The sequence below is a fragment of the Pseudophryne corroboree genome, chromosome 10, assembly GCF_028390025.1.
Source record: "Pseudophryne corroboree isolate aPseCor3 chromosome 10, aPseCor3.hap2, whole genome shotgun sequence".
Taxonomy (NCBI): Eukaryota; Metazoa; Chordata; class Amphibia; order Anura; family Myobatrachidae; genus Pseudophryne; species Pseudophryne corroboree.
This window is the reverse complement of record NC_086453.1, coordinates 204265626-204553983: the sequence shown is the minus strand read 5'-3', so window position 1 is coordinate 204553983 and position 288358 is coordinate 204265626. Positions and strand designations below refer to the sequence as shown.

Here is a 288358-nt window from a genome sequence, read left to right as displayed (position 1 = left end):
TGGAAGGAGCACCCGCAGTCCAGTTCCTGATAGTCAGATTGAAGATGTCAGTGTTGAAGTACACCAGGATGAGGAGGATATGGGTGTTGCTGGCGCTGGGGAGGAAATTGACCAGGAGGATTCTGATGGTGAGGTGGTTTGTTTAAGTCAGGCACCCGGGGAGACACCTGTTGTCCGTGGGAGGAATATGGCCGTTGACATGCCAGGTGAAAATACCAAAAAAATCAGCTCTTCGGTGTGGAGGTATTTCACCAGAAATGCGGACAACAGGTGTCAAGCCGTGTGTTCCCTTTGTCAAGCTGTAATAAGTAGGGGTAAGGACGTTAACCACCTCGGAACATCCTCCCTTATACGTCACCTGCAGCGCATTCATAATAAGTCAGTGACAAGTTCAAAAACTTTGGGTGACAGCGGAAGCAGTCCACTGACCAGTAAATCCCTTCCTCTTGTAACCAAGCTCACGCAAACCACCCCACCAACTCCCTCAGTGTCAATTTCCTCCTTCCCCAGGAATGCCAATAGTCCTGCAGGCCATGTCACTGGCAATTCTGACGAGTCCTCTCCTGCCTGGGATTCCTCCGATGCATCCTTGCGTGTAACGCCTACTGCTGCTGGCGCTGCTGTTGTTGCCGCTGGGAGTCGATGGTCATCCCAGAGGGGAAGTCGTAAGCCCACTTGTACTACTTCCAGTAAGCAATTGACTGTTCAACAGTCCTTTGCGAGGAAGATGAAATATCACAGCAGTCATCCTACTGCAAAGCGGATAACTGAGGCCTTGGCATCCTGGGTGGTGAGAAACGTGGTTCCGGTATCCATCATTACTGCAGAGCCAACTAGAGACTTGTTGGAGGTACTGTGTCCCCGGTACCAAATACCATCTAGGTTCCATTTCTCTAGGCAGGCGATACCGAAAATGTACACAGACCTCAGAAAAAGAGTCACCAGTGTCCTAAAAAATGCAGCTGTACCCAATGTCCACTTAACCACGGACATGTGGACAAGTGGAGCAGGGCAGGGTCAGGACTATATGACTGTGACAGCCCACTGGGTAGATGTATGGACTCCCGCCGCAAGAACAGCAGCGGCGGCACCAGTAGCAGCATCTCGCAAACGCCAACTCTTTCCTAGGCAGGCTACGCTTTGTATCACCGGTTTCCAGAATACGCACACAGCTGAAAACCTCTTACGGCAACTGAGGAAGATCATCGCGGAATGGCTTACCCCAATTGGACTCTCCTGTGGATTTGTGGCATCGGACAACGCCAGCAATATTGTGTGTGCATTAAATATGGGCAAATTCCAGCACGTCCCATGTTTTGCACATACCTTGAATTTGGTGGTGCAGAATTTTTTAAAAAACGACAGGGGCGTGCAAGAGATGCTGTCGGTGGCCAGAAAAATTGCGGGACACTTTCGGCGTACAGGCACCACGTACAGAAGACTGGAGCACCACCAAAAACGCCTGAACCTGCCCTGCCATCATCTGAAGCAAGAAGTGGTAACGAGGTGGAATTCAACCCTCTATATGCTTCAGAGGTTGGAGGAGCAGCAAAAGGCCATTCAAGCCTATACAATTGAGCACGATATAGGAGGTGGAATGCACCTGTCTCAAGTGCAGTGGAGAATGATTTCAACGTTGTGCAAGGTTCTGATGCCCTTTGAACTTGCCACACGTGAAGTCAGTTCAGACACTGCCAGCCTGAGTCAGGTCATTCCCCTCATCAGGCTTTTGCAGAAGAAGCTGGAGGCATTGAAGAAGGAGCTAAAAGGGAGCGATTCCGCTAGGCATGTCGGACTTGTGGATGCAGCCCTTAATTCGCTTAACAAGGATTCACGGGTGGTCAATCTGTTGAAATCATAGCACTACATTTTGTCCACCGTGCTCGATCCTAGATTTAAAGCCTACCTTGGATCTCTCTTTCCGGCAGACACAAGTCTGCTGGGGTTGAAAGACCTGCTGGTGACAAAATTGTCAAGTCAAGCGGAACGCGACCTGTCAACATCTCCTCCTTCACATTCTCCCGCAACTGGGGGTGCGAGGAAAAGGCTCAGAATTCCGAGCCCACCCGCTGGCGGTGATGCAGGGCAGTCTGGAGCGACTGCTGATGCTGACATCTGGTCCGGACTGAAGGACCTGACAACGATTACGGACATGTCGTCTACTGTCACTGCATATGATTCTCTCAACATTGATAGAATGGTGGAGGATTATATGAGTGACCGCATCCAAGTAGGCACGTCACACAGTCCGTACTTATACTGGCAGGAAAAAGAGGCAATTTGGAGGCCCTTGCACAAACTGGCTTTATTCTACCTAAGTTGCCCTCCCACAAGTGTGTACTCCGAAAGAGTGTTTAGTGCCGCCGCTCACCTTGTCAGCAATCGGCGTACGAGGTTACATCCAGAAAATGTGGAGAAGATGATGTTCATTAAAATGAATTATAATCAATTCCTCCGCGGAGACATTGACCAGCAGCAATTGCCTCCACAAAGTACACAGGGAGCTGAGATGGTGGATTCCAGTGGGGACGAATTGATAATCTGTGAGGAGGGGGATGTACACGGTGATATATCGGAGGGTGAAGATGAGGTGGACATCTTGCCTCTGTAGAGCCAGTTTGTGCAAGGAGAGATTAATTGCTTCTTTTTTGGGGGGGGGTCCAAACCAACCCGTCATATCAGTCACAGTCGTGTGGCAGACCCTGTCACTGAAATGATGGGTTGGTTAAAGTGTGCATGTCCTGTTTTGTTTATACAACATAAGGGTGGGTGGGAGGGCCCAAGGACAATTCCATCTTGCACCTCTTTTTTCTTTTCTTTTTCTTTGCATCATGTGCTGATTGGGGAGGGTTTTTTGGAAGGGACATCCTGCGTGACACTGCAGTGCCACTCCTAGATGGGCCCGGTGTTTGTGTCGGCCACTAGGGTCGCTAATCTTACTCACACAGTCAGCTACCTCATTGCGCCTCTTTTTTTCTTTGCGTCATGTGCTGTTTGGGGAGGGTTTTTTGGAAGGGACATCCTGCGTGACACTGCAGTGCCACTCCTAGATGGGCCCGGTGTTTGTGTCGGCCACTAGGGTCGCTAATCTTACTCACACAGCTACCTCATTGCGCCTCTTTTTTTCTTTGCGTCATGTGCTGTTTGGGGAGGGTTTTTTGGAAGGGACATCCTGCGTGACACTGCAGTGCCACTCCTAGATGGGCCCGGTGTTTGTGTCGGCCACTAGGGTCGCTTATCTTACTCACACAGCGACCTCGGTGCAAATTTTAGGACTAAAAATAATATTGTGAGGTGTGAGGTATTCAGAATAGACTGAAAATGAGTGTAAATTATGGTTTTTGAGGTTAATAATACTCTGGGATCAAAATGACCCCCAAATTCTATGATTTAAGCTGTTTTTTAGTGTTTTTTGAAAAAAACACCCGAATCCAAAACACACCCGAATCCGACAAAAAAAATTCGGTGAGGTTTTGCCAAAACGCGTTCGAACCCAAAACACGGCCGCGGAACCGAACCCAAAACCAAAACACAAAACCCGAAAAATTTCAGGCGCTCATCTCTACATTATAGTACACCTACAGTGCTCCCTCACCCGCCAGCAGGTCTCGATGGAGATGCTTTGGCGCAACGGTGTGCCGATATAATTAGTGTTCACTCTAGGATTTTTTTAGGGCAGGGTGCTGATCACGGGGAGGGCACATTTTTCCACTCGGGAGGGCACATTTTTAAGTTAGATGGGCAAACTTAGGTACATACTATAATGCTTGGTGCTCCCATTCCCACAGGCTAAAACATGGACAGTGCGCGCCTTCGGCGCGCAGCAAAAATGTAGGGGGTTGTTTTGTGGGGAAAGGGCGTGGCCACATAATAGTGGCAATTCACATTACACCACACAGTAGTGCACCTAATACACATTGCACCAGGTAGAACCTCCGATACACACTGCGACAGGTAGAGCACGTTATACATATTGCGCCAGATAGAGCACGTTATACACATTGCACCAGGCAGAGCACTGAGACACACTGCACCAGGTAGAGAGTACTGAGGCACACTGCACCAGGTAGAGAGCACTGAGGCACACTGCACCAGGTAGAGAGCACTGAGACACACTGCACCAGGTAGAGAGCACTGAGACACACTGCACCAGGTAGAGAGCACTGAGGCACACTGCACCAGGTAGAGAGCACTGAGGCACACTGCACCAGGTAGAGATCACTGAGGCACACTGCACCAGGTAGAGAGCACTGAGGCCCACTGCACCAGGTAGAGAGCACTGAGGCACACTGCACCAGGTAGAGAGCACTGAGACACATTGCACCAGGTAGAGAGCACTGAGGCACACTGCACCAGGTAGAGAGCACTGAGACACACTGCACCAGATAGAGAGCACTGAGGCACACTGCACCAGGTAGAGAGCACTGAGGCACATTGCACCAGGTAGAGAGCACTAAGATTGAAGTTTACAGCTGCAAAATACTTACAAGGTTAAGTTAGCCCAGGGGGACTCTGATGTGCTTACCGGGTCCGGCGGCGCACGGCTGGGTTCAGCGGCGTGGCGGGGTCCGGCAGGCAGCAAACGGCGGGGCGGCAGGGCGCACAAAAACGGGCAGGGCGGGATTCAGCTGTCAAAAAAAGGGGCAGGGCGCAGCGCCCTGTGAAAGACACCTGGCATGAACACTAGATATATATTAAAAAAACACACAAATGCCTCATTCACTTAAACACACACACACACACACACACACACACACACACACACACACACATGTCTCTTTCACTTAAACACACACACCACTTTCACACACACACACACACACACACACACACACATATGCCTTCTTCACTTAAAAACACACACGCTGCTTTCACACACACACACATGCCTCCTTCACTTAAAAACACACACACGCCGCTTTCACACACATACACATGCCTCCACTTAAAAACACACATACACGCAGCTTTCACTTAAACACCTACACATGCCTTTCACTTACACACACACATGCCTTTCACTTACACACACATGCCTTTCACTTACACACACACACACACACACACACACACACACATGCCTCTCACTCACACACACACACACACACACACACATTCAGAACGGACACCCCTCCATATATTTATAAGGTAGCGTGTACCCAGACCAGGTGTGTGCTCTGCACATAGTCCTGTAGAAATGCTCAAATGCCTCCTTTAATCCTTTCCTCTCACACACATACCTCTCACTTACACACAAACACACCTCTCACACACATACCTCTCACTTACACACAAACACACCTCTCACACACATGCATTTCACTTACACACACACACATGCCTCTCACTTACACACACACATGCCTCTCACACACATGCCTCTCTCTTACACACACACATGCCTCTCACTTACATACACATGCCTCTCACACACACATACATGCCTCTCACTTACACACACACACACATGCCTCTCACACACATGCCACTCACTTACACACACACACACACACACACACACACACACATGCCTCTCACACACATGCCTCTTTTACTTGAATGCACAACTTTCCTTAAAAACACACACACACACACCTCACTTAAAAACAAGCACACCTATCCCCCACCCCCCACACAGTGCCTACCTTTGGCTATCATCAGGCTGACGGAGGAGCAGAGAGCTTCGGCTGGCTTGCTTAACTAGAAGGGCCCAGGAGGAGCTGCGCTCTGGAGCTCCCCCTAGCTGCAGCCAGTGCCAGCTCTCTGTAAATAAAGGAGGCAGCTTCCGTGTCACTGACACAGCTCCTCCGTCTGCAATAGCAGCGAGCGGTCCTTAGGCAGCGGGAGACAGTGGAGAGAAGTGCCCTCTTGTGGTCAGGAGCCCGGCGGCAGCCGACTCCACTACCTCCCACAGTTCCGCCACTGGGTGGAGAGAGAGAGAGAGAGAGAGAGAGTGTGTGTGTGTGTGTGTGTGTGTGTGTGTGTGTGTGTGTGTGTGTGTGTGTGTGTGTGTGTGTGTGTGTGTGTGTGTGTCTGTGTGTAGTTAATGCCACTGTGGGGAAGTTGATTGGGGGATAGTGGTTATACTATTTTTACTTCTAAGATAAACAATTATTAAGATTTCCGCACTCATCTGTAATGTAAATAAACGGATTATAATGCAGTGGGTTTGTTTAGGTAAGATGGGTGATGAAGTGCTAGGTACAGTATGGAGCCACATGCACAGGTTATTTGGTGGGTTCATAGGTTGTCAGAAGTATGGTTTGTGTGGAACGTATAACGGTAACTGTTTTATGGCCTGAGTTATGGACACGTGCATCTGTGTTGTAACTGATCTCTGTAGTGTAGAGGCCATATAAAGCCTGTCAGGATGCAGAGAGCGGGACTCCTTCGTCACGTGCCGTCTGCCTACCAGCTTTGCCATATGCTTATCTCCCAGTCTTTGTCAGTAAAGTCTCTAAAGGAGATTGTGTATGTATATTTTTTTATGATAAGTTTTCTTATGATTTACACATACATGTGCGGTCTGCTGCTGCCAGTTTGAAATTAAAGTTGTCAATCTCTTCCTCTTGATTAGTATTACTGTTAAGGTAGATACGCATTTGAAAGATGAGAACTTTTTTTTCCTTGATGGCTGAAATGAGGCAGAGTACAACCAATTTCCTGCAGGTGATCCCGGGCGGCAGCGGTGACACAGGACCGGACTGAGGGGAGGAGAGGCGCGCGCGCTGCACTCTTCTCCCCGGCACTCAGATGAAGCAGCAGAGCCCGGGCGGTGGCGGTGACTGTGAGAGGCCTCAGACACAGGAGCGGCGGTGGTAAGCAGCACTGTTGGGGACATTTTCTGTGTATCTGGCACTGGGGGCATCCGTGTATCTGTCACTGCTGGGGGCATCCATGTATCTGTCACTGCTGGGGGTATCCGTGTATCTGGCACTGCTGCAGGCATCCGTGTATCTGGCACTGCTGGGGGCATCCGTGTATCTGGCACTGCTGGGGGCATCCGTGTATCTGGCACTGCTAGGGGCATCCGTGTATTTGGCACTTCTGGGGGCATCCGTTTATCTGGCACTGCTGGGGGCAACCGTGTATCTGGCACTGCTGGGGGCATCCGTGTATCTGGCACTCTACTGGGGTCATTATTTGTATCTACTGTTCTCTCCCGGTGTAACCCAGGCACATATACTACTGTTCTCTCCCAGTGTAACCCAGGCGTGTATACTACTGCTCTCTGCCAGGGTAACCCAGGCTTGTATACTACTGCTCTCTCCCGGTGTAAACCAGGCACGTATACTACTGTTCTCTCTAGTGATGTGCACTGTACATTTTTCGGGTTTTGTGTTTTGGTTTTGGATTCGGTTCCGCGGCCGTGTTTTGGATTCGGACGCGTTTTGGCAAAACCTCCCTGAAAAATTTTTGTCGGATTCGGGTGTGTTTTGGATTCGGGTGTTTTTTTACAAAAAACCCTAAAAAACAGCTTAAATCATAGAATTTGGGGGTAATTTTGATCCCATAGTATTATTAACCTCAATAACCATAATTTACACTCATTTTCAGTCTATTCTGACCACCTCACACCTCACAATATTATTTTTAGTCCTAAAATTTGCACCGAGGTCGCTGGATGGCTAAGCTAAGCGACCCAAGTGGCCGACACAAACACCTGGCCCATCTAGGAGTGGCACTGCAGTGTCAGACAGGATGGCACTTCAAAAAAATAGTCCCCAAACAGCACATGATGCAAAGAAAAAAAGAGGCGCACCAAGGTCGCTGTGTGACTAAGCTAAGCGACACAAGTGGCCAACACAAACACCTGGCCCATCTAGGAGTGGCACTGCAGTGTCAGGCAGGATGGCACTTCAAAAAAATTGTCCCCAAACAGCACATGATGCAAAGAAAAAAAAGAGGCGCACCAAGGTCGCTGTGTGACTAAGCTAAGCGACACAAGTGGCCGACACAAACACCTGGCCCATCTAGGAGTGGCACTGCAGTGTCAGGCAGGATGGCACTTCAAAAAAATTGTCCCCAAACAGCCAGGGCCGTTTCTTGGGGCAGGCGAGCAGTGCAACCGCACTGGGCGCCCGCCGCAGCACTAACTGTGGCTCCCTGCTTCCCCCTCCTATTTCTCCCCGAGTAACCCGCTCGGGGGGCAGAGTTTCACGGAATGACGCGGTTGCATCGTTACGTCACGACGCAACCCCTTCACTCCGCGAACCCCCCACCCCCCGAGCGGAGTACAGAGGGGGATCCAGGTTAGGAAGAGGGAAAGGCCGGCGCGAAGAGCGACTGGTGAGGCGGGCCGAAAAGCGGTAATCGCCTCTGTAAGTATTTTCTCTCTCTCTCTCAATGTGTAAAATGGGGACACCTGCCGTAATGTGTGAAATGGGGACTCTTGCCTGCCGTAGTGTGGGGATTTAATGTATCAAGGGCATTTGCGGTGTGTGGCATAATATGGTGCAGGGGGCATTACTGTGTGGGGTTTAATATGTAGAATAACAAGTAGAATTTTTTTTTCCTGTGGTGGTCGTGATCTGTTGGAGCAGGGTCAAAAACTGGATTGTGAGGTAGTCTTTTCAGATGAGGCCATGCCCATTTAAATGAGGCCACACCCATTTAGATGAGGCCATGCCCCCTTGCCGGGTGCGCACAAGTTTTTTTTTTTTATCTAGGTGTGGGGGGGGGGGGGGGGCACATTTTTTTATGTCATGGGGGGGCGCATTTTTAAATCTCGCACTGGGAGCCAAATTGGCTAGAAACAGCTCTACAAACAGCACATGATGCAAAGAAAAAAAGAGGCGCACCAAGGTCGCTGTGTGACTAAGCTAAGCGACACAAGTGGCTGACACAAACACCTGGCCCATCTAGGAGTGGCACTGCAGTGTCAGGCAGGATGGCACTTCAAAAAACTTGTCCCCAAACAGCACATGATGCAAAGAAAAAAAGAGGTGCACCAAGGTCGCTGTGTGACTAAGCTAAGCGACACAAGTGGCCGACACAAACACCTGGTCCATCTAGGAGTGGCACTGCAGTGTCAGGCAGGATGGCACTTCAAAAAAATTGTCCCCAAACAGCACATGATGCAAAGAAAAAAAGAGGCGCACCAAGGTCGCTGTGTGACTAAGCTAAGCGACACAAGTGGCCGACACAAACACCTGGCCCATCTAGGAGTGGCACTGCAGTGTCAGGCAGGATGGCACTTCAAAAAATTGTCCCCAAACAGCACATGATGCAAAGAAAAAAAGAGGCGCACCAAGGTCGCTGTGTGACTACGCTAAGCGACACAAGTGGCCGACACAAACACCTGGCCCATCTAGGAGTGGCACTGCAGTGTCAGGCAGGATGGCACTTCAAAAAACTTGTCCCCAAACAGCACATGATGCAAAGAAAAAAAGAGGCGCACCAAGGTCGCTGTGTGACTAAGCTAAGCGACACAAGTGGCCGACACAAACACCTGGCCCATCTAGGAGTGGTACTGCAGTGTCAGGCAGGATGGCACTTCAAAAAAATTGTCCCCAAACAGCACATGATGCAAAGAAAAAAAGAGGCGCACCAAGGTCGCTGTGTGACTAAACTAAGCGACACAAGTGGCCGACACAAACACCTGGCCCATCTAGGAGTGGCACTGCAATGTCAGGCAGGATGGCACTTCAAAAAAATTGTCCCCAAACAGCACATGATGCAAAGAAAAAAAGAGGCGCACCAAGGTCGCTGTGTGACTAAGCTAAGCGACACAAGTGGCCGACACAAACACCTGGCCCATCTAGGAGTGGCACTGCAGTGTCAGGCAGGATGGCACTTCAAGAAAATTGTCCCCAAACAGCACATGATGCAAAGAAAAATGAAAGAAAAAAGAGGTGCAAGATGGAATTGTCCTTGGGCCCTCCCACCCACCCTTATGTTGTATAAACAGGACATGCACACTTTAACGAACCCATCATTTCAGCGACAGGGTCTGCCACACGACTGTGACTGAAATGACTGGTTGGTTTGGGCCTCCACCAAAAAAGAAGCAATCAATCTCTCCTTGCACAAACTGGCTCTACAGGGGCAAGATGTCCACCTCATCATCATCCTCCGATTCCTCACCCCTTTCACTGTGTACATCCCCCTCCTCACAGATTATTAATTCGTCCCCACTGGAATTCACCATCTCAGGTCCCTGTGTACTTTCTGGAGGCAATTGCTGCTGGTGAATGTCTCCACGGAGGAATTGATTATAATTAATTTTGATGAACATCATCTTCTCCACATTTTCTGGAAGTAACCTCGTACGCCGATTGCTGACAAGGTGAGCGGCTGCACTAAACACTCTTTCGGAGTACACACTGGAGGGAGGGCAACTTAGGTAGAATAAAGCCAGTTTGTGCAAGGGCCTCCAAATTGCCTCTTTTTCCTGCCAGTATACGTACGGACTGTCTGACGTGCCTACTTGGATGCGGTCACTCATATAATCCTCCACCATTCTTTCAATGGTGAGAGAATCATATGCAGTGACAGTAGACGACATGTCAGTAATCGTTGGCAGGTCCTTCAGTCCGGACCAGATGTCAGCACTCGCTCCAGACTGCCCTGCATCACCGCCAGCGGGTGGGCTCAGAATTCTTAGCCTTTTCCTCGCACCCCCAGTTGCGGGAGAATGTGAAGGAAGAGATGTTGACGGGTCACGTTCCGCTTGACTTGATACATTTTCTCACCAGCAGGTCTTTGAACCTCTGCAGACTTGTGTCTGCCGGAAAGAGAGATACAACGTAGGTTTTAAATCTAGGATCGAGCACGGTGGCCAAAATGTAGTGCTCTGATTTCAACAGATTGACCACCCGTGAATCCTGGTTAAGCGAATTAAGGGCTCCTTCCACAAGTCCCACATGCCTAGCGGAATCGCTCTGTTTTAGCTCCTCCTTCAATGTCTCCAGCTTCTTCTGCAAAAGCCTGATGAGGGGAATGACCTGACTCAGGCTGCCAGTGTCTGAACTGACTTCACGTGTGGCAAGTTCAAAGGGTTGCAGAACCTTACACAACGTTGAAATCATTCTCCACTGCGCTTGAGTCAGGTGCATTCCCCCTCCTTTGCCTATATCGTGGGCAGATGTATAGGCTTGAATGGCCTTTTGTTGCTACTCCATCCTCTGAAGCATATAGAGGGTTGAATTCCACCTCGTTACCACCTCTTGCTTCAGATGATGGCAGGGCAGGTTCAGGAATATTTGGTGGTGCTCCAGTCTTCGGCACGCGGTGGCTGAATGCCGAAAGTGGCCCGCAATTCTTCGGGCCACCGACAGCATCTCTTGCACGCCCCTGTCGTTTTAGAAATAATTCTGCACCACCAAATTCAATGTATGTGCAAAACATGGGACGTGCTGGAATTTGCCCAGATGTAATGCACGCACAATATTGGTGGCATTGTCCGATGTCACAAATCCCCAGGAGAGTCCAATTGGGGTAAGCCATTCTGCGATGATGTTTCTCAGTTTCCGTAAGAGGTTGTCAGCTGTGTGCCTCTTATGGAAAGCGGTGATACAAAGCGTAGCCTGCCTAGGAACGAATTGGCATTTGCGAGATGCTGCTACTGGTGCCGCCTCTGCTGTTCTTGCTGCGGGAGGCAATACATCTACCCAGTGGGCTGTCACAGTCATATAGTCCTGAGTCTGCCCTGCTCCACTTGTCCACATGTCCGTGGTTAAGTGGACATTGGGTATAACTGCATTTTTTAGGACACTGGTGAGTCTTTTTCTGAGGTCTGTGTACATTTTCGGTATCGCCTGCCTAGAGAAATGGAACCTAGATGGTATTTGGTACCGGGGACACAGTACCTCAATCAAGTCTCTAGTTGCCACTGAATTAACGGTGGATACCGGAACCACGTTTCTCACCGCCCAGGCTGCTAAGGCCTGAGTTATCCGCTTTGCAGCAGGATGACTGCTGTGATATTTCATCTTCCTTGCAAAGGACTGTTGGACAGTCAATTGCTTACTGGAAGTAGTACAAGTGGTCTTCCGACTTCCCCTCTGGGATGACGATCGACTCCCAGCAGCAACAACAGCAGCGCCAGCAGCAGTAGGCGTTACACTTAAGGATGCATCGGAGGAATCCCAGGCAGGAGAGGACTCGTCAGACTTGCCAGTGACATGGCCTGCAGTACTATTGGCTTTCCTGTGTAAGGTGGAAATTGACACTGAGGGAGTTGGTGGTGTGGTTTGCAGGAGCTTGGTTACAACAAGAGGAAGGGATTTAGTGGTCAGTGGACTGCTTCCGCTGTCATCCAAAGTTTTTGAACTTGTCACTTACTTATGAAGAATGCGCTGCAGGTGACGTATAAGGGAGGATGTTCCGAGGTGGTTAACGTCCTTACCCCTACTTATTACAGCTTGACAAAGGCAACACACGGCTTGACACCTGTTGTCCGCATTTGTGTTGAAATAATTCCACACCGAAGAGCTGATTTTTTTTGTATTTTGACCAGGCATGTCAATGGCCATATTCGTCTCACGGACAACAGGTGTCTCCCCGGGTGCCTGACTTAAACAAACCACCTCACCATCAGAATCCTCCTTGTCAATTTCCTCCCCAGCGCCAGCAACATCCATATCCTCATCCTGGTGTACTTCAACAGTGACATCTTCAATTTGACTATCAGGAACTGGACTGCGGGTGCTCCTTCCAGCACTTGCAGGGGGCGTGCAAATGGTGGAAGGCGCAAGCTCTTCCCGTCCAGTGTTGGGAAGGTCAGGCATCGCAACCGACACAATTGGACTCTCCTTGGGTATTTGTGATTTAGAAGAACGCACAGTTCTTTGCTGTGCTTTTGCCAGCTTAAGTCTTTTCATTTTTCTAGCGAGAGGATGAGTACTTCCATCCTCATGTGAATCTGAACCACTAGCCATGAACATAGGCCAGGGCCTCAGCCGTTCCTTGCCACTCCGTGTCGTAAATGGCATATTGGCAAGTTTACGCTTCTCATCAGACGCTTTCAATTTTGATTTTTGGGTCATTTTACTGAACTTTTGTTTTTTGGATTTTACATGCTCTCTATTATGACATTGGGCATCGGCCTTGGCAGACGACGTTGATGGCATTTCATCGTCTCGGCCATGACTAGTGGCAGCAGCTTCAGCACAAGGTGGAAGTGGATCTTGATCTTTCCCTATTTTAACCTCCACATTTTTGTTCTCCATTTTTTAATGTGTGGAATTATATGCCAGTATCAATAGCAATGGCCTACTACTATATATACTGCGCACAACTGAAATGCACCACAGGTATGGATGGATAGTATACTTGACGACACAGAGGTAGGTACAGCAGTAGCCTACTGTACCGTACTGCTATATATTATATACTGGTGGTCAGCAAACTGTGCAAAACTGAAATGCACCACAGGTATGGATGGATAGTATACTTGACGACACAGAGGTAGGTACAGCAGTGGCCTACTGTACCGTAATGCTATATATTATATACTGGTGGTCAGCAAACTGTGCAAAACTGAAATGCACCACAGGTATGGATGGATAGTATACTTGACGACACAGAGGTAGGTACAGCAGTGGCCTACTGTACCGTAATGCTATATATTATATACTGGTGGTCAGCAAACTGTGCAAAACTTAAATGCACCACAGGTATGGATGGATAGTATACTTGACGACACAGAGGTAGGTACAGCAGTGGCCTACTGTACCGTAATGCTATATATTATATACTGGTGGTCAGCAAACTGTGCAAAACTGAAATGCACCACAGGTATGGATGGATAGTATACTTGACGACACAGAGGTAGGTACAGCAGTGGCCTACTGTACCGTAATGCTATATATTATATACTGGTGGTCAGCAAACTGTGCAAAACTGAAATGCACCACAGGTATGGATGGATAGTATACTTGACGACACAGAGGTAGGTACAGCAGTGGCCTACTGTACCGTAATGCTATATATTATATACTGGTGGTCAGCAAACTGTGCAAAACTGAAATGCACCACAGGTATGGATGGATAGTATACTTGACGACACAGAGGTAGGTACAGCAGTGGCCTTCTATACCGTACTCCTATATATTATACACTGGTGGTCAGCAAAATTATACTACTATAATTATACTACTATAATTATACTACTATATACTACAATGCAGCACAGATATGGAGTGTTTTTCAGGCAGACAACGTATACTGGTGGTCACTGGTCAGCAAAACTCTGCACTGTACTCCTCCTATATAATACTGCTGGTCCCCAGTCCCCACAATAAAGCAGTGTGAGCACAGATATATGCAGCACACTGAGCACAGATATGGAGTGTTTTTCAGGCAGACAACGTATACTGGTGGTCACTGTCAGCAAAACTCTGCACTGTACTCCTCCTATATAATATACTGGTGGTCCCCAGTCCCCACAATAAAGCAGTGTGAGCAGAGATATATGCAGCACACTGAGCACAGATATGGAGTGTTTTTCAGGCAGACAACGTATACAGGTGGTCACTGTCAGCAAAACTCTGCACTGTACTCCTCCTATATAATACAGCTGCTCCCCAGTCCCCACAATTAAGCAGTGTGAGCACAGATATATGCAGCACACTGAGCACAGATAAGGAGCGTTTTTTTCAGGCAGAGAACGGATAAAACTGGTGGTCACTGATCAGCAAAACTCTGCACTGTACTCCTCTTATATTAATAATACAGCTGCTCCCCAGTCCCCACAATTAAGATATAAGCAAGCACAAATATTTGCATCAACAATGAATAAACAGAGAGGACGCCAGCCACGTCCTCTCCCTAACATTTCCAATGCACAAGTTAAAATGGCGGCGACGCGCGGCTGCTTATATAGAATCCGAATCTCGCGAGAATCCGACAGCGGGATGATGACGTTCGGGCGCGCTCGGGTTAACCGAGCCATACGGGAGAATCCGAGTATGCCTCGGACCCGTGTAAAATGGGTGAAGTTCGGGGGGGTTCGGTTCCGAGGAACCGAACCCGCTCATCACTAGTTCTCTCCCAGTGTAACCCAGGCGTGTATACTACTGTTCTCTTCAGGTGTAACCCAGGCGCGTATACTACTATTCTCTCCCAGTGTAACCCAGGCACATATACTACTGTTCTCTCAAGGTATAACCCAGGCGCATATACTACTGTTCTCTCCCGGTATAACCCAGGCATGTATACTACTGTTCTCTATCGGTATAACATAGGCGCGTATACTACTGTTCTCTCCCAGTGTAACCCAGGCATGTATACTACTGTTCTCTATCGGTATAACATAGGCGCGTATACTACTGTTCTCTCCCAGTGTAACCCAGGCATGTATACTACTGTTCTCTTCAGGTGTAACCCAGGCGCATATACTACTGTTCTCTCCCAGTGTAACCCAGGCACATATACTACTGCTCTCTCCCGGTGTAACCCAGGCACATATACTACTGTTCTCTCCCAGTGTAACCCAGGCACATATACTACTGTTCTCTCCCGGTATAACCCAGGCGCGTATACTACTGTTCTCTCCCGGTATAACCCAGGCGTGTATACTACTGTTCTCTCCCAGTTTAACACAGGCATGTATACTACTGTTCTCTTCAGGTGTAACCCAGGTGCATATACTACTGTTCTCTCCTGGTTGATTATTTTATTAAAAAACTTGCAACATACAATAAATAAATAAAGCATAAAACCAAGCCAAAACACAATTATGGCTGAAAGTAACATATCATAAATATAAATAAACAGAATCTTACATATATAATTTCCATGGCTTAACAATTTGTTAAGCCTAACAGCCTATACTAGACAATACACAACTATACACAACATACAAATGTAACCACAGCACTACAAACCACTTACATTAAATTCAAGTAGAGAGAAAGTAAAGGACTTTTAGCTGCATGTAAACCATTTTAAACAAAAAAACCAAGTCCAAAATCTACAGGGAGTGAGAAAAATAGATAGCCAAAAGATGGAGGAGAAGATGTCTGCCACCCACTCAAGGAGGCTTCAGGTGGCGCCAAAGCCTGGACCACCCAACAGCATCCATCCTCTCCTTATCGATATCCATCAACCTCTTCACCTCGTGTAGAATGCTTTCCACCACCACTTTGCAGGGTAGAACTTTCTGTCTAAGGGACACCTGACACCATGCTCTCCACGTGTGATGTCTAACAGCTAAGCTAACTATAAAAATAGTGGTCAAATCAAATCTCCTATACCCTTTAAATGCCCCATAAGCCCACTCAGGGTAACTAAGCCCCGAGAGGCACGGGATGCGTAAGGCTCTTGAAACTCCCTTGTATACTTTTACATTGAAAGGACACTCAAGAAAAAAATGGTCTAACGTCTCCTCCTCCCCTAGACATTCCTCACGCGGGCAGCCACGATCACCGGCACTTTTTAACTTGAGATTACCCTTCACGTAAAGCTTCCCATGAAAGGAGAGCCAAGCAATGTCCCTGAACTTCAGTGGGATCCTCTGAGAATTGATCAGAGATAACCCATCTGAGCAAACATTACCCGGGCAGTCCCTTAGCGACAGCGGAACAAAGAAGTGAGTTTGCAAAATTCTTCTCTCCAACTCCCTTCTGGAGAAGTTTTTAACTTCACCCTCTTCCAGCCCCCAACGCCTTGTCATCTTCAAGCACAAGATGACGTAGATCGGGAGGTAGCCATGCCGGACCCGAAAATTTTTCACTTGACCACCATCAAACCAGAGCTCAAGGAAGGGAAACACCCAGGCCCAAAAGCTCTCTACCCATCGAGGGGGGGAATCTAAAAATAAACTCCCAAGGTTATGTTTTATAAAGGTAGAAGCAAAAAACACCACAGGGTTGACCATACTTAGGCCACCCTGTTCCCTCGACATGTAAGTAATCCTCCTCTTGACTGGATTCATTCTATTCCCCCATAATAATAGGAAGAATAAAGAATTCATCCTGGTCCACAAGGACTCTGGCAAAAAGCACATGTAGCTGACACAGAGAAACAAAGGGATCAAGTAAGTTTTGCACAAGTCAATCCTCTGCCTGTAAGAAAGCTGCCACTTTCTCCAAGACTGTATCTTCTTGGTAGCATCTTCAAGCCTTTTCTCCCAATTTTGAGTGGCATAATCACCGCGGCCAAATCGTATACCTAAAATTTTGATCTCTGGGCTGGCCCGGGGGAGGCTGTCCGGAAGGGCAAACTCATCACCTTCCTCTCCCATCAAGAAAGCTTCACACTTGTCCTGGTTGACTCTGGAACACGAAGCTTCACGAGTACTCACAGATAAGATGTTCCACGTCACGTGCCTCTGCCACAGATGACAGGACAAGAGTGACATCATCTGCATAGGCCACCACCCTCAATGGAGACTCAGGGCCCAGCTGCACCCCCTCTACAGTGCCACTCTCAATCCTCCTCACAAAAGGATCAATTGCAAACATATATAAAAGGGGGCTCAGAGGACATCCCTGACGGACACCCGAATCAACAGTGAAAGCAGGGCCTACCCAGCCATTAACCAGTGAGAAGCTCTCGGCCTGATTATAAATAACACGCAGCCAATCTACCACCCGCACAGGAAGACAATACCTTTCCAATACAGTCCACAAATACTGATGATTCACACAGTCAAAAGCTTTGGACTGATCCAATGCCAGCAAATACTTCCCCCACTTTTCAGCACGACATCATTCCACGGCCTCCCGGACGCCAAGGACAGCACTAAAGGTGCTACGGCCCTTCACGGTGCAATGCTGAGATGGGGAAAGCAACAGTCCGGAAACTTCCATCAACCGATTGAAGAGTACCTTTGCCAGAATCTTTCTGTCCGTATTGAGAAGAGCGACGGGGCGCCAATTTTCAATACGGGCTGGGTCCTTACCTTTGGACAACAATATAAGAGCAGAAGATCTCATAGAGGGAGGGAGCAACCCCTCACCCAGGCTTTCATTAAATACCTCTACAAGATGAGGAGCCAAGATGACAGAAAACACTTTATAAAATTCAGATGGTAATCCATCTGGGCCTGGAGACTTCTTCATAGACAGACTGTCTATGACATTCTTGACTTCCTCCACTATTACATCACTACCCAAAGAGTCAAAAGAGGGATCAAGCCCTTCAAGCCCAGGTGTTTCCCTTAGAAAATGCTCCATCCTTTCTCTGATAAGTGGCAGCTCAGATAAGAGGTTGGAGTAGTAGGACCTAATGACTCCCAAGATACCTTCCTTATCCTCACGAAGAGTACCCTGTTCATCATACAGGCCCTGGACCTCCCTCAGATCGACTGATCTTCTGCAACTCTGGTAGGGATCCGGTGAGTGGTATTTACCGTAATCCCTCTCCAGAATCAATGAAGACAGACGATTGTACTGGTATTCCTTCATCTGAGCCTTCACTCGAGAGATTTCACCACTATCTCCACGCTCAGAAATCAAGAGATCAAGTTTCCTTCTCAAGCTCTGGTAGATGCACCTTTTTGACAAGCTTTTCCTGGCTACCAGCCTTTGGAAAAATTTCCGGGTCCTCTTTTTACACTCCTCCCACCACTCAGACCTACTCCAGCCAGCCTCCAGAAGTGTCTCTTGTAATTGAAGAAAGTCTCTAAAGGACTGACTGACCCTCTCCTCCTTTAGGAGCTCGGAGTTCAAACGCCAAAGGCCCCGCCTTTTCTGAGGGGTTTCTGAGGCATTTAAAGTAACACTCAGAAAAACGTGATCGGAGAACTCTACTGGCTTTGTCTCTGGAGGCAAAGTTTTCGAGGACTCCTTAACAAAAATCCTGTCTATCCTAGATCTACGACTACCACTATGAAAGGTATAACCTGTGAGGTCTGGGAAATGGCGAACATGCACATCCACCAGACCTGCCTCTCTAATCATACTAACTAAAAAGTTGGAATCATAGCCCAGGGTTGCTCTGGTGTCTCCTCTGTCTTTAGGCCTAATGATGGTGTTAAAATCACCTCCAAAAACAATCTGCTGGGCTGTAAAAAGAAACGGCTTTATCTCCCTGAAAAGACATTTCCTGTCCCACTTTGACTGGGGCCCATAGATATTAATCAGCCTCAGGTCATGTCCTCTCAAGTTGACATCCAGAACCATGCACCTACCTACCTGCAACTCTATAATCCTGTGCACCGTTACCATACCAGTAAAAAGAACTGCCAACCCACCATACAGCTCAGCCGCAAGAGACCAGAAAGAAGGCCCCCTCCTCCACTGAGATTTGGCCCGATGGAGTGTGGCCAAATCGCCCACCCTGGTCTCTTGCAAAAATAAAAAATCGACATCAACCGCATCGAAAAAATCAAAGGCCATAAATCGAGCTTGTTCGGAAAGCACGGAAGCCACATTAATGGTGGCACATCGTATAGGTTGGGGATCCATGGTTCTTGGATTATAGAAGTAGGACCCATTTACTTTCTCTTTACGTCTTTCTCACAGTCCTCATCGGAGGACCCTACCCTCTTACAAGACAAACCAAAGGGAATTACATCATCATCCTCCACAACAACCTCTTCCCCAGCACTTTCTTCTACCCCACACCCACCACCAGAATCAGAAGCCACAACCCCATCATGTGGGCTCTTAGGTCCCACTGTTCCAGGAACCTCCCTGGTATCAGTTTCAACCCCACACCCAACCTTTTCTGGGGGAGGATCCGGATCAGGAGGCTTTGGGACTACACCTGGGTCACCCCCACCATCAATCCCCTTAAGGGGGTCCAGTGAAGAAAATCCCTGGCATCCAAGTTCTTGACTAGGAGTTTCCTCCACCACCATCTGGCTCTCGTTCCCTTCTTCACCCTGTCTACCTTTAACCTGCTCAACCAACAAGGATTCCAATGCCTGGCTAAGCTCCGTCCCAGCTGGATCCCACTCTAGATCATTTTGAGTGGACTCTCGCTTAGCCTTCTTAGTATTTCTACCATTCCTCCCTCTCTTATCCTTAGACTCCACCCGCACAGCCACATCACTCACTAGTAAGCTGGAGCTCTTCTTCACATTTTTATGTCTGGGTTTACTGGGGACAAAGATAAGCTCCTTGCCACCTACCATCACAATCTCACCTTCACCTACCCCCTCATCCTCAGAAGAAGCCAAGACATTGAATTTATTTGCACAAATAACATCTATGTTCTTTGTCTTTGCCTTCTTCTTTCCTCCATTCTTCACAGTCTGAAAGGGCACTTCACTAGACTCTGGCTGCATCTAGCTTCCACCTCCCACCTGTTTCTGTGACTTACTAGCCCTCTCCTCCAATTGCTGTAACATTTCCTGGTGCAAAATTGCCTCCAACATGCTATTATCACCAATATCATTTACAGTCTTATCTACCGTCACATTAACATTGTGTGATGCATTTGGACATCTGCTGTAGGGGTGCCCTTCAGTGCCACAAAGGTTGCACTTGACCTTTACACATTCCTTTGAAACATGGCCTGTCTGATTGCATAAAGCACACTTAACAACTGTGCATTCTCCACTAAGATGCCTAAAGTCCCCGCACTTGTGGCAGGTCCTCGGCTGCCCCGGGTAGAAACATTGAAGCCTGTCTCTACCGATATAGGCAGCCGAGGGCAAATGCTGGGTCTCCGAACCACTAGAATGAAGACAAATAAATGTAGAGTAGGCACCCCCCCAAACACCCTTGGTATGGTCAAACTTGATCAGTGGAGACAGCACAGAACAATATCTAGACAGCCAGAAGACAATATCAGCAGTAGGTAATGATTCATTCCTCACTAATATGGTGATTTTAACCGTATCCGGCCTAGTGACTGTGTTTGTTTTGAAAAATATGAAAGGTTCTTCCAGTCTGTTCTGCTCCTATTTTGTACAGAAAGCTTGGAGACCATTTAATGACACAAAACTTAAGTCATATTCCGGGGACTTCACCGGGTGTATGCAGGCATAAAGATCAGCTGCTTCAAACCCTAAAGAAAAAATTAAGTCCAGAAAATCAGATTTAGAAGGGGGAACCCCATCACCAACCCATCTAAACTGTATTACATTCCTCCTTTTAATTGACTGACCCCCACTTGCTCTCACCTGAGGCGCAACACCTATAGCCTCAGACACCGCTCGAGCATAAGACACGGGGTTGGGTTTTACTGGACCAGAAGAAAATTGAGGAAGGGATAAAGAAGTCTGTACATTCACCACCTCCCTTTCTTTATTTACTGCACTAGCAGTGGCTTCTGATAACCTAGCCTGATTGGCACAGATAAGGTTGACAGCTGCCATTACCCTGGCTGGGGCAATCATATCACCATAAATAGTCTCTGTTACAGCAGACTTCTCAGGGGTTAATACACGTTTGTCCAGTGCAGGCAGTCCTTGTGCCTTAGCTTCCATACACCCCGGCTGCTTAACAGTCTCTCTGCTACCCAATGACATCACCACTTGTGCGTCTTTGGCCACGCCCCTTACCGCCTCAGCAATGACCAAGCCGGAGGTGGCCGCTACAGGCATATGGAGGAGACCAGTTTCAGCACTGCCTACCTTTCCAGGCAGACTACCAGCCCGCGCTGGACCCTCACTCGCAGCCTTCGGGTTAGGCACCGGCAGAGACAGACCCTGGGAAGCTGCTACAACTGAAATGGATCTGGTGCTAGCCATTACCATATCAATTGCTGCGCCCCCCACCCCGCTACCGCCCGGCACTGCCCCCAGGAGAGATGCCTCCCCTCCACCGTGGAACGCACCGCAAACCGCATCTGCCGCCATTTTGGGTTCCTCAGCATTCCGGTTTTCACTGCTTTTTGCTGCCTCTTCCAGGTTGCCTGTCTCCATTGGTATACTGACTTCCATCATTGGCTCCCCAGGAACATGGTCACTGTCCTGCACAGGCAATTCAGCTTTCCTCAGTTCTTTCTGTTTCTGCAGAAATGCTTCTGCTTGCAGAGTAGTTCACCTGCTTTTAGTTTGAAACAACATTTCATTTAACTGCTCCAGCTCCTCTCTCAAAATGGGCCGCTCCCAGGTGCGGCAGGAGTTCCTTTTTCTCCTTTTAGTACTGATTTTAGTTTGTATTTTCCTTATTTCTTTCTTTAGCTCATCCAAATTTAAATGAGAAAACATTTCTTCAGAGGGCTCAGATTCATCTGGGCTGCTACAAACATCCTGCAGATTTTCAACACAATTCCCCGCTTCACTACAGGCAAATGTAGATGTCATTTCTCTTACCTGAGTTACTTCACTCAGAGAGTCAGCAACCTGCAGTTTGGGGGGATCCAATTGAGGATCCTGTTCCTTCACAGGACCCGAAGTCATCAGACCACCTTGCACAGATGCACTGTCCCCATCAACATCAGACTGGGCTGTTGCCATCACAGCCTTTGTCAGGCCCAGATCACTAGGGCCTCCACCAGACCCTGAAGCCAGGGGATCGCCTTCATCATCCTCCCCAGGGGGATCCATCCTCCCCTGGGAGGCCTTCCAGGAAACACTGAAGGCTCCAAAAACTTCCAGAGGCCTAGGAGCTCAGTAGCACAGGTCTGCCCCTGGTGGAACCCAGGCGCATATACTACTGCTCTCTCCTGGTGTAACCCAGGCACATATACTACTGCTCTCTCCTGGTGTAACCCAGGCACATATACTACTGTTCTCTACCGGTGTAACCCAGGCACATATACTATGCTCTCTCCCGGTGTAACCCAGGCACATACACAACAGCTTGAAGTGGGCAGCGAGGTAGAGCTCTTTTTCTTTATATACTATGCTAGGTGGCACCTATAACGGCTGGCCAATCCTCTCTGGTCATGTGGCCACACCCCTTCCAGCATATGGCAACGCCCCTTAGTGGGCCCCTTTGATTGCATTTCCCTGGTGGGCCCTTCATGCCCCAGTCCGACACTGGATTCGGTACAGTACTAAGCAGGACTGTGCAGTGATTTTTTTGTTATTCAGCACCTGCCCCAGTGGAGTTTACCACTTTACAGTCCAAACTCATTTCATATTACAAGTAGAACTGTGGGAGGAAGCAATGCTAACCTCTGTGCCAACAGCATGACTCAGCCTGGCAAACCAGACATCTTACTGGCTGTAAGCCACAATGAGACTCCATACTGGGCCCTTATTCAGTAACTGTGCCTCACAGAAGCTCCTGGCTCATCTAGTGCTGCAGTGCAATGGAAAGCTGATGTAATGCAAGACCACTGAAACTCTGTTCTTCTAACACCGCAAGGTCTTGAGGTTCTCCTACGCAGCCCTTACATTGTACAATTATTAATGAGAAAACATTTACAAAATAAAGGAAAAGAACCCTGTACAACAAATGTGCATCTTGTAAATAATACCAAAATGTGGAACGTTAATAATAAATCAATTTAAGCTTGACTAGTTGGTGCCATTCATTTGAGTCAATAACATGAAATAATTGAGAAGAAACTTTCTCTAATGCTGGGTACACTCTGCACATTAGAAGATATATCTACTAGAGATGAGCAGGATCAGACAGGGCACCCCTGGATTTAGATTGCAGACATATAGATATAGGTGTGTTTGGAAAATCTAGTTTTCTCGGGCAGTTGCCAGAGAAAATGAAGTAGGAGATGTTGCCATGTCACATTCCACTGGATTATGATTCTGTCTCTTCTGAGTTTGACTGACTTTAGCCACAAATGTGGTCTCTCCCCACTTTATTAAAAAACACTTCGTCAAAATTTCCATTTCCATTTCCACCTTTGCAGCTATATGTTTTCATAAATCTGGTTGTGATGTTGAAGCTTGTTTCATATTCTGCTCTAGGATTTAATTTAAACCTAGGATCAAGTACAGGAGCACCCCTGGAATTATACAGCAGCACCTCTGGACTTATACAGCAGATAGGCAGCAGCTCTGGACTTATACAGCAGATAGGCAACACCCCTGGACTTATACAGCATAGGCAGCACCTCTGGAGAATTACACAGCACAGCAGACAAGCAACAGCACCCCTGTACTTAAACGGCAGCGGGGCAGCACCCCTGGACTGCTAGGGCAGAGGAGCAGCACCCCTGAAATGATATGGCAGACAAAGAAAAGACATGCAAGATGGAATTGTCCTTGGGCCCTCCCACCCACCCTTATGTTGTATAAATAGGACGTACACACTTTAACAAACCAATCATTTCAGCGACAGGGTCTTCCATGCAATTGTGACTGAAATGATTGCTTTGTTTTCACCCCCACCAAAAAGAAGCAATTAATCTCTCCTTGCACAAACTGGCTCTACAGAGGCAAGATTTTGTCCTCATCCTCTGATTCCTCACCCCTTCAGTGTTTACATCCTCATCCTCACAGAGAAATAATTCCACACCGATCAGGTGGATTGTTTTGGTATTTTGTACAGGCATGACAATGGGCTTTTTCATCCCATGGCCAACAACTGTCTCAACTGGTGCCTTATTCAAAAAATCCACATCAGCATCCTCATCGTCAACTTCCTCCTCAGCACCAGCTACACCAATATCCTCCTCATCCTGGTGTACTTCTACAGTGACATCCTCAATCTTAATATTAGCAACTGGACTGGCGGTGCTCCTCCCAGCACTTGCTGAGGGCGTGCAAATGGTGGCAGGAGCCTCCTCTTCCCATATAGTCTTGGGAAGGTCAGAGAAAAAAATTGGCTGCGCTTATAATGTAGTTAAAAGTAACCTTATTAATGGAGAGCTGACAAACCGATGATGATGAATAAAAATATTTATTTAAAATGTTAGTATACCAATGTAACTGTAAGTACAATATTTTAAAAGATTAAATGTATGAATGTACTCTGAGCTGACCCTAAGTATTAGACAGCAGGTAATACTTAGGGTCAGCTCAGAGTACATTCATACATTAATCTTTTAAAATATTGTACTTACAGTTACATTGGTATACTAACATTTTAAATAAATATTTTTATTCATCATCATCGGTTTGTCAGCTCTCCATTAATAAGGTTACTTTTAACTACATTATAAGCGCAGCCAATTTTTTTCTCTTTGCATTTGGTAATTGTCAAAGCATATACACAGTGCTTTTTTGGCAGCGCTCATGATGTCGTTTTAAAATATAAAACTATCTGATTAGGCGCTTATAGCAGATCCTGTGTAGCTTTGGGAAGGTCAGGCCTAGAAACCGCAACCACGGACACACTTGGACTCCCCTTGGGGATTTGTGATATCTCTGAACGCACAGTTGTTTTTTCCTGTGCCTTAACAAGCTTAATTTTTTTTCATTTTTTGAGAGGGAGGAGGGCCTCCATCTTCATGAGAAGCTGAACCACCAGTCATGAACATAGGCCAAAGCCAAGGCCTTTCCTTGCCACTTCGAGTCGTGAATGGCATATTGCCAATTTTACGTTTCTTATCAGATAATTTATTTTTTTGGTTATTAATTTTTGCTTCTTGGATTTTACATGCCCTCTATGACATTGGGCATCGGCCTTAGCAGACGACATTGATGGAATTGCATCATCAATGTCATGACCAGTGGCAGCAGCAGCTTCAGCACTATTACTAGGAACTGGAAGTGGTTCCTGATCTTTTCCTCCAAATTTTTACAGTATACAGGACAGGGCCGGTGTACATTTATTTTTACAGTACCCCTGTATTTTTACAGCATACAAGACAGGGCCAGTGTACATTTATTTTCACAGCACCCCTGTATTTTTACAGCATACAAGACAGGGCCAGTGTACCTTTAGAACACCCCTGTATTATTTACAGCATACAGGACAGAACCAGCACCCCTGTATTTTTACAGGCACATTAAACAAACAAGTGAAAGGTAAATGTCCCAGCCAAGGCCGGTTCTGGCGCTCTGTGCGCCCCGGGTGGCAATAGGGGGCGTGGCTTCGTACAGGGGGCGTGGTCATTTACGCCCCCTGTACAGACTGAAATGATGTGCGGTGCGTGATGACGTCATCGCGCACCGCACAGTAAAGGACCTCTCCACGAAGGGAAACTAGACGCGTATGCGTCTAGTTTCCCTTCACAGCGGCAGCGGCCAGCGGCAGCAGGGTGGCAGCGGGGGGCACACAGCAGCAGCGGATCTTGCCCTGGTGCTGCACCCTCCGGATGGCGCCCTGCGCCCTCCGGAAGGCGGCGCCCCGGGCAAAAGTCCTGCTTGCCCGTGGCAAGATCCGCTACTGGTCCCAGCACTGAAGTGCTTAGTGATCAGTCTGCTGCAATGACCAGCAGCCACACTCTGCTATGCTCCTCTGGCACAGCCAATATCATCATTCCCTGGCACTATGGAGACACCGGCCAACTAACTGGCTGCTGTTCAGCATCAACGCACAGAACACTGGCTGTATGAGAGTTTTAAACCTTCCTGTCTCTCAGTGATGAATTCCTGCTGGATCTGTGCAGCTTGGAAAACCCAGAATTCCAAATCTCCACTACTAGTGCATACTGTACAGCTTTTACCTTAGCCTCCCTTCAAGGGAGCTGACCCACAGGAATGTGGATAATTCAGGTGAGATACAACCCCTCTTACCAATATATATATATATATATATATATATATATATATATAAACAATTAGCACTATGATTGTGTATACAATGAAAATAATGAAATAGAAATGAAGCAAAGTCAATAAATCATATATAAATGTGCATAGGAAAATCCACGTAGAGGACAGCCAAGCTCCTTGTCCGTATCCACACCAACTCCTCCAATCTGAAATATAATAAAAGACAAGGACGCCTCCTAGTGTAATAATAACAATAATAATATACCATATTGTTCACATAATGTCACAAAGTCTCAGGGTGTTGAATCCTCGTTATCACAACCTCTACCCATGGAGCCATATAAGATGATATACACCCTAATGGGAAGTCCGGGTGACACCACAGTGGGGTTAAGGGAAATGGGTATGTTTGAAGAACAGTCCGTGAACATGTAACATCTCAAACTGGGACTGGTCGCAGTTGCGGGGGATGCCATGGAAGGAAACTCACTGAGGGTATACCTACAAGGTCAGATTGCAATGTCACCCATTTCTTGCATCACTATACTGTATGCTAAGAGGATATATGGCTTAACTGCGTAGCAAAGAAATATCTATCAAAGCTAGGTAGCCCTAGACTATCATTGATTGCTGATTTAGATAAGCAGGCCCTCCGATGTCTAGGTTTTTTGTTGGACCAAACAAATGCCCCGCAAAGTGACTGAACTTCATCAAGCAATGAGTGTGGGACCCTGATGGGAACTGTTTGAAATAGGTACAATAATCTTAATAAAACATTCATCTTGATCAAATTAATACGGTCGATCCAAGATATATGTATAGATGGACCCACCGTTGCAAATCTTTCTTTGTTTAAACATTTTTTATTGACACACCATGAACACAAATCATACAGTGTGTTGTCAATATAATTCCATAGTACATAGCAGCGAATCTATCCAATTACAATGTTAGTAATTACTCACAATATTGCTGTGCCAAACAAACAATCAGCATAGTTTGTAAAATAATTTTGTAGTTGGAATATAAAACTCCGGTTGTAATACATAAGGTAGAAATGAAATAAATTACTCTCTGTGATGTGCCCTTACATTTGACCCTTCTGCAAAAATAACCAACGGAAGTCATCAATATCCTAGTAGAGAGATAAGTAGGAGCGAAGCAAGGTCGCTGGACCAAGAGGGGAGGAAAATAAAAAAGGAAAGAGTGATCCTCTTAAGAATCTAACCGAATCGGGGATCTTCCGAAATCGTCCAAAGACAATACCATTGGTTAGACTTTAGGGACTCGTGAATTCTTTTTTTTTTTTAACTCTTTATTTGTACCAGGAGAGACAAAAAGGTATACAAAACAGATTTAATTGTACAATAAAAGGTGAAAACCAGTCTCCGTGGAGTTTTTCAAGAAATGTTTTCAGTTAACAAACAAACAAAGAAGCCCCGCAAGAGGGGACCCAATGCGAAGGAGAAAGAAACAAAGAGGGGCAGAGGTAAAGGAAAAGGGGGGGAGCGGGGAGAAAGTAGAAATGGACAGGTACAAAAGAAAAGAACAGGGCCGATCTAGGTGAAAGGTGAAAACCAGTCTCCGTGGAGTTTTTCAAGAAATGTTTTCAGTTAACAAACAAACAAAGAAGCCCCGCAAGAGGGGACCCAATGCGAAGGAGAAAGAAACAAAGAGGGGCAGAGGTAAAGGAAAAGGGGGGGAGCGGGGAGAAAGTAGAAATGGACAGGTACAAAAGAAAAGAACAGCGCCGATCTAGGCCATGAGGCGGAAAGTACACCAAATGTAACAATATATAATGCATGAACATAACAATATAGATATAGGCAGACGGGTCAGTCATTGGTCAATGACAAGAGAAGACTAAAAAGGGCAGGGCGGCGTCCGGAGGGAGGGTCCAGGTACAGCATGGCTAGGAATGCAGAAGACATGAACAAAGGAATATGTAGAACATCAATGTGGGGGAGAAATCATAAGCAACCAGGGGCCCCAGACGAGTTCAAATTTGTGGGGACAGTCATATAGATAATAAGTGATCTTCTCCATATTAGCCACGAACCAAATATAATTATTCAGGGCAGGGATAGTAGAAGAAGCGGAGGCCTTCCAATTTTTAGCTATTAAAGATTTAGCAGCCACAAATATATGGGAAAACAATTTATTCAAAAGAGGGTCAAGATCTGGAAATGGTCGAGCCAATAAAAATACCCACGGGTCCAGTACAAGCACTAAACCAGATTGGGATTTCAGTATATCGAGTACCCTATTCCAGAAACGGACTATATGTGGACAGGTCCACCAAATATGGGAAAGAGTTCCCCACTGACCGCATCCTCGCCAACAAACAGGGGTAGCAGAAGGAAACATCCTAGACAATTTGTCCGGGTGTAATACCACTGATAATTAGTAGTGATGAGCGGGTTCGGATCCTCGGGATCCGACCCGCCCGAACTTCACCTTTTTTTTACACGGGTCCGAGCGACTCGGATCCTCCCGCCTTGCTCGGTTAACCCGAGCGCGCCCGAACGTCATCATCCCGCTGTCGGATTCTCGCGAGACTCGGATTCTATATAAGGAGCCGCGCGTCGCCGCCATTTTCACACGTGCATTGAGATTGATAGGGAAAGGACGTGGCTGGCGTCCTCTCCGTTATAGTAGAACACAGAGTGACTTAGTTAGTTATAATTGTGGGGAGGATTGGGGACGGGGAGCAGCTGTTAGGGAGTACAGTGCAGGGTTTTGATTATACCACACCAGTGAGTTTAATCCTTTGTTTCTCTGCCTGAAAAAAATGCTCCACCATATCTGTGCTCACTCAGTGTGCTGCACTGCTGCATGATATATCTGTGCTGAGTGCACTGCTCTGCTCACACTGCCTAATTGTGGGGACTGGGGAGCAGTTATAGCAGGAGTACAGTGCACAGTTTTGCTGACAGTGACCACCAGTCCAGTATACATTTGTCTGCCTGAAAAACACTCCTGCGTTGTTTTTTTTTCCTTCATACTAGTTTAGCAGTCTGCTGACAGTGTCCACCAGGTCCGTTATACAGTATATTATATATATAAGCAGCAGTACGGTAGGCCACGGCTGTACCTACCTCTGTGTCGTCAGTGCACTCGTCGTCCATAAGTAATATAATACTATACTATCCATCCATCTACATTGTATACCTGTGGTGTTTTTTTTTTTTTCTTCATACTAGTTTAGCAGTCTGCTGACAGTGTCCACCAGGTCCGTTATACAGTATATTATATATATAAGCAGCAGTACGGTAGGCCACGGCTGTACCTACCTCTGTGTCGTCAGTGCACTCGTCGTCCATAAGTAATATAATACTATACTATCCATCCATCTACATTGTATACCTGTGGTGTTTTTTTTTTCTTCATACTAGTTTAGCAGTCTGCTGACAGTGTCCACCAGGTCCGTTATACAGTATATTATATATATATATAAGCAGTACGGTAGGCCACGGCTGTACCTACCTCTGTGTCGTCACTCGTCGTCCATAAGTATAAGTAATAATAGTATACTATCCACCCATCTACATTGTTTACCTGTGGTGGCTTTTAGTTGTGCGCAAAATATGGAGAACAAAAATGTGGAGGTTAAAAAAATAGGGAAAGATCAAGATCCACTTCCACCTCGTGCTGAAGCTGCTGCCACTAGTCATGGCCGAGATGATGAAATGCCATCAACGTCGTCTGCCAAGGCCGATGCCCAATGTCATAGTACAGAGCATGTAAAATCCAAAACACAAAAGATCAGTAAAAAAATGACCCAAAAATCAAAATTAAAAGCGTCTGAGGAGAAGCGTAAACTTGCCAATATGCCATTTACGACACGGAGTGGCAAGGAACGGCTGAGGCCCTGGCCTATGTTCATGGCTAGTGGTTCAGCTTCACATGAGGATGGAAGCACTCATCCTCTCGCTAGAAAAAAGAAAAGACTTGCGGCAAAATCACAGCAAAGAACTGTGCGTTCTTCGAAATCCCAAAGGAGAGTCCAATTGTGTCGGTTGCGATGCCTGACCTTCCCAACCCTGGACGGGAAGAGCTTGCGCCTTCCACCATTTGCACGCCCCCTGCAAGTGTTGAAAGGAGCACCCGCAGTCCAGTTCCTGATAGTGAAATGGAAGATGTCAGTGTTGAAGTACACCAGGATGAGGATATGGGTGTTGCTGGCGCTGGGGAGGAAATTGACAAGGAGGATTCTGATGGTGAGGTGGTTTGTTTAAGTCAGGCACCCGGGGAGACACCTGTTGTCCGTGGGAGGAATATGGCCATTGACATGCCTGGTCAAAATACAAAAAAAATCAGCTCTTCAGTGTGGAATTATTTCAACAGAAATGCGGACAACTGGTGTCAAGCCATGTGTTGCCTTTGTCAAGCTGTAATAAGTAGGGGTAAGGACGTTAACCACCTCGGAACATCCTCCCTTATACGTCACCTGCAGCGCATTCATAATAAGTCAGTGACAAGTTCAAAAACTTTGGGCGACAGCGGAAGCAGTCCACTGACCAGTAAATCCCTTCCTCTTGTAACCAAGCTCGCGCAAACCACACCACCAACTCCCTCAATGTCAATTTCCTCCTTACCCAGGAAAGCCAATAGTCCTGCAGGCCATGTCACTGGCAAGTCTGACGAGTCCTCTCCTGCCTGGGATTCCTCCGATGCATCCTTGAGTGTAACGCCTACTGCTGCTGGCGCTGCTGTTGTTGCTGCTGGGAGTCGATCGTCATCCCAGAGGGGAAGTCGGAAGACCACTTGTACTACTTCCAGTAAGCAATTGACTGTCCAACAGTCCTTTGCGAGGAAGATGAAATATCACAGCAGTCATCCTGTTGCAAAGCGGATAACTGAGGCCTTGTCAACTATGTTGGTGTTAGACGTGCGTCCAGTATCCGCCGTTAGTTCACGGGGAACTAGACAATTGCTTGAGGTAGTGTGCCCCCGTTACCAAATACCATCTAGGTTCCACTTCTCTAGGCAGGCGATACCGAGAATGTACACGGACGTCAGAAAAAGACTCACCAGTGTCCTAAAAAATGCAGTTGTACCCAATGTCCACTTAACCACGGACATGTGGACAAGTGGAGCAGGGCAGACTCAGGACTACATGACTGTGACAGCCCACTGGGTAGATGTATTGCCTCCCACTGCAAGAACAGCAGCGGCGGCACCAGTAGCAGCATCTCGCAAACGCCAACTCGTTCCTAGGCAGGCTACGCTTTGTATCACCGCTTTCCAGAATACGCACACAGCTGAAAACCTCTTACGGCAACTGAGGAAGATCATCGCAGAATGGCTTACCCCAATTGGACTCTCCTGGGGATTTGTGGCATCGGACAACGCCAGCAATATTGTGCGTGCATTACATCTGGGCAAATTCCAGCACGTCCCATGTTTTGCACATACCTTGAATTTGGTGGTGCAGAATTATTTAAAAAACGACAGGGGCGTGCAAGAGATGCTGTCGGTGGCCAGAAGAATTGCGGGCCAGTTTCGGCGTACAGGCACCGCGTACAGAAGACTGGAGCACCACCAAAAACATCTGAACCTGCCCTGCCATCATCTGAAGCAAGAGGTGGTAACGAGGTGGAATTCAACCCTCTATATGCTTCAGAGGATGGAGGAGCAGCAAAAGGCCATTCAATCCTATACATCTGGCCACGATATAGGCAAAGGAGGTGGAATGCACCTGTCTCAAGCGCAGTGGAGAATGATTTCAACGTTGTGCAAGGTTCTGCAACCTTTTGAACTTGCCACACGTGAAGTCAGTTCAGACACTGCCAGCCTGAGTCAGGTCATTCCCCTCATCAGGCTTTTGCAGAAGAAGCTGAAGGCATTGAAGGAGGAGCTAAAACAGAGCGATTCCGCTAGGCATGTGGGACTTGTGGATGGAGCCCTTCATTCGCTTAACCAGGATTCACGGGTGGTCAATCTGTTGAAATTAGAGCACTACATTTTGGCCACCGTGCTCGATCCTAGATTTAAAACCTACGTTGGATCTCTCTTTCCGGCAGACACAAGTCTGCAGAGGTTGAAAGAACTGCTGGTGAGAAAATTGTCAAGTCAAGCGGAACGCGACCCGTCAACATCTCCTCCTTCACATTCTCCCGCAACTGGGGGTGTGAGGAAAAGGCTACGAATTCCGAGCCCATCCGCTGGCGGTGATGCAGGGCAGTCTGGAGCGACTGCTGATGCTGACATCTGGTCCGGACTGAAGGACCTGCCAACGATTACTGACATGTCGTCTACTGTCACTGCATATGATTCTCTCACCATTGAAAGAATGGTGGAGGATTATATGAGTGACCGCATCCAAGTAGGCACGTCAGACAGTCCGTACGTATACTGGCAGGAAAAAGAGGCAATTTGGAGGCCCTTGCACAAACTGGCTTTATTCTACCTAAGTTGCCCTCCCTCCAGTGTGTACTCCGAAAGAGTGTTTAGTGCCGCCGCTCACCTTGTCAGCAATCGGCGTACGAGGTTACTTCCAGAAAATGTGGAGAAGATGATGTTCATTAAAATGAATTATAATCAATTCCTCCATGGAGACATTCACCAGCAGCAATTGCCTCCAGAAAGTACACGGGGACCTGAGATGGTGGATTCCAGTGGGGACGAATTAATAATCTGTGAGGAGGGGGATGTACACAGTGAAAGGGGTGATGAATCGGACGATGATGATGAGGTGGACATCTTGCCTCTGTAGAGCCAGTTTGTGCAAGGAGAGATTGAATTGCTTCTTTTTTTGGTGGGGGCCCAAACCAACCAGTAATTTCAGTCACAGTCATGTGGCAGACCCTGTCGCTGAAATGATGGGTTCGTTAAAGTGTGCATGTCCTGTTTTTACAACATAAGGGTGGGTGGGAGGTCCCAAGGACAATTCCATCTTGCACCTCTTTTTTCTTTCATTTTTCTTTGCGTCATGTGCTGTTTGGGGAGTATTTTTTGGAAGGGCCATCCTGCGTGACACTGCAGTGCCACTCCTAGATGGGCCAGGTGTTTGTGTCGGCCACTAGGGTCGCTTAGCTTAGTCATCACACAGCTACCTCATTGCGCCTCTTTTTTTCTTTGCGTCATGTGCTGTTTGGGGAGTATTTTTTGGAAGGGCCATCCTGCGTTACACTGCAGTGCCACTCCTAGATGGGCCAGGTGTTTTTGTAGGCCACTAGGGTCGCTTAGCTTAGTCGTCACACAGCTACCTCATTGCGCCTCTTTTTTTCTTTGCGTCATGTGCTGTTTGGGGAGTATTTTTTGGAAGGGCCATCCTGCGTGACACTGCAGTGACACTCCTAGATGGGCCAGGTGTTTGTGTCGGCCACTTGGGTCGCTTAGCTTAGTCACACAACGACTTTGGTGCAGCTCTTTTTTTCTTTGCATCATGTGCTGTTTGGGGACTATTTTTTTAAGTGCCATCCTGTCTGACACTGCAGTGCCACTCCTAGATGGGCCAGGTGTTTGTGTCGGCCACTAGGGTCGCTTAGCTTAGTCGTCACACAGCTACCTCATTGCGCCTCTTTTTTTCTTTGCGTCATGTGCTGTTTGGGGAGTATTTTTTGGAAGGGCCATCCTGCCTGACACTGCAGTGCCACTCCTAGATGGGCCAGGTGTTTGTGTCGGCCACTAGGGTCGCTTAGCTTAGTCGTCACACAGCTACCTCATTGCGCCTCTTTTTTTCTTTGCGTCATGTGCTGTTTGGGGAGTATTTTTTGGAAGGGCCATCCTGCCTGACACTGCAGTGCCACTCCTAGATGGGCCAGGTGTTTGTGTCGGCCACTAGGGTCGCTTAGCTTAGTCGTCACACAGCTACCTCATTGCGCCTCTTTTTTTCTTTGCGTCATGTGCTGTTTGGGGAGTATTTTTTGGAAGGGCCATCCTGCGTGACACTGCAGTGCCACTCCTAGATGGGCCAGGTGTTTGTGTCGGCCACTTGGGTCGCTTAGCTTAGTCACACAACGACTTTGGTGCAGCTCTTTTTTTCTTTGCATCATGTGCTGTTTGGGGACTATTTTTTTAAGTGCCATCCTGTCTGACACTGCAGTGCCACTCCTAGATGGGCCAGGTGTTTGTGTCGGCCACTAGGGTCGCTTAGCTTAGTCGTCAAACAGCTACCTCATTGCGCCTCTTTTTTTCTTTGCGTCATGTGCTGTTTGGGGAGTATTTTTTGGAAGGGCCATCCTGCCTGACACTGCAGTGCCACTCCTAGATGGGCCAGGTGTTTGTGTCGGCCACTAGGGTCGCTTAGCTTAGTCGTCACACAGCTACCTCATTGCGCCTCTTTTTTTCTTTGCGTCATGTGCTGTTTGGGGAGTATTTTTTGGAAGGGCCATCCTGCCTGACACTGCAGTGCCACTCCTAGATGGGCCAGGTGTTTGTGTCGGCCACTAGGGTCGCTTAGCTTAGTCGTCACACAGCTACCTCATTGCGCCTCTTTTTTTCTTTGCGTCATGTGCTGTTTGGGGAGTATTTTTTGGAAGGGCCATCCTGCGTGACACTGCAGTGCCACTCCTAGATGGGCCAGGTGTTTGTGTCGGCCACTTGGGTCGCTTAGCTTAGTCACACAACGACTTTGGTGCAGCTCTTTTTTTCTTTGCATCATGTGCTGTTTGGGGACTATTTTTTTGAAGTGCCATCCTGCCTGACACTGCAGTGCCACTCCTAGATGGGCCAGGTGTTTGTGTCGGCCACTTGTGTCGCTTAGCTTAGCCATCCAGCGACCTCGGTGCAAATTTTAGGACTAAAAATAATATTGTGAGGTGTGAGGTGTTCAGAATAGACTGAAAATGAGTGGAAATTATGGTTATTGAGGTTAATAATACTATGGGATCAAAATGACCCCCAAATTCTATGATTTAAGATGTTTTTTAGGGTTTTTTGTAAAAAAACACCCGAATCCAAAACACACCCAAATCCGACAGGATTAGTGATGTGCACCAGAAATTTTTCGGGTTTTGTGTTTTGGTTTCGGTTCCGCGGCCCTGTTTTGGATTCGGACGCGTTTTGGCAAAACCTCCCTGAAATTTTTTTGTCGGATTCAGGTGTGTTTTGGATTCGGGTGGTTTTTTTTACAAAAAACCCTCAAAAAACGCTTAAATCATAGAATTTGGGGGTCATTTTAATCCCATAATATTATTAACCTCAATAACCATAATTTCCACTCATTTCCAGTCTATTCTGAACACCTCACACCTCACAATATTATTTTTAGTCCTAAAATTTGCACAGAGGTCGCTGGATGACTAAGCTGTGACCCAAGTGGCTGGCACAAACACCTGGCCCATCTAGGAGTGGCACTGCAGTGTCAGACAGGATGGCACTTAAAAAAATTAGCCCCAAACATCACAGGATGCAGAGATAAATAAAAAAAGAGGTGCAAGATGGAATTGTCCTTGGGCCCTCCCACCCACCCTTATGTTGTATAAACAGGACATGAACACTTTAACAAACCCATCATTTCAGCGACAGGGTTTTCCACACGACTGTGACTGAAATGACTGATTGGCTTGGGCCCCCACCAAAAAAGAAGCAATCAATCTCTCCTTGCACAAACTGGCTCTACAGAGGCAAGATGTCCACCTCCTCCTCATCGTCCGATTGCTCACCCCTTTCACTGTGTACATCCCCCTCCTCACAGATTATTAATTCGTCCCCACTGGAATCCACCGTCTCAGGTCCCTGTGTATTTTCTGGAGGCAATTGCTGGTGAATGTCTCCACGGAGGAATTGATTATAATTCATTTTGATGAACATCATCTTCTCCACATTTTCTGGAAGTAACCTCGTACGCCGATTGCTGTCAAGGTGAGCGGCTGCACTAAACACTCTTTCGGAGTACACACTGGAGGGGGGGCAACTTAGGTAAAATAAAGCCAGTTTGTGCAAGGGCCTCCAAATTGCCTCTTTTTCCTGCCAGTATACGTACGGACTGTCTGACGTGCCTACTTGGATGCGGTCACTCATATAATCCTCCACCATTCTTTCAATGGTGACAGAATCATATGCAGTGACAGTAGACGACATGTCAGTAATCGTTGGCAGGTCCTTCAGTCCGGACCAGATGTCAGCACTCGCTCCAGACTGCCTTGCATCACCGCCAGCGGGTGGGCTCGGAATTCTTAGCCTTTTCCTCGAAGCCCCAGTTGCGGGAGAATGTGAAGGAGGAGATGTTGACGGGTCACATTCCGCTTGACTTGACAAGTGTCTCACCAGCAGGTCTCTGCACCTCTGCACACTTGTGTCTGCCGCAAAGAGAGATACAATGTAGGCTTTAAACCTAGGATCGAGCACGGTGGCCAAAATGTAGTGCTCTGATTTCAACAGATTGACCACTCGTGAATCCTGGTTAAGCGAATGAAGGGCTCCATCCACAAGTCCCACATGCCTAGCGGAATCGCTCCATTTTAGCTCCTCCTTCAATCTCTCCAGCTTCTTCTGCAAAAGCCTGATGAGGGGAATGACCTGACTCAGGCTGGCAGTGTCTGAACTGACTTCACGTGTGGCAAGTTCAAAGGGTTGCAGAACCTTGCACAACGTTGAAATCATTCTCCACTGCGCTTGAGTCAGGTGCATTCCCCCTCCTTTGCCTATATCGTAGGCAGATGTATAGGCTTGAATGGCCTTTTGCTGCTCCTCCATTCTCTGAAGCATATAGAGGGTTGAATTCCACCTCGTTACCACCTCTTGCTTCTGATGATTGCGGGGCAGGTTCAGGAGTGTTTGCTGGTGCTCCAGTCATCGGCACGCGGTGGCTGAATGCCGAAAGTGGCCCGCAATTCTTCGGTCCACGAACAGCATCTCTTGCATGCCAATGTAGTTTTTTTAAAAATTCTGCACCACCAAATTCAATGTATGTGCAAAACATGGGACGTGCTGGAATTTGCCCAGATGTAATGCACGCACAATATTGGTGGCATTGTCCGATGTCACAAATCCCCAGGAGAGTCCAATTGGGGTAAGCCATTCTGCGATGATGTTCCTCAGTTTCCGTAAGAGGTTGTCAGCTGTGTGCCTCTTATGGAATGCGGTGATGCAAAGCGTAGCCTGCCTAGGAACGAGTTGGCATTTGCGAGATGCTGCTACTGGTGCCGCCGCTGCTGTTCTTGCTGCGGGAGGCAATATACCTACCCAGTGGGCTGTCACAGTCATATAGTCCTGAGTCTGCCCTGCTCCACTTGTCCACATGTCCGTGGTTAAGTGGACATTGGGTACAACTGCATTTTTTAGGACACTGGTGACTCTTTTTCTGACGTCTGTGTACATTCTCGGTATTGCCTGCCTAGAGAAGTGGAACCTAGATGGTATTTGGTACCGAGGACACACTACCTCAATCAATTGTCTAATTCCCTGTGAATTAATGGTGGATACCGGACACACGTTTAACACCACCACAGCTGCCAAGGCCTGAGTTATCTGCTTTGCAGCAGGATGACTGCGGTCATATGTCATCTTCCTCGCGAAGGACTGTTGGACAGTCAATTGCTTACTGGAAGTAGTACAAGTGGTCTTCCGACTTCCCCTCTGGGATGACGATCGACTCCCAGCTGCAACAACAGCAGCGCCAGCAGCAGTAGGCGTTACACTCAAGGATGCATCGGAGGAATCTCAGGCAGTAGAGGACTCGTCAGACTTGCCAGTGACATGGCCTGCAGGACTATTGGCTTTCCTGTCTAAGGAGGAAATTGACATTGAGGGAGTTGGTGGAGTGGTTTGCAGGAGCTTGGTTACAAGAGGAAGGGATTTAGTTGTCAGTGGACTGCTTCCGCTGTCACCCAAAGTTTTTGAAGTTGTCAATGACTTCTGATGAATGCGCTCCAGGTGACGTATAAGGGAGGATGTTCCTAGGTGGTTAACGTCCTTACCCTGTTATTATTACAGCTTGACAAAGGCAATACATGGCTTGACACCTGTTGTCCGCATTTCTGTTAAAATAATTCCACACCGAAGAGGTGATTTTTTTTGTAATTTGACCAGGCATGTCAATGGCCATATTCGTCCCACGGACAACAGGTGTCTCCCCGGGTGCCTGACTTAAACAAACCACCTCACCATCAGAATCCTCCTTGTCAATTTCCTCTTCAGCGCCAGCAACACCCATATCCTCATCCTGGTGTACTTCAACAGTGACATCCTCAATTTGACTATCAGGAACTGGACTGCGGGTGCTCCTTCCAGCACTTGCAGAGGGCGTGCAAATGGTGGAAGGCGCCACCTCTTCCCGTCCAGTGTTGGGAAGGTCAGGCATCGCAACCGACACAATTGGACTCTCCTTGGGGATTTGTGATTTAGAAGAACGTACAGTTCTTTGCTGTGCTTTTGCCAGCTTAAGTCTTTTCATTTTTCTAGCGGGAGGATGAGTGCTTCCATCCTCATGTGAAGCTGAACCACTAGCCATGAACTCCGTGTCATAAATGGCATATTGGCAAGTTTAAGCTTCTCATCAGACGCTTTTAATTTTGATTTGTGGGTCATTTTACTGAACTTTTGTTTTTTGGATTTTAAATGCTCTCTACTATGACATTGGGCATCGGCCTTGGCAGACGACGTTGATGGCATTTCATCGTCTCGGCCATGACTAGTGGCAGCAGCTTCAGCACGAGGTGGAAGTGGATCTTGATCTTTCCCTATTTTACCCTCCACATTTTTGTTCTCCATTTTTTAATGTGTGGAATTATATGCCAGTAATATATCAATAGCAATGGCCTACTGTACCGTACTGCTATATATATATACTGGTGGTCAGCAAAATTCTGCACTGTCCTCCTACTATATACTGCGCACAACTACAATGCAGCACAGATATGGATGGATAGTATACTTGACGACACAGAGGTAGAGCAATGGACTACTGTACCGTACTGCTATATATATACTGGTGGTCAGCAAAATTCTGCACTGTCCTCCTACTATATACTGCGCACAACTACAATGCAGCAAAGATATGGATGGATAGTATACTTGACGACACAGGGGTAGAGCAATGGACTACTGTACCGTACTGCTATATATATACTGGTGGTCAGCAAAATTCTGCACTGTCCTCCTACTATATACTGCGCACAACTACAATGCAGCACAGATATGGATGGATAGTATACTTGACGACACAGAGGTAGAGCAATGGACTACTGTACCGTACTGCTATATATATACTGGTGGTCAGCAAAATTCTGCACTGTCCTCCTACTATATACTGCGCACAACTACAATGCAGCAAAGATATGGATGGATAGTATACTTGACGACACAGGGGTAGAGCAATGGACTACTGTACCGTACTGCTATATATATACTGGTGGTCAGCAAAATTCTGCACTGTCCTCCTACTATATACTGCGCACAACTACAATGCAGCACAGATATGGATGGATAGTATACTTGATGACACAGAGGTAGAGCAATGGACTACTGTACCGTACTGCTATATATATACTGGTGGTCAGCAAAATTCTGCACTGTCCTCCTACTATGCAGCACAGATATGGAGCGTTTTCAGGCAGAGAACGTAGATATTTGCAGCACACTGAGCACAGATATTTGCAGCATGCTGAGCACAGATATTTGCAGCACACTGAACACAGAAACTGAGAGAACGCAGCCACGTCCTCTCGCTATCATCTCCAATGCACGAGTGAAAATGGTGGCGACGCGCGGCTCTTTATATGCAATACGAATTTCGCGAGAATACGACAGCGGGATAATGATGTTCGGGTGCACTCGGGTTAACCGAGCAAGGCGGGAAGATCCGAGGCTGCCTCGGAACCGTGTAAAATAGGTAAAGTTCGGGGGGGTTCGGATCTCGAGGAACCGAACCCGCTCATCTCTACCGATAATATAATTTATAGGATGTCTCCTTGAGTCGGGTAGAGATAGAGCTTTTAGCAATGCCCTCCCGTACCTCCTCCCAACAGGAATCATCTGGTGGGGGGCCCAGGTCCCTCTCCCACTCCCGCTCATGGCGAGTCTGCGATCCCGAGGAAACTCCAACCAACATAGAATAGATCAGCAAGATTAGCCCTCTGCCTATGGGTTTTTTAGTACATAGGGATTCAAAAGAGGTAAGTTTCCGCAGTACGTCAGCTTGAGGCAGGGAGAGAAGGAAGTGGCGGATCTGAAAGTATTCAAAGAAGGGAGGGGATAGAGAGCAAAACTTACATTTAATATCGTCAATCGACATCCAGTGGTCTTGGAGTGAAAGATCATGTACCACGTGAACCCCAGCGCTAAGCCAGGATGTGAATCGATAAGGTGAAACCCCATCGGGAAAGGCAGGGTTGTCCCAGAGTGGGGTGAGGGGGGAGTAGGAGCAAGACAGATTATATTTCATGAGAGATTTATGTCAGATAGAAAGATGGAATTTTAGAGAAGGAGAAGAGTTCGTTAGAGTGAGCTGATATGGTTTGCCCAGACCCCACAGCGAAGCCGATGAATGAAGCCCTAGTGAAAGGGCTGCTAGATCTACCCAGGCAACAGAGCCTCGCGGCACAAAGGAAGCCACCATTTGACTCAGATGGCTAGCCAGGTAATAAAGTTTAACATCGGGGAATCCCCGACCCCCCTCAGAACGAGGGAGCCGAAGCACAGTAAAAGCTATCCGTGGGGGTTTATCGTTCCAAACAAACTTCACAAATGAGGTCTGGGCATCCCTAAGAACCCTCTCTGGAACCCTCACAGGTAAAGATTGAAAGAGGTGGGACTCGTGAATTCTATGCCTCTGATCTAAAGTTAAGGTCTCAATATACAGTAGCTCTCCCAAGTTTAAAAACATTTGGAAACATGTTTTTCCTTCTCCAATATAGTTTTGATACTAAAAACATGGAAGAGCTTTTCTTTAAAAAGTTGCAATGTCGGGGGCATAACATCGATCCATGTCTGAAGTATAGCTTTGTGGGCCACCGCGCTAATAATTAGTAGAAGTCTTCTGCAACCCATTTGACACCCACTGCCCCTCCGGAAGTAAAACAAATAATGCCCAAATCAGTAAATGGTATGTAGTTGAACAAATTTTCAAGGCTGAATTTCCGCACTTGCAACCAAAAGACTCTCAAGAAAGGACAATTCCAGAAATAATAGTGTAAATCGGCACAGGGAAATGACAGCGAGGGCAAGAAGCCAAAGAAGACAAGCCCGTCAGAAACTGACGATGTGGGGAAAAGTATGAGTGTGGAAACTTTTCAAGAACATTTCTTGATATTGATTAGCAGGGAGTAAATTACGTTATACATGAAGAGTTTTAACTAGAATACTCACATGAGAGAGAAGTGATTACCTGCACCCACGTACTCATCTCAGTTCGCACCCCCTCATGTTGTATCAGTCGTCGTAAAAAGGAATAGTGGATTGATACCGCCTTTCTCGAATCTGGCTCCAAAAGAAGTATGACATTTAGTGTATTGTCCCAATCTAAATCTGAGAACCACTTAGTGACAGAAGATTTGCTTGCATGAACGCAAAAGGATGTGTGCGAAATCAGGGGAAAACGCAGGATTTTACAGGGAGTTTCCAAAAAAACTAAAACATATATATATATATATATATATATATGGTATGCGTTCCACAATTAGGAGATGGAACGCATACAGTAAGCAGGGTTAGTCACACCTGCTGGCTGTATAGTAAGGTATTTAAGACTATTCCTCTGCTCAGTAAAAGCAATCTTGGATAGAACTTTTTATTTATATAATTAATCCACTATTCTACCCTCTGATAGTTAATATGGGCTATTGTTTAAAGGGTTTTGGTGGGGAAATGCTCTGAATAGGATCCCTAATTACAGAAAGTGAAGTCACTACTAGGGTGGATAAATATCAGCCTCATGTCCCAGATCAGTTATTCTAGATCTGGTTGCTGTTTGTGTTCATTACTGATAGCTGCAGTAAGTACATATGTTTTTGCTTTGGATGCATGACCTAGGACCATATATATTTTGAATGGATGACACTTTGTATAGGTTATAATGAATTGTTTTGTATATTATACTGAGTATATACTTTCTAAATGTTTAGACATTATTTTTTAGATGTTTAAATGCTATATGGCTCTTTGTTCAATAGATTGTACACTAAAAAATTACTTGTTTTTACTTATTGTAAAACACTGTATAGTATTATGTATCACTATGTCTATGAATCATTATCCTTGAAAACTTATAAATATTTAGCCATATTTATGGCATTTTTAATTAATGAATTAATGTAAATAGATGTATAAAATAGATATTTCACTTTAAACTATAATGCACAGTTATGTATGTATATGTATAAAAGGTCTAGCTATCCTATAATATATGAATGATGTTAACAGTATTATGTATGTATATTTAATAGCTGATACACAATAAGTGGCAATATTGTTGGACATTTTTAGGGCTCAGTATAAAGAACCTGGCCGGAGAAAATATCTGTGATCAAACAGATCTCAATCAGGCTCATTGTAGAGAGTTGAACATTTATAGAGAAAATTCCTCTAATACATTCTTTATTTGGTATGTATAAACTACTTAAGGGGAACCGTATCTGATAGCTCCCAATAGGAATATACCCAATTATGAATTCTAAAATTTCTATAGGTCTGCTCAGTGTCAGACTGGGTCATGAAGAGCCCACCGGGAGAATGCAGTGATAGGGGCCCATACTTAGGGGATTGGCCAGTCTACAAAGGGGGCGTGGCCAGCCTCCACAGAGGCTTCATATACACAATAGTTTAGTGCAGTGTAATATCTGCCATGTAAAATACAAGTGCACAGTCTGGAACCTGATTCCTAGAGGAAGGAGTGGGCACTCAGGCAGTGGGGCCTACCGGTGGTTTCCCTAGTACCCCTGTGGGCCAGTCCGACCCTGGGTCCGCCATCTGACAGTAATTATGATTGGACCTATGTGATTCGATTCCCAAAAAAATGGAAACATTCTATGTATAGTTATGTACTTTTTTGAAAGATTTCCCATTTTTTGGTATGTATTTTCCATCTTTTATCCTCTTATATGAATACTCCCTCAGACTATGGAGTCTAAAAATCTATATTTAATTACCCGTTATATTTTATAGTGATACCATTTATTAACCCCTGAGGAAGTCACCTTGACGAAACGCGTTGGGTATATCAGCTACGGTCTCTTGTCCAAGTTCAATATCACACCCTGTTGAGCTCACACCTGTCAAGGTGAGGGTGTACTGACTTTTCCAACTGGTGAAATCGACAAAACTCCAAGGCTGTATTTTATTATGTTCATGGAAACGTGTAAAGTTTTATTATGCGATTTTAATAAAAATGTTTGGTATCAAGTCTAATTAGGCCTTTTGGCCATTTATTGGGGTGTATTTGGTGTGAGGGTATTGTTACAGGTAACACTGTATGTGAAACCCCACACTTTGGAGAATCGCTTATCTGAACACACATGAAAATCAGAAAGATCTGAAGTATAATATAAGGCGATACACTGAGTGCTTTTGGTGATTTGTCTGTATAAATTGTTTTTTGGAGTCCCACTAACAGGGGCTCTCTCCAAACTGCTACTGGTGGTCTGTGCGCAAGTTTAAGACATTTTTTCTATCTATCTATCTATCTATCTATCTATCTATCTATCTATCTATGTACTGTATGTGTGTGTGGAGTGTGTACTCTGAAGAAGGGTAATAGACGTTGGATATGGTGGACTTCTTAATTGATTTTTACACGATTCCCACACCAAGTAGTGCAAACATTGCTATATATATATATACAAAACACACACACACAGCTATATAGATATAGTACACATGTATGTCTAACACACACTCATACAGATGTATATTTATCAAACATGTATGTTACACACACACACACACACACACACACACACACACACACACACACACACACACACATGCGCACAGCAATATATGGCACACATGTATGTCATAAACACACACACAGTTACAGTACTATATACAGTATACAGCACACGTTAATATGCACACAGTTACAGTATATAGCACACATGTATAACACACACACACACACACACACACACACACACACACACAGTATAGCAGCACACATGTATGTCTCACACACACACAGTTACAGTATATAGCACACTTACACTGTTACACACGCCTTTTTCACAATAAAATAAAACAGCCATGTAAAGCAAGAAAATAGTAAATAAGCCACCATCATTTATGAAAGCACCCCCCCTCCCCCATATACCCAGGCATGCAAGTCAGATACACTCCTGCAGGTGGAATTACTGAGTAGTGACCCAGCCAACATCAAAGACACCCACCCATCACTCTCCCAGCCTGGCTCCCCCGACACGATAGACACGCACCTTTCGGCTGCTGCAGAGTCCATGAAGCCTAACCAGTTCTCTCCAAGTAAACTTCCTGAGAGGAGCTCCCTCTACTGTTCATTCAGGCAGCCTCCAGCTCTCAGAAAATATGTGGAGACAGCTGCCGGCGCGTTATACACACACCCTGCGAAGCTACTACATCTCAATAAAAAAAAACAGATGTATCGGTCAGTTGTGCGATGGATCGGTGGGCAGGGGGGGTTTCCAGGTACTCGGAACCCCCCCCCCCCCCCCCCCCCCTGCGTGCGCGTATGTGCGAAATGAAGGGAACTTCTCCACAGCCTCGGTGTATGTAAGAGAGCGTTTTGATGAGTAATTGAAAAATGCACCAATATTAGTCAAGCCATCCTTATGAAGCTTGGTAAAGGAGAATGAAGAGCTAACTCCTTGAAACTCTGGGTTTCCTATGAAAGGCAGAAAAACAGATTTATAGGAGTTTAAATTGTATTGGAGTCGAAGTATGCCTTCTATACCTTCTGCGTAGACCATAATAGTGGGTTTGTGCGTATGTGTTCCGGAATCTCTTCATCAAGCATATGTAAAAACCCCACTAGATTACAGTCTTCTAAAAATTGTCCCTCGACAGACGAGTTAGCATTAAGGTCCTGGTCATGAAGCCAATCCCGGAGAAACCTTATTATGGCCACATGGTTAAAATTCAAGACATGGGGAAAGTTAATGCCTCCGTTCACCTTGGTCTGCTGCAGTTTAATCAGCCTGATACGCTGACGTTTAGTTCCCCATATACATTTCTGGAAAGATCATTTATCAGAAGAAGATCCCTCTGAGTTAGGAGAAGAGGAAGAGCCTGAAACAAATATAACAACTGCAGGAAGGTGATCATTCTAATGAGATTAGCCGGTCCCATACAAGATAAGCAGAGATGCTGCCAAACCTCCAGTTCCCTAGTAATATTGGTGATTGCCATTGAAAAATTAAGCTTATATAATTCAGACGGGTTTTTGGGAAGTTGAATTCCCAAATAGTCAATACTATGTTTAGCCCATTGTACAAGCAGGTGGTGACCCCAACGAGGGACATGTACACTGGGATGTAAGTATAGCCCCACTGACTTAGATAAGTTCACCACATATCCTAAAATCCTCCCAAACTCAGCAAGCTTGGACATCATTTTCCTCTACGATAACTCTGGATTATCAATATAAAGTAGTAAATCGTACGCCAAAGCAGATAGTTTCATTTCTTTCGCTCCCACCTTAATTCCTTGGAAATCTGACCAAAACTGGAGAAAACGGAACATGGATCATACACAAATTAAATAACAATGGGGAGAGGTGGCACCACCGACGAGTTCATCTATGCATTAATATCGAATCCCCTCTTACCACATTGACTAAGAGGGTTGTGGTGGCAGAAGAATAAAACATTCGTACCAATCTAATGAATAGAGGATCAAAATCCCTTCTTTCCAGAAAAGCAAGGCCAAACCACTGAATCAAAAGCTTTATGTGTGTCAAGGTTAAGTAGCATGCCACTTGGACCATTTGACAGGTACCTGCCAGAACTTCTGCTATTGCCAACCGAATTGCTCTAAATGAATGCGTGCCTCGGACGAATCCTGTTTGGTGTGGGGTCAACAAGTCTGGCAAAATTGACTGCAGTCTGTTCGCCATTATCTTGGCAAGTAACTTAAAAGTGAACAAATCTTTTTTAAGTGTTTGGAACAGGGTGGCATAATTAGCCTGGTATTACTGATCATATGATTTTGTGATGTGTATACCTAAATATTGAAAGGATTTGGGATGCCAAATAAAGTAAAAGTTATGTTCTAAAAGCTTCTTTGTACTAGGGAGGAGATGGAATGTCATAGCTTCAGATTTTGTATCACTTAAGGGCCCTACACATTGAGCGATCCGCCGCCGAGCTGCCCGACGGAGGATACGGCCGATGAGCGATCCGGCGGCGGGGGTGCAGTGACAGGGGAGTGTAGTTTTTTCACTCCCCACGCTATCCGGCTCCATAGAAGTGCAGGCAAATATGGACGAGATCGTTCATATTGGCCTGCATGCCCACCGACGGGGCACCAGCGATGAACGAGCGCGGGGCCGAGCATTGTTCATCGCTGGTGCCTCCACACTCAAAGATATGAACGGTATCTCGTTCATTAATGAACAAGATCGTTCATATCTTTGAGTATTATCGCCCAGTGTGTAGGGCCTATTACTCTATACCCCAAGCAATCACCATAATTGTGGAGTTCAGCCATTAAATTAGGAATAAAAGTCAAAGGTGAAGTTAAGGTTAAGAGTACATCGTCCGCAGTGACAGCTTATATTGTGAACCTGGAACAGAGAAAGCCTTAATATTAGTGTTGTCTCTAATTTTAGCTGCTAAGGGTTCAATGCTCAGGGAATGGAGCCTGTATTCTTAATATACATATAATGGAAAAATTACATATACATGCAAATTTTTACTGAGGGGAAAATTGCCATATTGTAAATTACTCAATCAAATATAGCAAACCATTGATCCTAAGCATGTCAATGGGGACCCATGGTCCATACATAAAATCATATATATTAGCAAAGTGCAGGCAACTTGTAAAAACAAAAACAGCTAGCCTACGCCATTAAGAATATAAATATCCAAAACGTGCAAGAGGATATAAGCAAATATACCTATACAGATTGAGTATCCCTTATCCAAAATGCTTGGGACCAGAGGAATTTTGGATATCGGATTTTTCCGTATTTTGGAATAATTGCATACCATAGTGAGATATAATGGTGATGGGACCTAAATATAAGCACAGAAAGCATTTATGTTTAATATACACCTTATACACACAGCCTGAAGGTCATTTTAGCCAATATTTTTTATAACTTTGTGCATTAAACAAAGTGTGTCTACATTCACACAATTCATTTATGTTTCATATACACCTTATACACACAGCCTAAAGGTCATGTAATACAATATTTTTAATAACTTTGTGTATTAAACAAAGTTTGTGTACATTGAGCCATCAAAAAACAAAGGTTTCACTATCTCACTCTCACTCAAAAAAGTCCGTATTTCGGAATATTCCGTATTTCGGAATATTTGGATATGGGATACTCAACCTGTATACACAAGGTTACAGGAACACTTTACCATGTAGATTACTGAACTTGTTTTGCAATTAATGTAACTACATATGGGGAAATTTTCAGTTCCATTTTTATTGGAAAATTAATGTATTTACATATTTTACATTTGCCACACTGATAGCATACTTTAGATTAAAACGGCTGGTTTGTGAGAGGTGCTGAATGTGTGGTTTGAAGGAGAGGGAATAGTCAAGTATTACTCCAAGATAGCGCACGTGGGGTCTAGAGGAGAAAGTAGTGCAATCAAAAGATAATGAAATTGTGGGAGGTGAGGTTGTGCAGGAGGGTGGGAAGATGATCAGCTCAGTCTTAGACATGTTAAGTTTAAGTAAAGGCTGAGACATCCAAGAAGAGATAGCAGAGAGACAGTAGGAGCTACAAGTGAGGAGAGTATCATCAGCACAGAGATGATGTGTAAGTCAAAAGAGCTCACCTAAAGAACAGAACCTTGGGGGGACACCTACTGTTAGTGAAAGTGTGTGTGTGTGTGTGTGGGGGGGGGGAGGTAGGGTGGAATCATGAAATGAGACAGAGAAGGAAAGGTCAGAGAGGTAAGAGGACAGCCAGGAGAGGGCAGTATCACTCAGACCAAGGGAGTGGAGGATCTGAAAAGGAAAAGGGTGGTCCATAGTGTCAAAAGCAGCAGGTCAAAGAGAATAAGTAGAAAGTAGTGGCCCTTGGATTTAGCAGTTATGAGATCATTGCAGACTTTCGTGAGGGCAGTTTTAGTGGAGTGGAGAGGATGGAAGCCAGACTGGAATGGGTCTAGCAGTGAGTGTGAAGAAAGAAAGGCAATAAGGTGGTTGTAGACTTCATGCTCAAGGAGTTTGGAGGCAAAAGGGAGATGTAAGATAGGTCGGTAGTTGGAAAGGGTGTTTGGTTCAAAGGTAGGTTTTTGAAGAATAGGGGAGACGAGTGCATGTTTGAAGGCAGAGGGGACAGTGCCTGATAAGAGGGAGAGATTGAGGAGGCGGGTGAGATGGGAAGATGTTTTAAGAATAAAGAGCAGCACTCACATAGACTTGTTTATATAATATTTTATTAAATAATTTATTAAACGTTATATTTTAAGAAATACATAAATACATTTATTACAAAGCATGCCCCCAAAGAAGAGTCTAACTCTTTTTGTTTGTTTGTAATATCATTTATCTAACCCTTGGTCCCTGCTGCTTATTTGAGTGCTATGACCATTGATGCAGCTATGTTTATAAACCATATTCTTGTCCTGTAATATAAGTCACTATTTTTGTGTGTGCTCATTTGTTTATGTACTTTGAGGGTAATTCAGAGTTGATCGCAGCAGAAAATTTGTTAGCAGTTGGGCAAAACCATGTGCACTGCCGGTGGGGCAGATATAACATGTGCAGGAAGAGTTAGATTTGGGTGGGTTATTTTGTTTCTGTGCAGGGTAAATACTGGCTGATTTATTTTTACACTGCAATTTAGATTTCAGTTTGAACACACCCCACCCAAATCTAACTCTCTCTGCACATGTTATATCTAATAATATGGGTAGGTTCAATTAAGTGTGAGGTTTTGTACAGTTGCGTATATCCTGCATGCAGTTTTTTTTATGGGTAGAAAATCTTGTTTGTTTTTTGCTCGCATCTCTATGGGACAGTAGCAAGGAAGGTTCTTCTGCCCAGATAACCCACACAGCTACTTAAATCGGCCCCACAGTCTGCACTGAAGGTATTGCTACCAGATTATCTGGCGCTCTAGCAGGTGATGCAATGAGCTGCACTTACCTGTATTTTGGCACAGAAATTCTGGCAACCATCCAGAGGCTAAAATTCCCCTGCACGTATAAAGTAACAATAACGAAATACTGGAAAGCCTAAACTACAGTCTGAATAATAATAATAAAAAAAGATCACGTTGATTTATAACTCACTACTCCCAATGTCAAACATATTTGGAAAGCTTTTCAAGCTGAAATAAAATGAAACACCAAACTACTTTAGTCTGTCAAAGTCTTTCACTGAAGTACCTTCAAAACTTCTGTAATACTGTGTATACTGTAAACTCTAGAAACCATTTAAATACTATTGGCTGCTTATCCTTAGAGGTTGAATTAGTATATTGCTAGCAACTACTGACATCAATAATGTATCAAACCTCATTGATGTAAATAGTTCCCAGAGAATTCATAGACTGAATATTGGGTCCAGTTCATGTTTAAGCAGGCAGAGATCCGCATAGGCTCAAAGCCACATAAGCACCTGGAATTTTTATGACATTTGGCTAAGGTAGGCAGGGCTAGCCTTAGTGATAGACAGTTGGGGTCAGGTGATGCAGGGTACCTATCAGGTGTAGGTAGGAGGAGTATATACAGGGGTATATAGGTCTGGGTGTAGGCAGCCATCTTCCTCTCAGCAGTTTCTTCGGATGCAGTAAGGAGTGTCATTTACATTACAGTGATTTCTTTGTATTCCCTGTCACGTTCTCTTTCACTTTCACCTGCGTTATTTTGTGCTGTTGCCCTCACTGTTTTCCCCCATTTGCACAATCCCCGTCCGTGAAATTCAGTGCCCCCTCCCCGGCGCCTTGCTGGGGCTGCCCGCTCGCTCACGGCGGCAGGTTACCGCCAGCCGTGGGTGGTCCCCCCCCCCCCCGCTGTTCCGCCCGCAGGAGAGCTGTTGCTGCTCTCCTCGGGCGGCGGTGTCTCCCCGGCAGCGGCTGCGGTCGGAGCTCGGCGCGGAGGTAGTGCCGCGCGTGACGGGTCTCCGGCCTCCCTGGCTTTCCGTCCTCCCTCCTCGCGGCTGCATTGAGTGGGTCACGTGACCCGCTGAATGGGTCGCGGTAGTGCGGGGCTCCCCCCAGGCAGTTCCCCTACGGGTGCCTGGCGGGTGGAGGGGTCAGTTTCCCGGGCAGCGATTTCGGGCGCAGCTCGGGGGGCGGGGACCGATTTTGGCAACGCATCTGGGGGTGGGGTCGGTACCTCTTTTTCCCCCGCCGTTCCCCTGGTCCCCGCTCCTGTGGTGAACGCGGGGGCGGCGGCATCGGGGATGGACGGGAGGTAGCTGGGATCCATCTGGGTGCGCTCCCGGTGTCCAGATCCTGCTGCCATCGGGCGGTGGCCTGTGGCCCGGCGATGTGACGCCATCTGCTGGCCAGCTAATGGTACAGCAGATGGGGTCAGTCCACAATACCAAGGCCGCTTCGTTACCGGCAACGGGCGGTGGGTCTCAGGTTCCGCCACGGGTTTCCTGCCGGCTGCGCCGGTGCCGGCGGCCGGGCCGGGTGCACTACAATCCCCGGTCATGACCTCCCTGAATGCAGGGGGGCGCCCCCCCTTTTTTTCTGTCCCTTATTTGCCGCCGGCGTTTGCGCATTCGCAGGGCTCAGTACCCTCTTGGCCCGTCCCGATGGGTCCGGGGTTGGCCCCTTTTCAGAGGTCTTACGCAGACGCATTATTGGTCGAGGATGTTTCCGCGGGCTCCGTTCGCTTGTCACCCAGGTTTTGCCGCCCCGGCCATCGGGCCTCCCTCCTTTGGTGCGGCCGTGGGCCCGGGGCGCGCGGAATCGTTGGCCGCGCCTGCCCCCCCTTTTTCCCAGCCCCCCCCATCTTCCTGTTTCCCCCCCTCCATTGCCTCCTGGTCCCCCTCCGGCGGCTGCCGCTTTTGTACCTCCCCTCCCCCCCCCCACCCCTGTTGTCTCCCCGTCAGGTGTCGATGTGTTAAGGGGGGTCTCTCCCCCGGGAAGATCGTCTGGAGCCAGGGTGATAGCAGCGTCCAGTGCAACACAGATGGGTTTGGCAGCACAGAGCGAGCAGGTGCGAACAGGCAAAGCTTGGGGGATATCGGGTCCCTGAAGACGTGCTGCCCGGCCCCGCCGCCACGTCCGAAGAGGTGGGAGGTCCTGCTGGAACTGGTGAGATATTTAATCCTTCTTCTTCTTCTGATAGCTCTTCTTCCAGCTCTTCTTTTGATGATGTTGTCCGGGTCCCCTAGGCGCCCGCGTAAATTAGACAGGCTCATTGCGCATCGCATACTCACGAAAGATAGGAAGGGGAATGGCAAGGGTTCGGCGGTCGCGTCGGACCCTCCGCGTTTTTTACGGAAAGGGTGCACTGCGCAAACACTGCGGTCACCAGGGGTTTGCGTAAGCGGATGAGGGAGAAAATTAGGTAGGGTAAATATGTAGACATGTTCACCCTTACGGATGACATGCGGAGGGCTTTCGATAAGGCTAGGAAAGCCAGGGGCATTGGTGAAAATGCATTTCGCAATTTTCATCATTGGCTCCGAGGGTTTTTAGTATTTACGGCGTGCTACGCCGAGACGAGGCGGAGTATCATAATACGGTCAAATATTTATCCCTGGTACACGAGACGTGCTTGACCTCCAGGGGCTGCGCGGGGCGGGATGGCGACGGGAAATTCCCTCGCAACCAGGAAGGTAACCCTGCGCTACCCTGGGGTTTCGGGGACGTTGAAGTGTGGCTGGTGGGCACGCAACATAATAGGCCCCTCCCAGAGTCCCAAGGCGGTAAATCGGAATTGGGTGTTTGGCCGAGCCCGACTCTGGGGAACAAAAGGAAATGCTTCGCTTTCAATGTTGGCAAGTGTTCCCGGGTTTTCGAACTGCCGTTTTCGCCACTCCTGCAAGTTGGGCAGCGGGGGACACACGGCCAAGGATTGCAATTCCACTCCCAGGTCCCGGCCCTCGGAGGCTGCCGGGTTGCTTGGAAGTGGAAGGTAAGGCGTTTTTCCCCATTAACATCCCGGAATGGACCAAATGGCTGGGTGCTTACCCCGACCTCACTTCCGGGCTGTTTTTTTGTTAGACGGTTTCCGTCACGGTTTCAGGCTTCCCATTTCCAGATTCAGTCCTTGTTGTCTCCGGCTCAATTTGAAGTCCGCGCGCGATTTCCCTTCAGTGGGCTCTCGCCGGCAGAATCTTGCAGGGTGCGGTACCAATCCAGTGCCAGATACAGAGATGCCCTCAGTGCCAGATATGCCCCCAGTGCCAGATACAGAGATGCCCCCAGTGCCAGATACGCAGGTCCCCCCAGTGCCAGATATGTCCCCAGTGCCAGATATGCCCCCAGTGCCAGAAACAGAAATGCCCCCCCACAGTGCCAGATATGCTCCCAGTGCCAGATATGCCCCCAGTGCCAGATACAGAGATGCCCCCAGTGCCGGATATGCCCCCAGTGCCAGATACAGAGATGCCCCCAGTGCCAGATACGCATGTCCCCCCAGTGCCAGATATGCCCCCAGTGCCAGATATGCCCCCAGTGCCAGAAACAGAAATGCCCCCACAGTACCAGATATGCTCCCAGTGCCAGATATGCCCCCAGTGCCAGATACAGAGATGCCCCCAGTGCCAGATATGCCCCCAGTGTCAGATACAGAAATGCCTCCAGTGCCAGATACACATTTCCCCGCAGTGCCAGATATGCCCCCAGTGCCAGGTACACATGCCCCCCCCCCTTCCCCTGCTGCATACCGCGCTGCTGCTACCTGTTCCTGTGTGTGAGGGGAGGAGAGCGCAGCGTGCGCCTCTCCTGCCCCTCAGTCTCTGGCGGCGGTGCGGGTCACAGTGTCTACCTTCAAGTAGGCGCAGATCTGTGAGCCAATCAAAGCTCGCGGTCCGGCAGCCAATCAGGAGCCTCATGGCCCGGCGCTGAATTGAAGGTAGACACTGAGGGACAGGAGAGGAGCAGGCTGCACTCTCCTCCCCTCGCATCAGCGCGGTGAGCAGCAGCGGAGGGAGGGAGCGGCGGTGGGTACGGCGTACCCACGGCTAAATTCTTAAGGGTACGCCATACCCACCCAAACCCGCCCACTTGCACCGCTGCCGGGCGCTGGAAAAGGTAGAGGGTGCGCTGCAACCCACTATCCCACTGTACTGGCAGCCGCAGAGCAGGAGTAGGAGAAACAGAGGGGCGCACACTGACTTGGACTCAGACGCTAGGTAGGGAACAGGGCAGGCCATAGGTGACAGCAGGAGACATTGACAGCTGGCACATGCCGGGGCTCTACCCATCCTCTTTATGTCTCACTGCTTGTAGCTGTGCAGCAGGATTACTTCTGTCTTGCTACACCTCTCTGCCCCCGCTGCTGCAGCACTTCTCTCTGTCCTGGAAGCTGCAGCATATGTCTCTACTTCTGATGCTGCAGCAGCTCTCTCTGCCCTAGCTACAGCAGCACCTCTCTCTGCCCCAGCTTCTGCAGAACCTCTATCTGCCCCAGCTTCAGCAGAACCGCTCTCTGCCACAGCTGTTCTGCACTTCTCTCTACATTGATGCTGCAGCACCTCTCTCTGCCCCTGTTGCTGCTGCATCATCTCTTTTTGCAGCAGCTTTTACAAAACCTCTTTCTGCCTCGGCTGCTGCAGCACCTCTCTCTGCCCCGGCTGCTGCAGCACTTCTCTCTATATTGATGTTGCAGCACCTGCAACTGCAAGGTCAATTGGGGTCACTCTTGTGGGTGACCCCAATTATCTTTGCGGTTAGTCGCAGACCGCAAAGTTCCCATCATAGGCCAGAATGGAGCTGCGCTAAGCTCCATTCTAGCTGCTGCACTCTGCCTGATTGACAGGGCAGACTCGCTCAGCCAATCAGGAGAGAGCCATGACGTGGCTCTCCCTGATTAGCTGCTGGGTTCTCCAGTGACAGGAGTCATGGGGGGTCCCGGCATTCGGGGAAAGAGGTCCATGTGTAAACATGGAACCCCTTTAGTGACGTGGACCGGGATTTCGTTTTTTTAATTTTTTTCAAGGCCGTGGATTACTTCAGGACAGAAGAGGACAGATCATCACTGGATTGTTTGTAAGTACATTTTTAATTTTTACAGGTACACGATTGAATTCTACTGGACAAGTGGATTGGTCGTTGTGGGATGTAGGTAATTATGTATGAGTGTGTAAGTGTGTTTAAATACATTTTGACTTTCACGGTGTGTGTGTCTTGTTTTTATTTGGATATTTATTTTGTTGTAGAACTACAGGTACCAGCGGGCCTGTTATTTCACTGCATGCTGGTACTTGTGGTTCTCCAAGTGCCAGCAAGCAAGGGAGGCTTGCCGGGACTTGTAGTTCTAAAACAAAAGTCAATATTATTTTTTTTACACACTTATGGCTATCAGCCCGGCACCCACCGCCCAGGGGTGCTGGGGACAGCCTCGGGCTTCACCCCTACCCCTTGGGTGCCTGGAGGGGGGGACCCCTTGTTTTAAGAGGTCCACACTCCTCCAGGGTACCCCGGCCAAGGGTGACTAGTTGGGGGGTAATGCCACGGCCGCAGGGACCAGTATAAAAGTGTCCCCCGGCTGTGGCATTATCTCTATGGCTAGTTGAGCCCGGTGCTGGTTTTAAAAATATGGAGGACCCCTACATCTTTTATCCCCCGTATTTTTGGAACCAGGACCGGACGCAGAGCCTGATGCTGGTTGTCTAAATACGGGGAACCCCTGTCCAATTTTTCCATGGTATTTAAACAACCAGGACCGGCTCAAAGAGCCCAAGGCTGGTTATACATAGGAGGGGGGACCTCACGCAATTTTTTTTTTACTTTTAGCACTTTACATACTATACACAATGAAGCCCTGCACGGATCTCACTGATCCGGCTGGCCTTCATTGTGTTATGTCCGGCAGTGTTTTACTAATCACTCCCGTAAAACACTGCCCAACAATACGAATGGCATCGACATCGGAAAATGCGAATTAGAGAAACACGGTAACTTAGTAAATTACCGATTACAAATTCAAAAAGTTGCAATTTTGCACGGCTGATGTTATTCGAGTTCATTTTTTACAGAAATCGGCAGAAACACGAATCTTAGTAACTAATTATACCCCCAGGTGACTAAGTTAAAACTATGGGCCTAATTCAGAGTTGATCGCAGCAGCAAATTTGTTAGCAGTTGGGCAAAACCATGTGCACTGCTGGGGGGGTAGATATAACATGTGCAGAGAGAGTTAGATTTGGGTGGGGTGTGTTCAAACTGAAATCTAAATTGCAGTGTAAAAATAAAGCAACCAGTATTTACCCTGCACAGAAACAAAGTAGCCTACCCAAATCTAACTCTCTCTGTAAATCTTATATCTGCCACACCTGCAGTGCACATGGTTTTGCCCAATTGCTTACAAACTTGCTGCTGCGATCAACTCAGAATTACCCCCATGACTCTGCCATCACCATTACAGCACACCACTTGCATTTATTCCTCCTACAGTATATGGCAGTGCGGAGACTTGACTACAGCAATAAGACTATCAGTTATCGCCAGGGGCGGATTGGGCCACCGGGGTACCATGCAGTGGCCGCTGGTTAGACAATGCCGCTAGATGCGGCTTCTGCTCCTTTAATTACAGTTGAGCTCAGTCTACAGAAAAATGGCCGCGGGAAGCCCCGCCCGCGAACAGCTGCCAGCTTGTGTTAAAATAAGTGTGGGAGCATTACAATAGTGGATGCGTCGCCGGCAGAGGAGTTACCTGCCCAGCCCAGGAGAGAGTGGATATAGAAGAGGATAAACAAAGTTGCGGACATTGGAGGTGTAATGTGTACAGAGCGGGAGCTGTAGACTCCCTGTAGTGCCAGATGCGTGCTGTTCTGAAGCACAGCCTGCAGTTGGTTACACAGCAGCCTGCAGTTGTGGTGCATATGCGTGGCTGTGGTCCCTCCCCTGCTTCTACACTTGCCTCGCTCCTACCTGGACCTGGCCCCTGCCTGCTTCAAGCACTGAAACTGCAGCATGGCCACTGACTCTACCAGCGTCATCCTGCAGATGTCTGATGTGGAGCCATGCGAATTGCACTGGGAACAGCCAGTGGTAGTAGAAGACTGGGTAAATGACAAGAGCACTATTTCTCCAGCCCAGCCATGACTTCTTCCTCTCATGTTTGTTTTGTGTCTGTCTTTTTGACACCTCCTCCCCCACCCCGTGTCTGTCTCTATCAACCCCTCTGTCTCTCTGACACTTTCTCCCCCTCCCGTGTCTGTCTCTATCACCCCTCTGCCTCTGACACCTTCTGCCCCCACCCCATGTCTGTCTCTATCACCCCCATGCCTCTCTGACATCTCCTCTCCCCACACCGTGTTTGTCTCTATCACCTATCTCTCTGACACTTTCTCCCACCATCTCGTGTCTATCTCTATCACCCCCTTGCCTCTCTGACACTTCCTCCCTCCACCCCATATCTGTCTCTATCACCTCTCTATCTCTGACACCTCCTCCCCCCCACACTGTGTCAGTTTCTATCACCCCTCTGTCTAAATGACACCTCCTCCCCCCATACCGTGTGTCTCTATCACCCCCTGTGTCTCTCTGACACTTTCCCCCCACACCTCGTGTCTGTCTCAATCACCCCCTTGCCTCTCTGAAACTTCCTCACTCCACCCTGTGTCTGTCTCTATCACCTATCTATCTCTCTGACACCTCCTCCCCTTACACTGTGTCTGTCTCTATCACCCCTCTATCTCTCTGACACCTCCTCCCCCCACATCGTGCCTGTCTCTATCACCTCTCTATCTCTCTGACACCTCTTCGCCCCACACCGTGTCTATCTCTATCAAACCTGTTTCTCTCTGAAACCTCCTTCTCCCACCCCATGTCTGTCTCTATCACCCCTCTGTGTCTCTGACACCTCCTTTCCCTTTCCCTTTCCCTCACCATGTCTCTATCACCCCCTGTCTCTCTGACACCTCCTTTTCTCTCACCATGTCTCTATCACCCACCATGTCTCTATCACCCCCTGTCTCTCTGACATCTCCTTTCGCTCACCATGGTCAGGATGTACTAAAGGAAAAATAGGGGTTTTACCGCATTTTCAAATGTACTAAGACCCTTCCGCCGGTTTTCTGCCGTCCAGGGTATCGCCATCTCTGGATGGCGATACCCTATAGAAGCCTATGGGCTTCTTATCGCCGACCGCTGCAACCCGCCGCCTCCACCGCCCCCGCCTCCACTGCCGACCTCTCTTCCCCCTGGCATACCTTCCTCCAGGCAGCCCTGGTACCGGAAAGGTAATCTCCTCCCCTTCCCTAGCAACACAGCCGGAGGTCCTTCCAGCTGCAGGGGGGGAGGAGGAGGCACCGGGGGCAGCCTGCTGCTGCTTCCCGGCATCCAGGCAGTGTGAAGACCCCTGGGAGGTGACGGAGACCCCCCCGCAGACCACCTCACAGGTATCGCGGGGGGCCTCCGTCACCGCATTGCGATATTGATTGCATATGTTAGTACATATGCAATTAACATCGCTGCAATAAGCGGCGAGGGACGGCGATGTATCTTAATACATCCCGCCCCATGTCTCCATTACCCCCTGTCTCTCTGACACCTTCTTTTCCTCACCATGGCCAGTATTTACTAAAAATCCGAGTTCTGCCGATTTGTGTTTTTTTTTCTAAGTCCCAATCCGGGAATTCACTAAGCATAAAACTCGGCAGTGTCTGGTCTATTTGTAATGGTTTGATTGGCAAAGTTCAGAAATACGAATGAATAGACCATCGGTCAAACGCGGCTGTTATTTCATACAATACGGGCATTCACTATTCATTCGTATTTGGGTGTTAGTCTCTGAGTGCTCAATTGCGGGTCTGTTTTTTTTCGATTCGTTAAAAAAGCAGCAAAAAAATAGACCTGCTTTTTCCAGTCGAGTTTGGATAACCATGCACGGATCAGTGAGATCTGTGCATGGTTATCTATGGGAAAGGGTCTTTTTAGCGTAAAAACAGAAGAAAAAAAATTGCGTGGGGTCCCCCCTCCTAAGCATAACCAGCCTCGGGCTCTTTGAGCCGGTCCTGGTTGAAAAAATATAGGGGACAAAAAGCGTAGGACACTTTTATAGTGGTCCCTGCGGCCCTGGCATTACATACCCAACTAGTCACCCCTGGCCGGGGTACCCTGGAGGAGTGGGAACCCCTTAAATCAAGGGGTCCCCCCTCCAGCCACCCAAGGGCCAGGGGTGAAGCCCGAGGCTGTCTCCCCCATCCAAGGGCGGTGGATGGGGGGCTGATAGCCATGTGTAAAAAATGTGAATATTGTTTTTAGTAGCAGTACTACAAGTCCCAGCAAGCCTCCCCGCAAGCTGGTACTTGGAGAACCACAAGTACCAGCATGCGGTGGAAAACCTGGCCCGCTGGTACCTGTAGTACTACTACTAAGGAAAATACCCCAAAAAAAACAGGACACACACACCGTGAAAGTATAAGTTTATTACATACATGCACACCTCCATACATACATACATACATACTTACCTATGTTCCCACGAGGCTCGGTCCTCTTCTCCATGTAGAATCCTTGGGGGACCTGTAAAAAAAAATTATACTCACATAATCCAGTGTAGATTATGTCCAATGTATAATCCACGTACTTGGCAAAACTAAAAAACGGAAACCTGACCACGCACTGAAAGGGGTCCCATGTTTACACATGGGACCCCTTTCCCCGACTGCCAGGACCCCCCCTGACTCCTGTCAAAGAGGGTACCTTCAGCCAATCAGGGAGAGCCACGTCGTGGCACTCTCCTGATTGGCTGTGTGCTCCTGTAGTGTCTGTGAGGCAGCACACGGCAGAGATACAATGTAGCGCCGATGCGCTCCATTGTAGCCAATGATGAAATATGGGGGAACCCCTGTCATTTTTTTACCCATATTTTGTCAACCAGGACCGGCTCAAAGAGCCCGAGGCTGGTTGAGCTTAGGAGGGGGGACCCCACGCAAGTTTTTTCTGCTTTTTTACGACTTTAAACACCTTTTTAAGGTACACAATGAAGCCCTGCACGGATCTCACAGATCCAGCCGGGACTCCTTGTGTTTTGTCAGGCAGTGTTTTACTCATCACTCCCGTAAGACACTGCCTAACATTACGAATCACATCGACATCGGAAAATACGAATTTGGAAAAGTCAGCAGCTTAGTGAATGATCGTATCAGGATTCAAAAAGTTGCAGTAAAATGCACCCGATACCATTCCAGTTCAAACACCCTTCAAAACGGCAAAAACATGAATCTTAGTAAATATACCCCCATGTCTCTATCAACTATTGGCGTTTCTATGGGTGCAATGTGTGCGGTGCCCAAACCGCACACACTGCACCCATTTTCAAATGCTTGGCTTTCCAGAGTCCCACGTCGGGCACTGCAGCCGCGTCAAAAATCTCACCAAAAATGGCCACTGCACATGCGCAGTAATGAAATTAGTCTCTGAAACATGGCTGGCGCTATGTTTCCGGAGACCTGCACATGCAGATTTATTAAGCCTTGGAGAGTGATAAATTGCACGGTGATAAAGTACCAGCCAATCAGCTCCTAATGTCATTTTTCAAACCCAGCTTGTGATATGGAAGTTCGGAGCTGATTGTGAAATATTAACAAATAAAATAAATGAGAAAAGTAATAAATGTGATAATTAAAATATCTTGAACCCCTTCCCTTACCCCCTTTACAGACAAGAATCCTTTTAAAAAGATCCATTTTCTATTTGCTGTCCAGTAGCAGTTTCAAGTTGCTGCAACACTGGGACATGGTTTCCAGTTGCTGCAACACTGGTACACTGCTGCATAAGGCATCGTAAAGGAAAAATCTCCACCAATGATGTTCTTGTCGGAGGGTAAAAAGCAGAAAACACAAGAAGTAAAACTGACATACAGATTGAGCCTCCGTTATTCAGGCTCTTTGTGTGACTAGGCGCGCCTGCCTGGGTGCACCTAGTCACTGTGAGCGTCTCCGTCTGGACGGAGAGCACTCCCCATACACTTTAATGGAGAGCGTCTCCGTCTGCGCGCCCGGTCAGATACGCTCTGAATGGGAAGCGGCTCGTGCACTCCTGGCATGACTAGGCGGACGGATCGCCTAGTCACGCCGGGAGTGCACGTGTGCGCCTCAGCCGGGTAAGATAACGGAGTCTCCATCTGTACAGATGCTGTGTCAGGGCCCTTACTAATTTATCCTTTCTATAAATGTTCACCATAGCCCGTACCAGGTATCTCATACATTATTAGAGACATTTTTTGTATACACAGATATACCGACATTTGAAGTGTCAAAATTTTGCCAACAAGGTGTGGTCAATTTTCTTTTACAGATGCCAACTGACACCATCAAGGTCCCGGATGAATCTAGTGTTGTGGGACTTGGACCATTAACAATACTGGCTTGCACCAATACAGGCGTTACACAGTAACCCATGGCTCATTTAGCAAATACAGAAATCTCTACTTTACATCAGATAATGATCTAATGCCATGCTGCTAGTAGTTGCTAGCACCTGAGGATTGTTTTAGGCTTACATAAGCAACTTCCTGAGAACCACACAAAGGCAGTTTATTGAGTCTTATCGCTGTGAACTAGTATTCCTGAACCTATACTTCGGATTCTACTGAATTATCCCCTTTGTTTTGACGTTTGACTGTGTAAGACTACATAATTTTATCTGCCTCTTCACCTTTTTGGCTGTAGATGACTACCCTTCTGAACCTAAACCTCTTTGAACCTGTACAACTACCGCTTCCGGTTCTTAACCTCTTTGGCACTGGTCTATCCTGCTGGTTTCCGTTCCCTGGCAATACTCTAGATGCTTCAATGCAGAGTTCCACACTCATATACAGACAACACATCTGCTCATTAAAGACTGTGCATCTCCTCCTGCACCAAAATCCACCTTAAGAAATGTATACAACCAGCCTGATTTAAAGTTGGACATAATTATGAGACTCACATATATTTAGTGGCACAGCTTATACCCTCAATTTCTGAACATATTTATTTTCAGCTAAGTATAGCTAAGACCTGTAACCTCTTATGCTTGGAGAGGCATGTCATGTGTAAGTACAATACAGTAAGCATATGTAAAAGCATCTCAGCTACACCCCTTAGAGATGTAACATATTTTGAGGCCTGGTATAATATCCTGTGTTGATGACGAAAGCTGCATATTTGTGTTGGATGCATCTACACCTCAAAATGCCGTATCACATGACACATGCAGCTCACAAATCAGCCATTGTAATGTAAGTGTACAGATACATTATTGTATGTAATTCACTATTACTGAAGAATGTCAACTATTTGAAAGTGAAAACCAATAAACACGGAACTTAATTGACCTGGAAATGTTAAATTATAGTATCATGTATAATATAGGTGAAAGGGTTGTTGGTTATACCTTCACTCACTGTGATCCGGGATGGAATCAAAATCCCGCACAGTTACCATCAGGACGGTCAGAACACCAAGAGTGGCATCCCGACCTTCAAAATCCCAATGGATTCCGGTGAGTATTTTAACCCTATCCCTAACCCAGCCATCCCACAGCCTAACCCTAACCATCCCCTCCCATGGCCTAGCCCTAGCCATCCCCTCCCGCAGCCTAATCCCCCATTCCCCCCCACCCACACACACGCTGCCTAACCCTAACCCCCCACTACCCCAGTACTTACCGTCAGGATTCCACTGTTGGTATTCTGACTGTTGGGACCCTGACTGCTGGGATCATGACCACATACCAATGGTATGTAAACAGAAATGTGGTATGATATGCTATGCTGAAACTAATTGTTTTTAACCAATGCTAAAGGGGAACTAAACCCATGGATAATCGTGTCTTCAGAGTTTATACATTGTATTATTTCTTTGCCCTTGAAAGTGACAACAGATCTATGGTGATTATAAAACTGTATGAAAAATCACCAGTGCTGGACTTTTTGCATTTATGTGAATAACCCATTTGTTTCAATGGGACTGAGCCCTACGTATAGAAACACTATCAGTATGAATAATTGATGGAAAGAAATGGGCAATTGATTACTGATGTGTTTGCTTCATATGGGATCAAAGCGGGGAAATCGCATGTCTCACGCCAGCGCTAGTGTGGGAAACTGCTTGTGATTAGTTGAGCAGTTAATGACATTCTTGGTCAACACAATCTTTATCATATGCATACAAAAGATACAATAAGTACCGACTGTAACAAAAAAGAGCTACTGTAGGTGCGACCTGTTGTAGAACAAATAGACATAATGGGCTGGATGTAATAAAGTCCGAGTTGGCCAGAGGTGCGGGTTCCTAGCCGAACTTGAATGTTTTTTTTAAAGCAGGAATCAATTACAAGGTACAACCATGCCTTGTAAATAATTTTATGACTTCGGCCGGGAACCCGCATCTCCAGCCAGCTCGGACTTCATTACATCCGGTCCAGTATCTGTCAGTATAAATCTACAGCATTCCCCATTAAATTCCTGCTGCTCCAGTTTTGCACAGGGTTTCTGTGCAAAATGTGAATGTTTCTATAAAAGTACCAGAATGTAAAAAAGAAAAAAAAACATGTCGCGTAATTACCAGACTTTTAGAGAAGTCAGTCTGTCTTTTGAATAACTTGAGACAAACCAAGAAAAGCTATATATTTCACTTCAGAGTATTCCTCAGTTTTCTCAAATTATAGTATAATATTTTGGGAAAATATAAAAGGCTAACATAATCTTTTCACTGCCAGGTTTGAAAATGCGAGTGCCTCATTTGCATAATTGACTATGCTTAGTTATCCACAAGTAAGGCTAGATGGTTCTGGACTAGAAAGTGGTTTATTTTTTTAACTTGAATCTCTGTTCTGGCAACCACATACAGTATCTGCAGAATATGTTCCTGTAGAGAGAGCCTACACATATTACCTAGACAGAGTACTGGACAAATGGACAAACAGATTTTTTCTATGTAATATATATTGACCAATTTAAGTCTAATGCCTGTATAAGAGGCAGAAAGGATAGTTACAAATAGAACATAGGTTTTCTTCATATGGCTGAAATAAATTTAAGCATAGCTACTGTAGACGCCAAAGCCTTCTTAGTAAAACGTAACCCAACATCTGATGGCGTTGTTATCTACTACTCTCCGAAAACATACAGTACTGGTAGGTTAAATGACTGCTAAGGAGGACATTTACTAAGCAGTGATAAAAGTGGAGAAGTGAGCCAGTGGAGAAGCTGCCCATAGCAACCAATCAGCTGCTCTGTATACTTTTATATTATGCAAATTATAAATGTTACGTCATTGCTGATTGGTTGCCATGGGCAATTTCTCCACTGGCTCATTTCTCCACCTTTATCCCTGCTTAGTACATGTTCCCCTAAGGGCCTAATTAAGATCTGATCGCAGCAGCAAATTTGTTGGCAGTTGAGCAAAACCATGTGTACTGCAGGGGGGGGCAGATATAACATGTGCAGAGAGAGTTAGATTTGGGTGGGGTGTGTTTAATCTGAAATCTAAATTGCAGTGTAAAAATAAAGCAGCTAGTATTTACCCTGCACAGCAACAATATACCCCACCCAAATGTATCTCTCTCTGCAGATGTTATATCTGCCGCCCTGCAGTGCACATGGGGGGTAATTCCAAGATGATCGTAGCAGGAAATTTTTTTAGCAGTTGGGCAAAACCATGTGCACTACAGGGGGAGCAGATATTACATGTGCAGAGAGAGTTAGATTTGGGTGGGTTATTTTGTTTCTGTGCAGGGTAAATACTGGCTGCTTTATTTTTACACTGCAATTTAGATTGCAGACTGAACTCACCACACCCAAATCTAACTCTCTCTGCACATGTTATATCTGCTCCCCCTGCAGCAATCAACTGGGAATTACCCCCATGGTTTTGCCCATCTGCTAACAAATTTGCTGCTGTGATCAGATCTGAATTACCCCCTAAATTTTAGGGTGTTTGGGGGATACGGTCCTTAGGTCAACCTCACCTAGGTCGACAGTCATTAGGTCGACCACTGTTGGTCGACATGCATTAGGCCGACATGGGCATTAGGTTGACATGGCAAATGTTGACACATGAAAAGGCCGACCTGAGTTTTTCACAATTTTTAAAAACTTTTTCATACTTTATGATCCATGTGGACTACGATTGGGAATAGTAACTGAGTGAAGCGAGCCATGCGAGGGGACACGGTGCACTAATTGTGGTTCCCAGTCACTTTACAAAGAAAACGACCCCCCAAAAAAACAAAACCTGATGTCGTCCTTTTCCAGATGTCGAACTAGTGCCTGTCGACCAATAGTGGTCGACCTAATGAGTGTTGACCTAAGTAAGGTCGGCCCAATGATCTCATTACAGAGTTTGGACTGTACTCTCCAATGGGGCAGGGACTGATGAGAATGATAATTATTATCAGTGCTGCTGCCTAACTAGTGAAGTTATAGAAAAACATTATGATGATAATAATATTAATCACACTACTAAAAGTTGGTTTTGAAACTTATGGGTAATGCTGCAAAAGCGGTAGCACGCTGTAAATGGAGATCCTCCCCTCCTCCAATTCTTTTATGCAACATGACTGCAAAGGTTGGAATTGAGAGTATTTATTTGGCAGAGAGTGATCCTGCATGCAGTGACGCCAAGATGGGGGGGGGGGGAGGGTACTAATTACCCGGGCCTGGGTCCCCACCCCTTATCTGGTGGCAGCAGCTGCAGCTTTTCTCCTCAGCCCAGCACATGCTGCTGTATGCTGGGCTGCAGTGTGTCCAGGGAGGTACTTAAAATACTATATTTTTTTCTGTATTTCTTTCTAAGGGTGCAAGGCTACGACTCCCGTGATTAAACCCCCCCCCTAAAATGTACCTGGGCCCAGCCAAGCTCTCTACTGCCCTGCCTGCATGTCTGATGTTTAATAAGTACCCTTGAAAACATTTCCATATACATCAGATTTTTAAAAATTTGTTTAATCTTATGAATTTCAATAATTATTTGAATAATGATTGCCATGAGCTAGTGCGCATGATATGATTGCCATGGAGCCTTTCTGCAAGGGCCATCTTAACATATAGGCACACTGGGCAGCTGCCCCCACGTTTCTAGGGGCCTTAGAGCAGAGGCATGATGGGCCGGGGGGCATTTTCCCCCATGGGCTGGTGCATCATGAGCTTCTTGGGAGGCAGGTAGAGAATGCTGTACTGTGAATTACACAGATTGCAGCATTCTCTGCCTGCCTCCCAGACTGCAGCCAGACAGTGAATGACTGTCACCATGCTGATTGGTGGATGGCTTGACCTAACATTCAGTGTATGGAGGCATGTGGAGGGACAGCGCAGGACTGCAGGACATCTTAATTATGATTTTTTATTATTATTATGTATTCCTGTTAATGGGTGGGTAGAAGACCCAGTTGATTGCTTTGCCCAGGGCCTACAATGCTGTTAAGACGGCCCTGCCTCACACTATAGATGAAGGATATTACATGGCTTCATGCGGGGCTATTTTACAGCTGCAAAAAGGACCACAAAGACAAATAGACTCCTGTATATGAAGATGGTTATCGCACATGGGGGTTGAATGCTTCCACGTGCTTTCTATGGCGTCCTTAGAGAGGATGGAGAGTAGTAGACAGGCCCGGAGCTACTCACTCAGAAAAGGGGTGCAAAGCTGGGATGCACCAGGCTGGAGAGGCGCGCTCCCTGCTCTGCATCCCTGCTGCTGCTCCTGTCTGCCCTGCTGCTGCTGGCTGCTGCGCCTGTCACACTGTACAGGCAGCAGAGCCGGCAGCTTAAAGCAAACTACCCTCCCTTTTACAGTGGCAGTGTGCACTGCAGGTCCTGAAAAGGGGGCGGGGCTACACCGGAATGAGAGGGTGAAGATACATGGGATAGAAAGGGCGGAGCTACACGAGACCAGGATGCTGTAAGTGTACAATGCGAGAGGAAACAGATCCGGCTAGCCAGACTTAGGTAAGCTATCATGTCCTAGCTCAGACCTGGGCAAAGTACGGCCCGCCGGCCACACATGGCCCTTTGGCAATCCCTGTCCGGCCCGTGTAGGCTCTCCGCCCACAGGCTTCCTGCACCATGGATGCTCGGGTCCTGCAGGATGCGCTGTGAATCACAGTACTGTGTGTGCCTCAGCCAATACTGAAATGCTATTGGCTGAGGCGCACACAGAACAAGTGACTCACAGCGCATCCTGCAGGACACAATCGTTCCCCATTGCCCGTCTCCCCTGTCAGTCACTGCCAGCATGTTCCCAAGGTGCCTCCTGATACGTCCGTCGTCCTTCCTTGCCTGACAGCGCGCCGCTCAGTCAGCACCATGCTGTGTGACAACTGCACACAGCAAGATCACTGTCCTGGCTGGCACGTACTGTATGTAACGTTGCTGACTAGAGGACCGTTCTCCTACCCCCAATATAGAGATCCTGGGCAGGTACACATTATATCCCCTGTACATAAAAAAAAAAAAAATAATTATGTGTATGTGTGTGTGTACCTTACGTTGTGTACTGCGTAGCGGTGATAATATAAAAGCTCCATTCAGCGGTACTCTGGAATAATCAGCAAACACTGGTTTTATACCATATCAACGTTTCAATGGTATAAGGTCCTGATGATAATGCTTATAGCAGTGAAACATTAAAACCAATGTTTGCTGATTACTCCTGAGTGCCGCCGAATGGAGCTGATAGATAGAGATAGATAGATAGATAGATAGATAGATAGATAGATAGATAGATAGATAGATAGATAGATACCTCAGTTGGTTATATATAAATTATCCACCCAACAAGTACTGCTTGTGGAACTACAAGTCCCAGGTTCGATTGTCTCTTAATTTTCTCCTATAAATACCCAGCGCTGGATCTGGTGCACTTAAGATCTTCTTAATTAGGTTGGCGTCTTCCCCTTATTCCCGTATCCACCATCAGGTACTGTGTGCAACTCAATTAAAAAGAAGGGGTGTGCACCACAGTGCATAAACCCACAAATTTATTAGGACAACCACATACAATTAAGTATAGAATCACGTACTAACAGTGGCGATATAAACCACCGCAAGTAACATCAGCATCATTGGTTCGGCCCTCCAACACAGTTCAGATTTTTCATGTGGCCCCCTATAGAAATTAATTGCCCACCCCTGTCCTAGCTGTTACCTGATTTATTGAGCCATCCTTGTAATAACATTTCAACTAAAATATTTGAAGCGTCTATCTTGTTGTGTATTTACAGTAAATCTTATTTCTATGTACATTTTATTTAAGGTATGTAATGCCTATTTTATAAAGAATGTGCTGTACTTATATCTGTAGACAATAAACAAGTGGGTAACCTGAAAACATAAGGGCTTTATCAGCATCACAGACTCTTAGCAATCAGGAAGTGACAGGACCACCGGCAGACTGCAAGCTGTACAGACCACCAAACATGAACCCATGTAGCACACATTATCCATGCTTAGGCACAGGTGACTTAATTAGTACCTCAATCAGTTCGCTTATACCATTTGTGCATAAGAAGGGATAGCCCTAAAACCAGGACAGTTGGGGTGTCTTGAGGGCCACATTTGGCAACTACTGGGTTAGACTGTTGTAAAAATGAAAAGGATTTTATACAATGTTCTGTATCTCTATCACTAACTTACCAATCATTTGGCCAATCATATCACTCACTTAGCTGAGCATAACAATCACACAGCCAAGCACACAAATCATGTACTATATCGTTCTGTACATTAAATCTATTGTCACTGTTATACAGTAATGTGAATGTTTTCTTTATTAAATTACAGCCATTTTATGCAATACTTTATAAGATAAAAAAAAAATCAATACAAGGGTCATTGCTTATAAACTGACACAGCAATCCTGAATGGGGTACTCCGTGCTATTGCTTGCTTTAGTCATCTGACATCATAAACGCCATAGGTCCTGCGACATCACAAATGAACAGTCTTCTCCTTTTGCTCATTTAATTTATTTAAATCATTAATCAGCATGTTCCAAAGGTTCTGTGAGTAAGACAGTCTATGGAAGACAGGGCAGATCATCTGCAGGACAGAAGTTGCTTAAAGACTTTCCCCAGTTCTCACTCCACCTTTCCAGCTCTCTAGAACACACGCCAGACAATAGCCAGTAGAAAAGCAGAGGACAGGTTTCCTAAATAGGACTACATTTCTTTACATTGTCCAATGTGTAAATATTAACCCTTTCACGTCCAATGGGGTCTGCAATGTTTTGCGTAATAGAGACATTTAAAGGCATTGCAGGCCTCTATGGCCATGGAGGGCTGAGAAGCAGCAGCAGGCACAGCTAGGGCCCCACATCATTCATCCCGGCACTGCAAATGCCGAGCAGTAAATGCAAGAGACGGTCCCAGGTAACGGATATGGTGAAAGCTTCTTCCATTGCAGGCGAGTGAATGTGATAAGTCCGATGTTTGCAGTTCTTGAATTTATATCTCTCCTGTTTTGTCTACAGTCCCATGAAAATGCCCATAAAATCCGACCCATTTTGGACAGTGATTGGTGCCCCAGATCCATTGTCTACAAAAATAGATGTGTACTGACCACTCTGTAACAAAAAGGAAGAAAATGTGGAATATACAATTAGTGGACAAGTGAAGAGCAAACACGCATGTCATCTTAGCCACACAGTACAGCGCTTTCCATTGCATAAATGGTCATCTTTAGATCAAGTTTCCCTTACCTCTGACTTTCCAATGTTTTATGATATTTGAGTTTTCAATAAACTACTCAGGGATTATAGAGGAAGTATAAGATCCATGTGCCGGGTATTACACTTTCATTCTTTTACAGCTATTCACCTCTCAGCTTGCAAAAGTACGACATCCAATGCATGCTCATACATTCCATTCAGCATAAGGATGAGTGAGGCACAACTTACACTTCAGGGATAATACCCCTTTTCCACTTATGAGCACGGGTCGCAGCCGGGAGCCTGACACGGGAGCTGCCCCCTGCTGCGACCCGTGCTCGGCCCCTTTCCCATCAGCAGTCACAACCCGGCATATGCCGGGTTGGTGACGCTTCTAGTGACGCGGCAGTGGCGGCACAGGGAGATCACATGATCTCCCAGCGCCGCCCTTCCATACAGTGTCAATGGGAGCCGTGTCGCATCGACACGGCTCCCGTTTACACTACAACCCTACCCGGATCATTCCCGTGTCCTACCCAGGTAAATAGCCGGGTAGGATTCACGGGTCACTTGATCCGGGTTTACCCTTTTCCACTTGCAAAAAACACGGGTAAATGCGCGCCCCCGTGCATTTACCCGTGTTTTTTGAGCTAGTGGAAAAGGGGTATAATGGGAGTGATACCCTTGTGTTCAGTAACTGCAAGGCAGAGAAATCACCAACACATTTTCCCAAAGATGGTGCGATGTATGATGCATGCTGCATGTGACAACACCGCATTGGCAGTGGAATTGTCCCACTAGACGTGCTCGTCCAATGGAACAATTCAATGAACTACAGCAGTGAATGAGGGATTGGGCATACAAACTATACAACAGTCTCATGATATATTGTATAGTGTGTTCCCAGCTTTATGTACCTGTGAGGCACAATGCATGCACTTGGTATGGAAACAGCTTCCCGATGAAGTCCTGGCTTCATACCACCATTTACCTTCATGTCAACACCAATCATGTTGGTTTTGGAGCACTGCTCTGTAACTGATACATAGAAGTACCTACTGTAGCTGGTTAAGCATCTTTGTAACTAGTGTGATTTAATTGCCTACAAAAACACGTATGCAGTTTCAGCTAGGCGTGGTAGAAGCTACTATCACCATGGTGCCTCGATAGTTTTGAAGGTCCTTTTTTGGATGTTTACAATAATCTCAATTTCTTTTTCCTTTATTACAACTGGGGGGCACAATCACTAATTGTAGAAAAGGCAATCCTGCTGACAATGGGCCAGAATCCGAGTTGCATGTAACTGCACAGCCCCCAGCCCTCCATCCACTAGAGCAGCAGTCACATCTGTTACCACCCCTTATACCTATCACATTGGAGGTGCAAGAGATACTACTGAAATAAGCCTCTGTTCAACATACGCATGGCTCAGAACTATGGCTACATGCCCACAACACATCCAGGAGGCGGACGGGGAGAAAGCACCAAGATGAAGCTGGCTCAGAAATGATTAGAGATATGCAAAGATGTATGTTCACTGGCAGATGTGGCAACATTGACACTTGTATGAGGCTCAGACACAGGCCCATAATGCACACTTTTCTCCTTCCCTGTTTGGGGACCAAAATTTCAACTGTTTAAATAAACCTTTTTCTTCTGAGTGCATTTACGACACATTAGCCTATACATATAAACCTGCTTGGTAAAATCACTCATTGTGTACACATCTCCTGACTACTGAATGAACACGTCTAAGATGGTATTTGCATACGGCACATGCACACAGTTCATTGCTTTTATAAACTGTCGCTATAAAAACAGTTCATAGACCAAAGTTCTTGGAACTAACGCAAAGCAGCAAATAAAACTATTTTAAAGATGCTCATCCACAAGAAAAACAGTTGTCGCAGTGGATATCTAATGGCTCACTGGATGGTGTCTGGGCCATCCAAAAACAATAACAGTAATTTCTAGCCGTCTCATGGAGACAACTGCTAATGTTCCAGAAAAGTAACTGAAGAAAGGTCGGCTTTGCAGAATTTTATGATTCCAAGATTTTCAATGAAACGAAAAGATTCAAATAAACAAAGGCTGAAGGATTCCTCTTTTTAGATCAGCCTCGCGGGGAGCTTGCAAAAACAAAATACCACACTGAACAGCATCCTGGGAAAAATAATATAAGTTTACAAGGTGCATTAAACCTAAACTGTGAATAGAGAGAGAAATATTTTGCTGCCTCAAAGCAGTTATAAATAAAAGGACAGTTTCAGATCATAAGGGGGTTATTCATCAAGTTTCATGACCTATTTCAGAGTCTGTTGTTGCTATTCTTCAGTCTCAAAGTCAACGGGAGCTACGGCTGATTTAACAATATTTCATTTTAATGTGTAGTAGTCTGACCCTGCAAAGGAACAAGAGAAAGACTGAACACCAGGTGGAGATCTTTCTAGAAAATGTCTGGTCCTAGCAGTAGAAATATCTGAATTATGTTTTAGTTTACTTTTTTTGAAGGCACTATTTTAGAACCTGAACACAGTGGCTCATGGATTATTTTAGCGCATGACCGTGAGCCTAGAGCAGGATTCCCCAAATGCATGGTAAATCACTTTCCAGGAATGGGGGAGGGGGGCATTAAAAGATGGAAGACTATGGGGGAGATGCATCAAAGCTTGGAGAGAGATAAAGTACCAACCAATCAGTTTCTGTAATTTTATGGGCTGTGTTTGGAAAGACAGAGGAGCTGATTGGTTGGTTCTTTATGTGTCTCCAACCTTTGATACATATCTCCCAATGAGTCTTCATGAAGAATAGAAGAATTGTTTTACAAAACCAGAGAGCACTGAAGATAAACAAAAACTCTTACTAAATAAAACTGTTGGGATTTGAACTCTGAATCTGGAGATGAGGTAAATGGAGTAGCTAGAGGGCAGTACTAAAATGAACCTGCACTTCAAGAAGTAAAGGTGGGTATATACTGGCCGATATATCAGCCGTTCTATTGAACGGCTGATATATCGCGGGTCCGTCGGCCAGTGTGTACGGCCGATATGTCTGTGAACTCAGACGTTCACAGACATATCACTTCGGCCCCGCAGCACAGCAGACGGCCAATGGGGGTAATTCCAAGTTGATCGCAGCAGGATTTTTGGTAGCAATTGGGCAAAACCATGTGCACTGCAGGGGAGGCAGATATAACATGTGCAGAAAGAGTTAGATTTGGGTGGGTTATTTTATTTCTGTGCAGGGTAAATACTGGCTGCTTTATTTTTACACTGCAAATTAGATTGCAGATTGAACACACCACACCCAAATCTAACTCTCTCTGCACATGTTATATCTGCCTCCCCTGCAGTGCACATGGTTTTGCCCAATTGCTAACAAAAATCCTGCTGCGATCAACTTGGAATTGCCCCCAATATACCTACCGATATATTGGTGCATCGCTGTGTGTGTACGGGAGACCAGCCGTCCGCCTGTACACATGCTGCAGCGGCCGGCGGTGATTGACAGCTGAACTGGGCGGGCATGTGTTCCCCGACGGATTGGGCAGTGTGTATGCTCAAGACACTGCCCGATCCGTCCATAGATATATCTGCCGATCAATTGATCGGCAGATATATCTATCAGTGTGTACCCACCTTTAAACAGATACTGGAAAGACTAGGATAGTCTGTTATATCAGGAACAGTGCAATATTCTGACGAACAGATTAGATTAAGATTATAGCAGCCAAAACAGGGAATACGGTTAATGGAATGGTTATACCTGTACCTTGAATTTAACTCGCATACATACAGTACAGTACGTCCTACTATACATTTCTATTCATGTAATTTGGTTACTTGTTACAGGACTTCAGCTAGTGTCTGAGAAGGTGCTAGTAAGAGCTGATCAATGGTAGAGATGCCATTGTTTCATTTATTTTCCCCATTATTCATTTAACCCCTCCCAGAGCTTCCCTATCAGCTTTAATGATGTGATAAAACAATAGCTTTTGGGATTGGCCTAGCAGCAAGGAATAAGTGTGGAAAAATTATTAGACTAATACAAAGAAGATATTTCTAACATATTCTTTGTATGTTTCATGTATTTTATATAGTTAAAACTCTGCTTTACAAGTTAGTATGACATGAAGGGCTCTGCATCACCTGCCTCACCCCACCGCACGTCACTGGAGTACTGTATGATGCAAGTGGATGCATGGCTAGGTACAAAAAGTCATCTAAAGTTACCGGAGGTGGGGATAAGAAAATAATTACAACATTTAGGTCACAGTGCCTTTAAATAAAGTATATGCTCCTTTCAACTTGTCTCACCTGCAATTGTAGCAACCCCTGGATGTGCACAGTAAATATTTTACTGTTACTTTCCAATCCAGCAATGACTTCTAGTGACCTAAAAAACAAGAATACATAAATATTCAATGTTGTGTCATGTGTACAGTGTGGTGCTACAGGGCAGGCACTTCATTCAAACACGTCTGCCCTTTTCCAGTAGGTACAAATGAATCGCCTACACACAGATATGCAATAAATGTTTACAAACAGAAAACTGTGAACAGTCATACAGGTGCTTATAATACATAAATATGTCCCTTTCTAAATGGTTGAATCCTCCACACAAGAATCTTCTGTCCCTTGTTCTTGTCTATTTTTGTTGCAATTTCCACCTCAAAGGAACATGTATCCCCAATACTGCCGCCCTCCTCACAAAAAAAAGAAGGTGAAATGGGAGAGTGCAGGATCTATAATAAAGGTGCCACCACTGCTTCCATGGGTGCCCTCAGACGATCACCTTGTGGTTAATTAGAGATAAGCGGGTTCGGTTCTCAGAGAACCGAACCCTACCGGACTTTGCCTTCCGAGTTTGATTCCGAGCCAGGTTCGAGTTTTACCGCCTAACACGGAAACCCGAACGCGGCAAAACATCATCATCCCGCTGTAGGATTCTCGCGGGATTTGGATTCCATATAAGGAGACGCGCCTTTTTCACTAAAGTCTCGGAGAGTGTATTGAGAGGACGTGTCCTCAGTGTTCAGTGTCTGTGTGGGGGCGGGAAAGTGGGGGTGGCGAGTCTTGTGCTGTGTTGTGCTGTCCAGTGTAGTCAGTGTATTGTGCTGCATCAGTCCAGCCAGTCACAGTGTTGGTGTCCTTTGCTGCCATATATCCAGTGTAGCTATATAAAGTGGTGCTGTGTTGTGCTGTCCAGTCCAGTGTAGTCAGTGTATTGTGCTGCATCAGTCCAGCCAGTTACAGTGTTGATGTCCTCTGCTGCCATATATCCAGTGTAGCTGTATAAAGTGGTGCAGTGTTGTGCTGTCCAGTCCAGTGTAGTCTGTGTATTGTGCTGCATCAGTCCAGCCAGTCACAGTGTTGGTGTCCTCTGCTGCCATATATCCAGTGGTAGTGTCCTGTCCATCAGTCATTCCAGTGATGATATACACTGCTGCTATATGTCCACTGCTACAGTATTATAATAATAATAATTATAACAACAACAACAACAACCATAAGTCCCTTACAATGTTGTTGTGTTGTGCTGCATCAGACCAGTGGTAGTGTCCTGTCTATCAGTCCTTCCAGTGATGATATACGCTGCTGCTATATGTCCACGGCTACAGTATTATAATAATAATAACAACAACCACAAGTCCCTTACAGTGTTGCTATGTTGTGCTGCATCAGACCAGTGGTAGTGTCCTGTCCATCAGTCATTCCAGTGACGAGGCAGTCACAGTGGTATAAGCTGCTGCTATATGTCCACTGCTACAGTATTATAATAATTATAACAACAACCACAAGTCCCTTACAGTGTTGTTGTGTTGTGCTGCATCAGACCAGTGGTAGTGTCCTGTCCATCAGTCATTCCAGTGACGATATACGCTGCTGATACAGTATATATCCACTGCTGCATTATTATAATAACAATAACAACAACAACCACAAGTCCTTTACAGTGTTGTTGTGTTGTGCTGCATCAGACCAGTGGTAGTGTCCTGTCCATCAGTCATTCCAGTGACGAGGCAGTCACAGTGGTATATGCTGCTGCTATATGTCCACTGCTACAGTATTATAATAATTATAACAAAAACCACAAGTCTCTTACAGTGTTGTGTTGCATCAGACCAGTGGTAGTGTCCTGTCCATCAGTCATTCCAGTCATTCCTGTGCCGCATATTGTCTTATATAACTCCCAAAAAATAATGCCTCCTAGTGCTGAAGCTGCTGCCACTAGCCATGACATAGACGATGAAATGCCATCAACGTCTTCTGCCAAGGCCGATGCCCAATGAGATAGTAGAGGGCATGTAAAATCCAAAAAGCCAAAGTTCAGTAAAAAGACCCAAAAAAAGAAATTTAAATGGTCTGAGGAGAAACGTAAACTTGCCAATATGCCATTTACGACACGGAGTGGCAAGGAACGGCTGAGGCCCTGGCCTATGTTCATGGCTAGTGGTTCAGCTTCACATGACGATGGAAGCCCTCATCCTCCCGCTAGAAAAATTAAAAGAGTTAAGCTGGAAAGAGCACAGAAAAGAACTGTGCGTTCTGAGATGGCATCACAAATCCCCAAGGAGAGTCCAAGTGTGTCGGCGGTTGCGATGCCTGACCTTCCCAACACTGGACGGGAAGAGGTGGCTCCTTCCACCATTTGCACGCCCCCTGCAAGTGCTGGAAGGAGCACCTACAGTCCAGTTCCTGATATTGAAATTGAAGATGTCACTGTTGAAGTACACCAGGATGAGGATATGGGTGTTGCTGGCGCTGAAGAGGAAGTTGACGATGAGGATTCTGATGGTGATGTGGTTTGTTTAAGTCAGGAACCGGGGGAGACACCTGTTGTCCCTGGGATGAAGAAGCCCATTGTGATGCCTGGGCAACTACCAAAAAAAGCCACCTCTTCAGTGTGGAATTATTTCTCCACAAATCCGGACAACAGGTGTCAAGCCATCTGTTGCCTCTGTCAATCTGTAATAAGTAGGGGTAAGGATGTTAACCACCTAGGAACATCCTCCCTTATACGTCACCTGCTGCGCATTCATCAGAAGTCAATGTCAAGTTGTGAAACTTTGGGTAAGAGCGTAAGCAGTCCACTGACTCTTAAATCCCTTCTTCCTCCTGTACCCAAAGTTCCTGCAAGCCACACCACCAACTCCCTCAACATCAACTTCCTCCTCAGTCAGGAACGTCAGTAGTCCTGCAGGCCATGCCACTGTCAAGACTGAGGAGTCCTCTCCTAACTGGGATTCCTCCAGAGGATCCTTGAGTGGTACGCCTGCTGTTGCTTCCGCTGCTGTTGCTGCTGCTGGGAGTCGATCATCATCCCAGAGGGGAAGTCGGAAGACCAATTTTACTACTTCAACTAAGCAATTGACTGTCCAACAGTCCTTTGTAAGTAAGATGAAATATGACAGCAGTCATCCTTTTGCAAAGCGGATAACTGAGACCTTCACAGCTATGTTGGTGTTAGACGTGCATCCGGTATCTGCCATTAGTTCAGTGGGACTTAGAGAATTGTTTGAGGTACTGTGTCCCCGGTATCAAATCCCATCAAGGTTTCACTTCTCTAGGCAGGCGATACCAGGAATGTACACAGACATCAGAAAAAGAGTCACCTGTGTCCTACAAAATGCGGTTGTATCCACTGTCCACTTAACCACGGACATGTGGACAAGTGGAACAGGGCAGACTAAATACTATATGACTGTAACAGCCCACTGGGTAGATGTATGGCTTCCCACAGCAACAACAGCAACAGCACCAGTAGCAGCATATCGCAAACGGCAACTCGTTCTTAGGCAGGCTACGCTATGTATCACCGCTTTCCGTAAAAGGCACACAGCTGATAACCTCTTACGGAAACTGAGGAACATCATTGCAGAATAGCTTACCCCAATTGGACTCTCCTGGGGATTTGTGATATCGGACAACGCCACCAATATTGTGCGTGCATTACATCTGGGTAAATTCCAGCATGTCCCATGTTTTGCACATACAATTAATTTGGTGGTGCAGAATTTTTTGAAAAATTACAGGGGTGTGCAGGAGATGCTGTCAGTGGCCCAAAAAATTGCAAGCCATTTTCGGCATTCAGCCCCCGCGTGCCGAAGACTGGAGCGCCAGCAAACACGCCTGAACCTGCCCTGTCATCAACTGAAGCAAGAGGTGGTAACGAGGTGGAATTCAACACTCTATATGCTTCAGAGGATGGAGGAGCAGCAAAAGGCCATTCAAGCCTATACATCCACCTACAATATAGGCAAAGGACGGGTAATGCACCTGACTCAAGCGCAGTGGAGAATGATTTCCGTCTTGTGCAAGGTTCTCCAACCCTTCGAACTTGCCACACGTGAAGTCAGTTCAGACACTGCCAGCCTAAGTCAGATCATTCAACTCATCAGGCTTTTGCAGAAGCAGCTGGAGAGATTGAAGGAGGAACTAAAACGGAGCGATTCCGCTAGGCATGTGGGACTTGTGGATGGAGCCCTTCATTCGCTTTGCCAGGATTCAAGGGTGGTCAATCTGTTGAGATCAGAGCACTACATTTGGCCACCGTGCTCGATCCTAGGTTTAAAGCCTACGTTGTATCTCTCTTTCCGGCAGACACAAGTCTGCAGAAGTTCAAAGACATGCTGGTGAGTAAATTGTCAACTCAAGTGGAACCTGACCCGTCAGCAGCTCGTCCTTCAATTTCTCCCGCCACTGGGGCTGCAAGGAAAAGGATAAGATTTCCTAGCCCACCCGCTGGCGGTGATGCAGGGCAGTCAGGAGCGAAAGCTGACATCTTGTCCGGACTGTAGGACCTGCCAACGATTGCTGACATATCTTCTGTCACTGCATATGATTTTGTCACCATTGAAAGAATGGTGGAGGATTATATGAGTGACAGCATCCAATAAGGCATGTCAGACAGTCCATACGTATACTGGCAGGGAAAAGAGGTAATTTGGATGCCCTTGCACAAACTGGCTTTATTTTACCTAAGTTGCCCTCCCTCCAGTGTGTACTCCGAAAGAGTGTTTAGTGCAGCCGGTAACCTTGTCAGTGATCTGCGTAGGAGGTTACTTCCACTAAATGTGGAGAAGATGATGTTCATCAAAATTAATTATAAATTCCTCCGGGAAGACCTTTACCAGCAATTGCCTCCAGAAAGTACACAGGGACCTGTGATGGTGGTTTCCAGTGAGGACGAATTAATACTCTGTGAGGAGGATGTACACAGTGAAAGGGGTGAGGAATCGGAGGATGAGGATGAGGTCGACATCTTGCCTCTGTAGAGCCAGTTTGTGCAAGGAGAGATTGATTGCTTCTTTTTTGGTGGGGGCCCAAACAAACCAGTCATTTCAGCCACAGTCGTGTGGCAGACCCTGTCGCTGAAATGATGGGTTTGTTAAAGTGTGCATGTCCTGTTTATACAACACAAGGGTGGTTGGGCTCAAGGACAATTCCATCTTGTACCTCTTTTTCTTCTTTGCATCATGTGCTGTTTGGGGACTAGTTTTTTTAAGTGCCATCCTGTCTGACACTGCAGTGCCACGCCTAGATGTGCCAGGTGTTTGTGCTGCACACTTGTGTCCCTTAGCTTAATCTTACAGCTACCTCAATGCGACTCTTTTTCTTCTTTGCATCATGTGCTGTTTGGGGCCTATTTTTTAAATCTGCCATCCTGTCTGACACTGCAGTGCCACTTCTAGATGGGCCAGGTGTTTGTACCGCACACTTGTATCGCTTAGCTTAATCATCCAGCTACCTCATTGTACCTCTTTTTCTTCCTTGCATGATGTGCTGTTTGGGGCCTATTTTTTAAATCTGTCATTCTGTCTGCCACTGCAGTGCCACTCCTAGATGGTCCAGGTGTTTGTGCCGCACTCTTGTGTCGCTTAGCTTAGTCATCCAGCCACCTCGGTGCAACCTTTTGGCCTAAAAACAATATTGTGAGGTGTGAGGTGTTCAGAATAGACTGGAAATGAGTGGAAATTAATGTTATTGAGGTTAATAATACCATAGGATCAAAATTACCCCCAAATTCTGTGATTTTAGTTGTTTTTATGTTTTTTTCAAAAATCATCCAGATCCAAAACCAAAACACGAAAGGTTGTTTTTGGCAAAAATAAGCCAAAACCAAAACACGAAAGTGGAATTAGAACCAAAACCAAAAAACAAAACACGAAAAGTGCCAGCCGCACATCTCTATGGTTAATACATTCGCGAAATAAACGAGTAGTTCAAGCACTTCATTATATGTAGGTTTATGTAATAGCCTGCGTGATGGAATTCCCGCACAGCCTGCATCTCGCAGGCCACTTCATAAGCCCCCATGGGATGATTTCTTTCCTCGTAAAAACTTGTCAGGATAACAAGATCCCAAAAGATGAAAAGTAATACTGGATAGCACAGTACTGTTTAATCCATTTATCACAAAGAACAACTCTTATCGGAAAAGAGCTGTCCATTGTTATTTTATTTTCAAATGTACTTGCATACCGGCGTTATTTTCGTTGCATGCGGTAAGTGGCAGTATGTATCGTATTTGCTTGAAACATTGCACACCAAAGTCCTGCCACACTTTGGACCCTCTGAAAATCTTTAGTAACCCTGTGACAGAATGCACTAACAACCTAATTTATTTAGTTAATGTAGGGTAAACTATTCCCGTAATAAATGTATCTTTGTAACAACTAAGCCTGACACATTAATTACACGTAACAGCCATTTTGCAGCTGACATGATATATACCAATTTCCATGTCATTTTGTATGTAGAATCCAAATATACCATAAGAAATTTGCTATTGCGTAAGGTTTTTGAGATATTTGAAAAACAAAAATTTGAAAAGTAAAGTATTTAATCACAGTAAGTGCTTGGGAAAACTCCCTTCTGGCTGTGCTTATAGAGTATGCATACTGCCTATACTCCTCATACTCTGTCATCAGAATCCCCCTCATCATCATCCTCATTCTCCCCCACATGCTGGTACTAGGACAGAACCCTCCTCTTAGTGCTGGATGCCATGTTGCTTGCTGTTTTCTGCGTTCAAGGGCAGCAGAGACGCTAAAAATAACTACAGATGGGTCCTCCGTTATCTTGACTGTTTCTGCGCCTAGACGGAGGTTTAGTCATGCCTAGGCGATAGCTTAGGTTGCTGAGTTTAATCACGGACAGGCGTGTAGAGGCACGACTAGATACTCAGCATGCAATACACATCTCCACCACTGGGTGGCTAATGCTTCACTAATCCAGTACTTTAGTTTGAATAGCTGCAGATTGATCTACAGTACAAGCTCTGGCAAATGGTCAGTGACGACTGTAATGTTGATATACAGTCCTGTACTGCATAGTGTACACACAGATGGTGACCAATGGTCAGACGGACAGAGTAAAAAAGAAAAAATAGTTTATTCAGACGCAACCGAACGTGTTAAAAAACTTGTGTATGCAGATGCAACTAATGTGTGAACACTTGTGTATGCAGACGCAACTAATGTGTGAAAGGAATAATGTAGCTCATTGATTTTACAGTATGTACAGTGCACTAAATGAGCATCCGAGTCCCCTAACGGGACAGAGATACTAAGTACGGTGATTTGGCATCCAGGAACTTAGGGAGGAGCTTTTATCTCTCTCCATTATACATAGAAAGATTAAATTTGCCACTCTACATTTCAAGCTGTTTGTGCTAATTAGTACACTACTAGTGTACTAATTAGCACGAACAGCTTGTAACGTAGAGTGGCAAGTTTAATCTTTCTATGTATAATGGAGAGAGATAAAGGTTCCTCCCTAAGTTCCTGGATGCCAAATCACTGTCCTTAGTATCTCTGTACAGTTTTTTCTATTAGAGTACTAATTAGCATGAACAGCTTATAATGTACAACACAGATTCTCACAACACAGATTCTCTAACGCCGACGATCTAAAGTACTGTATTGCTTGAACAGTTAGTTGCGTCAGAATACACTAATTTATATTTACTGGTATGTCTATAGGTGCTCATTACCTCTGTGTATTTTAGATAGCGAATGTGTCACTCCTGCAGATTTACCCCGATTTGTGTGAAACCTGTGTGTACCCTTCCTTTGAATGTTTTACATTGGATTACACAGAAAAAAAAATAATAATAAAGGGAATGTCACGGGAATACAAAAAAAAAAAGATTGGCACTTTGGGAATCAAACTCGGGACTCTCAGCGTGGCAGGCGGGAGCCTTCATCGCTTGCCCCCAACACTGCATGGAAGATTGTCAAGTTCATGTGTAAAAGTACTGCAAAGAGCGACTCCTTCCCATTGGTGTTCATTTATGCCGTTAGGGGATTTGGATGCTCATTTCGTGCACTGTACATACTGTAAAGTAAATGAGCTACATTATTCCTTTCACACATTAGTTGCGTCTGCATACACAAGACGTTCACATATCCCTAACATCAATAGACCATACTGTATCTGTAACTTGTTCGTTTGCATCTGTATATGCTGTACTATTTGCATCTGTACTGTATATACTGTTATAGACTGTATTACATACTGTAGCATAATGTAGCGTAATGAGACGCACCAGTAAAGTAGTTCTTACGCTATAGTTCAGTATTGTATTTTAATGGAGACCACACGCTTGCGCATTGGTGATTTTAAAAAGCGAAATCTGGTGGCTGATCTTAGGTATTACACTCAAAGGTAACGCCAAATGCTCTGTTCGCCTCCCTTCGTCTAGGCACGCCTACTTGCGCCCAGGTACGCTGCGTATGTCTGATCATGACTAACGCCTCAGTCAGCCAAGATAACGGAGGACCCATCTGTATATCACAAAGAAGTGGCCCATAGAGAGAAACCTAAGTTGCTGGAGAGAAATCACTCCATTGGTTGAGCCACATAAAATCATTTTACCTCCGCTTCACATTAAGTTGGGCCTAATGAAGAATTTCGTGAAGGTTCTGTATAAAAGCAGCCAGACTTTCTCTTATCTAAAGAAAAACTTTCGTAAGCTAAGCGAAACAAAGCTAAAAGAAGGCATATTTGTTGGACACCAAATAAAGACACTGCTTACAGATTGATGCCCTTATATATCAATGAGTGATAAATTTCACTGTGAGTGATACATTGCACCAGCCAATCCTCTCCCGTCATTTTTCAAACCCAGCCTGTGACATGGAAGTTAGGCGCTGGTTGGCTGGTGCAATTTATCACTCACAGTGAAATTTATCACTCATTGATAAATAAGGGCATAAATATTTAATGCTACATTGGCAGAAATCGAGTCTGCTGCTTGGCCTTCCTTCAATGTTGCCGTGTGTGAATTCTTAGGGAACAGAAAAGAGGCAACTAAGGGCCCATCATGAACTACTGGACAACTACAAGAATATGGGTTGTAGAATGTAACTTATAATTCACTTTTTACATTCCCATCTAGACTTTTTCCGTAACAACTTGGTAGTGTAAGTGATGAACAGGGAAAACATTTTCACCAAGACATTCTGACAATGCATCATCGCTACTCAGGATGCTGGTACCCTGCAATGATGAGGGACGACTACTGCTGGTTCCTTTTTAGAAAAACCAATGAGACACTGTACAAATTGAAAATGTCAAGATCCTATTTCCCTATAGCAAAGCAACTTTACATTTTATCTTTTATTAAGTACATTAAGGCTAATTTGGATTGTTAAGCGTTTCTGAAGTTCAGTTTGTGCAGTTGTTTAAGTATTTCTGTAGTTTTATTAGTATATTATAAATGAATATGATAAGAATGTTTCAATTCTAGAGATTAATTAAAATTTTCACTTATCTTTTTCAGATATTCAATAACTATTACCGCTTCTGTTATTTGTGTGTAGCTAATAAATGTGATGTGATAGAGAAAATCTGATTTTTCCACTGAAGTCAGCATCCCTAAATCAGGCAAAAACACATATATGAAAAAGGTTTGTGGGAAAAAAAAAGAACAGGACAGATGTCCCTAACTGTTTATCTTCCGGCGCTGGTAGCAATGGTTAATTAATTAATAGTGCATCAAAAGCAGCTGAGTATGACAACTAGCTAGGTTGCCAACTGTATAGAAAACAAAAAGAGAAAAATGTATACTCTGCGCTTAATGTACACTGTATCTAATTAAATAGAACTATAGTGTGCAGTCTGTCATGTAAATTAATTGACTCAGTGAAACTTCAAAGATACATATAAATCAGTTTGTATTCAATAATCTTTAAAAATGACACAATTTAAACAAACAAGCAGCATATGGTATGCAACAAATAACTATTGGGTATTAACCACAATCAATATGGCACACAATGTATTAAAGTTAATATGTTATATTTACTGCATAAAATTAACATACACTGGCGTCCCAGTGTTTAATAAAATGTCCCGCAAGGAATAACTCAGCCTTGTAATGAAAAAGCTTCTATAGATACTGGTGTGTATTAACCCATGTGCTGGTTCCTGAGATGTTAAGTAGACAGGGTCCGTTTATATAAATGTGCACATATATGGGTATAAGCTTCTTAGAACTAATTACAGCTGGTTTAGAAATTGCCGTATAATTACCACGGCTCTGTTCCGAGCAATTGGTGATCTTTAATAACCTGTACGTAGAACTCCAAAGGACTCTCTCCTCGTCACGGGTGTTAGACCTCACTGCGGAGGCCAGCAGCAGTCACTCAGTGCGGGCAAACAGAGTCCTGGACGTCAGCGGTATGGTACAGGAATCGAAAGCAGTGCTCCAGCTGAGAGCCGCCGGCTGAAGCGCCCGGCGTGTATCAGGCCGTGGTAAATCGAAGCTGTAGAGAGCCGTGTGCGGGCTTAATTAGCGGGTCAATTCCAAACAACTGAACCTGGAAAATGGGCGTCAACGCGTTTCGTCTCCTTGGCAACCGGAGACTTCCTCAAGACGGATACCTCCCCTCTCTCCAATCACATATTTATACCCTTTCTAATGAATTTACTTGTAATTGCTGAATCGATTTAATAAACTGAAATATTCAATTTATATGCTGCACATAATAAAGAGATACTGTATGTAGTTAAAACATATTATTATAACAAAATTAATAACGTATCAAACGCCTACTGAGTCAATCTAACAGAGTCCATAGCATTAATCAAAGTATTCTTAAATTGAGCTTAATTACATCTATTTCTGTCTAATAGGGATAATTATGTAGCAGAAGCACATAGACAATTAAAAGATAGATTACTATACGCTTCTCAAATCTAATCCCAGTAACCCTTTTATGTCTGAATTAAAAAGTATATTACAAACAGCTAAAAATGATGCTGTGATTTCAGAAGATGAGTTTTATTTTTTGTTATCTACACACCCCATCACTCCAATTTTTTATCATTTACCTAAAATCCATAAAGATCTGTTACATCCACCAGGGAGACCTATTATTTCGGGAGTGGATTCACTTTCTTCTAATTTATCTCACTTTGTAGACTTTCATTTACAGGGTCACGTAGCCACTTTAAAATCTCATATTAAAGATACCCAGCATATATTACAACAAACAGTTGGGAAAGACTGGACTGAAGGTTGGGGTTTTTTAACCCTAGACGTCCAATCCCTCTATACTAACATACCACATTTAAAAGGGATTGATTCTGTTAAACATTATCTAGATAAAGATCCTAGAATGAAACCGGGCCGACGTGACTTTGTTCTGGAAGCTATTCTTTATATTTTGACTCACAATTATTTTTTGTTTGATGATTGTTATTACTTACAGCGTCTTGGAACGGCCATGGGGACCAGGTTTGCACCCAGTTTTGCTAACCTCTATATGGGCCGCTTTGAAGAAGAATACATCTGGAGCGGCCCATATAGAGAGAACCTGGTCCTCTATGTCCGTTACATAGACGACATATTCATTATATGGAATGGAGGGGCACAATTAGCACAAGATTTTGTTAAATTTTTAAATGATAACACTTATAATTTGAAGTTCACTTACAATTTTGATTTATACACCACTCATTTTCTAGATATCACATTATCAATTAATAATAATAAAATTATCTCAACAAATTATATTAAACCAGTAGGGGCAGGGAATTACCTTCATTATTCAAGTGGTCATTATAAACCGTGGATAAAAAATATCCCAAAAAATCAAATTATCAGAGTGAGACGCAATTGTTCAGAAGATTTAGCCTTCCAATCACAAGTTGAGATCCTTTTACACCAATTCAATGAGAGGGGATATCCACCACATATTTTGGAGGATTCCAAAAGGTTTGCCAACTCACTCATAAGAAAAAATTCAGAATTGGAGGCAACTAACAAAGTCCTTTCTCTTACAACAACGACAAAAAAACTCAAAACTAAGACCAGTGATACACTTACAGTAGACTCATTGAAATTTATCTCTAAGTTTAACAATAAATCTAAAGATATAAAAAAGATTGTCCTTGATAATTATGAGTTGATAAAACAAGATCCTATTTTAAATAAATGTTTAACAGATAAACCGAGGGTTATCTTTAGGAGAAATACCAATCTAAAATAGATGCTGGCTCCCAGCTATTTAAAACCTATAGATACCACTGTAAATTCCTCATGGCTACCAAAAAGACCATTGGGTAGTTTCAGATGTAATAAACAAGTCTGTTTGACATGTAAATTTATGTTAAACAAAACTACAAGTGTCATGTCTAAAACTAATGGTAATATTTTCACGATTAAACAATTTATTAATTGTGATACAGAATATTGTGTATATTTGTTACAGTGTCCTTGCTCCCTTCAATATGTAGGGAGAACTACTAGGTCCTTGAAATCCAGATTTAGGGAACATAGATTAAACATTATTAAGAAACTTCAGACTCATAGTGTATCTCGTCATTTTTCTAAGGTACATAATGGTGACCCATCATGTCTCAGCATTGTTGGTTTAGAACAATTCTCCTGTACAAAGAGAGGAGGTGATAGGTTTAGAAAACTATGTATAGGAGAATCTTCTTGGATTTTTAAGTTAGATACCTTACACCCTAATGGCCTTAACGAAGCCTTGGATTATTCATGCTTAGATTAGTTCCCCTCCTTCTTTATTATTTATAGTCCAAAAAAATGTTGGGATAGATTGGATATGTTTTCCCCCTCCCCCTCCCTCCCCCCCCTTTTTTTTTTAGATTCCCCCCCCCTTTTTTCTTTGTAGAATTATTATTTTTCTAGAGTTATGGTAAGATAGTTTTTATTAAAACTAAAAGAACTATAATTGATGTCTGACTGGATCAGAGAATAATTGTAATTATGACAATAGAAATTATTTCTAAGTGGTGTTAAGAACAAACAATTATGTATCTATTACTTATTGAAAACTGGCTGATAATATAATCTAAATATATAAATATAGAAATATTATAATTTAATTGGAAGTTTGAGACAGTCTATTTGTGTTTTATTTCCTCATCAGAATTTGCTCATCAACACGAATCTCTTTTGGAGTTATGTGGAATAAATTAATCTAGTATATAAGATAAAAGTCTATAACCTTTTCCTATAGGGGTGTTTATTAATATATATATAAAGGTCATTATACTTAACATTAATATATTATATAAATAATATGAGTTATTTATGAACAATTGAATATTAATACTATCAAAGTTATGAATATTAGTTATTCTACTTAGGAGTATTCAATGTTTAAAGATCTATGTTTATAAATAAGTGATACATATAACATGGAAATGTATATCTGAACTTGATGCCTGTCTATTAGACAGAAATAGATGTAATTAAGCTCAATTTAAGAATACTTTGATTAATGCTATGGACTCTGTTAGATTGACTCAGTAGGCGTTTGATACGTTATTAATTTTGTTATAATAATATGTTTTAACTACATACAGTATCTCTTTATTATGTGCAGCATATAAATTGAATATTTCAGTTTATTAAATCGATTCAGCTGTTACAAGTAAATTAATTAGAAAGGGTATAAATATGTGATTGGAGAGAGGGGAGGTATCCGTCTTGAGGAAGTCTCCGGTTGCCAAGGAGACGAAACGCGTTGACGCCCACTTTCCAGGTTCAGTTGTTTGGAATTGACCCGCTAATTAAGCCCGCACACGGCTCTCTACAGCTTCGATTTACCATGGCCTGATACACGCCGGGCGCTTCAGCCGGCGGCTCTCAGCTGGAGCACTGCTTTTGATTCCTGTACCATACCGCTGACGTCCAGGACTCCGTTTGCCCGCACTGAGTGACTGCTGCTGGCCTCTGCAGTGAGGTCTAACACCCGTGACGAGGAGAGAGTCCTTTGGAGTTCTACGTACAGGTTATTAAAGATCACCAATTGCTCGGAACAGAGCCGTGGTAATTATACGGCAATTTCTAAACCAGCTGTAATTAGTTCTAAGAAGCTTATACCCATATATGTGCACATTTATATAAACGGACGCTGTCTACTTAACATCTCAGGAACCAGCACATGGGTTAATACACACCAATATCTATAGAAGCTTTTTCATTACAAGGCTGAGTTATTCCTTGCGGGACATTTTATTAAACACTGGGACGCCAGTGTATGTTAATTTTATGCAGTAAATATAATATATTAACTTTAATACATTGTGTGCCATATTGATTGTGGTTAACACCCAATAGTTATTTGTTGCATACCATATGCTGCTTGTTTGTTTAAATTGTGTCATTTTTAAAGATTATTGAATACAAACTGATTTATACGTATCTTTGAAGTTTCACTGAGTCAATTAATTTACATGACAGACTGCACACTATAGTTTTATTTAATTAGATACAGTGTACATTAAGCGCAGAGTATACATTTTTCTCTTTTTGTTTTCAAAAACACATACATGCCAGATGCTGAGAAGTTTTTATTTCATTTTTTGAGTAGTGTTATATATGAACTCAGAGGCGGATCATTAAAAAGGATTACATTTAACCTAAATTCACAAAGCTTTATGAACACAGGGCAGAAGATAGAGACAATTTCTCAGTAACACGCTGATCCCTATATACGGGTGTAGTACGGCTGACCGGCGGTCTCCTGACCGCCGGTCAGCTTACCAACGCCGGGATCCCGGCAGCATACCGACGCCGGGATCCCGGCGGGGAGGGGCGAGTGCAGCAAGCCCCTTGCGGGCTCGCTGCGTTCGCCACGCTGCGGGCTCGGTGGCGACCTGCGGTCGCCACGGGTTCTATTCCCACTCTATGGGTGTCGTGGACACCCACGAGTGGAAATAGTCCCTGTTGGTCGGCATGCCGACCATCGGGATAGTGACCCGTCAGGCTGGTGGAGGAGGTCATGTGACTGTCGGTCAGCTGACCGGCGGTCACATGAATACCACCCCTATATACAGTACAGGTATCTACACATTTCACTGCTGTTTCAAACTATTTTCTGTGACATCACTGAAAGAGGTACGCTGATTCATACTGTCAATGGACAGTAAAAAATATATCATAGCTCCATTCTGATACATAACAAAGATACATAATTACTTCAATTAAATAACTGTATAAATAATCTAATGTAATGTAATATACATATGAAACATAATTATGTTATTTTGTTTTCTAGTGGAAACACATCATCCCAATTGGGTCTTTATGTAGGCTGACCATAATATCCCTTTAAACTGGGACACTCATAAATTACATAGGTTCTGTGGCTGGCTGACTTCAAGTCTGTATGTCACCTGGTTTTAATCAGCCCCAGAATCTGAGTAATGTATGAGTGTCCCAGTTTAAAGGGATATTATGGTCAGCCTGCTATGAGTATGTCATTGCAATGTGTTGCTTCAGTAGTGTCGGACTGGGGCATGAATGGGCCACCAGGGAATGCAGTAGTAGGGGTCCAAGGTTAAGGGGAGTGGCCATCCACCCAAGGGGGTGTGGCCAGCCACCACACAGGCATTTGGACAACCATTAGATTGTAATGGGGGCTAATCTCAGCGTAGTTTAAATAGAAACAAACCAAGCACCTAACTTAATCTGTAATCCTGCTCCATGTGATGAGGATGGGGTAGGACTCTCAGGAATTTCCTCTGTATACCCCTGTTTTTCAGAGGTTAGACATGTATAAACACACACATGTATTGCTTTAATCAAATATATACAGAATTTGCATTGACCCAACTATTTTAGCCAATTATTAAGGGCTTTTGGAACTCTAAAACGGGTAATGAGAGAGAGTCATTGGTCTTCTGTGATATTGGGGCATCCCTGAATAAACAAATACCAGAAGGGGGGCCTTTGAAATATGTCTGTGTCCTTCATCCAAATAAATGAGTCTTATGTTTGGTTACACACAATGATTTGCTGGACATTATACTGACTAAAAGTAAATTGAAATATTAGGTAATAGCATGACAATATTAACATATTGTTTACTGAACTGAAATTCCATTATGTACATACTCTTAAAAGAAAAATTTCCCTCAGCGTTGAGAAAGACATAATGGTCTTTATATGACACTGGGGGCACTATATGAGCCATAAAATAATCCTCTACAGAATCCTGATAAAACGATTTACAATATTCTAACACATTTGTAGCACACTATATTATACATTAATATTAGTACTGTGATATAGTTTGAAAATGAAGATATTTGCAAGTTCCAGACAGCTAAAGGCTACAAAATTCACAACACAAATCCAAAATATTCCAAGCCGCATATGCAGACCAGCAATACCTAGCTACACAAATAGTGTCTGTCAGTAAGTATGGTCATGTGCATTTCTCTACACAATATTACTGTGTCTTTTTGTAGGTGTGTCAGAATGTTTACAGTCTGCCAAGGATTAATAATGCCTTATTCGTTATAAAAGGAAGCTACTATAAAACTATTGTATATTTGTAAATTGTTCCTTTTCAGGAATGAAAGAGTTAATTCTAATCATTTGCAATCCGCTGCCTCTGCACTCCCTGAGGCTTAGTTAGAAGTGAGTGACTAGAGAACAGAAGTAAGACTGATATAGCCAGCATGTTAGCAGTGTACAGTGCTTAGTGCCAGGCAGAATCCAGCCCTGACATGCATCCTTCTGCCTGAGATTCTTCCAGCATGATGACACTGTGTCCACTCACCCCCACTAATTATCAACTGTGAAATGCGCAGGAGCTCGGGATAAGAAGCTCCCTGGCAGCAAATAAACTCATTAACAGTGACGGGAAACTGTTAACTGCAAAACTTGCTTACAAAATTCCAGTCTAGAACATTATGCCTTTTCAGACGATAACATTTGCTTATTTAAAGCAACTTTTACCTGAACTCCTTGAGGTGTTATGTAGAAATGTAGATTTTTTGTTCTTTTTGTTATGTTATTTCTAAATATCTGCAGTCGTACCCAACATTTTTGTCTGGACAATGAATCACTTTCACTACAATAATTGCATTCCTTGGAAGGAAAAATTGAGTAGTAAAATAGTAAAACATACAAATATGCCAAACAAAAATCCAGTTATTGTTGAAGTTCAGTGCAAGTAATATAAATTTTGCATTCACAGCAAAATGACAAAGTGGCAAGTCTATGGAAACAGCAGCTGTGCCTTCTTTTTTCTATTTTCAAACACAAATACACTTATTCAGCAGTGTTAAATCACTGGAACAACCATCATTTGTTGTATGCATCCAGAGACAGACTTGCAGTGTGGGGGGTATTTGGGGCATTTTCCCAGTGGGCTCTATTGCTCCCAGTACCCTGGCAGTGGCATCCCGCCCAGTTGAATGCTGGCAGTGGGGTGAGCATGTTGCTCTCATCACAGGTTCTATTCCCATTGTATGGGTGTCGTGGACACCCACGAGTTGAAATAGCCCCTGTGTGTAGCAGTGACGTGCAGTGGGGTGAGGCAGGTGAGGCAGAGCCTTTCCTGTCATACTAACATTTGTGCCAGAGTTTTGACTGCATAAAGTATATGAAAAATACAAAGAATATGTTTGAAATATCTTCTTTGCATTATTCTAATAATTTTAATAGCCAAAACTCTGGAGTAAAAAGTTTATGGCAGGAGAGGCAGTGCCTATCGTTTCCGCACATCTCTGATCAAAACTCACCAAATTTTTAGGAGTTTATACTGTTGCACATGTGTATAATGCCCAGATGTACGTTTTGGCTCATATATTGTGTGTAAATCTGGCTCTGGTGCTAGTCAGTGCCTCCTGAGCTATTTAACTCACCTCAGGTCCCTGGTGTGCAGGTATTCCGACTGGCAGCATTGCCGGCTGGCGGGATTCCGGCACCAGTAAATTGAACGGATTCTGCCTGGCCTGTTCTGGCTTTGTCAGTACACATGGGCTCAGCTAGGTGGAGCAAGACCCACTGGTAAACTGATTAATTAGTGGCAGCTGATTCCTACTCTGACCCAGCTTTGGCTGCTGCTGTGCCCCCTCCCGTGACCTGCATCAGTCTGGTGATTGTAACCGGCCCTTATATCTGCACCACTGGAGTAATCAGCATGGCCCAGGCATGGAGGGTTGGGACCGGTACAATAAAGTTTTTTCTTTCTGTGCTGTATGCATAACATCATGATGTCTGATCTCAAGCAGAGTAGTGATGAGCATGCCAACACCATGAGGAGGAGCAAGAAGAAGATCCAAGTAAGTGAGGCTGCTGCTGAGACATGGGGGAGGGGGCTGAGGCTATAGAGATATGAGTTGGGCGAGACACAAATGGGAATGAGCTGGAGATTTTCCACAACTTTCAAAATTAGAAGGAAAAGGCTGGGGCACAATAATCTTCAGTAAGACACCAATTCTAAAAGCAACCAGATTACCTTGTTGTATGATGACGATATTGGTTGTGGGTATGGGACTCAGGGTCGACAGTGTCTAGGTTGACACCCATTAGGTTGACACCTATTGGTCGACAGTGGCTAGGTCGACACTAGAAATAGGTCGACACGGGCATTAGGTTGACATGAAAAAAGGTCAACATGAGTTTTTCATGGTTTTTTTTGTTTTTTTCTTTGCAAAGTGACGGGAACCCCAATTAGTGCACTGTGACCCCTTGCATGGCTCGCTTCGCTCACCATGCTTCGGGCAAGGTGCCTCGCTCCGCTCCTGCTGCGCTTGGCACAGGTTACCGTTCCCAATCGTAGTCAGTGTGTATTGTAAAGTTTGAAAAAGGAAAAAAAAAGAAAAAAATGTGAAGAACTCATGTCGATCTTTTTGCATGTTGACCTTGTTCATGGTTGCGTCGACCTATTTCTAGTGTCAACCTATTCACTGTCGACCAATGGATGTCAACCTAATGGGCGTCAACCTAAGTGGTGTCTACCCAGAGTCTGGATACCATTGTTTTTTTACCTACACAAAGTTATCACAGTTATTATCTGCCCATTTAAACAGATGTTCCCTGTTACAGAAAAACCACCATATTGGTAAGAAAGGTCTAAAGCCCACTGGCTATTGCCTAGTAGAGGGGGGGCGTACTAAGATAAATGAGTGTACCAGGCCCTGCTGTTTGTCTGCAGCCTCCATCACCAGCAGCAGCTTTCACAGCAGTAGTGTGGCAACAGTTGCGTTCCTGCCAAATAATGGAGGTGCCAGGAGAGATGCCACACGCACAGCGGGCACAGCCAGGGGACAGTGCTGACAAGAGGAGGAGGAATTCCCCCCTATCTTAAGTGCCCCAGACACCCTGAAGGTTTAATCTGACTCTGCAAGTACTCCTTCCCCAACCACTGCCCCCCCATACCAAGTCCCTGCCCTTTCATTTCCTCTACCCCATCTGTCTATTCTGTTATGAGTCCCTCCTGTCCATGCCCGAGATCCCCCCTCCTAACCCTTAGTCCCCACCCCTTTTTCTCCTCTAGCCTGTCTCTGTATTCCTCTTGTCACAAAGCATTGCTCCACAGAGACCAGGCAGATCCTCCCTCTGAACAGGTAAGTGCCAGTGGAGGCGTGCCTTTTTTATTGTTATTGCGGGGGATGCTATATTTATACTGTACAATGGGGAGGGGCAGGGGTTAAAGTGTGGGGGAACGAGGTGGAACTGAGCTCCACCACCTGTAATGGTAGGGGGAACTAGTTCCACCATCTCCATTGCCCTGCATAGTAATTCCAACAGAAAAGCCCACCCCATCATCTGCGTCAATCGATGATACAGGCGGCACTAGTGTTGCTGATGAGCAGCAGCCACCTACTCCTTCCTCAGGTCCTGGTGCCTCCATGGTCCTCCTCCATGAGTTCCACCACCTCACCAGGACCACTTTAAGCCCTGGGGAGGGGTGTATTTGTTTTTTTCTGTGGAGGGGTTTATTGGGCCTGATTCAGCTGTGGTTGGAGTTGCTATCGCTGGTGCTTACATAGAAGCAGCAGTGATAGCACTAATATGGTAATGCAGAAGGAGGCGTCACACCTCCTGCTGCATTACTGATCCAAACTGTATCCAAGGACGCAGTATCGTATCTTCTCCTGGCAGCATCGTTATGCTGCCTAACTGATAGACTCAAAAGAGCTGGCCGCTACAAGTCCTACAAATAAGCCAGGAAATCTCTGTCCTCTGATGGAGATCATGGCTTCTTCTCTCCGCTGCAATGGCAGTGACACACCTTCATTTGCAAAAAAAGAGGTCATCACCATCCCCTCCCTGCCCCCAAATGGCATCAGGCTGCAAATCACTGACAGTCTGATGCCATCCCTGTGTCCTGTCTAGCAGGACCCGTTCAGGCTTACACTAATTACCGAGCATCGGGACTTTGCGTATCAGGGCACACCTATAATCACATCTAAATCAGACCCTGTGTGTGTTATGTTGTGTTATACTGTCTGTGTTGGGGATGGTGTAATAATTGTGTGTGTGTGTGTGTGTGTGTGTGTGTGTGTGTGTGTGTTTGTGTATTCATATTACCTGTGTTTTATGTGGGTCACTGTGATGCTCCCTGCATTATTGGTGATTACTGCAATGCTCCCTGCACTATAAGGTGGTCACTGTGATGCTCTCTGCTTTATATGATGATCCCTGTGATGCTGTCTGTATTATATTGCAGTTACTGGAATGTCTCTGTAATATATGGCAGTCAATTTGATGCTCTCCAAATTAAATGATGGTCAATGTAATGCTCTCTGTATTATATGGAGGGGACTACAATGCTCTATGTATTATATATCACGGTCACTTCGACGCTCATTGCATTATGCGGCAGTCACTCTGATACTATATTGTATGGCAATCACTGCGATGCTCAACACATTATATGGCAGACATTGCAATGCTCTTTGTATTATATGGTGGTTACTGCAATGCTCTCTTTATTATATGGTGGTCACTACGATGCTCTGTATTGTATGGTAGTCACTGGAATGTCTCTATTATATGGCAGTCACTGCAATGCTCTCCACATTATATGTTGGCCACTGTGTTTCTAACTGTATTATATGCAGGGCACTGGGACACTCTCTGTATTATACTGGGGACACTGCACTGCTCTGTATTATATGGCAGTTTTTGTAGTGCTCTCTGTATTATATGGTAGTCACTGCAATGCTTTCTGTATTATATGGTGGTCACTGAATAACTGGTTGCAAACGCAGATGCTTAATCACTTTCATTGGAGGCCATGCTATGACAGAGAATCTGCACCTAGCAAGTTTTGATAGTACATCTGATGGTTGCATCTAAAGATGCACCAAGCGGGTGTCCCAGTTGTTGCACATTCAGATGCAAGGATGTACTTCGTGGAAGGGCTGATACTAGTATTAGCATAAAGGCTGCTGCAAAAGACTTAAACACGGACACCACTTTGTGCAACTCAGTATCAGGTTCCAGAGGTTTAATTAAGCATTGATAATATGTTACCAACATTAAAGAACGTTTTACATCAGCAGCACTGCCTACCAGTACACACACATTGCACCCATCAGTGCCAATTCATAGCCAACAAGTTTGGTGAGACAAACGGCAGTAATATTCCTGTAATAACCGAGGAAAATGATTAATAAAAATAGTAATACTAATAATGTTATATTGCGCTTATATAGCCTAAATAGCGCAATTGGTTTTTGTTTTGTTGTAGTTGTTTTATGGGAGTCCACTAACAGGGACTCCTTCCAAATTGCTGCTGGTGATCTGAGCGGAATTTTAAGACACTTTTTAACATTAATAATGTTATATATTCAAAGAGAGACAGCTACAGGTAAACAATTGAAAACACTTGGATATAACTATAATTTTAAATCGGTGTACAATAAGTCAGCTTGTAGGGTAAAGTAAGTTATCAATGCTTCCAACAGACCCTGCTGGCAGAAACTACAACCAGCAAGTAACTGTACACAGGACCACTGCATGAGTTCTGGTAAAACAATCCCCCCCACCCAAAAAAAAAAAAAAGAAGGTCAACGGCTGGCACTTAGGTTGAGGGACTGAAGAGACAATCAAAGATGCTGAATATGTCATATTGGCTAAGATTCACCTTGTGGTGACACCTCCCCTTACTGTAATAATTAATATATTTTAATTTTTAATTGCAGTGTTCTGTTCAACTGTTCATCAGTCAAGTTCACTATAAACTGCTAAATAACTATTTTAACTTTTGCTATGCTTAAGAAAAGATTTGTCATGTGGATGCTATAATTAGACACCAGGATAACTGTAGGTTATGTAACAGTTCATAGTGTTATATATGCTCTATTACTTATTGCTTTACAATGTCTAGCCGATTGTAAATGTAAAGGACAAATGTTTTTATATAGGGTGATTTGTTACATGAAATTTAAGCATTAAATTACCACTTGTGTCTTCTTGTTTAGTTAACTATACAACTATATTTTGACATGTATTCTGTATATTACTGTTTCTTCATTACATGTATTAGTTGTTCTTTTACCCAGATACATGGGGTGGGAGGGGAGAAGGGCAGAAAAGGGGCGGGAAAACTGAACAGGTGCAGCAGATGGCAAAGGAGGAGCTAATCCTCTGTGACAAGTGGTGCCCCTGCCATACAGCATTCATACTCAAGATAACTGAAAGACAGGTGGGTGGATTCCATGTTTATAGTGCTGCAAATATAATTCCCAAGTACTTCATTTAAAAACAGAAACTCTGACATATTTTACATATAAACACAATGTTTAATAACTTTATTGATCTTTATCATGAAAATATTTTTTTTTTATACTTTTTTTCATGAAGCACTTGAGGTAGCTCAAAATGTAACATAAAAACATAAAATAACACCAAAAAAACTATTTATCATGCCAACCATTCGTGTAGCTCTCACACAGACTTGTTATTACAATTATGTAGGTGTTGATAATAGCTGGTGGAATTATAAATCACCCCATACCAGTGTCAGTGGAAAAACACAATAGAGTTTTGCCAAGATACTGCGACCCAAAGCGACTGCACTGGGCCAATATCGGATGTCACTGAGTTTCACTTGTTCCATTGTTTGGTAGGCGTTACAGTCACACTTTCACATTCCAACTGCATTACAGAATATTATTCTTCCAGTACACAGCATACCATCAGGAGGCGGAAATAAAGTGTCCAGTATCCACTGAGTTGTTTACAGACATTCAGGACCATATTTTACCTAGTTTGCCACATTAATTTGTTTCCAGACCATCCAACGTAACCTCTTACACCTGATACAAAATACTCTGCTAAACTTCCCACTTAATTTATTATTGCAGTTACCTCATCAATTAATTCAGCCAAGGACGCTGGAATAGTAATTTAAGTGGGTAGTCTGTGAGCAGACCACCTTGTACCAGATGCAAGAGGTAATTGAAGGGTCTGTGTTTTGTAAACAAAAACACCTCTAAATTGTCCTTTTGTGGATCCTACTCCATTATCCCACTTTAGTTCCCCCTTGTCTCTTGCAACGTTAGATTATAGCTACCCCTTCAGATTACCCAAAAGTGTTGCGGGTTTCACAGCTTTAGAATAATCATCTCCAACCTCTGTATTATAATTTAATACATTCTTTTCTTATGGCTTCAAATAGAGAATTGTGTATTTCCAGCTGGTTACTGGCAGATAAATGACCATGTTTAACTGAGTAAATACAGGTAACACGCTCTAATTTTAAATTTGGACTAGATACTTTTATGTATTATATTTATGATCCATTTCAATCAGGATTCAGGAGAAGACATAGCACTGAAACAGCCCTGGTGTGTGTGTTAAATGATCTTCTGATGGCAAAAGACAGAGGTGACTGTTCAATATTAATCCTTCTGGATCTCTCAGCAGCATTTGATACCGTGGACCATGGGCTTCTGATTCAGCGACTGATATATTTCTGTGGTCTGGATGGCACAGTCCTAAACTGGTTCAAATAATTTCTCACAGGCAGGTCACAGAGAGTATCATCTGGATTATACTCATCACCACCAGTGCCATTGCCATGTGGTGTCCCGCAAGGTTCTATACTATCCACCATGCTTTTTGCAGTATACATGCTCCCATTGGGCGAAATAATCAGGCGCCATGGCCTGGTCTACCTCTGCTATGCAGATGATACACAACTGTACTTGTCCTTTGCTCCGGGCACTGATAACCCAATAGCAACCCTAAATGGCTGTCTAGCTGAACTACAGAAGTGGATGAGTGCCAGTTGGCTGTGACTGAACCCGGATAAAACAGAGGTCCTTATGATACGACCGCAACATCAAAGGACAAGACTGCAGCATAGCCAACCAACTGGACTTACACTCGGGGATTCAGAATTACAGACCAGTGATCGTGTGCGGAAACTTGGCGTTGTCCTGGATGGTGGCTTGACACTTAAACATCAGATATCAGCCACGATCAAATCCTCATTCTTTCACCTGAGGAACATAGCCAGAATCAAGCACTTAATTCCCTCAGTTGATCTGCCAAAAGTCATACATGCATTTGTATCATCTCGTTTAAACTACTGTATTGCCCTCTACCTTGGTCTACCAGCAAAAGAATTGCAACGCTTACAGCTGGTGCAAAACACAGCTGCCAGGCTATTAACCAACTAGCCCCGTTCTAGCCACATAACACCCATCCTTTACTCCCTTCACTGGCTGCCTGTAAAATGGCGAATCATCTTCAAGATTGGCTTACTGAGTTTCAAAGCATTACATGACCAAGGCCCAAGGTACCTGAAACAGCTTCTGCCCCCATACTGCCCCACTTGATTACTGCGATCTGTAGATGAAGGTCTTTTAGCAGTACCTAGAATCTACCGTAATTCATCTGGGGGTCGAGCTTTTAGTCATGCGGCTCCGACTCTATGGAACTCACTTCCCCGCACAGTGCGAGAGGCCCCAACTATAGAATCCTTCAAAAGTAGACTCAAGACTTTTCTGTTTACTCAGCATTTCCATAATGTCCTTTTAGTATCTTCATGCTTCTGTATTTTATGAAAATGTACTTCATTATTTTCTGTACTATATTATGCTATGTATCTGTTAAGCGCCTTGAGTACTATTGGAGAAAGAGCGCTATATAAATAAAATAATAATAATAATAATTATTATTATTATTATTATTATTATTATTATTAATTCCAGCTGGTTACTGGCAGATAAATGACCATGTTTAACTGAGTAAATACAGGTGACACGCTCTAATTTTAAATTTGGACTAGATACTTTTATGTATTATGGCATTTTCCAGTGTGAAGGTTCATCCACTATCTTGAACATATTAAACATAATAACCCCTGAAAAAAAATCAAACAGATTAGAATAAGGTACATTCAAAATAGGTTCAGCCTGTATTAGAGACACTAGATAAAGCTACTAATCTCAAACCAAATATAATATTTTTCCATTGTACTCCAAAAGAACCATTTTTGCTTATTTTATTCTGTTTAATGCTCACATAATTATACTAAGGAATATATATTGTTAATTATTATTATTATTATTATTATTATTATTTGATCAAAGTGTACACATTGTACATACAATAAGAGTAAGATCCTTTTTCTACATTTTGCATTTCTAAGTGTATTTCTAGCTCTGCATTACAATGAAATGTTGTTTATAAAAACAACACAGATGTCTTTATAAAGGAATAACTTGAATTTAGCCTTTGTTAGATTTTTTCTTTCTAAAAAGATTCATAAAACACTTATTTGCATCTAAACCAATTTATTAATAAGACAATTCATATTTTTTCATATAAACACAGCATATCTTATTATTAAGACTTAAGAACATTTCTCACTGTCAGAATCATTCTACATTTATAATTTGCTTGCATGCCAAGCACTTATTACAGTAGGATTTTTCAGTGACATTCAGCTTCATGGGAACAAATATCCAGATTTTTGGGTCTATATTCCAGCACTTCCTTGGAACTGATAGTTATAGAGCTCTAGCATTAGTTTTATTTTTAGATATGTCTATTGATACACATTTTTATATATATTTTCATAGTAGTTGGTATAAATAAATTGATATATATATATATATATATATATATACATGTCCAACAACAGCCGGCACTCTGTATAAAAGCAGCTTCCTCCGGTGCCAGAATAAGTGAAAAGATAAGTATCCAATGAAAACGGCACTCAAAGATAATATAATGTAAAGCTGGATGTATTTAAATACATCCAGCTTTACATTATATTATCTTTGAGTGCCGTTTTCATTGGATACTTATATATATATATATATATATATATATACAGTATTTATATTATTATATATTTTTTTTGCAGACACAATATTTTTTTATTTTACAGATTTTTATTTTATATTTCTTTTTTAATTGACCCTGATTTTTCTTTGTTTTGTGTTGTCATTGGGAGATTTGAAACCTCCTTTAACAGCTGTTTCAGTAAATTGTTTTACTTAGAACCTTCCTAAGGGTATTGACTTTGCTGAATTGTTTTTCGAACAGTTATGAATATTTTTTTCTGTACAATATCCCATTGAAAGCACTTAAGTGAGAAAATAACAGCTTTTGTTCATATTTCTCATTTGACAAGATGATTTGCAAATTGATATAAATTTTTCTGCTGCTTATGGAAAATAGTTAATCGAATCAGCTACTCTAAGTCATTTAGTGTTAACTAGCTAATTTAACTTTTTATATGCCTGTATGTAATGATGGTAAATTCTAATATTACACAAACAAGATCATACAGTACATTAAAATAAAATATTTAGAAGCTAGTTTGTAAATTACAATTGATGTTAGATGTTAACACCAGTGTAGGGTGGTGTTAGGGTATCATTAAGTTGCCCGTAACGTCAAGCAGTTGACTGACACATTATGAGATTTACAACTTAATACAGAAATAATGGAAAATCTTTGGATTTTGCCTGATTCACCAGTGCTCTCTTTACTCTGAGCTTGAAAACAAAATGTTTATATTTATAGTTTAATGGGAACCTGAAAAGCTGCGATGAGAACATATTCTTCCCAGCAGCCATGCATAATTGATTTTTTCTTTATACTTTTTAGATTCCCCAGTTTGGGCCACTGTAGTCATAGTCAGGATTTAGATTGAACTTTGATTTTGTAGAACGTCTCTCAGGATCTTCCTACATAAAATGTACAAATATAGTTTTAAGGTGGCCCAACATGTGTAAATCCCATTAATGTATCTACCTTGGACCAGAACGCCCATCAAACAATCACTTCTATCCAATTTGGCCTCCCACATGTCTAGCCAAATTGGATACAGAACCATATATTTGGCAATCAGGATGAACGAACGTATCCTGACAGACATGGCTGCACTTTAGGCTCAACATCAGGTTTTCCAATAATTTTATGTTACCCATAGATGCTGTCATTCCACCTGCCTAATGGATAGTATATATGCCTAAAACTAACAGCATTACTGCTCAACATCTCTTAGGGATGTGAGAAATGTTATTTGGGATTGGTGAAACATTTTACTTGGAGACTACAGCAATCTGATCATAAGTCAATGTGCAGCACATGCGATGTGTTTTCATTAGGATTAGTGGCACTTTAATATTATTTTAATAAGTGGTGGCAAGAAAGGGGGTGGAGGGCAGTTGGCAATATGTGTCCTTAGGCAGGGCACAAGGCAATAACTAAAGGTTCTGCCAAATGGCCAGCAGATACAGCAACATTCCATTATAGGAAGATGTGAGGAGGTAGCATCTGCGGCAGGATTACTGTGGGTCTGTCACTCTGAAACTTCTCCTAAGGCAATGTAGGATAAGCCGCATATAACTGCTTCTACTGGTATAAACTCCAATTTAAAGCTACACAATGCTTTGGATCTATTGTATATGCAGAGACTGTAAACTGCCCTTTAAATTCCAGCCAAATGTAAATGTTGTTCCTGATATATAAAGATAAAACAGGTCAGTAGACATCGCTCCTCCTGCCACATGCTAACTCCCGATTAAGTTGAAACAGTTACAATGGTTTCCAGTAGTCTTTCCACATCTCTCACCGTGTCTTTTTTTCAAGATTTTTTCCCTTTTACATTCAGTATTACTTTCATATTTTTATGATATATTCTAATTACTATATATATATATATATATATATATATATATATATATATATATATGTTAACTTTGGTGCAGATTTTAGGTATCAATACTCAGAGACATTTCTAAGAGGCTATCTCTACGTCTCTAGATGTATTGTTCACACAATTATTTTTTAGTGTTTGTTATGCAGCGTACTTTCAGAAACTACTGGCACCAGCAAGGGATGTTTTGTGAAGGTGTTCGGCACTGTTCCAGTTCCTTGACAATTCCTTCTCTCTTGAGACATTATATCAGTTAGGTCCTTCATAACAATAAAAAGACAGTTTACTGGAAAGTGATGCAGGGGAACAAACTCTGCTGGGAAATAGCAAGTGCCAGGCGGGTGGGCAGAAGAGGACGCGAATGGAACATTGTTAGGGCATGAGATCACACTGACGACAGCAGGGCTAAAGCGGTACAAGTGCAAAACCTGATTTTGACTTGGCATACCATGGAACAGGAGGAGGGGCAGGACCTGAGGGGGTGATTTGGGGAAGGTGAATATGGTGATATGTTGAAAAGACATTTGGCACTTGCTCATATTATTCATTTTTTAGACTTTCCTGTAAACTCACTTTTCTATAATTATTCTGAGCTTTTATTATATGTTACAGTTATATGAATTCAAATAGAAACTTGCTGTATTGGACATTAACACATTCTGTGCAGGAAGGGAAAACAAAGGGCTTAAGCAGATGTCCATTCTAGATGATCTAGAACGAGAACGTTAATTGAGGATATTTTTTAAGAAATGACTGAAAGAGTGCCAACATTTCTATGAAAACTATTCCGCAACAAAACACAATTGAAGTGAGAACTTCCAAGATTTCCAAATCGCACTCTCTGGATCATTGTGGGATGACATTTGTTGTGCAGACGAAACTGCCCAACACTTTATAAATAACAATGCACAATCAAATGCCTTCTACATGCTCCATAGGAAGCATATCAACGTAGGACACAAATTGTAGAACAAAATCACTTAATAAAAGTTAGAGATGAGTCAATTAATATTCCAAAAACACGTATGTCAAAATAGTACAGTCAATAAGAAAGTTCCTTGCCAACAATATAAACACTAGCTCTTGAGTTATCATCATCATAAATCTGCCTCTACTATTTTAAAGAGTTTTATGTTGAAAACTTTATGTTATGGGGTTTTAACCTGCTAAACTAATTTAATTTAAATAATAAGCTGTCAGACATTATGTTAACTTACTTACAAGCACAATTATTTTCTAGAACAGAATAACAATACAACCTGAATTAGAGTTACATGCAAGTCGCTCGCAATTGTGGTCACATTTCAGGCATGTAAACAAATGTAGATATTTGGATGCCCTATCTATTTAGTTTAGTCCAAGGACTGTCTATAATGTTTGTGTTTTACGTTTTATTCTATTTAAGATAATACAAGTTATGAATATTATATGTACATCATCACTGTCTAAGTTTTATATCATTGCATATTCAAAAATCTATATGTTCTACTACAGTGTGTAATTATATACAGCGGCAAATCCTACTTCTATTCTAGGGGGGCTCTGCTGGTCTGGTGATAACCAGACAGTACCTGAAACAGCACACAAAAAATAAAATTTTCCACAGATGGCAGGATCTAAAACCCTTATCTCCCCCGCGTTCATTCAAATAATATTAAGAGCCTCTCATTTCATGTGGTAGGTTGTCTAGTTTATAAAACGGAAAGCCTTATTGGGCTACAGTATTCTTCCTACACATAGGAAGCAGCTAAATCAAGACAGTGAAATCTTATATGTATTATCATTTCAAGTACGTATTTTTTGTCAAAACCAACACACAGAATCCTGCTTTTTACTATTTTAGAAACATGGCTTACTGTATATGCGAAACAAGAACCACAAAGTATTTCTTTATGGTGTTTATAAGATGAGGGGAAAAAAATCACATTTGCTTTCGGTTTGCTTTCTTGAAATTTCAATAAAAAACATTTTTATGACCCTATTGGTCAAAAACTGGTGTGTTAGAATGTAATAAAAGACTAATAGTAATTTCTGAAAATAAAAAGTCTTCTGGAAAAAACAAGGTATCATTTGTGTGGGTATGGCATACGAATATCAGATATTTAGGTTGAAATGTGATGAGCACAAATGTGGGAAAAAATTACCTCAGCACAATTGTGAGACAATCCTCAGCAGTGAAGGAGCTAAAAGGATTGGATCTAATTTTCAGTTCACTAAAACATGTTGCTTCAGGCAATGGGTCTGTTTCAGTTGCACTTATTGCCACACTATGGGGTAAATCTACTAAAATGAGAGTTTTATTAAAGATGGGATGTTGCCCATAGCAACCAATCGGAGTTTACGTCTCATTTATATAGCACCTTTTAGAAGATAATACCTGGAATCTGATTGGTTGCTATGGGTAACATCCCATCTTAACTAGAACTCCCATCTTAGTAAATTTACCTCAATGTGTTTGGAAATAAATGCAAATATCCGCCTGTATTCATAGTTGAGCACATCATTGCTCCATCTCCATGCATCTGCTTGTGAAAGTACAATCAGCATTTGCACCAGCCATATAAGTGGTGCAATAGATCCATCCAGAGTTGGATCTCTGAATAACCTGCCTGCGCACCCACAACATGCAAACGGTTCACTTATCCTACTTATCCTATCTATTACCCATGGACGTAACTATAAATGGGTGCAAGGGGTGCCATTGCTATGTGTCCCAGTGGCTTAGGGGGGCCTGCACCCAGGTTATAAAGCTGCAAACCAATTTCCCAGATTTGTTTTTTAAGCAATTGAGTCTGATCCATTGCCCAACTTTTCAGTGAGAGGAGTGTGTAGTGGATGTTAGAATGGAAAGGGGGCACTGTAAAGTGGCACAAAATTAACTGGGGGACAATGTAATGTGTCAAAATTTGATCTGCTCATTGTAATGTATAGGGCCCTATAATGTTACATAATAAGAACTGGGGCACTTTAATGTGACACAGTATGAAATGCAGGCACTATAGTGTGGCATAGTAAGAACAGGGGACAATGTAATGTGGAATAATATGAATTAGGGATACTGTATGTCATAATGCAATGGTTCTCAAACTGTGTGCCGTAGCACCCTGGGTTGCCTTGGGTTGGTGGTCCAGGACCAATTCAAATTGTTCTGGTTACGCCCCTGCTGTTACTACCCAGTTACGTCAACTAAGCAGTACGGATGGTGTAATGGTTAGCATTACTGCCTCACAACACTGAGGTCATGGGTTCGATTCCCACCATGGCCCTAACTGTGTGGAGTTTGTATATTCTCCCCGGACTTGCGTGGGTTTCCTCCGGGTACTCCGGTTTTCCTCCCACAATCCAAAAATATATACTGGTAGGTCAATTGGATCCCAACAAAACAAAATTAACCCTAGTATAAATGTGTGCGTGTACATGTGGTAGGAAATATTGATTGTAAGCTCCACTGGGGCAGGGACCGATGTGAATGGGCAAATATTCTCTGTAAAGGGCTGCGGAATATGTGTGCGCTATATAAATAACTGGTAATAAATAAATAAATAATGTAGAGACGCATCTGAGATGCATGCAACTCATCCGTGGTTGCTCAAAGTTACAGATACAGGCACCAATGCATGAGCAGTTGCTAAAATCCTAACCCTATATCATATATGTCAACATTATAGGTGCAATCCTGTTTCCAGAGTTCAGTCTCTAGAATCCATATCTAGTGCTCACTCTTCTTCAGTAACATACATATGTGCATGTTGTGCATGATGGTGCGAAATGAGTTTTAAACATTAAAAAGAATGAATGAAAAGCTCAGTGCCTGAACAATCGTAAGTTATATTATGTCTGGCCATTTATACTTACGTGTATCCGTGACACAGTGACTCAATGCATATCAGGACTCTCACATTGTCACGTGGACGCAACTGCCCCTTGGTCTTCATCTCACTATGATCTACAAACAACAGTGAACAATATAAGTGATAGAAACAAGGGTTTATACTTACAATAGAGAACAAAGCAAGTTTTACTCAGGAAACATCCAACACTGGTTATGTACTTTCAGAATCTGTAAAATGTCATTGAGATAAACATCTTCCAAAGGTCCAAAAGTGAACATAGTTGTTATGTAGCAACGTTGTTGTTATGTAGCTAAACATTCCCTTATGACAAAGCATGCCTGGCAACTGCTTTATCAATTTGTTTACAATCTCATTTTATTTTTCCCCCATAAAGTTGCATTATACAGTATAAAGGGAATCCAGGAAATTAATACTAATCGGTATTTTATGGGTCAGGGAGGATTTTTTTATTTTATTTTAAGATAAATTGGCAGCTGTCTTGCTGGTGTTTTATGTTACCTTCATCCATGTGAACACAACAAGTTAATAAAAGAAAAGGTTGAACTGGAGGGAATTTTATCTTTTTCTGACCATGTGTTACTATGCAGCAGGAAAATGCATTATTTATTATTCAGTTGTGCATTATAAAGTATTTTTCGTTAGTTACTTCATGGCTGACTTCAAGTTAAAAATATTATATTATAAAACTAGATAATGATATCAAAATATGAGGAATAGTTACTTTATATTTGAAAAAATTAAATATTTTGAGGAAAAAACTAAAACGCATGGGGTGTGGATGGCTATGTTTTGGCTGTGACCCAAATTTAATATGAGCATCAAAAGATACAATAGCTATCAATCTCACCATTTATGCTTTAAATGTAAAGTGCAAACTATGTAGCTTACCCACCTATATGAATATGGGCAGAAAACTGGTAGATCCCAGGAATGGTAGCCGTAAATCGGCCCGTTGTCAGATTCATCCCTGAGCCCCGAAGGAAGGAACCTTTAGCTGTTGGCTGAAATTGAAGCAGAACAGCACATCGTTTAGTCTTGCAAAGGGGGAGAAACTTAATTTCTGTTATATCAGTAGGAATTTTCTCTTTGGGTGTAAAACTTTAGGACCTTCAACTCTCAACAGAGAAAGTGTCAGAACATTTTTCTATTCGAAAAGTAGAGAGAGATGACAATGAGGTCAGGTGTACAACCCTATTGGAATTCATTAGAAATATTTACAGACAGGGTAAGTTTTATTTACATGCGTTAAAGTTGCACGGAAAACTCCCCATTGATACAACATAGACAACATGTAATTTGTATAGACAGTAAAAGTACCAGACATAATATTTAAACTTTTAAAACCAAATCAGTAATTTGACATATGTGACTTTTAGCCTTACAATAACCACAACTGCATATACTACAAAATAATATAATATCGGAGATTGTACCAAAACTGCTCCTACCATACAACCCAACAATCATAAATAGATAGATGTGTGTGGTGAGCACTTTTTGTGTTTTGTGTTATGGTTTTGGTTCTGGTTCCATGCTCGTGTTTTGGATCTGGATTGGTTTTGCCAAAACCACCCTTTCGTGTTTTGGTTTTGGATGATTTTTGAAAAAAACAAAAACAGCTAAAATCACATAATTTGGGGGTAATTTTGATCCTACGGTATTATTAACCTCAATAACATTCATGTCCACTCATGTCCACTAATTTCCAGTCTATTCTAAACACCTCATACCTCACAATATTGTTTTTAGGCCAAAAGGCTGCACCGAGGTGGCTAGATGACTAAGCTAAGCGACACAAGAGTGCGGCACAAACACCTGGCCCATCTAGGAGTGGCACTGCAATGGCAGACAGGATAGCACTTAAAAAAACTAGCCCCAAACAGCACATCATGCAAAGAAGAAAAAGAGGTGCAATGAGGTAGCTGTATGACTAAGCTAAGAGACACAAGTGTGCGGCACAAACAACATGGGACGTGCTGGATTTTGCCCAGATGTAATACATGCACAATATTGGTGGCACAGGAGAGCGTACCCCTAAACCACACACACACATGGCAAAGCCTGTAAAATTAATTTGGATAATAATAACCCTTTTATTTGGAGCTATTATAATAATATTCAGCACAGGCGAGCGTACCCCTACACCACACAGCGCAAACCCTTTAAAAATTATTTGGATAATAATATATGTAATGTATATAACCCTTTTATTTGGAGTAAATAATATACAGCACAGGACACCACCACTGGACTTATGGCAGCACAAGACACTGAACTGATGCAGCATAAGACAGCACCACTGGAATGGACTTATACGGCAGTACCCCTGGACTTATACGGCAGTACCCCTGGAGTTGTATGGCAGTGTTAGACAGGATGGCACTTTAAAAAACTAGTCCCCAAACAGCACATGATGCAAAGAAGAAAAAGAGGTGCAAGATGGAATTGTCCTTGGAGAGGTGCAAGATGGAATTGTCCTTGGGCCCTCCCACCCACCCTTATGTTGTATAAACAGGACATGCACACTTTAACAAACCAATAATTTCAGCGACAGGGTCTGCCACATGACTGTGGCTGAAATGACTGGTTTGTTTGGGCCCCCACCAAAAAAGAAGCAATCAATCTCTTCTTGCACAAACTGGCTCTACAGAGGCAAGATGTTGACCTCATCCTCATCCTCCGATTCCTCACCCCTTTCAGTGTATACATCCACGGCTTCTATGGACTGCATAGGTTGCAGCCCATAGAAGCCATCTAGGGCTGATGAGGCAGGGAGCAGCTTCCTACAGAAAGGCAGCTCTCTGCTTATTGCAGCCCGGTCTGGCAGCCCTGGAGGGAGGAAACACCTCCCAATGGGACTGCCTGTAGTATCTGTGACTGGCAGGTAGGACCAATAGGAAGTCACTGCCAGTCACAGTGAAGTCAGCGCAGTCTCACGGACTCACTGTCAGTGAGCTGGGTGGTGGACTTTACCTGGGGGGCTGCAGTCCTGCAGCTCATAGGTAAAAACTGCCACTGCTACAGTGTGCTTAACATATTTATGGTGCTGATAATAAGAATTTACTTACCGATAATTCTATTTCTCATAGTCCGTAGTGGATGCTGGGAACTCCGAAAGGACCATGGGGAATAGCGGCTCCGCAGGAGACTGGGCACAAAAGTAAAAGCTTTAGGACTACCTGTTGTGCACTGGCTCCTCCCCCTATGACCCTCCTCCAAGCCTCAGTTAGGATACTGTGCCCGGACGAGCGTACACAATAAGGAAGGATTTTGAATCCCGGGTAAGACTCATACCAGCCACACCAATCACACCGTACAACTTGTGATCTGAACCCAGTTAACAGCATGATAACAGAGGAGCCTCTGAAAAGATGGCTCACAACAATAATAACCCGATTTTTGTAACTATGTACAAGTATTGCAGACAATCCACACTTGGGATGGGCGCCCAGCATCCACTACGGACTATGAGAAATAAAATTATCGGTAAGTAAATTCTTATTTTCTCTGACGTCCTAGTGGATGCTGGGAACTCCGAAAGGACCATGGGGATTATACCAAAGCTCCCAAACGGGCGGGAGAGTGCGGATGACTCTGCAGCACCGAATGAGAGAACTCCAGGTCCTCCTCAGTCAGGGTATCAAATTTGTAGAATTTAGCAAACGTGTTTGCCCCTGACCAAGTAGCTGCTCGGCAAAGTTGTAAAGCCGAGACCCCTCGGGCAGCCGCCCAAGATGAGCCCACTTTCCTTGTGGAATGGGCTTTTACAGATTTTGGCTGTGGCAGGCCTGCCACAGAATGTGCAAGCTGAATTGTACTACAAATCCAACGAGCAATAGTCTGCTTAGAAGCAGGAGCACCCAGCTTGTTGGGTGCATACAGGATAAACAGCGAGTCAGATTTTCTGACTCCAGCCGTCCTGGAAACATATATTTTCAGGGCCCTGACTACGTCCAGCAACTTGGAATCCTCCAAGTCCCTAGTAGCCGCAGGTACCACAATAGGCTGGTTTAAGTGAAACGCTGAAACCACCTTAGGGAGAAATTGAGGACGAGTCCTCAATTCTGCCCTGTCCGTATGAAAAATTAGGTAAGGGCTTTTATAGGATAAAGCCGCCAATTCTGAGACACGCCTGGCTGAAGCCAGGGCTAACAGCATTACCACTTTCCATGTGAGATATTTTAAGTCCACAGTGGTGAGTGGTTCAAACCAATGTGATTTTAGGAACCCCAAAACTACATTGAGATCCCAAGGTGCCACTGGAGGCACAAAAGGAGGCTGTATATGCAGTACCCCCTTGACAAACGTCTGAACTTCCGGAACTGAAGCTAGTTCTTTCTGGAAGAAAATCGACAGGGCCGAAATTTGAACCTTAATGGACCCTAATTTTAGGCCCATAGACAGTCCTGTTTGCAGGAAATGCAGGAAACGACCCAGTTGAAATTCCTCTGTAGGGGCCTTCCTGGCCTCACAACATGCAACATATTTACGCCAAATACGGTGATAATGTTGCACAGTTACATCCTTCCTGGCTTTGATCAGGGTAGGGATGACTTCATCCGGAATACCTTTTTCCTTCAGGATCCGGCGTTCAACCGCCATGCCGTCAAACGCAGCCGCGGTAAGTCTTGGAACAGACAGGGTCCCTGCTGGAGCAGGTCCTTTCTTAGAGGTAGAGGCCACGGGTCCTCCGTGAGCATCTCTTGAAGTTCCGGGTACCAAGTCCTTCTTGGCCAATCCGGAGCCACGAGTATAGTTCTTACTCCTCTCCTTCTTATGATTCTCAGTACCTTGGGTATGAGAGGCAGAGGAGGGAACACATACACTGACTGGTACACCCACGGTGTTACCAGAGCGTCCACAGCTATTGCCTGAGGGTCCCTTGACCTGGCGCAATATCTGTCTAGTTTTTTGTTGAGGCGGGACGCCATCATGTCCACCTTTGGTTTTTCCCAACGGTTCACAATCATGTGGAAGACTTCTGGGTGAAGTCCCCACTCCCCCGGGTGTAGGTCGTGTCTGCTGAGGAAGTCTGCTTCCCAGTTGTCCACTCCCGGAATGAACACTGCTGACAGTGCTATCACATGATTTTCCGCCCAGCGAAGAATCCTTGCAACTTCCGTCATTGCCCTCCTGCTTCTTGTGCCGCCCTGTCTGTGTTAGGCGCCGGGGTCCGCTCGTCGGTGCGGCCCGGCGCCTAGCAACCAGGGACGCCGTGCGCGTACAGCCGCCGGCTCCCTGGCAACGCTAGACGCCGGGCGCACGGAGCCGCACGGACCCTAGCAACGGGGACGCCACTGGCGGACCGCGTTCCCCGTTGCTGGGTCCATTTAAATTAGTAAGGGCACCTGTTTCCTGGCCGTGCAGCAAGGCAGCTGCCAGGCATTCATGCAATCAGCACTGGCAGCAGTTGATTGGAGGGCTTCGGTTTATATGCTCGTGCAGTGCCTCACACAGACGCCGGTAATAGCTTCCTGCATGCTGTATCTGTTTGCTGAGAGTGTTTCCAGTCCTGCTGTATCCGGTCGTTCCTGTCCTCAGTTGTCCTGCACTCGGAAGTCGTCATCTGTTCCTAGAGTCCTGACTGAGCACCGTTAAACATCCAGTGGTGTTCGTGAGTCGCGGCGTAGCCGTGTGTTGCGGCTTGGCCGCTTTATTACTTATTATTTATTATTTGTGTTTCGGAGCTTTTGCGGAGGATTCCGCTCCCACAGATCCACTCTGGTATCCAGCGGTGCTGGGTAGGAGTAATGGACTAGTGGATTTTGGTTGTCCTTTTATCTGGCGGTTTTTCCGCGCATACTTCAAGTTTGGTTAGTTAGCTTGTTGCCCTTGGCCTGTTGTAGTCAGAGGTCCTCTTGTCATCATCCTGCCTCGGATTTCCCTTTGTCTCTCACTAAGACCGGGGGGCACCGGAGTTGGGCAGACATAATCCGCCTTTCAAACGTGGCTGCCAGGGGCTCAAGAAACCAAGGTCTCGCAAGGGATTTCCGATAGCACTGGTGAGACAATAGAGTTAGGGCGCCAGGGGCAACTAGTCTTTCCTGCTCCCGTAACCAGCATTCCCTTCCAGTACTCTGGCCATTGTCATAAGATCTCCTCCGGTCAGGAGTACTGGAATCATAACAGTCTGTTTACGTGGGCGACTGCCGTGATGTTGTCCGACAGGATCAACACCGGCTGACCCTGAAGCAGAGGCCTTGCTTGACTTAGGGCATTGTAAATGGCCCTTAGTTCCAGGATATTTATGTGAAATGACGTTTCCATGCTTGACCACAAGCCCTGGAAATTTCTACCCTGTGTGACTGCTCCCCAGCCTCTCAGGCTGGCATCCGTGGTCACCAGGACCCAGTCCTGAATGCCGAATCTGCGGCCCTCTAGAAGATGAGCACTCTGCAACCACCACAGGAGAGACACCCTTGTCCTTGGAGACAGGGTTATCCATTGATGCATCTGAAGATGCGATCCGGACCATTTGTCCAGCTGATCCCACTGAAAAGTTCTTGCGTGGAATCTGCCGAATGGAATCGCTTCGTAAGAAGCCACCATTTTTCCCAGGACCCTTGTGCATTGATGCACTGACACTTGGCCTGGTTTTAGGAGGTTCCTGACTAGCTCGGATAACTCCCTGGCTTTCTCCTCCGGGAGAAACACCTTTTTCTGGACTGTGTCCAGAATCATCCCTAGGAACAGCAGACGTGTCGTCGGAATCAGCTGCGATTTTGGAATATTTAGAATCCACCCGTGCTGTCGTAGTACTACTTGAGATAGTGCTACTCCGACCTCTAACTGTTCCCTGGACCTTGCCCTTATCAGGAGATCGTCCAAGTAAGGGATAATTAAGACGCCTTTTCTTTGAAGAAGAATCATCATTTCGGCCATTACCTTGGTAAAGACCCGGGGTGCCGTGGACAATCCAAACGGCAGCGTCTGAAACTGATAATGACAGTTCTGTACCACAAACCTGAGGTACCCTTGGTGAGAAGGGCAAATTGGGACATGGAGGTAAGCATCCTTGATGTCCAGAGACACCATATAGTCCCCTTCTTCCAGGTTCGCTATCACTGCTCTGAGTGACTCCATCTTGAATTTGAACCTTTGTATGTAAGTGTTCAAGGATTTCAGATTTAAAATAGGTCTCACCAGCCGTCCGGCTTCGGTACCACAAACAGCGTGGAATAATACCCCTTTCCCTGTTGTAGGAGGGGTACCTTGATTATCACCTGCTGGGAATACAGCTTGTGAATGGCTTCCAATACCGCCTCCCTGTCGGAGGGAGACGTTGGTAAAGCAGACTTCAGGAACCGGCGAGGGGGAGACGTCTCGAATTCCAATTTGTATCCCTGAGATACTACCTGCAGGATCCAGGGGTCCACTTGCGAGTGAGCCCACTGCACGCTGAAATTCTTGAGACGGGCCCCCACCGTGCCTGAGTCCGCTTGTAAGGCCCCAGCGTCATGCTGAGGACTTGGCAGAAGCGGGGGAGGGCTTCTGTTCCTGGGAAGAGGCTGCCTGCTGCAGTCTTTTTCCCCTTCCTCTGCCCCGGGGCAGATATGAGTGGCCTTTAGCCAACTTGCCCTTATGGGGACGAAAGGACTGAGCCTGAAAAGACGGTGTCTTTTTCTGCTGAGAGGTGACCTGGGGTAAAAAGGTGGATTTCCCAGCCGTTGCCGTGGCCACCAGGTCCGATAGGCCGACCCCAAATAACTCCTCCCCTTTATACGGCAATACTTCCATATGCCATTTGGAATCCGCATCACCTGACCACTGTCGCGTCCATAACCCTCTTCTGGCAGAAATGGACAGCGCACTTACTCTTGATGCCAGAGTGCAAATATCCCTTTGTGCATCTCGCATATATAGAAATGCATCCTTTAAATGCTCTATAGTCAATAATATACTGTCCCTGTCCAGGGTATCAATATTTTCAGTCAGGGAATCCGACCAAGCCACCCCAGCACTGCACATCCAGGCTGAGGCGATTGCTGGTCGCAGTATAATACCAGTATGTGTGTATATACTTTTAAGGATATTTTCCAGCTTCCTATCAGCTGGTTCCTTGAGGGCGGCCGTATCAGGAGACGGTAACGCCACTTGTTTTGATAAGCGTGTGAGCGCCTTATCTACCCTAGGGGGTGTTTCCCAACGCGCCCTAACCTCTGGCGGGAAAAGGTATAATGCCAATAATTTTTTAGAAATTAGCAGTTTTTTATCGGGGGAAACCCACGCTTCATCACACACCTCATTTAATTCATCTGATTCAGGAAAAACTACGGGTAGTTTTTTCACACCCCACATAATACCCTTTTTTGTGGTACTTGTAGTATCAGAAATGTTCAAAACCTCCTTCATTGCCGTGATCATGTAACGTGTGGCCCTACTGGAAAATACGTTTGTTTCCTCACCGTCGACACTGGAGTCAGTGTCCGTGTCTGGGTCTGTGTCGACCATCTGAGGTAACGGGCGCTTTAGAGCCCCCGACGGTGTTTGAGACGCCTGTACAGGTAAAAACTGATTTGCCGGCTGTCTCATGTCGTCAACAGTGTTTTGTAAAGTGCTGACGCTATCACGTAATTCCTTCCATAAGACCATCCAGTCAGGTGTCGACTCCCTAGGGGGTGACATCACTATTACAGGCAATTGCTCCGCCTCCATACCATTTTCCTCCTCATACATGTCGACACAACGTACCGACACACAGCACACACACAGGGAATGCTCTGATAGAGGACAGGACCCCACTAGCCCTTTGGGGAGACAGAGGGAGAGTTTGCCAGCACACACCAGAGCGCTATATATATACAGGGATAACCTTATATAAGTGTTTTTCCCTTATATAGCTGCTGTATTGATTTATCTGCCAAATTAGTGCCCCCCCTCTCTTGTTTTACCCTGTTTCTGTAGTGCAGGACTGCAGGGGAGAGTCAGGGAGCTTCCCTCCAACGGAGCTGTGAGGGAAAATGGCGCCAGTGTGCTGAGGAGATAGGCTCCGCCCCCTTCTTGGCGGCCTTTCTCCCGCTTTTTTAAGGAAAAACTGGCAGGGGTTAAATGCATCCATATAGCCCAGGAGCTATATGTGATGTATTTTTTGCCATCTAAGGTATTTTTATTGCGTCTCAGGGCGCCCCCCCCCAGCGCCCTGCACCCTCAGTGACCGGAGTGTGAAGTGTGCTGAGAGCAATGGCGCACAGCTGCGGTGCTGTGCGCTACCTTATTGAAGACAGGACGTCTTCTGCCGCCGATTTCCCGGACCTCTTCTGTCTTCTGGCTCTGTAAGGGGGCCGGCGGCGCGGCTCTGGGACCCATCCATGGCTGGGCCTGTGATCGTCCCTCTGGAGCTAATGTCCAGTAGCCTAAGAAGCCCAATCCACTCTGCACGCAGGTGAGTTCGCTTCTTCTCCCCTTAGTCCCTCGGTGCAGTGAACCTGTTGCCAGCAGGATTCACTGAAAATAAAAAACCTATACTTAAACTTTTTCACTAAGCAGCTCAGGAGAGCCACCTAGTGTGCACCCTTCTCGTTCGGGCACAAAAATCTAACTGAGGCTTGGAGGAGGGTCATAGGGGGAGGAGCCAGTGCACACCAGGTAGTCCTAAAGCTTTTACTTTTGTGCCCAGTCTCCTGTGGAGCCGCTATTCCCCATGGTCCTTTCGGAGTTCCCAGCATCCACTAGGACGTCAGAGAAAATATTATAGTTCTTAATAACATCGTCAGCATTTAATATTGACCATTTTATTGTTAGGGGCCACCACAAGTTAGCTGTCCTGGGGCCTCCACAAAATTTAACCAAGCCCTGCCTTTACTCAACTAGCTAAGATCACCTGAAGAGGCAAATACAGATAATTAAATAGATTAGCTTGCTTCTAATACTGCAACATAAAAAGTCTAGCGTTACTCAATGCAGCTTAGGGAATTCAGTGCCAACAATATATCTGGGCAAAGGACAACAGATTCATGTGACCACCAAATTGAACAGCACTGACATATTGAGTGGCCCATGACTTGGAAACTGCTTTGGTTACGTTATTCCAATGGTAGAGCACCTATGATAACATTTAGCGAGTATCGGGAAGCATAACGCCCTTCACTTCCTTTCTTCCTGCTTCTTACCAGCTGAAAATTCTGAAGCTCCGACAATGTCCTTTTGTCCACAATTACTGACCCTTTAAGTCGGCAATGAAAGGCTTCATCTATCCGTCTGTATGGATAGAGGTCCTTGATAGGAAGCACTAAGGGTGGAGGCTCACTTGTGTAATCAGCGGTATCTCCAGACACCAAGCGGCGCTCTGTGGCCTCTATGGAAACATGGAGGTGAAATTATAGTAAAATAAGATTATACTGAACATGAAAATAAATACAAGTTATATTTGATTTTTCAACTCATTACAGCAGTCTTATTTCTCAGTAACTAAAATGTATTGTTTGGTCTCCATTAAGTGAACAAATGATGGGGAAGAGTGGTGGAAGTATTTAGGGGAACCATTGTTTACATGGAAAAGCAAACATACAGTACATGGCAGTATATACTACTAATAAAAAGTGTGAGATTGGGAAGAACAGGACAAGGGATGTGAATGTGGCCATCATATTAATCAGCTTACTGTGCACTACCAATACTGCATGTAAGTGACTATTCTATTGTACATTGGGAGAGTCTTTGAGGAGTCAATTAAAATGCGGGTGATGCCAGCAATGTTCGAGATCTACTAACTGCGCACATATCTATATTTTATGGGAAACCTGAGACTGGGAATTTTTCTACACATCCCTTTGTGGCTTCAAACAAAAATATAAAATTTCAGGGCAAAACTGTGGCATAATCGGAGTGATTTGGTATACCGTTGCAAATTGCAATGGTACATAGTGGGCATTATCCACAGTTGAAATAACCGCTTAAAGGGAACTGTAGACAAGCTTATGTTATACATTCTATAAAATGACAGGTAGAACCCTGACGGCATTTGTGGGCAACACCTCCCCTTGTCCTCTTTAGAAGGTTCGATAAATCTCACCTTAAGTCACTGCAGCATAGCACCATGAAGGTGGCAGCTATGGTAGAACTAGCTGACCTGTAGCCCCCATCTCTGTGATGTTCTCCAGAGCATGAATATCAACAACGGACATGTGATGCTGAAATGGTGGAAATAATACCAGTTCCCTGAATTTACCTTTCAGCATCTGTCTGAACTCCTGCAGCAATACTTCATATGTAACCTCAGCTCCAGGCATTCCTGGGGGTCCTGGAGGGCCCTGTGGTCCTGGTGGGCCTGGAGGCCCAGAAAGTTTCTGAAAGAGAAAACCATGAATAGATCACAATGAGACATGCACAGTTGTGTAGACTCAGTGGGTAAAGATAACCGGTACCAATAACTCTAGCATGGTAAAGTAAAGCTTATTTACTTAGGAAATTACTCAAACATGTCTTTGACATGACAGAAATCAATATGATGACTTCGCAGTTTACCGGAGATACAGAATAATTCAATATTGTTTACATTTTAAGCATACAACTTGTATCAAAATGAATATAGGAACCCTACTAGGGAACCAACCATATGATAAAGTTACTAGAAAATAACAACACTACACTCAAAAAACTATTATAAAACATGCAGAAAGGTAAAATAAAAATGACAAATTTATTCCCATAAACTGTCACTGATAATAAATTCAAATTGGCGACAATGATGCAAATGCACAAAAGCATACAAAATAAACCTGAATAAATGAGGAATATACCATAGAATTACACACAATATTTGATATCCCATTAGAATTGGAGTGACAGGTTAGTCATCAGAAAAAAGCTCTCCCAAATGGATATTGGGCCTAATTCAGAGTTGATCGCAGCAGCAAATTTGTTAGCAGTTGGGTAAAGCCATGTGCACTGCAGGGGTGGGGGGGGGGGGCAGATAAAACATGTGCAGAGAGAGTTAGATTTGGGTGGGGTGTGATCAAACGGAAATCTAAATTGCAGTGTAAAAATAAAGCAGCCAGTATTTACTCTGCACAGAAACAAAATAACCCACCCAAATCTAACTCTCTCTGCACATGTTACATGGTTTTGCCCAACTGCTAAAAAATTTGCTGCTGCGATCAATTCTGAATTACCCCCATTATGTAGAGCAATATCCAATCTGAGTAAGGACAATGAATACAGTCAATAATATGAATAAATATAACATCATCCAAAGAAATGTCCCTTATGATTATAATATTGTAGTTTCTACCAATTACTGTAGGAGTGCCTCGTGGAGTGCCTTAGCAGTGACAAGATACTTACTGAGTTAGATTTAGATTTACATCTCTTTTTAATGCATGCCCCAACATCGATTCGATCTCTGAAAATAACCCACGTCGATGCAGGATCTGGTTTTTCAGGGCTTGGAGACTCATGGTTCTACATTGCAAAAGTCATAAAAACACAAAAACAACAATTACAGGATCGCACTTCTAGCATTTACATTTTACTGTCAGCACTCCAATGCAAATATCACATCATATAAAGTGTGGTGACACCAAACACTTTCTCACTCAGTAATAGACAAATAAACTAATAACCTACAGGGGCAGAGTTTATTGCAGTGGCATATGGTGGCTCCCTCCTCCTCCTCCTCCCCTGCCCAGGATATGCCAGCAGCTGATCAGCTGCACCAAGGAGCCTGACTGCCCGAGCCAGCGGGGAGAGAGTAAGTATCATTTATTCTTTCTATCTCTCTGGCTGTCTGTCTATCTATCTATCTATCTATCTATCGATCGCAATGTGTAAAAAGGGGACTCTGCCTGCCGCAATGTGTAAAAAAGGGGACGCTATCTGCCATAATGTGTAAAAAAGGGGAAGCTGTCTGCCGTAATGTGTAAAAAGGGGACGCTGTCTGCCGTAATGTGTAAAAAGGGGATGCTGTTTGCCGTAATGTGTAAAAAGGGGACGCTGTCTGCCGTAATGTGTAAAAAGGGGATGCTGTTTGCCGTAATGTGTAAAAAAGGGGACGCTGTCTGTCGTAATGTGTAAAAAGGAGGCGCTATCCGCCGTAACGTGTAAAAAGGGGACTCTGTCCGCCGTAATGTGTAAAAAGGGGACGCTGTCAGCCGTAATGTGTAAAAAGGGGACTCTGTTCGCCGTAATGTGTAAAAACTAAAAAGGGGACGCTGTCTGCCGTAATGTGTAAAAAGGGGATGCCGTCTGCCATAATGTGTAAAAAGGGGACGCCGTCTGCCATAATGTGTAAAAAGGGGACGCTGTCTGCCGTAATGTGTAAAAAGGAGGCGCTATCCGCCGTAACGTGTAAAAAGGGGACTCTGTCCGCCGTAATGTGTAAAAAGGGACGCTGTCCGCCATAATGTGTAAAAAAGGGGACGCTGTCTGCCGTAATGTGTAAAAAGGGGACGCTGTCCGCCGTAATGTTTAAAAAGGTGACTCTGTCCGCCGTAATGTGTAAAAAGGGACTCTGTTTGCCGTCATGTGCAAAAAGGGGATGCTGTCTGCCGTAATGTGTAAAAAGGGGACTCTGCCGTAATGTGTAAAAAGGGGACACTGTCTGCCGTAAGGTGTAAAAGGTGCACTCTGTCTGCAGTAATGTGTAAAAAGGGGACGCTGTCTGCCGTAATGTGTAAAAGATGAACCCTGTCTGCCGTAATGTGTAAAAAGGGGACGCTGTCTGCTGTAATGTGTGTAAAGGTGGACTCTGCCTGTCGTAATATGTAAAAGGGGACGCTGTCTGCCGTAACATGTAAAAAGTGGACTCGGTCTGCGGTAATGTGTAAAAAGGGGGCGCTGTCTGCCGTAATGTGTATAAGATAGACTCTGCCTGTCGTAATATGTAAAAAGGGGATGCTGTCTGCTGTAATGTGTAAAAGATGAACTCTGTCTGCCGTATTGTGTAAAAAGGGGGCTCTACCTGGTGTAGTGGCGCTATTGTGCTGAGTAATTTGAATTGGTATTATTTTGTGGCCACACCCCTTCCCTATGAAGCCATGCCCCAATATATTTGACGCCCGCCTACGGCGCGCACTGCCTCTGTTTTGCATGAGGGGGGGTGGTGGGGGCGCCGATGACGTTTCTTGCACACAGCGCTAAAATGTCTAGTTACGGCACTGATGGCACAGAATGTTTTATTTATGTTTTTGTAATCAACTTGAGCAGGGATGGACTGGGTCTAAAATTTGGCCCCAGCGTTGTTTCAGTACACAAGCCTGTGAAAAAGGGGTCAGAAAATGCCACATTTAATTAAACGTGGCATTAACATTTAAGAACACAATGATAGGGACAAGTCCATTCCATAGATTCTCAATGCTTTTTGCATGTTAGCAGGTGAAAAGTGACTGAACATAAAATGTGAGTGAGCACTTACTGTAGAACCTTATATGTTAGTTACTATGCCTTGACTTCCAGCTGTTGTTACTGCAGATTGTTCTGTCTGTGGCTCATTTACTATTAAAGACTGAAATTTTGATAAAGACGGGTGATTTAAGACAATTAAGGATATATTTTATTACAATAACTGTATCTCATCTGTTTGTCACTTTTATTTTAAGTGGTATAATATTTAGCACAAAAAAGTTGACGATTTATATTTCTTATTTGCCCTTTATAAATAGAGGCACTGGAAATACTATAAAACTGCTCACAAACAATGTTTCTCATATTTCATGTGATCTTACCATTATTGCTCCTCTAACGTTAAGTTAAATCTTAATTTAACAGGTCTTCTGGGTGGCCAGTGCTAGTGTAGCAAAGAATTGTAATGTAGGAGTCTATTTACTAAACATTGGATAGAGATAAAGTGGACAGAGATAAAGTACCATCCAATCAGTGTCTAACTGCCATGTCACTGCCATGAGTTAGTTGTCTGGTACTTTATCTACATCCACTTTATTTCCATCCAGGGCTTAGTAAACAGACCCTTTAGTAATCTCTTTTTTACATACGCATAATATATCATGTCTTTATGAATATCATTTGTGTGGTGTATGTATGCGAATCATTAATTTTGAACACTGTGAATTTTTTAAATTGACTTTGTTGAAAACTCACTCTCTGTACGATTCATGAAGCGTTAAGGATCACTTAACTAAGATAATACCATCCGTGTTCATGACCTATATACCAGAATTGATATGATATTTTAGGTCAACCTCTTTACTCCAATATATTTGTATATTTTCGTTTACTGGGTCTGATCATGCCCTAATTACTTTTGAAATTACCAGTTTCTTTAATCCTAAACCAACCTTCACCTGGCAACTTAAAGAATCACTTCTGCAAGACCTAAGTCGAACCATGTTGGTACAAGAGAGCTTTTGACTGATCTGGTTACAGTGCTGCGGGAGTGGACGTATGTTTTTTTTTTCCTGAACGGCATCCAAACAGCCGTGTATTGCTTTTCAGGTATATCCCCAAATCATCTTATGTCCTAAGCTGCTACCTGTTAACTTGTTTCAGTTCATTTTTTTTAGATTGTTATAGTATTTTTTATTTAAAAGAAATAAAACTCATAAAGCAAGTTTTTTCCTCTGACTTTTTGGTATACCTGGGTATGGAGATGGCTATTCCCTCCCATCTAAATAAGGATACATAAAGTGACAGATAAAGAAACCGCTATAGATTGAAATTACACCATGTGATGTGAGTACGGTACGTCCCTGTGCGGGATAACTGCTTTCGTGGAGATGATTGTTTTCTCTGTTTTTGGCACATACTGTATGATGTCGGTGATGAAGATACCGTCCTTTATAGGAGTTATCCACATCAATACAGTGTGAGTTTGGTACGCTATGTTTCTGGCGCTATTCTACTTTTGGCACATGTGATGTCGGTGATAAAGATACCTTTATGAGAGATATCCACATTAATATAGCGTGAGTCTGGTATGCTATCTTTTTGGTATCTTTTTGGTCTCCACATCTAGCTAGATCCATATCCCACACTGGTGGAATTCAAAGTGTGTGACATACTACACCATATTCTGTTTTTTTTTGTTTCTTTGGAGGGATTCTTACCCAAGGAGTGGTCTGCTGAATCATCCAAAAGGAAAAAGAACAGGAGAGGACGATCATTTCTTCAATTCGAGGACTTTATTTATCTGAAGGTCACATTTGGTGAAGTAGTGTTATTGAAACAGGACTGAGCGCCAAGCTGTACACCTTTTTGTATTTGTTCTTTATATATTGAGATTTGGTGATCCGATTTGTGTATGGGGCTGCATAAGTCTTGGTTGCGCCTTGGGACTGTTTATTTTCTATTTTCTAAAATTCAAATTGCCTATCTTTTAGTATTTCTCGATTAACTAAGACCGCTATATTGATAGTATATATTGGGTCATTTTTAGAGGTTAGATCATCCAATTTGGCATACAAACATAAACTTGAACATACTAAGCAGATAAAAAACTTGTTCGTGCAGCTTCAAAAACTTAAACTCCTACATAAAGCCATTAATTTCCAGCAAATACTCTTCCAATTAGAGATAGCAAGGTGCGAACTGTACGTCTTTCTGTTGGCATGAACTGAGAGGGCTCTGAATTGGCTGAACCACAAATTTTGTCAAGGACAACAAAGCTGATCGACTCCTAGCTACTAAACTGTAATCTAGGATCACCCAATGTAATTTCTATATGATACCTCTAAGATCTCTATGTTTGCTGATGATGTTTTTTTCACCCTAACCACCACTCATGTCTTACTTCCAAATGTATACAAAATTCTAAACTCCTATTCCACTATTTCAGGTTACAAAATAAACGATTCAAAGTCTAAGGCACTCTTGTTGCATATTCCTGAACCTGATAAATGTCTCATCTCATAAATACAATTTTAGCTAACAGACAAAAAAAAGGGTGTGGTATGCAAGGTTGACCACACTTAGGTCGCCAGTGTCTTGGTCGACCACTATTGGTCGACAGTACGTAGGTTGACATGGTTTCTAGGTCAACAGGGACTCTAGGTCGACATGTACTAGGTCGACATGACAGAAGGTCGACATGAGTTTTCTCACTTTTTTTGGTCTAGTTTTCTCCGTACAGTTACCGGGAACCCCAATTAGTGCACTGTGTCCCCTTGCATGGCTCGCGAGCTTCGGTCAAGGTGCCTCGCTCCACTACAGGTGCACTCGGCACAGGTTACCGTTCCCATTTGTAGTCCACGTGGATCGTAAAGTATGAAAAAGTTCAAAAAATGAACAAAAAAAGTGAAAAACTAATGTCGCCCTTTTGTCATGTCGACCTAGAGTCCCTGTCGACCTATAAACCATGTCGACCTACTTACTGTCAACCAACAGTGGTTGACCTAGACATTGTTGACCTAAGTGTGGTGACTTAGAGACCCGATACCAAAAAAAAAAAATACTTAGGCAGTTTATCTTACCACATTCTACTCTTATATCAAGAGGAGGAGAGTTTTCACACAGATCAGATCCTTGAATGTTTTTGCTAGAATTTATAGAAGAATGATATCAAAATACCAACATGAATTTGTATCTATCCTTTCATAGGGGTTTTCTGAATATAATTAAGATGTTGGTGGTGCTCCCTAGAGTCAAAATACAATACATCTGAACATACAGTATGACGAGAAAAGAAGACTCTTTTTCTTGGGGTACTTCATTACAATAAAATAAAGTTTTTAAAGATATACATTAGAAATCTTTTAGAACAAAGTCAGTCTTTTACAGGGTTATATGTAGCCCAACAAACAACACACAAACAATCACGTGATGAAAAATATACAGATTAATTTATCTTTCTTGAAAGTGTATATACACAGCATGGTCTCGCAGGAAGCCCCTATTTACATCACTCCAGGGTGGGCATGCCCAGCATTCCAGGAGACTTTGGGGCAGATTTATTAAGGCTTGTGAAGTGATAAAGTGGAAGGTGATAAAGTACCAGCCAATCAGCTCCTAACTGCCATGTCACAGGCCGGGTTTGAAAAATGACAGGAGCCGATTGGCTGGTGCTTTATCACTTTCCACTTTATCACTTTACCAGGCTTAATAAATCTGCCCCTCTGTCTGTACTGCCGGCTTCTCCTCAGTGACAAGACCCCTGCACTACTCTGTAATGTAACATTTTGGGGTCACCCTCTGCAAAGGTGAAAAAAAGGGTGCGGACCGCACCCTCCAAGTGATGCCTCTGCTGGGGACTGAAACTAATAAGCTTATTTTACCTATTCTTAATTACTCCTTTTATCAATTTATCCATTGTAATTTCCTGATTTTCCATTGGTTCTTTCCTTGGTACTGATTTCCCCTTGACAAGTGTTCTGTTATCTTCCTATCCCCCCTCACTTTCCCTTCCTCCCTATTTCTACATTTTACATTTGAAAACAAAATTTCTTAACATTACATGTTTCCAATGTATTGTTCCTCTTTGTGTTCTTTTTATCTACTACCGTACTGATCATATCCCAACGAAAATTTATTTTTCTGTCTGTACCTGCTGTCATTCTAAAATAAAATGTTTAGAAGTTACTGTAATGCACAACTATCAAGCAAGTTCTTATCGATTTGGTCAGTTCAGGTATAAAAAATGAACGCAAATTTTGAAGGAAAGAAAAGAGTTTTCAATTACAAAGTAAATTACTGTAAAATGCGGGCACCTTAGAGTGAACTTAAAATACTGCTTATTTTATTTTTCCTTCTGCATGGTTTAATTAATGGGCTCTGATTCCACCTGACCTCAACACAGAAAACAACAGGTACCTGTCTGCGATGCCTTTTCTGTATCCTGTCACACTTCAAGCCCGCCAAGGAGCAAAGCTTATGTCTGAGAAGGAATGAGGTGTCCATGGCAGCTATTAATATAATAAGTATTGGACTAATATCTGGTAATGAAAACATCCAAAGAGAGGAAATACTTGGCAAGTGGTATGACGGACAGTAATATATCCCAATTCTATGGAATCGGATGAGTGAATTCATATTTAAACTCTAGCCTTTAGCGCAGTTCAGTAAACTGTCCAAATCACTTAACTCATATTGAGTACTGCAAGTTCTGATTCCTACCACATGCATGTATGTATGTATGTATGGTGAATACCAAGTTTTTGTATTTGAAGTTCAGAATCATAAACTTAATGCAGAAATCTGCTTTGAAAATGTAAGGGAACTTTATCAATGATCCCCATGTGTCCAGCTTAGAGCAAATAAAGAAGAAAGAATTTGATAAGTTCAATAACACCAATGACTTTGTGTTAGTAGTTTATGAATGTGCATATTCGCAGCGTAAATGCACTCACTTTGTAAGCAAATGCATCCAGTTTAAAAGGGAAACACATTCATTTGCATGTCTGCTATGATGAAAAAGACATTGAAAAAACATTAGTGGATTGGGAGCTTTCCTTAATGAGTGTAGATTAGGTGTATGAGCGCTCTCAGTTTTGCACTTACATGCCCCACTCTTTTTCTTACCCCCTCTTTCCCTGCCTCCCTTAATCCTGACCTCCTCTCACTTGCAACTTGCTCTCCCCACTTCTCTCCCCCACCTTCCCTCTGTCACACTTTGGAAAATAACTACTGTACATCTGCATGCTGGAGAGCTACAGTATAAAATGTATTTACCAGGAGAAGGTGTGCTACAAACAAATGGCTACGGCTCTCCAGGACACAGATGTACCCATCAATAATTTTTCTACCCAGAATTTTTACCTGTAGCGACTATGCCCCCCTCTTCTCCGGCCTGCCTTTAGGGAGATTGACAGACTCTTTTTGGAGCAATTTGGAAATTGCGGGGGCAAATGTGATTATAACGAATGAAAGAAAGGAACATAAAGCTGGTGGGGGGGCTGGAAGATATAAGGATGTTATTTGGAAAAAGAAGAGAATACACATTAGAGCTGTCACACACATACACATTGCATACATATCTCAACACCCAATGAGAAAAAGGAAGACAGCACTTTCACAACTCACTTCAAAGAACCATATATCAAAGCACTGATAAACGCGATGAATAAAACAATGTCACTGTGCATACTAAATGAAATGACAAAAGTAGAAATGCAAAGCACATCACAGCCAAGTCAGAAATCGTAGCCCAACTCTGCCAGACCATTTTTACAGAGCCTGTATATTGTATGGCTATTACAGTGGATGCCAATCACACCCACAACAGAAAATAGCAGATCACATGCCTTTCCAGAGCTAGGAAATAATAGGCCATCAAGTGCACATGAAAAATCTTGTCACTTGGTTGTTACACAAGCCCTAGTTGGCGTGGAGTCTACCAATCTGGCAACTCTTTTATATATGGCACCATCATTAAAATAACACATTTCATGCCTCTAGGAACCAAGGTGCCAACTCTTAATTATGAACAATTTACTGAAAATCCCACCCTATAAGGGCAAAGCTTCTTGCACCCACAGTGTCTTTCCCAATACCATTCATGCCCAACAATGCCATTCACGCCCAACATTTTGGCATAGAGAGTCATAAATGAGACGTCTGGCACACTGTAGAGCCACGTCCCTCAGCTGTTAATGAGTGCAGTTTAATACAGAAGATTTTGCATCTCTTCTAGTTGATAACTGTTTATGTATTAATTTAAATCCCCAAATATGTGTTTGTCCCTACTCCAACCCAAAGCCCCCCACATGCTCCTTTTCTATTCCTATAGTCACAGGATTAGATCTCAGTATTAGGGCTGGGAGAGGTTAATGGCTGAGCAGCAGCTAGTCCCTGCAGAAGTGTGCTTTCCCCATTAGTGAAATGAAGGTGTGGTATGTGCCAGCCACACTTCAAACAGGATGTAATAAAACACAGCAATGAGAATAATAGCCATTGGGCAAGACCACTGTGCTTGTAAAAACGTCGATTTTATTTCTAATAATAAAAAAATGAACAATGATTTGTTCTGGTGAGGCAAGAAAGAACAGCAAGGCCAAGATTCAGCTTGTGCAATATGCGTAATAAACAGTCTTTGTCTTTGCAGCACCTTTTAGACTTGGGAAGTTTTTTCCCCATTATATACCTACAATGGGGTTTGGTGCAAAGGTGAATGCTGTAAAATGCACAACAGTGTTCTGTACATGCCCAGAAATGAGGGTGCACGAATATGTGCATATGTCCTTGTTGCATGTAACAGACACTTGCAGACACGATGATGGTCGCCATTACTGTCTCGCCACTACTGATTGGCTGTTTGCACATTCGTCTGTGAAGCTGATACAGTAAGTATTTTTGGTTGCTTGTGAATATATTTATTATTCTCTGTGTTTTAGAAATAACCTTTTCTAAAGGTGTGCCTGTATTAGAGAAGTTTTTTTAAGCATTATGGAGACAAAAGGTTAGAACTAAAGGGCCCCATGCACTACAACGATTTCATGTGATTTCGACCATTCGGGCCGATATATCTTATGAAAAGTGTCAAATTGTTTGTGTTTTACATGCAATGCGCGGTCCCGTGAGCATCGGAACGGAGCCCCTAGGTCGTTGGTGCTGCACTAATGATATATCAGAATTGGATGGAATCGGATGGAGAAGGTGTGTTTTTTGTGCATGTGATACATCACAGGGAAGCGATGTATCACAGGGAAGTTTGACTGGCATTCTCAGGACACTCCCAGACCCCCTAGCCCTCTAATTCAGCCCATCAGATATATAATATGGTACAATTGTATGCCATACGATCTATCACATGCGATTTATAGCGGCTTCATCAATCGCATGCGATATATCTTATGCAAAAATTAGAGATGAGCGGGTTCGGTTCCTCGGAATCCGAACCCGCCCGAACTTCAGTTTTTTTTACACGGGTCCGAGCGACTCGGATCTTCCCGCCTTGCTCGGTTAACCCGAGCGCGCCCGAACGTCATCATCACGCTGTCGGATTCTCGCGAGGCTCGGATTCTATCGCGAGACTCGGATTCTATATAAGGAGCCGCGCGTCGCCGCCATTTTTCACACGTGCATTGAGATTCATAGGGAGAGGACGTGGCTGGCATCCTCTCCGTTTATAGAGATTCGAGAAGAGAGTGAGACAGAGAGAGACACAGTAGTAATTTTGGGGAGCATTAGGAGGAGTACTACTACTACTAGTACTTGCTGAAGTGATAGAGAGAGATAGTGTGACTGTATTATCTGACTTGTGGGGGAGACACTGACAGTGGGGAGCAGTTAGAGTCTGAGAGCAGGACTCAGGACTCAGGAGTACATATAACGTACAGTGCACACTTTTGCTGCCAGAGTGCCAGCCACACTGCCATTGTTTGTGACCACACTGACCACCAGTATAATATATATTGTGATTGTCTGCTTAGGACTCAGGAGTACTACTTGCAAGTTGCTGATAGTGTGACCAGTGACCTGACCACCAGTTTAATAATCACCACCAGTTTATGAGTTTAATATATATATATATATATATATATATATATATATATATAATTGTATATAATATATATATAATATTGTATACCACCTAGCACCTACCCGTGTTTTTTTCTTTTTTTCTTTCTTCTTTATACATACTACAATAGTAGCTTACTGTAGCAGTCTGCGGTGCTGCTGAGCTGACAGTGTCCAGCAGGTCCGTCATCAGTCATTACATAATAAATATATAATATATACCTGTCCGGCTGCAGTACTAGTGATATTATATATACATATATATTGATTTCATCTCATTATCATCCAGTCTATATTAGCAGCAGACACAGTACGTTAGTCCACGGCTGTAGCTACCTCTGTGTCGGCACTCAGCAGTCCATCCATAATTGTATACCACCTACCCGTGGTTGTTTTTTTTTTCTTTCTTCTTTATACATACTACTATAGTAGCTTACTGTAGCAGTCTGCGGTGCTGCTGAGCTGACAGTGTCCAGCAGGTCCGTCATCAGTCATTACATAATAAATATATAATATATACCTGTCCGGCTGCAGTACTAGTGATATTATATATACATATATATTGATTTCATCTCATTATCATCCAGTCTATATTAGCAGCAGACACAGTACGTTAGTCCACGGCTGTAGCTACCTCTGTGTCGGCACTCGGCAGTCCATCCATAATTGTATACCACCTACCCGTGGTTGTTTTTTTTTTTCTTTCTTCTTTATACATACTACTATAGTAGCTTACTGTAGCAGTCTGCGGTGCTGCTGAGCTGACAGTGTCCAGCAGGTCCGTCATCAGTCATTACATAATAAATATATAATATATACCTGTCCGGCTGCAGTACTAGTGATATTATATATTCATATATATTGATTTCATCTCATTATCATCCAGTCTATATTATCAGCAGACACAGTACGTTAGTCCACGGCTGTAGCTACCTATGTGTCGGCACTCGGCAGTCCATCCATAATTGTATACCACCTACCCGTGGTTGTTTTTTTTTTCTTTCTTCTTTATACATACTACTATAGTAGCTTACTGTAGCAGTCTGCGGTGCTGCTGAGCTGACAGTGTCCAGCAGGTCCGTCATCAGTCATTACATAATAAATATATAATATATACCTGTCCGGCTGCAGTACTAGTGATATTATATATACATATATATTGATTTCATCTCATTATCATCCAGTCTATATTATCAGCAGACACAGTACGTTAGTCCACGGCTGTAGCTACCTATGTGTCGGCACTCGGCAGTCCATCCATAATTGTATACCACCTACCCGTGGTTGTTTTTTTTTTCTTTCTTCTTTATACATACTACTATAGTAGCTTACTGTAGCAGTCTGCGGTGCTGCTGAGCTGACAGTGTCCAGCAGGTCCGTCATCAGTCATTATATAATAAATATATAATATATACCTGTCCGGCTGCAGTACTAGTGATATTATATATACATATATATTGATTTCATCTCATTATCATCCAGTCTATATTAGCAGCAGACACAGTGCGTTAGTCCACGGCTGTAGCTACCTCTGTGTCGGCACTCGGCAGTCCATCCATAATTGTATACCACCTACCCGTGGTTGTTTTTTTTTTCTTTCTTCTTTATACATACTACTATAGTAGCTTACTGTAGCAGTCTGCGGTGCTGCTGAGCTGACAGTGTCCAGCAGGTCCGTCATCAGTCATTACATAATAAATATATAATATATACCTGTCCGGCTGCAGTACTAGTGATATTATATATACATATATATTGATTTCATCTCATTATCATCCAGTCTATATTAGCAGCAGACACAGTACGTTAGTCCACGGCTGTAGCTACCTCTGTGTCGGCACTCGGCAGTCCATCCATAATTGTATACCACCTACCCGTGGTTGTTTTTTTTTTCTTTCTTCTTTATACATACTACTATAGTAGCTTACTGTAGCAGTCTGCGGTGCTGCTGAGCTGACAGTGTCCAGCAGGTCCGTCATCAGTCATTACATAATAAATATATAATATATACCTGTCCGGCTGCAGTACTAGTGATATTATATATACATATATATTGATTTCATCTCATTATCATCCAGTCTATATTAGCAGCAGACACAGTACGTTAGTCCACGGCTGTAGCTACCTCTGTGTCGGCACTCGGCAGTCCATCCATAATTGTATACCACCTACCCGTGGTTGTTGTTTTTTTCTTTCTTCTTTATACATACTACTATAGTAGCTTACTGTAGCAGTGTGCGGTGCTGCTGAGCTGACAGTGTCCAGCAGGTCCGTCATCAGTCATTACATAATAAATATATAATATATACCTGTCCGGCTGCAGTACTAGTGATATTATATATACATATATATTGATTTCATCTCATTATCATCCAGTCTATATTAGCAGCAGACACAGTACGGTAGTCCACGGCTGTAGCTACCTCTGTGTCGGCACTCGGCAGTCCATCCATAAGTATACTAGTATCCATCCATCTCCATTGTTTACCTGAGGTGCCTTTTAGTTGTGCCTATTAAAATATGGAGAACAAAAATGTTGAGGTTCCAAAATTAGGGAAAGATCAAGATCCACTTCCACCTCGTGCTGAAGCTGCTGCCACTAGTCATGGCCGAGACGATGAAATACCAGCAACGTCGTCTGCCAAGGCCGATGCCCAATGTCATAGTACAGAGCATGTCAAATCCAAAACACCAAATATCAGTAAAAAAAGGACTCCAAAACCTAAAATAAAATTGTCGGAGGAGAAGCGTAAACTTGCCAATATGCCATTTACCACACGGAGTGGCAAGGAACGGCTGAGGCCCTGGCCTATGTTCATGGTTAGTGGTTCAGCTTCACATGAGGATGGAAGCACTCAGCCTCTCGCTAGAAAAATGAAAAGACTCAAGCTGGCAAAAGCACCGTAAAGAACTGTGCGTTCTTCGAAATCCCAAATCCACAAGGAGAGTCCAATTGTGTCGGTTGCGATGCCTGACCTTCCCAACACTGGACGTGAAGAGCATGCGCCTTCCACCATTTGCACGCCCCCTGCAAGTGCTGGAAGGAGCACCCGCAGTCCAGTTCCTGATAGTCAGATTGAAGATGTCAGTGTTGAAGTACACCAGGATGAGGAGGATATGGGTGTTGCTGGTGCTGGGGAGGAAATTGACCAGGAGGATTCTGATGGTGAGGTGGTTTGTTTAAGTCAGGCACCCGGGGAGACACCTGTTGTCCGTGGGAGGAATATGGCCATTGACAAGCCTGGTGAAAATACCAAAAAAATCAGCTCTTCAGTGTGGAAGTATTTCAACAGAAATGCGGACAACAGGTGTCAAGCCGTGTGTTGCCTTTGTCAAGCTGTAATAAGTAGGGGTAAGGACGTTAACCACCTCGGAACATCCTCCCTTATACGTCACCTGCAGCGCATTCATAATAAGTCAGTGACAAGTTCAAAAACTTTGGGTGACAGCGGAAGCAGTCCACTGACCAGTAAATCCCTTCCTCTTGTAACCAAGCTCACGCAAACCACCCCACCAACTCCCTCAGTGTCAATTTCCTCCTTACCCAGGAATGCCAATAGTCCTGCAGGCCATGTCACTGGCAATTCTGACGAGTCCTCTCCTGCCTGGGATTCCTCCGATGCATCCTTGAGTGTAATGCCTACTGCTGCTGGCGCTGCTGTTGTTGCTGCTGCTAGTCGATCGTCATCCCAGAGGGGAAGTCGTAAGCCCACTTGTACTACTTCCAGTAAGCAATTGACTGTCCAACAGTCCTTTGCGAGGAAGATGAAATATCACAGCAGTCATCCTGCTGCAAAGCGGATAACTGAGGCCTTGACAACTATGTTGGTGTTAGACGTGCGTCCAGTATCCGCCGTTAGTTCACAGGGAACTAGACAATTTCTTGAGGTAGTGTGCCCCCGTTACCAAATACCATCTAGGTTCCACTTCTCTAGGCAGGCGATACCGAGAATGTACACGGACGTCAGAAAAAGACTCACCAGTGTCCTAAAAAATGCAGTTGTACCCAATGTCCACTTAACCACGGACATGTGGACAAGTGGAGCAGGGCAGGGTCAGGACTATATAACTGTGACAGCCCACTGGGTAGATGTATGGACTCCCGCCGCAAGAACAGCAGCGGCGGCACCAGTAGCAGCATCTCGCAAACGCCAACTCTTTCCTAGGCAGGCTACGCTTTGTATCACTGCTTTCCAAAATACGCACACAGCTGAAAACCTCTTACGGCAACTGAGGAAGATCATCGCGGAATGGCTTACCCCAATTGGACTCTCCTGTGGATTTGTGGCATCGGACAACGCAAGCAATATTGTGTGTGCATTAAATATGGGCAAATTCCAGCACGTCCCATGTTTTGCACATACCTTGAATTTGGTGGTGCAGAATTTTTTTTAAAACGACAGGGGTGTGCAAGAGATGCTGTCGGTGGCCAGAAGAATTGCGGGACACTTTCGGCGTACAGGCACCACGTACAGAAGACTGGAGCACCACCAAAAACAACTGAACCTGCCCTGCCATCATCTGAAGCAAGAAGTGGTAACGAGGTGGAATTCAACCCTCTGTATGCTTCAGAGGTTGGAGGAGCAGCAAAAGGCCATTCAAGCCTATACAATTCAGCACGATATAGGAGGTGGAATGCACCTGTCTCAAGCGCAGTGGAGAATGATTTCAACATTGTGCAAGGTTCTGATGCCCTTTGAACTTGCCACACGTGAAGTCAGTTCAGACACTGCCAGCCTGAGTCAGGTCATTCCCCTCATCAGGCTTTTGCAGAAGAAGCTGGAGACATTGAAGGAGGAGCTAACACTGAGCGATTCCGCTAGGCATGTGGGACTTGTGGATGGAGCCCTTAATTCGCTTAACAAGGATTCACGGGTGGTCAATCTGTTGAAATCAGAGCACTACATTTTGGCCACCATGCTCGATCCTAGATTTAAAGCCTACCTTGGATCTCTCTTTCCGGCAGACACAAGTCTGCTGGGGTTCAAAGACCTGCTGGTGAGAAAATTGTCAAGTCAAGCGGAACGCGACCTGTCAACATCTCCTCCTTCACATTCTCCCGCAACTGGGGGTGCGAGGAAAAGGCTCAGAATTCCGAGCCCACCCGCTGGCGGTGATGCAGGGCAGTCTGGAGCGACTGCTGATGCTGACATCTGGTCCGGACTGAAGGACCTGACAACGATTACGGACATGTCGTCTACTGTCACTGCATATGATTCTCTCACCATTGAAGAATGGTTGAGGATTATATGAGTGACCGCATCCAAGTAGGCACGTCACACAGTCCGTACTTATACTGGCAGGAAAAAGAGGCAATTTGGAGGCCCTTGCACAAACTGGCTTTATTCTACCTAAGTTGCCCTCCCACAAGTGTGTACTCCGAAAGAGTGTTTAGTGCCGCCGCTCACCTTGTCAGCAATCGGCGTACGAGGTTACATCCAGAAAATGTGGAGAAGATGATGTTCATTAAAATGAATTATAATCAATTCCTCCGTGGAGACATTGACCAGCAGCAATTGCCTCCACAAAGTACACAGGGAGCTGAGATGGTGGATTCCAGTGGGGACGAATTGATAATCTGTGAGGAGGGGGATGTACACGGTGATATATCGGAGGATGATGATGAGGTGGACATCTTGCCTCTGTAGAGCCAGTTTGTGCAAGGAGAGATTAATTGCTTCTTTTTTGGTGGGGGTCCAAACCAACCCGTCATTTCAGTCACAGTCGTGTGGCAGACCCTGTCACTGAAATGATGGGTTGGTTAAAGTGTGCATGTCCTGTTTATACAACATAAGGGTGGGTGGGAGGGCCCAAGGACAATTCCATCTTGCACCTCTTTTTTCTTTAATTTTTCTTTGCGTCATGTGCTGTTTGGGGAGTATTTTTTGGAAAGGATATCCTGCGTGACACTGCAGTGCCACTCCTAGATGGGCCCGGTGTTTGTGTCGGCCACTAGGGTCGCTTATCTTACTCACACAGCTACCTCATTGCGCCTCTTTTTTTCTTTGCGTCATTTGCTGTTTGGGGAGGGTTTTTTGGAAGGGACATCCTGCGTGACACTGCAGTGCCACTCCTAGATGGGCCCGGTGTTTGTGTCGGCCACTAGGGTCGCTTATCTTACTCACACAGCTACCTCATTGCGCCTCTTTTTTTCTTTGCGTCATGTGCTGTTTGGGGAGGGTTTTTTGGAAGGGACATCCTGCGTGACACTGCAGTGCCACTCCTAGATGGGCCCGGTGTTTGTGTCGGCCACTAGGGTCGCTTATCTTACTCACACAGCTACCTCATTGCGCCTCTTTTTTTCTTTGCGTCATGTGCTGTTTGGGGAGGGTTTTTTGGAAGGGACATCCTGCGTGACACTGCAGTGCCACTCCTAGATGGGCCCGGTGTTTGTGTCGGCCACTAGGGTCGCTTATCTTACTCACACAGCTACCTCATTGCGCCTCTTTTTTTTCTTTGCGTCATGTGCTGTTTGGGGAGGGTTTTTTGGAAGGGCCATCCTGCGTGACACTGCAGTGCCACTCCTAGATGGGCCCGGTGTTTGTGTCGGCCACTAGGGTCGCTTATCTTACTCACACAGCTACCTCATTGCGCCTCTTTTTTTCTTTGCGTCATGTGCTGTTTGGGGAGGGTTTTTTGGAAGGGACATCCTGCGTGACACTGCAGTGGCACTCCTAGATGGGCCCGGTGTTTGTGTCGGCCACTAGGGTCGCTTATCTTACTCACACAGCTACCTCATTGCGCCTCTTTTTTTCTTTGCGTCATGTGCTGTTTGGGAAGGGTTTTTTGGAAGGGACATCCTGCGTGACACTGCAGTGCCACTCCTAGATGGGCCCGGTGTTTGTGTCGGCCACTAGGGTCGCTTATCTTACTCACACAGCTACCTCATTGCGCCTCTTTTTTTCTTTGCGTCATGTGCTGTTTGGGGAGGGTTTTTTGGAAGGGACATCCTGCGTGACACTGCAGTGCCACTCCTAGATGGGCCCGGTGTTTGTGTCGGCCACTAGGGTCGCTTATCTTACTCACACAGCTACCTCATTGCGCCTCTTTTTTTCTTTGCGTCATGTGCTGTTTGGGGAGGGTTTTTTGGAAGGGACATCCTGCGTGACACTGCAGTGCCACTCCTAGATGGGCCCGGTGTTTGTGTCGGCCACTAGGGTCGCTTATCTTACTCACACAGCTACCTCATTGCGCCTCTTTTTTTCTTTGCGTCATGTGCTGTTTGGGGAGGGTTTTTTGGAAGGGACATCCTGCGTGACACTGCAGTGCCACTCCTAGATGGGCCCGGTGTTTGTGTCGGCCACTAGGGTCGCTTATCTTACTCACACAGCTACCTCATTGCGCCTCTTTTTTTCTTTGCGTCATGTGCTGTTTGGGGAGGGTTTTTTGGAAGGGACATCCTGCGTGACACTGCAGTGCCACTCCTAGATGGGCCCGGTGTTTGTGTCGGCCACTAGGGTCGCTTATCTTACTCACACAGCTACCTCATTGCGCCTCTTTTTTTCTTTGCGTCATGTGCTGTTTGGGGAGGGTTTTTTGGAAGGGACATCCTGCGTGACACTGCAGTGCCACTCCTAGATGGGCCCGGTGTTTGTGTCGGCCACTAGGGTCGCTTATCTTACTCACACAGCTACCTCATTGCGCCTCTTTTTTTCTTTGCGTCATGTGCTGTTTGGGGAGGGTTTTTTGGAAGGGACATCCTGCGTGACACTGCAGTGCCACTCCTAGATGGGCCCGGTGTTTGTGTCGGCCACTAGGGTCGCTTATCTTACTCACACAGCTACCTCATTGCGCCTCTTTTTTTCTTTGCGTCATGTGCTGTTTGGGGAGGGTTTTTTGGAAGGGACATCCTGCGTGACACTGCAGTGCCACTCCTAGATTGGCCCGGTGTTTGTGTCGGCCACTAGGGTCGCTTATCTTGCTCACACAGCTACCTCATTGCGCCTCTTTTTTTCTTTGCGTCATGTGCTGTTTGGGGAGGGTTTTTTGGAAGGGACATCCTGCGTGACACTGCAGTGCCACTCCTAGATGGGCCCGGTGTTTGTGTCGGCCACTAGGGTCGCTTATCTTACTCACACAGCTACCTCATTGCGCCTCTTTTTTTCTTTGCGTCATTTGCTGTTTGGGGAGGGTTTTTTGGAAGGGACATCCTGCGTGACACTGCAGTGCCACTCCTAGATGGGCCCGGTGTTTGTGTCGGCCACTAGGGTCGCTTATCTTACTCACACAGCTACCTCATTGCGCCTCTTTTTTTCTTTGCGTCATGTGCTGTTTGGGGAGGGTTTTTTGGAAGGGACATCCTGCGTGACACTGCAGTGCCACTCCTAGATGGGCCCGGTGTTTGTGTCGGCCACTAGGGTCGCTTATCTTACTCACACAGCTACCTCATTGCGCCTCTTTTTTTCTTTGCGTCATGTGCTGTTTGGGGAGGGTTTTTTGGAAGGGACATCCTGCGTGACACTGCAGTGCCACTCCTAGATGGGCCCGGTGTTTGTGTCGGCCACTAGGGTCGCTTATCTTACTCACACAGCTACCTCATTGCGCCTCTTTTTTTCTTTGCGTCATGTGCTGTTTGGGGAGGGTTTTTTGGAAGGGAAATCCTGCGTGACACTGCAGTGCCACTCCTAGATGGGCCCGGTGTTTGTGTCGGCCACTAGGGTCGCTTATCTTACTCACACAGCTACCTCATTGCGCCTCTTTTTTTCTTTGCGTCATGTGCTGTTTGGGGAGGGTTTTTTGGAAGGGACATCCTGCGTGACACTGCAGTGCCACTCCTAGATGGGCCCGGTGTTTGTGTCGGCCACTAGGGTCGCTTATCTTACTCACACAGCTACCTCATTGCGCCTCTTTTTTTCTTTGCGTCATGTGCTGTTTGGGGAGGGTTTTTTGGAAGGGACATCCTGCGTGACACTGCAGTGCCACTCCTAGATGGGCCCGGTGTTTGTGTCGGCCACTAGGGTCGCTTATCTTACTCACACAGCTACCTCATTGCGCCTCTTTTTTTCTTTGCGTCATGTGCTGTTTGGGGAGGGTTTTTTGGAAGGGACATCCTGCGTGACACTGCAGTGCCACTCCTAGATGGGCCCGGTGTTTGTGTTGGCCACTAGGGTCGCTTATCTTACTCACACAGCTACCTCATTGCGCCTCTTTTTTTCTTTGCGTCATGTGCTGTTTGGGGAGGGTTTTTTGGAAGGGACATCCTGCGTGACACTGCAGTGCCACTCCTAGATGGGCCAGGTTTTTGTGTCGGCCACTAGGGTCGCTTAGCTTAGTCATCCAGCGACCTCGGTGCAAATTTTAGGACTAAAAATAATATTGTGAGGTGTGAGGTATTCAGAATAGACTGAAAATGAGTGGAAATTATGGTTTTTGAGGTTAATATTACTTTGGGATCAAAATGACCCCCAAATTCTATGATTTAAGCTGTTTTTTAGTGTTTTTTGAAAAAAACACCCGAATCCAAAACACACCCGAATCCGACAAAAAAAATTCGGTGAGGTTTTGCCAAAACGCGTTCGAACCCAAAACACGGCCGCGGAACCGAACCCAAAACCAAAACACAAAACCCGAAAAATTTCAAGTGCACATCTCTAGCAAAAATAGCACAAAAGTACCAAATCGTATGGAATCACTCCCGGGAAGGTCCCGGGGGAGTTCAAGGGAAATTGCATCCGACTTCAGCCTCAGACATATTGCTGTAGTGTATGGGGCCCTTAAGGATATGAGTATATTGTATGTGATATATCTGATGTAAACTGGTATGCATGTGCTACTAGTGCAGGCCTGAATGCATCCTCAGCATATCACTGTACATTATTTCTCTGTGCAGTTTTGTGAAAGTTATTTACGTCCAATAAGCTCCTAACTAAGCTTCTAGTACAGGCCGAAGAAGCCACCTACCACTAAGGATGTCTCTGATTCTGTCTACATGATCTGACTGCAGCAGCACTTCTGACATATGTCATGTGAGTGTGTGCTCTTGCATAGTTACTGAATCTATGAACTGTGTCACACTCATCATGGAGAATACACATTTTTTGTCTGTCCCTAAACCACGGGTGGGAAACCTCAGGCCCGCGGGCCGTATAAGGCCTACAAAGCCACTTGATCAGGCTCTCCCAGGCTCACCTAAGCAAGGGAGATGCCGAGCGCCCGCTGAGATTTTGTTACTAGCGGGTGCCCGACTTCTTCCCCTCAGCAGCTCACTCCTGAGCTCTGGCGTGTGTGCCTGTGCGGTGCTATAGGAGAGATGTCATGACGTCTCTCCCATAGTTTTGAGGAGTGGGCAGCCAGGCAGAGGGCAAGGGTCTGGAAACAGGAGCGGGGCTGGTGAGAATTGTGGTTTTTCTTTCTTTTAATGTGTGTGTGTGTAAGCGGTGCTACTAGGGGTCATATCTAATGGGGGCATATCTACTGGGGGCAGGCTAATTTTTGAGTTGATAATTATTGTATGGCCCCCGAAGGTTTTTATAAACATCCAAATGGCCCTTGGTAGAAAAAAGGTTCCCCACCCCTGCCCTAAACTAACCCAAACCCTTAAACTAACCCTAGTACCTAAACCTACTAGTCTAACGCTTAACCCTAAAAGGCAGACTGGATGGGCCATGTGATTGTCTGTCATCAAATTCTATGTTTCTATATAATAATTAACAAATGGTTCTGTTTGGATGGATAGATCTAGAAGAGCAGGAACTGTTTTGATTATGGTTGGGGGACGTGGACAAGCAACCCTACCACCCCAACCATATCTCAAGGACTATTCTGGAACTAATCTGATCGTGTTGTATGTGAATTTATGAATGCTGACTTTATGTGAACTATATTATAGGTCACCTTAGATTTATCATGTTGATATTTGTTATTTTCATATTTCTTAAATGTTTCTGGCATATTCTGTTAATGAGCATCCAGCAAGAAAGCTATAGAATGGATTTAACAATAACAATGTGCTGTAAACAAATTTGGTGTCAGCAATGAGTCTTAGGGAGAGTTCAACTGAAGGCGGGAAATGTAAATATTTTGTGGAGAAAACCTTGCAACCAATTGAATTCCTCCCTTAGAATTTCTCCCTTATTTACCCCGGGCTAATTGCTCTCACATGCTTGAAATGGTAATTACCACTAGTTAATGGATAATATACTGTGGATTGATATGTCACATTTCCATTATGACCATGCTTTGAGTGCTTGCTATGACAATCTTGCTGCTTTTTAAAGTTTTATTTATTGAAGAATGACAAATACATACATACATAACATCAAAGAAGTACATGCAATGTGAATACAGTATAGCACACACACCAGGAACAATTATCCTAAGTATAATAAGAGTAACTGAACAGCATGTTTCACAATGGTGTCAACCAAAAAATGATACTAATAGAATGGTGTTGTGTGAACCTGGATCCATGTCCTCTACTTTCCTTCCATCCATGTTTAAGAGAAAATAGGTCACCAAGACGTAGAGCAACTACTGTATGAGCTAATAATCAAAAAAAAAAACACTTTCAAACCTGCTCCATGAGTGAGTGGGAGAGGGTGGCTATGTATCTTTCCCATGTCTCGAAAAGTCTTTCAGGAAACCTTTCCTTTTATATAGGAGCAGTGGGTTGCTGTGTGTGGGACCTTATCCCCTGCAGGGGTCAGCAAGGTGTCAGCAGGGGTCAGCGGGGTGACCCCATCTCTCATGGTCCCATGTTCTGAACTTGAGTCAAAGGGCATTACTACTGTGTAGCATTATGTATATAAGGTGCTTTATTACTGTGTAGTGTAACATGTATAAGGGATACTAATGCGTGGAATAATGTGCTTTATATGGCATTACTACTGTGACACTCTGAACTGGACCCCCTTAATTTGTACTACAAAGGGTATGCATTGCAGGCAACTGTCAGACTGGATAAGACATGATTAATACAATAAATAAGACAGCGCTGACTGAGATGAATTGTATGATTAATTTGTAATGTTATTTAATATTTAAAATTACAGTAAAAACACATAAAATAAATGAATATATCACTGCACTGATGGGCTCATAGTCACCATTCATAGGATGTTGTTCACTTGCTGCTTGGTTTAATGTCCCTGTAGGGTCCGCACATTCAAATGTCCCTTATCCTGGGGTTGTAGCACAGTCCCCGTGCCGAACGGTTTGTCAAAACAACGCTGGAGGAATAACTGTCCCAGTAGTGTGGCAACATCCTATGAATGGTGACTATGAGCCCATCAGTGCAGTGATATATTCATTTATTTTATGTGTTTTTACTGTAATTTTAAATATTAAATAACATTACAAATTAATCATACAATTCATCTCAGTCAGCGCTGTCTTATTTGTTGTATTAATTCTGTTTATATGATGTTATAGGTGTGACTAGCCTATTCAGACAGCTGCTAATCACTCATAAATTGGAGCCACAGCTTGAGCGCCCCTTCCAATTAATTGGTTATTTCTTTTCTGGATAAGACATGAGTAAGGTTCCCTAATTTTCCCCTTGCTGAGCTTCGATTACTGCACACCCTGTTAATGCTGAAGGGGTTAACACTCCCTTCTGCTGTTGCCTGCTGAAATCTACAGGGGGCAGGGCTACAGGGGGCACAACTACAGGGGGCATAACTGTGGCCACGCCCTTTCCCTATGAAGCCACGCCCCTATTTTATGGCGCACACTAACCCTATTTTACCTGTCGGGGAGGTGTGTGTGTTTGTGTGTGTGGGGAGTGCCAAAGGAAACTTTCGCCCTGGGCGCCGCAAGGTCTAGAACCGGCCTTGACAGTGATTGATATCTGACAAAGAAGCAATGATGCAATGCACAGATAAAGCTCTTGATTGCAAAGAGACATGCTGCAGTCTGTGTACCTCATCTACAAACAGCACTGGCTACTTCACTTTAAGGTATAATCTTAAGAGCGGATGTAGGGTTGCACTGAAGTACACTTTGTTACTGGATCGTTCAATTGTTTCCACTGCACGTGCTCTGTACACGAGCACACACATCTACAGCTAGTCTGAGACACACTCATATCAATCACAGCTCTCTTTGCAGCTGGATGGGTGTGTCCAGGTGGTAATGGGGCATTGCCATTAAGTTTAGCTATGAGAGGGCAACTTGAGGGTATGTAGACACAACTGTGGGCTATGCAAAGTTACATTTGAAATCATCTCTTGGACAAGGTGTAACCTAGATATGTAGATAGGGACATTTATTTCCTCTTGGAGATAGAAGGGCGCCTAAGTTTGTGGGAGATTGAGAAAACCTGAATGTGACTTCACTTTAGATCAAAAATCCCTTAAGTAATGTACTTCTCAGTTTAGTCTCTATTCTCACTTGGAAGAATCATTTGGAGAAGATACATTGGACATTGGTTTTTTATACAACTGGCATTTTTTGTCCATTTTTATTAGTGATGTGCACCGGAAATTTTTTGGGTTTTGTGTTTTGGTTTTGGATTCGGTTCCACTGCCGTGTTTTGGATTCGGACGCGTTTTGGCAAAACCTCCCTGAAAATTTTTTGTCGGATTCGGGTGTGTTTTGGATTCAGGTGTTTTTTTACAAAAACCCCTCAAAAACAGCTTAAATCATAGAATTTGGGGGTCATTTTGATCCCATAGTATTATTAACCTCAATAACCATAATTTCCACTCATTTCCAGTCTATTCTGAACACCTCACACCTCACAATATTATTTTTAGTCCTAAAATTTGCATCGAGGTCGCTGGATGGCTAAGCTAAGCGACCCAAGTGGCCGACACAAACACCTGGCCCATCTAGGAGTGGCACTGCAGTGTCAGACAGTATGGCAGATTTAAAAAATAGTCCCCAAACAGCACATCATGCAAAGAAAAAAAGAGGTGCACCAAGGTCGCTGGATGGCTAAGCTAAGCAACCCAAGTGGCTGACACAAACACCTGGCCCATCTAGGAGTGGCACTGCAGTGTCAGACAGGATGGCAGATTTAAAAAATAGTCCCCAAACAGCACATGATGCAAAGAAAAAAAGAGGTGCAATGAGGTAGCTGTGTGACTAAGCTAAGCGACCCAAGTGGCCGACACAAACACCTGGCCCATCTAGGAGTGGCACTGCAGTGTCAGACAGGATGGCAGATTTAAAAAATAGTCCCCAAACAGCACATGATGCAAAGAAAAAAAGAGGTGCAATGAGGTAGCTGTGTGACTAAGCTAAGCGACCCAAGTGGCCGACACAAACACCTGGCCCATCTAGGAGTGGCACTGCAGTTTTCTAGCGAGTGGATGAGTGTTTCCATCCTCATGTGAATCTGAACCACTAGCCATGAACATATGCCAGGGCCTCAACCGTTCCTTGCCACTCCGTGTCGTAAATGGCATATTGGCAAGTTTACGCTTCTCCTCAGACGCTTTTAATTTTGATTTTTGGGTCATTTTACTGAACTTTTGTAGTATACTTGACAACACAGCGGTAGAGCAATGGACTACTCTACCGTACTGCTATATATATATACTGGTGGTCACAGCAACATTCTGCACTGTCCCCTCCTACTATATACTGTGCACAACTAAAATGCAGCACAGGTATGGATGCATAGTATACTTGACGACACAGAGGTAGAGCAGTGGACTACTGTACCATACTGCTATATATATACTGGTGGTCAGCAAAATTCTGCACTGTCCTCCTACTATATATACTGCGTACAACTAAAATGCACTACAGGTATGGATGGATAGTATACTTGATGACACAGAGGTGGGTAGAGCAGTGGCCTACTGTACCGTACTGCTATATATTATATACTGGTGGTCAGCAAAACTCTGCACTGTCCTCCTACTATATATATACTGCGCACAACTAAAATGCACCACAGGTATGGATGGATAGTATACTTGATGACACAGAGGTAGGTAGAGCAGTGGCCTACTGTACCGTACTGCTATATATTATATACTGGTGGTCAGCAAAATTCTGCACTGTCCTCCTACTATATATACTGCGCACAACTAAAATGCACCACAGGTATGGATGGATAGTATACTTGACGACACAGAGGTAGGTAGAGCAGTGGCCTACTGTACCGTACTGCTATATATTATATACTGGTGGTCAGCAAAATTCTGCACTGTCCTCCTACTATATATACTGCGCACAACTAAAATGCACCACAGGTATGGAAGGATAGTATACTTGACGACACAGAGGTAGGTAGAGCAGTGGCCTACTGTACCATACTGCTATATATTATATACTAGTGGTCAGCAAAATTCTGCACTGTCCTCCTACTATATATACTGCGCACAACTAAAATGCACCACAGGTATGGATGGATAGTATACTTGACGACACAGAGGTAGGTAGAGCAGTGGATTACTGTACCGTACTGCTGTATAATACTGGTGGTCAGCAAAATTCTGCACTGTCCTCCTACTATATATATATACTACAATGCAGCACAGATATGGAGCGTTTTTCAGGCAGAGAACGTAGATATTTTCAGCACACTGAGCACAGATATTTGCAGCACACTGAGCACAGATATTTGCAGCACACTGAGCACAGATATTTGCAGCACACTGAACACAGAAACTGAGAGAACGCTGCACGTCCTCTCCCTATCATCTCCAATGCACGAGTGAAAATGGCGGCGACACGCGGCTCCTTATATAGAATACGAATCTTGCGAGAATCCGACAGCGGGATGATGACGTTCGAGCGCGCTCGGGTTAACCGAGCAAGGTGGGAGGATCCGAGTCTGCCTCGGAACCGTGTAAAATGGGTGAAGCTCGGGGGGGTTCGGATCTCGAGGAATCGAACCCGCTCATCACTAATTTTTATACAGGTGAAGTGCACCTAGAAATTGGTTTCTCTGCTAACATGTAAGTGTAAGGTACATAAACAACTCCATGAACACTAAAAGAGGATATGAAATGTCACTATTTCAGAGCTAGTAAATAGTGCAAGTGTTATTGCTGATTGATAGGCAAGGAATGGCCAAGAAATGTACCATCTCCAATCCTTTCTCTTGTTTTAATAATTATTTCTTGCGAGTTGCAAAGACCTAGAACCACTGGTTCTTTATTTTCAACAATATAGAAGTTTGTCTGTTGTTTGTATGGGAGTGTGGATTTTTTCCAATATATTCCTATAGGCTTAGTCATGCTGTTTTATCAATAGCATGTTACAGAATGGTGATATTGTAAATGCACCTGTGTCGAGCTTCACGTGTACTGGTCCCTTTAACAAATTGGGCCCTCTTCAGTCTCTTCAGTCTGGCTTTTGTTCCCAACACTCCACAGGTAAATAATGATGTGCTCACAGTAAAATCCTAAAATTATTATTAGCTATATAATTATTTATGAATGATACCCATATTTATCTAATCTCTTCAGATCTCTCTCCATCATTATTTTCAATCTTTAAAAAAATGTATCTAATAATATTCCTGAATCTTGGAGAGAAAGTGGAGAGAGATAAAGGCCTAGGTGGAAATGTACTAAGCAGTGAAAACAGTGGATAATTGAGGTAGTGGAGAAGTTGCCCATTTCAACCAATCAGCAATGAAATAACCTTTATAATTTGCATACTATAAAATTATACAGAGCAGCTGATTGGTTGCCATAGGCAACTTCTCCACTGGCTCACTTCTCGATTCTTTTCACTGCTTAGTACATCTACCCCAAACAAATGTATTGAGCCTTAACAAGAGCTAAAGTTGAGATGGATAAAGAGTGATAAATGACCAGCCAACCAGCTCCTGTCATTTTTTAAACACAGATAGCCTGTAAAATGACAGTAACTGAATGGCTGGTACTTTATCTCCTGCCAATGTTTGATACATCTCTCCTTCAATATTTCCAACTTCTGTTACATACACTCTAAAAAAATTAAAGAAATATTATAACTGTCTTATTACAGAGGTGTTTTTTTCTCTCTCATTTAAATCAAACCTAAAAGTGAATGCATTTTTTGTTATCAAAATACATGTTAACATTAACAAATGTTTCTTGTTCTTACTACCAGCTTGGGTGTAAGCAGAGCCGGCCCTAACCAATATGATGCCCTAGGCAAGAGTTTGGCTGGTGCCCCCTAGCACCACCGCTGGTTCTGCCTCTGACCTTGCACCTCTTTCCCAGCACCATCACCCCTCACCCATAGCAGTCCTTGTACCCCCTATATTTTAAATAAGAACAGTTCGCACATTTGACGCACAGCCCAAAAAGGGGCATCTTCTTGCTGGGAAGGGGCATGGCCACACAATAGTAACCCCAATTCCAATTACGCCACAGAGTGCTGCAACTTTATTCACATTTTATCTTGCGATAGTGTCCATAATTCATATTACATCCCACAGTAGTATCACTTTACCTTATAAACGTTACTCCTCACAGTAGAGCCGCTTATTCACATTACATCACACTGAATTGCTCCTTATTCACATTACACCACACCTTATTTCTCTTTATTCACATTAGACGACACAGTAGTGCCCTTTCTATATGCAACGCCACATAGTAGAGCACCTTATACACATAATGCCACACATTAGTAATGCATTTATACACAATTCCACACAGTAATGCCACTTACACATATGAGACACATTAATGTCCTTATAAACATAATGCACCTTACACATTATGACAACCTTTATTAATGCCCTTTTACACATAATGTCCCTTACACATATGCCGCACATTATTAATGCCCTTATACACATAATGACACACATAGTGCCCCCTACACATTTGCTGCACATTATTAGTGCCCCTATACATATAATGACACACATACAGTAGTACCCTGTTACACATATGCCGCACATTATTAATGCCCTTATACACATAATGACACACATAGTGGCCCTTTACACATATGTTGCACATTATTAAAGCATTTTTACATGACACACATAATGCTCCTTACACATATTTTGAACACTACAGCACAACCAACCCACTCACATGCACACAGCACTCACACTTCCACTAACACTGTGACCTCTGCCTCTGCTTGGATACAGATGTGTCCTCACAAATCTTGCATCAATGCTAACGTCGGGCACCTTTTTTTTTTAATGAAAATGCATCTTATTTGCATTGCTATGTGGCTAGGATGCACAAGCAGCTTTTGCTGATTAAACTGATATGCAGCATGCCTATATACTGTGTGAGACTGTGGCTGTATCTGCATATGAAATGCTACATACAGAATATAGGCATGCTGCATATCATTTTAATCAGCATAAGCTGATTATGCCCCTAGGCATATCAAATGCCCTAGGCAATTGCCTAGTTTGCCTATGCCTATGGCTGGCTCTGGGTTTAAGTGTATCTACTGTAGGTGTAATTTTACCCCTGAAGGACATCTAGTGCATATTATCCAGGTGAAGAGCTTGATGTAACATGAAACATAGGGTGTAAATACACTGTTTTTCAATGCAATTTTTTTTAGAACTTTTTTTTTTATCAACATGAGGCCTGTCATCTCCCACATTGATTATTGCATTCTTCTTCTTACTGGTCTTCCATTAACCAGATTATTGCCACTACCATCTAGACTGAATGCAGCAGACTATTTTTCAGTGCAAATGATTTTCTACAGCTGCACCATGCCAGGGACGTGCAGTCAGGGGAGGCAGAGCGTCTCCTGTCATACACCAATGGAAATAGCTGATTTTCCACTGATCTGTGTTATAATACAGATCAGTGTAAAAATCAGCAGTTTCCATTGCAGTATGAAGTTGCTGCGCACACCGCTCATACATAGGGACAGAGGAGAGGCAGCAATAGCTCTGCCTCCCCCTGGTAACCAGAAACTGCTTTGAGCTGGGGGCGGAGCCACACCTCATGCAGTAACTCTGCATTGAAAACAATGCCTGGAGAGGCAGCTCTAGAGGAAGGGGCGTGCCTTGATGGAGGCTCAAGGCACGCCCCTTCCCCCTGTGATGCAGTGTAATAGCTACCTCCCCTGACTGGTGCCATTTACCACTCTCCAGCATTCTTTCCCACTTTGCACTGGCCTGGGCTGGAGGGATGTACAACTGTACTGCAGGAATGTGGCCATGGTAAGATCATTCTCTCCCTGCTGCCTGATCTCCACACTGATTGAGTGAACTGGGGGCTGGGGGAAGGGGAGGCTCTCTCACAACATCTCTCTCTCTCTCTCTCTCTCATCTCCCCCAGCAGCTGAGGGTCCGGTGCCTGAGATCTGAGGTCTAAATAAGTGGCTGTCTTTGCTAACAGCTCATGATCTCAGGAGTTTTTTTAATCATGCATAGGTGACTTTGAAATCCTGAAAGCATGAGGTGATAGGGGTGTGTGAAGACCTGGGGGGTAATTCCGAGTTGATCGCAGCAGGAATTTTGTTAGCAGTTGGGCAAAACCATGTGCACTGCAGGGGAGGCAGATATAACATGTGCAGAGAGAGTTAGATTTGGGTGTGGTGTGTTTAATCTGCAGTCTAAATTGCAGTGTAAAAATAAAGCAGCCAGTATTTACCCTGCACAGAAACAAAATAACCTACCCAAATCCAACTCTCTCTGCAAATGTTATATCTGCCCCCCCCCCCCCCCCACAGTGCACATGGGGGGTCATTCCGAGTTGTTCGCTCGGCAAAAATCTTCGCATCGCAGCGATTTTCCGCTTAATTCGCATGCGCAATGTCCGCACTGCGACTGCGCCAAGTAAATTTGCTATGCACTTAGGAATTTTACTCACGGCTTTTTCTTCGTTCTGGCGATCGTAATGTGATTGACAGGAAATGGGTGTTACTGGGCGGAAACAGGCCGTTTTATGGGCGTGTGGGAAAAAACGCTACCGTTTCCGTAAAAAACGCAGGAGTGGCCGGAGAAACGGGGGAGTGTCTGGGCGAACGCTGGGTGTGTTTGTGACGTCAAACCAGGAACGACAAGCACTGAACTGATCGCAGAAGCCGAGTAAGTCTGGAGCTACTCAGAAACTGCTACGAGGTGTGTAATCGCAATATTGCGAATACATTGTTCGCAATTTTAAGATGCTAAGATTCACTCCCAGTAGGCGGCGGCTAGGCATTAGCAAATCTGCTAAAATCCGCTTGCGAGCGAACAACTCGGAATGACCCCCATGGTTTTGCCCAACTGCTAACAAAATTCCTGCTGCGATCAACTTGGAATTACCTACCATATTTGTTAAATACTGACATTTATAGACTGTAGTGGACAGTTAAAGGGAAACCTAAAATGGGTTGGAGATAGATAGCATTGTGCAGCCCGCTCAAATAATCTAAATTGGTCTTATTTTTGTCTTGGATACCCACACTGCTGACACTTGTATGTGTTGTCCCAGCTTCATTTTGGGCTCATTCAGACCTGATCACTTGCTAGGGTTTTTTTGCACTGCTGCGAGTAGATAGTCACCGCCCATAGGGGAGTGTATTTTCGCTTTGCAAGTGTGTGAACGCATGTGCAGCCGGCCGGTACAAAAAAGTTTTGTGCAGTTTCCGAGTAGCCCAGAACTTACTCAGCCAATCACTTCAGCCTGTCCGGGGCCGGAATTGACGTCAGACACCCGCCTTGCACACGCTTGGACACGCCTGCGTTTTTCCAAACACTCCCAGAAAATGGTCAGTTGCCACCCACAAACGCCTTCTTCCTGTCAATCTCCTTGCGATCGGCTGTGCAAACGTATTCTTCGTATAATCCATCGCTGGGCAACGATCCGCTTTGTACTTGTACGATGCGGCTGCGCATGCGGTGCATACGCATACGCTGTTCTGACCTGATCGCAGCACAGCGAAAGAACCTAGTGTGCAATCAGGTCTGAATGACCCCCTTTGTTAGCTGTAAGAAGAATTTTTGCAGGCCCTAGGTACAGTATTACAGGGATGGCAGCACCTGTCTAAATTACAGCCTAATTGTAAAGAGAATGCACTCTGATTGACAGGAAGTGACCGTTTGTGGGTGGTAACATGGCGTTTGTGGGGAGTGGTTGGGAAAATGCGTGTGCATGTATCTGACGTTATCGGCAAATGCTGCGTTAAAAAATATGGTGCCCGGTGCAACTGCATTCTCATTGATTGGAGTATGCTGGGGTCAGCTGCAAATGATGGCACTCATTTTTTGCGTATACATTGTGAATCTGCTAATGCATACGCAGATGTGAGACTGCAGCAATGGGCATCTTTTACCCTTTCTGGGTGGCTCTTCACATGCGATTTTTAGCAGGAGCAGATTTGTGAAAATTGCTCTCTCAGCCTCAATAGCGATCCATTGTGAATTAGGCCTTAGGTCTGGTTAAATGCAGAATTCTGCTTTGTTTATGCATGTATCCTAAAGTGTAGTTGCTGTGCACACTAACCAGTGTTGACTAATTTGTTTTATTACTTAAATATTACGGATACGAAGCATGTTTGTGAAAAACATTGTGTGTCTTGGTTTGTTCATGTGGGCAAGTATATGTATATGGCTTTGGTGACATTGTTTTTCTCTAACGTCCTAGAGGATGCTGGGGACTCCGTAAGGACCAAGGGGATAGACGGGCTCCGCAGGAGACATGGGCACTTTAAGAAAGACTTTAGGTCTGGTTGTGCACTGGCTCCTCCCTCTATGCCCCTCCTCTAGACCTCAGTTTGATACTGTGCCCAGAGGAGATGGGTGCACTTCAGGGAGCTCTCCTGAGCTTCCTGTCAGAAAGTATATTTGTTAGATTTTTTATTTTCAGGGAGCCTGCTGGCAACAGACTCCCTGCATCGAGGGACTGAGGGGAGAGAAGCAGACCTACTTCTGTGAGTTTCAAGGCTCTGTTTCTTAGGCTACTGGACACCATTAGCTCCAGAGGGATTGGTACGCAGGTCTCACCCTCGCCGTCCGTCCCAGAGCCGCGCCGCCGTCCTCCTCGCAGAGCCGGAAGATAGAATTATTTATTTATTTATTTATCAGCAGTTTCTTATGTAGCGCAGCATATTCCGTTGCGCTTTACAATTAGAACAACAGTTATAGAACAAAACAGGGCAAAGACAGACATAGCGGTAGGAAGGCCCTGCTCGCAAGCTTACAATCTATAGGGAAATAGGCATTGATACACAAGGATAGATGCAACCTGTTACATAATGGTTTCCCAGATTGCTAGGTTCTTAGTGGTTTGTATGATATGATCACCCAGCAATGTTGGAAGACAAAATGTGAGGTTATGGGGACTGTGCAGAGGGAATGTAACTGGATAGGGAAGCATTGAAGGTTGTGTGTGTGGGTCAGGAATTTGGTAGGCTTGTCTGGAGAGATGAGTTTTCAGGGAACGTTTAAAGGTTTGGAGACTAGTGGAGAGTCTTATTGTGCGTGGGAGGGCGTTCCACAGAGTGGGTGAAGCCCGGGTAAAGTCCTGTAATTTTGAGTGGGAACAGGTAATACATCTGGATGAGAGACGCAGATCTTGTGCAGAGCGGAGCGGTCTGGTAGGGAGATATTTTGAGATGAGTGAGGAGATGTATGATGGTGCAGTTTGGTTAATAGCCTTGTATGTAAGAAAAAGTATTTTATATTTGAAACGGTAGAATACAGGTAACCAATGGAGGGACTGACAGAGCGGATCAGCAGATGAAGAACGTCTGGCGAGGAAGATTAGCCTCGCAGCTGCATTTAAAATGGATTGAAGTGGTGAGAGCCTATGTTTGGGAAGACCAGTAAGGAGACTATTACAATAATCAATGCGGGAGATGATGAGTGCATGGATCAGAGTTTTTGCAGTGTCTTGTGTAAGATAAGGGCGTATTTTGGATATGTTTTTAAGGTGCATGTAACATGATTTAGAGACAGATTGAATGTGTGGAACAAACGACAGTTCAGAGTCAAGGATGACACCAAGGAAGCGAGCTTGTGGGGTAGGGTGGATAGTTGCATTGTCAACAGTTATGGCAATATCAGGTTGGTAACTACCCTTAGCTGGTGGGAAAATAATTCTGTTTTGGAAATGTTGAGTTTGAGATGGCGAGATGACATCCAAGATGAAATGGCAGACAGTCATCCAGTGACACGAGCCAATACAGATGGTGATAAATCTGGGGAGGATAGGTAAATTTGAGTATCATCAGCGTACAAATGATACTGAAATCCGAAGGAGCTGATTAGTTTACCAAGAGAGGAGGTATAGATTGAGAAAAGCAGAGGACCTAAGACTGAGCCTTGCGGTACTCCAACTGATAGAGGTAGAGAAGTGGAGGTAGAATCAGAGAAGTGAACACTGAAAGATCGATTAGATAGGTAGGATGAGAACCAAGTAAGGGCTGTGTCCTGAAGACCTAGGGACTCTAGTGTTTGTATGAGAAGAGAGTGGTCAACAGTGTCAAAAGCAGCAGAGAGATCTAGAAGAATAAGTAGTGTGTAATGGCCTTTTGATCTAGCAGTGACCAGATCATTCACTACTTTGGTTAGTGCCATCTCCGTGGAGTGTTGGGCACGAAAGCCTGACTGAAGTGGGTCCAGTAAGTTGTGGGAGTTAAGAAAGTGTGTAAGGCGAGTGTAGGCAAGTCTCTCAAATAGCTTGGAGGGACTAGGTAGCTGAGAAATGGGACGGTAGTTAGAGAGTGTGTTTGGGTCAGAGTTGTGTTTTTTTCAGAATGGGAGTAATCACTGCATGTTTAAACAGAGATGGAAAGATGCCAGTAGAGAGAGAGAGATTACAAATTTTAGTTAAGGTTGGGATAAGCACAGGAGACAAACTTTTGCTGACCTGTGAGGGTATAGGATCAAGAGGAGAGGTAGTGGAGTAGGAGGATGAAAAGAGTGTTGATACTTCATCTTCACTTGTGGGATCAAATGAAGAGAAAGTGCCAGAGGGTTCAGATAGGGATTTGAGCAGGTCACTGGCTGAGTTAGAGCATACCATTTCATCTCGGATTTTATCAATCTTATCCTTGAAGTAGGAAGCAAGTTCTTGTGCACTGATAGTAGCTAGTGGGGGAGGTGAGGGAGGGTAAAGGAGTGATTTAAATGTATTAAAAAGTCGTTTGGGGTTGGTGGCAGGATAAGAGATGAGAGATTGGAAATATGTTTGTTTGGCAGTGTCCAGGGCCTGACGATAGGAGTGGTAGGTAGTCTTATATGTGAGAAAGTCACTTGGATTCTGAGATTTCCGCCACTGACGTTCTACCTTACGTGACAGTTTTTGTAGGTGTCTTGTTGATTTAGAGTGCCATGGTTGGCATCTAAGCCTACGTGGAGTGTGATGGGTAGCTGGAGCAACTTCATCAAGGGCACTCTCTAGGGTCTGGTGCAGGTGGGATACAGCAGTGTCAGGTGTGGTGAATGTAGAGATTGGTGAGAGACGTTGTTGCAGAGAAGTGGAAAGTTGTTGAAAATTTATATTGTTAGTATTTCTGCGTGTTAGAGGAGGCTTGCTAGGTTTTAGTGTCCTAGAATTTAAAGTAATAGAAGAGATTGTGAAGGTGATCAGGTTGTGATCAGAGAGAGGGAAAGGAGTGTTAATGAGTTGGGAAACTGAGCAGAGCCTGGTGAACACAAGATCAAGGCAGTGGCCCTCCTGGTGAGTAGAGGAGTCAGACCATTGGGTTAGGCCAAGAGAGGAGGTTAGAGAGAGGAGTTTGGATGCATGAACAGATTGTGGACTGTCAAGAGCTATATTGAAATCGCCCATAATGATGGTGGAGATGTCAGAGGATAAGAAGTGTGGGAGCCAGGCAGAAAAATCTTCTAGAAATTGTTGTTTAGGTTGCCCAGGAGGGCGATAGATAGCTGCAACACGTAGAGAGAAGGGGGTGAAAATCCTGATAGAGTGAACTTCAAATGATGTGAATGCAAGTGATGGAACCTGAGGTAGAACAGTGTATGTGAAAAACTGTGACAGTAAGATTCCAACCCCACCACCTTTACTATTATTAGGCCTAGATGTGTGTGTGAAGTGGAAACCACCGTGTGACAGTGCTGCAGGGGAGGCCGTGTCTGATTGTGTGAGCCATGTATCTGTTATAGCCAGCAGATTAAAGTTGTGAGATATGAAGAGGTCATGGATGGATGTTAATTTGTTGCAAACAGAGCGTGCATTCAATAAGGCATATTTTAGTGACCTGGAGGGGGATGGGAAACACGTGATATTTATGAGGTTAGATGGATTTCTATGTTGTTTTGAGACAGCTGAGTGTGAGAGGGAAAAGTGGGTGGGGCCTGGATTTGGTGATATGTCACCAGCTAATAAAAGCAGAAGAGTGAGATAAATATTGGTGGATGTTTGCGAGTGTTTATTCTAGTGGCCAATTGTGGTTGTCAAAGTACTTGCAGAGAAGTAAGTATAAAGCTCATGAGTGGTTAGAAGAGGGGAGTGGAGAATAGAAGCTGTAATGTGCACAGAGGGGTGAGTTTCAGGGTGAGTGTAAAATGTGTTAAAAATGTGTCCCTGACACGAGGGTACACATGTATAAGGGAAAGAAGCCTGAGGTAACTTTTCCCTCCTCACATGAGTTGAACGAATTATGTGAAAAAGCGTGGGAATCTCCAGACAAAAAACTGCAGATTCCCAAAAGGATTCTTATGGCGTATCCTTTCCCGCCAACGGACAGGATACGGTGGGAATCCTCCCCTAAGGTGGACAAAGCGTTGACACGCTTGTCAAAAAAGATAGCGCTGCCATCCCAAGATACGGCTACCCTCAATGATCCTGCTGACCGCAAGCAGGAGGTTACCTTGAAATCCATTTACACACATTCTGGTACATTACTCAGACCGGCAATTGCGTCGGCCTGGGTTTGTAGTGCTGTAGCAGCATGGACAGATTCCTTATCAGCAGAAATTGAGACCCTAGATAAGGATACCATTTTATTGACCCTAGGCCATATAAAGGATGCTGTCTTATATCTGAGAGATGCTCAAAGAGACATTAGTTTACTGGGTTCCAGAATAAACGCTATGTCAATTTCTGCTAGACGAGTCCTCTGGACCCGGCAGTGGACAGGTGATGCCGACTCAAAAAGACATATGGAGGTCTTACCTTACAAGGGTGAGGAATTGTTTGGGGAAGGGCTCTCGGACCTGGTCTCCACAGCTACGGCAGGTAAATCGAATTTTTTGCCTTATGTTCCCTCACAACCTAAGAAAGCGCCAAATTATCAAATGCAGTCCTTTCGTTCAAATAAAAGCAAAAGAGTACGTGGATCGTCCTTTCTTGCCAGAGGTAAGGACAGAGGTAAAAAGCTGCACAGCTAGTTCCCAGGAACAGAAGTCCTCCCCGGCCTCTGCAAAATCCACCGCATAACGCTGGGGCTCCGCTGAGGGAGTCCGCCCCAGTGGGGGCACGTCTTCGACTTTTCAGCCACATCTGGGTTCACTCACAGGTGGAGCCCTGGGCAATAGAAATTGCTTCTCAGGGATAGAAGCTGGAATTCGAAGAGGTGCCTCTTCGCCGGTTTTCAAATCGGCTCTACCGACTTCTTCCCTAGAAAGGGAGATAGTGTTAAATGCTATTCACAAATTGTGTCTTCGACAAATGGTGGTCGAAGTTCCCCTGCTTCAGAGAGGGAAGGGATACTACTCAACCCTATTTGTAGTTCCGAAACCGGACGGTTCGGTCAGACCCATATTGAATTTAAAATCCCTGAACCTTTACTTAAAACGGTTCAAGTTCCAGATGGAATTGCTCAGAGCGGTCATCGCCAGCCTGGAAGGGGGGGATTTTATAGTATCTCTGGACATAAAGGATGCATACCTTCATGTCCCCATTTATCCACCTCACCAGGCGTACCTGAGATTTGCGGTACAGGATTGTCATTACCAATTTCAGACGTTGCCGTTCGGGCTTTCCACGGCCCCGAGGATTTTCACCAAGGTAATGGCGGAAATGATGGTGCTCCTGCGCAAGCAGGGTGTCACAATTATCCAATACTTGGACGATCTCCTCATAAAAGCGAGTTCACGAGAGAAGTTACTGAACAGCGTGTCACTTTCATTGAAGGTGTTACAGCAACACGGCTGGATTCTCAATATCCCGAAGTCACAGCTGGTTCCTACGACTCATCTGACCTTCTTGGGCATGATTCTGGACACAGACCAGAAAAGGGGTTTTCTTCCGATAGAAAAAGCTCAGGAACTCATGACTCTAGTCAAGAACCTATTGAAGCCAAAACAAGTGTCTGTGCATCATTGCACTCAAGTCCTTGGAAAAATGGTGGCAACATACGAAGCCATTCCCTTCGGCAGGTTCCATGAAAGGACTGTCCAATGGGACCTATTGGACAAGTGGTCCGGGTCACATCTACAAATTCATCAGCTGATCACCCTGTCCCCCAGGGCCAGGGTATCTCTCCTGTGGGGGCTGCAGAGTGCTCACCTTTTGGAAGGCCGTAGGTTCGGCATTCAGGATTGGATCCTGGTGACCACGGACGCAAGCCTCAGAGGGTGGGGAGCAGTCACACAGGGAAGAAACTTCCAAGGACTTTGGACAAGTCAAGAGACTTGTCTTCACATCAACATCCTGGAACTGAGGGCCATATACAACGCCCTACGTCAAGCGGAGACCTTACTGCGTGACCAACCAGTTCTGATCCAGTCAGACAACATCACCGCAGTGGCTCATGTAAACCGCCAAGGCGGCACAAGGAGCAGAGTGGCAATGGCGGAAGCCACCAGGATTCTTCGCTGGGCGGAAAATCATGTAAGCGCACATTCAGCAGTGTTCATTCTGGGAGTGAACAACTGGGAAGCAGACTTCCTCAGCAGACACGACCTGCATCCAGGGGAGTGGGGACTTCATCGGGAAGTCTTTGCACAGATTGCAAGTCAGTGGGGACTGCCCCAGATAGACATGATGGCGTCCCGCCTCAACAAAAAGCTACAGAGGTATTGCGCCAAATCAAAAGACCCTCAGGCGGTAGCAGTAGACGCCCTAGTGACACCGTGGGTGTTCCAGTCGGTCTATGTGGTTCCTCCTCTTCCTCTCATACCCAAGGTGTTGAGAATAATAAGAAAAAGAGGAGTGAGAACAATTCTCATTGTTCCAGATTGGCCACGAAGGACCTGGTATCCGGATCTGCTGGAAATGCTCACAGAAGATCCGTGGCCTCTTCCTCTAAGACAGGACCTGTTACAACAGGGGCCATGTCTGTTCCAAGACTTACCGCGGCTGCGTTTGACAGCATGGCAGTTGAACACCGGATCCTAGGGGAAAAGGGAATTCCGGATGAGGTCATTCCTACTCTGATAAAGGCTAGGAAAGACGTGACAGCGAAACATTATCACCGGATATGGCGAAAATATGTTTCTTGGTGTGAGGCCAGGAATGCTCCTACGGAAGAATTCCATCTGGGCCGTTTCCTTCACTTCCTACAGACTGGAGTGAATTTGGGCCTAAAATTAGGCTCCATTAAGGTTCAGATTTCGGCCTTATCCATTTTCTTTCAAAAAGAATTGGCTTCTCTCCCAGAAGTACAGACTTTTGTGAAGGGAGTGCTGCATATTCAGCCTCCTTTTATACCTCCGGTGGCGCCTTGGGACCTTAACGTGGTGTTGAGTTTCCTTAAGTCGCACTGGTTTGAACTAGAGATGAGCGGGTTCGGTTTCTCTGAATCCGAACCCGCCAGAACTTCATGTTTTTTTTCACGGGTCCGAGCGACTCGGATCTTCCCGCCTTGCTCGGTTAACCCGAGCGCGCCCGAACGTCATCATGACGCTGTCGGATTCTCGCGAGGCTCGGATTCTATCGCGAGACTCGGATTCTATATAAGGAGCCGCGCGTCGCCGCCATTTTCACACGTGCATTGAGATTGATAGGGAGAGGACGTGGCTGGCGTCCTCTCCATTTAGATTATAAGAGACTGAGAGAGATTTACTGGAGCTGACTAGGAGGAGTACTGTTACTGTAGAAGTGTAGAGACTGAGTGGAGAGAGTTTACTAGTGAGGACAGTGCAGTTTACTTTATAATCCGTTCTCTGCCTGAAAAAAGCGATACACAGCACACAGTGACTCAGTCACATACCATATCTGTGTGCACTGCTCAGGCTCAGGCCAGTGTGCTGCATCATCTATTATCTATATATAATATTATATATATCTGTCTGACTGCTCAGCTCACACAGCTTATAATTGTGGGGGAGACTGGGGAGCACTACTGCAGTGCCAGTTATAGGTTATAGCAGGAGCCAGGAGTACATAATATATTATATAGTGAGTGACCACCAGACACACAGTGCAGTTTATTTAATATATCCGTTCTCTGCCTGAAAAAAGCGATACACACAGTGACTCAGTCAGTCACATACCATATCTGTGTGCACTGCTCAGGCTCAGGCCAGTGTGCTGCATCATCTATATATATTATATATCTGTCTGACTGCTCAGCTCACACAGCTTATAATTGTGGGGGAGACTGGGGAGCACTACTGCAGTGCCAGTTATAGGTTATAGCAGGAGCCAGGAGTACATAATATTATATTAAAATTAAACAGTGCACACTTTTGCTGCAGGAGTGCCACTGCCAGTGTGACTAGTGACCAGTGACCTGACCACCAGTATATATAATATTAGTAGTATACTATCTCTTTATCAACCAGTCTATATTAGCAGCAGACACAGTACAGTGCGGTAGTTCACGGCTGTGGCTACCTCTGTGTCGGCACTCGGCAGCCCGTCCATAATTGTATATACCACCTAACCGTGTTTTTTTTTTCTTTCTTTATACATACATACTAGTTACGAGTATACTATCTCTTTATCAACCAGTCTATATATTAGCAGCAGACACAGTACAGTGCGGTAGTTCACGGCTGTGGCTACCTCTGTGTCGGCACTCGGCAGCCCGTCCATAATTGTATATACCACCTAACCGTGGTTTTTTTTTCTTTCTTTATAGTCATACTAGTTACGAGTATACTATCTCTTTATCAACCAGTCTATATTAGCAGCAGACACAGTACAGTGCGGTAGTTCACGGCTGTGGCTACCTCTGTGTCGGCACTCGGCAGCCCGTCCATAATTGTATATACCACCTAACCGTGGTTTTTTTTTCTTTCATTATACATACATACTAGTTACGAGTATACTATCTCTTTATCAACCAGTCTATATATTAGCAGCAGACACAGTACAGTGCGGTAGTTCACGGCTGTGGCTACCTCTGTGTCGGCACTCGGCAGCCCGTCCATAATTGTATATACCACCTAACCGTGGTTTTTTTTTCTTTCTTTATACATACATACTAGTTACGAGTATACTATCTCTTTATCAACCAGTCTATATATTAGCAGCAGACACAGTACAGTGCGGTAGTTCACGGCTGTGGCTACCTCTGTGTCGGCACTCGGCAGCCCGTCCATAATTGTATATACCACCTAACCGTGGTTTTTTTTTCTTTCATTATACATACATACTAGTTACGAGTATACTATCTCTTTATCAACCAGTCTATATTAGCAGCAGACACAGTACAGTGCGGTAGTTCACGGCTGTGGCTACCTCTGTGTCGGCACTCGGCAGCCCGTCCATAATTGTATATACCACCTAACCGTGTTTTTTTTTTCTTTCTTTATACATACATACTAGTTACGAGTATACTATCTCTTTATCAACCAGTCTATATTAGCAGCAGACACAGTACAGTGCGGTAGTTCACGGCTGTGGCTACCTCTGTGTCGGCACTCGGCAGCCCGTCCATAATTGTATATACCACCTAACCGTGGTTTTTTTTTCTTTCTTTATACATACATACTAGTTACGAGTATACTATCTCTTTATCAACCAGTCTATATATTAGCAGCAGACACAGTACAGTGCGGTAGTTCACGGCTGTGGCTACCTCTGTGTCGGCACTCGGCAGCCCGTCCATAATTGTATACTAGTATCCAATCCATCCATCTCCATTGTTTACCCGAGGTGCCTTTTAGTTGTGCCTATTAAAATATGGAGAACAAAAATGTTGAGGTACCAAAATTAGGGAAAGATCAAGATCCACTTCCACCTCGTGCTGAAGCTGCTGCCACTAGTCATGGCCGAGACGATGAAATGCCAGCAACGTCGTCTGCCAAGGCCGATGCCCAATGTCATAGTACAGAGCATGTCAAATCCAAAACACCAAATATCAGTAAAAAAAGGACTCCAAAACCTAAAATAAAATTGTCGGAGGAGAAGCGTAAACTTGCCAATATGCCATTTACCACACGGAGTGGCAAGGAACGGCTGAGGCCCTGGCCTATGTTCATGGCTAGTGGTTCAGCTTCACATGAGGATGGAAGCACTCAGCCTCTCGCTAGAAAAATGAAAAGACTCAAGCTGGCAAAAGCAGCACAGCAAAGAACTGTGCATTCTTCGAAATCCCAAATCCACAAGGAGAGTCCAATTGTGTCGGTTGCGATGCCTGACCTTCCCAACACTGGACGTGAAGAGCATGCGCCTTCCACCATTTGCACGCCCCCTGCAAGTGCTGGAAGGAGCACCCGCAGTCCAGTTCCTGATAGTCAGATTGAAGATGTCAGTGTTGAAGTACACCAGGATGAGGAGGATATGGGTGTTGCTGGCGCTGGGGAGGAAATTGACCAGGAGGATTCTGATGGTGAGGTGGTTTGTTTAAGTCAGGCACCCGGGGAGACACCTGTTGTCCGTGGGAGGAATATGGCCGTTGACATGCCAGGTGAAAATACCAAAAAAATCAGCTCTTCGGTGTGGAGGTATTTCACCAGAAATGCGGACAACAGGTGTCAAGCCGTGTGTTCCCTTTGTCAAGCTGTAATAAGTAGGGGTAAGGACGTTAACCACCTCGGAACATCCTCCCTTATACGTCACCTGCAGCGCATTCATAATAAGTCAGTGACAAGTTCAAAAACTTTGGGTGACAGCGGAAGCAGTCCACTGACCAGTAAATCCCTTCCTCTTGTAACCAAGCTCACGCAAACCACCCCACCAACTCCCTCAGTGTCAATTTCCTCCTTCCCCAGGAATGCCAATAGTCCTGCAGGCCATGTCACTGGCAATTCTGACGAGTCCTCTCCTGCCTGGGATTCCTCCGATGCATCCTTGCGTGTAACGCCTACTGCTGCTGGCGCTGCTGTTGTTGCCGCTGGGAGTCGATGGTCATCCCAGAGGGGAAGTCGTAAGCCCACTTGTACTACTTCCAGTAAGCAATTGACTGTTCAACAGTCCTTTGCGAGGAAGATGAAATATCACAGCAGTCATCCTACTGCAAAGCGGATAACTGAGGCCTTGACAACTATGTTGGTGTTAGACGTGCGTCCGGTATCCACCGTTAGTTCACAGGGAACTAGACAATTTATTGAGGCAGTGTGCCCCCGTTACCAAATACCATCTAGGTTCCACTTCTCTAGGCAGGCGATACCGAGAATGTACACGGACGTCAGAAAAAGACTCACCAGTGTCCTAAAAAATGTAGTTGTACCCAATGTCCACTTAACCACGGACATGTGGACAAGTGGAGCAGGGCAGGGTCAGGACTATATAACTGTGACAGCCCACTGGGTAGATGTATGGACTCCCGCCGCAAGAACAGCAGCGGCGGCACCAGTAGCAGCATCTCGCAAACGCCAACTCTTTCCTAGGCAGGCTACGCTTTGTATCACCGCTTTCCAGAATACGCACACAGCTGAAAACCTCTTACGGCAACTGAGGAAGATCATCGCGGAATGGCTTACCCCAATTGGACTCTCCTGTGGATTTGTGGCATCGGACAACGCCAGCAATATTGTGTGTGCATTAAATATGGGCAAATTCCAGCACGTCCCATGTTTTGCACATACCTTGAATTTGGTGGTGCAGAATTTTTTTTAAAACGACAGGGGCGTGCAAGAGATGCTGTTGGTGGCCAGAAAAATTGCGGGACACTTTCGGCGTACAGGCACCACGTACAGAAGACTGGAGCACCACCAAAAACTACTGAACCTGCCCTGCCATCATCTGAAGCAAGAAGTGGTAACGAGGTGGAATTCAACCCTCTATATGCTTCAGAGGTTGGAGGAGCAGCAAAAGGCCATTCAAGCCTATACAATTGAGCACGATATAGGAGGTGGAATGCACCTGTCTCAAGTGCAGTGGAGAATGATTTCAACGTTGTGCAAGGTTCTGATGCCCTTTGAACTTGCCACACGTGAAGTCAGTTCAGACACTGCCAGCCTGAGTCAGGTCATTCCCCTCATCAGGCTTTTGCAGAAGAAGCTGGAGGCATTGAAGAAGGAGCTAAAAGGGAGCGATTCCGCTAGGCATGTGGGACTTGTGGATGCAGCCCTTAATTCGCTTAACAAGGATTCACGGGATTTCTGTTGAAATCAGAGCACTACATTTTGGCCACCGTGCTCGATCCTAGATTTAAAGCCTACCTTGGATCTCTCTTTCCGGCAGACACAAGTCTGCTGGGGTTGAAAGACCTGCTGGTGACAAAATTGTCAAGTCAAGCGGAACGCGACCTGTCAACATCTCCTCCTTCACATTCTCCCGCAACTGGGGGTGCGAGGAAAAGGCTCAGAATTCCGAGCCCACCCGCTGGCGGTGATGCAGGGCAGTCTGGAGCGACTGCTGATGCTGACATCTGGTCCGGACTGAAGGACCTGACAACGATTACGGACATGTCGTCTACTGTCACTGCATATGATTCTCTCAACATTGATAGAATGGTGGAGGATTATATGAGTGACCGCATCCAAGTAGGCACGTCACACAGTCCGTACTTATACTGGCAGGAAAAAGAGGCAATTTGGAGGCCCTTGCACAAACTGGCTTTATTCTACCTAAGTTGCCCTCCCACAAGTGTGTACTCCGAAAGAGTGTTTAGTGCCGCCGCTCACCTTGTCAGCAATCGGCGTACGAGGTTACATCCAGAAAATGTGGAGAAGATGATGTTCATTAAAATGAATTATAATCAATTCCTCCGCGGAGACATTGACCAGCAGCAATTGCCTCCACAAAGTACACAGGGAGCAGAGATGGTGGATTCCAGTGGGGACGAATTGATAATCTGTGAGGAGGGGGATGTACACGGTGATATATCGGAGGGTGAAGATGAGGTGGACATCTTGCCTCTGTAGAGCCAGTTTGTGCAAGGAGAGATTAATTGCTTCTTTTTTGGGGGGGGGTCCAAACCAACCCGTCATATCAGTCACAGTCGTGTGGCAGACCCTGTCACTGAAATGATGGGTTGGTTAAAGTGTGCATGTCCTGTTTTGTTTATACAACATAAGGGTGGGTGGGAGGGCCCAAGGACAATTCCATCTTGCACCTCTTTTTTCTTTTCTTTTTCTGTGCATCATGTGCTGATTGGGGAGGGTTTTTTGGAAGGGACATCCTGCGTGACACTGCAGTGCCACTCCTAGATGGGCCCGGTGTTTGTGTCGGCCACTAGGGTCGCTAATCTTACTCACACAGTCAGCTACCTCATTGCGCCTCTTTTTTTCTTTGCGTCATGTGCTGTTTGGGGAGGGTTTTTTGGAAGGGACATCCTGCGTGACACTGCAGTGCCACTCCTAGATGGGCCCGGTGTTTGTGTCGGCCACTAGGGTCGCTAATCTTACTCACACAGCTACCTCATTGCGCCTCTTTTTTTCTTTGCGTCATGTGCTGTTTGGGGAGGGTTTTTTGGAAGGGCCATCCTGCGTGACACTGCAGTGCCACTCCTAGATGGGCCCGGTGTTTGTGTCGGCCACTAGGGTCGCTAATCTTACTCACACAGCTACCTCATTGCGCCTCTTTTTTTCTTTGCGTCATGTGCTGTTTGGGGAGGGTTTTTTGGAAGGGACATCCTGCGTGACACTGCAGTGCCACTCCTAGATGGGCCCGGTGTTTGTGTCGGCCACTAGGGTCGCTTATCTTACTCACACAGCGACCTCGGTGCAAATTTTAGGACTAAAAATAATATTGTGAGGTGTGAGGTATTCAGAATAGACTGAAAATGAGTGTAAATTATGGTTTTTGAGGTTAATAATACTTTGGGATCAAAATGACCCCCAAATTCTATGATTTAAGCTGTTTTTTAGTGTTTTTTGAAGAAAACACCCGAATCCAAAACACACCCGAATCCGACAAAAAAAATTCGGTGAGGTTTTGCCAAAACGCGTTCGAACCCAAAACACGGCCGCGGAACCGAACCCAAAACCAAAACACAAAACCCGAAAAATTTCAGGCGCTCATCTCTAGTTTGAACCACTTCAAACGGTGGAGTTAAAATATCTCACTTGGAAGGTGGTCATGTTATTAGCCTTGGCTTCAGCTAGGCGAGTGTCGGAATTGGCGGCTTTGTCTCATAAAAGCCTCTATCTGGTTTTCCATATAGATAGGGTGGAATTGCGGACCCGTCCTCAATTCTTGCCTAAGGTGGTGTCATCTTTTCATATCAACCAACCTATTGTGGTGCCTGTGGCTACAAGAGATTTGGAGGATTCCGAGTCCCTTGATGTAGTCAGGGCTTTGAAAATTTATGTGGCCAGAACGGCTAGAGTCAGGAAAACAGAAGCACTGTTTGTCCTATATGCAGCCAACAAGGTTGGCGCCCCTGCTTTGAAGCAGACTATTGCTCGCTGGATCTGTAACACGATTCAGCAGGCGCATTCTACGGCTGGATTGCTGTTACCACTAGGAAGCTGGGCTCGTCTTGGGCGGCTGCCCGAGGGGTCTCGGCACTACAACTGTGCCGAGCTGCTACTTGGTCGGGTTCAAACACCTTTGCAAAGTTCTATAAGTTTTATACCCTGGCTGAGGAGGACCTAAGGTTTGCTCATTCGGTGCTGCAGAGTCATCCGCACTCTCCTGCCCGTTTGGGAGCTTTGGTATAATCCCCATGGTCCTTACGGAGTCCCCAGCATCCTTTAGGACGTTAGAGAAAATAAGATTTTAAACCTACCGGTAAATCTTTTTCTCGTAGTCCGTAGAGGATGCTGGGCGCCCGTCCCAAGTGCAGACTACTTCTGCGAGACTTGTATATAGTTTTGCTTACATAAGGGTTATGTTATAGTTTCATCAGGTTGGACTGATGCTACGTTGTTTTTTCATACTGTTAACTGTTTAATAGAAACACAAGTTATACGGTGTGATTGGTGTGGCTGGTATGAATCTTGCCCTTGGATTAACAAAAATCCTTTCCTCGTACTGTCCGTCTCCTCTGGGCACAGTTTCTCTAACTGAGGTCTAGAGGAGGGGCATAGAGGGAGGAGCCCGTGCCCACCCAGACCTAAAGTCTTTCTTAAAGTGCCCATGTCTCCTGCAGAGCCCGTCTATCCCCATGGTCCTTACGGAGTCCCCAGCATCCTCTACGGACTACGAGAAAAAGATTTACCGGTAGGTTTAAAATCTTATTTTTTTTTTCAAGTGCAAGTAGCTTCATATAGTTAGAAATCTCATAGTTTTTTTGCAGGATCAAATAGTCAATGAGTAGGATGTTTGATGCAACAGGTTATAAGGTTTGAATTCTGGATATGACAGTATATTGAAATGTGGTATTTAATAAAGAGTATTGTAACTGAATACCAATGAGCTCCCATGTTAAGTTCATGAATGTGGTATAAAAAGAATTTGTGTCCAAATCCATTTTCTTGCAGTGTTATATAAATGTGTGTGTATAACATACAACAATGAAAAAAAAGCACTTCCTAGTGCAGTGGTGGCCAATGTGTGGCTCTTGAGCCACACGTGGCTCTTTCTTCTCACTGATGTGGCTCCCGACAGTCTGCACTCTACACACTTTGACACGCGGCCGGCTCCCACCTTGCAGGGCTGCTGGGAGTGGAGGCAGGAGTACCATGCCGACACTACATCATGACCATGGTCCCTTCCCTGTCTAGGACTCCTGCTATTGCCGTGAAGAAGCGGCACCTGTTGTGGTCTCACTGTACGCCAACTCACTGTCATGCTACCAGTGACCAGAGAGGGGAGAGATAGAGGGAGAGGATGCTGAAAGACACAGAGTGAAGGGGGAGGGGGGGGGGATGGCAGGCTGGGAGGCAGATGGAAGGGGGAACAGGCAGAGAGGCACAGAGTGAAGGGGAGCTGGCTGAGAGGCACAGACGGAAGGGGAAGTCAGCTGAGAGGCACAGTGTGAAGGGGGCAGGCTGAAAGGCACAGAGTGTAGGTGAAGCAGACTGAGAGACACAGAGTGAAAACGGAGCATGCTGAGAGACAGAATAAATCGGGGGCAGGCTGAGAGGCTCAGAGTGAAGGAGGGCAGGCTGAGAGGCACAGAGTGAAGGGGGAGACTGTGAGGCTGTGTTGTTTCAGTGTATTATATGTGGATCTTTATTGTTTCAGTGTTTCTCGCCCCCCAGTTTGACTAAAAATGGGGGTGTGACACATGGTCATGCTCCTACAAACGTTATACCAAAGGTGGATGCACAACAATGGGGTGTGGCCTTGTGCCAGTTGGGCCACGCCCCACTTTTTGCATGCGCACCTTTGGTGTGAGCATAATACCGACTCTTTGAGTTGATTACAGATATTTTTGCGCTCCTTCCCTCTGACTGGTTGACCACCCCTGTCCTAGTGCAATAAAAGACTTCTTGTTCGCATCCAAACCAGTATATAATTCAATCCACACCTACCATATGTGTAGGTAAAAGGTACATTTTTGCCAAAGACAGCTTTCAAATATCCTAGGTCTCATGTGCTCAGTGAATCCAGCAATATACCCAGTGAAAGAAATAATATTGGTGGTGAGGTATATTAATTAAAAAAGAAATTTATTCACAAACATATCCATACATACATATAACTTTCGGAAAAAGAGCTTAGTAGAAATTTCAAATTAATGAGCAGAGTTTCCTGGAACAGCCCAATGGGTGAAATCCCTCAACGCGTTTCATCCAGAAGATACAATAAGCTTCAGTAGGACTTCAACATGAGGATCAATCTTGCACAATCTGATGCTGGCCTGCAACCCCCACAACCTGGCAGCTGGTGAGGGCATGTTTGGCCTAAGCTCCCGGTCTACTTCCAGTATAAATCTACTTTGGAGGTCCCCAGTCATAGATAAGTGGCCCACCACGTCAAGGCAATACTGGAGGTCATACCTGCATTTGGGTATGGCTCCCTGCTACCCTGCCAATCTCTACTGCCTGCTGCCGAAGTCTGTCTGCAACGGACTACTGCCCCCTTGGTTGGCTCTCTCGGACCCGCCGGTTGGTTCCTGGACACCGATGGTGCTGGCTGGTCTGCACCCGGTACTGGTAGAGCCGGAGGCAGCTGCCATCTTGGACGCCTTTGTGCTGCAGGAGTTCCAGCGCTGACCTCTATTGTCAGATGAGGTATTTCTTGCTGCTTTATATCCAGCAGCTGGGTGCATTTTCCCTACCTTAGCTTCACATCCCTCTGCACCACCTCCACTGCTGTCTCAACCCCTGTGTCCCCACGTCCCCCTTAGGACTAAAATGAGATATATACATGATTACATGGGTTTGTGAGTGTTTATGGTTTTAAGTGTGGTGTAGGGGCTAATGAGGTTTGGCTACTGCTGCATTAGAGATTCATGCAATTAAGAGATATGGGCTTCACAGACTGGCTTGCGGACTCCGAAGGTGCAATCCAAACAGACTCCAGTGGTTCTCTTACTTTTTTGGATCACGGCGCCCTAGAGTATCACAATATTTTTCATTTTCACGGCACCCGTAGGCTGAAAGTTTCTTACTGAGAAATTTAGAAAGAAATATTACATGAAGTAAATTGTGTTTATAAGTCATCCTTAGGTTCAGTTGTGTGGTGAGGGACAAGATTTGCTTCTGTTTGTCCACATATTTTATGATTAGTAGCCACTGCTCTGGTTTTTCCTATTACATTGACCATAAATCATTTCAATTGGTCCTGAATTATCATTCCAAGTCACCCCTGCAAGTGTCCTGAGGCACCCCAGGGTGCCAAGGCACACAGTTTGAGAACCACTGCCCTACTCACTGCAGGAGATGTCAATACCCTATATCAATAATAGTGTTCCTTGTGTAACCTTGCGTTCCCGCTAGGCTGGGCATGCAGCCAGAGTGATGGAAAGGGGGCATGTCATGAGGCCACACCCCTTTCTGAGGGGGCGCGCACAGCTGTGCCCTCCTTGGTGCCCAGCACTCTGCCCTAAAAAATTGTGAGCACAAATAAATATGAAATAAATATGAGTTGTTCATTACAGACACAAGCAGCCTAGGAGTATTTACAACACACTAGCTAAGGGTGAATGAATAATGAATTTTGCAAGTTTAGCTTTTCTGAATAAACTATATTTCTCTAACGTCCTAGTGGATGCTGGGGACTCCGTCAGGACCATGGGGAATAGCGGCTCCGCAGGAGACAGGGCACAAAAAGTAAGCTTTTAGGATCACATGGTGTGTACTGGCTCCTCCCCCCATGACCCTCCTCCAAGCCTCAGTTAGGTTTTTGTGCCCGTCCGAGCAGGGTGCAATCTAGGTGGCTCTCTTAAAGAGTTGCTTAGAAAAAGTTTTTAGGTTCTTTATTTTCAGTGAGTCCTGCTGGCAACAGGCTCACTGCATCGAGGGACTTAGGGGAGAGAAGTGAACTCACCTGCGTGCAGGATGGATTGGCTTCTTAGGCTACTGGACACCATTAGCTCCAGAGGGAGTCGGAACACAGGTCTCGCCCTGGGGTTCGTCCCGGAGCCGCGCCGCCGACCCCCCTTGCAGATGCTGAAGATTGAAGAGGTCCGGAACCAGGCGGCAGAAGACTTTCAGTCTTCATCAGGTAGCGCACAGCACTGCAGCTGTGCGCCATTGTTGTCAGCACACTTCACACAGCGGTCACGGAGGGTGCAGGGCGCGGGGGGGGGGCGCCCTGGGCAGCAATGTATAATACCTGTATGGCGAAAAATACATCACATATAGCCCTTGAGGCTATATGGATGTATTTAACCCCTGCCAGATATCACAGACTCCGGAGAAGAAGCCCGCCGAAAAGGGGGCGGGGCCTATTCTCCTCAGCACACAGCGCCATTTTCCCTCACAGAAATGCTGGTGGGAAGGCTCCCATGCTCTCCCCTGCACTGCACTACAGAAACAGGGTTAAAACAGAGAGGGGGGGCACTGATTTGGCGATATGAATATATATTAAAATGCTATAAGGGAGGAACACTTATATAAAGGTTGTCCCTGTATAATTATAGCGTTTTGGTGTGTGCTGGCAAACTCTCCCTCTGTCTCCCCAAAGGGCTAGTGGGTCCTGTCCTCTATCAGAGCATTCCCTATGTGTGTGCTGTATGTCGGTACGTGTGTGTCGACATGTATGAGGAAAATGTTGGTGAGGAGGCGGAGCAAATTGCCTGTAATGGTGATGTCACTCTCTAGGGAGTCGACACCGGAATGGATGGCTTATTTATGGAATTACGTGATAATGTCAACACGCTGCAAGCCGGTTGACGACATGAGACGGCCGGCGAACAAATTAGTACCTGTCCAGGCGTCTCAAACACCGTCAGGGGCTGTAAAACGCCCATTTACCTCAGTCGGTCGACACAGACCCAGACACGGACACTGATTTCAGTGTCGACGGTGAAGAAACAAACGTATTTTCCTTTAGGGCCACACGTTAAGGGCAATGAAGGAGGTGTTACATATTTCTGATACTACAAGTACCACAAAAAAGGGTATTATGTGGGATGTGAAAAAACTACCTGTAGTTTTTCCTGAATCAGATAAATTAAATGAAGTGTGTGATGATGCGTGGGTTTCCCCCGATAGAAAATTATTGGCGGTATACCCTTTCCCGCCAGAAGTTAGGGCGCGTTGGGAAACACCCCTTAGGGTGGATAAGGCGCTCACATGCTTATCAGAACAAGTGGCGGTACCATCTACAGATAGGGCCGTACTTAAGAAGCCAGCTGATAGGAGGCTGGAAAATATCCTAAAAAGTATACACACACATGCTGGTGTTATACTGCGACCAGCGATCGCCTCAGCCTGGATGTGCAGAGCTGAGGTGGCTTGGTCGGATTCCCTGACTAAAAATATTGATACCCTTGACAGGGACAGTATTTTATTGACTATAGAGCATTTAAAGGATGCATTTCTATATATGCGAGATGCGCAGAGGGATATTTGCACTCTGGCATCAAGAGTAAATGCGATGTCCATATCTGCAAGAAGATGTTTATGGACACGACAGTGGTCAGGTGATGCAGATTCCAAACGGCACAAAGATGTATTGCCGTATAAAGGGGAGGAATTATTTGGGGTCGGTCCATGGGACCTGGTGGCCACGGCAACTGCTGGAAAATCCACCGTTTTTTACCCTAAGTCACATCTCTGCAGAAAAAGACACCGTCTTTTCAGCCTCAGTCCTTTCGTCCCTATAAGAGTCATATCTGCCCAGGGATAGAGGAAAGGGAAGAAGACTGCAGCAGGCAGCCCATTCCCAGGAACAGAAGCCCTCCACTGCTTCTACCAAGTTCTCAGCATGACGCTGGGACCGTACAGGACCCCTTGATCCTACAAGTAGTATCCAAGGGGTACAGATTGGAATGTCGAGACGTTTCCCCCTCGCAGGTTCCTGTAGTCTGCTGTACCAATGTCTCCCTCCGACAGGGAGGCAGTATTGAAAACAATTCACAAGCTGTATTCCCAGCAGGTGATAATAAAATTACCCCTCCTACAACAAGGAAAGGGGTATTATTCCACACTATATGGTGGTACTGAAGCCAGAAGGCTAGGTGAGACCTCTTCTAAATCTGAAATATTTGAACACTTACAAAGGTTCAAATCCAGATGCAGTCACTCAGAGCAGTGATAGCGAACCGGGAAGAAGGGGACTATATGGTGTCCCGGGACATCAGGGATGCTTACCTCCATGTCCCAAAATTTGCCTTTCTCACCAAGGGTACCTCAGGTTCGTGGTACAGAACTGTCACTATCAGTTTCAGACGATGCCGTTGGATTGTCCAAGGCACCCCGGGTCCTTACCAAGGTAATGACCGAAATGAGGATTCGTCTTCAAAGAAAATGGACGACCTCCTGATAAGAACAAGGTCCAGAGAACAGTTGGAGGTCGGAGTAGCACTATCTCAAGTAGTTCTACGACAGCACGGGTGGATTCTAAATATTCCAAAACCGCAGTTGTTCCGACGACACGTCTGCTGGTCCTAGGGATGATTCTGGACACAGTCCAGAAAAAGGTGTTTCTCCCAGAGGAGAAAGCCAGGGAGTTATCCGAGCTAATCGGGATCCTCCTAAAACCAGGAAAAGTGTCAGTGCATCATTGCACAAGAGTCCTGGTAAAAATGGTGGCTTATTACGAAGCGATTCCATTCGGCAGATTTCACGCAAGAACTCTTCAGTGGGATCTGCTGGACAAATGGTCCGGATCGCATCTTCAGATGCATCAGCGGATTACCCTATATCCAAGGACAAGGGTGTCTCTCCTGTGGTGATTACAGAGTGCTCATCTTCTAGAGGGCCGCAGATTCGGCATTCAGGATTGGATGCTGGTGACCACGGAGGCCAGCCTGAGAGGCTGAGGAGCAGTCACACAGGGAAAAAATTTCCAGGGAGTGTGATCAAGTCTGGAGAATTCTCTCCACATAAATATACTGGAGCTAAGAGCAAATTTATATTGCTCTAAGCTTAGCAAGACCTCTGCTTCAAGGTCAGCCGGTATTGATCCAGTGGGATAACATCACGGCAGTCGCCCACGTAAACAGAAAGGGCGGCACAAGAAGCAGGAGGGCAGTGGCAAAACTGCAAGGATTTTTCGCTAGGCGGAAAATCATGTGATAGCACTGTCAGCAGTGTTCATTCCGGGAGTGGACGACTGGGAAGCAGACTTCCTCAGCAGGCACGACCTCCACCCGGGAGAGTGGGAACTTCATCGGGAAGTTTTCCGCATGATTGTGAACCGTTGGGAAAGACCAAAGGTGGACATGATGGCGTCCCGCCCGAACAAAAAACGGGACAGGTATTGCGCCAGGTCACGAGACCTTCAGGCGATAGCTGTGGACGTCCTGGTAACACCGTGGGTGTAACAGTCGGTGTATGTGTTCCCTCCTCTGCTTCTCATAACCAAGGTATTGAGAATTATAAGACGTAAAGGAGTAAGAACTATACTCGTGGCTCCGGATTGGCCAAGAGGGACTTGGTACCCGGAACTTCAAGAGATGCTCACAGAGGACTAATGGCCTCGGGAGCTAAGAAGGGACTTGCTTCAGCAAGTACCATGTCTGTTCCAAGACTTACCGCGGCTGCGTTTGACGGCATGGCGGTTGAACGCCGGATCCTAAGGGAAAAGGCATTTCGGAAGAGGTCATACCTACCCTGGTCAAAGCCAGGAAGGAGGTGACCGCACAACGTTATCACCACATGTGGTGAAAATATGTTGCGTGGGTGAGGCCAGGAAGGCCCCACGAAGAAATTTCAATTAGGTCGATTTCTGCACTTCCTGCAAACAGGAGTGTCTATGAGCCTCAAATTGGGGTCCATTAAGGTTCAAGTTTCGGCCCTGTAGATTTTCTTCCAGAAAGAATTGGCTTCGGTTCCTGAAGTCCAGACGTTTGTCAAGGGAGTATTGCATATACAGCCCCTTTTGTGCCTCCAGTGGCACCGTGGGATCTCAACGTAGTGTTGGGATTCCTCAAATCATATTGGTTTGAACTGCTCAAATCTGTGGATTTGAAATATCTCACATGGAAAGTGACCATGCTGTTGGCCCTGGCCTCGGCCAGGCGATTGTCAGAATTGGCGGCTTTGTCTTACAAATCCATATTTAATTTTCCATTCGGACAGGGCAGAACTGCGGACTTGTCCCCAGTTTCTTCCTAAGGTGGTGTCAGCGTTTCACCTGAAACAACCTATTGTGGTGCCTGCGGCTACTAGGGACTTGGAGGACTCCAAGTTGCTAGACGTTGTCAGGGCCCTGAAAATATATATATATATATATATATATATATATAATTCCAGGACGGCAGGAGTCAGAAAGTCTGACTTGCTGTTTATATTGTATGCACCCAAAAAGCTGGGTGCTCCTGCTTCTAAGCAGACTATTGCTCGTTGGATTTGTAGTACAATTCAGCTTGCACATTCTGTGGCAGGCCTGCCACAGCCAAAATCTGTAAATGCCCATTCCACAAGGAAGGTGGGCTCATCTTGGGCGGCTGCCCGAGGGGTCTCGGCTTTACAACTTTGCCGAGCAGCTACGTGGTCAGGGGGGAACACGTTTGTAAAATTCTACAAATTTGATACCCTGGCTGAGGAGGACCTGGAGTTTCTCTCATTCGGTGCTGCAGAGTCATCCGCACTTTCCCGCCCGTTTGGGAGCTTTGGTATAATCCCCATGGTCCTGACGGAGTCCCCAGCATCCACTAGGACGTTAGAGAAAATAAGATTTTACTTACCGATAAATCTATTTCTCGTAGTCCGTAGTGGATGCTGGGCGCCCATCCCAAGTGCGGATTGTCTGCATTACTTGTACATAATTATTGTTACAAAAATCGGGTTGTTATTGTTGTGGGCCATCTTTTCAGAGGCTCCTTCGTTGTTATCATACTGTTAACTGGGTTCAAATCACAGGTTGTACGGTGTGATTGGTGTGGCTGGTATGAGTCTTACCCGGGATTCAAGATCCTTCCTTATTGTGTACGCTCGTCCGGGCACAGTACCTAACTGAGGCTTGGAGGAGGGTCATGGGGGGAGGAGCCAGTACACACCATGTGATCCTAAAAGCTTACTTTTTGTGCCCTGTCTCCTGCGGAGCCGCTATTCCCCATGGTCCTGACGGAGTCCCCAGCATCCACTACGGACTACGAGAAATAGATTTATCGGTAAGTAAAATCTTATTAATATTGTGTATTAAGTTAAAATCTCTCAGCACTGTTATGTTTCCTTATTTCAAGCCCTGGAGCACTGATTAAGCTGTTAGATATATGGAATGGCACATTGATAATAAATATATCTTCTCAGCCTATTTTATGGGAGACAAACAGTAATTCACTCTCCACCCAAATACTGTTGTGAAGTCTGAATGACTGTTGGAAAAAGCCCCATTGCACAGAGATTATTTAATTACTATGGCATGCAGAAGCAGTCCCAACGCTAGCTGGCTGGGATCGTCTTTGTTTTGGCAGCTTCAAGTTGAGGCACTGAGGTGAGGCTGCCAATTCAGGTGCTGCCAGGGTTCTATTAGAGTAAAACCGAGTAAAACCGAGTAAAACCGAATCCGCTCATCACTAGGTTCTATACTACTGGACATGTAGCTTAATACACAGCAGCTTAGCAGAGGTGGCACAGTGAGTGCACACAGTCACACAATTATTTGCCACTGCAGCTGATTTCTACATATAGGGATAAGAGGTTCTCATTCTTTCCAGCGAGCATTGCTCCCCTGGCGACAGTGACATCTACTGGGCCTGGACAAAATGACTTTAGCCTCAAAAGATTTATATAGAGGAAAATACAAAGGTTACACATACAGTAGGGGCAGATTCAATTACCAATGGTGTAAATCTCGCACATAATGATCTAGGAATAAAGCTCAGAGCTATTACATTTTTCTGCATTTTATCCACGCGGTAAAACCGCAGGTAACGCGCAGTAGCCCATACTGTAGATTCCGTGTTGAGTGCTGGATTCAATGTGTTTCCCCACACAGTAAGCTCCAGAGGGTGCATTTAACACAGATTTTACCATGTAGCGCCTGAGGCTTATTGTGTGGGGTAGCAGGCCTTAATGGCAGGAATTGGATCTGCCGCATAATTTTTATTCTGTTTTTCTGCATAAGCAATAATGATGATTAGGGATTTCGCATTGTCATTTTGCCTGTCACCAGATGCAATATACAATGTTATTGCCTGGCATGCATGTTGTTATGCCAATGGTAAAGTGTAGTAAGTTCAGCAATTCGGTAGATTGTGATATGTCTGTAATAGTGCTCAGTAGGATGCAGGGTTAGTAGGCATTAAGGTCAGTGTCTAGGCCTCATACTTGACTGTGTTATCACACATTATATAAGAAAGGTTTTCTTCAATAAAACTCACTCTGAACTGGGTGGTGGTGCTGCCATGTGTAATCAGTATATATGTACAAAAAGCAGGAGGAAAGAACTCACCAGAGTTTACAGTGTAAATCAATAATATGTATGAATATATTAAAATTAGAGATGTGCACTTGAAATTTTTCGGGTTTTGTGTTTTGGTTTTGGGTTCGGTTCCGCGGCCGTGTTTTGGGTTCGACCGCGTTTTGGCAAAACCTCACCGAATTTTTTTTGTCGGATTCGGGTGTGTTTTGGATTCGGTGTTTTTTTCAAAAAACACTAAAAAACAGCTTAAATCATAGAATTTGGGGGTCATTTTGATCCCAAAGTATTATTAACCTCAAAAACCATAATTTCCACTCATTTTCAGTCTATTCTGAATACCTCACACCTCACAATATTATTTTTAGTCCTAAAATTTGCACCGAGGTCGCTGGATGACTAAGCTAAGCGACCCTAGTGGCCGACACAAACACCTGGCCCATCTAGGAGTGGCACTGCAGTGTCACGCAGGATGTCCCTTCCAAAAAACCCTCCCCAAACAGCACATGACGCAAAGAAAAAAAGAGGCGCAATGAGGTAGCTGTGTGAGTAAGAAAAGCGACCCTAGTGGCCGACACAAACACCGGGCCCATCTAGGAGTGGCACTGCAGTGTCACGCAGGATGTCCCTTCCAAAAAACCCTCCCCAAACAGCACATGACGCAAAGAAAAAAAGAGGCGCAATGAGGTAGCTGTGTGAGTAAGATAAGCGACCCTAGTGGCCGACACAAACACCGGGCCCATCTAGGAGTGGCACTGCAGTGTCACGCAGGATGTCCCTTCCAAAAAACCCTCCCCAAACAGCACATGACGCAAAGAAAAAAAGAGGCGCAATGAGGTAGCTGTGTGAGTAAGATAAGCGACCCTAGTGGCCGACACAAACACCGGGCCCATCTAGGAGTGGCACTGCAGTGTCACGCAGGATGTCCCTTCCAAAAAACCCTCCCCAAACAGCACATGACGCAAAGAAAAAAAGAGGCGCAATGAGGTAGCTGTGTGAGTAAGATAAGCGACCCTAGTGGCCGACACAAACACCGGGCCCATCTAGGAGTGGCACTGCAGTGTAACGCAGGATGTCCCTTCCAAAAAACCATCCCCAAACAGCACATGACGCAAAGAAAAAAAGAGGCGCAATGAGGTAGCTGTGTGAGTAAGATAAGCGACCCTAGTGGCCGACACAAACACCGGGCCCATCTAGGAGTGGCACTGCAGTGTCACGCAGGATGTCCCTTCCAAAAAACCCTCCCCAAACAGCACATGACGCAAAGAAAAAAAGAGGCGCAATGAGGTAGCTGTGTGAGTAAGATAAGCGACCCTAGTGGCCGACACAAACACCGGGCCCATCTAGGAGTGGCACTGCAGTGTCACGCAGGATGTCCCTTCCAAAAAACCCTCCCCAAACAGCACATGACGCAAAGAAAAAAAGAGGCGCAATGAGGTAGCTGTGTGAGTAAGATAAGCGACCCTAGTGGCCGACACAAACACCGGGCCCATCTAGGAGTGGCACTGCAGTGTCACGCAGGATGTCCCTTCCAAAAAACCCTCCCCAAACAGCACATGACGCAAAGAAAAAAAGAGGCGCAATGAGGTAGCTGTGTGAGTAAGATAAGCGACCCTAGTGGCCGACACAAACACCGGGCCCATCTAGGCGTGGCACTGCAGTGTCACGCAGGATGGCCCTTCCAAAAAACACTCCCCAAACAGCACATGACGCAAAGAAAAAAAGAGGCGCAATGAGGTAGCTGTGTGAGTAAGATAAGCGACCCTAGTGGCCGACACAAACACCGGGCCCATCTAGGAGTGGCACTGCAGTGTCACGCAGGATGGCCCTTCCAAAAAACACTCCCCAAACAGCACATGACGCAAATAAAAATGAAAGAAAAAAGAGGTGCAAGATGGAATTGTCCTTGGGCCCTCCCACCCACCCTTATGTTGTATAAACAGGACATGCACACTTTAACCAACCCATCATTTCAGTGACAGGGTCTGCCACACGACTGTGACTGAAATGACGGGTTGGTTTGGACCCCCACCTAAAAAGAAGCAATTAATCTCTCCTTGCACAAACTGGCTCTACAGAGGCAAGATGTCCACCTCATCATCATCCTCCGATATATCACCGTGTACATCCCCCTCCTCACAGATTATCAATTCGTCCCCACTGGAATCCACCATCTCAGCTCCCTGTGTACTTTGTGGAGGCAATTGCTGCTGCTCAATGTCTCCACGGAGGAATTGATTATAACTCATTTTAATGAACATCATCTTCTCCACATTTTCTGGATGTAACCTCGTACGCCGATTGCTGACAAGGTGAGCGGCGGCACTAAACACTCTTTCGGAGTACACACTTGTGGGAGGGCAACTTAGGTAGAATAAAGCCAGTTTGTGCAAGGGCCTCCAAATTGCCTCTTTTTCCTGCCAGTATAAGTACGGACTGTGTGACGTGCCTACTTGGATGCGGTCACTCATATAATCCTCCACCATTCTTTCAATGGTGAGAGAATCATATGCAGTGACAGTAGACGACATGTCCGTAATCGTTGTCAGGTCCTTCAGTCCGGACCAGATGTCAGCATCAGCAGTCGCTCCAGACTGCCCTGCATCACCGCCAGCGGGTGGGCTCGGAATTCTGAGCCTTTTCCTCGCACCCCCAGTTGCGGGAGAATGTGAAGGAGGAGATGTTGACAGGTCGCGTTCCGCTTGACTTGACAATTTTCTCACCAGCAGGTCTTTGAACCCCAGCAGACTTGTGTCTGCCGGAAAGAGAGATCCAAGGTAGGCTTTAAATCTAGGATCGAGCATGGTGGCCAAAATGTAGTGCTCTGATTTCAACAGATTGACCACCCGTGAATCCTTGTTAAGCGAATTAAGGGCTCCATCCACAAGTCCCACATGCCTAGCGGAATCGCTCTGTGTTAGCTCCTCCTTCAATGTCTCCAGCTTCTTCTGCAAAAGCCTGATGAGGGGAATGACCTGACTCAGGCTGGCAGTGTCTGAACTGACTTCACGTGTGGCAAGTTCAAAGGGCATCAGAACCTTGCACAATGTTGAAATCATTCTCCACTGCGCTTGAGACAGGTGCATTCCACCTCCTATATCGTGCTGAATTGTATAGGCTTGAATGGCCTTTTGCTGCTCCTCCAACCTCTGAAGCATATAGAGGGTTGAATTCCACCTCGTTACCACTTCTTGCTTCAGATGATGGCAGGGCAGGTTCAGTTGTTTTTGGTGGTGCTCCAGTCTTCTGTACGTGGTGCCTGTACGCCGAAAGTGTCCCGCAATTCTTCTGGCCACCGACAGCATCTCTTGCACACCCCTGTCGTTTTTTAAAAAATTCTGCACCACCAAATTCAAGGTATGTGCAAAACATGGGACGTGCTGGAATTTGCCCATATTTAATGCACACACAATATTGCTGGCGTTGTCCGATGCCACAAATCCACAGGAGAGTCCAATTGGGGTAAGCCATTCCGCGATGATCTTCCTCAGTTGCCGTAAGAGGTTTTCAGCTGTGTGCGTATTCTGGAAAGCGGTGATACAAAGCGTAGCCTGCCTAGGAAAGAGTTGGCGTTTGCGAGATGCTGCTACTGGTGCCGCCGCTGCTGTTCTTGCGGCGGGAGTCCATACATCTACCCAGTGGGCTGTCACAGTCATATAGTCCTGACCCTGCCCTGCTCCACTTGTCCACATGTCCGTGGTTAAGTGGACATTGGGTACAACTGCATTTTTTAGGACACTGGTGAGTCTTTTTCTGACGTCCGTGTACATTCTCGGTATCGCCTGCCTAGAGAAGTGGAACCTAGATGGTATTTGGTAACGGGGGCACACTGCCTCAATAAATTGTCTAGTTCCCTGTGAACTAACGGCAGATACCGGACGCACGTCTAACACCAACATAGTTGTCAAGGCCTCAGTTATCCGCTTTGCAGCAGGATGACTGCTGTGATATTTCATCTTCCTCGCAAAGGACTGTTGGACAGTCAATTGCTTACTGGAAGTAGTACAAGTGGGCTTACGACTTCCCCTCTGGGATGACGATCGACTCCCAGCAGCAACAACAGCAGCGCCAGCAGCAGTAGGCATTACACTCAAGGATGCATCGGAGGAATCCCAGGCAGGAGAGAACTCGTCAGAATTGCCAGTGACATGGCCTGCAGGACTATTGGCATTCCTGGGTAAGGAGGAAATTGACACTGAGGGAGTTGGTGGGGTGGTTTGCGTGAGCTTGGTTACAAGAGGAAGGGATTTACTGGTCAGTGGACTGCTTCCGCTGTCACCCAAAGTTTTTGAACTTGTCACTGACTTATTATGAATGCGCTGCAGGTGACGTATAAGGGAGGATGTTCCGAGGTGGTTAACGTCCTTACCCCTACTTATTACAGCTTGACAAAAGCAACACACGGCTTGACAAATGTTGTCCGCATTTCTGGTGAAATACTTCCACACCGAAGAGCTGATTTTTTTTGTATTTTGACCAGGCATGTCAATGGCCCTATTCCTCCCACGGACAACAGGTGTCTCCCCGGGTGCCTGACTTAAACAAACCACCTCACCATCAGAATCCTCCTGGTCAATTTCCTCCCCAGCGCCAGCAACACCCATATCCTCCTCATCCTGGTGTACTTCAACACTGACATCTTCAATCTGACTATCAGGAACTGGACTGCGGGAGCTCCTTCCAGCACTTGCAGGGGGCGTGCAAATGGTGGAAGGCGCATGCTCTTCACGTCCAGTGTTGGGAAGGTCAGGCATCGCAACCGACACAATTGGACTCTCCTTGTGGATTTGGGATTTCGAAGAACGCACAGTTCTTTGCGGTGCTTTTGCCAGCTTGAGTCTTTTCAGTTTTCTAGTGAGAGGCTGAGTGCTTCCATCCTCATGTGAAGCTGAACCACTAGCCATGAACATAGGCCAGGGCCTCAGCCGTTCCTTGCCACTCCGTGTGGTAAATGGCATATTGGCAAGTTTACGCTTCTCCTCCGACAATTTTATTTTAGGTTTTGGAGTCCTTTTTTTACTGATATTTGGTGTTTTGGATTTGACATGCTCTGTACTATGACATTGGGCATCGGCCTTGGCAGACGACGTTGCTGGCATTTCATCGTCTCGGCCATGACTAGTGGCAGCAGCTTCAGCATGAGGTGGAAGTGGATCTTGATCTTTCCCTAATTTTGGAACCTCAACATTTTTGTTCTCCATATTTTAATAGGCACAACTAAAAGGCACCTCAGGTAAACAATGGAGATGGATGGATACTAGTATACTTATGGATGGACTGCCGAGTGCCGACACAGAGGTAGCTACAGCCGTGGACTACCGTACTGTGTCTGCTGCTAATATAGACTGGATGATAATGAGATGAAATCAATATATATGTATATATAATATCACTAGTACTGCAGCCGGACAGGTATATATTATATATTTATTATGTAATGACTGATGACGGACCTGCTGGACACTGTCAGCTCAGCAGCACCGCAGACTGCTACAGTAAGCTACTATAGTAGTATGTATAAAGAAGAAAGAAAAAAACAACAACCACGGGTAGGTGGTATACAATTATGGATGGACTGCCGAGTGCCGATACAGAGGTAGCTACAGCCGTGGACTAACGTACTGTGTCTGCTGCTAATATAGACTGGATGATAATGAGATGAAATCAATATATATGTATATATAATATCACTAGTACTGCAGCCGGACAGGTATATATTATATATTTATTATGTAATGACTGATGACGGACCTGCTGGACACTGTCAGCTCAGCAGCACCGCAGACTGCTACAGTAAGCTACTATAGTAGTATGTATAAAGAAGAAAGAAAAAAAAAACAACCACGGGTAGGTGGTATACAATTATGGATGGACTGCCGAGTGCCGACACAGAGGTAGCTACAGCCGTGGACTAACGTACTGTGTCTGCTGATAATATAGACTGGATGATAATGAGATGAAATCAATATATATGTATATATAATATCACTAGTACTGCAGCCGGACAGGTATATATTATATATTTATTATGTAATGACTGATGACGGACCTGCTGGACACTGTCAGCTCAGCAGCACCGCAGACTGCTAAAGTAAGCTGCTATAGTAGTATGTATAAAGAAGAAAGAAAAAAAAAACAACCACGGGTAGGTGGTATACAATTATGGATGGACTGCCGAGTGCCGACACAGAGGTAGCTACAGCCGTGGACTAACGTACTGTGTCTGCTGATAATATAGACTGGATGATAATGAGATGAAATCAATATATATGTATATATAATATCACTAGTACTGCAGCCGGACAGGTATATATATTATATATTTATTATGTAATGACTGATGACGGACCTGCTGGACACTGTCAGCTCAGCAGCACCGCAGACTGCTACAGTAAGCTACTATAGTAGTATGTATAAAGAAGAAAGAAAAAAAAAAAACACGGGTAGGTGCTAGGTGGTATACAATATTATATATATATTATATACAATTATATATATATATATATATATATAATATATATTAAACTCATAAACTGGTGGTGATTATTAAACTGGTGGTCAGGTCACTGGTCACACTATCAGCAACTTGCAAGTAGTACTCCTGAGTCCTAAGCAGACAATCACAATATATATTATACTGGTGGTCAGTGTGGTCACAAACAATGGCAGTGTGGCTGGCACTCTGGCAGCAAAAGTGTGCACTGTACGTTATATGTACTCCTGAGTCCTGAGTCCTGCTCTCAGACTCTAACTGCTCCCCACTGTCAGTGTCTCCCCCACAAGTCAGATAATACAGTCACACTATCTCTCTCTATCACTTCAGCAAGTACTAGTAGTAGTAGTACTCCTCCTAATGCTCCCCAAATTACTACTGTGTCTCTCTCTGTCTCACTCTCTTCTCGAATCTCTATAAACGGAGAGGACGCCAGCCACGTCCTCTCCTTATGAATCTCAATGCACGTGTGAAAAATGGCGGCGACGCGCGGCTCCTTATATAGAATCCGAGTCTCGCGATAGAATCCGAGCCTCGCGAGAATCCGACAGTGTGATGATGACGTTCGGGCGCGCTCGGGTTAACCGAGCAAGGCGGGAAGATCCGAGTCGCTCGGACCCGTGTAAAAAAACATGAAGTTCGGGCGGGTTCGGATTCCGAGGAACCGAACCCGCTCATCTCTAATTAAAATTTTATTAAAGTATTACGATATATAAAATAGATAACACAAATGGCATAAGTACAACAACAAACATCAAATAACACTGAGACACCCAGATCCAATTGATCTGAGATAAATGTTAGCTATTATTACTATTGGGGTCATTCCGACCCGTTCGCCCGCAGCGGGTTGTCGCTGCGGTGAGAACGGGTCCTGAATGCACATGCGCGGCGGCCGCACTGCGCGTGAGCGATGTTGCCCGGTGACAGGGGTCGCCGGGTTAAGTCCTGGAGAACGAAGAAAGCGGTCGCAGAGCCGACCGCAAGAAGATTGACAGAAAGAAGGCGTACCTGGGCGTTGGAGACCGTTTTCGGGGAGTTGTGAAGAAAATGCAGGCGTGTCCTGCAGAACAGAGGGCGGATGTCTGACGTCAAAGCCGGCCCCAGCATCTCTGAGATCGTCGCACAGGGTAAGTATGCCCAGGGCTAGTCCTCTTTTACTTTAAATTTTTTTAGCTTAGCAGGGCTGCACAAGCGATCGCAGCCCTGCTAAGCTAAAATACACTCCCCCATAGGCATGTACTAGTTGATCGCAGCAGCATCAAAAAATTGCTTGCTGCGATCAACTCGGTATGACCACCTATGACTGGAATTAACTAGCAAAAGTGCTACAGTAGTTTAAAGTGGTAGTGAATGTGATTTAGAAAATAGAGAGAATATGTTAATTTAATACCTGCAGATGAAAAGTATAATGGTGTATGAGAAAAATAGGGGTGAAAAAAAATATTCACGCAGATTAAAAATATCCAAGGTCTGTCAATAATGAGAATTATAAATGAAGTTAGTAACCTCAGACGCAAAGGGAGAAGTATTTTCTCACGTACGGGCCTATTTATTAATAGTATTTTACTAAAATAATGTGAAAAAGGATGTTTTCACACCATTTTCACATTATTTTAGTATCACTCCAATGTATTACAGGGCATTTGGTGCAGTTTTCGTGAAAAACAGCTCCAAACCTTTCATTGTCATTTTTTAGTAACCAACATCGCGTTACCCATACTTATAATGGGTAATGCGATATGGCCGAATTTATTTAAAATTTTTTTTTAAAGAAACATTGCAGTGTGCCCTGTGATATTAACGCCAGCCAGGGCTGGCGAAATCACAGGGCAGCACTGCAATAGGCATCCTTTTGCACAGCTTTCTCTGCTCCCCTGGCCAGTGTGATCAGCTGATCACTGGTAAAAAAAAAAAAAAAAACAGTCCCAAGAGCCGGTGATTAGTGCGGGCTGCCGGTCATCGGGACTAACTGTGCACTGCTGTGACCCACGGTGCAGTAAAGAGATGCTGCAAAATGGCAGCTCACTTTACAGCACCAGGGGTCACAGCAGTGCACGGGATGGGGGCGTCACGGTAGTCGCTGCGATGGGGGGTTGACCCGGCGGCGGTGATGTCGGTGGTGTTGGTGCATGCTCAGTAGGACATTTGGGTATTTTTCCTGAAAAATACCCCTATACTGTTGCGGAGTGGCATCGCAGGGACAGAGCTCTCAAACTCTATCTCTGCATGCGATAAATGATACATCCGTGCAATGTAATCAATTATCGCAGTGTGGATTCGGTCGATTTTATCACATGCCATCTGTGATGGTGATAAATCAGCCCCTTAGAGAGAGATTTATCAAATCCTGGAGAGAGATAAAGTGGTATGAGATAAAATACCAGCCAATCAGCTTCAAACTGGGGCTCAACTCTGTAGGGGCCTTCTGATTATCCCCCCGCTCCTTATAGTACTAGAAGCCCCTGTTTCTCACATCGGTGATAGTTGCAACTACATAGTCTACTGTAGTGCTGCTGAAGCCTGCATTCCCGTTATGATTCCGGTTCTGGTGTGATTCTGCCTGATTACAGATCTCGTCTGGTACTGAAGCCATGCCCTCTTCCCTTATTCTGACTTTGCCTAGTAGTTACCTGCCCTCTCCACAGTCTATTATGCACTACAAGTCCCACTACCACTCACTGGAAGAGCTGGATACTTGTGAAAAGAAATCTGCTAAGTACACTAGCGAGTCCTTTCTGCAGCGGGGTACACTGGTATTCCACAGGGAATGACATCGGGGTGTAGAGTTGGATCTTGATCCGAGGCACCAACAGGCTAAAGCTTTGACTGTTCCCAGGATGCATTGCACCACCTCCTCTATATCCCCGCCACTGGGCACTGGAGCTCAGTTTTACCCCTTTCACATCTCCAATGCCGGATCCCACCCAGGAATTAGAAACTGGTCCTTCCCGGGTGGGATCCGGCATTGGAGACTCTCCTACCTCTTCTGCTGGCTTCCAGACCCGGCATATTGTCGGGTTGGTTGCCATATTGGCGGGGGGCGGAGGTGGAGGCGGCGCTGGGAGATGAGCTCATCTCAGCGCCGCCTCTCCCTATCTTGTAAACGGGTCCCGGATCGCCTCGACCCGGGAATCTGTTTACGGAGTCACTGACCCGGTATTCAACCCGGGAATAACACTGCTTATAACCCGGGTCGATACTGGGTTATTTGTGCGGTGTGAAAGGGGTACTAGTAAGTTGGTGCCTGCAGTGCAGGCAGCTAACAGGTGGGGCTGCGCTAGGCAGCCCTGAAAAGAGCTTTTGTAGAAGACTTCAAGGGCCGCAGTACTATTTATGTCAGACTGACATTCTGTGCTGCGGCTCCATCACCTCCCCCCACCAGCGCTGCATACTCCCGCGGCCTGGTTCCCGGGTACTTGCAGCGGTGGCGAACCGGATTTCAGGCACACACCGCTGACGCTCTCCTGGATCGCATGGCTTCACATCGGGGAGGAGGTAAGTGGGACCAGCCGGTAATTCGCGGTCCGGTCGTGGTCCCAGGAGTCGGACCGTGCAGCTGGCGTGGACACTGTACTGCAAAGGGACGCCACTATGTCCACCAGGACAGGGAGCACAGGTCGGATTTACTAAAATCCGTTTATAATAGGCTCCATAGTACCCGGTGGTGAGGACCAGCAGAGGGGATAAGGCGCTGACCTGTAGCCCCTCCCCCAGCTCCGGGCGCCATCTACTGCTGGTGTTCCCACCCTGGAGCTGCATCTCTCTCTCTCCCTCACTCCCTGAAGAGATTTTACTAGCTGGGCTGATCTCCGGGACTGCTGGGTTAAGTCTCCTCTGTAAAGCCGCCTATTTGCGGCTTCAAACGGCACTTCCGGAAGTGTGGCGGAAGCGCCGTTTGAAGCCGCAAATAGGTCTGGGAAAGAGGTCTAATGCTCGCGCACATGTGCAGTAAGGAGCTAGGACATCGGAAGTGTGGCGGAAGCGCCACATTTTTTATAAAAACATAAATATTAGAGTGTATAACATGACCTAAATAATCTTACTGTGTTAGTAAATGGATAAACTAATGCCCTTGACATAGATAATGTGATTTCTATATAGACCTAAGATTGTAATTCTGTCAGTTCATCCTAAACAGGATATGAGGTCATAATTTACTACCTAATTATGGGGGGTATATATAGATGCCATGTCCTGACTTGCCATTATCCCTTGAAGAAGTCTAAAGATGAAACACGTTGGGCTCTCTCTCGGGTAGTCTTCAGTATGCCGACTGACGGGATCCCGGCGCACAGTATACCGGCGCCAGAATAAGCGCAGCGAGCCCGCAAGGGGCTCATTTGCGCTCGCCACACTGTCGGTAATCCGGCGGTCGGGCTCCCGGCGCCGGTATGCTGGTTGCCGGGAGCCCGACTGCCGGCATACCATACTGAACCCCTCTCTCTCTGTGGCCTCCTGAATACTGAGTTAAGAATCTCTCAGCTTATCTCATTTATATATTTATATATTTATTTATTTGGAATATTGAACCTATATGTCCTCAGTTTAAAAGATGTTTTAACATGAGTATTTTTATCGTCATCATCTTTTTATATATATATTATTTTATATGCAGTAATAAACCATATTATTCATTTTTACTCCCGAACATAAGCATCTTTTATATAATTCTTATAGTCCATAGTGATAAAAGGACACCAGTGGTCGCTTGAACCCTTATTTTTGTATATATATATATATATATATATATATATATATTAGTGATGTGCACCGGAAATTTTTCGGGTTTTGTGTTTTGGTTTTGGATTCGGTTCCGCGGACGTGTTTTTGATTCGGACGCGTTTTGGCAAAACCTCCCTGAAATTTTTTTTGTCGGATTCGGGTGTGTTTTGGATTCGGGTGTTTTTTTACAAAAAACCCTCAAAAACAGCTTAAATCATAGAATTTGGGGGTCATTTTGATCCCATAGTATTATTAACCTCAATAACCATAATTTACACTCATTTCCAGTCTATTCTGAACACCTCACACCTCACAATATTATTTTTAGTCCTAAAATTTGCACCGAGGTCGCTGGATGACTAAGCTAAGCGACCCAAGTGGCCGACACAAACACCTGGCCCATCTAGGAGGGGCACTGCAGTGTCAGGCAGGATGGCACTTCAAAAAAATATTCCCCAAACAGCACATGATGCAAAGAAAAAAAGAGGCGCAATGAGGTAGCTGTGTGACTAAGCTAAGCGACCCAAGTGGCCGACACAAACACCTGGCTCATCTAGGAGTGGCACTGCAGTGTCAGACAGGATGGCACTTCAAAAAATAGTCCCCAAACAGCACATGATGCAAAGAAAAAAAAGAGGTGCACCAAGGTCGCTGGATGGCTAAGCTAAGCGACCCAAGTGGCCGACACAAACACCGGGCCCATCTAGGAGTGGCACTGCAGTGTCAGGCAGGATGGCACTTCAAAAAAATTGTCCCCAAACAGCACATGATGCAAAGAAAAAAAGAGGTGCAATGAGGTAGCTGTGTGACTAAGCTAAGCGACCCAAGTGGCCGACACAAACACCTGGCCTATCTAGGAGTGGCACTGCAGTGTCAGGCAGGATGGCAGATTTAAAAAATAGTCCCCAAATAGCACATGATGCAAAGAAAAAAAGAGGTGCCTGACTTAAACAAACCACCTCACCATCAGAATCCTCCTTGTCAATTTCCTCCCCAGCGCCAGCAACACCCATATCCTCATCCTGGTGTACTTCAACAGTGACATCTTCAATTTGACTATCAGGAACAGGACTGCGGGTGCTCCTTCCAGCACTTGCAGGGGGCGTGCAAATGGTGGAAGGCGCAACCTCTTCCCGTCCAGTGTCGGGAAGGTCAGGCATCGCAACCGACACAATTGGACTCTCCTTGGGGATTTGTGATTTAGAAGAATGCACAGTTCTTTGCTGTGCTTTTGCCATCTTAACTCTTTTAAGTTTTCTAGCAGGAGGATGAGTGCTTCCATCCTCATGTGAAGCTGAACCACTAGCCATGAACATAGGCCAGGCCCTCAGCCGTTCCTTGCCACTCCGTGTCGTAAATGGCACATTGGCAAGTTTACGCTTCTCCTCAGACAATTTTGATTTAGATTTTTGGGTCATTTTACTGAGCTTTATTTTTTTGGATTTTACATGCTCTCTACTATGACATTGGGCATCGGCCTTGGCAGAAGACGTTGATGGCATTTCATCGTCTCGGCCATGACTAGTGGCAGCAGTTTCAGCACGAGGTGGAAGTGGATCTTGATCTTTCCCTATTTTACCCTCCACATTTTTGTTCTCCATTTTTTAATGTGTGGAATTATATGCCAGTAATATATCAATAGCAATGGCCTACTACTATATATACTGCGCACAACTGAAATGCACCACAGGTATGGATGGATAGTATACTTGACGACACAGAGGTAGGTAGAGCAGTGGCCTTCTGTACCGTACTGCTATATAGTATATACTGGTGGTCAGCAAACTGTGCAAAACTGAAATGCACCACAGGTATGGATGGATAGTATACTTGACGACACAGAGGTAGGTAGAGCAGTGGACTACTGTATCGTACTGCTATATATATAGTTATACTGGTGGTCAGCAAAATTCTGCACTGTCCTCCTACTAGTATATATATATACTACAATGCAGCACAGATATGGAGCGTTTTTCAGGCAGAGAACGTATAATACTGGTGGTCACTGGTCAGCAAAACTCTGCACTGTCCTCCTACTATATAATACTGCTGGTCCCCAGTCCCCACAATAAAGCAATTAGCACACTGAGCACAGATATTTGCAGCACACTGAGCACAGTCAGATATGGAGCGTTTTTCAGGCAGAGAGCGTAGATATTTGCACTTGCAGCACACTGAGCACAGATATTTGCAGCACACTAAGCACAGATATTTGCAGCACAATTTGCAGCCCACTGAACATAGAAACTGAGAGGACGCCAGCCACGTCCTCTCACGATCATCTCCAATGCACGAGTGAAAAGTGGCGGCGACGAGCGGCTCCTTATATAGAATACGAATCTCGCGAGAATCCGACCGCGGGATGATGACGTTCGGGCGCGCTCGGGTTAACCGAGCAAGGCGGAAGGATCTGAGTTGCTCGGAACCGTGCAAAAAAAGGTGAAGTTCGGGCGGGTTCGGATCCCGAGAATCCGAACCCGCTCATCACTAATATATATATATATATATATATATATATATATATATATATATACATACATATATAGTGTTACACACAGAGCTGGCCCCAACCAATATGATGCCCTAGGCAAGATTTTGGCTGGTGCCCCCACCACCGCCGCTAGTTTCGCCTATGGCCCTGCACCCCTTTCCAAGCACCATCACCCCTCACCCATAGCAGTCCTCATTTTGGTGCTCCCACCCCCTATATTTAAAACAGGAACAGTGCGTGAATTTGGCGCACAGATCAAAAAGGGGCTTGTTCTTGCTGGGAAGGGGCATGGCCACACAATAGTACCCCCAATTCAAATTACTCCACACAGTAGTGCAACTTTATTCACATTTTATCATGCAATATTGTCCTTTATTCACGTCATATCACACAGTAATGCCCCGTACACATATGCCGGACACTACTGCACAACCAACCCACCCGCAAACAGCACTCACATGGCAGCTAACACTGTGACCTCTGCCTCTGCTTGGATACAGATGTGTCCTCATACATCTTGCCTCAATACGCTATGCAGCAGGAAATGCCTGGGGTGAGTCAGCTGGCAGCTATGCTAACGTCAGGCACCTTTTTTGATGAAAATGCATCTTATTTGCATTGCTATATGGCTAGGATGCACAAGCAGCTTCTTCTGACTAAAATGATATGCAGCATGCCTATATTCTGTGTGCAACTGTGGCTGTATCTGCATACGAAATGCTACGTTAAAGTGATTTCCAGGAATACACTTTAACGTAGCATTTCGTATGCAGATACATCCGCAGTCACACACAGAATATAAGCATGTCACATATCATTTTAATCAGCAGAAGCTGCTTATGCCCCTAGGCATACCAAATGTCCTAGGCATTGGCCTAGTTTGTCTATGCCTAGGGCCGGCTCTGGTTACACAGATTATACAATTTGGTATTTTTCCTGTGTGTTTCAGTTACCTCATATCGCTTAAATCCTCTGTTTTGTGTCCTGTGTTTACTGTCACATAACATAGGGGGTTTGTGCAGATATTGTGTTTCTCTGGCTATATTGTATCGTTACGCCCCACCGCTACATTACCTATAATGTCTGCTACACAGGGCGGGAAATCCGCGGACGCTTCTGCATCCTGCAGTACTGGCACCACGGATTTACCTGAGGGGATAATTTTGGCTGCTGGTTCAGGCGCTGAATGCCATACAACCAGTCTACCTGCGGTACCTGTGGCCAATCAAGACCCACCTTGGACAGCGTTCTCAAGTATGCTGAGTACACTTGTAACACATCTGGCGCCCCCTGTGGGACCTCCTGTGCCATTGCAGCCTCATATTGTCACTGTAGTTAATCCGCCCTGGACGGATGCTCTGTCTACCCAGTTACAACAATTAAATCAAACCTTGGTTAGACAAAAGTCTAGACCCCGTCCCTCTGGGGCCAAGGGGTCATCTAAAAGGGCCATTTCTTCCTCACAGTCCACTAATTTTTTGGATAATTCTTCTGATGACGATGGGGAATATATTGATCCGTCAGACACCGATACATTTGCTTCTGATGAGGAATCTACAACCGAGGTTGATGTTCCTGACCTGGTGGAGGCTATAAAGTTAATTCTTCAAATAGATGATGGCATTGAGCATACTACTGAGCTTCCTCAGGATTTTTCTAACACTGCCAGACAATATCTGTCTTATATTACCACAGCCTCACACTATTTTCAGGAGGCGGCCTCTGATGCAGGTGTAATGGCGGCCAAGGCATCTACTACGTCCATCCTGGCTCGTTGAATTATGTGGTTGAGGTCCTGTAAGATGGACCTGGACTCCAAAAGACTTTGGAGGTGCTCCCTTCTAAGTTAGACATCCTATTTGGGGAGGATCTGAACAAGATTGTAACTGACTTGGCTACTGCCAAGACTGCGTGTCTCCCAAATACTAATCCTTCTGTTCCAAAGGCTAAGAGTACCACCTTTTGTTCCTTTCAACCTCCAGGAAAAACAAAGGGTCAGGCGTATCCGCGACAGGCTCGTGCTTCCAAAACAACTAAACCTAAATCTAAACAATCCTGGGCTGCCCGTCAGCCTGCTTCCAAACAAGATAAGCCTGCTGCATGAGGAGGCAGGCCTCCCCCTGGGGCACTCCAGGGTGGGAGGCCGACTTCTGCAGTTCGCCCAGGCCTGGTTAATGACCACTTTGGACGCCTGGGTGCGAGAAGTTGTCTCTCACGGGTACGCGATCTCTTTCAAGAGAGGTCCCCCTTGCCAGTTTTGCACAGTGGTTATCCCTGCGGATTTGTTAAAAGCGCAAGCTCTACACTTGGTTTGTACGATCCCTCCTGGATACAGGAGTGGTAGTGCCGGTACCTCTGTCTCAAAGAGGCAGGGGATACTATTCGACCCTGATTCTAGTTCCGGAGCCAAATGGGTCCTTCCAGCCTATACTCAACCTCAAATCCTTGAACAAGTATGTGAGAGTATCCAAATTCCGTATGGAAACTCTGCGCTCTATAGTGCTGGCCATGGAACCCGAAGACTATATGGTATCCCTGGACATACAGGATGCTTACCTGCACATAACTATGGTCATGTCACATCAGCAATATCTGCGGTTTGCTATTGGCAACCTACATTATCAATTCCAGGCACTGCCTTTTTGATTGGCTAGGACCCCTCAGATCTTCACCAAGGTCATGGCCATGATGACGGCTCTTCTCCGCCATCGGGGAATCAGGATCCTGACGTATCTAAATGATTTGCTGATCCTGACGAACTCCCAAGAGGTTCTCATCAGTCATCTGGAACTGATGGTCCAATTCCTACAAGCCCACTGGTGACTCATCAACTGGAAAAAGTCCTTGCTGGTCCCTGCTCGGAGCATGGTGCACCTGGGTGCACTACTGGACACACACAATCAACGTTTGTTTTTGTCTCCAGAGAAAGTCCTGAAATTTCAGGACAGAATCAGATATTTCCTCTGTCGCCCAAGAGTGTCAATACACTCAGCGATGCAAGTACTGTGCCTCATGGTGTTGCTTTCGACATGGTAGAGTATGCTCAATTTCATTCCCGCCCTCTGCAGAGGTTAATCCTTTCCAAGTGGGATGGCCTGCGTCATCGGACCAGGTCTCAAATGATCTCTTTGACTCCGGAAGTTCATCTGTCACTGAGCTGGTGGCTACAGGACCAACAGTTGAGCAGGGGCCGTCCCCTCTGGATCTCCAACTGGGTCCTTCTGACATTGGATGCGATTCTGCGGGGTTGAGGCGCTGTGTTGGAGTAACACTCTCTCCAGGGTCGGTGGACAAGGGACGAGGCTCTCCTTTTGATAAACATTCTGGAATTGTTGGCAGCGTTCAATGCATTGACACTGGTCCTGCCTCTAGTACAGAACAGGCCTATTCAAGTACAATCAGACAATGCCACCACGGTGGCGTACATAAATCATCAAGGCGGCATTCGAAGCCGCATGTCAATGCTGGAAGTATCAAAGATCCTATGTTGGGCGGAACGATAGCAATATCGGCAGTGTTCATTCCCGGAGTCCTCAACTGGGAAGTGGATTTCCTCAGTCATCAGAACATTCACGCCGGAAAGTGGAGTCTTCATCCGGAAGTCTTTCAACTCCTCGTGGACAAGTGGGGACTACCAGATGTAGAACTGATGGCGTCTCGACACAATCACAAGGTTCCGGTCTTCGGATCAAGGACAAGCAACGTTCGTGGATGCACTGACAATTCCATGGAACTTTCGGATGCCATACGTGTTCCCTCCAGTGTCACTCCTGCCCAGGGTACTGCGGAATTTCAAGCAAGAAAGAGGAATACTACTGCTAGTCGGGCCAGTGTGGCCCAGACGGCATTGGTTCTCACACCTGCAGGGTCTCTCGACAGAGTAATCTCTTCTACTTCCTCATCGCCCAGACCTCCTCGCTCAGGGCCCTTGTGTCTACCCGGACCTGGCCAGACTGGCTTCGACAGCGTGGCTCTTGAAGCTTCATTCCTAAGGGCCAAGGTATTCTCTGAGGTGGTTATTCAAACTATGTTGAAAGCCCATAAACCAATCTCTGCACGGATTTATCATAGGGTCTGGAATTCTTACTTCAGCTGGTGTGCTGGTAAGAATACTTTAAAAATTTCCAAACTTTTGGCTTCGCTGCAGCAGGGTCTGGACTTAGGCCTTCGTCTGGCCTCCCTCAAGGTTCATATTTCTGCCATGTCGGTGTGGTTTCAGAGGAAAATTGCGTCTCTCCCTGACGTTCATAGTTTTACTCAGGGTGTTTTTCGGATTCAGCCTCCCTATGTCCCTCCGGTAGCTCTATGGGATCTGTCTATTGTTTTGAATGCACTACAAGAGTCTCCATTCGAACCTCTTGAGTTGGTGGACCTTAAACATCTTACACTTAAGGTCGTGTTTCTGATAGCTATTGCCTTTGCTAGGAGGGTGTCAGACTTAGGCGCTTTGTCCTGTCGTCCACCCTTTCTGATTTTTCACAGTAACCGCGCAGTTCTTCGAACTCGCCCTGGTTATCTATCTAAGGTGGTATCATCTTTTCATCTTAACCAAGAGATTGTGGTTCCCGCCTCTATCTCTTCTGGTTTGTCCTCCAAAGAGTGGTCTTTGGATGTGGTATGGGCTCTCCGTATTTACGTAAAAAGGACTGCCTCCTGCAGGAGGTCAGATACCCTTTTTGTACTTTTTGGTTTTCACAAATGTTGCTGGCCTGCGAATAAGCAGACCTTGGCCAGATGGATTAGAATGGTGATTGCACAAGCCTACACGCAGGCTGGTCTCCCAGCTCCTGCTGCTATCAAAGCCCATTCTACTTGGTCTGTTGGACCTTCTTGGGCGGCCTGCCGTGGCGCTTCCGCTGAACAATTGTGCAAGGCGGCTACATGGTCCTCCGTGAACACGTTCATCAGGTACTATGCCTTTGATACTTCCGCCTCCCAGGATGCTTCCTTTGGATGACAGGTTCTTGTTCCCACTGCAGTGCGTTCCCCCCCCCATGAGGAACTGCTTTTAGGACATCCCCGATGTTATTCCCTGTGGAATACCAGTGTACCCCGCTGCAGAAAAGGAGATTTATGGTAAACTTACCATAGTTAAATCTCTTTCTGTGAGGTACACTGCATTCCACAGGGCGTCCACCCTGACGCACTTAGCTTCTTTGGGTTTTGTATGGCATTAGCCGCTAGTTCCTTCTCCTGTCGTGAGAATGTGGTTCTATGTGACTAACATCTACTGTCTCTTTTGCCTGCTACTGCATTGGACTGGTTAACGAAACTGAGCTCCAGTGCCTGGAGACGGGGTTATAGAGGAGGTGGTGCAATGCATCCTGGGAACAGTCAAAGCTTTAGCCTGTTGGTGCCTTGGGTCAAGATCCAACTCTACACCCCAATGTTACTCCCTGTGGAATCCAGTGTACCTCGCATAAAGAGATTTAACTATGATAAGTCTACCATAAATCTTCCTATTTGCTGTGTCTGTCTGTAGTAATAACTTTAAAAAAACACTTTGGGAGAGATGTATCAAGCCTTGGAGCTATATTTACTAAAGTGCAAGTTTACAAAGGTGGAGATGTTGCTCAGAGCAATCAATCAGATTATACTTATTATCTAGCATGTTCATGAAAATAATAACTAGACTCTAATTTGTTGCTATAAGCAACGTCTCTACTTTTGTAAACCCACACTTTTGTAAATATAGCCCTCAGGAAGGTATTAAGTGGAGACAGGGGTGTTTTAAGAGAGTAGGGGAAGCACGTGCAGCCTCCGTTGTGGGCCCCCTCCTCTCTGGTAGCAAGTAGATCTGGCATAATGCCAGAGTCTACTGCGCATGTGCAGGTCTCCGGGAACATGGCACCCACGCCTTGTTCCCGGGGACATATTTAGTGTGCATGCACAAATCATCCGGAAATGGGCGCAACGGACATTTTCAAAGTTATTTGTGTCCGCAGTGCAGGGCTGCACCCGCGGGACTCCGGAAGGGTTAATTATAATATATAGGTGCAGGGTGTGCGGTGTTGGCCCCATGGACCAAGGGGCCCGTATTCACTGCACCCATTATAGAAACACCTGATTGGAGAAGTTGCCAAATCGACCAATCAGCTCCTAACTGTGATTTATCCAGCAAAGACTTTGAAATGACAGTTATAGGCTGATAGGTTGCCTTGGACAGCTACTCCACTCTATCTCTCTCCAAGCCTTCCTACATCTCCCCATTTGTGCCATAGTGTGGCATTCACTGAAATAAACCTTACTCCATCTATACTGTGAATGTCAGGTGCCCAATGCCTCTGTTGGGAATCAGAAAACACTCGTTCTACAGTATGTTCCACTCTTTCCTGTTTGGCTGTATCATAAATCTGCTGGTGACGTTGGCACTGTGAGCTAAACAACAGTAAACTACAGACACAGTGATCTGTAAGCCTGTGTAGTTTGGCGGAACGGCACCAATACCAAAAGCACTCAGATAAAAATGTGATCAAAGCCCTATACTGTATGCAACATCTGTGTACAATTAACTAGAAGACTTTCTGTGCTGAGCGAGTGTATATCTTCATGTTAGATAAGCTGAAGGCTGCATAAGCCTGAGGCCATATAAGCGATCAACTTTTTGTGATTGGTTGTTAAATGACTAAGCAGTTGCTAGGCAGATCAGTTTTCCCGGTTGGTTTTTTCCTATTGGTTTAAGGGGTTGTGCATCAGGATGAAGAGGAGGGTCTTAGGTTAGTATATAGGGGGTGGCCATCTTGCTAGACTCCCTCTTGCCTTTCAGTTTATGCCCCAGGAAGGATAAGTACTATTGCTTATTTTCACTGCCTGTAAATTGTTTTTTTTTTTTTTTTTTTTTGAATTTCATTTGCCTTCTCTAGGGCATTATACAGTGCTGTGCCCCCTCTCTGCGTGTCATTGTCTACTTTTGCAGATTCTCCCCCCTCTGCCATGCCTCGTCCAAAACGTGCAGCTCCCCCCCCCGGCGCCTCGTGGATGCGGGGAGCGCCTTCCGCTCCCGCTCCCCGAGCGTTGCGCCACAGAGAGGACTTCCCCCTGTTTCAGACAGGCGGCGGGGACGGGCAGTTACAGCCCGCTCCCCTGCCGCACGGAGACGGGCGGCCAGCGGCCGCTCGTCACGTGGTGCCGATGCGCGCGGCTCGGCCGGGCCGCGCGTCCCAGCGCTCGCAGCGGGACGGGCCTCTCCTCTCCCTCCTGCCTCGGGCGTCTGCAGCACTTCCCCTCCGGCGGCCGGCGGCCGCTCTGCACGTGGCGCGGGTGCGCGCGGTCCGGCTGGGCCGCGCTCCCCGGCGCCTCCCGCGGGCAAAACGACTTCCCTCCCTCCTTCCATAAGTGCCTCCGGCCCTCCTCCTCCATCCCCGCGGTCGGCTCTCGGCGGCGTCCTGGGGGCACAAGCTGTGCCGGACGGCCGCGGCAGAGCTGCGGGGGGCGAGGGGGGGGTCAATATGCAGCTGGGAGATATGAGCCCAGGGCAGCGGGTAGCGGCTCCCGCTGTCCCCGGGACAATACAGGGCCCCATACTACCCCCCTCCAGCGGGGGGTTTAGCACACCGCACCTCAATTTAAATAATATTGGGCCGTTTGGGCCTAGTGTCGCCGGGGCGGGGGACGTGGCAGCGGCGGCCGCCACACCCGCCCCGGCGGCAGTCACATGGCAGGGTTTTCCCCCGGCCTCGGTGGCCTGCTCGGGCTCCTCCTGGGTGTCAGACGCCCCGACGCCATTAACGGCGCCCCCGCTCGTCGGTTTTCAAACCCCTCTCCACGCCCTTCCCGGTCTTTTTCAGTTTGGGTCCACACAGACATCCGTCTCGGCGGCTTATATGACGCCCGGCGGGGCGCTTTCGGTAGCAGCGCAGCAAGGCTTCGCGGGGAGCCAGTCCTTCCCCGGGGGTTTTGCGTGGCCTCCGGCTCCAGCATTCCCCTTAGCCGCCAGCATGCCTTCCATGGGCTTCATGACGGTGTCCGGCACACAGTTTTCCCCGCACGGGGCCAGCGCGGACGCCGGCGTGCAGTCCACGTGGTCGGTCGGTGGCCCCCGAGTCGCGGTGCCCTTGCCGGCCTTTGCGGGCCTGCAGTCAGGGCAGGCACCGGGCGGTGGGTATCAGGTGGCACAGAGTTGGCCCCCTCTCGCGGCGCCCCCTCAGTCCCTTCCGGCGTCATACGGATGGGCGGGGGCGGGCGGCTGCCCGCCGCATACGGCGTGGCGGCCGTCTTACCCCGCGAGTTTCGGTGCAGTGAGCGGGTCAGCTTTTACGCAGTCGATCGGGTACACCTCGGCGGGGGCCCCCTCCCTGCAGCTGCCGGGCGGCCATCCGCCACGGAACGGGGGGACGGGCTCTCCGCCTCCGCATTTGCGGACAAGTGTTAATGATGTTCTGGTTCCCCCGGTGCCGGTTGTCCCCTCTTTTTCTCCCTTGCAGGTTCCGTCTAATTCAGGGGCTACGCCCGTCACGAGGCGAAGGTCACGGACAAGCGCGACTGCGAACGTGGAGGTACGGCCATCAGCGGAGGCGGGTGCAGCGGACGACGCGGTTCCGGGTCCTTCAAACTCCGGTGAGCTAAATATTCCTTTACACGTTTCAACTTGTAGTTCCTCGTCTTCTAGCAGCGTATCATCCGGCTCTCCGCGGCGCCCGCGTATATTAGCTAGGCTCATCGCGCGGCGAATGGCCAAGGAGGCGCACAAGGTGGCCGCTCCTGCGCAGGTGGTCCCCTCCGACCCTCCCCGTTACGGCGAGATGGTACATTGCGCCAACACGGCAGTGACAAGAGGGGTTCGTAAGCGCATGCGGGAAAAAATACGTAAGGGGAAGTATGTAGACATATTCACCCTTACAGAGGAAATGCGGCAGGGTTTTGACGCGGCCAAGAAACCGGGTGGTATTGGGGAAAATGCGTTTCGCAATTTTCACCAGTGGCTGCGTGGGTTTTTGGTGTTCATGGCTTGCTACACGGAATCGCGTCCCGCGGAGTATGCCAACTTGGTGAAATATTTGTTTTTAGTACACGATATGTACTTAAAATCCAAGGGTTCCGCGTGGCGGGATTACGACGAGAAGTTTCGTCGAAATCAGGATGGCAACCCCATCCTGCCCGCGGGTTTTAAGGATGTTGAGGTGTGGTTGGAGGTCACGCAGCAGGTCAAACCCACCCCGGACGTCACGGCCAAGAAGCCCGGGGCGGCCGGGGCGGTGGCTTCTCGATTGACGGGAAAAGGCAAGTGCTTTGCCTACAACGACGGCAAATGCGGCAAAGGAACGGGCTGTCGTTTTCGCCACTCATGCAGGTTGTGCGGAGCCAGTTACCCGGCCAAGGAATGCACCGCGGCGACAGGCGGTAAGCCTGCCGCTTCCACCGAGGCCGGTGGAATTGGCAAGTAAGGCCTTCTCCCCGATTATAGTTCCCGAGTTGCAGCGTTGGCTTACCTTGTACCCCGATGAGTCGGCGGCATCGTTTCTCTTGCAGGGCTTTCAGCACGGTTTTCGTTTGCCAATCCCGGATTCGGTGTATGTGGTTGCACGCCAGAATTTGAGATCGGCTCGGGAATTCCCGCAGGAAGTCCGGCGGAAGGTTGACGGGGAGATTGGGCTGGGGCGCATGGCTGGGCCCTACGCCCTTTCCCCGTTGCCCTCCTTGTGCATTTCCCCAGTAGGGGTAGTGCCCAAGAAGGCCATAGGTAAGTTTCGTTTGATACAGCACTTGTCGCACCCGCCGGGGCTGTCGGTCAACGACGCTATCCCGGAAGCCCAATGCAGAGTTCGATATCAGTCGTTTGACGACGCGCTGCGATTAGTGCGGGATTGTGGTCCGGGGAGTCTGTTGGCAAAATTGGACGTGGAGTCGGCCTTTCGGCTACTCCCGCTACACCCAGATTCCCTGCGGTTTCTGGGTTTCAAAATAGGGGGCGAATTCTACGTCGATCGGTGTCTCCCCATGGGTTGCTCTGTCTCCTGCGCCTACTTTGAGTGCTTTAGCACGTTTTTGCACTGGTGCGTCCAGACCGCCTCCGGGCAGATGGGGGTGGCTCACTACCTGGATGACTTTCTTTTTGTAGGCCCCGGAGACAGTTCGGTCTGTGGGGACATTCTCTCGGTGGCCAGGTCGTTATTCTGCGCTTTAGGGGTACCGGTTGCGCAGGATAAGTGCGAGGGTCCTTGCACTTGTCTTAGCTATTTAGGTATCGAGATTGACACGGTAGGGGGGTGCTGTCGCTTGCCCGAGGATAAGGTGCGGAAACTATTGGGTTTGATTACAGACTGTTTAGGAAAACGCAGGGTTCGGCTTAAACAGGTGCAGTCCTTGCTTGGTTCTCTCAATTTTGCGTGTCGGATTATCCCCATGGGTAGGATTTTCTGTCGCAAACTTGAGCGGGCCACCGCGGGGACGGTTCGACAGAATCACTCCGTGTACCTTTCCCGCGAGATCAAGGATGATTTGCGGATTTGGGTCTCGTTCCTGGTGTCCTTCAACAAGGAAGTGTTGTGGCCCGCTCCTTGTTGTTCCAGTAAGCCGCTGCAGTTGTTCACGGATGCTTCAGGCAGTCGAGGTTTCGGCGCGTTCTTCGCTGGCTCATGGTGCGCTGCGGCCTGGCCGGCATCTTGGGTAACGCGTGGGTTTACCAAGAACCTGCTTCTGCTGGAATTGTTCCCGATCTTAGTGGCGCTTGAGTTATGGGCCGGACGGTTCGCAAATAGGGACATTTTGTTTCTTTGCGACAACTTAGGGGTAGTGCATGCGATTAATAACCAGCGTTCCTCATCTCCGCAGGCGCTGCGATTGCTAAGGCATTTAGTGTTGGTTTGTTTGCAGCGCAATATTAATTTTAGGGCTCGCCACGTACCTGGAGTTGACAATGGAATTGCGGATGCATTGTCCCGGTTCCAGTTTGACAAATTCAGGACGTTGGTTCCGGGAGCGGAGGCAGAGGGGTTACAGTGCCCACCTTCTGTCTGGCAGATGGTCGAAGCGGTTTAACGGCGTTGGCCAGGTGTGCACTGGCTCCCTCTACGCTACGAGCGTATGATGCTGCATGGCGGGATTGGTCAGCCTTTCAGAGTAGGTACGGGGTAGCAGGTGAGTCCTCGGCCGACGCCCTGTTGACCTTTGTTTGGGAGCATTACCAAAACGGTAGATCAAAAGCGGCCATGGCTACTGCTATTGCGGGCATCGCCTTTCACTCGCGACTCCACGGGACAACGGACCCCACGGGGTCGTTTGTCCTTTCCAGAGCGCTGAAAGGTTGGGCTAGGTTGCACCCGGCGCCTGCGGATTCACGTAGGCCTATAACGTTGCAGCTGCTAGCGGAATTGCTGCGTGTGCTACCTCGGATTGCGTCCTCGGAATTTGAGGTGGCATTGTTTAGTAGCGCGTATGCCCTGGCCTTTTTCGGGGCTTTTCGGGTGAGCGAGCTAGTGGCGAGCAGCAAGGCGTCCCGGGAATCGGGTCTGCTCTACGAGAATGTGCGCTTGCAGGAGGGCCTGTTGCTCTGTAGGATTGTGCGGTCCAAGACAGATCAAACAAGTCGGGGTCGCTGGTTGTCCTTGGAGGCTCAGGGAGGTATGGGCGTTTGCCCGCTGCGGTTGACGCAAGAGTATGTGCGGTTAAGACCTCCGGGGGGCAACCAGTTGCTGGTGCACGCGCAGTTGGACCCTCTGACAAAGTTTCAGTTCTCATCGGTGTTCAAGAAATGTTTGACGGCGTTGGGCTTGCAGGAGGCGGACTTCGGTACTCATTCCTTTCGGATTGGGGCGGCTACCCATGCGGCGGCCGCTGGTTCATCACCAGCGGCTATTCGGGAGTGGGTCGCTGGAAGTCGGCCTCCTATAAGTCCTATGTCCGTATAGATAAGTTATAAGTGCGCCTGTTGCGCTAACCCAAAAACGTGTTTACTCGTCGGTTTTTGAACGCTTACCGTTCAGGAATCGAGGGTGTGAAGCGAATTTTTAAAATTTTTCCTCCGAGGGGGCCTAATTTCAATTGGCTGTTCTACCAAGGTCCACGGGAGGTTTTTTGAGTTTTCTCCTTCACTTGGGTTTTATTGGTTACGTTGTGTTTAAGTTACAGATTATGTGCATAATCTGACATTAGGATATTTTCTTTTACAGCGGTCAGCAATTTTGGAGACCACATATGGATGGTTGGTCATTCATATGTTTTTTGGGCGGAGAAACATCCCATGGCATCTAGGGCGACTGAGATTTTTGGGTCCCGGCAATTTAGATGGTTAGGTGTTAGGGGCATGTTATGGGGTGATTTGTTGCGCGTCCTTTTTTCTAGGGAGCGCCGCTGGGGTCGCCCCAGTTGTATTATCATTCATCTGGGTGGTAATGATCTGGGCCGAGTTAAAGGCATAGACTTGATTTTGTCTATAAAGGCGGATGTGGTGGCGATACGTTGTCACTGGCCTGGGGTATGCATTGTCTGGTCGGAAATGGTGCCCCGTTTCCATTGGCGTGGTGCGGTGCGTTTCTCGGCGCTGGAGAAAGCACGCAAAAAGGTGAACTCGACGGTGTCTCTGTTTGTCAAGGCCATAGGCGGAGTGGCAATTAAGCATCCTCTGCTGGTGCTACGGAACAGGCAGTTCTATAGAGACGATGGGGTTCACCTTTCTCCGGAAGGAGTGCAGTTTTTTCTGGAAGATATTTTCGGTCTTTTTCGTTAGAGCTAGTTAGTTTCTGGTTGGTTAAGGTTCTGTTTGCGGATGGCGGTGGCGGTTTGGAAAACCTTGGTGGCGGGAAATCGCTGCCAACCAGCTGTCACACAGGCATAAGTGGTCATTGTGGGGCTCCCTCTTTAAATGGACGGCAGGTGTGTCCTTTTCTTGCGGTTGGACATTTAGACGTTCCCCTGCGGGAACCGAACGTTTGCCAGAGAAAGAGGGGTAAGGCCAGCACAATGCGGGTTATGCGGGAAGGAGGCGGGGTATGTGTACTCCCCTCCTTGGTTTGGTGGTTTGTCATCTAGGTGACGGGTGCTGGTGTTTGGCAGCGGTTTTCTGTTTGCCATCCTCCAAACTAAAGTTAATATATATTCAATTCAATTCTAATTCGGCCTCAATTATTAGTTTAAAGAGTTGGTCAGCGATTAATAAACATCGTCTGACCTTTAACTCCAGCTACTGTGTCCGTGTCTTTATTTCAGTGTGTGGTGTGGTTTTATTTAGTGATAAGCTAGCTTAAGTAAAAGGTTTATGTAATCACAATAAAGTTATGAGCGGCTTAGATAAGCTGAAGGCTGCATAAGCCTGAGGCCATATAAGCGATCAACTTTTTGTGATTGGTTGTTAAATGACTAAGCAGTTGCTAGGCAGATCAGTTTTCCCGGTTGGTTTTTTCCTATTGGTTTAAGGGGTTGTGCATCAGGATGAAGAGGAGGGTCTTAGGTTAGTATATAGGGGGTGGCCATCTTGCTAGACTCCCTCTTGCCTTTCAGTTTATGCCCGCCCGCCCTCCCAGAATGCGTCTACGTTTTTTGTTCTTGCTGTGGGCTATTGAAAGCCAGATTGGCGGGAAATCGCTGCCAACCAGCTGTCACACAGGCATAAGTGGTCATTGTGGGGCTCCCTCTTTAAATGGACGGCAGGTGTGTCCTTTTCTTGCGGTTGGACATTTAGACGTTCCCCTGCGGGAACCGAACGTTTGCCAGAGAAAGAGGGGTAAGGCCAGCACAATGCGGGTTATGCGGGAAGGAGGCGGGGTATGTGTACTCCCCTCCTTGGTTTGGTGGTTTGTCATCTAGGTGACGGGTGCTGGTGTTTGGCAGCGGTTTTCTGTTTGCCATCCTCCAAACTAAAGTTAATATATATTCAATTCAATTCTAATTCGGCCTCAATTATTAGTTTAAAGAGTTGGTCAGCGATTAATAAACATCGTCTGACCTTTAACTCCAGCTACTGTGTCGTGTCTTTATTTCAGTGTGTGGTGTGGTTTTATTTAGTGATAAGCTAGCTTAAGTAAAAGGTTTATGTAATCACAATAAAGTTATGAGCGGCTTATTACGCATGATGTATTCTTTCTAGGGCACTTCACTCACCAAGTTACTATGACCAGAATATCATTATACAGTTCAAGTGTTAAAGAATAGCCCTGCACTGCACTAGTATACAGTATGTAATTATACCGAACTCTAATAATTTAAAACAAAACACTTGGAGATACATGTCGCATGACATTCCCTCAGTCTATTACATTTTGGGTGTCAATATTACAGTATGTTCCATCAGCATTTTTAAGGTATCTGAATCAGACTTTTAATCTATTTTTAATGTAAACTGCACTTTACGATTTTCCTTCTATTGTATTCTTAAGAACCATGTGTTAAATATTCTATTATATATAAAGAGTTACCATACTTGTTGGCGTTAGTTTTGTTTTGATACACACCCAATTTAGAAATATTGCTATCTGATGTGTCCATTTGGCATGCTTGCCTACTCTCCTTGAATTTCTGGTAGACTTTGAGGGTGTTCTTGGGCTCCCGTGGGTCTGGGCAACCATTCCATGAAGTGGGAAGGTGTGTGATGATGCAATTCACAATCCCCGCTAACCAGCCACTGGAGACCCAGGATCGGACCCGAACACATGGGTTCGCGATGTTATCATGCATACCATATGTTATTGGCCTATAACGGGTGAGTTACCGCGTGATAAAAACAGGCTGCAATTGGATAGCTTGATAGTGTGATCGGGCTAAAAAGTCCCTTATTACCGTGCGGTAACTCACCGCACCTAACAGGATATCGGATTCACACTTTGATTTCCAAAACAATGGTACACTGATATATGTGATCCCAGGACAATGGTACACTGACACTTGGATTTCCAGAACAATGGTACACTGACACTGGAAATCACAGTGCAACAATATACTAGCATTTGTAATCCCCAAACATTGGAACACGGACACTTGAAATCTCAGAATAATAGTACACGTACACTTGGATTCCCCCAATATACACTGACACATTACATTTCAGAATAATGGTACACTGACTCATGGGTAGGGTTGCCACCTCATCCCTTTAATTCTGGACACATATTAATTACACAGGTTCTGTGGCTGGCTGACTTCAAGACTCCATTTCACCTGGTTTTAATCAGCCACAGAACCTGTGTAATTAATATGTGTCCAGAATTAAAGGGATGAGGTAGCAACCCTACTCATGGGATCCCTGAACAAGGATACACTGACACTTGGAATCCAAGAACAATGATATACTGACACTTGGAATCCAAGAACAATGATATACTGACACTTGGAATCCAAGAACAAGGATACACTGACACTTGGAATCCAAGAACAATGGTACACTGACACTTGGAATCCAAGAACAATGGTTCACTGACACTTGGAATATCAATCAATGGCACATTGACACTTGGGATCCTAGAACTATGGTAATGTCCGTTTACTTTTAATGCCAGAACAATGGTACATTGACATTTTGGATACCAAAACAAAGGCATACTGTCAATTGAGATTTCAGGACAGTGGTACACTAATAGTGGAAATCACATTACTATACCAGTAATATACACTGGGACTTGAAATCCTAGAACAATCATACACTGACACCTGGATTCTCAGAACAGTGGTACATGAATTATTGGGATCTCAGAACAATGGAACACTGAAACATGGAATACCAGAATGATGGTACACTGACTCTTGGGATCACAAAACAATGAAGCACTGACACTCAGAATACCAAAACAATGATACACTGGAATACCAGAACAATGGTACACTGACACTAGGAATCCCAGAACAATGAAACACTGACACTCAGAATACCAAAACAATGATACACTGGAATCCCAGAACAAGGGTACACTGACACTTGGAATCCCAGAACAATGGTACATTGACACTTGGAATCCCAGAACAACGGTACACTGACACTTGGATTCCTAGAACAATGGTTCACTGAGTCTTCGGATTCCAGAAAAATGACACACTGAGGGGGATATTCAATTTGGTCCGAAGAGACATCGGGAGTAAAAACCCCTGATGTTTCTTCGGGTGCTGCGGTCGGGCTATTTAATTTGCTCAGCCGGTAAAACCTGCTTTTTCATCCGTAAACACACAGGTTCAGTGAAACATGTGTGTTTTCGGGTGAAATAGCCCCGTTTTCGGATGAAAACGGGGCTGTTATCGAACATTTTGCTTCGCCTGCCAGAGGCAGGTGAAGCAAAACCCCCGATAAGCCGCGACACGCGCCGGCTTATCAGGGCCAATTAAATAGCCCCCGGCGCCGATACTTATCACCCGGCACCCTCGGGACTAATTGAATATCCCTGTGACACTTGGAATCCCAGAACAGTGACACACTGACACTTGGAATCCCAGAACAACGGCCCAAGGACACTTGAAATCTCAGAACAATAATACACTGACACTTGGAATTTCAGAACAATGATACACTGACACTTGGAATCCCAGAACAACGGTACACTGACACTTGGATTCCTAGAACAATGGTTCACTGAGTCTTCATATTCCAGAAAAATGACACACTGACACTTGGAATCCCAGAACAATGGTACACTGACACTTGGATTCCTAGAACAATGATACACTGACACTTGGAATCCTAGAACAATGATACACTGACACTTGGAATCCTAGAACAATGATACACTGACACTTGGAATGCTAGAACAATGGTACACATACTGTTTGCGGTCCCAGCTATCAAAGAGTGGAGCACTACTTTTTTAGCCTAATAAAAATGTTCATGCTAATTTATGTATTGAGAGTAATATATTCATATTTATCCAGTCACATATGAATTATACAAGCTGTTTAGTAACACTGCAATTAATTCACATGCATCCTGCATAGCTGTACATTTTATTATGCAACCACAAGATATGTGTCATTTATATACGTGGCTATAAACAGCAGATGTCCATACTTGGAAACTTTTCAACCAGAGATTTAAGAAATGTTTTACACTTGCTGATCTGTAGTAGGGATTAACATCAAAGTAATTAACGACACCCGATGGTGAGCAGGGATAATCATTCTAAGTATAATAAGCCCCCCACATACGCACACTCACCAGGTACTATAATTACTTTGATGTTAATTCTTGCCTACAACAGTCAGTCACACAGGAAAATCTCCCTTCGCTCTGCTGTATACCAGTAAAAAAGCTGCCATTCTATTTGTACATAAAATGCAGACATCTTGGTTACACCCACATGTAAGGTCAATAGCTGACAGGAAATGCAGGTCCTTCTAGTGCCCATTTGGAGCCTCTTCAGGATCCAACTTAAGTTATCTCTCAAATTAAAATACTTCGATATATATATAAGGCTGGTTACACAATTGCCGATATACTGTACAGCCTACGAATGATATCTTGCTAGTAAATACAGCCATACGTCTGTGAATGGGGTGTAGTATGGTATGCCGGCGGCCGGGATCCTGGCAGCCAGCATACCGGCGCCGGAAACCCAACCGCCGGCATACCAACAGCTGGGCGAGCGCAAATGAGCCCATTACGGGCTCGCTGCGCTCGCCACGCTGCGGGCACGGTGGCGATTCTCCCTCCAGGGGGGTTGTGGACCCCCAAGCGGTAGAAAAGGTGTCAGTATGCCCGGTGTTGGGATTCCGGCGCCGGTATACTGTGCGCCGGGATCCCAACATCCGGCAAACTGAAGACCACACCTGTGAATGATGTAGTCCACAGACATATTACTTTATTTGTGCAGCACTGCAGATGCTAATATATCATGCAGATATATTGGTACATCTGCCTGTGTATACAGGCGATCTGCCATCAGTGACGTCACTACTCAATCCTGTGGCCAAGCTTGTCGGGCAGTGGATTGGTAAGTGTGTGTGCACAATACATTTGTGTACAACACTCACTAAATTGTTGGATCAGTTGGCTCTTTGGGCAGCCGGTCAGGGCCGTCTTAACAGCAGTGTAGACACTTAGGCAAAGCAATGCACTGGGGCCCGTACCCATCCTCCAGCAGTAGGTGGGGTAGCTGTCAGCGGCAGCTTTGATATCCCGTGGGTGGTATGCAAGGCCGGTGCAAGGTTTCTAGGCACCCTAGGTTAAGCTACACAATACTGCCCCTGCCTCCCCCGATACCCTCCCCCCAGCTGCTCACATACAGATGTAGCCATGCTGATCTATGCCGCGATGCATACGCATGCATCACAGCATAATGCGAACGCTCCACTTGTGACTGCACCACACTGCTGCGGCCAGTCGCAGTATAGCACGTTCGCATTATGCTTTCTCTAACGTCCTAAGTGGATGCTGGGGACTCCGTAAGGACCATGGGGAATAGCGGCTCCGCAGGAGACTGGGCACAAAAGTAAAGCTTTAGAACTACCTGGTGTGCACTGGCTCCTCCCCCTATGACACTCCTCCAAGCCTCAGTTAGATTTTTGTGCCCGAACGAGAAGGGTGCACACTAGGTGGCTCTCCTGAGCTGCTTAGTGAAAAGTTTAGTTTTAGGTTTTTTATTTTCAGTGAGACCTGCTGGCAACAGGCTCACTGCATCGAGGGACTAAGGGGAGAAGAAGCGAACTCACCTGCGTGCAGAGTGGATTGGGCTTCTTAGGCTACTGGACATTAGCTCCAGAGGGACGATCACAGACCCAGCCATGGATGGGTCCCAGAGCCGCGCCGCCGGCCCCCTTACAGAGCCAGAAGACAGAAGAGGTCCGGAAAATCGGCGGCAGAAGACGTCCTGTCTTCAACAAGGTAGCGCACAGCACTGCAGCTGTGCGCCATTGCTCTCAGCACACTTCACACTCCGGTCACTGAGGGTGCAGGGCGCTGGGGGGGGGGGGGCGCCCTGAGACGCAATAAAAACACCTTGGATGGCAAAAAAAATGCATCACATATAGCTCCTGGGCTATATGGATGAATTTAACCCCTGCCAGAATACACAGAAAAACGGGAGATAAGGCCGCCGAGAAGGGGGCGGAGCCTATCTCCTCAGCACACTGGCGCCATTTTCCCTCACAGCTCCGTTGGAGGGAAGCTCCCTGGCTCTCCCCTGCAGTCAATACACTACAGAAAGGGTTAAAAAAGAGAAGGGGGGCACTAATTACGCGCAGTATTAAAGATACAGCAGCTATAAGGGGAAAAACACTTATATAAGGTTATCCCTGTATATATATAGCGCTCTGGTGTGTGCTGGCAAACTCTCCCTCTGTCTCCCCAAAGGGCTAGTGGGGTCCTGTCCTCTATCAGAGCATTCCCTGTGTGTGTGCTGTATGTCGGTACGTTTGTGTCGACATGTATGAGGAGAAAAATGATGTGGAGACGGAGCAGATTGCCTGTAATAGTGATGTCACCCCCTAGGGGGTCGACACCTGAGTGGATGAACTGTTGGAAGGAATTACGTAACAGTGTCAGCTCTGTGTAAAAGACAGTGGTTGACATGAGACAGCCGGCTACTCAGCTTGTGCCTGTCCAGACGTCTCATAGGCCGTCAGGGGCTCTAAAGCGCCCGTTACCTCAGATGGCAGATATAGACGCCGACACGGATACTGACTCCAGTGTCGACGGTGAAGAGACAAATGTGACTTCCAGTAGGGCCACACGTTACATGATTGAGGCAATGAAAAATGTTTTACACATTTCTGATAATACGAGTACCACCAAAAAGGGGTATTATGTTCGGTGAGGAAAAACTACCTGTAGTTTTCCTGAATCTGAGAAATTAAATGAGGTGTGTGATGATGCGTGGTTTTCCCCCGATAACAACTGATAATTTCTAAAATGTTATTGGCATTATATCCTTTCCCGCCAGAGGTTAGGGTGCGTTGGAAAACACCCCCTAGGGTGGATAAAGCGCTCACACGCTTGTAAGAACAAGGGCTCTACCCTCTCCTGAGATGGCCGCCCTTAAGGATCCTGCTGATAGAAAGCAGGAGGGCATCCTAAAAGGTATTTACACACATACTGGTGTTATACTGCGACCAGCAATCGCCTCAGCCTGGATGTGCAGTGCTGGGTTGGCGTGGTCGGATTCCCTGACTGAAAATATTGATACCCTAGATAGGGACAGTATATTATTGCCTATAGAGCATTTAAAAGATGCATTTCTATATATGCGTGATGCACAGCGGAATATTTGCCGACTGGCATCAAGTCTAAGTGCGTTGTCCATTTCTACCAGTAGAGGGTTATGGACACGACAGTGGTCAGGTGATGCGGATTCCAAACGGCATTTGGAAGTATTGCCTTATTAAGGGGAGGAGTTATTTGGGGTCGGTCTTTCAGACCTGGTGGCCACGGCAACAGCTGGGAAATCCACGTTTGTACCCCAGGTCGCCTCTCAACATGAGAAGACGCCGTATTATCAGGCGCAGTCTTTTCGTGGGCAAGCGGGCAAAAGGTTCCTCATTTCTGCCCCGTGACAGAGGGAGAGGAAAAAGGCTGCAGAAATCAGCCAGTTCCCAGGAACAGAAACCCTCTCCCGCCTCTGCCAAGCCCTCAGTATGAAGCTGGGGCTTTACAAGCAGAATCAGGCACGGTGGGGGCCCGTCTCAATGAATTTCAGCGCGCAGTGGGCTCACTCGCAAGTAGACCCCTGGATCCTTCAGGTGATATCTCAGGGGTACAAATTGGAATTCGAGACGTCTCCCCCTCGCCGTTTCCTAAAGTCGGCTTTACCGATGTCTCCTTCTGACAGGGAGACAGTTTTGGAAGCCATTCACAAGCTGTATTCCCAGCAGGTGATAATCAAGGTACCCCTCCTGCAACAGGGAACGGGGTATTATTCCACACTGTTGTGGTACCGAAGCCGGACGGCTCGGTGAGACCGATTCTAAATCTAAAATCTTTGAACACTTACATACAGAGGTTCAAATTCAAGATTGAGTCACTCAGAGCAGTGATTGCGAACCTGGAAGAAGAGGACTACATGATGTCTCGGTACATCAAGGATGCTTACCTTCATGTCCCAATTTACCCTTCTCACCAAGGGTACCTCAGGTTTATGGTACAGAACTGTCACTATCAGTTTCAGACGCTGCCGTATGGATGGTCCACGGCACCCCGGGTCTTTACCAAGGTAATGGCCGAAATGATGATACTCCTTCAAAGGAAGGGAATTTTAGTTATCCCTTACTTGGACGATTCCCTGATAAGGGTAAGATCCAGGGAACAGTTGGAGGTCGGTGTAGCACTATCTCAGGTAGTGTTGTGGCAGCACGATTGGATTCTCAATATTCCAAAATCGCAGCTGATTCCGACGACTCGTCTTCTGTTCTTAGGGATGATCCTGGACACAGTTCAGAAAAAGGTGTTTCTCCCGGAGGAGAAAGTCAGGGAGTTATCCGAGCTAGTCGGGAACCTCCTATAACCGAGCCAAGTCTCAGTACATCAATGAGATGGTTCTGGAAAAAATGGTGGCTTCCTATGAAGCAATCCCATGCGGCAGATTCCACGCAAGAACTTTACAGTGGGACCTGCTGGACAAATGGTCTGGGTCGCATCTTCAGATGCATCAGCGGATAACCCTGTCACCAAGCACAAGGGTGTCTCTCCTGTGGTGGTTGCAGAGTGCTCATCTTCTAGAGGGCCGCACATTCAGGACTGGGTCCTGGTGACCACGGATGCCAGCCTGCGAGGCTGGGGAGCAGTCACACAGGGAAGGAATTTCCAAAGCTTATGGTCAAGCCTGGAGACATCACTTCACATAAATATCCTGAAGCTAAGGGCCATTTACAATGCTCTAAGCTCAGCAAGACCTCTGCTTCAAGGTCACCCGGAGTTGATCCATTCGGACAACATCACGGCAGTCACCCACGTAAACAGACAGGGTGACACAAGAAGCAGAAGGGCAATGGCGGAAGCTGCAGGGATTCTTCGCTGGGCGGAAAATCATGTGATAGCACTGTCAGCAGTATTCATTCCGGGAGTGGACAACTGGGAAGCAGACTTCCTCAGCAGACACGACCTCCACCCGGGAGAGTGGGGACTTCACCCAGAAGTCTTCCACATGTTTATAAAACTCGACAAGTATTGCGCCAGGTCAAGGGACCCTCAGGCAGTAGCTGTAGACGCTCTGGTAACACAGTGGGTGTACCAGTCAGTGTATGTGTTCCCTCCTCTGCCTCTCATAACCAAGGTACTGAGAATTATAAGATGGAGAGGAGTAAGCACTATATTCGTGGCTCCGGATTGGCCAAGAAGGACTTGGTAACCGGAACTTCAAGAGATGCTCACGGAGGATCCGTGGCCTCTACCTCTAAGAAGGGACCTGCTCCAGCAAGGACCCTGTCTTTTCCAAGACTTACCGCGGCTGCGTTTAACGGCAGGGCAGTTGAACGCCGGATCCTGAAGGAAAAAGGCATTCCGGATGAAGTCATCCCTATCCTGATCAAAGCCAGGAAAGATATAACCGCAAAACATTATCACCGCATTTGGCGAAAATATGTTGCGTGGTGCGAGGCCAGTAAGGCCCCGACGGAGGAATTTTCAACTAGGTCGATTCCTACATTTCCTGCAAACAGGAGTGTCTATGGGCCTGAAATGGGGGTCCATTAAGGTTCAAATTTCGGCCCTGTCAATTTTCTTCCAAAAAGAACTAGCTTCAGTCCCTGAAGTTCAGACATTTGTGAAAGGGGTACTGTATATACAGCCTCCTTTTGTGCCTCCAGTGGCACCTTGGGATCTAAATGTAGTTTTTGGGTTCCAAAAGTCACATTGGTTTGAACCACTTAAATATGTGGAGTTAAAATATCTCACATGGAAAGTGGTCATGCTGTTGGCCCTGGCCTGGGCCAGGTGCGTGTCAGAATTGGCGGCTTTATCCTGTAAAAGCCCTCATCTGATTTTCCATTCGGACAGGGCGGAATTGAGGACTTGTCCTCAGTTTCTCCCTAAGGTGGTTTTCAGCGTTTCACCTGAATCAACCTATTGTGGTGCCTGCGGCTACTAGGGACTTGGAGGACTCCAAGTTGCTAGACGTTGTCAGAACACTGGAAATATAGGTTTCCAGGACGGCTGGAGTCAGAAAATCTGACTCGTTGTTTATTCTGTATGCACCCAACAAGCTGGGTGCTCCTGCTTCTAAGCAGACTATTGCTCGTTGGATTTGTAGTACAATTCAGCTTGCACATTCTGTGGCAGGCCTGCCACAGCCAAAATCTGTAAAAGCCCATTCCACAAGGAAGGTGGGCTCATCTTGGGCGGCTGCCCGAGGGGTCTCGGCTTTACACCTTTGCCGAGCAGCTACTTAGTCAGGAGCAAATACGTTTGTAAAATTCTACAAATTTGATACCCTGGCTGAGGAGGACCGGGAGTTCTCTCATTTGGTGCTGCAGAGTCATCCGCACTCTCCCGCCCGTTTGGGAGCTTTGGTATAATCCCCATGGTCCTTACGGAGTCCCCAGCATCCACTTAGGACGTTAGAGAAAATAAGAATTTACTTACCGATAATTCTATTTCTCGTAGTCCGTAGTGGATGCTGGGCGCCCATCCCAAGTGCGGATTGTCTGCAATACTGGTACATAGTTATTGTTACCAAAAAAATCGGGTTATTGCTGTAGTGAGCCATCTTTTCTAGAGGCTCCTCTGTTATCATGCTGTTAACTGGGTTTAGATCACAAGTTATATGGTGTGATTGGTGTGGCTGGTATGAGTCTTACCCGGGATTCAAAATCCTTCCTTATTGTGTACGCTCGTCCGGGCACAGTATCCTAACTGAGGCTTGGAGGAGGGTCATAGGGGGAGGAGCCAGTGCACACCAGGTAGTTCTAAAGCTTTACTTTTGTGCCCAGTCTCCTGCGGAGCCGCTATTCCCCATGGTCCTTACGGAGTCCCCAGCATCCACTACGGACTACGAGAAATAGAATTATCGGTAAGTAAATTCTTATTTTAATGCCTGTGCACATGCATACGCATCGCGGCATAGATGAGCGTGGCTACATCTGTGTATATATATATATATATATATATATATATAAGCTTTCCAAAGATGGCGGCACTCTCGGGACTATATAAATGACAGTCAAAGACACTAAGGTCTGTACACCATTTCGGTCCACTGGACCTTTATCAAGAACCCGGGTTCTTGATAAAGGTCCAGCGGACCGAAACATTGAACAGACCTTAATGTCTTTGACTTTCATTTATATAGTCCAGAGAGTGCCGCCGTCTTTGGAAAGCTTGTATGTGGTGTGAAAATACCTTGGAGGGCACCAGGGCAGTTAAATGGTAAAGTATCAGGAGAGTGCGGTATTTATGAATTGATATATTGGCACTCAATTCAGAAACAGTTACATGCATCAAAAGAACACGTATGCTGAAAGCAGTTTGTGGATTAGAATAATAATGTATCAGTCTAATGGCACTTGAGTTATAACAAAGTAACAAACCTTTAATTGATTTTAACCACACTGTACTGGCTAATCCACAAGCTGCTTGACATACTAGCAGAGTGTTCAAACTGCAAAGAAGTCTGTGACCGCAATGGAAGCGCAGGCTGACAAATCTTAGTACATACCGGCGATAAGGAAGCCGGTGAGTTAGAACATTGCAGCATTAATAATGTGAAAATATCGCAAGCAGCATGCGGAAATTAGTACACTCCACCCTCTATGAGGGAAAGAGGTGGGGCGGGGGAAGAGCAATGCATCTTGCTTAGTTTATAGTAGGAGTAGTATAGACTCTACGGGTGCCACTCACAGTATCTTTGTGTGCTTGTGGCACTAGTGCCAATGGCTGCCTATGGGGGTAATTCAGACCTGATCGCTAGCAGGCGATTTTTGCACTGCTGCGATCAGATAGTTGCCGCATACAGGGGAAGTGTATTTTCGCTTTGCAAGTGTGCGAACGCATGTGTAGCAGAGCTGTACAAACAGATCTTGTGCAGTCTCTGCGCAGCCCAGGACTTACTCAGCCGCTGCGATCACTTCAGCCTGTCCGGGCCCGGAATTGTCGTCAGACACCCGCCCTGAAAACGCTTGGACACACTTGTGTTTTTCCAACCACTCCCAGTCAGTTGCCACCCAGAGACGCCCTCTTCCTGTCAATCTCCTTGCGATTGCCTGTGCGAATGGATTCTACGCACAGACACCTCGCTGAGCGGCGATCCGCTTTGTACCCGTACGACGGGCCTGCGTATTGCGGTGCATACGCTTTCACAGTTTAAACCTGATGACCCGCTGTGAGAAAATGCAGCCTAGTGCTCAGGTCTGAATTACCCCCTATGTCTGTACTATAAGATGGGTGATGCTACAAAATAGATCTATTTTTGTGCTTAAAGGCTTCCCCTAAAAGAGGAGAGGGGGCAAGGGTTAGGCACCACCTGGTGGGGTTAGGGTTAGACTTCGGGGAGGGAGGGTTAGGTTTAGGCACCACTGGGGAGGATTAGGGATAGGCTGCAGGAGGGAGAGTTAGGCTTAGGCACCACTGGGGAGGATTAGGGATAGGCTTCGGGGAGGGAGGATTAGGGATAGGCTGCAGGAGGGAGGGTTAGGCTTAAGCACCACTGGGGAGTATTAGGGATAGGCTTCAGGGAGGGAGGATTAGGGATAGGCTGCAGGAGGGAGGGTTAGGCTTAGGCACCACTGGGGAGTATTAGGGATAGGCTTCAGGGAGGGAGGGTTAGCCAAAGGCACCACTGGGGAGGATTAGGGATAGGCTTCGGTAGGAAGGATTAGGGATAGGCTTCGGGAGGGAGGGTTAGGTTTAGGCACCACTGGGGAGGATTAGGGATAGGCTTCGGGGAGGGAGGGTTAGGGATAGGCTTCGGGAGGTAGGGTTAGGCTTAGGCACCACTGGGGAGGATTAGGGATAGGCTTCGGGGAGGGAGGGTTAGGGATAGGCTGCAGGAGAGAGAGGGTTAGGTTTAGGCTGTGTGGAGGGGGGGTTAGGCACCACCTAGGAGGGTTAGACTTTGGGGAGGGAGGGTGAGGCACCACTGGGGAGGGGGGTTAGGGAGTGGGGGACAGACGGTTAGGGCTAAGCTGTGGGGAGGGTGGGTTAGGCACCTCTGGAAGGGGTTAGGGTTAGGCTGCGGGGGGGGGGGAGGGTCAGGCTTCAGGTAAAGAGGGTTAGGGAGGTAAGGGATTAGGGGTAGCATACTTATCCAGTAATTGCCAGGATTCTGAGCATTGGGATGCCACTGTCGGTATTCTGACTGCCGGCATCCCAAGCACTGGGGTCCAGATACCATCCCCCCTTGGCACAAAGGCAGCCTACAATGGAGCTGTTGTTAGGAGTATAACAATCTGCCATCTTAGTAGTAGCTATGAAGTAATATTTGTTTGGAGCTATTCATTTTTAATTAAAAAAAAAAAATTGGTATTGTCAAACTGTTTTAGGTAAGGTGCATGTGGACATTTTTGGGGGGTTAAAGTACCTCCCATGTGGCTTAATAGTACTGTCAGTTGTCTTACAGTTAGGTAACCTGCATCTAAATACAGTTAACCTTTTGCCCAATTTTGATGATAGTTGGTGTGACTGGAATATAAAGACATTTAAAAGGAGAAATGTTTTGAATGTAGCATGGGGGGGGGGGGAATATATGTGGGGTATGTGATCGGAGGGTGGGGATGTAATCTCGAGGGGGAGTCTAATATGCAGGATGATATGGCAATGGCAGGGAGTTTTATATATACAGGATGCATTGGCGGTGGTGTGTGTAATGGCCCTCATTCCGAGTTGTTCGCTCGCTAGCTGCTTTTAGCAGCATTGCACACGCTAGGCCGCCGCCCTCTGGGAGTGTATCTTAGTTTAGCAGAATAGCGAACGAAAGATTAGCAGAATTGCTACTAAATATTTTCTTGCAGTTTCTGAGTAGCTCCAGACCTACTCCTAGATTGCGATCAGCTCAGTCCGTTAAGTTCCTGGTTTGACGTCACAAACACGCCCTGCGTTCGGCCAGCCACTCCCCCGTTTCTCCAGACACTCCCGCATTTTTCCCTGGTATGCCTGCGTTTTTTTAGCACACTCCCGGAAAACGCTCAGTTACCACCCAGAAACTGTCAATCACTCACCGATCAGCAGAGCGACTGAAAAGCGCCGAAGGATCCACAGCAAATCTACTAAGTTTTTAGTTAAATAACTAAGCGCATGTGCCCTGCGTGCCTTACGCATGCGCATTTTGCGACAAATCGCAGCATAGCGAAAATCGGCAACGAGCGAACAACTCGGAATGACCACCAATATGCGGGTGCCGATAGTGGGAGACAATTGCTGCAGGGGGGGGGGGGGTAAATATGCAGGAGTTGACCGCGAGGGAAGGAGCGGCTCATGCGGGACTCAGGAGGCAGAGTCGTGGGGGGGGGGGGGGTGTAAAATATGCCGGAGGGAATTCCATGGATGCGGATAACATGTAGGAGGCAATCGGGGGAGGAAGGGATTGTGTGTGTTTAATATGCGGGAGGCGCTTGCGGGAGTGGCGCTGGTAATATGGGGGATGCAATCGCGGGAGGCAGGTGGCGGGTAAAAAGTGTGATGCAATCGCGGGAGGGGGGCAGGTAACATGTGGAAGACAATCGTGGGGGGGGGGCACGGGTAATATTCGGGATGCAATCGCTGGAGGCAGGGGCGGGTAAAATTCTGGATGCAATCGCGGGAGGAGTGGCACTGCCGGGTAACATGAGGGTTTCCGCATTAACAGGGTGCTGTGGTGCGGGGTGGGAAAATGCTGAGTTCTACCGCGGAGGGGGGATTGCAGACAGAGGAGCAGTCAAGACACAATGCTACCCATGTTACACTTACCCATGTTACACTGTCTGACATCAGTGCCGTGGCGGCTGATTACAGCTGGGTGGCCAGAGCATCCCTGCTCCTCTGTCTCTCTCTAAACGAATTACGCATTCTTTCATTAGCAGTGTGTGACGACTCCCCCCAGTGGCTGACGCCCATAGGCGGCTGCCTAAAGCTGCCTAATGGTGGCGCCGGCCCTTGTGGTATGCAATGTTCTATCTTCCACTCAGTATGTAGGATCTGGAGCAGTAATTTCTGCTAATTACTCCCTTACGGCACAGATGGTGATTGATGGGGTGGGAGGGAGAACACTCAACTGTAGAAGAGGGATTTTGGACTGAATGAAGGGTCCCCGGTACATGACTCCAGGGTGGTAGGGGGTGTTTAATGCATAGGGGAGGGGTGGATAGTGAAGTGGGCTTAATATTCATCATTTTCTGGTGGGAGGGCAGCTTGCTTGACTGCAGATATCTCCAGTTCCCGGAAATAGATTTCTTAGTTTTTAATGGGATAAAATACTAGAGAGTCCCACCTTTCAGGAGGTACTGGGGACTTGGGGATCATAGTTCAGAAGCCAGAGCAATCCACCAACTAAATAATAAAACTGCATCCCAGACATGTGGAGCTGGAGCAGGGACCAGTTGCTGGAAGGCTGATATCTTTGGTTCTGGGCATAGTAGAGACAAGCTGACAGTGTCCACCGAAAGGGGAGAGACCCAGCTTTTGGATTATATCCTCAGAAAAAAGCTCTAAGTCAGACTGACCCCGAGATATCTGGATGGGAAGAACAAATAACAGGCTCGAATGGAGACCACTGCTTTGAAGTCAGATACAGTATTTCCGGTTCCCCAGGGCAGAGTTTCAAATAATCTGGTACCTCTGGAAAAATGGGACCCTCAGCGATCCATCTAGGGCCCTTATACTCCTGGTGCCCTTGGGCAAGTACTCACTGAACCCATATGAAAAGACGGCCCTGCAGCCGGTCAATCCATGGTTCAGGTGTGTACCCAGCGTAAGGCCAATCCATGGTTCAGGTGTGTACGCAGCGTAAGGCCAATCCATGGTTCAGGTGTGTACCCAGCGTAAGGCAACTGCATTTTAGTTACAGTAGTATGGCAGCTTTGCTGCTGGTTTATAAGTGGTGTCCTGAGGGATGTTTCTAGATAACCCCTCCCTGTCTAGTAGCTGCTGCTGTCACGTATAAAAGGGGTCTATTTATGAAGCAGTGAAAACAGTGGAGAAGAGAACGAGTGGACAAGTTGCACATGGCAACAAATCAGCATTGATGTAACATTTATCAAGAGCATTCTATAAAATTACAAGTAGCAGCTGATTGGTTGCCATGGGCAACTTCTCCACTCTTTTCACTGCTTCATGAATAGACCACAATTTGATTGAGCAACTCCCATTTTGTCTACAGTCAGTTTAAGACCCTACTGAAATCTCCACATGAAAAGATTCCACCAGTATAGATCTGGTAGCCCTTAGCATGTAGAGTTAGTCCAACTCCATTTCAAATGCCAAAATCAGGTAGCAGAATGGCTAGGTGGGAACATATAAAGCAATCTATAATATAGTTGTATGTAATGTATGAAAAACTATCTATTGTAGAGCGTTAGGCCATGTAATCACTACTATTTGTATACTGAGGTCTGTAACTACCAGGGCAAAACAAGGTAGATATAATTAGTGTATTCTGTGATGTTGCCAGAATTTTTCTGTGCCTGAGCCAAGCAACAAATATCATCTATCAGCAGAGAGCTGAGAATTTGTGACTTAGGGAAACTTCATATCAGCGGATCAGCCTCTGGAATTAGCTATTTGATTGTGGCATGTGAGAGTATCAAACCTCCCTATTACTTTGAAATCTACACTTCACGTCTACAGCTTCTAACCTTCTCAAGCATGGAAAGAAATCAAAGCAGGAAATTTCACCTTTGTGATGAAATACTGTTGTTTTTTACAGTATTAAATTTATCAAGCAAGTAGATTAAGTAAAAAACACAAAAAAACAACCAAACTATTTTTGTTCTTTCAAATTATACACATACAGTACTTAATGCAAGTCCCTACTGCAAAAGATATGTAGGGTCTGATGATGTCACTGTAGCTTCCATGGCCCAGCTCCACTCTTCAATGAGCACACACTTTACATGCGCCACTTGGAGAGGACTCTGCTCCACTATATACAGAGCGGTGCATGGGGGCCACATCTGGGGGAAGGGTATGACAACCTCATCAGAACCCCCTGTACTCTCTGTAATTCCACCACTGGCTATAAATATGCTTCAAAAAAGAACTTAAACTTAGGGTCCACCCTATTGAAATTACTCGCTCATTCAAGTGCATTGCTGCCCGGACTTTGACAGGATTAGGTTCCAGAGTACTTCTCATTTACCGGCCCCCTGAAGATGGAAAGATATTTCTACAAGAAATTGCAGACACTGTTGTTGGCCTAGTTCTGGAACATCAAAGATGGCTCATCCTCGGGGATTTCAATGCATAGGTGGATGATGAACTCTCACGCCTTGGCCAAGACCTCCTGTGCACAATGAATGGTCTGGGCTTCACACAGGTCATTCCTTCTGCCACACATAAAGTGGTCACACTCTTGATCTTGTCTTTCAGATTGGATTAGAAGTCACTGGCCTAAAAATAAACCCAGTCATCTGGTCAGACCACCACTCCCTTTGGTTCTCAGTTGCAACCCCTCAAATAAGATCTCTGCCCGTGGAGTTGACCAGGTATCGTCCAAGGAGGGGTATGACTCCACAGGCTCTTGCAGCAAATCTGGATCTCTCTCCAATACTGGGTGCCTCTGAAGATCCCTGTTCCTAGTACGTTATTATAATAGGGATGTAATGGCTGCAATAGATATTATTGCCCCTGCGCGTATATACCTGGCACTTTGGGGCATTTGTGGATCTGGCTCTGTGGGGGCATTTGTGGATCTGGCACTGTGGGGGCATTTTTGGATCTGGCACTGTGGGGGCATTTTTGGATCTGGCACTGTGGGGGCATTTTTGGATCTGGCACAGTGGGGGCATTTGTATACCTGGCACTGTGGGTGCAATTGTGGATCTGGCACTGCACTATTGGGGGCATATGTCTGTGTATCACGTCCCATTTTAATTGGCCACACCCATATCTATGGGACACTCTCTGTCTGATTGGTCGCCGCTTAGCCCCGCCGGGAGTGCACACAGACGCTCTCATTCTAGTGAATGGGGCGCGTGCGTGTCCATGCCCCTTTTCTGGAGCGTGCTTGCTTAGTTACAACCTTTATTTTTCCATACCCCCACTTCATCAACCAATGGTTGTGTCAGTGGCGGAACTAGCGAGCGGTGGGCCCAGGTGCGACAAAATGCTTTGGGCCCCCCCATCCCATCCAAGTCCACCCCCTCACCCCTGGAGAGGATCTGGTGAAGGGGACCTGCTCAGGGCCAGAGAAATGGATACCTAGCAACAGTGCCGTAAATAGACATTTTAGCACTGTGTGCAAGAAACGGCATCGGAGCCCCACCACTGCATGCAAAATAGGGGCAGTGCGCGCCGTAAGCGCGTGCAAAAATACATAGTGGCGTGGCTTCGTGGGGAAGGGGTGTGGCCACAAAAATATTACCAATTCATAAAACGGTGCACAGTAGTCTCCATTATTCAAATTATGCCGCACAGTAGCACCACTACACCAGGTAGAGACCCTTTTACACCTTACGGCGGACAGATTCCTCTTTTTACACATTATGGCAGACAGCGTCCCCTTTTTACACATTACGGCAGACAGCGTCCCCCTTTTTACACATAACGACAGACAGCGTGCACTTTTTACACATAACGGCAGACAGCGTCCCCTTTTTACACATAACGGCAGACAGCGTGCCCTTGTTACACATAGCGGCAGAGAGTGTACACTTTTTACACATAACGGCAGACAGTGTCCCCTTTTTACACATTACGGCAGGCAGCGTGCCCTTGTTACGCATTACGGCAGACAGCGTCCCCCTTTTTACACATTACGGCAGGCAGATTCCCCCTTTTTACACATTGCGGCAGGCAGATTCCCCCCTTTTTACACATCACGTCAGGCAGATTCCCCCTTTTTACACATTGCGGCAAGATTCCCCCTTTTTACACATTACGGCAGACAGATTCCCCCTTTTTACACATTACATCAGGCAGATTCCCCCTTTTTACACATTACGGGAGGCAGATTCCCCCTTTTTACACTTTACATCAGGCAGATTCCCCCTTTTTACACATTGCGGCAGGCAGATTCCCCCTTTTTACACATTGCGATAAGCAGATTCCCCTTTTTTACACATTGTGGCAGGCAGATTCCCCCTTTTTACACATTACGGCAGACAGTCCCAAGAAAGAAAGAAAGAAAGAAAGAAAGAAAGAAAGAAAGAAAGAAAGAAAGAAAGAAAGAAAGAAAGAAAGACTTATACTTACCCTCTCCACTGGCTCAGGCACCTCAGTGCAGCTTCTGGTCACGATTCCCGGGCAGGAGAGAAGGAGGAGGAGGGAGGTGGAGGAGGGAGCCGCAGCAACGCAGTGTTATTGGTGGAGGCGCTGCTACTGCTGTCCCTCTGCTTCACTATAGGCTGTTCTCGGAAGACAGCCTATAGTGAAGCAGAGGGACAGCAGCAGCAGCGCCTCCACCAGTAGTACAGCGCTGCTGCGGCTCCCTCCTCCACCACCCTCCTCCTCCTTCTCCCCCGTTACCGTTCCGCTGCAATCCTCTATGTCCGGGCGGCTGTGTGCTGCGGGCAGCGGTTGCCCGCAGCACACAGCGGCATGTAATGAGATATATTAGCGCATCGCTGTGTGTGTACGGGCGGTCGGCCAACCACCCGTACACATGCTGTGGCAGCCGGTGGTGATTGACAGCTGAACTAGGCGGGCGTGTGTACACGCCCGCCCAGTTCATGACGTCAGTCCCCGATGGATCGGCCAGTGTGTATTCTCAACACACTGCCAGATCCGTCCATAGATATATCTGCCGATTAATTGATCGGCAGATTTATCTGTCAGTGTGTACCGACCTTAAGAATGTAACAGGGATGGGATCCTTTCAGAGCCCTGGTCCCTGCAGGTGCTCATTGTTACATTGGCCCGATACAATTGCATATTATAATCCAGTCCAGGGCACTAATATCACACTTAGATTGCAGTGAATATGTGATCAATGATAAATGAGCCCCATAGGTAGCAAAATATCTCTACTGCCTCCTTTGTGCAATTAAAGTGCCGGTCCTGTCATTGGTGTTTGTTAGTTTTATTTTGGGACACATATTCATACATCTTGTCTGCAAAAAACAAATTGCATCTTTTTCTTTGGGTTCTGGGGAAATGAACAGATAGGGCCTGATTCTGAGTTGCACCACTGCCAATGTCAGACGCAGTGGAGTGCCGTAAAAGCATTCTGATTGTGTTCATACAAAGCTCAGTCGCATGCACGATGAAGTGTAATGTAGTGCATGTTCCTGGGCCATGACTGGGTGCTAGCTTAGTGCATGCATGGTAGGAACATGCAGTGAGGTAAATGGCTGAGGCACTGCCTTACCTGTCATAGGCTTTTTACTCAGAGTTTTGACCATAAAAATGATTAGAATAGTACAAAGAAGATATTTCTAATAGGGATGGACTCTGTAGTGGCATTTGCAACCACCAATAGGCGCAGATAGGGATGCGGCTGCTTTATATGACTCAGAATCATTCCCAGAAAATCAGACAGAGAACAGCTGAGCTGAGTTACTTACTGCATGGTACGGACTACAGGGTAACTAGTTTACAGCATTAACAGAGATTTGTTCCTACTCGTATCAGGTTCTTCACTCCAGTCCTCAAGTACCACCAACAGGTCATGTTTTCTGGGATTTTTTTATCATGCACAGGTGAAAGGACCTATTTGACCGGGTTAATAACTGTCTCACCTGTTTCCGCAGATAGAAATCCTGAAAACATGACCTGTTGGCGATACCCGAGGACTGGAGTAAGAAAAATTACGTGAGAAAGACACATATTTCATGTTAGTGTATTATTGAAGGGAGCCCATTCTCTTCCCATGCAGGCCTAATTTCTGTTTTCTGTAAATGTAGAAAAGCGTAGACAACGGTAATGCTACACAAAACAACTGTACACTAAATATTTGCATCTATTAATATGAACGGCAATGCTTTACTGCTTTCATTGATTAGAAATCATCTGCTAGGAATCCCTTGGGACTAAATGGGAAATGCCTGACTACTTTCTTCACCTCACTGCAAGTAAGCACATGCAAATGCCTTTACCCAGGCGTCCCATCTCCTTCATGTTTCACTTTACTCATTTTCATCAAAGAGTGTCTTAGACTTTGGAGTAGTCACAAGATATGCAATAGAAGTATAGAACGCTCAACAAAGTATGTTTTCTAGTTTGTTTGTTTTTTAATCAGTGTTTTATTATAATGTACTATTTCCAGATAGTGAGATCACATCACAGACACTGCTTTCCGGGCTACAAAGATGCTTTTTCATCCGTAACCAATTATTGCTCTGCTGGCTTGAGATACTGTAAGGCTTAAATATACTCGCTTGGTTTCCTCAATGGCCTCCACGCCACTCTAGCCAGTTGTCTATCATACACCACCACTCCACACCCCTGGGGTTCAGATCAAAGCCCTAACAATCTTGTGGTCACTTAACATGTCAAACTCGCAAGACAGCTGTCTTCATTGGTGTAATTGCTGAGTTTCACACATCATTCAAAGTAGTATTTAGATTTGATGAAGATCTTATTTTCTTAACACCCTGTGTAACCACTTCTCTCACTCTAACCCTTTCATCCTGTCACTTCCTAATCCCACCTGCTGCACTGACCACACTCCCCTCACAGAGGGGCAGATTTATTAAGCTCGGTGAAGTGATAAAGTGGAAGGTGATAAAGGACCAGCCAGTCAGCTCCTAACTGCCATGTCACAGGCTGGGTTTGAAAAATGTCAGTTAGGGAGCTGACTGGCTGGTCCTTTATCACCTTCCACTTTATCACTTCACCAAGCTTAATAAATCTGCCCCAGAGTTCCCTATGGGAATCCCCAGGAGGACTTTGTTTTCTTGTTACACTTACTGAGTTGCTATTATCAACTCTGCGTTTTCCTAATACATGAACCAGAATAATCATCAATGACACCCACCTGCACGGGAAAATGTTTTATTTTTGTGTAAGGTTTTCCAATCTCTCTAAAAAATGTGTCTATCTAAACAGCCACAGATTTAGCTTTTAAAAATGTTCCTTCTCTAAAAATTCTTTAAAGTAATAATATTTATACAGTGAATTCAACACTCATATTTGTTATGGCATTTATTCTGTACCTCAGACTAATGCTCACTGCACATATCATTTACTAATAAGGGTAAACACTATCCCATTCATTTAAATATTTTGTCTGATGTGCCCAGTCTATCTGAGCTCTTATACACAGACACTTTATGTGTGCCAATGGTCCTCCGAGCTGCGGAGCGGCCCAAACCATGGTTTGTATGAATCTAGAAGTCTGAATAATTGATCTTGATGAAGAACAGGGCTATTATACAAGTGAGCATTTACAATGATTACAGAAAGAAAATAGCTCGCCCTAAACTGTAATGACAATAATAATGCCTGGGGCAAGAAAGAAATTTAATGCCCCCATGAAGCTACAGTAAATGAAGCTAAAATATGAATTCCCTGCGCTACGCCATTCTTCAGATTTGCGCCCTGGGTTCTGTTCCTCTCACTAAGCCCTAGTTACAATCTTGGGTACCACCTTGGTCCCACCAGTGTTCACTAATGAAGCTTTTGTGTACAATTGGCCCATTTCACATTTTGCTCAATGATCCCTTTTTTTTAGGAGAATCCAAAGTAATGGGGTCTCAACTAGGGACTGCCATCGCTGTGTTAACCATCGATGGTCACCACTGTGTCATCAGTGGCGGAGAGCCACTGAATCTCCGCCATCAGTGGCAAAGTCATTTATCATTGCCGGTCAACCATCGATGGTTATTAACCATTGATGACCGATGGCCATACCTAATCTCAACCCCATGGCTGCACAATCTTTCAGCTGTTCCCCAGCCCTTGCCCCCTTTTATTTAGAGTTTATAAACAGAGCTGACCGACAAGTCATACTGCCCTGGGATGTCCGTTTGGGATAGGAACTCTTAAGGCCATGGGTGCAGAATTTCATGACCAAATGCGAACAAGGTGCACAAATCAAGGAACAGTTATGAAAATTTTGCATCTGCAATCTGCATTTTAATATGAACACCAATTAACACTTATTATATAGTATATTTACCGGTTTCCAAAAGTGGAGATGTTGCCCATAGCAATCAATAAGAATCTAGCTATTATCTTCTGGAAGGTTCTGTGTGCATTCTGCCACAAATTGTTTGTATTTATTTGAATTGTGATGCACCATTTACTGTGCTTTATGTATTAAAGAGGATTGAGAAATCCCTCCTTCTACAGTATTTTAATAATATTACCCTAATTATCACTATTTTACTATGAGTTGGGTAGGTAGGGAGATGCATATTGGTGGGGGCGGCTACGAGATTAACCTCATCTGTATTGATCTGTGAGACGAAGTGGATCCTCAATGCCACCAGTAATTGGCATTGTTGTATTTGAGGTGTGAGTCAAAGGGTCTTAATGAGCTCCAAAACAGTTCCAAAAGGACAAGCTGTAATGCTAGACTAGTAAAAAGGTCAGGGGCAAGCAGCATGTAATGGTCAAAGCAACCAATAACAATTCTGAAGGAAACAGCAAGGAAATATGTGTGCCCTTTTGTACCACATAGTAACGTGTTCTGATTGTGATCACAACGGAGGGAGCACAGCGCTTCTGACACTGGAGCTTTAGGGACAGAATTCCGTACTTGGAATGGGAGATGTTAATATTGGGGGACCTAACTAGATTTGCCTCAGCTAATATTCTAACAGGTCCTGAAGTTATTGCACGTTTCCAGCATGTATCTGCAATCAAGCACACCAATAACTGCATTCCCATCTGTATTAACTTTGCTATGCCATGAGAAATTGTGTTTTACTTACATTTGGGTCTTACTTACTAAACTAACAAAACACCTTAGACTTAGGGACCTAGTCATTAATCTGAATGGCCCCATTATACATGCAATGTATTATTTTTATTTATTTATTACCAGTTATTTATATAGCGCACACATATTCCGATGCGCTTTACAGAGACTATTTGGCCATTCACATCAGTCCCTGCCCCATTGGAGCTTACAATCTATATTCCCTACAACATGTACACGCACACACGTTCACGTTAGGGTTAATTTTGTTGGGAGCCATTTAACCACCTATCAGTATATTTTTGGAAGGTGGGAGGAATCCAGAGTACCCAGATGAAACCCATGCAAGCACGGGGAGAATATACAAACTCCACATAGTTAGGGCTATGGTGGGCATTAAACCCATGACCACAGTACTGTGAGGCAGTAATGCTAACCATTACACCTTTCCGTGCTGCCAAATACTAGTTTGTTTTAAGTACCTGCTAATTCCCAATTTGTGGCTGATATGGCAGGTAGATATTCCTCAAACTTTCAAACTGAAAGCTTTTGGCATCTGTAGAAACTGACGCCACTTTCAGATGGCATTAGTTTCCGGAGCTCTGCCTGTGCCAGTGGAAGGTAGATCTGGGTGGTGATAAGGAATCCCTCAGGCTCTGTGTGCATGCGTGTGCTCAGTTCACACGTAGGGCGGGATGTGTTAACATACTGTCACACGCCATAGGCGGCATTCACCGCGCTTACCCCTGCGTGCCTGCTGGTCTGTGTTGCGGCCTCCGCCTTCGGTGGTCCACGGGCTCCGGCGTCTGGTCGGTGCGGCTCCCGGTGGTTCCCCGGGGCAGGGGCTCCGCCATGACACCCAGCATCATGTTGGCGGGGAGCAGGTGACGTCATCAGACTGTTCCGCCAATGCAGCGGAGGCGCGAGATTCAAAGTCAGACGCCGGGCAGAGCCTCGGCGCCTGAGTGTCGTCTTTTCCCCTGACGTGGATGCCAGTGCTCTTGTTCCTGACGTATCTCTCTGCAGTCGTTCCCCAGTGTCTCCGGCACTTCCAGGTGCCAGTTGCTGAACAGTTCAGCGTAAACTGCGGCTGGTGTGTTTCTCTGCAATCCAGTCACCAGTGCTTCTTGGACTCAGCGTGTGCTGCGGGCTAAACACCGCTCTCAAGTTCTACAAATCATCAGTGTCTTTAATCACCGCTCTCAAGTTCTAGAAATCATCAGATTCTTTAATCACCGTTCTCAAGTTCTACAAATCATCAGATTCTTTAATCACCGTTCTCAAGTTCTACAAATCACCAGTGTCTTTAACCACCGTTCTCAAGTTCTACAAATCATCAGTGTCTTTAGCCACCGCTCTCAAGTTCTATAAATCATCAGTATCTTTAGTCACCGCTCACAAGTCATACAAATCATCTGTGTCTTTAATAGAGATGTGCACTTGAAATTTTTCGGGTTTTGTGTTTTGGTTTTGGGTTCGGTTCCGCGGCCGTGTTTTGGGTTCGACCGCGTTTTGGCAAAACCTCACCGAATTTTTTTTGTCGGATTCGGGTGTGTTTTGGATTCGGGTGTTTTTTTTTTAAAAACACTAAAAAACAGCTTAAATCATAGAATTTGGGGGTCATTTTGATCCCAAAGTATTATTAACCTCAAAAACCATAATTTCCACTCATTTTCAGTCTATTCTGAATACCTCACACCTCACAATATTATTTTTAGTCCTAAAATTTGCACCTAGGTCGCTGGATGACTAAGCTAAGCGACCCTAGTGGCCGACACAAACACCGTGCCCATCTAGGAGTGGCACTGCAGTGTCACGCAGGATGGCCCTTCCAAAAAACCCTCCCCAAACAGCACATGACGCAAAGAAAAAAAGAGGCGCAATGAGGTAGCTGTGTGAGTAAGATAAGCGACCCTAGTGGCCGACACAAACACCGGGCCCATCTAGGAGTGGCACTGCAGTGTCACGCAGGATGGCCCTTCCAAAAAACCCTCCCCAAACAGCACATGACGCAAAGAAAAAAAGAGGCGCAATGAGGTAGCTGTGTGAGTAAGATAAGCGACCCTAGTGGCCGACACAAACACCGGGCCCATCTAGGAGTGGCACTGCAGTGTCACGCAGGATGGCCCTTCCAAAAAACACTCCCCAAACAGCACATGACGCAAAGAAAAAAAGAGGCGCAATAAGGTAGCTGTGTGAGTAAGATAAGCGACCCTAGTGGCCGACACAAACACCGGGCCCATCTAGGAGTGGCACTGCAGTGTCACGCAGGATGGCCCTTCCAAAAAACCCTCCCCAAACAGCACCTGACGCAAAGAAAAAAAGAGGCGCAATGAGGTAGCTGTGTGAGTAAGATAAGCGACCCTAGTGGCCGACACAAACACCGGGCCCATCTAGGAGTGGCACTGCAGTGTCACGCAGGATGGCCCTTCCAAAAAACCCTCCCCAAACAGCACATGACGCAAAGAAAAAAAGAGGCGCAATGAGGTAGCTGTGTGAGTAAGATAAGCGACCCTAGTGGCCGACACAAACACCGGGCCCATCTAGGAGTGGCACTGCAGTGTCACGCAGGATGGCCCTTCCAAAAAACACTCCCCAAACAGCACATGACGCAAAGAAAAAAAGAGGCGCAATGAGGTAGCTGTGTGAGTAAGATAAGCGACCCTAGTGGCCGACACAAACACCGGGCCCATCTAGGAGTGGCACTGCAGTGTCACGCAGGATGGCCCTTCCAAAAAACACTCCCCAAACAGCACATGACGCAAAGAAAAAAAGAGGCGCAATGAGGTAGCTGTGTGAGTAAGATAAGCGACCCTAGTGGCCGACACAAACACCGGGCCCATCTAGGAGTGGCACTGCAGTGTCACGCAGGATGGCCCTTCCAAAAAACCCTCCCCAAACAGCACATGACGCAAAGAAAAAAAGAGGCGCAATGAGGTAGCTGTGTGAGTAAGATAAGCGACCCTAGTGGCCGACACAAACACCGGGCCCATCTAGGAGTGGCACTGCAGTGTCACGCAGGATGGCCCTTCCAAAAAACATTCCACAAACAGCACATGACGTAAAGAAAAATTAAAGAAAAAAGAGGTGCAAGATGGAATTGTCCTTGGGCCCTCCCACCCACCCTTATGTTGTATAAACAAGACATGCACACTTTAACCAACCCATCATTTCAGTGACAGGGTCTGCCACACGACTGTGACTGAAATGACGGGTTGGTTTGGACCCCCACCAAAAAAGAAGCAATTAATCTCTCCTTGCACAAACTGGCTCTACAGAGGCAAGATGTCCACCTCATCATCATCCTCCGATATATCACCGTGTACATCCCCCTCCTCACAGATTATCAATTCGTCCCCACTGGAATCCACCATCTCAGCTCCCTGTGTACTTTGTGGAGGCAATTGCTGCTGGTCAATGTCTCCACGGAGGAATTGATTATAATTCATTTTAATGAACATCATCTTCTCCACATTTTCTGGATGTAACCTCGTACGCCGATTGCTGACAAGGTGAGCGGCGGCACTAAACACTCTTTCGGTGTACACACTTGTGGGAGGGCAACTTAGGTAGAATAAAGCCAGTTTGTGCAAGGGCCTCCAAATTGCCTCTTTTTCCTGCCAGTATAAGTACGGACTGTGTGACGTGCCTACTTGGATGCGGTCACTCATATAATCCTCCACCATTCTTTCAATGGTGAGAGAATCATATGCAGTGACAGTAGACGACATGTCCGTAATCGTTGTCAGGTCCTTCAGTCCGGACCAGATGTCAGCATCAGCAGTCGCTCCAGACTGCCCTGCATCACCGCCAGCGGGTGGGCTCGGAATTCTGAGCCTTTTCCTCGCACCCCCAGTTGCGGGAGAATGTGAAGGAGGAGATGTTGACAGGTCGCGTTCCGCTTGACTTGACAATTTTCTCACCAGCAGGTCTTTCAACCCCAGCAGACTTGTGTCTGCCGGAAAGAGAGATCCAAGGTAGGCTTTAAATCTAGGATCGAGCACGGTGGCCAAAATGTAGTGCTCTGATTTCAACAGATTGACCACCCGTGAATCCTTGTTAAGTGAATTAAGGGCTCCATCCACAAGTCCCATATGCCTAGCGGAATCGCTCCGTGTTAGCTCCTCCTTCAATGTCTCCAGCTTCTTCTGCAAAAGCCTGATGAGGGGAATGACCTGACTCAGGCTGGCAGTGTCTGAACTAACTTCACGTGTGGCAAGTTCAAAGGGCATCAGAACCTTGCACAACGTTGAAATCATTCTCCACTGCGCTTGAGACAGGTGCATTCCACCTCCTATATCGTGCTCAATTGTATAGGCTTGAATGGCCTTTTGCTGCTCCTCCAACCTCTGAAGCATATAGAGGGTTGAATTCCACCTCGTTACCACTTCTTGCTTCAGATGATGGCAGGGCAGGTTCAGTAGTTTTTGGTTCAGTAGTCTTCTGTACGTGGTGCCTGTACGCCGAAAGTGTCCCGCAATTCTTCTGGCCACCGACAGCATCTCTTGCACACCCCTGTCGTTTTTTAAAAAATTCTGCACCACCAAATTCAAGGTATGTGCAAAACATGGGACGTGCTGGAATTTGCCCATATTTAATGCACACACAATATTGCTGGCGTTGTCCGATGCCACAAATCCACAGGAGAGTCCAATTGGGGTAAGCCATTCCGCGATGATCTTCCTCAGTTGCCGTAAGAGGTTTTCAGCTGTGTGCGTATTCTGGAAAGCGGTGATACAAAGCGTAGCCTGCCTAGGAAAGAGTTGGCGTTTGCGAGATGCTGCTAATGGTGCCGCCGCTGCTGTTCTTGCGGTGGGAGTCCATACATCTACCCAGTGGGCTGTCACAGTCATATAGTCCTGACCCTGCCCTGCTCCACTTGTCCACATGTCCGTGGTTAAGTGGACATTGGGTACAGCTGCATTTTTTAGGACACTGGTGAGTCTTTTTCTGAGGTCTGTGTACATTTTCGGTATCGCCTGCCTAGAGAAGTGGAACCTAGATGGTATTTGGTAACGGGGGCACACTACCTCAAGAAATTGTGTAGTTCCCTGTGAACTAACGGCGGATACCGGACGCACGTCTAACACCAACATAGTTGTCAAGGCCTCAGTTATCCGCTTTGCAGCAGGATGACTGCTGTGATATTTCATCTTCCTCGCAAAGGACTGTTGGACAGTCAATTGCTTACTGGAAGTAGTACAAGTGGTCTTCCGACTTCCCCTCTGGGATGACCATCGACTCCCAGCAGCAACAACAGCAGCGCCAGCAGCAGTAGGTGTTACACGCAAGGATGCATCGGAGGAATCCCAGGCAGGAGAGGAATCGTCAGAATTGCCAGTGACATGGCCTGCAGGACTATTGGCATTCCTGGGGAAGGAGGAAATTGACACTGAGGGAGTTGGTGGGGTGGTTTGCGTGAGCTTAGTTACAAGAGGAAGGGATTTACTGGTCAGTGGACTGCTTCCGCTGTCACCCAAAGTTTTTGAACTTGTCACTGACTTATTATGAATGCGCTGCAGGTGACGTATAAGGGAGGATGTTCCGAGGTGGTTAACGTCCTTACCCCTACTTATTACAGCTTGACAAAGGCAACACACGGCTTGACACCTGTTGTCCGCTTTTCTGTTGAAATACCTCCACACTGAAGAGCTGATTTTTTTGGTATTTTCACCAGGCATGTCAACGGCCATATTCCTCCCACGGACAACAGGTGTCTCCCCGGGTGCCTGACTTAAACAAACCACCTCACCATCAGAATCCTCCTGGTCAATTTCCTCCCCAGCGCCAGCAACACCCATATCCTCCTCATCCTGGTGTACTTCAACACTGACATCTTCAATCTGACTATCAGGAACTGGACTGCGGGTGCTCCTTCCAGCACTTGCAGGGGGCGTGCAAATGGTGGAAGGCGCATGCTCTTCATGTCCAGTGTTGGGAAGGTCAGGCATCGCAACCGACACAATTGGACTCTCCTTGTGGATTTGGGATTTCGAAGAACGCACAGTTCTTTGCGGTGCTTTTGCCAGCTTGAGTCTTTTCAGTTTTCTAGCGAGAGTCTGAGTGCTTCCATCCTCATGTGAAGCTGAACCACTAGCCATGAACATAGGCCAGGGCCTCAGCCGTTCCTTGCCACTCCGTGTGGTAAATGGCATATTGGCAAGTTTACGCTTCTCCTCCGACAATTTTATTTTAGGTTTTGGAGTCCTTTTTTTACTGATATTTGGTGTTTTGGATTTGACATGCTCTGTACTATGACATTGGGCATCGGCCTTGGCAGACGACGTTGCTGGCATTTCATCGTCTCGGCCATGACTAGTGGCAGCAGCTTCAGCACGAGGTGGAAGTGGATCTTGATCTTTCCCTAATTTTGGAACCTCAACATTTTTGTTCTCCATATTTTAATAGGCACAACTAAAAGGCACCTCAGGTAAACAATGGAGATGGATGGATACTAGTATACTTATGGATGGACTGCCGAGTGCCGACACAGAGGTAGCTACAGCCGTGGACTACCGTACTGTGTCTGCTGCTAATATAGACTGGATGATTGATAATGAGATGAAATCAATATATATATGTATGTATATATAATATCACTAGTACTGCAGCCGGACAGGTAGATAATATATTTATTAGGTAATGATGACTGATGACGGACCTGCTGGACACTGTCAGCTCAGCAGCACCGCAGACTGCTACAGTAAGCTACTATACTATAGTAGCATGTACAAAGAAGAAAGAAAAAAAAAAACCACGGGTAGGTGGTATACAATTATGGATGGACTGCCGAGTGCCGACACAGAGGTAGCTACAGCCGTGGACTAACGTACTGTGTCTGCTGCTAATATAGACTGGATGATTGATAATGAGATGAAACCAATATATATATGTATGTATATATAATATCACTAGTACTGCAGCCGGACAGGTAGATAATATATTTATTAGGTAATGATGACTGATGACGGACCTGCTGGACACTGTCAGCTCAGCAGCACCGCAGACTGCTACAGTAAGCTACTATACTCTATAGTAGTATGTACAAAGAAGAAAGAAAAAAAAAAACCACGGGTAGGTGGTATACAATTACGGATGGACTGCCGAGTGCCGACACAGAGGTAGCTACAACCGTGGACTAACGTACTGTGTCTGCTGCTAATATAGACTGGATGATTGATAATGAGATGAAATCAATATATATATGTATGTATATATAATATCACTAGTACTGCAGCCGGACAGGTAGATAATATATTTATTAGGTAATGATGACTGATGACGGACCTGCTGGACACTGTCAGCTCAGCAGCACCGCAGACTGCTACAGTAAGCTACTATACTCTATAGTAGTATGTACAAAGAAGAAAGAAAAAAAAAACACGGGTAGGTGGTATACAATTATGGATGGACTGCCGAGTGCCGACACAGAGGTAGCTACAGCCGTGGACTAACGTACTGTGTCTGCTGCTAATATAGACTGGATGATTGATAATGAGATGAAATCAATATATATATGTATGTATATATAATATCACTAGTACTGCAGCCGGACAGGTAGATAATATATTTATTAGGTAATGATGACTGATGACGGACCTGCTGGACACTGTCAGCTCAGCAGCACCGCAGACTGCTACAGTAAGCTACTATACTCTATAGTAGTATGTACAAAGAAGAAAGAAAAAAAAAACCACGGGTAGGTGGTATACAATTATGGATGGACTGCCGAGTGCCGACACAGAGGTAGCTACAGCCGTGGACTAACGTACTGTGTCTGCTGCTAATATAGACTGGATGATTGATAATGAGATGAAATCAATATGTATATGTATGTATATATAATATCACTAGTACTGCAGCCGGACAGGTAGATAATATATTTATTAGGTAATGATGACTGATGACGGACCTGCTGGACACTGTCAGCTCAGCAGCACCGCAGACTGCTACAGTAAGCTACTATACTATAGTAGTATGTACAAAGAAGAAAGAAAAAAAAAAACCACGGGTAGGTGGTATACAATTATGGATGGACTGCCGAGTGCCGACACAGAGGTAGCTACAGCCGTGGACTAACGTACTGTGTCTGCTGCTAATATAGACTGGATGATTGATAATGAGATGAAATCAATATATATATGTATGTATATATAATATCACTAGTACTGCAGCCGGACAGGTAGATAATATATTTATTAGGTAATGATGACTGATGACGGACCTGCTGGACACTGTCCGCTCAGCAGCACCGCAGACTGCTACAGTAAGCTACTATACTCTATAGTAGTATGTACAAAGAAGAAAGAAAGAAAAAAAAACACGGGTAGGTGGTATACAATTATGGATGGACTGCCGAGTGCTGACACAGAGGTAGCTACAGCCGTGGACTAACGTACTGTGTCTGCTGCTAATATAGAGTCTAGACTGGATGATAAATTATTGATAATGAGATGAAATCAATATAATATCACTAGTACTGCAGCCGGACAGGTACTATATATATTTATTATGTAATGACTGATGACGGACCTGCTGGACACTGTCAGGTCAGCACAGCACCGCAGACTGCTACAGTAAGCTACTATAGTAGTATGTATAAAGAAGAATGAAAAAAAAAAAAACCACGGGTAGGTGGTATACAATATTATATATATATATATATTATATACAATTATATATATATATATATATATTAAACTGGTGGTGATTGATTATTAAACTGGTGGTCACTTCAGGTCACGTTGCAACTTGCAACTAGTACTCGGAGGCCTAAGCAGACAATCACAAAATATATTATTATACTGGTGGTCAGTGTGGTCACAACAATGGCAGTGTGGCACTGACTCTGGCAGCAAAAGTGTGCACTGTACGTTATATGTACTCCTGAGTCCTGCTCTCAGACTCTAACTGCTCCCCACTGTCAGTGTCTCCCCCACAAGTCAGATAATACACTTACAGTCACACTATCTATTATCTAATCTATAAATATCACTTCAGCAAGTAGTATAGTAGTATACAGTATAGTAGTACTCCTCCTAATAATGCTCCCCAAAATACTGTGTCTCTCTCTTTTCTAAACGGAGAGGACGCCAGCCACGTCCTCTCCCTATGACTCTCAATGCACGTGTGAAAATGGCGGCGACGCGCGGCTCCTTATATAGAATCCGAGTCTCGCGATAGAATCCGAGCCTCGCGAGAATCCGACAGCGTGATGATGACGTTCGGGCGCGCTCGGGTTAGCCGAGCAAGGCGGGAAGATCCGAGCCTGCTCGGACCCGTGTAAAAAACCTGAAGTTCGGGCGGGTTCGGATTCAGAGGAACCGAACCCGCTCATCTCTAGTCTTTAACCACCGCTCACAAGTGTTTCAAATCGTCAGAGTCTTTAACCACCGTTCACCAGTTCTTCAAATCACCAGTATCTTTAAAAACATCACTTACAAGTTCTTCAGTCATTATTATCTTGTACCAACACTCACAAGGACTTCTTTTCCTGGAATTCTTAGCATTGCTTATAAGTTCTCCTATAGGCCTGGACATTCCCCCATACGTTCCTTCTCTGCTATGTGACATTGTGTTGCTCTCTTCCTGCAATAAAGTTCTTTAATATTTTCACCAAGCCTTACTGTCAGAGTCCTGTATGAGGAAGACCTATATTAAGCCATCCCTGTTCCGACCATCGGGAGAACCCCCGAGTTCACAATACCCCCAACCTAGGTCAGTGACACATACATCGCCCCCCCTCGCAGCGATGTTAATCGCATACAATATGTACTGACATATGCGATTAACATTGCAATGACTCCACCTGCTCCCCTGCCAGGAAGCAGGCAGCAGGCTGTCCCCAGCGCCTCCACCTCCCTGCAGCTGGAAGGATCTCCGGCTGTGCTGCTAGGGATAGGAGGAGTTTAGCTTCCGGGACTAGGGCTACCTGGAAGAAGGTATGCCGGGAGGAGGGGGTCGGCGTCTGTGGCGGGGGGCGGCAGCCAGTGTTAAGAAGCCCATAGGATTCTATAGGGTATCGCCATCAAAAGATGGTGATACCCTCTGGGGCGAAAACACGGCAACCGGGAGTTAGTACATACGAAAATGCGATAAAACCCCCGAAAACGGTACATCCCGCCCATACACACTAACACTGCCAGACCAAACCTGGGAGTGTAAGCTTTCTGTACTGATTCCTCAGGCCCTCTCTGTGTGCATGCATACCTCACAACTTTTCAATTCAGTAAGCCTGGACACTCGCGCGGCTTCGCCACATACAACATGGAAAGGGGGCATGGCCTCGGATGGGAGGGGCATGGTTTATGCTTGGTGGGCGTGGCCCCCTCAATGTGGCTTTGGTTTTCATCATTTTGGGGGCATGTCCGCGTTCCCTGAGCAGCTGGGCATCCCCCTGCTCACCTCCCAGCACTGAATAGATGGCGTGCGCATGTGCACAGCATCTATTCAGCAATCACCGGCTGCTTTGCAGAGCACAGCAGCTGGTGATCAAAGGCTCCCCCAACTGCTCCATCCACCCGTGGGACACTGCACCCGCGGATGGGACAGCGGGACAGTGTCCAAATAGTGTGACTGTCCCGCTGGAAACGGGACAGTTGGGAGGTATGTGCATGCGTGTACTCTGGTCACACAAGTGCAGTAACACTGCCAGACCAAACCGGACAGTATAAGCTTTCTGTACTGATCCCTCAGACAATCTCTGTGTGAAATGCGTGTACTCCGCTCACATATATATGCAGTAACACTGCCAGACCAAACCCGGCAGTGTAAAGCCCCGTACACACGGGGAGAGGTGTGTGCTGAGCGATCTAGCAGAGAACGCTTAGCAAACATCTCTCCCCCGCTCAGCACACAGCACGATGTATGCTGAGCGAGGGGGGTCGACGGGGGGCCGCTCATTTCACCGAGTGGTAAAATGAGCGATCTCACTAGATTTGGTATGCACGCATGCCAAATATAAAGCGGGCGATAGCGACGCGCGGGACCGTGCATCACTGTCGCCGTACACACGTAGAGATCCGTGCTTAATTTTTTAAGCAATCTAGTCAGATTGCTAAGAATTTACGCACTGATCTTTCCGTGTGTACCCCCCTTTAGCTTTCTTACTGATCCCTCAGGCCCTCTCTGTGTGCATGCTGGTGTTCTGGTCACACGTGCAGTAACACTTCCAGACCAAACTTGGTAGTGTAGCCTTTTTGTACTAATTATCGGCATATTAGCAGGGCCGGTTCGAATGCCCTCGGCGCCCCGGGCAGGGAATGGGGGCGTGGCTTACTACAGGGGGCGTGGTCAGTCACGCCCCCTGTACAGCAGAAGCGCCGCTTAAATGCTGAGCGGTGCGCGATGACGTCATCGCGCACCGCACAGCAAAAGGTCCTCTCCGCGAAGGGAAACTAGACGCGTAGTGTCTAGTTCCCTTCGCGGAGAGGACCTTTGCTGTGCGGTGCGTGATGACGTCATCGCGCACCGCTCAGTAATGGTCCTCTTTGCGAAGGGAAACTAGACGCTACGCGTCTAGTTCCCTTCACGGGACCAGAGCCGCAGGAGCCGGGGGGACACAGCGGGCAGCGGAGGGCACAGCAGTGGCGGATCTTGCCATGGTGCGGCGCCCTCCGGATGGCGCCAGCGCCCTCCGGAAGGCGGCGCCCCGGGCAAAAGTACTGCTTGCCCGTGGCAAGATCCGCTACTGCATATTAGTAATAGGACTTGCCTTCTGAAAAACAGCTGTGCCGCACCAGAGCAATACTGAATTGTTTTGGTAGTTTGGCGAATTGGATACCAAAGTAACAGGAGCCATTGGCTATGGGATATAGGGGGTAATTCAGACTTGCTCGCAGCAGGGAATTTGTTAGCAGTTGGGCAAAACCATGGGGGTCATTCTGAGTTGATCGTAGCCCTGCAAAATTTTGCAGGGCTATGATCATGACAATATATATGCAGGGGGACGCCCAGCACAGGGCTATCCCGCCCCGCATGTCAGTATAGCTTCCCCCCGCCACCCGTAGAAGTGCAAAAGCATCACACAGCAGCAATGCTTTTGCACTTTAGGAGTAGCTCCTGGCCAGCGTAGCGTTGGCCGGACTGCGCCCATGAAACGGCGGCCAAACGGCGCATGTGCATTTCTGACCCGATCGCTGTGCTGCGATAAACTGCAGCATGCGATCGGGTCAGAATGACCCCCTATGTGTACTGCAGGTGGGGCAGATATAACATTTGCAGAGAGAATTAGATTTGGGTAGGTTATATTGTTTCTGTGCAGGGTAAATACTGGCTGCTTTATTTTTACACTACAATTTAGATTTCAGTTTCAACCCACCCCACCCAAATCTAACTCTCTCTGCACATGTTATATCTGCCTCCCCTGCAGTGCACATGGTTTTGCCCAACTGCTAACAAATTTGTTGCTGCGATCAACTCTGAATTAGGCCCATATTTACTAAAGCTGCTAACAAGGAAAAGTGAGTGTATTCAATAAGCGATAATTACTGTAGAATCTGATTGGTTACTATGGCAACACCTCCACTTTCTCTTACGTCCTAGAGGATGCTGGGGACTCCGTAAGGACCATGGGGATAGAAGGGCTCCGCAGGAGACATGGGCACTTTAAGAAAGACTTTAGGTCTGGGTGTGCACTGGCTCCTCCCTCTATGCCCCTCCTCCAGACCTCAGTTTGATACTGTGCCCAGAGGAGACTGGGTGCATTACAGGGAGCTCTCCTGAGTTTCCTGTCAGAAAGTATTTTAGTTAGGTTTTTTATTTTCAGGGAGCCTGCTGGCAACGGGCTCCCTGCATCGTGGGACTGAGGAGAGAGAAGCAGTACCTACTTCTGTGAGTTTCAAGGCTCTGCTTCTTAGGCTACTGGACACCATTAGCTCCAGAGGGAGTCGGAACACAGGTCTCACCCTGGAGTTCGTCCCGGAGCTGCGCCGCCGTCCTCCTCACAGAGCCGGAAGATAGAAGCCGGGTGAGTATGAGAAGAAAAGAAGACTTCAGAGGCGGCAGAAGACTTCATGATATTCACTGAGGTAACGCACAGCAGTAACGCTGTGCACCATTGCTCCCATACACCTCACACACGGCAGTCACTGTAAGGGTGCAGGGCGCAGGGGGGGGGGGCACCCTGGGCAGCATATGAACCTCTCTTTGGCAAAAATATATATGTATACAGCTGGCCACTGTCTATATATGAGCCCCCGCCAATTTTTAGTGTATTTGAGCGGGACAGAAGCCCGCCGCCAAGGGGGGCGGGGCTTCTCCCTCGGCACTCACCAGCGCCATTTTCTCCACAGCACAGCTGAAAGGAAGCTCCCCGGACTCTCCCCTGCTTATACCACAGTGAAAGAGGGTTTTAAAGAAGAGGGGGGGCACATAATTAGGCGCATATATACATATATACACAGCGCTACTGGGTAAACATATATTTATTGTGTTTTTTCCTGGGTCATATAGCGCTGGGGTGTGTGCTGGCATACTCTCTCTCTGTCTCTCCAAAGGGCCTTGTGGGGAACTGTCTTCAGATAAGAGGATCCCCTGAGTGTGTGGTGTGTCGGTACGCGTGTGTCGACATGTCTGAGGTAGAAGGCTTTCCTAGAGAGGACGGGGAGCAAATGAATGTGGAGTCTCCGTCGACAACGCCGACACCTGACTGGATGGATATGTGGAATGTTTTAAGTGCTAATGTAAATTTATTGCACAAAAGATTAGAGGTACAGCCAGGGAGTCAACCCGTGTCTGTCCCTATGTCGCAGGGACCTTCGGGGTCTCAAAAGCGCCCACTTTCCCAAATAATAGACACAGATACCGACACGGATTCTGACTCCAGTGTCGACTACGATGATGCAAAATTACAGCCAAAATTGGATAAATGTATTCGATATATGATTATTGCAATAAAAGATGTTTTGCATATCACAGAGGAACCCCCTGTCCCTGACACGAGGGTGCACATGTATAAGGGAAAGAAACCTGAGGTAACCTTTCGCCCCTCACATGAGTTGAACGAATTATGTGAAGAAGCTTGGGAATCTCCAGACAAAAAACTGCAGATTCCCAAAAGGATTCTTATGGCGTATCCTTTCCCGCCAACGGACAGGATACGGTGGGAATCCTCCCCTAGGGTGGACAAAGCATTGACACGCTTATCCAAAAAGGTAGCGCTGCCATCCCAAGATGCAGCTACCCTCAGGGATCCTGCTGACCGCAAGCAGGAGGTTACCTTGAAGTCCATTTGCACACATTCTGGTACCTTACTCAGACCGGCAATTGCGTCGGCCTGGGTTTGTAGTGCGGTAGCAGCATGGACAGATACCTTATCAGCGGAAATTGAGACCCTAGATAAGGATACCATTTTATTGACCCTAGGGCATATAAAAGATGCTGTCTTATATATGAGAGATGCTCAAAGACGCTATGTCGATTTCTGTTAGACGAGTCCTATGGTCCCGGCAATGGACAGGTGATGCCGACTCAAAGAGGCATATGGAGTATTTACCTTACAGGGGTGAGGAATTGTTTGGGGAAGGTCTCTCGGACCTGGTCTCCACAGCTACAGCTGGTAAATCTAATTTTTTGCCTTATATTCCCTCACAGCCTAAGAAAGCACCACATAACCAAATGTAGTCCTTTCGATCACAAAGAAACAAGAAAGTACGAGGTGCGTCCTTTCTTGCCAGAGGTAAGTGCAGATGGAAAAACCTGCACAACACAGCTAGTTCCCAGGAACAGAAGTCCTCCCCGGCCTCTGCAAAATCCACCGCATGATGCTGGGACTCCGTTAAAGGAGTCCGCCCCAGTGGGGGCACGTCTTCGAGTTTTCAGCCACATCTGGGTTCACTCGCAGGTGGATCCCTGGGCAATAAAAATTGTTGATCAGGGTTACAACAAGCTGGAACTCGAAGAGGTGCCTCCTCGCCGGTTTTTCAAATCGGCCCTGCCAGCTTCTCCCCAGGAAGGGGAGATAGTGTTAAATGCAATTCACAAATTGTATCTTCAACAGGTGGTGGTCAAGGTTCCCCTGCTTTAACAAGGAAGGGGATATTACTCAACCCTGTTTGTAGTCCCGAAACCGGACGGTTCGGTCAGACCCATATTAAATTTTAAAATTCCTGAACCTATAATTGAAAAGGTTCAAGTTCAAGATGGAATCGCTAAGAGCGGTCATCGCCAGCCTGGAAGGGGGGGATTTTATGGTATCTCTGGACATAAAGGATGCATACCTTCATGTTCCCATTTATCCACCTCATCAGGCGTACCTGAGATTTGCGGTACAGGATTGTCATTACCAATTTCAGACGTTGCCGTTTGGGCTTTCCACGGCCCGAGGATTTTCACCAAGGTAATGGCGAAAATGATGGTGCTCCTGTGCAAGCAAGGTGTCACAATTATCCCGTACTTGGACGATCTCATAAAAGCGAGATCAAGAGAGCAGTTACTGAACAGCATATCACTTCCACTGAAGGTGTTATAGCAACACGGCTGGATTCCCAATATCCCGAAGTCGCAGTTGGTTCCTACGACTCGTCTGACTTTCCTGGGCATGATTCTGGATACAGACCAGAAAAGGGTTTATCTTCCGATAGAAAAAGCTCAGGAACTCATGACTCTAGTCAGGAACCTATTGAAACCAAAACAGGTGTCAATGCATCACTGCACTCGAGTCCTGGGAAAGATGGTGGCATCATACGAGGCCATTCCCTTCGGCAGACTCCATGCGAGGACTTTCCAGTGGGACCTACAGGACAAGTGGTCCGGGTCACATCTACAGATTCATCAGTTGATCTCCCTATTCCCCAGGGCCAGGGTATCTCTCCTGTGGTGGCTGCAGAGTGCTCACCTTCTAGAAGGCCGCAGGTTAGGCATTCAGGACTGGATCCTGGTGACCACGGACGCGAGCCTCCGAGGTTGGGGAGAAACTTCCAAGGTCTTTGGTCAAGTCAAGAGACTTGTCCTCACATCAACATCCTGGAACTGAGGGCCATATACAACGCCCTACGTTAAGCGGAGACCTTACTGCGCGACCAACCAGTTCTGATCCAGTCAGACAACATCACTGCAGGGGCTCATGTAAACTGCCAAGGTGGCGCAAGGAGCAGAGTGGCAATGGCGGAAGCCACCAGAATTCTTCGCTGGGCAGAAATTTATGTAAGCGCACTGGCAGCAGTGTTCATTCCGGGAGTGGACAACTGGGAAGCAGACTTCTTCAGACTTCTTCAGCAGACAAGACCTGCATCCAGGAGAGTGGGGACTTCATCCGGAAGTCTTCGCACGGATTGCAAGTCAGTGGGGACTACCCCAGATAGACATGATGGCGTCCCGCCTCAACAAAAAGCTACAGAGGTATTGGGCCAGATCAAAAGATCCTCAGGCGGTAGCTGTAGATGCCCTAGTGACACCGTGGGTGCCCAGTCGGTCTATGTATTTCCTCCTCTTCCTCTCATACCCAAGGTGTTACAAATAATAAGAAAGAGAGGAGTGAGAACAATTCTCATTGTTCCAGATTGGCCACGAAGGACCTGGTATCCGGATCTGCAGGAAATGCTCACAGAAGATCCGTGGCCTCTTCCTCTAAGACAGGACCTGTTGCAACAGGGGCCCTGTCTGTTCCAAGACTTACCGCGGCTGAGTTTGACGGCATGGCGGTTGAACGCCGGATCCTAGCGGAAAAAGGCATTCCGGAGTAGGTCATTCCTACGCTGATAAGGGCTAGGAAGGACGTGACTTCTAAACATTATCACCGTATATGGCGAAAATATGTTTCTTGGTGTGAGGCCAGGAATGCTCCTACGGAAGAATTCCATCTGGACCGTTTCCTTCACTTCCTACAAACTGGAGTGAATTTGGGCCTAAAATTAGGCTCCATTAAGGTTCAGATTTCGGTCTTATCCATTTTCTTTCATAAAGAATTGGCTTCTCTCCAGAAGTACAGACTTTTGTAAAGGGAGTGCTGCATATTCAGCCTCCTTTTGTACCTCCGGTGGCGCCTGGGGACCTTAACGTGGTGTTGAGTTTCTAAGTCACATTGGTTTGAACCACTTAAAATGGTGGAGTTAAAATATCTCACTTGGAATGTGGTCATGTTATTAACCTTGGCTTCGGCTAGGCGAGTGTCGGAATTGGCGGCTTTGTCTCATAAAAGCCCCTATCTGGTTTTCCATATGGATAGAGCGGAATTGCGGACTCGTCCTCAATTCTTGCCTATGGTGGTGTCATCTTTTCATATGAACGAACCTATTGTGGTGCCTGTGGCTACACGTGACTTGGAGGATTCCGAGTCCCTTGATGTGGTCAGGGCTTTGAAAATTTACGTGGCCAGAACGGCTAGAGTCAGAAAAACAGAAGCACTGTTTGTCCTGTATGCAGCCAACAAGGTTGGTGCCCTGCTTCAAAGCAGACTATTGCTCGCTGGATCTGTAACACGATTCAGCAGGCACATTCTACGGCAGGATTGCCGTTACCAAAATCGGTCAAGGCCCATTCCACTAGGAAGGTGGGCTCGTCTTGGGCGGCTGCCCGAGGGGTCTCGGCACTACAGCTGGGCCGAGCTGCTACTTGGTCGGATTCAAACACCTTTGCATAGTTCTATAAGTTTGAGACCCTGGCTGAGGAGGACCTCCTGTTTGCTCAATCGGTGCTGCAGAGTCATCCGCACTCTCCCGCCCGTTTGGGAGCTTTGGTATAATCCCCATGGTCCTTACGGAGTCCCCAGCATCCTCTAGGACATAAGAGAAAATAAGATTTTAAACCTACCGGTAAATCTTTTTCTCGTAGTCCGTAGAGGACGCTGGGCGCCCGTCCCAAGTGCGGACTAATTCTGCAAGACTTGTATATAGTTTTGCTTACATAAGGGTTATGTTCTAGTTTTCATCGGTCTTGGACTGATGCTATGTTGTTTTCATACTGATAACTGGTTAGTATATCACAAGTTATACGGTGTGATTGGTGTGGCTGGTATGAATCTTGCCCTTGGATTAACAAAAATCCTTTCCTCGTACTGTCCGTCTCCTCTGGGCACAGTTTCTCTAACTGAGGTCTGGAGGAGGGGCATAGAGGGAGGAGCCAGTGCACACCCAGACCTAAAGTCTTTCTTAAAGTGCCCATGTCTCCTGCGGAGCCCGTCTATCCCCATGGTCCTTACGGAGTCCCCAGCATCCTCTACGGACTACGAGAAAAAGATTTACCGGTAGGTTTAAAATCTTATTTTTCCTGTTCAGAAACTTTAGTAATTTAGCACTTAATTATGTGGATGCTTAAAATGCCCTCAATACAAAGACAGGACTAAGGTGATCATTCTGAGTTGTTCGCTCGCTGCCAATTTTTTCGCAGTGCAGCGATCAAGTGAAAAAACTGCAAAAATGCGCATGGAACGCAGCGCGCATGCGCTAAGTACTTTCACACAAAACTTTGTAGATTTACACAAGCTCGAGCAACGTTTTTTCATCGCTCGATTGATCGTAGTGTGATTGACAGGAAGTGGGTGTTTCTGGGCGGAAACTGTCCTTTTTCAGGGAGTGTGCTAAAAAACGCAGGCGTGCCAGGTAAAAACGCAGGATTGGCTGGAGAAACGGGGGAGTGGCTGGCCGAACGCAGGGCGTGTTTGTGACGTCAAACCAGGAACTAAACGGACTGAGGTGATCGCAATCTAGGAGTAGGTCTGGAGCTACTCAGAAACTGCAGCAAATTATTTAGTAGCAATTCTGCTAATCTTTCGTTTGCTATTCTGCTAAAATAAGATACACTCCCAGAGGGCGGCGGCCTAGCGTTTGCAATGCTGCTAAAAGCAGCTAGCGAGCGAACAACTCGGAATGACCACCTATGTGCACTTACCACCAATAAATTCATAGATGAAGCTGGTGCAACCTCTAAGAGACCTATCTTCAGATGGAGCCATCCTCATCTATCCCTTTAATAGGATTAATTGAGCCAGGGCAGCCAGATTTAATCCCCTGCTGTAATGATTTAATCCCCTGCTGTATTTTTCTCTCTCTTTTGTATTGCAGCTGAGAGCAATAGATGAAAGGCTTATGCTAATAAGCCATGGTGCACCTAGGTGCAGCAGAGAAGGCTACATGAGTGAAGCTCCATCTGTATACTAGTTACTACTTTCTGTATAAATGAGTTTACAGTAGCCACACTCCTTGCCACCACCAGCTATAATTGTTATTCACAACCTTGTGTATCAATTGTCCCACACAATGCCTAGATTGTATGGTCATATTAGGCAGGACCATATTTACCTTCTGCTTTGTGTCAGTGTATCATTTTAATGAGTTGCATTTAATATTCCAGCTGTCAGGATCCCGGCGTTCAGGATAACAACGCCTAAATCCTGACTTGTGGGTGTCCACGACAACCATAGAGTGGGAACAGATTCTGTGGCGAGTGCAGCGAGCTTGCAAGGGAACTCTTAGTGCTCGCCCCGCTGCCTGCATTCTGGCAGACCGGATTCCGCTGTCGGGATATTGACAGCCGGCATCCCGTCCTCCGGACAATTGTATGTATTTCATTTTAATTTGTATGATGATCTCTTAAATGTACAGCATTGCATAATGTGATAGCAATTCAAAAATGAAGGATCATTAAAAAAAAAAAAAAGAAGAATAATAATATTTTAGAAGGATTCATGTTGTTCCAGGAACAGGTAGAACCCAACATGGTTAGTGCAGAGTGTTGTCAAACAGTTACAAAAGAACTTTCAACAATCACCCCCATCACATTTACCATTAGTCACTTTCCCACCTTCTAGACAGACAGCTTGTCACCCTCAGTGACTAACACACACACACACACACACACACACACACACACACACACACACACACACACACACACACACACACACACCTCATCATCATGCACTTGTGGCCTGTGGCATGGGCCATCAGGGTTTTCACATAGCTACTAGTGGTAGAGAATTAGTGATGGCATTCTGCATCACTGCACTAAATAGTAAACCCTGTTGAATAGTGCCATGAATCGCAAGAAAAGTTAGTGCAAATCTCAAGGTGTTATGCCACTTGCGATCCCGATTTGCGGTCCCGCCAGGTCGGTATCGCAAGAAAAGATAAACTGTGCAGGCAGGTCAATCCTTGCTAGATCGGATCGGTGTACTATCTAGTTCATCTCACATAAGCCAAAATCGTAAGCACACATAGTCCATATCTCAAGAAAAGTTAGTCAAAATCGGTGGTGCTGGGCTTTGGGGAGTTTAGGGGAAATCGCAAAGTGAAAATCGGGCATAGCAAGGATCTCACCGTGTGTACAGACCATAAGACAGATATGGGAGATATCTGCTGCAGTCCCGACTGCAAAGGGGGCTGCTAGGATGTTGAATTTATCAAGCTCCAGAAAGAGTAGCATTTTGGAGCTTGGTGCCATTGCCCCCTGCACCCTCCCCCCCCACCCCACCCCACCGCCCCACTGCTGACAGCCATGCATGCCGCTATAGGATGGAGCAGAACCAGATGAACCTGTTTCCATCTTTTCGCCAAGATGGGCTCTTATCGCAAACAGTCTCCCAGGAAGAGATTACTACTAAATTCTCATTAAAATTTTAATTTTCACACTGTGGACTTAGGTGTAAAATATTTATCACATCTACATTAAAAATGCGGGTTGTTATAAATAGGCCTCTAACAATTATTTATTTAACTCATTCAAGTGAATAAACACAAAATGTTTCCTCAGCACACTGCGATAAGGCAGATTAGTGTGCATTCTGAATATTAAGGCCATCACAGAAATGCTCCTGAGGAAGCTGGCACCCATTAGACCAGCGAAACGCGTTGGGATCTTCTCTGCAGGACCACAAGCACCAGCACCCATATCCACCTCCTGGCTTTATTTGGACTCATTGGCATCCACTGGATTAAATTCCGGCACAAGTTCTTCACAGACCCGGACTTATCCCCATCTGCCATCTGGACCCTATCTGCATGGGACTCCTAGGGGACTTATATCCGGAAGCAAGTCTGGTAAAATGCTCTTATACCAACTAAACTTGTGAGCAAATGTGGATTAGTGTCCTAGCCAGGAACTGTGGACATTTCACTCAAAAGGGTTAACTTTTGTGGTATCCTACAGAATTCATTTAATACATTTTATCATTGTTGTTTGTTTCACCCTTGAGGGATAGATTATTCTCTTGTAGATGAATGTTTATTAAAAGATATATTTTATATTTCTATATATTGTGTTTTGAATCACAGCCGGCGCCAGTACTTTTCTTTTGCTTGCTTGTATCTACCATTGAGGGAACTGACCTTCCCTGTATGGGCTGCCGTTGACAGCGCACTCTATCTATATATTTTATATAGCAGAACCAGATGAACCTGTTTCCATCCTTTCGCCAAGATGGGCTCTTATCGCAAACAGTCTCCCAGCAAGAGATTACTGCTAAATTCTCATGAAAATTTTTAATTTTCACACTGTGAACTTAGGTGTAAAATATTTATCACATCTAAATTAAAAATGCGGGTTGTGATAAATAGGCCTCTTACAATTATTTATTTAACTCATTCAAGTGAATAAACACAAAATGTTTCCTCAGCACACTGCGATAAGGCAGATTAGTGTGCATTCTGCATATTAAGGCCATCACAGAAAGGATGAAATATAGATGTTAATGGAATTTGTTGAATATTGCTTCAATCAGATTGGCTGTAAGCCACAGAAATATGGTGACTAAACTGAAGCAAACCTGAACTCATTTGAATATCCCTCAAACACTGTAATGTAAAATGTAATAACTGTTATGAGCCACAGCTGTGGCTCATTCCTGTTTTGCATTTTTGTTCTGTATTTTATGTTATACTTCTGTTTATGTTCCCCGTGGGTGTCATGGGGTGCTCGGAGCTCACCCTTAAGGAGGGGATACTGTTATGAACCACAGGTAGTGGTTCATTCCTATTTTATGTTTATAAAGTTGTCTTGCATGCCAGGATTTCCCGTTGCTCTGTTTTAGAATACTCTTGTCTGCTGCCGCTGGTGGGTCTGTGTAATTGCAGCTTGTTCCCATGTGTTCAGCCTCACCTGGCTGCTAATTGTATCTTGTCAGTTTGGAGTCATGCTAGAGGGCAGCTGCACGAGATTATTAATTAGGCCTCTCTGTTATATGCTGGCTGACTGCAATTCACAGATGCTGGTGATATTTCTTGGTTTTTAGTCTGCTTGAAGTCTGACCTGGTTCCTGCCAGTCCCTGAGCTCCTGTATAGCAGTGTCTGACTAGCTGCTTCCTGTGTTGATTCCTGTGTCAGTCCCTGTGTCGATTCCTGTGTCTGATCCCGTGTCCTGCTGTTAGGCGTTCCTGCCCTGAGGTCCAGTGGCTTTGCCTATCCCTGGTCAAGTTCCTGGTTTCCTGGTGTCCACCGGTCTGTCGTTTGGGATTCTGCCTGTCCTCCAGTTCTGAGAGTGTGTGTCGGCATCATTGAGGGTTCCTGTCCGTTTGCCAGTATTCGTACCGGTTCCGTGAGTAGCGGCTCTGCCGCGTCCGTTGGCCTAGGCCGCTGTATTTCATTATTGTTTCTGTCCCTGGTGTTTTGCAGAGGGTTCTGCTTATGCTGTCACCGCCGGTACACAAAGGTATTGTGTCGGCGTGTGATCAGCATTTCCTTTGTTGTTATTTTCCTTTGGCGGTTTCTCCGCACATACTTTAGGTTTTTAGTTAGCTTGTAGCCCCTGGCCTGTTTGCTTAGTTAGAGGGCCTCTTGTTATCATCCTGTCTCGGATTTCCCTTTGTCTCTCACTAAGACCGGGGGGCATCGGAGTTGGGCAGACATAATCCGCCCTTCAAACGCGGCTGCCAAGGGCTCAAGAAACCATAGTCTCGCAAGGGATTTCTGACAGCACGGGTGAGACAACAGAGTTAGGGCGCCAGGGGCTATTCCCTTTCCATTCCCCTTTCCCAGCGTTACGTCCTGGTGCTCTGGACTCACTTCATGAACATCTCCCTTGTTCTGAGCACCAGGAACCTAACAATAACTAGGTTAAGGGGGACATTTACTAAGCAGTGATAAGAGCGGAGAAGTGCGCCAGTGGAGAAGTTGCCACATCAGCCAATCAGTAGCCCTGTATAATTTTATGATATGCAAATTATAGATGTTAAATCAGTGCTGATTGGTTGCCATGGGCTCACTTCTCCGCTCTTATCTCTGCTTAGTAAATGTCCCCCTTAGTGTGCTTTCTGTATTCCTTGTGTTGTAAGATTCCTTTCTGATGCATTTCTGATGCAGTGCATCTCAGTCTGTGTAATGCATGCATCTTATGAGTTTTTAGGGATTTTCGTATATGAAAATTGCTCAACTCTGTGAACATTGGCACTGCGTGCGGCTCAGGCCCAGTAGCGGATCTTGCCACGGGCAAGCAGGACTTTTGCCCGGGGCGCCGCCTTCCGGAGGGCGCAGGGCGCCATCCGGAGGGCGCCGCACCAGGGCAAGATCCGTTGCTGCTGTGCCCCCCGCTGCCCGCTGCCCCACGCTGCCGCTGGCCGCTGTGAAGGGAAACTAGACGCGTACGCGTCTAGTTTCCCTTCGTGGACAGGTCCTTTACTGTGCGGTGCGCGATGACGTCATCGCGCACCGCACAGCAAAGGTCCTCTCCACGAAGGGAACTAGACGCTACGCATCTAGTTTCCCTTCGTGGAGAGGACCATTGCTGTGTGGTGCGCGATGACGTCATCGTGCACCGCACATCATTTCAGTCTGTACAGGGGGCGTAAATGACCATGCCCCCAGTATGAAGCCACGCCCCTTATTGCCGCCCGGGGTGCACAGAGCCCCAGAACCGGCCCTGCTCAGGCCCAATGTGTTCTTTCCCCATCCATAGCGCAGGATGATGTTATCTGGTGTCCTACTCGTTTTCCACAGCAAACAGGTTAAGTATGAGTAGAATATTACAAATAAAAAAAAGGTATCGAAGATTACTCCAGATTTCTCTAACGTCCTAGAGGATGCTGGGGACTCCGTAAGGACCATGGGGATAGACGGGCTCCGCAGGAGACATGGGCACTTTAAGAAAAACTTTAGCTCTGGTGTGCACTGGCTCCTCCCTCTATGCCCCTCCTCCAGACCTCAGTTTGATACTGTGCCCAGAGGAGATGGGTGCTTTTTAGAAAGCTCTCCTGAGCTTTCTGACAGAAAGTATATTTGTTAGGTTTTTTATTTTCAGGGAGCCTGCTGGCAATAGACTCCCTGCATCGAGGGACTGAAGGGAGAGAAGCAAACCCACTTCTGTGAGTTTCAAGGCTCTGCTTCTTAGGCTACTGGACACCATTATCTCCAGAGGGAGTCGGAACACAGGTCTCACCCTGGAGTTCGTCCCGGAGCCGCGCCGCCATCCTCCTCACAGACCCGGAAGATAGAAGCCGGGTGAGTATGAGAAGAAAAGAAGACTTCAGAGGCGGCAGAAGACTTCATGATCTTCACTGAGGTAACGCACAGCACTGCAGCTGTGCGCCATTGCTCCCACACACCTCACACACGGCAGTCACTGTAAGGGTGCAGAGCGCAGGGGGGGGGCCCTGGGCAGCAATGTAAACCTAATTTCTGGCAAAAGAGATATATATACAGCTAGGCACTGTATATATAAAGAGCCCCCGACAGTTTTTATTATATTTAAGCGGGTCAGAAGCCCGCCGCCGAGGGGGCGGGGCTTCTCCCTCAGCACTCACCAGCGTCATTTTCTCCACAGTACAGCTGAGAGGAAGCTCCCCGGACTCTCCCCTGCTTATCCACGGTGAAAGGGGGTTTCAGAGAAGAGGGGGGGCACATAATTGGCAGCAAATAATAGTATTACAGCGCTACTGGGTAAACACATTGTGTGGTTTTCCTGGGGTATTAGCGCTGGGTGTGTGCTGGCATACTCTCTCTCTGTCTCTCCAAAGGACCTTGTGGGGGAACTGTCTTCAGATAAGAGGATTCCCTGAGTGTGTGGTGTGTCGGTATGTGTGTGTGTCGACATGTCTGAGGTAAAAGGCTCTTCTAAGGAGGAGATGTAGCAAATGTGGTGTCTCCGTCGACAATGCCGACACCTGACTGTATATATGGGGAATTAAGTGCTGAGGTAAACTTATTGCACAAAAGATTAGAGAACAGACAGGGAATCTACCCATGTCTGTCCCTATGTCGCAGGGACCTTCAGAGTCTCAAAACGCCCACTATCCAAAATAATAGACACTGATACCGACACGGAGTCTGACTCCAGTGTCGACTATGATGATGCAAAGTTACAGCCAAAACTGGCAGAAAAGTATTCAATATATGATTATAAGTGATGTGCACCGGACATTGTTCGGGTTTTGTGTTTTGGTTTTGGATTCGGTTTCGTGGCCATGTTTTGGATTCGGACGCGTTTTGGCAAAACCTCCCTGAAATTTTTTTGTCGGATTCGGGTGTGTTTTGGATTCGGGTGTTTTTTACAAAAACCCCTCAAAAACAGCTTAAATCATAGAATTTGGGGGTCATTTTGATCCCATAGTATTATTAACCTCAATAACCATGATTTCCACTAATTTTCAGTCTATTCTGAACACTTCACACCTCACAATATTATTTTTAATCCTAAAATTTGCACCGAGGTCGCTGGATGACTAAGCTAAGCGACCCAAGTGGCCGACACAAACACCTGGCCCATCTAGGAGTGGTACTGCAGTGTCAGGCAGGATGGCACTTCAAAAAAATAGTCCCCAAACAGCACATGATGCAAAGAAAAAAAGAGGTGCACCAAGGTCGCTGGATGGCTAAGCTAAGCGACACAAGTGGCCGACACAAACACCTGGCCCATCTAGGAGTGGCACTGCAGTGTCAGGCAGGATGGCACTTCAAAAAAATAGTCCCCAAACAGCACATGATGCAAAGAAAAATGAAAGAAAAAAGAGGTGCAAGATGGAATTGTCCTTGGGCCCTCCCACCCACCCTTATGTTGTATAAACAGGACATGCACCCTTTAACAAACCCATCATTTCAGCGACAGGGTCTGCCACACAACTGTGACTGAAATGACGGGTTGGTTTGGGCCCCCACCAAAAAAGAAGCAATCAATCTCTCCTTGCACAAACTGGCTCTACAGAGGCAAGATGTCCACCTCCTCCTCATCGTCCGATTCCTCACCCCTTTCACTGTGTACATCCCCCTCCTCACAGATTATTAATTCGTCCCCACTGGAATCCACCATCTCAGGTCCCTGTGTACTTTCTGGAGGCAATTGCTGGTGAATGTCTCCACGGAGGAATTGATTATAATTCATTTTGATGAACATCATCTTCTCCACATTTTCTGGAAGTAACCTCGTACGCCGATTGCTGACAAGGTGAGCGGCTGCACTAAACACTCTTTCGGAGTACACACTGGAGGGTGGGCAACTTAGGTAAAATAAAGCCAGTTTCTGCAAGGGCCTCCAAATTGCCTCTTTTTTCTGCCAGTATACGTACGGACTGTCTGACGTGCCTACTTGGATGCGGTCACTCATATAATCCTCCACCATTCTTTCAATGGTGAGAGAATCATATGCAGTGATAGTAGACGACATGTCAGTAATCGTTGGCAGGTCCTTCAATCCGGACCAGATGTCAGCACTCGCTCCAGACTGCCCTGCATCACCGCCAGCGGGTGGGCTCGGAATTCTTAGCCTTTTCCTCGCACCCCCAGTTGCGGGAGAATGTGAAGGAGGAGCTGTTGACGGGTCACGTTCCGCTTGACTTGACAATTTTCTCACCAGCAGGTCTTTGAACCCCTGCAGACTTGTGTCTGCCGGAAAGAGAGATCCAACGTAGGTTTTAAATCTAGGATCGAGCACGGTGGCCAAAATGTAGTGCTCTGATTTCAACAGATTGACCACCCGTGAATCCTGGTTAAGCGAATTAAGGGCTCCATCCACAAGTCCCACATGCCTAGCGGAATCGCTCTGTTTTAGCTCCTCCTTCAATGTCTCCAGCTTCTTCTGCAAAAGCCTGATGAGGGGAATGACCTGACTCAGGCTGGCAGTGTCTGAACTGACTTCACGTGTGGCAAGTTCAAAGGGTTGCAGAACCTTGCACAACATTTAAATAATTCTCCTCTGCGCTTGAGTCAGGTGCATTCCCCCTCCTTTGCCTATATCGTAGGCAGATGTATAGGCTTGAATGGCCTTTTGCTGCTCCTCCATCCTCTGAAGCATATAGAGGGTTGAATTCCACCTCGTTACCACCTCTTGCTTCAGATGATGGCAGGGCAGGTTCAGGAGTGTTTGCTGGTGCTCCAGTCTTCGGCACGCGGTGGCTGAATACCGAAAGTGGCCCACAATTCTTCGGGCCACCGACAGCATCTCTTGCACGCCCCTGTCGTTTTTTAAATAATTCTGCACCACCAAATTCAATGTATGTGCAAAACATGGGACGTGCTGGAATTTGCCCAGATGTAATGCACGCACGATATTGCTGGCGTTGCCCGATGTCACAAATCCCCAGGAAGGTCCATTTGGGGTAAGCCATTCTGCGATGATGTTCCTCAGTTTCCGTAAGAGGTTGTCAGCTGAGTGCCTTTTCTGGAAAGCGGTGATACAAAGCGTAGCCTGCCTAGGAACGAGTTGGCGTTTGCGAGATGCTGCTACTAGTACCGCGGCGGATGTTCTTGCTGCGGGAGGCAATACATCTACCCAGTGGGCTGTCACAGTCATATAGTCCTGAGTCTGCCCTGCTCCACTTGTCCACATGTCCGTGGTTAAGTGGACATTGGGTACAACTGCATTTTTTAGGACACTGGTGACTCTTTTTCTGAGGTCTGTGTACATTTTCGGTATCGCCTGCCTAGAGAAATGGAACCTAGATGGTATTTGGTACCGGGAACACAGTATCTCAATCAAGTCTGTAGTTGCCTGTGAATTAACGGTGGATAACGGAAACACGTTTCTCACCACCCAGGCTGCCAAGGCCTGAGTTATCCGCTTTGCAGCAGGATGACTGCTGTGATATTTCATCTTCCTCGCAAAGGAATGTTGGACAGTCAATTGCTTACTGGAAGTAGTACAAGTGGTCTTCCGACTTCCCCTCTGGGATGACGATCGACTCCCAGCAGCATCAACAGCAGCGCCAGCAGCAGTAGGCATTACACTCAAGGATGCATCGGAGGAATCCCAGGCAGGAGAGGACTCGTCAGACTTGCCAGTGACATGGCCTGCAGGACTATTGGCTTTCCTGTGTAAGGAGGAAATTGACACTGAGGGAGTTGGTGGTGTGGTTTGCAGGAGCTTGGTTACAAGATGAAGGGATTTAGTGGTCAGTGGACTGCTTCCTCTGTCATCCAAAGTTTTTGAACTTGTCACTGACTTATGATGAATGCGCTGCAGGTGACGTATAAGGGAGGATGTTCCGAGGTGGTTAACGTCCTTACCCCTACTTATTACAGCTTCACAAAGGCAACACACGGCTTGACACCTGTTGTTCGCATTTGTGTTAAAATAATTCCACACCGAAGAGGTGATTTTTTTTGTAATTTGACCAGGCATGTCAATGGCCATATTTGTCCCACGGACAACAGGTGTCTCCCCGGGTGCCTGACTTAAACAAACCACCTCACCATCAGAATCCTCCTTGTCAATTTCCTCCTCAGCGCCAGCAACACCCACATCCTCATCCTGGTGTACTTCAACAGTGACATCTTCAATTTGACTATCAGGAACTGGACTGCGGGTGCTCCTTCCAGCACTTGCAGGGGGCGTGCAAATGGTGGAAGGCGCCACCTCTTCCCGTCCAGTGTTGGGAAGGTCAGGCATCGCAGCCGACACAATTGGACTCTCCTTGGGGATTTGTGATTTAGATGAACGCACAGTTCTTTGCTGTGCTTTTGCCAGCTTAAGTCTTTTCATTTTTCTAGCGAGAGGATGAGTGCTTCCATCCTCATGTGAAGCTGAACCACTAGCGATGAACTTAGGCCAGGGCCTCAGCCGTTCCTTGCCACTCCGTGTCGTAAATGGCATATTGGCAAGTTTACGCTTCTCCTCAGACGCTTTTAATTTAGATTTTTGGGTCATTTTACTGAACTTTTATGTTTTGGATTTTACATGCTCTCTACTATGACATTCGGCATCGGCCTTGGCAGACGACATTGATGGCATTTCATCGTCTCGGCCATGACTAGTGGCAGCAGCTTCAGCACGAGGTGGAAGTGGATCTTGATCTTTCCCTATTTTACCCTCCACATTTTTGTTCTCCATTTTTTAATGTGTGGAATTATATGCCAGTATCAATAGCAATGGCTTACTACTATATATACTGCGCACAACTGAAATGCACCACAGGTATGGATGGATAGTATACTTGATGACACAGAGGTAGGTAGAGCAGTGGCCTACTGTACCGTACTGCTATATATTATATACTGGTGGTCAGCAAACTGCAAAACTTAAATGCACCACAGGTATGGATGGATAGTATACTTGACGACACAGAGGTAGGTAGAGCAGTGGCCTACTGTACCGTACTGCTATATATTATATACTGGTGGTCAGCAAACTGTGCAAAACTGAAATGCACCACAGGTATAGATGGATAGTATACTTGGCGACACAGAGGTAGGTAGAGCAGTGGCCTTCTGTACCGTACTCCTATATATTATATACTGGTGGTCAGCAAAATTATGCACTGTACTCCTACTATATACTACAATGCAGCACAGATATGGAGCGTTTTTCAGGCAGAGAACGTATAATACTGGTGGTCACTGGTCAGCAAAACTCTGCACTGTACTCCTCCTATATAATACTGCTGGTCCCCAGTCCCCACAATAAAGCAGTGTGAGCACAGATATATGCAGCACACTGAGCACATATATGGAGCGTTTTTCAGGCAGAGAACGTATAATACTGGTGGTCACTGGTCAGCAAAACTCTGCACTGTACTCCTCCTATATAATACTGCTGGTCCCCGGTCCCCACAATAAAGCAGTGTGAGCACAGATATATGCAGCACACTGAGCACAGATATGGAGCATTTTTCAGGCAGACAACGTATACTGGTGGTCACTGGTCAGCAAAACTCTGCACTGTACTCCTCCTATATAATACTGCTGGTCCCCAGTCCCCACAATAAAGCAGTGTGAGCACAGATATATGCAGCACACTGAGCACAGATATGGAGCGTTTTTCAGGCAGAGAACGTATAATACTGGTGGTCACTGGTCAGCAAAACTCTGCACTGTACTCCTCCTATATAATACTGTTGGTCCCACTCCCCAGTCCCCACAATAAAGCAGTGTGAGCACAGATATATGCAGCACACTGAGCACAGATATGGAGCGTTTTTCAGGCAGACAACGTATAATACTGGTGGTCACTGGTCAGCAAAACTCTGCACTGTACTCCTCCTATAATACTGCTGGTCCCCAGAATAAAGATATGCAGCCCCCTGAAACAAAGTGAGAGGACGCCAGCCACGTCCTCTCACTATCATTTCCAATGCACGAGTGAAAAATGGCGGCGACGCGCGGCTCCTTATATAGAATCCGAATCTCGCGAAAATCCGACAGCGGGATGATGACATTCGGGCGCGCTCGGGTTAACCGAGCCATACGGGAGAATCCGAGTATGCCTCGGACCCGTGTAAAATGGGTGAAGTTCGGGGGGGTTCGGATTCCGAGGAACCGAACCCGCTCATCTCTAATGATTATTGTAATAAAAGATGTTTTGCATATCACTGATGACCCATCTGTCCCTGACACGAGGGTACACATGTTTAAGGGGAAGAAAGCTGAGATAACATTTCCCCCCTCTCATGAACCAAATGAATTGTGAAAAAGGGCGGGAATCTCGAGACAAGAAACTGCAGTTTCCCAAAAGAATTCTCATGGCGTATCTTTTCCCTGCTAGGACCAGGATACGATGGGAATCCTCCCCTAGGGTGGACAAGGCGCTGACACGTTTACCCAAAAGGTAGCACTGACATACCAAGATACAGCTACCCTCAGGGATCCTGCAGATAGCATGCAGAAAAGTACTTTGAAGTCCATTTACACACATTCTGGTACACTACTCAGACCGGCGATTGTGTCGGCAGGGGTTTATAGCGCTGTAGCAGCATGGACAGATACCTTATCAGCGGAGATTGAAACCCTAGATAAGGATACCATGTTATTGACCCTAGGATATATAAAAGATGCTGTCTTATATATAAGACATGCTCAAAGAGACATTGGTCTACTGGGTTCTAGAGTTAACGCTATGTCGATTTCTGCTAGACGTGTCCTGTGGAACATGCAATGGACAGGTGATGCCGACTTAAAGATGCATATGGAGGTTTTACCTTACAAGGGTGAGGAATTGTGTGGAGAAGGGCTCTCGGACCTGGTCTCCACAGCTATAGCTGGTAAATCTGATCTTTTGCCTTATATTCCCTCACAGCCTAAGAAAGCACGACATTATCAAATGCAGTCCTTTCAGTCGCAGAAAAACAAGAAAGTACGAGGAGCGTCCTTTCTTACCAGAGGTAAGGAAGCAGGGCACAGCTAGTTCCCAGGAACAGAAGTCCTCCCCGGCCTCTACTAAATCCACTGCATGATGCTGGGGCTCCGCTAAGGGAGTCCGCCACATCTGAGTTCACTCACAGGTGGTTCCCTGGGCAATAGAAATTGTTTCTCAGGGTTACAAGCTGGAATTCGAAGAGGTGCCTCCTCGCCGGTTTTCCTTATCGGCCCTACCGGCTTCTACCCCAAAGAGGGAGATAATATTAAATACAATTCACACATTATATCTCCAACAGGTGGTGCTCAAGGTTCCCCTCCTTCAACAAGGAAGGGGATATTACTCAACCTTGGCTGTAGTCCAGAAACCGGACGGTTCGGTCAGACCTATTTTAAAATTAAAATCTCTGAACCTATACTTGAAAAGGTTCAAATTCAAGGTGGAATTGCTCAGAGCGATCATCACCAGCCTGGAAGGGGGGGGATTTTATGGTGTATCTAGACATAAAGGCTGCATACCTTCATGTTCCCATTTATCCACCCCATCAGGCGTACCTGAGAATTACGGTACAGTATTGTCATTACCAATTCCAGAGTAATTGGCGGAAATGATGGTGCTCCTACGCAAGCAAGGAGTCACTATCAGCCCATACTTGGACGATCTCCTAATAAGATAAGATCAACAGAGCAGTTGTTGAACAGCGTGTCACTTTCGCTGAAGGTGTCACAGCAATTCGGCTGGATTCTCAATATCCCGAAGTCACAGTTGGTTCCTATGACTCGTCTGCCCTTCTTGGGTATGATTCTGAATACGGACCAGAAATGGGTTTATCTTCTGATAGAGAAGGCCCAGGAACTAATGACTCTGGTAAAAAACCTATTAAAGCCAAAACAGGAGTCAGTGCATCACTGCACTCGGGTCCTGGGAAAGATGGTGGCATCTTACGGGGCCATTACCTTCGGCAGGTTCCATGCGAGGACTTTCCAATGGGATCTACGGGACAAGTGGTCCGGATCACATCTATAGATGCATCAGTTAATCACCCTGTCCCCTAGGGCCAGGTTGTCTCTCCTATGGTGGCTGCAGAGTGCTCACCGTCTACAGGGTTGCAGGTTCGCCATCCAGGACTGGATTCTTGTAGCCACGGACGCGAGCCTCCGAGGTGGGGGAGCAGTCACACAGGGAAGAAACTTCCAAGGTCTTTGGGTCAAGTCGAAAAAACTTGTATTCAAATCAACATCCTGGAGCTGAGGGCCATATACAACGCCCTTCGGTAAGCGGAAACATTGCTTCACAACCTACCGGTTCTGATCCAGTCAGACAACATCACCACAATGGCTCATATAAACCGCCAAGGCGGCACAAAGCGCAGAGTGGAAATGGCAGAAGCCACCAGGATTCTCCGCTGGGCGGAAAATCATGTAAGCGCATTTTCAGCAGTTCATTCCGGGAGTGGACAACTGAGAAGCAGACTTCCTCAGCAAACATGACCTGCATCCAAGAGAGGACTTCTTTAGGAAGCCTTCGCACAGATTGCAAGTCAGTGGGAACTGCCACAGATAGACACGATGGCGTCCCGCCTCAACAAGAAGCTACAGAGGTATTGCACCAGCTCAAGAGACCCTCAGGCAGTAGCTGTAGATGCCCTAGTGACACCGTGGGTGTTCCAGTCGGTCTATGTATTTCCCCCGCTTCCTCTCATACCCAAGGTGTTGAGAATGGTAGGAGGGAGAGGAGTGAGAATAATCCTCATTGTTCCAGATTGGCCACGAAGGACGTGGTATCCAGATCTGCAGGAAATGCTCACAGAAGATCCGTGGCCTCTTCCTCTAAGACAGGACCTGTTGCAACAGGGGCCATGTCTATTCCAAGACTTACCGCGGCTGAGTTGGACGGCATGGCGGTTGAATGCCGGATCCTAGCGTATAGGGGTATTCCGGATGAGGTCATTCCTACGCTAATAAAGGCTAGGAAGGACATGACATCTAAACATTATCACTGTATATGGCGAAAATATGTTTCTTGGTGTGAGGCCAGGAATGCTCCTACAGAAGAATTCCATCTAGGCCGTTTCCTTCACTTCCTGCAAACTGGAGTAAATTTCAGCCTGAAATTAGGATCTATTAAGGTTCAGATTTCGGCCTTATCCATTTTCTTTTAAAAGGAATTGGCCTCTCTCCCTGAAGTACAAACTTTTGTGAAGGGAGTACTGCATATTCAGCCTCCTTTTGTACCTCCGGTGACGCCTTGGGACCTTAACGTGGTGTTAAGTTTCATTAAGTCACACTGGTTTGAACTGCTTAAAACGGTGGAGTTGAAAAATCTCACTTGGAAGGTGGTCATGTTATTAGCCTTGGCTTCGGCTAGGCGAGTGGCGGAATTAGCGGCTTTATCACATAAAAGCCCCTATCTGGTTTTCCATATGGATAGAGCGGAATTGCGGACCCGTCCTCAATTCCTGCCAAAAGTTGTTTCATCCTTTCATATGAACTATTGTGGTGCCTGTGGCTACGCGTGACTTGGAGGATCCCGAGTCCCTTATTGTGGTCAGGGCTTTGAAAATTTATGTGGCCAGATCGGCTACAGTCAGAAAAGCAGAAGCACTGTTTGTCCTGTATGCAGCCAACAAGATTGGTGCCCCTGCTTCAAAGTAGACTATTGCTCGCTGGATCTGTAACACGATTCAGCAGGCGCATTCTACGGCGGGATTGCCGTTACCTAAATCGGTCAAGGCCCATTCCACTAGGAAGGTGGGCTCTTCTTGGGCGGCTGCCAGAGGGGTCTCGGCGCTACAGCTGTGCCGAGCTACTACTTGGTCGGGTTCAAACTCCTTTGCAAAGTTCTATAAGTTTGATACCCTGGCTGAGGAGGACCTCCTGTTTGCTCAATTGGTGCTGCAGAGTCATCCGCACTCTCCCGCCCGTTTGGGAGCTTTGGTATAATCCCCATGGTCCTTACGGAGTCCCCAGCATCCTCTAGGACGTTAGAGAAAATAAGATTTTAAACCTACCTGTGAATCTTTTTCACGTAGTCTGTAGAGGATGCTGGGCGCCCGTCCCAGGTGCGGACTACTTCTGCAAGACTTGTATATAGTTATTGCTTACATAAGGGTTATGTTATAGTTTCATCGGTCTTGGACTGATGCGATGTCGTTTTCATACTGTTAACTGGATAGTATATCACAAGTTATACGGTGTGATTGGTGTGGCTGGTATGAATCTTGCCCTTGGTTTAACAAAAATCCTTTCCTCGTACTGTCCGTCTCCTCTGGGCACAGTTACTCTAACTGAGGTCTGGAGGAGGGGCATAGAGGGAGGAGCCAGTGCACACCAGAGCTAAAGTCTTTCTTAAAGTGCCCATGTCTCCTGCGGAGCCCTTCTATCCCCATGGTCCTTACGGAGTCCCCAGCATCCTCTACGGACTACGAGAAAAAGATTTACTGGTAGGTTTAAAATCCAGTCCTCGCAGGGGCCTTCCCATAATTTTCTAAGGTGATAGCATGTAACAAGCTCCGAGAAGCTATTCAGAACCTGCCTGAGTTAGCGAACGCCATCTTAAGATGGAATTAGCCTGGTAACCTCAATATATCAGCCCTGCTGGAGAAGGAGCTTGTGATTGCTCTCCAGTGGGCACTAGCTGTTTGTAAAGCCTAATGCACTGGTGCATATATAATGAGTAAAGTATGTGCGGTACACACGGGCCCCCGGGGTCCAGGGGGACCCACACCGCACACCCTGCACCCATTTTTTTCAATGCTTACTATGTTGGCAGCACCAGTGCTGAAGAAATCATCAGGAAAATGGAGCAGCGGCCATTTTTCTGCCGTTTCGCGCATGCAAACTATGGAAATCACTGGGAAAATGGCCACTGCACAATTTTCCCAGAGATCTGCGCATGCGCACTAGACAGTGCTAGGGGCCCCTAGTGCATACCTCCCAACTGTCCCAATTTGCGCGGGACAGTTCCGTTCTTTTGGGACTGTCCCGCTGTCCCACCTGTGGGCAGCAGTGTCCCGCTGTGGGGAGGGGGCAGTTGGGAGGCTCTGTCAGTCACTGCTCACTACAGCGGAGAATATATGCTGTGCCATACCACCCAACTTTTTGAAACTCCAAAGAGACAAGGGGCGTGGCCTATACAAAAGGGGGGGTGGCCTTGCAGCAGAGCCGCGATAGCGAGTCACGCACCTTTTGACGTCACTGAGGGGTCATGCCCAGCGCACGGTGAGCTGCTGGCATGCCCCCTCTCCCTCTGTCACCTGTGAATAAACGCTGTGTGTATAGCGTCTATTCACCGCTGGCAGCAGTGACAGGAGCCTCCCAACTGGATAATACAACCCGTGGGTGGGACAGCGGGACAGTGCCAAAAAAACGGGACTGTCCACGAAAATTGGGACAGGTAGGAAGTATGCTGTGCGCATGCGCACAGTGTCTATTTACAGGAGACAAAGGGAGAGAGGGCATGCCAGCAGCTCAAACAGCGCTGGGCATGCCCCCTCAGTGACGAAAACGGGAGGCGTGGCAAGCGGCCGTGGCATTGCTGCAAAGCCATGCCCCTTTTTTCAGAGGGCACGCCCCCTTTTCGGACGGGTACGGCTTCGACGCGCATAAAGGTCCCTCTTTATGTAAGATAAGTGTTGGGAGGTATGCCCTAGTGACCAGAGTATACAGCGCTGCCGGCAAGATAAGAGGGGGCCAGACGTAGTCTGCACACAGGTCCCCTCCTCTCTAGATGCGCCCCTGGCCTATCACAACTCACACATGACCAGCCAGGTGGTCTCACATGCACAGTTGCGCAGCCTGTTTCACATCCAGAAGTAAAATGATCACATAAATTAATGCGGGTGACTGGCATTCATTTATGTGAAAGGAAATATGATTGCATGTGTTATTCTCACAATTAGCTATTACTGGAATGGGACACTGTACAAAACTATAAAATTATGGGGTTTACTTTTTCAAAATCCTTTTGATCAATGAGTTTTTTCTCTTAAGGATAAAACAGGCAATTATATGGCTGGAAAAAGGAAAATACATCAATCAGGTTATAGACATTTTTGGGCTGATACACAATGGTACAGAAGCCAGATTTAGCAGCTTATGCTAATACGGGGGTCCGTACATCTGCAATAGGAAGCTGTGTCACTCATTGATATTACACCAACTATCGTAAACGGCATCATTAGTATGGGCACCTCCATCTGCCCTGTGCTGGGTGCAAGAGATCCATCTGACACAGTATTCCCTTCCCTGCACACACAACTCATTTGCACAGAGCGTTTGATACATGCTCTTGTCACTCCTGCAATTCAGTGCTGTTGCATGCGATCGCATAGTCGCCCCCTAATTCCTACCCTAAAACACCCAATTTCACAGAAAGACAGATCAAGCCAAGTTCCATACAACTCAGAATAGAACAGACATACACCAACATGGAGAAATTCACGTGTGCTTATGCACTGTATGCAAAAACTCCACATTTGCGTCCGTGGTAAGGGATCAGTCTGAATTTGACCCTTCACTTTCTGAAATGTTTTGCCTAGTCTGGACAGAAGGTGTCCCTGGTGATATTGGCCCTCATTACGAGTTGTTCGCTCGCTAGCTGCTTTTAGCAGCATTGCACACGCTAAGCCGCCGCCCTCTGCGAGTGTTAGCATAGCAGAATTGCGAACGAAAGATTAGCAGAATTGCGAATAGAAATTTCTTAGCAGTTTCTGAGTAGCTCGAGACTTACTCCTACATTGCGATCAGTTCAGTCAGTTTCGTTCCTGGTTTGACGCCACAAACACACCCAGCGTTCGCCCAGACACTCCCCCGTTTCTTCAGACACTCCCGCTTTTTTCCTAGAAATGCCAGCGTTTTTTCGCACACTCCCAGAAAACGGCCAGTTTCCGCCCAGAAACACCCACTTCCTGTCAATCACACTACGATCACCAGAACGATGAAAAAGCCTCGTTATACCGTGAGTAAAATACCTAACTTTTGTGTAAAATAACTAAGCGCATGCGCTCTGCGAACCTTGCGCATGCTCAGTAAGCAACTAATCGCAGTATAGCGAAAATTGGCAACGAGCGAACAACTCAGAATGACCCCCATTGTTATCTGTTTAAAACATCTACTGCAACGCTTAGAGTAATTGCAATAGCAACAGTGACACCTGCAGGTTGTAAGCTACCAATGTGCTTGAGAGAAAAGCAATAGTGGATGCTTGTATTCTGGTCTTCCCAGGAGACAGGTTTTGTCATAGAACATTTTTCACTCAGAATTCATGCACATTTGGATTATCAAGAATATTGAAATCAGAAGACTGTAATTGTTTGTATTACGGCGTAAGGAAGAAATGGGTTGTGTGTTTATGCAAGAATGACGTCACATAACACATTGCTGATACAGTGATCCTCCTTTAGAGTTTGGAATCAATCCAGCTAGAAGGTGCAGTTGTGCACCTTAGAAAAACAATGTTGAACTGCAGAAGGCACATGTAAATGTGCAGGAAGATTTCATGTTGGAGGGTGGTGCACTCTAACCATACAAAAGCAGACAGGAGGTTGCCTGTGCACCCCAAGCATTGCAACATGGTTTGTCCAAGTGCAAACTGATTATCAGAAATGGGGTTACTAATTGTCCAACGGCAATCATTGAATTCATTTGGATGGGCTTACACGGGTGTGGTATGTTACATAGACTAGACTTAGGTTGACAGTGTCTAGGTCGACCACTATTGGTCGACAGTAAGTAGGTCGATATGGTTTCTAGGTTGACAGGGACTCTAGGTCGACATGTACTAGGTCGACGTGAAAAAGGTCGACATGAGTTTTTTAAATGTTTTTGGTGTCGTTAGAGTGACTGGGAACCCCAATTAGTGCACCGTGTTCAGTCGCCATGCTTCTGGCAAAGTGCCTCGCTGTGCACGGCACAGGTTACTGTTCCCAATTGTAGTCCACGTGGATCGGAAATTGTGAAAATGTTAAAAAAATTAAGAAGAAAAAAATGTGAAAAACTATGACAACCTTTTGTCATGTCGACCTAGAGTCCCTGTCGACCTAGAAACCATGTCAACCTACTTACTGTCAACCAAGAGTGGTCGACCTAGACAGTGTCGACCTAAAGACTGGATCCCGGCTTACACAAAGCCAACATTTTGCCCTTATTTTTTCAGTGCTGTAATAAACACTGGTATATAGGGTACACTACAGGTTAGTCTTTTAGTCTTTTGCTTCTCATTATATCATCTATTTATTCATAAATATGCAGATTGTACTTTGAGGCTTCCTGTCACCTTTAAACCTTTGTTTATTACATTTCAAAAGATAATAAACAATCAGAACAGACAGGAGAGAGGATGCTGTATATAGCCTGCAGTGAATAGCTCATATGCTGCCCTCTTATTCCTCTAATACCCCATTCACACCGCCTGAGGCGGGTCGCACCCGGGAGCCTGACACAGGTGCTTCCTGGATGCGACCTGCCTCAGGCCTCTCGCCGCCGCTGTCCCCAACCCGATATATTGCAGGGTTGGTGATGTCAGCGGCGGGCGGCGCTTAGAGATCACATGATCTCCAATGGCCGCCTGTCGACACAGAGTGAATGAGAAACAGATTGCATTGACCCGGCGACCCGGATTATTCCAACTGGGCCCTTTCAGACCGCACAGCAAGATGGGTTATGCACGCTCATGTGCAATAACCCGTGTTTAAAGCTGGAAGTCTGACAGGGGTATTAACTAGTATGCTACTTTCTCTGTCCTCAACCTAACACAACTAAAGCCATTCCTTACATACTAAGGGGTATATTTACTAAAGTACAGCTTTTTAGAAGTGGAGAATCTACGTAACATTTTTCTAGCACTGTTTAGAAGAGAATACCTAGAATCTGATTAATTGCTATGGGCAACATCTCCACTTCTAAAACTCCCACACTTTAGTAAATATACCCCTAAGTTTGTAGATAAAAATAAAGACATCAAAATTATTTCAAATGAAACATATATTGGATAAAGATGTGCTGAAACTGCATTTCTGTGTGTTTCAGCACAAATAGTCCTTGTAGATACCTGTCATTGCAATTATTCCTCTCATCTCATTCTTATACTCTATCTGCCACTGTATTGCTACTTATTTTTATTATTACAATACGTACCTGGTATTCCTATGATTCTCAGTCTCTGTTTCCTTCATTCAGGTACTTAACCGGTACTTCCTATACTCAGCTATTTAATTTCTACAACTACCAGTTAATTTTTGACATCACTCTTACTAATATATGTATATACTACTACTAATATATGTACAGCCTTCTAATTCCAAAGCTTATAACTCGTATCTCTCTTTCTCTTCTGCGTCCTTCGCGTCCTAACCTCAGCATCTCTGTCTTGTGTACACTTTGCCCACTTGAGGCTGGCATGACATTTCTCGGGTTCCACTGCAATTTAAAACATCTCTGTCACACCGGTGTCTCAGTCCAGTATTTCCACTACATTCCTGCACTTCCCACAACGTAAACACCTCTCTCGTCATGTTATACGTCCCTTTCATACCAAGTCTTCACTCTCATTATCATATTCCCTTTACACCAAATTGCCCATCTTCACAGACCAGCTACCTCTTAACAGACAGCTCTTCTCTGTTGAACTGTCCTTCTGTTGTCTGACAGAACACAGTAATGATGTTTAGTCACATAGTTTTGTTTTACCTACTCCAGCAGTGAACTTGACACATCTATCTGTTATACTAAGCTGACAACAACATATATCCTTCACCAATGCTTTAAATGCTATAGGGACGTTCATTAGGATCTCCACATACCAGGGTATAACAAATCCAATTTCTGGACTATCTGAGCCATTATATATCTATATGTTCCTGACAGAGAAACGTTAATCAACTGTGGCTCTTCAGTTACTGTGGAACTACAAAACTCAGCATGCCAGGCCAGCCAAAGGCTGAAGTTATAGCAGTGACGTGCGGTGGGGTGAGGCAGGTGAGGCAGAGCCTTTCCTGTCATACTTACATTTGTGCCAGAGTTTTAACTGTGTAAAGTATATGATAAATACAAAGAATATATTAGAAATATCCCCTTTCCATTATTCTAATAATTTTTAGAGCCAAAACTCTGGAGTAAAAAGTCTATGGCAGGTGAGGCACTGCCTATCTTTTCCGTTCTTCTCTGATCAAAACTCACCAGATTTCCAGGAGTTTATACTGCTGCACATGTGTATAATGCACAGATGCACCCTTTGGCTCATATATTGTGTGTAAATCTAGCTCTGGGGCCAGCTAGTGCCTCCTGAGCCATTTAGCTCACCGCACGTCCCTGAGTTATAGGCTGCCATCATCTCATATAAGGGGTAGCAGGGCAATCATTAGCAGATCTCTAGAGAAGTTAGTAAAGTACATGGTATTAAAACAACAAATACTAACAATGTGGTTCTGGATCTTACACGCTCAAAGTGTCAGTATGTAACATAGTAACATAGTATCTAAGGTTGAAAAAAGACAATTGTCCATCGAGTTCAACCTACAGTATTTGTGGTCTCCTATGCAGGATTATTTGGTATAAAATTTTGACTGATGCTGATGTCTGCCGTTACGTTTTATCCCTCTTTTTTATAATAACTATAGTGCGTATAGTGCGAGTATGTACATGCAAACATATCTCCTGAGATCCTAGTTCATGGCAGTATTACAATCATGTTATCCATATTCTACTTATCTCTAAGGTATTTTACCTCCTTTAAAGTTCTGTAAAAGCTGTTAATGATAATAAAGCTAGCTGGTTGAATAGGATAGTATTATGTGACACTCCCCCACAACCCATTGCTTCATTACTGTCCCACTGGTGTGGTCATCTCAGAATCTTCTAGTACCTTCTATCACATTTTAATTATTATTATTATTTTTATTATTCCTGAACCTCTACTATGCTAGAGGTCCCCTTAGTACCAAAGAAGCCTGTGGCAGGCAAGCAATTACATTAACCATTTGACACCTGCGGTGTGGAACACTGATGGGAGCAGGCTTGTGTGGAAGGTTAGAGGTGGTGAGGTGTCTTAGCGTGACTCACATACCTTGTCAAGTTCATGTCCCTCCTCACTGTTGGAGAGTGTAACATTAAAAGGATCAGTGGACTGGTGTGGGTCTTTTCCCTTTTTACGATCTTTTTTAGCTGCCAGGACCCGGAGAATAGCAAGTTGCTGGCACAGTACTGTGGCCACAAGGAGCCATATGCAACACCTCATTATGGCCTGAAGAATAGATCCTTCAAAGTTTACAAAGCTGAGCTGTAGAAAGCTCCAAGTACCTTGAGAAGACGCTGAGTGGGATATAGCAAGTGGAAAGCAGATCCTCCTATGTAGATAAGCACTTGCCAAGACAAAAAGGGTCAAGATAGAGCATAAATCTACTTAACTCCACCAGGTCTTTTTACACATAACAAGATCAAGGGGGATTTCTTCCAAAGTCCAAAGAGTGTAATTAAAGCTTACTCAACTATAAAGCCTGTAATGTCTAAAGGTTTAGGATGACATTTCAGCCCACATCTGGCAGCATAGAGACCCATCAGTGTAGATCCTCCTCCGTAATGATGAGTGATGTGAGGACCCATCAGGTGGACAATACGACACAGACACTGTGTTGATAAGTAGTCATCCTCATATGTGTCTACATTCACAACCTGTAGCTGAAATCTTCCTTTTAACGTAAAGCCACCTTTAGGGTAAAATACAGTATCTGATGATTTGCTCACAATCCACTCCTCATTGGCAGCTGCTCAACACTTCTGCTGAACATTAATTTGAAGAACAAACAAAATACATGTCCTTTCACAGATAAAACACTGTAATATATAGTATGTATTTCCCTTCTTGGCACTGGATCAGTAACTCTGCTTTCTTGGTTGTGCAGCTGACAGTACAGTATATAAAAGAGAGCTCTATGCAATGAAAAATAAAACCTTCAAGAAATACTTTGCACATAAAATAACAAGAAGTCCACAAGAAATAAGTTCCTTTCAGATTTCTTAGATAAATGTTGATTTTATAATGATTCTTCAGAGAGATTGAATATTTTTTTGTCTTTGTCCCAGTCTCCTCTGTCTGTGTCTCTCACTCTGTCTCTCCCAACTGCAAATTGGCAGTTGTTCTCCGGGGCTGCTCATTTCACCAAATATATCCTTCTTTCCTGTCGCTGCTACTTGAGGGAGAGGGAGGGGCCTCACCCTGCTCATCTGTCAATCCTAACTTTTTTAACAGCCCTATTAAAGTAGAGCTGATAAGCTGTTCAGCCCTTCTCCAGAGAGATGCTAATCACATTTTAATGACCCATAAAACCTTTTTTTTTTAACCTGAGGGGAGCAACTGTTTATGAAACTGACAAAAGGAAAACGAAATAAGGAAAGAAGAATGTTCATATTAACCCTAAAAATTATAATAATACAAAAGCACGCAATCCTACCTGTCTGCTCAGGGGTGTGCCTATAATGGGGTTTCTCAAGCAGCACATTTTGGGGGGCAGGAAAATTAAAAGAATTAATTCAACAAAAAAGTCCACCCCTTAGTGAAGTTTTTTTTTTTTTTTTTTGTTAGAAAGGAGTAACAGATAAATGGGATAATTTTAACAAATATAAGTTCTACCATATGAATGTAAGATACACTTTCAAACAAAGGGCTCAATCTAATTAGCTGCGATGCCGTTGTGGGTGCAAGTCATCGCAGCAGTGGCCGCAATTTATAGTGACCCGAACTCGCACAAAAGTGCTCTGAGCAATTTTGTACGAGTTCGGACAGAAACCAGTCCGCAAAGGGTGCAAACACAGGATATCTAAAGGTGGATTCCTGAATGCATGATTTAGGAATAAAGTACGTAAATACTGAAGTTGCTACCATAAACCTAAAACAGTTGTAGTAAAATTGTTTCACATACTGTACATATTGTTGAGTCCCAAAGTGTTGGTTGTTCAGTCTTATCTACAGTAGTGAAATTATTAGTATACTTAAAAGGGTAAACGTTTATTTCACACTTTAAAATAACATTTTACTTGCAGTAAAGTTAGCTGTCTCACTCTCCACCACACAGTGTACATTCAGCCCATACCGACTTACTCTCCCGGATTCTGCAGGAGACACCAGGTTTCTCGGGTAGTCCCCCGCAGCCCCGGAACAGTGGGCACTCCTCCCGCATTCTGCCCACTTCCAAGTGAAGTGGGCAGAATGGGGACATAAATATGGTGAAATTGTAGACCTGGTGGAGGGGGCGGAGCCTAATGCTGAGATTATATGCTAATTGCGTAATTTTAGCTCCGCCCCAACGTGTATATTGCCCAGTCGCGTACTTTTCCCTTTCGAGTGAATGTGGCCTAATGACGCAATTAGCTCAGCCCCTCCCCTATCGCCGCCCACCTGATTCCCCTCTCCGGGCATCTCCCGGAGAGGAGATTAGAAATGTAGGCAAGTATGATTCAGCCGCAAGATACATTTACCATAATGATAGTAGTTTTTGTTGCATTCTCCATGTTGTCAATGCTGCCGATTGGATTACTACTAAAATTCTATTGTTTTATGTGTTCATCCCATAGATCAAATACAGTAAATGAAATATAGAATCACAGATAATATTACACATAACCACACTTGATGGTGTAATGCCACCATGTATCATCCCTAGCTTGTGCAGGGAGGACTGTAGGCTGCAGCACCGACAACACACAGAATGGGGGTAGCGGGGTGCAGTTATAATTATAAACATACCTGTAATGTTGTATGTAATATATGTGCTGGCTGCCCAACCCCTGGGGATCAGCAGCGGCGCTGTGTATCACAGCTACCGCCGCTGCACTCAGCTTGTCCTTCCTGTATAAGCCCGCCCCCAGACTACTGTGAAACTAGGCAATAAGAGCCTGGGGGTGGGCTTATATAGGAAGGACAAACTGAGTTCTGCATCCAGGGTGCAGCGGCACTGATACACAGCATAATGGATGACTTCTGGGCTGCTCTCTCCAGGAGAGAGCAGCCAGGTTGGCTCAGCTGTGGGGTGGTGCAAGGGTGTGGAGCATCAAAGGTGGTTGGGTGGAGGTGGAACAATATAAAGTAGGCGGCACGGGGAGAGTGGTGACTGCGTCATTGTAGCCATGCCTACCGCTTTACAATCCCTAGTTTATACAGAATGGCTACGATGACATGATTCACACAGATTCACACAGAATCGTGTCATCGGCTTCTGGACCGCCCACTTTACTCCCTAAGTGGGTGTCTGGCTGGGGGGTTCCATGGAAGTTAGGAGACTTGCCCGTTCTTCCAGGGGGAGTGCCACGCGGTTTTTGGGAGCCTCCCGGCAATTCCAGGAGAGTAGGCAATTATGATACACATCGGTGCTGTTGATCCCCGGGGTCAGGCAGCCAGCTCACATATTACATACAACATTACAGGTATGTTTATATGTGCTAATCCACCCAACCCCCAATTTAATGTGTGATCGGCGCAACAGCCGCCACTGACAGTGCAAGTAGATAGTCTCACAGGTGAAAAAGAGAAATATATAGGACAGGCAGAGGCGCACACACACACACACACACACACACACACACACACACACACACACACACACACACTCGTAAACTATCACAATGACAGTTCTAGACATAATCACAGGGGTTATTACTAGTTCAACTTCCATATACAGTATGAACTCAGTCCTTTTGACGAAGGGGAATTAGACAGCTCAATGCAAGCAGTCTAGTTTCTCTTCAGCGTTACATATGCAAGGGACAAGTAGCTACTGTTCTGAGAGGCGTGAGTGGTATCAGTAGCTCTGTGACGAGCTATTATCTTGTCTGGTTTTCTGTTACCGAAAGGACCTTTTTGCCACCTAGTGGTCAGGTCCTGCACATGAAGGGGAAATAGCTGAAGAAAAAACGCTTACCCTCCCTCTGCTGTGCATGTGTTAACAGGCACACTTACCCCAGACCCCTCCATGTATATTCTTACTAGGCAATTACTCATTCCCTTACTGGGCATGGTTACCCTCTCTCCCACTGTTCATGTGCCTAGAGGGAACATTAAACCAACCTTCAATATGCCTATGTTTACTAGACACACTTACACCTACAGTATGTGTGTTTACTAAGCAGCTACAGACCTCCCAACATCCCAACTTTTGGGCATTGTCTCACCATCCCACCCAGGGGCCGCAGAGTCCTGCAGGAGAGGTAAAGTTGGGAGGTCCCTCTCGTATCTTCTGAAGAAGCAGCAAATAGATGCAGCGCACCACACGCATACACCCGGTATGATGAAAAAGGGAGCATGACATGCAGACACGTCCCCATGCTGTGCGGCTACATCCCCTTTTTGTGCAAGCACTGCATCCTTCACCCTGTATGTCTGTACCAGGCACACTTTATGCATATGCCTACTGGGCATACAACCCACCACCACTGTGCATATGCCTAAACAGCATTCAACCCTCCCTCTACTGGTCAAATTTGCACCCTACCACTCTTGTATGTGTCTACAATCCTTTCCCCTGCTGGTCATGTGCAGACAAAGACATTTGCCCCCCACTATGATGTTCCTATCCTCAACATACCTCTCTTACTGAAAAAGACACTAGTTAGATAGGATATGCTTGAGAGTGTATTAACAAAATATTAATGCACCTTGGGGGTAATTCTGAGTTGATCGCAGCAGCAAGTTTGTTAGCAATTGGGCAAAACCATGTGCACTGCAGGGGGGGGGGGGGGGGGCCTGATATAACATTTGCAGAGAGAGTTAGATTTGGGTGGGTTATTTTGTTTCTGTGCAGGGTAAATACTGGCTGCTTTATTCTTACACTGCAATCTAGATTCCATTTTGAACACACCCCACCCAAATCTAACTCTCCCTGCACATGTTATATCTGCCCCTCCTGCTGTGCACATGGTTTTGCCCAACTGCTAACAAAATTGCTGCTGCTGCGATCAACTCGGAATGACCACCCATATACACAAATTCGGGATTTCAGAATATTTTTGATATCATATTTTTGGATGTGGGAGACCCAACCTGTATATATATACAGAATAACGAATTCCAATAAAGTGCACTCACCAGGGACTTTTTCAAAAAGTAGTACTTTACTTCACCTCAGTAGAAAGGTCATGTCATCACAAAGTCATAGGCGTGCGCAGCACATTTTATTAGGGGGTGCACTGTTGGAGGGGCGTGTCTAGCACCATCTATTGACGGTCAACGCAATATAAAATATCCACCCTTGTACCAATCCTAATAAAGCATATACATTGTCAGATGTTGTGGTGTGCACCAAACAAACACCCCTGATGGCACTCGCTGCAATTACACTGCTCCTCCTCAGCCTTGTCTGGTCACCCCTCTCTTTCCCCTGCAAGCTGCAGCAGCTTGCTTACAAGTCAGTCACTCACTGACACTGACAGTCGCAGACTAGTATTGCCGCTGCTGGAAAAACGAGTGACATGTCAATGTTGCTGCCGACCGCCTGCCAGTATTGAATTTGTCTTCCTAAGAGGAACGCTGGCTGCATACTGATCCTCATCAGTGGCTGGCGTTGGCATAGCATAGAAGGAGAGAGGTGGGCGTGTGGCGGGTGTGACGGGTGGGCGTGCGAGCAGCATGACGTGATCATGTCACATCACGCTGTTTTTGTACATGGAGGTTGAGCCGGGAGTTTGAAAGACGGTGGCAGTGGCACCCTTGAATAACAGCCTGGTCAGTAATGCAATCCTGACAGGGTGCAGCGCAGAGGGGACAGTAATCAGCCTGCTCGGCGATCGCTGCATCAGGCATGTGAGATCGGGGTGCCAGACATTAGGGGGTGCCTGTGCGCACCAGGCACCCCCCCTGCGCACACCTATGCACAAAGTCATGTTGACGTTTCGACCACAGAACGTGTCCGTCATCAGGACATCACATCCAATTGGATGTGAAGTCTGAAGTGGATGTGAGGTCCGAATTGGATGTGCTGTCCTGATGACGGCCACGTTTTGTGGTAGAAATGTCGACATGACTTTGTGATGACATGACCTTCCTACTGCGGTGAAGTAAAGTATTGCTTTTTGAAAAAGTCCCTGGTGAGTGCACTTTATTGGAATTCATTATATGGATGCTTCCTCTATTGTTTTTTGTTTTTGTTTTTCCAATAGCCGTCGGCACTCTTTCAATGAAAACAAATAGCTCCTGGTGCATAAATCTTAATGACATGAATCCAATGAATAAAGGCACTCTGAAGACTTACATGCAGCAAATAATCTGTATTAGACAGGCTGTGTGTGTGTGTGGTAATTGGGGGTAACAGGCTGTGTGTATGTATGGTGATTTGAGACGCCAGGCTGTGTGTGTGTGTATGTTTTGAATGGGGGAATTAGGCTATGTGTGTGGTGACTGGAGGCACTGTCGGATCAGGGAGGGGGGGTTTTGGCACACAGGCACGTCTCCACCCCATGTAGTTTCTGGCACTTTTTTTTTTTTAAACAGGGATCTGCGGCAGTGTGGTGCAATGAAGGGGCATGCAGCAGCACTGTCAGCAGAGTACTAGCAGGAGGAGGCGGTCCAGACAATCCAGCCCCTCCTCTCACCTTTTCTTCCTCTCTCTACTGCTGTTGCCCAACATCATGATCCCAAGAAAACCAGAATTGGGGACTTGCTGCTGTCGGCGCTGAAAGGGGGACCACCTGCTACTGGCACTGATGAGAAGAGGGACCCGCCGCTGCCCGAGGTACACAGTGCTGCTTGTACTTAGGGTGGAGGGCACACAGTGACACTTGTATCAGGGGTAGGAGGACAGAGCGAGGTACACGGTTCCACATGTACCCCCCGTCTCACTCTACCTCACCTCTCTCTCTCACCCCTCTTTCTCTGACGTCCTAGTGGATGCTGGGAACTCCGTAAGGACCATGGGGAATAGACGGGCTCCGCAGGAGACTGGGCACTCTAAAGAAAAGATTAGGTACTATCTGGTGTGCACTGGCTCCTCCCTCTATGCCCCTCCTCCAGACCTCAGTTAGAATCTGTGCCTGGCCAGAGCTGGGTGCTCCTAGTGGGCTCTCCTGAGCTTACTAGTAAAGAAAGTATTTATTAGGTTTTTTATTTTCAGTGAACTTCTGCTGGCAACAGAATCACTGCTACGTGGGACTAAGGGGAGAGAAGCAAACCTACCTGCTTGCAGCTAGCTTGTGCTTCTTAGGCTACTGGACACCATTAGCTCCAGAGGGTTCGAACACAGGCACCTGTCCTCGATCGTCCGTTCCCGGAGCCGCGCCGCCGTCCCTCTCGCAGAGCCAGAAGAACAGAAGCTTGAAGACGACAAAATCGGCGGCAGAAGACTCCTGTCTTCATTTAAGGTAGCGCACAGCACCGCAGCTGTGCGCCATTGCTCCCAGCACACTTACACACTCCGGTCACTGTAGGGTGCAGGGCGCTGGGGGGGGGGGGGCGCCCTTGGCAGCAATTGAAGTACCTTTTGGCAATAAAAATACATATATACAGTCTGGCACTGTATATATGTAAAAACCCCCGCCATTTTTTTACACAGAAAGCGGGACAGAAGCCCGCCACTGAGGGGGCGGGGCCTTCTTCCTCAGCACACCAGAGCCATTTTCTCTTCACAGCTCCGCTGGAAGCAGCTCCCCAGGCTCTCCCCTGCAGTATCCAGGTACAAGAAGGGTAAAAAAGAGAGGGGGGCACATAAATTTAGGCGCAAATAAAACATATAAGGCAGCTATTGGGTAATCACTTATTATAAGTGAAAATCCCTGTGTTATATAGCGCTGTGGTGTGTGCTGGCATACTCTCTCTCTGTCTCCCCAAAGGACTTTGTGGGGTCCTGTCCTCAGTCTGAGCATTCCCTGTGTGTGTGCGGTGTGTCGGTACGGCTGTGTCGACATGTTTGATGAGGAGGGTTACGTGGAGGCGGAGCAAGGGCAGATAAGTGTGGTGTCGCCCCCGTCGGGGCCGACACCTGATTGGATGGATATGTGGAAGGTCTTAAACGACAATGTAAGCTCCTTACATAAAAGATTTGATGACGCTGCAGCCTTGGGACAGCCGGGGTCTCGGCCCGCGCCTGCCCAGGCGACTCAGAAACCGTCAGGGGCTCATAAACGCCCTCTATCTCAGATGGTTGACACAGATGTCGACACGGAGTCCGACTCAAGTGTCGACGATGATGAGGCACATTTACAGTCTAAAATGACCAAGGCCATCCGATACATGATTATTGCAATGAAAGATGTATTACACATTTCTGAGATTAACCCTGTTAATACCAAGAGGGTTTATATGTTTGGGGAGAAAAAGCAGCCAGTGACTTTTCCCCCATCTGATGAATGAAATGAATTATGTGAAGAAGCGTGGAGTTCCCCTGATAAGAAACTAGTGATTTCTAAGAGGTTACTGATGGCGTCCCCTTTCCCGCCAACGGACAGGTTACGTTGGGAAACATCCCCTAGGGTGGACAAGGCGCTGACACGCTTATCTAAAAAGGTGGCCCTGCCGTCTCAGAATACGGCCGCCCTAAAGGAGCCTGCGGATAGAAAGCAGGAAGCTATCCTGAAGTCAGTGTATACACACTCTGGTACTCTACTGAGACCTGCTATTGCTTCAGCCTGGATGTGTAGTGCTGTAGCAGCGTGGACAGATACTCTGTCAGACGACATAGATTCCCTCAACAGGGATACTGTTTTGCTAACCCTGGGCCATATAAAAGACGTCGTCTTATATATGCGGGATGCTCAGAGGGACATTTGCCTGCTGGGCTCTAGAATTAATGCTATGTCCATTTCTGCCAGGAGGGTCTTATGGACTCGGCAATGGACAGGAGATGCTGATTCTAAAAAACACATGGAGGTTTTGCCTTATAAGGGTGAGGAATTGTTTGGGAACGGTCTATCGGACCTCGTGTCCACAGCGAAGCTGGAAAGTCGACTTTCTTGCCTCAGGTTTCCTCACAGCCTAAGAAAGCACCGTATTATCAAACGCAGTCCTTTCGTTCTCAGAAAGGCAAGAGGGTCAGGGGCGCATCCTTTCTTGCCAGAGGCAGGGGTAGAGGTAAGAAGCTGCACCATGCAGCCAGTTCCCAGGAACAAAAGTCCTCCCCTGCTTCCACTAAGTCCACCGCATGACGTTGGGGCTCCACAGGCGGAGCCAGGTGCGGAGGGGGCGCGTCTCCGAAACTTCAGCAACCAGTGGGTTCGCTCACAGGTGGATCTCTGGGCTGTACAAATTGTATCTCAGGGATACAAGCTGGAATTCGAAGCGACTCCCCCCCGCCGTTACCTCAAATCAGCCTTGCCAGCTTCCCCCATGTGGAAAGGGAGGTAGTACTGGCGGCAAGTCACAAGCTGTACCTCCAGCAAGTGATTATCAGGGTCCCCCTCCTTCAACAGGGAAGGGGTTACTATTCCACAATGTTTGTGGTACCGAAACCGGACGGTTCGGTGAGACCCATTCTGAATTTAAAATCCTTGAACACTTATATAAAGAAATTCAAGTTCAAAATGGAATCGCTCAGAGCGGTTATTGCAAGCCTGGAAGAGGGGGATTTTATGGTGTCGCTGGACATCAAAGATGCTTACTTGCATGTCCCCATTTACCCACTTCACCCGGAGTACCTCAGGTTTGTGGTACAGGACTGTCATTACCAGTTCCAGACGTTGCCGTTTGGCCTGTCCACGGCACCGAGGATATTTACCAAGGTAATGGCCGAAATGATGATACTCCTTCGGAAGAAGGGAGTTATAGTTATCCCGTACTTGGACGATCTCCTCATAAAGGCGAGGTCCAGAGAGCAGTTGTTGATCAGCGTAGCACTCTCTCAGGAAGTGTTGAAACAGCACGGCTGGATTCTGAATGTTCCAAAGTCGCAGCTGATTCCTACGACGCGTCTGCTTTTCCTGGGCATGATTCTGGACACAGAACAGAAGAAGGTGTTTCTCCCGGTGGAGAAGGCCCAGGAATTAGCATCTCTGGTCAGGGACCTCCTGAAACCAAAACAGGTATCGGTGCATCACTGCACGCGAGTCCTGGAAAAGATGGTGGCTTCATACGAAGCCATTCCCTTCGGCACTTTCCATGCAAGGATCTTTCTGTAGGATCTGTTGGACAAGTGGTCCGGATCGCATCTTCAGATGCATCGGCTGATCACCCTGTCCCCAAGGGCCAGGGTGTCTCTTCTGTGGTGGCTGCAGAGTGCTCACCTTCTCGAGGGCCGCAGGTTCGGCATACAGGACTGGGTCCTGGTGACCACGGATGCAAGCCTCCGAGGATGGGGGGCAGTCACTCAGGGAAGAAACTTCCAAGGGCTGTGGTCAAGTCTGGAGACTTCTCTACACATAAATATACTGGAACTAAGGGCCATTTACAACGCCCTGAGTCAAGCAGAGCCCCTGCTTCGAAACCGGCCAGTGCTGATTCAGTCAGACAATATCACGGCGGTCGCCAATGTAAACCGCCAGGGCGGCACAAGAAGCAGGATGGCAATGGCGGAAGCCACAAAGATTCTTCGGTGGGCGGAGAATCACGTGCAAGCACTGTCAGCAGTGTTCATTCCGGGAGTGGACAACTGGGAAGCAGACTTCCTCAGCAGACACGACCTCCACCCGGGAGAGTGGGGACTTCATCAAGAAGTCTTCACACAGATTGCAAAGCGATGGGAACTGCCATAGGTGGACATGATGGCGTCCCGCCTCAACAAAAAGCTAAAAAGATATTGCACCAGGTCAAGGGACCCTCAGGCGATAGCTGTGGATGCACTAGTGACACCGTGGGTGTACCAGTCGGTATATGTGTTTCCTCCTCTTCCTCTCATATCCAAGGTACTGAGAATAGTAAGAAAGAGAGGAATAAGAACAATACTCATTGTTCCGGATTGGCCAAGAAGGACTTGGTACCCGGAACTGCAAGAAATGCGCACAGAGGACCCATGGCCTCTGCCTCTCAGACAGGACCTGCTGCAACAAGGGCCATGTCTGTTCCAAGACTTACCGCGGCTGCGTTTGACGGCATGGCGGTTGAACGCCGCATCCTAGCGGAAAAAGGCATTCCGGATGAAGTTATTCCTACGCTGATAAAGGCTAGGAAGGACGTGACAGCAAAGCATTATCACCGTATATGGCGAAAATATGTTGCTTGGTGTGAGGCCAGGACGGCCCCTACAGAGGAATTCCAGCTGGGTCGATTCCTGCACTTCCTACAGTCAGGGGTGACTATGGGCCTAAAATTGGGGTCCTTAAAGGTCCAGATTTCGGCCCTATCCATTTTCTTTCAAAAAGAACTGGCTTCACTGCCTGAGGTTCAGACGTATGTTAAGGGAGTGCTGCATATTCAGCCCCCTTTTGTGCCACCAGTGGCACCCTGGTATCTTAACGTTGTGTTGGATTTCCTGAAATCCCACTGGTTCGAGCCACTTAAGACTGTGGAACTAAAGTATCTCACGTGGAAAGTGGTCATGCTGTTGGCCTTAGCATCGGTCAGGCGTGTGTCGGAATTGGCGGCTTTGTCATGTAAAAGCCCATATCTGATCTTCCATATGGACAGGGCAGAATTGAGGACTCGTCTCCAATTTCTCCCAAAGTTGGTATCATCGTTTCATTTGAACCAACCTATTGTGGTGCCTGCGGCTACTCGGGACTTGGAGGACTCCAAGTTGCTGGACGTAGTCAGGGCTTTGAAAATATATGTTTCCAAAACGGCTGGAGTCAGGAAGACTGACTCGCTGTTTATCCTGCATGCAGCCAACAAGCTGGGTGCTCCTGCTTCAAAGCAAACTACTGCTCGCTGGATCTGTAGCACGATTCAGCTGGCTCATTCTGCGGCTGGATTGCCGCATCCAAAATCAGTAAAAGCCCATTCCACAAGGAAGGTGGGCTCTTCTTGGGCGGCTGCCCGAGGGGTCTCGGCTTTACAGCTTTGCCGAGCGGCTACTTGGTCGGGTTCAAACACCTTTGCAAAGTTCTACAAGTTTGATACCCTGGCTGAGAAGGACCTTGTGTTTGCTCATTCGGTGCTGCAGAGTCATCCGCACTCTCCCGCCCGTTTGGGAGCTTTGGTATAATCCCCATGGTCCTTATGGAGTACCCAGCATCCACTAGGACGTCAGAGAAAATAAGAATTTACTCACCGGTAATTCTATTTCTCGTAGTCCGTAGTGGATGCTGGGCGCCCGTCCCAAGTGCGGACTTTCTGCAATACGTGTATATAGTTATTGCTTAAATAAGGGTTTTTGTTATGAGCCATCCGTTGAGTGAGGCTCAGTTGTTGTTCTGTTAACTGGGTAAGGTTATCTCAAGTTGTACGGTGTGATTGGTGTGGCTGGTATGAGTCTTACCCTGGATTCCAAAAATCCTTTCCTTGTAATGTCAGCTCTTCCGGGCTCAGTTTCCCTAACTGAGGTCTGGAGGAGGGGCATAAAGGGAGGAGCCAGTGCACACCAGATAGTACCTAATCTTTTCTTTAGAGTGCCCAGTCTCCTGCGGAGCCCGTAAATTCCCCATGGTCCTTACGGAGTTCCCAGCATCCACTACGGACTACGAGAAATAGAATTACCGGTGAGTAAATTCTTATTTTTTCACCTCTTTCTCCCTTTTTCTCTCCTGGTTTCTCTCTCCGCCCAGCCCCCCTTTTCTCTCTCACCCCCACTCTGTCTCCCCTTTCTCTTTCTTTTTCTATCTCTTCCCCCCTTGCCCTCCTCTCCCTCTTTCAACCCTCTCTCTCATCCTCCGTCTCACTTAACCTTATCTCTCATCCTCCCTCTCAGTCTCACCTCTGTCTTTCTCTCTCTCCCCACATCTTTCTCTCAACTCTCTCACCCTCACTCTCTGACTCACCTCTTTCTCTCTCTCGAACCCTCTTTCTCCCCCGTCTCTCTCCCTCTTTATTTTGCACTCTCTTTTTCATTCTCTCTTTCCCTCTCTCTCATCTCCCTCCCCGCCCCCTCTCTGTCAACCCTCTCACCCCGTTCTCTCTTTCTTTTTTTTCTTTCCTGTTTTCTCTCTTCCTCCTGATCCCTCTCTTTCACACCCCGGCCTTTGTCTCACCTCTTTCCATCTCTTTTCTTTCTCTATCTCCCCTGCCCGCTCTCTCACCCCCTCTTTTACCTCTTTCTTTTTCCCTTTCTTTCTCTCTCTTTCTTGCTTACTCTTTCTCTCTCTCACGCTTTATATCTCTCTCTTCCCCGCCCCTCTCCCTCTTTCAACTTTCTCTCCCCCCTGTCTCACCCCTCTCTTTCTTTCTCTCTCTCCATCCTTCCACTCTGTCTCACCTCTCTCTTTCATTCTCTCTCTTTCCTCTCTCCCTCTCCTCTCTCTTTCACCCTGCTTCTTCTCTCTCACTCCCCCTTTTTCTTCCTCCTCCTTTCTCTCTCTCTCTCTCTCTCTCTTTCTCTCCCTCTAATCTCTCTCACCTTGCTTTCTCTACTCTGCTGTCTGTCTCTCTCTTTCTACCCCCTCTCTCTTTCCCACCCTGCTCTCTTTCTATCCCTCTCTCCCCCTTTCAGAGAGTTAATGGGTGTTGCTGGCTGCTGCTTTGATCTGTACTGCTTGGTGAAGGGCGCTGGGTCAGATGCGGAACTAGCGTCAATGCTGAGGGGCACCAGCCAAAATCTTGCCTAGGGCATCAAACTGCTTAGGGCCGGCTCTGCTTGGGGGAAGCAACCGACCAAGGGCGTGCAGGCACCGCAGAAGACAACCTCCACCGGCTTCAAGACCCGTCAGTACCTGTGGAAGAACCCCTACAGTGAGGACTCGACCTGAAGAACCCCTTACAGAGGACCCCTGTAGATAGGGTGACAGGAGCACTCCAGTGGGAGTCAGAAACGGAGGAGTCGAGGCAGCTGCCAGACAGGATCGGCATGGACCCTCGGCACGGCAGGAGCAGCACAGTGCAGTATTTTACATCCTGGGCCTGCTCAGGAGTTCAGAGGTGGCAAAAGAGCCGCAACGCAGAGTGGTACGAAACATAGTTTTTTTGTTTGTTTTCTGATTCCCTTCCGCTGCATACGCTGCACTGTAAGGCTAAACCAACTCTGGGGGGTTTTGGGGAGGGGAGCGCCAATGCTGTTTCTTGCACACAGCGCTGAAATGTCTAGTTACGGCACTGGGTGCCGGTCTATTGGTCTTTATAAAAGGCTAATGCTGCTCCTCACCTCTATAGTGGGAATCCAAGTGTCATGCACTAGATGGCACCCAACGGAGCAATTCAAGTTTTGCTTCATTCAGGCACACTCAGCAGCTGGCACTGACATAACTGTTCTGATGTTTCATAATTTTGATGGGCGGTAACAAGTGTGTGTATATATATACATATATATATATATATATATATATATAAGAAAAAGAAAAAAATCATATAGAAAAAGAGAGAAAGGAAAGGAAAGTAGCAGAAAAAAAGAGGGATAGGGACACTCGTGATGGTAAATAGGGAGGGAGGCTGAGGATGTCCTATCAAGAAAAGAGATAGTAATTGATACATCAGCATAAGTTCGGAGAGCATAAGAATTTTTCCTCCTGAGAATATCGGAATGCAAGGGTGAAGATTATCATAACATAGAGTCTTCCAGTAGCTTCCTATGGAGGAACCATTCAGTATGTTCAAATAATCTAAATATCTGAGTTTGTGTGGCCTGATCCTGTGAATCAATGTAGAGGCCCCATTTTTTATAAAAAGATTTGACACCAGTCTCTATATTAACCTGGGCCAATTTCCTGTCATAATATAATATCTGTAAAAGTTTACCCTGAACTTCCACTAAAGTGGGGGATGACGGTGAGAGCCAGTGGGACAAAATAACTTTTTTGGAGACCGTTACCAGAATAGTGAGAAACGGTAGAATCCGTAGTTTCCCAGGACCTAATTTTCATTCTGAAAAATTTGCACATAGACAGGATAAGGGTGTCGCTGTCACTCGTATATGTAGTAGCTGATTAATATAAGCCATTATTTTATGCCAGAATCGCCGGATCAGACCACACTCCCAAAACATATGATAAAAGGAAGTTATAAGGATATGACATTTGGGGCATCCCCAGATTCCATGGGGTTAAACCTAGCATGTTGTATCGGGGAGATAGAGGCTCTCTGCAAAGTACAGAGGTGGACCTCCTGTCAGTAGGGTGAAGCCAGAACTTTTAGTGTAGAGACATAGTGATCACTAAGTTGATGATGACTGGTTAGGCTAGGCATGTCTTTACGCCATTGAGCAAGCAGTCTATCCCATCTGTAGTCTGTCACAATAGATGTCAGAGTGGTGTAAATCTGTCTAATGCGTGTTGGGCCAGTTCTATGAATATTAAGTGAAATTAGTAATGGGTTAGAAGAAGGGGAAGTGTCTTGTGACGTAGTGTGCAGGCGAGTGGCGAGTGACTGAGTCCAGATAATGTCGGGTCTGTAAATACATGAAAAAATTAGAATTTGGCAGGTCAAATTTCTCTTGAAGAAATGAGAATGGAAACATGGAGCCGCCTGGGTCAAACACCTTGGAGGAGTTAGATAGCCCCTTCTCTTTCCAGAGCCGGTAATTGGAGTTAATGAGAGATGGGGGAAAGGCGGGGTTACCCCATAGTGGAGTGCACATGGATTCCTCGGGATTACATTTAAATTTCCTATGTAGGGAGCGCCAGTTATAATAAATATCACGAAAAAGGGGATTGTGGAGTATATGGGCCGGAATCAAGGAGGGTTTAGATAGTAATAGTGCTCCCGGAGAATATGGTGCAAATAGAGCCTCATCCAGAGTTGAATCTGCGAAGAGTTCCCTGTCATACAGCCAGTCAGCAGCACATCGAAATAAAGAAGCCATTGAGTACGATGCGTAATCAGGGACACCAAATCCACCCGCTGATTTAGGAGCCATCAGTTTGTCTAAAGTTATAAATGCTTTTTTCCCTTTCCATAAAAATGTAGACATAATCTTCCGTAAGTACTGAATGTCACGGTTAATAAGGCGGACCGGAAGCATCTGCATTAGATAAAATAATTTGGGGAAGACTATGCTTTGTAGTACCGCTATTCTCTCCAAGAGAGATAGGGGTAGCAACTTCCAATTGTCCAGTAAAAAGGTTACTCGTGCCAGGATGGGTGTGTAGTTTTCCTCATATAGCCTGGAAAGGTTTGCAGGGATCTGAATCCCTAAGTAAGTGATTTTTGTATGGGCAATTATAAAGGAGAGAAATGGGAGGATTCTAGAAGTGGTATGAGAAGAGGGGCCTAAGTTCCGACTTGGCTACATTAATCCTATATCCTGCTCTATCGCCAAAGGCCTGGATTAGTCCAAGGATCTCCGCAATGGAGGTCGATGGGTCTGAAACAAATAAGAGCATATTATCGGCAAAGAGAGCAAGACAGAGGTCAATATCACCAATTTTAATTCCCTTAAGCACTACCGATTGACGTAAGGCTATCTCCAGGGGCTCTAATGCTATGGCAAAGAGTAGGGGCGATAAAGGGCAGCCCTGTCTAGTGCCACGTTGAATCGCGAAGGATGATGGGAGAACCCCATTACAAGATACCTGAGTTTGTAGAGTAGTGTAGAGGAGCTTTAGAAGATTCACAAAGTTAGCAGGGAAACCAAAGTGTAGGAGAGTAGAAAAGAGATGATCCCGTTCTACCATATCGAACACTTTTTCAGCGTCAAGGGATAGAATAACGGGGAGAGAGGGAAGGGAGGATGAAGAAGAAGAATCATATATGGCTGTCAACACCCGCCGCACGTTAATCTCTGAGTGTCTTCCCCAGATGAATCCAGTTTGATCCCTATGTATGATATGGGGGAGTAATGATTTAATACGTTCCACCAAGATTTTAGTAAGCAACTTATAATCAAGATTTAACAGTGAAATTGGACGATACGATCCCGATTGGGAGAGGTCCTACCAGGTTTGGGAAGGACTTTGAGAATGGCAGTGTTAAAGTGTCTGGGGAGAGTGTCAGAGGTCAAAATCGCATTCAGGACACGTACCAGAGTGTCTCCCAATCGTGGTAGGAGTAATTTATAAAAATCGGCACTAAAGCCATTGGGCCAAGTGCCTAATCCCTGCCAAATTGACCTATGACACTGCGGACTTCCTCCAACGAGATAGGGTCGAGCAATGATTGGACCATGGAGGAATGAAGTTGAGGAACAGGAAGATTGTCCCAGAATTCATTGGGCCATGGTGAAGAGGTGGGGGCTGTGGAAGATGAGGGGCGTGAGGTCGAGGAATATAAAGTTTGGTAAAAGGATCTCATTACATCAGAAATCTCTAGATTACTAGTAGTTAACGTGCCGGAGGAGGTACGCAATGGATGAGTGACCATGGGAGGACATGAACCGTTGAGCAGAGTTGTTACAATTTCCCAGTTCTATTACCAAATTTATAATATCTATAATTCACTGAAAAAGAGAATCTATTGCCCATGGAAGACATGAACTCATCAAAGTGTGTTTTGGCATCAATGTATATGGGCCCTCATTCCGAGTTGTTCGCTCGGTATTTTTCATCGCATCGCAGTGAAAATCCGCTTAGTACGCATGCGCAATGTTCGCACTGCGACTGCGCCAAGTAACTTTACTATGAAGAAAGTATTTTTACTCACGGCTTTTTCTTCGCTCCGGCGATCGTAATGTGATTGACAGGAAATGGGTGTTACTGGGCGGAAACACGGCGTTTTATGGGCGTGTGGCTGAAAACGCTACCGTTTCCGGAAAAAACGCAGGAGTGGCTGGAGAAACGGTGGGAGTGCCTGGGCGAACGCTGGGTGTGTTTGTGACGTCAACCAGGAACGACAAGCACTGAACTGATCGCACAGGCAGAGTAAGTCTGGAGCTACTCTGAAACTGCTAAGTAGTTAGTAATCGCAATATTGCGAATACATCGGTCGCAATTTTAAGAAGCTAAGATTCACTCCCAGTAGGCGGCGGCTTAGCGTGTGTAACTCTGCTAAATTCGCCTTGCGACCGATCAACTCGGAATGAGGGCCATAAGACGGTTATATGGAGTGGGAAGAGATTTGTATTGCTGATAGGCTGTCGACAGGGGACTCTGAAACTCCAAATACTGAGAGGCATATTTTTTATTGGTGGCTAAAACATAGGATATAATATCGCCCCGAAGGACTGATTTCGCGGTCATCAAGAACAATATAGGATCTTCATTCAGATGGGATGCATTATTAATTTTGAAAGATTCCCAAGAAGACTCCCGTCTTTGTTGGGATTTCAAGGAGTTCGCAAGATATGAGGGGAATCGCCAGAGTTTAGGAGAGGAGGTGGTGTCTGGAAAGTGAAGGGTCGCTGTAACTAGGGCATGATCCGATAGGGATATCGCCTCAATTTGGGAGTCCGATACATGTGGTAACAGGCCCGGGAATGAGATAGTAAGATATAATCTATCCTGGACAGTGTATGATGGGCCGCCGAGAGGCATGTGAATTATTTCCCTGTGGGATGTAAGGCTCTCCAAATATCCACTACCTGCAGTCTTTCTGCCAGGAGAGGAACCCCGAATTTAGGTAATGAAAGAGGTTTTGCTGGCAAATGAGATCTATCTAAATAGGAGGATGAGATAAGGTTTAAATCACCACAGAGGACCAAGGGGTGCAGCAGGGTCCGTGAGGAAAGGGGTCAGCTTAGCAAGTAAGGACTGAAAGAAAATCTTAGAGTAGACATTAGGAGCATAAGCATTACACATTGAATAAATTCTGCCACTGATTTTAGCAGACACTATCACATAGCAACCATTAGGGTCGATTACAGTGGATAGAATTTCCGTAGGAATATGACGTTTGATCAATATGACAACACCTCTGGCCTTAGAATTATAGGAACTAAAACCCAATACCTGCCAGTTTAGAGTATTCAATTTTGCCGTCTCCTCTGGAGTCAGGTGTGTTTCCTGCAGGAACGCCAGGTCTACACGTTGTTTACTGAGGCAGAGGAGTATTTTCTGTCTCTATGCTGGGGAATTAAAAACCCCAACATTCCAGTATCCCACGGTCAAATCAGGCATATTTCTCTTAAGTCCTAGAGGATGCTGGGGTCCATATTAGTACCATGGGGTATAGACGGGTCCACCAGGAGCCATTGGCACTTTAAGAGTTTAATAGTGTGGGCTGGCTCCCTCCCTCTATGCCCCTCCTACCAGACTCAGTTTAGAGAATGTGCCCGGAGGAGCCGGTCACAGCTAGGGGAGCTCTACAGAGTTCTCTTGGTAAAGAGTATTTTTCTTCCTTTTCAGGTTTTTTTATTTCACAGGGAGGCTGTTGGCGACAGCCTCCCTGCAGTGTGGGACTCGGGGGGCAGCAGTGTCCAACCCGCGAGGTCTTGAGCCACTGCTCCCGCCGACTGGACGCTGGCTCCAGAGGGGTCTGATCGCTCCCCGCCGCAGGGGTACGCTCATCCCGGCAGCCAGCCGCCACCCCCTCAGGAGCTGAAGAGTGGCGAGTGAGTCACTGTACCCCCTTGCAAGCAGGAGGACAGTGTGAAGAGGGCGGCTACAGGGTCAGGAGCGTGGTCTTACCCGCGCTCCTGGAAGGCTCAGCAGTACCTTGGTGCGGCGCTAGGAGGGAATGCCCTGGGCCAGCTCCGGACCCTACACTGGTTGTTTCAGGCATGTCGGGGTCTGCGGATCCAGGTCAGCACAATCCTCCAGGCCAGTATAATACTCATATGAGCGGGAAGACAGCGCCATTGAAGGGGGCAGAGCTTCTCCTCAGAGCGGACCCAGCAGCGTTCAGCGCCATTTTTCCTGCCTGCTGTCATGGTTCACTGGATCCAGGTCCCTCCAGAGCTTTCTCTAGCAGTCTGTACGGTACCAGCGGGCTGTAGAAGGGAGGGGAGGCTGCTTAAAGGCTGTGTCACCTATTAAGGGACACAGTCAGCGCTGGGAAGGGACTCCCTTTACCTGAAAAGCGCTGTGTGTGTGTTGGCTCCAATCTCTGTCTCTCTGCCATTCTTGGGGGGAAACTCTGTCTACATAATACCCTGTGTGTTTGTGGGGTGTTTGAGTGTATGGGACAACATGTCTAAGGACACTTTTTCATATGCTGCAGAGGATTTGTCTTCCCAGGAAAACTCCATTCCATGTAATCAGGATTGCACTGTTTTAGCGCAGATCCCTGCTAGAGAGCCAGAATGGTTAGTCTCTCTGAGGGGGACTGTTTCTCAGATATCTGATAGAGTTGCTAGGACTGAGCGTGCCACTCAGGTCTTCCAGTCCTCTATGGTGGTATGGTCTGATTCTGCCTCCTCGGGGTCCCCTGCGGTACATTCTCATAAACGTGCGCTTGCAATTTTGCAGGATGACACGGACACCGACTCTGATGCTGCAGACGGTGATGGGGATGTGTTGAGGGGGACGGCATCACTTGCCAAGGGGGTGCAGTTGATGATTGAGGCTGTTAGGGATGTTTTAAACAGTTCGGACACAGCTCCGGGACAGGCGGAGGAGGCCTTCTTTACGGATAATAAGAAGCCCCCCTCACCCTTCCGGCATCCAAAGAATTGAATGCTATCTTTGAAAAGGCATGGGAAACTCCAAAAAAGAAATTCAAGATTCCCAAGAAGGTCTTGGTGGCTTTTCCCTTCCCAGAGGAAGATAGGAAGAGATGGGAGTCACCGCCGATAGTCGACGCCTCTGTATCCAGGCTGTCCAAGCAGGTGGTATTACCGGTCCCGGGATGTACCGCGTTAAAGGACCCGGCAGATTGCAATGTGGATGCTACGCTAAAATCCATTTACACGGCTTCAGGGGCAATATTGCGGCCTACTATAGCCTGTGCTTGGATTGCTAAAGCTATTGCCAGGTGGTCAATCACTCTGCAGGAGTAATCGACTACGCTGGACAAAGGTGACGTTGATTTAGATTTACGTAATATTCAGGATTCTGCAGGGTTCCTGGTGGATTCCATGAAGGACCTGGGTTCCATGGCTGCGGGAATCTCCCCCATGTCCGTCTCGGCTCACAGAGGTCTCTGGCTGCGCAACTGGTCTGCGGATGCGGAATCCAGGAAATGTGTGGAGGGCCTACCATACAAGGGTCAGGCTCTCTTTGGGGAGGCACTGGATCCGTGGATTGCAACGGCTACCGCGGTTAAGTCTCCTTTCTCTAACGTCCTAGTGGATGCTGGGGACTCCGTAAGGACCATGGGGAATAGACGGGCTCCGCAGGAGACAGGGCACTTAAAGAAAGAATTTGGATTCTGGTGTGTTCTGGCTCCTCCCTCTATGTCCCTCCTCCAGACCTCAGTTTGAATCTGTGCCCGGACGAGCTGGGTGCTACTTAGTGAGCTCTCCTGAGCTTGCTAAAAAGAAAGTATTTTGTTAAGTTTTTTATTTTCAGAGAGATCTGCTGGCAACAGGCTCTCTGCTACGTGGGACTGAGGGGAGAGAAGCTGCCCTACTCACTGAAGATAGGTCCTGCTTCTTAGGCTACTGGACACCATTAGCTCCAGAGGGATCGTACACAGGATCTCACCCTTGGCCATCCGATCCCGGAGCCGCGCCGCCGTCCCCCTCGCAGAGCCAGAAGACAGAAGCCGGTGTCAGAAGCAAGAAGACGTCAAAATCGGCGGCAGAAGACTCCAGTCTTCATATGAGGTAGCGCACAGCACTGCAGCTGTGCGCCATTGCTCCAACACTAAACCCACATACTCCGGTCACTGTAGGGTGCAGGGCGCAGGGGGGGGGGGGCGCCCTGGGCAGCAATTAGGAACCTCTTGGCAAAAAGTAGCATATATACAGTTGGGCACTGTATATATGCATGAGCCCCCGCCATTATTTTACACACAAACGCGGGACAGAAGCCCGCCGCTGAGGGGGCGGGGCTTCTTCCTCAGCACTCACCAGCGCCATTTTCTCTCCACAGCTCCGCTGAGAGGAAGCTCCCCAGGCTCTCCCCTGCAGAATCACGGTAGAAGAGGGTAAAAAGAGAGGGGGGGCACATAAATTTGGCGCAAAAACAATATATACAGCAGCTACTGGGTTAACACTAAGTTACTGTGTGACTCCTGGGACATATAGCGCTGGGGTATGTGCTGGCATACTCTCTCTCTGTCTCTCCAAAAGGCCTTGTGGGGGAACTGTCTTCAAAAAGAGCATCCCCTGTGTGTGTGGTGTGTCGGTACGCTTGTGTCGGCATGTTTGACGAGGAAGGCTATGTGGAAGCAGAGCGGGAGCAAATGAATGTGGGGTCGCCGCCGACACCTGATTGGATGGATATGTGGAAGGTTTTAAATGATAATGTCACTTCCTTGCATAAAAGGTTGGATAAAGCTGAAGCCTTGGGACAGCCGGGGTCTCAGCCCATGCCTGATCCTATGTCGCAGAGGCCGTCAGGGTCTCAGAAGCGCCCACTATCCCAAATTGTTGACACAGATGTCGACACGGATTCTGATTCCAGTGTCGATGGCGATGATGCAAAGTTACAGCCTAAAATGGCTAAAGCCATCCGTTACATGATTATAGCAATGAAGGATGTGTTGCAGATCACAGAGGAAACCCCAGTCCCTGACAAGACGGTTTATATGTATGGGGAAAAAAGGCAAGAGGTGACCTTTCCCCCTTCACATGAGTTAAATGAGTTATGTGAAAAGGCTTGGGAATCTCCAGATAGATAACTACAGATTTCCAAACGGATGCTTATGGCGTATCCTTTCCCGCCAACGGACAGGTTACGCTGGGAATCCTCCCCTAGGGTAGACAAAGCTTTAACACGCTTATCCAAGAGGGTAGCCCTGCC

General features: G+C 46.1%; 1 protein-coding gene across 1 annotated transcript; it reads right to left on the bottom strand.

The window, feature by feature from the left end:
- Positions 1–68333: 68333 nt before the first annotated feature.
- On the bottom strand, positions 68334–266795 carry C1QTNF12 (C1q and TNF related 12). Its single transcript, XM_063943040.1, has 8 exons — positions 265716–266795; positions 117782–117898; positions 116667–116784; positions 115609–115793; positions 106392–106500; positions 105501–105591; positions 73546–73624; positions 68334–69145 (listed from the first exon to the last, which is right to left on the bottom strand). Exons 1-8 carry the CDS (start codon positions 265884–265886, stop codon positions 69047–69049), a joined length of 969 nt encoding a protein of 322 aa, XP_063799110.1. The 5' UTR covers positions 265887–266795; the 3' UTR covers positions 68334–69046.
- Positions 266796–288358: the final 21563 nt, after the last annotated feature.

What these genes read in the sequence shown, in the direction of transcription:
- C1QTNF12 (XM_063943040.1), bottom strand. Translation starts at nt 265,886, where the DNA reads ATGAGGTGTTGCATATGGCTCCTTGTGGCCACAGTACTGTGCCAGCAA. An exon ending in TCACTGTGTCACGGATACAC is followed by an intron (nt 73,625 to 105,500) that starts GTAAGTATAAAT and finishes CTTGTTTTTTAG; the next exon opens with GTCACTAGAAGTCATTGCTG. An exon ending in AGGGGTTGCTACAATTGCAG is followed by an intron (nt 69,146 to 73,545) that starts GTGAGACAAGTT and finishes TTTTTGTTACAG; the next exon opens with AGTGGTCAGTACACATCTAT.